Here is a 285,716-nt window from a genome sequence, read left to right as displayed (position 1 = left end):
AGCCCCCACACCCAAGAAATACCCACAGAATGTAGAGAAGGAAAATCAATCGTCGAAGATTTGGGTAGGTGACTTCTGTAGGTCCTCAGGGAGGTGGGAGTTCTCATCTCCATTTGACCCATAAGCACCTTGGGGCTCTGGGAATTTAAGGGACTTGCACAAGGTCACATGACTAGAAAGGAATATGAAAGGGTCAAGTTCAGCTCCAGCTGCCATGTTGTTTGCTTGCTGCTTCCCACCCTGTGCCTTTCCTGTCCTGATCACATCTGACGTGGAGCAGCCAGACCCTTGGCATACCGGAGCGCTGGCACCTGTGGAGATTCCCCAGTTACACTCTCAAAAAAGGGGTAGTTTTCTCATTATAATTTGTTATATTTTAAAATGTGAAATGAAATGCAAGAAAAATTAAAATTTCAATGTAAAGCAAACATAAAACTAAACAGAATTTAAAGAAAAGAATGGCCCTGGCTGGGTGGCTCAGTTGGTTGGAGCGTTGCCCCATACGCCAGAAGGTGGCAGGTTCGGTTTCTGGTCAGGGTGCACACACAGGTTGCGGGTTTGATCCCCAGTCAGGGCGCAGACAGGAGGCAACTGATCGATGTTTCTTTCTCTCTTTCTCTCTCTCTTCCTCTCTCTCTAAAATCAATAAATACATCCTCAGGTAAGGATTTAAAAAAAAACCAAATAAATAAGAAATAGAATAAAAGGATAATCACTCATCTGAAGACCCTGGCCATATTTGGGGGCATCTCCTTCCAGACATTTTCCTGGGCCACAGAACCCCTCTTGTGTGTGTTTGCCTAGCTGATACCATCTTGCATATACCATATTGCGCCCTGTCTTTTTTCTTCTCAAAATTGTGTCATAAACATTCCTTTTGCTGCTTCAAGTCCCTTGTAAACATTTGGCGCCACAATCTTCATCAATCTGAATGAGTTTGTTTAACCAATCTCCTGCACTTGGATATTTAACTCGTCTGCACTTTATTTTTCAATACAGCATTTTAAACACCCCCTGACAGGTGAAGGTGGATGTAGCAGCTCCCTCTGGGTTTCTAATGAGACGTGCTGACACATCCGTCTTGTGCCGTACATCCATCAGACGGGGAAGGGGAAGGCAGAGGAGACAGCCAAGCATGTGCCAGGAGCTTCCCGGGCATTTTCCCATTCAGTTCTTACAATCCTGGGAGCTAGGCACGGCTCTCCCCCTTTTTACAGTGGGGAAACTGAGGCTCGGGAGGCTCATGGACTGGAGCTCAGTCTCAGAGCTGAGTGGAGGCAGGATTCTAACCTCTCCTGACTCCTGGGTCCACGCTCCCCGGTGCCCCATGGCTGCTCCCTTCCATGTGTGGCCACAGGACCGTAGTTCTGTCCAATGAGATGACTGTTGCCTCTTCCCTCAAATGGTCACGTAAAAACTCTGCTGCTCTGCAGGGGGCATGAGACTGGAAAACTCGGCTGCTGAGAGCAGTGGTTCCCAGCCTTTAGTCTGGGGGGAGACTCAAGTTCCCAAGGGAGAAACACTCCCGTGGGTGTTTGCCCTTACTCTAACACCCCTTCTGTTTGCACCGTCTCAGAGACTGTTGCCGTTCTAGGGTTAACCTTGACCTTACTCTGATTTATATGCATATAAATTAGCAAAGCAAATAATTTGCCAATTTTTACCCGTTGCCCTTTGTGAACAGACATAGCTTGGAGGACACTCCTGGTGTGTCACAGTACCCAGTCTGTCAACAGCTGGTCCACAACGCAGACGAGAACCAGGAAATTACAGACCTTGGAGCTGCCAAAACAGCCCCTTGAAAGTCCCTACACTACATTACAGTCCCTGCATATGAATCAGAGGAGAGGCCCTCAATTTCCTAATCTGTAGAGTGGGCATGTCTCCTGCCAGGTACTGCTGTGAGGGTTAAGTATGGTAGTGGGTAAAAATAATAGGTTAAAATGGACTGTGTTAGAAAGGGATTAGTTCTCTTGTCCTTCCTGGGCACACAGAGACTACATTTCCCAGCACCCCTTGCAGTTAGATATAACCATGTGACTAATTCTAGCCAACTGAGTGCGAGCAGATATACAGCTTGCCATTACCAGGCCAAGGCATTTAAAAGCACATATGAATTCTCTACAATGTCTCCTCCCCTACCATGGGGACTCTGGAAGCCACATGCTGAGATGGCAGCATCATAAAGTGGTGGCACCTCCATCAGCCTGCATCCCTGTGTGACTCTAGAGCACAGCCACCTGCTACTTGCATCCTACATATGACATCAGAGAGAAATAAGCCTTTGTTATGTTGAGTCCCTGAGATTCCAGGGTGCTATTTGTCACTGCAGCAAAACCTAAACAGTTCTTTACTGATGCAATTCCTAGCACAGGGCCTGGCCCATGGCAGGTGCTCATGCTTTTTCCTTGTCCCCTCCCTTAGCGACACAGGTAGGCATCAGCCACATACCAACACAGAAAGGGCAGGTATCATAAAGAAAGATTTCACTGACCTGGAGAAACCTGTTTGCCCTGAGACGGAGCCTTCTGAAAAGCCCAGGGGCTGTACATTCCCAAGTTCTGGGTTAAACAAGAAGAGAGGTTTCTTGATTGATAATCAATAACAGATCATTGTAACAAAACAGCCTGAGAGGGCTCTTTGCAAGTGATTGTCTAAATTGTCCTCTCAGAAATACTCCTTCGTAACTTCTCTTGTAGGGACTTAAGCGAACCCTTTGATTACTAATCCACCGCTGGCTGGCCGTGCTCTGCCAAGAACTACATACAATCAAAGACTTTGGATCCTAGACTGTCAGTGCAGAATGTTTGATTAGAGATTACTCCTCAGAGTGGGCTACAGGGTTTGCAATGGCTAATTTGATGTGAGAACTAGGCTAGTCCATGGCGCCCCATTGTTTGGTCAAACACGGGTCTAGGTATTACTGTGAAGATACTTCATACACGTGATTAACAGCTACAAACAATGATCTGAAAGTGCACTGAAAGTGCAAGAGATTACCATTAATAATGGGGTGATTGTAGGTGGGCATCATCCCGTCAGCTGAAGCTTTAACAGTAAAACCTGAAATGTCTTGGAGAAGTAATTCTGCCTCAAGATGAGAGCATACAAACCCTGCCCGAGTCTCCAGCCTGCCGGCCTGCCCTACAAACTTCATATTCGTCAGCCCCTGCAACTGCAGAAGCCGATTCCTTAAAATACATTTGTATCTGTACCTATCTATGCATCTTATTGGTTCTGTTTCTCTGGAGAGCCCCATCTAACACAGAATTCATCTCTCACGCTCATCTGATTAGTAGCGGCTGCTTTGAAAACTGTGTTAAGAAGGATTCTGAGCCCACAGATAAACTCAGCGAGTAAGAGCAACGTGAATGAAAGTTCTGCAGAGCAGAGAACTTCTCTGTCTCCTAAATCAGTATTGTACCACCTGTGCCTAGGACACCACCTGCTCACTACATAGGTGGTACCCAGTGAGGATAAATATAGCTGCTGAGTGAATGACTGAATGAAAGATCTTTTAGCAATGTCTTTCTTCTGAGGGCACAGCAATGGGAGAAGTGTGCCCTGCCGACTCATTCCACGGAAGAGGAAGTGGAGGTCCTGCGAGGACTTGACTTGGCAGAAGATCACACAGCTAATTAACAGGCCGCGTACTCAAGTGTTAAACACACATCTTCTGACTTTCTTGCCCCAAGCTCTCCGTTATCCTGCCTGACTAGGGACTGGAAGAGGAACAGGAAGTTCTCAGGAGAGGCGAACCATCTGCTGGAGAAAAGGGGCTCTGTCTCTTATCTGCCAAGAATAACTTTGAAGAGCCACTCCAGGGCTCCAGCGGAGGCAGGAATTCGTTCTCTTGCCTCTGTGAGCTGAACCCTCCGTACTCCAGGGGCCGTCCCTCCGACGCCTTGCAGAGCAGTGTCACTCCCTCATCCGCTGCGACTTCCCTCCTAGGAGGACATTGCAGAGTGGCAGCAAGCGGTTCCCCACTTAGGGTCACGATGCCTGCCCCCCCATAACTCCCGCTTTGCCCAAATCTGGGGGCTGGATCAGGGAAGGCCAGCCGACCCTTTGGGGAGTAGTGGTCACCTGAGTGGGGGGTTTCTGGTTGCAGTGATGGGGAGGGTACCTGTGGTTTTCAGGGGAGACTGGCAGTGCCAGGCTTACTGTGGGGCCTGGCACTTGTTGCATGGCTGAAGCAGGTCCAAGGCAGGTGGAGATGGAAACGAGGGAGGTAGAGATACCCAATGCCCACCTAGAGTCGGCACGGTTCCTCCTTCCTGCCCAGGCCTGGGTCCACTCCGTACCTCACCTGGCCATCTCAGCATTCCAGCCATTTTCATTTCCTAAGTGAGGGGCTGGCTTCTTCCTAGTAGATGGCTGCTTGTCCCGCTCTTTGTACCCCTGGCTTCCTGCTGCACCGTGAGCCTGTGGAATGGCTGTGCACCGGCCCTGGGGCCTGACATGGGGCTCAAATTCTGGCTTTGGGGTCCTGGGGGTGCTCAGTAACTGCTCAGAGGTTCCATGTCTGCATGAAGGAGGGTGAGAATAACAACATTTGCTTTAGGAGGTTGTTAAAAAATTCAGCGAGTTAATACATGTAAAGCTCTGCAAATAGGGGCTAGTATGTAGTAAGTGCTCAACTAACATCAGCTACCATTACGGTGTGGGGGGGGGTTGACTAAGGCGATGTCCACAGGTGACTTCACACTCACCACCACTGTCGAAGGTTTTCCCACAACCCCCTGGTGAGGCGAGACCAGGTGTTATTGCCCAGGTTTCAGAAACACCGAGACTCAGAGAGGTTAAGTGACCTTTCCAGATAAGCCAGCTAATACTGGGTGCAATGTTGCCTCCAATTCCACTTCTGCCGCCCAGAAAGAGGGAAGGTCCCTAGTGGCCTGAGAGAACAGATGAGAGGTGTGACCGGGAGCTTCCGTTCCTCCGTTCCTTTGGGGGGTGCTAGGAATTCTGCCTTCAACCAGGGCTCTGAGATGCACACCAGAAGTGATTCTGATTTTTGTTTTTTGAGGAAAGCTGGTTGTGTGTGTGTGTGTGTGCATGTGTGCGTGGTGCTGGCGGAGGGCGCTGCCCTTTGTTTCTCTGGGGGCAGGGCTGCTCACCCAGACTCGGCATTGGTCAGCCTCAAACCTGGAGCTACTCCTCAAGACTGTGGATGCATCCCGGAGTGCTCGCCCACCCCTCAGCGTGGGTGCAGGGCCCACAAACTCATTTCAGCATTAACTGAAGTAAAAGAGGATTAAGAAATGAAGTGTGTGGTCGGGGAAAAGGAGCAAGTTCATCAAATGCACTTCAAAGCCAAGTAGAAATGACTTCTGGATCCTCTGCTGGTTTCGGATTATCTTTGCCTGGATTCCCATCTGCCTGCGTGGATTGTCTATACCTGTGTGGTTGGTGCACGTGGTTCCCTGGAGGACTGGGGTCGGGGGCTGTGACGGGCAGGCTGCGCCACCGTGGGAGGAAAGGTCAGGCCCCTTTGGCAGCCAAAATGTGCCTGATCGGTTTGGGCTGCAGGAGGGACATCAAGGTCCTTTGATGAACCTCCAGGCGTGGCAGTAGAGGAACTGATTGGGAGGGAGAAGGCATCTGTTCTGAAAGGCAAGCTGGGAGAAAAGAAAGCACTCATCAGGTAAAGAATGCTGAGCTCCAGGCTGGTGTTCACCAGGGGGCAGGGAAGGAGGGAGGGGAGGGGTGGGGGAGGGGAGGGCAGGAGACAGGGAGGGACAGAGACAGTTCTCAGAGCAGAGGAAAACCATCCCCACCACTGTGGGGAACCCACTGATGGCCCAATGACTCAGGTAACACAAAGAATTATTGTTTGTTCTGTTGTTTATTCACTCTCTTTGCCACTAGTGTCTATTTATATATGTGTGACAATGTGGCGTCACTGAAGATACGAGAGTAAACAAGAGAGACGTTGTCATCTCTGCTCTCAGGGATGAGTAGACTAAATAGTTACTTCAGCGTTACAGTGATGGGTTTTTACCTTGAACATGATACATGGGGGCACAGAGCAGGCCAAGTGACTCTAACCTGGGCAGAGATAGTCAGAGAGGGCTTCCAGGAGGTGGTGATGTTTAAACTCAAACCCAAAGGATGATATGGATAATAATCATTGTAATAGCAAATTTTCCATGAGCACTCACTGCGTGCCGGGCAGTGTTCTAAGCACTGTACATGAATTTTCTCACTTCCACAAAAATCCTATCGTTACCTTTGCTTCTCAGACAAGAAAGCCAAAGCAGAGGGAGGTACCTTGCCAGGGTCACAAACTAAGAAGTGAGATGCTGATGGAGAGGAGAAGGCTGGAGAGAGAGGGAGGAGAAGCAGGGATGTGGTGCTTCAAGTAGAGGGAATTGATTGTGCAGAATCGTGGAGGTGAAGGGAACAGGGCTGGAACAGAGAGTGTGAGGAGGAGCATGGTGAGTGGAGAGGCTGGGGCAGATCCTGACAGTTCCTACCTTGAAGGGTGACAGTGTGGAGGTTGCAGGGGGTTAGGGGATCTAAGTCCCAGAGATGAGCCCCACTTAGGGGGGACTGTAGCCTAGGAACCCAGAGGTGGACCCAGCCCCAGGCCAAGCCTTCTGTGAACACTCTGGAGCCAAGGGATCTAGTCCCCAGGAGCACGAGGGTGAACCCCACTCCTGCAAGCAGGGGCACACGGAGGAGTGGCTGAGTCAGGGCTCCTGGTGCTGTTGTATTGCTAGAGGGGTCTTGCTGCCTGTCTGTGTCCCGGGGAGTGTAAAACTCTGGACACACCACTATCCCAGGGCCTGAGCAGGCTGGGAGGGCTTAGAGCCCAGTCACCGGAATCAGACAGGTCTGGGCTCCAACCCGGGTGTCCTCATCTATGAATTCTATGACCTTGGGCACATGACCCAACCTCTCTGGGCAGAAGCTCCCCCGTCTGTACCATGAGGAGGAGGAAGTGCGGCAGTAGGGCTTGTAGGCTGCCTTCCCAACCCCCGCTCCCCACTCCTCCTTCCTAAGGACATTTGTTCAAGCGCTCACCACTCCCAGATGCAGCCCATTTCCATAGGGGAAGGAGACCCTATCCACAGGCTCATTGGAATCATCGACACGTCATGGTTTCCAGGGATTGGTTCAGAGTCGGGGCTTAAACTGATCAGCACATGGCATTTCAATGCCCAGGCTGCTGAAGGAAGCATCTCTCTTCCTTTCTCCCCTGATGGATGGGAACAGGGAAGCTTCTCGTTTGCATTGCTTGGGGCAGCCGTCACCTGTGGATAAATCCCACACTTGGGAAAGGGCTGGGCTGAGACAACACAGAGAAATTGAGCCAGGGCCCTGATCATACTATACCTGAAGCCCACAAAACACCTGGATCCCATTATGTGTGGTAGAAAGGTCCTCAATGTTTAAGCCAGGCTGAGTCCATTTTCTGCTACTGCAGCTGAATGGATGCAAATGCATTTGTCCAGGCTGCTCACTTCTGTTTTCATGTATTCAGTCAATAGTTATTTAGTGAGCAGCTCAAGAACCAGACAACGCACCAGCACAGGGGTGCAACATTCAGTGAGGAAAGGAGGTCCCACACGGAGCTCACTCTCTCATTGGGAGAGAGGCAGATGGGAAATGAACAACAAAATAGGACATCAGTGACCAGGGATGCAAAGACCACAAAACAGGGCAATTTATGAAAGACAGAGATGCATGTCACTGTCAGGGAGAATTAACAGAGAAGGGTCTCAGGAAGCCTTTGCTGTGGTTTTTGCAGGAAGGAATGAATGAAGCAGGAAGAACAGGTGAAGCAGGTTTAGGACTGGCTAGTTTAAATAATTTCATTGAGCTCTGGAGTGTAGGGAATGCCCCTGGTCACCTGGCACCTGGCCCTGGGCTGATTAAGGCAGGGGTGACATGGGAAGGCTCCAGGAAGGAGGTGCCTGGGGGGGGTGGTACGGGCCCTGGGCTGGTTGGTTTGCATGAAAGGTGCCCTTGGAGAAGGGTAGGTGTTTGGTATCTCTAAGAATCACTGGGAGGACCCGTCTGTCCCCTGCCAGCAAGGCCAGAAGAAGTCAAAGCATCAAGCAAATAATAAACCAAAAAAAGTAATAAAATATGTCTCCTGTTCTTTCTGAGCTGGGAAGCACATGCTTGCCTCAAGAGTTGGAGAAGGAAAGAAGAAAAATGTTTGTGCTGCAGAAACACCTGTGGAGCAGGACACTCAGCAGCAGTTCCCAAGTGTTCATCAGGCTAAGCGCCGCTCTGAGGGGGCGGAGGCCATCAGCACCAGCAGGGGCAGCTGGGGAGACAGAGGCACCAAAGGCTCTCAGGCTGCTGCTTCTGGCTGGTCACAGCTTTGCCACGCACTCACAGTGTGACCCTGGCTTCCAGCTACCAACCTGGGCTGCCTGAACGGGACACCCAGTTCTGGAGTTTGGACCAGATTGCCCTGGTTCCATGTTTGTCTCTGCTACTTGTTAGCATGGTGACCTTGAGCGAGTTACTAAACCTCTCTGGGCAGCAATTCCCTCATCCGTCAGGGGCAGTGATGACGGTGTCAACCTGATGGCAGTCGTCACGAACACATCAACTGGGCATTTTACGCACACATGGGACACAAAACCCACGGGAGACACACATACAAAGGCCACACCCAAATTGCTCTCCATGGCTGCATCACAGCACTGGGGGTCTGCAGAGGATTAAACATGCCAGCCACGCACGGAGCAAGCACTCAATGGGTGTTTACTAACTCTATTGTTATCACAGGTAGACTTCACAGTGATTGTTGCTGTGGCAACAATGGAAGTGGTCAGTCTCCCTCCCTCGGCCATCCACCATGTCAGTGACTCGTGGGCACTACCATCTGCCCTGTAAAGAGGAGGAGGAAAGTAGAGCATCGGATGGGGGACAGGCTCAGTCGGTGACAGCCTTGCCCCTTCCACCAGGAGGAACCACCGTAGGAACAGCGGTCACCCCCTCGCCCTGTGGCACCCTCTGAGAGGAGGGAAGGAGACAGGCAGGCCAGGGACATGTGCACAGGCCCAGCCCTTCATGCCCGTGCACTGGGCTGGAGGCCTTGACCTTGGCACATAGGCTTTCTCTTCTCTGTTGCCTTCCTTTTCCCTTTTATAATGTCTCCTTTAAGTTGTTTTTAGTTTATCTGTGTGCAAAGCTTGTATTTCTCAATTTTAAAAATCCAAACAAGACATTTTCTGGAGTCCCACCACCCAGAAGAAGTGACCCCTCCCGACTTTCTCCTTTGCCTACACACTCACACACACACACACACACTTGGACACGAATTCAATCGAATTAAACACTCTGTCTTGCCGTTTGCTTCGTTCACTCATTCAGTACCAGTGAGCAGGCACATGCATCATCCTGCAGCGCGGCAGCGCAGGGCTCCTTGGCCGCATCATTTATTTCATCCGTCTTTGATCAATGGACACGAAGCTGCTCCCATTTTCTCACTGCCGTAAACGATGCTCGTTAAATATTTTGCACCTACAACTTGGCCCACTGGTTTGGCAGTGATTCTTTAGCAGCAGAAATCCAGAGTCAATGTGGCCCAACTCATTCATTCATTCATTCACTCAAGACAGACTGAGCACCTAGGACACACCAAGCGCTATCCGAGGCGCCGGAGCCCCAGCCGTGAAGAAAGCAGGCCACGGCACTAGCCGGTAACGGACCATGCATAAAGCGAATGGTCTAGAACATGGCATTTGACATACATTGTCAAATTTGTCTCCTCCAGAAAGCTGGTGCCAATTTTCATGTCCACCCCTGGTGAAAAAGGATGCCACTTTCCCCTGAACTCTTGTCAGAGCAAGCCAGTGTTAATTTCCCCCCATAAATCTGAGGGCTAAAAAAAGCAGGTACTCCTTGCTGACTTTGTTGAACAGTTATTGAGCATTTACTTAGGTGTCAGTTATATGCCCTTCTGTACAGCTATCATTTACTGCAGAGAAGGCACTGGTCTGCGTGCAGCAGGTACGGCAAGGTCTGTCCGGGAAAAGTCCAGCCATTATTAAGGTAACGAGAACAGTTTGCATGGTATCCTTGTAACCTGGCAACCAAGGAGAGTGGACTGGAATGCACATGCGTGAACAATGACGACTTCACTGTACCAGTCAGTGAGGGTGGTGGACGCAGTTGAGTGAGTGTGTGCACTGTGTGGCCGTCACATTCGAAATGTCTGAATCAGTAGAGCAACGAAGCTGCATCAAATGTTGCATAAGCTTGAACATTCCTCCGTGGAAACTATTCAGGTGATTCAGAAGGCTGCAGCTATGGGCACCTGGTGATTGGCAGCTTCATCCCGACATTGCACCTGCTCGTGCATCAGGTCTTGTGCCGAGTTTTGCAAGACATCAAATCACCCAGGTAACTCAGCCCCCCTGCAGCCCAGATTTGGCGCCCTGGGACTTCTGGCTTTTCCCAAAGCTAAAATCACCTTTGAAAGGGAAGAGATTTCAGACCGTTGATGAGATTCAGGAAACTACGACAGGGCAGCTGATGGCGATTGGGAGAACTGTGTGAGGTCCAAGGTGCCTACTTGGGAGGGGAGTGAGACGTCATTGTCCTAAGTATAGTGTTTCTTGTATCTTCTTCAATAAATGTCTCTATTTTCATATCACATGGCTGGATACCTTCTGAACAGACCTCGTATTATTATCCCTATTTTACAAATGAGGAAACGAGGCACAAGGCCACACGGCCAGGCTGTGTTGGACAGGAACTTGAACCCGAGGCTCTCTGTCTTGAGAGTTTAAAGACTAAACCACTTCATAAAATGCCTCTCACCACACTGCGCTGTGGTTTGGGCATTTCTAGTCCTTCTTTAGTCAATTGCCTATTCACGTCCCTCATTTTCTCCTTCACATAGAACCTTTCCGTCACCCTTGCTCTTCTCATCAGTAAATGAAGATCAGAATGTCCACCTGGCCAGGGAACAAAGGGTGGGGATTGGAGGGAGATGGCAGAGCAGAGAACACGCGGCCCAGCACCTGGCACATAAGCGTTCTTTGCAGAGAGGAAAAGGAAGACAGTGCATCAGAAGTGCTCTGAAAAACAACTGTCCCTCTGGCAGCAGATGGGATTACTGTTCAGCAAGCGAGAGGGAGACTTGGAGGCCTTCCTGGGGAGGCAGGTGTGGAAGGTGGACGTTTGGCTTTGGTTCTGGGATGTTGGGGGCTCAGGGAGAGCTGGAGTTGGCCCAGCCGGGGTGCATGTCTTCCTTCCGGAGAGGAAGGGCCTCCACCAGGTAGCAGAGTCAGGTGAAGATACCAACGTCCAGGCCCAAGGAGCCAGGGCGGCACTGGGGCGGAGGCATTTCTGCGTCTCCAGACTGGGCAGAGAGGTATGGGTTCCAAGGATGGGGACCGGGACCTCACCATGGCAGTGCTGCTAAGACAGAGAACCCAGAAGGGGGACCAGAGCTGGATGTACTCACAGCTCCATTACTTACTTAAAGGCACCTGGAAGATGGCAGTGAACAGACAGAGAGGGCCCCTGCTCACAGGGCGCTTACCTTCCGGTTGCCTGAAGGAAGACCCTCTGCCTGTCCCCTCCATGGAAGGGGCAGGGACACCAGCCGGAGAGCTCAGGCCCAGACAATGGGGACAGTGGGAATGGCGAGAAGAGGCTAGAAGAGAGGATTTCAAGGGCGTAGAACCAACTGGAGTTGTGATGGAAAAGGAGAGAAGGCAGACGCCCAGGTTCAGGCCGTGGGCACTCGGGGAAGGTGAGCTGATGCTGAGGCAGAGGGCCCAGGTCTTTGGGGAGGACCCGAGAGATGTATAGGCGGGAGAGTCCTCAGGGCTACTGCTTGGATGTGAGTAGTGAGAGAGAGAGGCCCCAGAATGACTCTGGGATGCTGGCCTTGCTGACTGGGTAGAGGACAGCTGTTTTACTGAGACAGGACCTGGGTGAGGTGGGGGGGGGCAGGGTAGGAGGTGGGAGCTTTGAACAAGGCGTGCCTATGGGAACAATTAAGTGGAGACGTCAACTCTTGAAAACCACTGTTTTCCTGGAATAGGGGCTTCCTTAACCGGGCAGGTGGTTCTGGGGAGCTCCTGGTATTAACTGGAGCTCCTGAAATGGTCAGAAACGGCGGAGGGCTTTCCGCACTGGGCAGGACAGACAGGACTCAGGCGGGAGGTGGGAGGCAGGAGCGTTACCCGGCTGGGCGCTGTTCCCTTTCCCCTGCTCATGGCAGAGACCCCCACACTGTCAGCCCAGAGCCCCCTGTGCCCCTCTCCTAATGTGCAGGAATCTTTTCTTGCTGGGAAATAAGGGGTGGGGGATGGAGTGGAGCAGCCGCTGAGAAAGTCACAGGCAGTGAAGGAAGAGAACTTTTATGAGGGAGTCAATTTGAGGAGAAGCATGCCCCAGCGAGAGTGGGCTAGGCAAGTGGTAAAATGGGAGGGGAAAAGGGCTGTTAATAAGGTTGGGGACTACCTTTTGGGTCACCTTGAATATACTATGAGAGACTTCAGTAAAGAATGCAATTACTTTTAATGATCTCTGGCTGCTAATGTGGAGTTTTGGAATCAATATGGCTCTGAGATTAGGCCAGGGACGAAACTAACGCACCTAAGGAGAGAGCCATCTCAATTATAACCGCTTTCATTTGTTGAGGGTTTTTTGGCACAGGGACTCAGGGACAGACTCCCTGCAGCTTCACCTTATTTCCACCCCTTACCTGTGGTACCTCAGCTTCCGCAGTGAGGAGATGGAGGTGATAATAATACTGCTCTCATTGTCTGCTGCTGTGTAACACACCATCCCAAACCTCTAGGGCATAGAACACCCCCTATGGCATAGTGCGTCTGGATTCCTCAGGGCAGGAATTTGGGGGGGACAGAAAGGGGAACGTCTGTCTCTGGGGTCTCAGCAGGGAAGATGTGAGTGGCTGGGGGCTGGACTCCTCTGGGGCAGCCGGCTGCAGCGCCTCCACGGGGCTTCCCGAGGAGCTTGGGCTTCCCACCGGCATGGCGGCCTCTGGTTGGTGAGAGTCCCGCGTGGAGAGTCGGGGTTCCGAGAGTGAGTGTTCCCGCCAACAAGGCGGACACGGCTTCTCCCTTGCTGATCTAGTGTTGAGAGTCACACGGTGTCACTTTCTACTGTATCCTATTAGTCTAAGTACAATGGACCTTTGAACAGTCGAAAATCAGCGTTTCCGCAGAGGGCCCAGCTCACACGTGGATTCCCACACGGGTTGGGCCTGCTCGGGTCCATTGAAAACAGTCCTCACCTGATGGACCCCTGCCGTTCCAACTCCTGTTGTTAGAGGGCCAGCTGTCACCCAGGCTTGAGGGGGTGGCGGGGGACGCAAACCATGCCTCTTGATGGGCTGAATGTCAAAGGATTTGTGGTCAAGTTTCACGGCAGCCACTAGCACTTGCCTCACAGAGCCGTGGCGAGGGTTTGATGAAGTAGCGAACGTGCGGAAAGCACCAGGGCGGGGCCTGGCGGTGACGTGGTAAACACCAGCCCCCGTGATGATCGTCGTCCTGGCTACTGTTAGATACGCCTAGTCTGCACGGAGTAGGAAATGGGCTCAAGGTCAAGTGCTGGGCGCTGACTCTGTCTGCTTCCTTTAGCCTGATGGCCTCCGTGCCCAGTGATTCCCTTTCAGATGCTCCCCAATTTGTACCCACCTTGGGTGTCTTTCCTTCTTCCCCCATCCCTCACTTCTGCTCCCCAGCCCTGAGGCAGGGGGGCCCTGAGGACCATTCCTGGCTAATGCACTCAGCTCCAGAAGCACCCTCTGAGCTACACCATCATCGCCACTAATTTAGTGTCATTAACACTCGGCCATCATTGGTAACTTCTGGAACAGGTGAAAGGCGCTGCTCCTATGCCAGCAAATGAAGCTTCCTCCTTGGTGGGCTGCTCTGCGAGGTATACTTCAGTGCTTTCTCTCGGGCGTCCCCGGCCTCTGGGAAGACAGGGTGCCCAGAGCCTGGCCTGAGCCTGCTGCCTGAGTCCAGGGGTGCCCATCCTCACCCTGATTCTCCCTGCTGGAGACCGCAGGCTCCAGACAGTGACTGGCAGCAGGTCCCTGTAACTCAGTTACGTGGGAGCCTAGACTTCGTATCTGAGTCTCAGCCATATAGCTTACAAGCTGGGTGACCCTGGACAGGTGCTTATCCCCTCTAAGCCTCAGTTTCCCCAGCTGTTAAAGGGGGAGAACGGTGCCTGCCTGGGGTGTTTGCTATTGTGAAAATGCAGATCACTGGTTCCCACCTTGTTGTAACAATGGAACTGGCCTTCTCTTGTCCTGAGGATGGGGGAGGGGCAGCAAAAAAGCTGGCTGGGGAGGGGGTGGGCAAATGATCAACTCCCGAAGCCTCAGCCTCAGCTTCATCTTCAGCCTCAGTCTCAGCGGTGTGCCAGGGCTGTGTCCCTAACAGTACCGGCCGTGGTGTTGTAAGAATTATAAAAATAGTAAATGGAAGTGCTTAGCCCAGTGCCAGGCACACAGCCCACGCCTTATTCATGTGAAGCTGTAGCTGTGGTCAGTGGGAGGTATCTGGGCTGGTTCTGAGAAGGAAGGGAACCTGCTGGTGGGCAGAGGTACCACCCAGGGAGCAGGGGTCTAGAACCCAGATGGCAGCTGTGACGAGGCCGGGGAGGCGCTGGAAATCTCTCGGGACCTCGCCTCGTTTGTGTGCCGTATGGCTGACCTCAAAGTGCTTTGATCATCTTAAATGAGCAGGACTAATTTCTCCAGAGGATTGCAGCCCTGCCCCCAGCCTGGCCCTTCCGCCTGGCCAAGGCCTCTGCTGCCTACCCTCCCCTTCACATTGGGCAGAGTGGGAAAGGTCGTGGAGGCCCAGGGCTCCCGTGTGAACCACAGCTCTGCCACCTCTTAAGCTGTGTGACCTCAGGCAAATCACCTGGCCTCTCTGAGCCTTGGTCTCCTTGTGGTCAGATGGGGGTGATTGTTCTTGGCCTCCCAGCTTCTCAAGCTGCTATGAGCCCCATCGGACAACCACTTAGCGAACTGCCCAGCCCCTGAGCATGAGGTTCAGTAGCAGGGACCTGCCCACTGAGCTGATGGGCAGGGTGAGGTGTCTAGTAGCAGAGGTCTCTCAGTGAGCTGACGGTGAACAGTAGAGTGACCTCTTCCAGACTGAGCTCTGACCCATGGAAGCCTGGGTCACAGGGGAGGGCCCGACGCGAGGCCAGCCCTCCTGGGTCTCTCCCAGGACCTCCACACACAGCTCCCCAGAAGCATTAACCTGGCAGGTGGGGTCCAGTAGAGGCCCGAGTGGTCTCCCAGGAGCCTGCGCAGAGGAAAGAGAGAGCCTTGGATAGTGACTGCAGAGGCCAGCGAGCACAGGGACAGAGCCTGTAAGGAGCTCCTTCCGACCTCAGAGCGGCCCTCTGACACCCAGCAGCCCCCTCACCTAGTAAGCTCCCACAGAAATGCGAACGTTCTTTGGGGGGACCAGCTTGTCCCAGTTTTCCTGGGAACGTCCTGGTTTTGAAGCTGAATGTCCTGTGTCCCCGGTAAACCGGACACTTGGTCACCCTGATCTCAGAGCACTTTGGATGACAGCACAGCTTGGAAGCCAGAGCCCTGGGCTTGAGTCCCAGCTCTGCTATTGGCCTTGTGGTCTGAGCAAGTTACTGAGTTTTCTGTGCGCTGTTCCCTTGCCTGTTAGATTGGGGTACCGCACCCTACCTCGTGGCGACCCTGTGTGTTTGGCTATATCATGAGGGTAGAGCACCCTACACAGGGTCTGGCATCTGTATGAATGCCGGTCAGCCGTGGTCATTCTTTCAAGCCCCTTTCCCCCCGGGGCGGGGGGTGATGTGTGTGCAGACTCTCACCTTGACCGGCACCCAGGGGCTGCAGGCCCTGCTAGTGGGGAGTCCAGAGATGAGGGTGCCCTGGCCTTGCCCTCAGCAGGGAGCTGACAGTTGTGTGTGAATAATGACCACAGCTGGAAATCAATACATGTCAGATCAGGGCATAAAAACGCAGGCTTGGTCATTGACTCATCTGCTGAGAAGAGGTGAATTTTCTGGCATGTAAATTGTAGCTCAGTAAAGCTCTTAAAATACAGTCAAAACCCAAACCAATAAAGAGGCTCTGGCGGCCTTCAGAATAGGAAATGCCTGTTATGGCCAGGGACATGGTGATCATGGAATGCTTCCAGGAAGAGGTGGCATTTGAAACGGACCTCCAGGAATGGGAAGAATTTGGACCCTGGAGGTGATGGGAGGCAGGGATACTGGGCAGTGGGCCTGGTGTGAAAAGCCTGGGTTGATACTCACATTCTGCTACTGTCAAGCTGTGTGACCTTGGGCAAATGGCTTTACATCTCTGAGTCCCAACTTCCCTTATTTGTAAAATGGAAAGAGTCTATAGGAGTGCCCAGAATGGCCCCACAGAGCACCCGACACAACACCGGAAGCTTTTCAGAGCCAGGTAGGCAGAGCCGGGGTGGGCAGCACGTGAAGGTCCTTCATGCATCCACCAAACGCTCCCGGAACGTTTGCTGTAGGCATGAGCCACACTGGTCCACGGAGCTCACATCCCCACGGGCACCTTCCAGAGGACCAAATGGAGCGGTGCCAGCAGCTCAGGCTGGCCGGAGTTCACGGCTCTATGGGATGGGAGGTGGGGGTGGGTGAAGGGAATAATGGTGGGGAGATAGGGGGATTGAGTGGAGGGCCCTACAAGCTTTGATTTCTCTCTGCGTAGACTTGGGGAGCAGAGTTTGGAGTGAAGGAACATTGTAATCAGCTCAAGTGAGCCCCCTCGCCCCACTCCTCCTTCCCTTCCTCCCACCTAAAATGTTCCCGTGCTGGCCTTGGGGTTACCAGACACAGTCTGTCTTCACGATGCTCACCAGGCAGACTTTAATCAAATGATTCCCTCAAAGAAATGCGAAATTTGTGAAATTGCAGCTCTGATTAGCAGTAAGAGGAGAGGGGTCTGGTGCTCTGAGAATTCCTAAGAAAAGAGGTCTGACCTCATCAAGACGGTCGGGGACAGCTTCTGGCAGACATGGCCCTTAGGCCAGACACGAAGGATGAACAGGACCACAGTGCAAGGGAGGCTGGGAAGAGGACCCCAGGCTGCAGGCACAGTGTGGGCCAAGGCCCCATGGTGGGGCCATGGTGGTGGACAGGAAGGCCCAGGGGGCAGGTGTATGGCGGGGGCAGGGTTGGAGGAGTCGGATGATCCGCCTCCTGGATGCCGTGGCTGAGGCTTTGCTTTCATCCCGAGAGTGCCCGGAGCTCTGGAAGGGCTCCCGCGGGAGGACGGAGTGATCATTTGTGTCAGTGAAGGTCATTATGCTGTGGGGAGAACAGTGTCAGGGGGGCCAGAGTGGAGCAGGGTGTCTTAGCTTGGGATCATCCAAAAGCAGAGCAGAGACAAGGAAGTGGGGAGCCTGTAGTTGTTGGGGAGTACTCTCCCTGGAGCATGAGATAAACCAGGGAGAATGGGTCAGGACTGTTGAGATCTGCTGTAGACAACAGGGACTCCCCCCTGCTGGGATCCCCTGAGAGTCAAGCCCAAGGCCTCCCAGAACAGCCCCTCCGCCCTCCATGGGAGGCTGGGACCTCCTCCGTCAGGGACAGTGACATTCCCAAACTTCCTTGCTGAGCATGCGCACAGGACCCCAACGTCAGAGGAGCCCCGGGGGCCAACCGGGAAGACGATCATGGGCCCTGATTGCGGCCAGACACTGTTGGAGTCCGGTGAGTCAAACCCCACGGGAACTGTCCACTCCAGCCTCAGGGGAAATCAGGTCAGGGGCCGAGAGGGTGAAGCTGGATCCAGAAGTACCTGATACCTGAGAGGAGGCTCCTGAAGTCATCCAAGAAGAGAGGCAGGTGGTATGGGCCAGGATGGTAGCCCAGGGAGATGGAAGAGAGTGGGAGGATTCCAAAAATGGTCAGGCTTCACTCAACAGGTCTTGGTGATGGACTTGGCCCAGGGCAGTGCTCTTCACTAAGAAAGAGAGTTCCAGGGGAGGACCAGGTGCCAAGGTAGGGATGGTGGGGATGGTTGGGAGGTTGCTTGGAGTTGGAGGTGCCTTTGAGACATCCCACAGAAGCAGCAACTGGCTATTTGGATGGGGAGCTCTGGGGAGCGGTCCAGACGGGAGCCGTAAATGTGTGAGTCATGCAAGTCTAGGTGGTAATACAAGCCATAGGTGAGCATGAGATCACCTGGAGAGAGAACAGAGCTAAAGAGCTAGGCCAGGCTCCCAGAGCCACCGCCACCCCAAGGCCACCTGCAGCCCCCTCCCTCCTGGACCACCCCTGGCCAGTTTTACAGGAGGAACTGACATTTCAGCACTTGTGATTCTAATTGAATTTAATTGTCTCCTCTGAGTTACGCTAAAACCTCTTCAAAGTCCCCTGAAATTAGGGAGCATCGATAACACCACTCCTCGGGTTTTAATCTGTGTCCTCCCCAAGAACAGCAATTAATTTTTTACGAGCGAATCATATCTCTTAGGCAGGCTGTCAGCAGAGGACCCGTCATCTCTCATCAATAATGAAGTGATCCCAGACCCTGTCTCTTCAGCAGCCTCCTGCATAATTCACCACGAGGGCTTCAAACAAGGAGGCCCAGGGGCAGGGTCCTCTTAATTGGTGTCCTTGTAATTATCCACAGGGGCTGGGAGGGGCGGGAGATGCCAGAGGGGCAGGCAGGGGCCCTGAGAGCTGATGGATGGATGAGCCCCCACTGGCCACCCCTATTCAACATGCTGTCACCCACCTCCTAGGTCAGTCTGTCTTCTCCGCACTTGTCCCGATACCTCATCTAGATGCTTCTCACTACCCCCTACCCTTCATCTTCCTCCTCTTTCTTCCTGTGACTCTGCTGGGCTCTGTCTTTTGGCCTCATAGCCAAAGTCCCACCAGACACTATGGGCTCCGTTTGACAGATGAGTAAACTAAGGCCCAAGGAGGGAAAGCAACTCACACAAGGTCACAGCGCGAGTTGGTGGTGGTCAGAGCCAGACCTAGTTTAGGGTCTCCCAGCCCTGCACTCTGTGCCCCTAAACCTCAGGCCAGGTGAGTGGATGGGCCACCCCACGTCTGCCCTAGTAGTGTGTCTATAACTTGGGTGCTAATGAATTTGTTATTTCCTTCTCCATCAACACCTGAGGCATCTCCTTGGGAATGAACTGCCCCCTGTGGTCAGCATTTGAGGCCAAAGGTCAAAAGCAAAGAGTGGCCAGAGGTGGAGTAAGCTGGAAGTGGAGGCACTGCAGAAACAGAACTGCTTGTCCTCTCTCCCCTTTGGGGCTCCTGAAAGGACTGTGTCCTCTGGCCAACTGGACAGACTCGAGACACAAGGGGAAGCCCTGATGTCTCAAGGCTTTGCCCCTAAGCCTTGAGCCAAAGCCCTGTGAGGGTCAGTAGCTAAGACAACATCGAGAGATGAGAAGGGTCTGCCTGGACTCTCCACTCAGCCGGCCAGCTATTAGAACCGAGTGCAGCGCTCTCTCGTGCCTTCTCCACCCAGGGAAGGAAGGTCCTTCCTTGGGATGGATCCCTCTCTCTAGGTCTGGCTCGGGCAACTGGGCTGGTCCCAGGGGCTCCCCAAGTCTTTATGGGTGAGCCCCAAGTCCAGACTGCTGCCCTGACCTTGTGCTAAACCAATGGCCAGGCCTGCTCCCCGAGGACCCAACTCAACATGTCAAGAAACTTTATTCATCACTTTCCCAGCATGCCACAGCCTGTCCTTTGTCCCATTCATCTGTCCTAGGGTGACTGATTGTTCTGTGTTGCTCAAGAAAAGAGTGTCCAGGGACACAAGACTTTATTTTAAAACCGGGATAGTCCTGAGCAAACCAGGATGAGTTGGTCACCTGGGCGTCCATCCCCTTTCTGCTAGGCACCCAGACTGGAGACTTCAGCATCAGGGAGCAGCAGCGGGGGTGGGGGGTGGGGGGGTAAGGGATGGGGGGTGGTTTGCAGCCAGCGCCACCTTCCCTGCCTGGTGACCTTGTGTATGGTCCCTATCACCTCTGAGCCAGGGTTGACTCATCTGAAACAGTAATCCTCATAAAACCCAGCAAGATTGCTTTGAGGAGGGAGTGAGATGGGGCGTGAAACTAACTCAGCGCAGCGGCCTGGCTCCTGCACTGGCAGCCTCACGACAAGAGGCCCCACACTTCCCTCTCCCCACCCAGCACGCCCTGGGTTGCCAAATGCTCCCAGATCCAATAGTTTCCGTCACCTGCAAAACACAGTCCCCATTTCCCTGCTTAGAATCTGAGGCCTTCGAGGCCCTGCCCCAGCTGACCTTTTATTGAACCCTTCTCCCGTGGGAGCTGCCCAGGGTCCGCCTGGCAGGGTAGCTGCCCACTTCCTGACTCTGTCCCAGACATCCAATTTTTCCCTCTCCTCACCCTCTCTCCTGCCCACCCCTCAAGCCCATTTCAAGGGCTGCCTATTCCAAGAAGCTGTCCTTGATTTCATACCTATCATGAACTCCGAGTCTCCGAGCCCCACGCAGTGTGTAGCCTGTGCCTCCCTCAAGGCACTCAGCCCTTTCTGAGTGTGATTAATAGTAACTGTGGCTAATACTGCATTTGTTAGTTCTTCCTATGCACCACACACTGTTCCCAGTTCTTTGACTTATATTAACTCCATGAGCCCCCAGATCCAAGACCCTATGAAGTGCATGTGATTTTTATATCCATTGTAGATCTAGAAGCAGAAGCCCAGAGAGGCAAAGTCACTTACAAAAGGTCACACAGGAGTTAGCCAAATGGCAGAGTCTGGAGTGGTGGTTATAAGAGCTTAAATTTGGGAGTCAAACTTGGGTTCAAATCCAGACTCTGGTACCTTCTCTTTGAGTGAGCCTGTGTCATTTTTCCCCATTATAAATGAAGATTCCAAAACCCATATCCTAGGGTTTTGGGAAGATGAAATGGCACATAGTAGGCACACTCTGCCTGGCACATAGTAGGTACTCAATCGAATGGCCCCTGTTGCTATTGTTACAGAACAGACCAGGGAGGGGCGGTGCTGAACGATATAAAGGGACCCAGGGGTCCTTTTTCTCCAGGGGTTCCTCCCCCGCACTAGGTTTGCTTTGCCCACCACCAGAGGAAAGATGTCTCTCAATGCCAGAGATTGGTGAAAAGGAAAGGAATTATTATTTATTTGAAATAATACAGACTAAAGTTCTTTAGAATACTCACAAATGCACAGTCCTACCTTCTCCCCTTTGCCTAGTCCGGGGTACCGTACCTCAGGAAAGAAGTAGAAGTCCGTGATTCAGGCTCCTGGCACCATCAGCTGTGTCGCCACCATGATCTCCAGTTAATCCAGAACCAAGTGGCACCTTCTCATGGCCCACCAGCAAGAGTCCTTTCTCCCCTTTTCTTCCAGGCAAAGTCTGTCCTGCTTCCTAAGCCACGTGGCAAAAGGGAGCACCCCAAAGCCATGTGGTCCTAACTCTCTCTCAAGCCAAGTGGTCCTAACTTTCTGCCAAAGCCGTGCGGCCCCCCGAAAAGACGCGTGGTCCCAAAAAGACACGCCAAATGGCTGCTGCTCCTGGGTTTAAATCCCCCTGCCGATCTTCCTCCGCAGCCCCATTTCCGGCTCCTCCCACAATTGGTCACAGCTGCCAGCATTTTGGGCAGGTGTGGCCCTGTGGTGTGGAGCCAATTATCTCCAAGCTCTTCTGGACCCCATTACAAATCCCTATTTGGGGCCCCGTATTGGCTGCACCCTGTCACAGGAAGGCAGGGCCATCACCTGGGACTCTGTCCCCTGTCCTCCCCAGGCCTGGCTCCAGCAGGTGCCTGCAGCACCCCAGGGATTAAATGGGGGCCCAGAGATGGCTCAGCTGAGCAGGAGCTATGGGACCATGGTGACTGGAATGCTGTTCAGATCCCTCGTTCCAGGCGGCAAGGCTGCATTTGCATTTAAATGGAGGTTTGGAAGTCTGTAAATCTCCATTTCCCAGCCACTGAGGCCTAATGGAGAGATGAACCCCCTGGAGCACTGGGGGTTGGTGCAGCAGCCACATTGATCAAATGAGGGGTGTTTAGGCAGAGGGCTCTTCCCTCACTTCCCAGCCAGCTGGCCCAGTGCTGCCTCTCCTTGGACCTGGGTAGGCCCTGACCCTCACCTCTTCCAGGAAGGCATCCGGGATTGCTCAGAAGTAGCTGTCGCCTGATACTCCCGCAGCCTTCCCTTCTTCACTTTGCACCGCGAAGAGGACGAGCAAGATTGAGAGGTGGTTTGGAAGTCTGGCCTGTGGCTGTGGGCTGGTCACTCAGCCTAAAATACAGAGTATTTTAGAGTATACTTCCAAATCATGTATGGAAAGTCCCTGGCACACAGTAGGGACTTCCCAAACAGTACTCAATATACTTCAAACTGCCCTCCACTTGAGAAGGGCTGGCCTTTGATTCTCAGGCTGTAAGGGGAGTTGCAGGAGAAGCTTGTTTAAAACTCCATCCGGACCCCATTCAGATTCAAACCCCAAAAGTATCTAGAAAGGGAGCTTTGCCCCGATCACTGTGGCTCAGTTGGGGGGCATCATCTTGCAGAGTGAAGGTTCAATTCCCGGTTGGGACCCATGCCTGCATTTCCTGCTCCATCCCCAGTCAGGGCGTGTACAAGAGGCAGCCAATCAATGTTTCTCTCTCTCACATCAATGTTTCTCTCCCTCTCTTTCTCCCTCTGTTCCCCTTTCTCTAAAAATAAATAATAAACAAAATCTTTAAGAAAAAAAGAGAGGGAGCTTTATGGTGTTAATAACACACATTTGGTCACTTCAGTATCCTCTGTGTACCTGCCTTTACCACGGGCACGGTGGCACTGACTCGTCCTACTGTGCGCACCTGAATTCAGACAGTGCCGTGTGGCTTAGTGATGCCTGATATTTCTGTGGCCCCCGACGATGTACCGTTCACACGACACAGCCACATCCACTATCTAGTGAGATCCTCACAGAGCCTCATGTTACATATATCACTAATCTCCATTGTGGCTGAGACAAAGGCTCAGAGAGGGAGCAGCACTTTCTTGAGGTCACACAGCCAGGAGCAGAACTCAGGCCTCGGTGGATTTACCCTGCCCTGCTCCAGGGTTGCTTCCTGCGCCCTGTGCCACCTCACACATTTCCTGGTCTGTGTGATGGCTATGACAGGGAGGGACAAGGTGCATTTCTGATCTGACTGGGTCCCAGGTTTTGGGCCAGGGCAGGGGAACTTTCCAAGGTGGCATTTCCAGCTGTCCTTTCTTCCCTCGAATTCCAGGCGAGGCCTGCCAGCCATAACCAGGTCAGTCTGGAGCCTGGGTAGGAAAGTCTCCAATGCCAGAGAAGTTATTCAAATGCTTGCCAGAAAAAGCAGCAAGGCACGGGGGGGTCTGCCACCTGGCCCTGCCCCCTGCCCCATCCTGGCTGCCTGGGAAGGGCTGGGGGCTGATACTGGGAGTAGAGTTGGGGTTGAGTGAAGATGGAGTTTTTATCCGCCCCCTCCCACCGCCCCCCTCCCCACCTCCCGGAACTTGTCCTCCTGGAATGCTCCCTGAACGTGAACCTCTTAAATGCTCCTGGAACTCTCTGCCCGCAGACCTTTGTCCAAGCTGCTCCCGCAGCCTGAACCGGCCCCAGCCCCATTCTCCTGCGCGGGCCAAGCCCACCTCTTTGAAGGGGCTTTGCCAGTGGGAATTCATTTTCTTTTCTGGGACAGCATGGCGTTGTATTTGTGCCTCTCTCTGCCGCTCCGGTCCTACACGTGCAGCCCTCAGGAGGGGGCGGGGAGGTCTAGCGGGGTGGGGAGGCTCCAGGGCTCCCACCCTCCAGTTCCAGCGGACAGCTCTGCTTTTGTCTGTTCTAAGTTTGGGGATTTGTCTTCAGCTTTTCTTTCTTTCTTTTTCTTTTTAAGGCTTCATTTGCTTAGGGCAGCTTTAGATTCACAGCAAAACGAAGAGGGAGGTGTAGAAGTTTCCCATGTACCCCGACAAAGGCACAGCCTCCCCCTCGTCAACATCCGCCACTGCATGGAACATTTGTTACAACTGATGGGCCTGGATTGACACGCGGTTGTCCCCCAGAGTCCACAGTTTACACCAGGGCTCCCTCTTGGGGACGTTCCATGGGTTTGGACAGATGTGCAATGACGTGTCTGCACCGCACGGGGTCCCGGGCAGAACGGTCTGACGGCCCTAAAACCCTCTGTGCTCTGCGACTCCTCCCGCCCCCACCTAACAACCGCTGGTCTTCTTACCGTCTCCGTCATTTCGCCTTTTCCAGAAGGCCATGTGGTTGGAATCATCCAGTACGTAGCCTCTGCAGCTCGGCTTCCTCCACTCAGAACTATACATTTACTACTCCTCCACGTCTTCATGGATTGCGAGCTCATTTCTCTCCAGCGCTGAATCACGTTCCGTTGTCTGGATGCACCACCGTTGATGTATCCATCCACCTACGGAAGGACGTTTGCTTGCTTCAAGTTTGGCAGTTATGAACACAGCTGCTATAAATACCTGTGTGGTGTAGGTGTGGATATGCCTTTTCAGGCCGTCTGGGTAAGAACCCCAGATCACGGAGCCGTCCTGCACCCCAGCAGCCATGTGGATGGTGGATGAGAGTCCCTGCTGCTCCACATCCTCCCCGGCCTGTGACGCCGTCAGGGTCCCGGGTTTGGCCACTCTAACGGGTGTGTGGTGGCATCTCGCTGCTGGGCTTTGGTAAAAACCCAGGTTTTGTGGACTGCGCGGTGTCCAGAGTCTCTTCTGCCCAGGAGCTCTGTGCTCAGAGCCTCCATTGGAGTGGGGCTGCTGGCAGCCAGGGGCTGATGCGCCTCTTCTCTGCCCTTGACAGCGTGATTCAGACCCCTCTCAGAAGAGCCGCCGGCACCCGGAAGGTTTTTCCTGAATGAGAAAGATATACCCCTCCCCCCACCCCACCCCCGTGTGCTGTGTAGGGCCAGGGCCCTGACGGCAGACCTGAGTTACATTGTTGCCCAACATGCTTGGACTCAGGGTTTGGCAGACTGGGGTCTGAACTTGGCTCCTCCACCCAAAAACGCAGACATCATAGGCAAGCTCCTGCTTCTCTGTGCCTCAGTCTCCCCATCGTGAGATGGGAGCGATGGTGTGAAGATTCGGTGAGACGATGCGCATGAGCACTTGGGGCTGCTCACACCGGGGTAAGTGCTTCGTGAGTACCATCGTCCTTGTTGTTGCTGTGACTGTTGCCATCCTCTGGCTGAAGGGGTCTCCGGGATGGCCTTTCCCTGTCACTTCCCTTGCTTAGGCCTGCACAGAAGTGTTCCCGGGAGGGTCTTTCCCTGGAACACTGGTCCCAGGGGGTATTTAGGGGTCAGAGGAGGCTTCTGGGGTCAGGCAGGTTTGAGGATGGCTGGGCTCTGCAGAAACAAGCCTCTTTCTTCACCGCAAGCTTTCCCGGACATTGGCACAGCTTCCAGAAGAATCACAAGTGAGCGGTGCTTCCCTAACTGCCGGGCCACAGAACCCCCTTAGCCCGGGAGCATCTAATCCAACCAGATGGCGCTTTAAGGAAAGCTGGCCCTGGGGGTTAGGGGCAGGCTTTACCCATCACGATGCGACTCCTTCAGCCCTTTCCGCCCTGCCCTTGTCTGCTTGTCCTCCTCCAGGGGCCCCTGCATCCCGTCCACTGCAGGTAGCTTGGTGGATCTGGAACACGCTCGTTACCGCCTCACCTGAGGACCTCTACATGCTCGCTACCATCCCAGTGAAATCTGTCTTAACCTCTGCAGGCAGGATAAGGAGCTGCTGATGCCCCCACCCCACCCGCATCCCACATACCCTGCTTACAAGCCCTATCCCTATAATATTTTAGGTGTGTGCTTCTCTTCCTCATTAATCATGGGCTTCTCAAGGCCAGGAGCCATATCTTATACCTGGCCTGGCATGTAGGCCTGGGGTCCCGGCACAGAATAAGTACTCAACAAATAAGAGTTACGTCTTGGACCTGTGCACTAGTATTCAGGGACGTTGTCTAGCTTCGTAATTAAAGACACAGTCCCTGGCATCAGAAAGACCTGGGTTTAAAGCCCAGCCTCATTCTTTCTTAATGATATGAACTCGCAACAGTTACTTAGCTTCTCTGAGCCCAGTCCCACCGACTGTGAACGAGGGAAAGAACTCCACCCGCTGGGCAGGGTTGCTGTGATCTGCGAGCGTGGAGGGTCTGAGCCCGGCCAGGGCTCGGTGAACCGGGGGCTCATGGGGTGAACAGGCCCTTGGCTCTGGGTGGGTGATGCACACTTCTCCCTGTGTCTTCAGAAAATTCAGTGTGCACTTCCATTTTCTCATCTGTAAAGCTGAGAAGACGCTGTCAGAGGGCGGCCGTGAGGAATAAAGGATCGATTCAGGTAGAGGGCTTAGTCCAGTGCCCGGCCTTAGTGAGGCCTCAATAAGTACAGGTGAGATAGCACTCTTGCCACTATTGTTGTTGAGTACCCAGGTGAGAAGCCAACAACCAGCTCCCCGCCCCCCACAGTGGTACAGAGAGTCCCGCCCTTGACCAGATCTGGCCTGCAGGGTAGAGCGCCCCCCTGCCTTTCCAGGGGACACCTCATGTCTCCAGCACCCCCTCTCTACCACCTGCCTGCTCCCTTCTCCCCTTCTCCCAGAGTCCGCTGTTACCCTCACCATCAGCTCTGCAGCCCTGACACAGCTGATTGGAAATTTGTTTTATTTCTGTGCCTGCCCCCGCCCATCCTCTCCCCTCTGAAAAAGCAATTAAACTTTTGTTTACCAGAGTGGGCGGCTGTAATCTGTCATTTGCCTATCTTATCCTGTGGAGCTTCCAGTCTGCTTTGCTTAGGCTGGGATGGGAGATTTGCATAATCAGTAAAAATGGAACTCAGGAAGGGGGTTGGAGATTTGATTTCAGGCCAGCAAATTGTAAGCACTACTCTGGGGACCCGGATGGACCTAGGGGTCTTCCCTAACTGGGAGGTACCCTTGCAGGGTCTTGCCTTCCTGTGCCTGTTGGGTCAGGTCCCCACCCCTCACCCAACCTGGTTCATCCTGGGACGACAGGCCGAGGCTTAGAGGGTCCGCAGTGTCTGCTGATCATGCCCCTCTCTGCATGCAGATTTCAGTGGCTCCCCAGTGCGCTAGCTGCCGGGTTCCCATCCCATCTTGTCCTCCACCCCCACCCCGAGTCCCTCCAGGGGCCACTTTGGAAGAATTGAACACATGCTTAGGATTCTAACTCCTGGCTATGCCATGGACCCTGTTTAGGTTTTTGTAAAGTTGACCCTGAACAAGGACTTGGGTGCAGGTAGAGTGGGGAAAGTGAGCTAGGTCAGGGAGAGAAGTCCATGACCCAGGTGAGTGGTAGTGAGTGGGTTACATCTATGGGCAACTGGGTTCAAGTCCGCTGGAGACTCCCCGAGAGACTGACACACACCTAAGAATAGTCCTGTTGAGGAGCTGGCATCCCTACCCACCAGGGTGGGTTGCTAATTAATAGCCCCTGTGAACCTCCCTTCCCTGTGTCCATGCCCTGGCAGAGGCCCTTCCCACATTGATGCCGGGCTGGGCCATGTGACTTGCTTTGGCCCATGGAACATCAGCACATGTGAAGCAAGCAGAGGCTTGACAAACGCTGGCACATTAGGGCTCACCCTCTGGGAGCTCTGCAGCCACCAAATGAGAAGCCTGGGCTATCCTGACAGAGAGGCCACTGAGGGGAGACGGAGGCACCCCAGTCCACAGCTGTACCTAATCGCCAGACGTCTTGGGGCCATCCCGTCCAGATGACTGCAACTGCATGAGCAACCCAGGTGAGACAACAGGAGAACCTTCCAGCTGAGCACAGCCCCGCTGCAGAATCATCTGCAGGTAAATGACTGTGTTAAGACACTGAGTTTGGGATGCTTTACTACAGAGCAATAGAGAGCTGATACATGCCCCAACCCTTCCTTCACTGTTGTGGGTTGCTTAGAGGGGCACTCACTCCCAGGCACTGCTGACCAGCCCTGCACACAGACTCCTGTGACCAGAGAAAGACTTCAGACAGACAGATGTCCTGTTTAAGGCAGGGCATCATCTCAGTGTTTGGGAAGTGTCCGTTGGAGCTGCTGGTGACTTCCAGGGGGGCCAAGGTGCTGGAAAGGAGCACCAGTAGCATCCGCCTGGCTGTGAAAACACCAGGGGGCTGCCCTGTGGAAGGTGCCCTTTGGAGTTCATTCAGAGCTCCACAAGGAAGGAGGCCCGTGTTCCCACCACCTGGAGCAGTGTCTAGCAGTTCCATCAGTACTTACTGGATGAATGAAAGAATGAATGGAGTGTAAGAAAAGTTGAAGTTGAGTAGAAATGAACCAGATGAAGGGGGAAGTGGGAGATTTCCAGGCAGCACCCACCAAGGTCAGTGCAGCTGGAGTCGAGGTAGAGAACGTGGCAGGAAGTGAGACTTGGGGAGGCCAGGCATGACCTCGGAGACCCCAAGATGGCTCACCAGAGTGGGGGCTTCATCAGACTTAGTTTGGGGATGATCACTGACTGCTCTGTGGAGAGAGCCCTGGAGGAGCTGAGATGGGAGGCAGGAGACTCACCTGCACGGTCCAGGCAGGCGGATCCAAGAGATCTAGGAGAGAAAACCGACAGCCCTGGTTACAGTAGTAGGGGGCCAGCCAGCGCCCGCCTATGAGCTCCAGCCCCACCTGTGCTCTTGCCTGCCCTTCTCCCTGACTCATCTTCATCAGGAAGCCTCCCCACATCCCACCCCAGGCATCACTGGGTGCTCCTGGGTGATTTTTTTTTTTTTTTTTTGCTGACTTTATTTATGGCGCATCATATTCTGTGGTCATCTTTCCACAGTGCTGGGCTCACGGTAACTGCAGAGGAAATGTTACCCTCCCTTGCCCCTTCCCTCATTTCCTCCCCCGCTTTCTTCTCCCCTTCTGTATTCACGGAACTCGACACCCAGGTCCCCTGCGATATGAAACCACTCCCACAGCAAAGGGGTGATTCAACAAAGGAGCAAGAACATGGTATCTGGGGTCCAGTGTGTCTGAGTTTGGGTCAAACTCAGCCACTTGCTGGCTGCAACTTTCTGTCTGGCTGAACCTCAGTTCCCTCACCTGTAAGAGGGTATGTACACCTCACAGGATTGGCACAGGGGAGGCAATATCGTAAGTAGGGAGCACGTAGTAGCAAGAGACACCTGCTTTAGACTTGACCTCCCTCCTGCTGTGGAGGCAGATGGACCAGGACAGAGAGGAGGAGGAGCGATTCTCACCTCCCTTTGCCTTTGTGAAACGCACAGCCTGGTTTTCCGAGGCGGTGATGCGCCTCCTTATTAACCGAGGAGCAGGAGTGATTAGGCTGTTCTCCGCCGCCTGGCTTTCATCCCATTTTCAAATCTTTCATTTGTGAAGCCAGTTAGGAGGAGGCAGTCTTTTTCATTCATTCATTTATTTATTTATTTAAAGTAAATGGGGAAAACTCTGGAAATCTTTGAAATGTTCAGAGCAGCAGCTTTTATTTATTTTTTTAAGTAAAAGGGAAGATGAAGGAAGCTGTCCCAGTCTTTGGGTCACACAGGAATTGTGTGGCCCCAAACATTGTTTGAAATGACAGCCATCACCATTATCCAGGGACCCACTTTGTTGTAGAGAGAATCCTAGGGTTTGTTATAAGGGGTTCGTCCCCTACCCCGTGTTGTCTCTGGAGAGCGCTTCCAAGGAGCCGTGCACTTCATATCCATTACAGCTTCACTTGTCAAATCAGGGATGTAATAAAACCGGTCTCCGATGCTTCACAGAGAACGTTCTGGGAGGACGATTTGATAAAGTTAAAAGTGTTCTACAAATGTAAGTTATTATTAGTGGTGGCTGTGGGGCCGGAGAGGGGAAGGGATTTGCCCAAGGTCACAGAGCAAGTTGGGAGAGGAGCCAGAAACAGAAGCAGAGCCTTTCCTCCTGAGGGGCGGGGCTTTGTCTCATTTTCCTTACAGGGTGTCCGGAGCGCTGAGAACAAGGCTGGGCGGACAGCAAGTGCCCCGGGAGTGTGGTCCTCTGAGTGAATGAATGACTGATGGTCTAATGGCCCCAAAGCAGGAAGGACCACTGCAACCCATCCCTGCGGGACCTTCCAATCCCACACGGGCATCCTGAACTGGCTTTGTCCTCTCCTTCCTCTGTCCTCCCACCCCACAGGGAACCCCTCCTCTGTGCCCCCTCCCCCCGTGGGAGATCGTGACTTAATCCCACTACTCCAGCCCCACCCCCCCATCCATGCCCTTTGCAGTTTCTCCCACTGAAAGGTGGAGGATAATTCCCACCCTCTGACTTTGAGATAGGGGAGATGTGACTTGCATTTCCTGATAGAACAAGGCGGAAATGACAGTGAACCGAATGGTGGGCTAGGCCCTGAAGAGCGTTGCATAGTTCTGCTTGCCCTACTGGTCCTCTGTCATTGTCCCAAGAAGAACGTGTCCGAGCTAGGCCGCTGGCCCAGGGGGAGGATGAGAGATGGGTGGAGCAGAGTTGCTCTGGCTAAGTCACCCCCGGGGAGCCCAGGCCTCTGAAGAGCCCCAGCCAGCTTGCCGATTTTTGTATGTGACACCACCCAAATCCTCCAAGTCTCCCCCGCATCTGCCTAGTATTTACCTCTTCTTGGAAGCCTTCCCTGATTAGATTCATCGGTGTACTCCGGCATTCATTCACAAAATGCCTACTCTACGTCAGGCCCCGTGCTAAAAGTGAGGAGAAAAAGGAAGAATAATACGGGCCCTGAGGATCTCTGGTCCAGCGGGGGAGAGGTGTGCCGACAGAAGGCATTACTCTTACTCTAACTATTAACGTGCTTAATATATTAGCTACCACCTGCTGAACATTTCCTATGCAAAGAACTTTACATACATTACTTTCTGTAACCCTCTCAGTAATTCTAGGGGAATAGTTTATACTCATTTTGCAGCTGAAACTCCTGAAGCTCAGAGAACTTGACTGACTTGCCCAAACAAGTCAATCGAGGAGCAGGGATTCCAGGCAGAGTCAACTTGACCCCTGAGCCAGTGTTGCTTCTGTGACAAAGGTGGCACGGGTGTGCCCAGGTGTGGTGGTGGTGGCGGGGAGGACGTGACTGGCTCCGGCCTAGGCTGGTCCTGAAAGGTGCACAGGAAGTAGCCACGTAGAGAAGGGAGGGCCTTGAGATGGCTCCGGGGAGCTGATGGGAGTGTGAGGCGGGGATAGGAAGAGACACCTGCATCCATCACCTGGGCAGCTCATTAAAGGTAGCTTCCGGGCCCTTCTCCAGGAAGGCTTGCGGTGGACACCAGGCACCTGGGTTCGGGTATGCTCCCCAGGTAACCTGATGCTCCTCTGATTTAAAAACCTCTGTCTGGCCCAAAGCCCTTCCTCCCTCCCTATGTTGGCCCCTCTTCTGGCCTCTCAGGACCCCATGTTATCAGCTGCCAGCTTGACACAGATCTGGTTGTGTCCTGTGGGCATCCTATCTGTGGCCAGACTGTGGGTCCCTGAGGGCACTCTGGGAGAATCTCACCGTTTTGCAGCTTCCCCAGGTATTTGTACGCAGGATGGGCAGCCACCTCATTTGTCAGTCAAATGCAGTAGCCAGGGAGTTGGAAGACCCTTACTGGAGGCCTAGGGTCTACACGGGCATCAACGTCATCATTACAGAAACACCGTGATTAGGGAGCACATCCCTCCCTGTTGTTTTGTTAGGCGTATTTTACCCATAACTTCACTTCACCCTCGCAGCCACCCTCTGGTGTGCGGGTTAGTTTCCGCATCTCTGAAATGGGGATGAAGAGGTCCAGCGAAGGTGAGTCTCAGAGGGAGCTGGCAAACCAAGACCTGTGTCCCTTATCCTCTGCTCACGGGTGGGGGCTCCAAAGCAAAGAATGTTCTGAGAAACCTTCAGGGTCAGGTGCAATCAGCCCCAACACTGCTGCATCTGGGTCCGTGGCTGACTGCAGGGGTGAAGTGAAGCAGGGGTGTCACCCAGCCGGGTCAGAGCCCTGGCTTCCAGTCCTGCTGGGCCTCTTAACAAGCCCCTGCCTGCTTCTGGCCTTGGTTCCAGAATCTGGGATGAAGAAGGCGATGATTCTTCTTGAAGGGCAGGGGCGAGCTCCACGCTCCACAGGAGTGCCTGGCAATCAGAGGGGAGGGTTGGTTCTACACTGTCCAACCCTGAGCTGGGCTGGGGTGCTCCGTCTCCCCAGCCCCCCAGGTCCCTGGTCTGGCCAGCTCAGTGTGGGGAGCACTCACTGCTCACATCCCCCATGCTGCAGGTACTGAGCCAGCAACTCTGCCCAGGGCATCACCCCCAGCCCACCTACCTGTCTCACCACAGCCCTTGGAAAGCCAAGGGGCTAAGCTTATACGGGGTGGCAGCATTCACTTACCTTCGTGTGCCACTAGCCTCTGAGTGGGCCATGTGGACAAGGGTCATCCTGGGCTCTCTTTGCAAAGGCTGGGACAGGGCAGAGTAGCATGGATTTGTCATCTTTGTCATCTCTGTTTGCAGAGCTCCTTTGCAAGCATTGATTCAATTTATCTCTGTCGCAATCACATTTCCTCCTCTCTCCTGAAGGCGCTCTGTCTCCCCTGGCCCGACTCTCTGGTTCAGCCTGGGACACGAGCTACGTGGTCCCTCCCACCATGATTAGAAGCAGCGGGGAAGGGCAACCTCCCCAAACTCCATATCCTCCTCTGGGTTTACCTTTCCCCGTAGATGGCACTTGCGAATGTGCATTCTACTTAATTTATTTATTGTCTGCCTCCTAGGCAGACAATGTCAGCTTCACGGGGGCAGGGAGTTTTGTCTGCTTTGCTCACGGCTGCAGCCCTAGAACCCAGAACAGTGCCTGGCACATAGTAGGTGCTTGAGGAGTACTCATTGAACTTACCAATGAATAGTCATTGGATTTATCAATGAATCAGTGTTGCTCTGGGAAATAAAAGGGGTTGGTGCTGGTGTCTGCTAGCCTAGGACTCACGGACACGACAACTTAGGCTCGTGAAGTAAGGGGACTGGCAAGAACTTTGGCATCCCTAGAGGTCAGCTGCCGTCATCCAGAGAAAAAGGTGACAGTGACATGGCTGCCTCAGGACAGCTGTACATTTCTAACAGCTGCCACAGGCACTTTGAGAATGATGACCTTTGGTGGCCCCTGCCCCTCCAGCCCGGCCACCACACACGGATGGGCCTCCTCCTCTTGCCTGCTGTGTCTGAGGGGTGTGAGGGGAAGCACTGCCTCATCCCCACTTTCCCTCTCATCAGACCTGTTTCCTGGGCCGCCAAGGAGACCCCTCGCCCCTCCCACCCCCACTGTCCTCCGAGCCTCTTCGTCCGAGCCTCTTCAGCTTGCCAGGGTGATGAGGGCGGTGATCCTCCTGCTGTGGCCTCAAGGAAGAGCTGCCAGCGCACACACAGCTTCGGGCCCTGGCTCCGGGCTCTCCCTGGAAGAGGAACAAAGTGGACCATGGGTGATGTGGCGCCCCAGAGACACCTCCAGCGTGTCCTGGTCCATCGCCTGCCCCAGGTCCTCCACACCCGCCCTCAGGGAAGTTTTCAGAAGGGCCAGCTCACCGGGGCAACACTTCCCTCAATGCAGGGTCCACCATCCAAGCAGTTAGCAGAGGGCAGGGGCAGGCCCGCAGACTCCTCCCCCGAGACCCACTGGGTCAGAGTCCATGGGTAGGTGACCCAGGATCTGCACTGTAACACTCCTCGTGTTGGGACCCCCTGGGCCGCCTCCAGGTGTGGCCATTCACTGGGAGGACCTACAGGACCCAGCGTGGGGCCATACCCGTGGTTCCGACTTATTACAGCGAAAGGGTCCAGAGCAAACCCGGCAAAGGGAAAAGGCACGTGGAGGAAGGTAGAGTCTGGGGACAGCAGACAAAAGCTTCCAGGAGCCCTGGGGCGTCACACAGAAAGTGCTTAACTCCTTCAGCAAAGCATTGTGAGGACACCCGTGACGTTTGTCAACCAGGGAAGCTCGTCAGGCTCCGTGACCAGGGCTTTTGCTGGGGGCTGGGCACGCAGGCACCTCCCTCCTGGCCAGCGTCCCCTACAGAAGAGAGGGTGTCCAGTGTGAAGCATGTTGTTTCTAAACAGTTCAGGCCCAGCGAGCCACTCTTATCAGCTAGGGTGGTGGGAGCCCGCCCACAGCCCCAGTGCCTGTGCCAGTTGAGAGCCTGCCAGCGGGCCTTTCAGACAACAGTGGTCTCCGGCTGGCTGTGCCCCTGCCATCCGCACCACCTGCTTCCTCCCCAGTGATTCTTTGGCACTTAAAGGTGGTAACTCACTGGTCTGGAGGATGAAGGCTAGGTCGATCAGCTGCATCTCTGGTTACTAGGGACTCAGGATAGGTTACTTGATCGCTCTGAACCTGACACCCTGATTTGCAAAAGTGAAGATATGTTTCCTGCCAGGAAGGTTGAATCCAAATCTTAGGGAACCTCTTCCTTTGCTAAGCAAAAACAAAGAGACCCTTCTTTTAAGGGGTCTTGCCATGCCTAGGCTGCTGGAGCTGAATTTGACCTTGACTGCTGTGTAGTGAGGGAAGAGAGAGATGTTACAGGGACTGGCACTTCCTCACACGCATGAGGATTTGAATCTCAAATCATCCCTCTAGTGCCCTCCCCAGAGGACCCTGCACCCAGAACCCAAGCTTCCCCACACTGTGGGGCTGGTGGGGGCACTGGACTGAGCAAGGGCTGGAGGCCTGGATGGAGGCCTGGCCCCGCCTCAGGATCTTGGGACACCAGGAGGAAGTCCCCGCTCTGCCATCCGTGGGATCTGAGACCTTGGACAAATCACGTCGCCCCCTCGAGGCCCAGTTGCCTCCTCTTTAAAACAGGGCTCTCGGGCCAAAGATTTAGAGGAAGTTTGTAAAGATGAAAAAGGATAATGATGCAATTTAAAAAAAGAATGAAGAATGGTTTTGAGAGAGCACCGTAAATGTCACAGGTGCAACACAAACTGAGTCTCCGCTGGGTCCTCCTTCCAGGCACGGTAGGTAGACAGTGGGGACAGCAATCTTCCCGCCTCCGACCCCAGGAATCGAGCGGATTTCCACCCACCTGACCTCAACCCGGGCTCGGGAAAGAACGCTGGGCTGCTTTAGGGCTGGCTCTGTTGCTCATTTCCTTCCCTGGGCCTCAGTTTTCCCCATCTGCAAAACGGGACAGGAAAACCTCCTGCCTGTCAGCTTACCAGCACTGCAGGTTCAGATTCCTCTCTTTTTCATCTTGTTCCAGAAATGCCCTTGAGACACATCTGGGCTGATGGCCTCGGACCAGCATTTCTCTGAGGGACATTCCAAAGGACAGTGGGAAGCACTGTCTCGGACGGGCCCCCTGGGTGATCCTGGGATGGTAGCACAGCGAGGGCTGTGACAAGTCCGGCAGTAATGACATTGTCCTGAGCTCCTTCAGGCAGAACGCCCATCAGTGTCCTGCAGAGCACCCCATGGTACTCTCCTGGTGGCCGTCAGGCCAGGAGGACCCAGGGAGCTGAGGCCCTGGATACCCACCAAACTCAGATCCCCGACTCCCCAGGTCGGGGCTCCCATCTCACCCCAGGCCTCCGTCCACACTAGGGGATGATCTTTGAGGCTGAGTTACAGTCATCAGCTCCAGTTCTTCCAGTTCTCCCTGTTCCCAGAGGCCTGAAAGTCCCCAAAATAGCTGTCCGAGCTAAAATTCAGAGGACTTGATAAACCGGGTTAATTTGAATGCCCGTGGCTGTGAACGGCAGGCCTCCCTAGTGGGTTGCTTGGATAAATGAGTTAATTTTGTCCAAGCTCCAAGTGCCTTGGGGACTTTGGTGCTGAGGGTGTACACACGGGTTTTTGTGGGGAGTAGGATTGGCTTGGAATGTGTTCTGGGGTCTGTGGGGACCCCAGGAAGGAGAGCTCACACTCAGCAAAGCAGTTCACGGTGCTAATAATGGCCCGGGAGTCAATTCCAGCCAGGGGGCTTGGCTGGTGGGTGGACATTCCTTGGAAAACCTCATGTTGGCAGCTTCGCTGGTGGGAGAAGGGAGTCGGGGGGTGAGGGGGCAGTTGGGGACCTCAGTGCCTCATCCTGAGGCTGGGCAAGGCAGCAGAAGTGGGGACAGCTGTCCTTCCAACTGGCCTAGTCATGGTCAGGGGCAAGGGCAGGACTTTTGAGGCAGAGGGCAGTGGGGCTGAACCTCGGCTGAGCCCTGAATGAGCTGGGTGTCACTGGACGGGACACTTGCCTCGCTCGCAGTTTTCTCCTGTGAAATGACAACAATAATTCCCTCCCCCGGCCCTCAGAATAGCGAATGAGAGAACCTAGAACTGTAGGGCACATAATAGGTATTTGGCTGCTTCTCTCCTCTCTCTTTGGATAAGCTCAGAGAGACTGGCAGAGGCTTGTTTTTTGTTTTTTTACTTTTAATTGAAATATACATACACAGGGGAAAGTGCATAAATCTTTTTTATTCGTTTTTTAATTTAAAATTCATTTCAACTCTTCCGGGGCTGAAAATATTACAAAACCTTAAAATAAAGTGTCTTTCTTTCATTGGTTTATTTTTTACAGCATTGAAAAAGTTATTTTGAAATAAGTTAAGACACAGTGAGTCGCAAAAATAGCACAGAGTTCCCAGGGGCCCTTTACACAGCTTTCCCCAGGGACATCTTACATAGCTGCAGAGTCCTGTCACAGCCGGGAGGTTGACACGGGTACAGTATTATTAACTAAGCTAAAAAGTATGTATACCTTAATGGATTTAGCTCAGCGGTCCCCTCTCACTTTGGCACCAGGGACCGGTTTTGAGGAAGACAATTTTTCCACAGACGGGGAGGGTAGGGGCGGAGGGATGGTTTCGGGATGATTCAAGCACATTACATCCAAGCTCGCCTCCTGCTGTGCAGCCCGGTTCCTAACAGGCCTGGACCGGTTCCAGTCTGCGGCCTGGGGGTGGGGACCCCTGATTTAGTTCAAAAGTGCATGTAGCTCAATTGATTTTCACAAAATGATCACAGCTCTGCAACCAGCACCCGGATGAAGAACGAGAATGACCAGCACCCCCGAAGCGCCCCTGTGCTCCTTCTAGTCAATGGCCCAGCCCCAAGGTGGCCACGACGGGGCCCGACTTTTAACAGCATAGCTTCACCTGGCCCCCTTCTGAGCTTGGTGTGTGCAGAATCTCGCATCACGTGTTCCTCACATTTGCATCTTCTCCCCCTCTTGCCTGGGGCTCCTCCGTGCTGTGGTGTGTGGTGGTGGCTGGCTCGTGCCTGCTGCTGTGTAGGCAGAGTTTGGCAAAGGGCACAACCCTTTGCCATCCTGGCACAGAGCCCCCACTGCCTGTCCCCAAGAGGGTCCTTTAAGGCCCTACTCCCGGGCAGCCAGAGTCTGAGGCAGCCAGAGGAGCGGCCTCTATCGTCCCTCAATCTGAGAAACAGTGTGACAAGGCTGAGTTGCTTCCCCTCGCTCAAGATTCACATGCTTCAGTCCTACCCCCCTCCATACCCCAGAATGTACCGGTAGTTAAAGATAGTTTTTAAAGAGTCAATTAAGTTAAAATGATGTCATCAGGTGGGCCCTGAGGTAGTGTGCCTGGTGTCCTCCGTCATCTTCTCTGTTTGGAAACCCACTGGGCTGGTGCCTGCAGATGACCAGGACATGGGGCTGTCTCCTCCCAGACCGCAGCCCCCCTGCCTGTCCCCAGGCCTCGTGCAAACTGAGCCCGGGGACGGTTTCAGCTGTTCTTTGGTTGGCAGTTTCAGCTCAGCACAGAGGCTGCAAGAGTGGGAGTTTCTCGTAGATTCCCCCCTCCCCAGTCACAGGCAGGCATGTGGGGGGAGCAAAGCCGCCCTGTCTGAGCCTTTGGAGGCCCCTCAGTGGCATTCAACACATTTATTTCTTACTTATGGCCCAGCTGATCTAGGACCCAGGTCTGCTCCAGGCGTCTCTGACCCTCTTTGGACCTGGCACCCAGGCGTGCCCCACGGTGGGCACAAGTGCCTGTGGGGAGGAAGCCCCCCGGGCCAGCATATCTGAAGGCCCGACCACCGTGGGTTCACTGACTTCCTGTCAGCCGAAGCAGGTCGCACAGACGTGTCCAACATCAGCGGGGCACGGGAGGGGAAGTCCACATCACCTTGGAGGTGGTGGGGAGGGAGGGGATATGTGCTGCACAACCATCTAATCACTATATTCAATAAGCTTTCACCCAGAAGAAGGATTTTTTCCCCTAAAAAAGAAATGCTCAGAACTGCTGGTTAGGAAATCGCACCCAGCACCTATCGCTGCAGCATCACCTGGGGGCCTTTGGCTGCCCAGGGAATGTCCCCCTAGGGACCTTGTATCATCAACAGCTGACACGCATTGACCCAGGCTGCCCGGCCCAGAGCTCCCTACTCTCTCACTGCCACCCCCTGCCGGCAGAAGAGGGCAGTGGCGAGGCCTGACCTGGACCTGGACAATGGCCCTCATTCACTCCCAAACAGGTTGTTAGGAAAAGACAGCTTGTTAGAAAAGCTGCCAGGGTTCAAATACTGATTCTGCTACTTAGTGGCTATGTGACCTTGAGAAAATTCCTGAACGTCCGCAAGCCTCAGGTTCATCGTGTATAAAATGGGCATACATCTAGAACTTCGGTCTTGGAGTTTTTTGTAAGGATTAAGAAAGAGTAAGACCGCAAACCCTTGGCCCGACTCACTGTGAGAGCTCGGTAAGCATTTGCAGTCATCGGGCCAGGGGCTTGCTCGGCAGGGCAAGGTAACAGCTAGGCCCTCTCCCCAGGACCCCCACGCCCTTAAGGCCAGGGCGGGATAAACTCTGTGACTCCGACACTCGGTCGCCAAGGTAACCGGCTCCTAGGGGCTGCCCAAATCAGTCCTTGTCTTCTTAGCCCAGGGACTGACCCCAGAGAACCCTGAGTGTGTGAGCCACAAAAATGACTTTCCCTGGATTCTGGCCACCCACCCAGGGACAGAGCCTCGAATGTCATGTCCACGTTTGGAGCTGCCCCTCTCTACACGCCTGGACCATCTGGTCCCAGCTCAGAGGAAGAGAAAAGCTGCCGGGAGGCCTCCTGCCACACGCCAGGGCCCTGTAAGCGACATGGCCCGCGTGCCGAAGTGGGCGGCAAACCCATGTGCCTGGCGCGGCTCAAACCTGCTGGCGCACTGCAGTAAAACCGCCGTCGACTTAATGTATGCTAATTAGATTTTAATGGGATTCAGGATTCCAATAGTAGAGCAGTGTTAGCCATAGTAAGTTATAATCATATCTAATTGGTAATTCTAACATAACAAATTTCTTAGATAAATTATTCTTGGTTAATAGTCCCCTAGGAACAACCTCGACACACACACTCACACACACATGCGCATATATATTTTAGGGAAAACTGAGAAAAAAGAACAGGGTAGAAGCAGGCTCCCAACAAGGCTGAATTGTTATTTAAAACCTGGGCTCTCTGAGGACCTTGGCCAGAGCCTCCAGGGAAAGTCTGTGGCGAGGGGAGAACCCAGAGCCGGGTTCAGAGCGCCCGAAGGCTGGGAGTGGGGCTGCCAGTGACAGCCACAGCAATGGTCTTTGAGGGTGAGGTACCTCCTCACCCTCCCCGGGAGGTGGCCCCAGGCTCAGGCCTCAGCCCCTACTTAGGGCATGGACCCTGTCCCCAGAGAGACGCACCCTGGCCTCAGAAGCCCCTCCTCTCCCTACCGGATAGGTCGGCTCTGGAATTCTTCCGAAGTACAGATTCCAAAACTCCAAAGAGGTCAAAGGGGGCCCCACCGGCTGAGTTAATATTCTCTTGACCAGGCAGATCACTGAGTGTATTTCCAGAAAAGGGGGTAGGACTGCTGTAACCCTGGGGGAGCTTCGGAGGGCCCCTGCCTTCTCAGATGCAGTAGGACGGGTTGAGACTCATTATTCCTTTCTCTTTCCGCTGGAAGGAAGAGGCCTGTTCTCTGGCGTTGGGGTGAGGGGCGGGCCTTTTGCTGCACACAGAGGGTCTGGAGTACAGGCCTGCCCTTGCTCTTTGTCCTTATTCTGTTGGGTCACTCTCTGTCCCCTGAGGCTACCACCGGCCACGGGTGCATACGGCTGGCTTTCTACCTGCATTGGTCCCCCCGCTGGCACCAGTCTAAGGCTTGTGCTGCCAGAGGGTGGGTGGTGCGGCGGCCACATCATCCCGCTCAGCGGAAGGCAGGAAGGGGGAGAGATGTTCAAGGATGTGGGCTTTCCAGCGGGGCTGCTGCTCACCCAGAACTGTGTGGTTCTCCCCCCTGAGGTCCACTTCGCGTTTCCTTCATTCAGTGAGCGCAAACTTACCTCTCTCACACAGCTGGTGTGCGGACTGATGAGACAACCATGTAGAGAATGAGAGTTAGGAAATGTAAGTTTCTGTCCCTTTTTCCTTTCCTCCTTCTCCGTCCCCTTCCCCTTAGGCCAGGCCGAGGAGGAGGCACAGAGTGACCTGTGGTTGGAGGGTGAAGATCGAAGTCAGCGTCTGGTGAGTAATAATGACAGGTGACACTTATTGAGCACGAACTAGATGCCAGACACTTTCCTAAGCACTTTATTTGCACTCTCTCCTTCAGTCCTAAGAGGTGGGTATGGTTATTACTCTAATTATAGAGACAGGTAGGCCCCTTAAGCACAGAGAGGTTATGTAAACAGCCTGAGGTCACACAGCCAGTCAACAGCCAAGTCAGAATTCAAACCCTCAAGAGTTTGGCTCTAGGGTGACTGACCAGCTTGAGATTATTAGAGTATTTAGGAGAGCCATGTTCCCTGGTGGAGCTTCCAGGCAGAAGAGAGGACAAGGAACTAAAAAATTCTCAGGAATTCTTCTCTGAGTTCTGGGTCTGCACTTGACACTGTGCTGGGCGGCCCGCCCCTGGAGGAAAATTACCTGGTGCATCAAGCCCAGGTCAGATCTCAGCTCTGGAACTTATTTGCTGTGTGACTTCAGCAAGTGAAAGAACCTCTCTTGAGCCTCTGTTTCCTTCTTTGTGGAATGGAGCTAATTCTTCTAATACTGGAAGGTGGTTGTGGAGATGAGACGGGCTGATGCGTGTAGAGAGCCTGACACATAGAGATACCCGGTACATGGTAAATTCCTGAATATATGAATGTTGATATTTATGTCAGTTCTGGTATGTGGAGCTATTGATATATGTTGCCCATGTCCTGTAAGTTAAGAGCAATCGTCCCCACTTTATAGCTGGAGAAACTGAGTTCCGAGAGGTTCGGCAACGTGCCCGAGGTCCCCCAGCGGGAATGTGGTAAATACACAGTGGGGTCCTGTGAGCTTGCAGCCTATCTTTGAGCTGTCACTGTGGAGGGCCTGGGTGTGACGGCCACCGTCCTGTCCTCTGCAGCTCATGGCCTCACGCTGTGGGGCTCCAGCTTGTCCCCACTGCCCGCCTGCCTGCCTGCCCACCTGCCTTTCAGCCCCGATGACTTCATCATCATTACAACGGCCTTTCCTGGGTGACATTCACATTCCAGCCTGAACTGGGAGTAGCTGCTCCTAATGGCCTCCCAGGACTAGGCTCGGGCTGGCCTTCAGGGTCAGGACCTAGTCTGTTAGTCCTTGGGGCCTAGGGCTCCCTGGCTGTCCTTCCTCTCCGCCTCTCTCCCTGCACCTCATTCCTTGGTTTCCACCCCCTCCTCCCAAGGGCCCTGTGCAGGTAAAGTGCCTGACACATAGAGATGCTGGTACACGGTAAATTCCCCACCCCCGGCCCCCAAGGGCCTTTTCTCCCTTTCCAAGAACCTCAGATGGGCCACAAGGATGCTGGGAAGCCAAAAGACTCAGTCCCTCAGTCCTTGCCCCGCTCCTGTCACCAAAGTGCCCCCGGGGGCCACCTGCCATTTACCAACCTATGGCTTCCTCGCACAGCAGCACCTGTGTCTCTCTGCAGCGGACTTTCTCAGGCTTCAGGGGTGTGCGCAGCTCTCAGTGGGTCAGGCCAGAGGCGCTGGAGTCAGTGGTCAGGCAATCGGGGGATACTGTTCCAGCCCCGTTGCCTCCTCGCGGGGCCAGTCTGAGGTCCGAGGTGCATGCATACACAATCTTGAGGGCGCCCCTCAGAATAAAGGCCCCGTTGCCCGGGCTGGTAACTGGCTCATGGCCCATCCTGGATGGGCGTTCCTCCCTCCCCTGTCTTGACTGCCTTCTTCTTACTCTGCTTCCTGGGTTCCCTCCCAAACCAACAACTACTTGCACCCAATCCTTGCCTTCAGGACTGCTTTGGGGGGAACCTAAATTAAGAGCCTCAGCCACTTCAAAGAATCGGGTCATTTGTGGCTTGGTGCAACGGAAAGACTGTGGGCTCTTTATCCGGGCAGGTGTAGGCTCAGGTCTCAGAGCTTACAGAAGCTGTGTGACCCTAACCAAATAACTCACCTCTCTGAGCTTCTACTTGCACATCTATAACATACAGAACATCTGGTCCTACAGCCAGTGGGATGGATGGAGTGCCTGGCCAATGGTCGGTGCTTAATCAGCGCTGGTGGTTCCCAAGGCAGATGGTCTCTGATCAGCATCTCTCGTGAGCCCCAGACCGGCTGGATGCCACCGTTGGCACGTTCCCCTTCTCCAAGGTCAGCCTGTCCAGCATCAAACTTGCCCGTCCTCTGCGTTCTCATTCCTGAGTCTCTGACTGCAGGCCAAGGCCCAGCCTCCTTTGGACTCACGATGCTGCAGCCCCACAGCTGGCCCTGCTCCCTGTGATCAGATCCAGCTCCCGTAGCCTCACACGGAGGGTTTGTCCCTGGGCAAGTCCCCTACCCCCTCTGAGCTTTATCTCCTCCTTTGGGAAGTGGGGTGCAGGGTTGTTTTAAGGGCTAAAGTATCCAGCACAACACGTAAATAATCAAGGCTTGGCACACCTAGGGCGTTCCTCTCCAGCCAGTGCCATTGACCTTCACGGAAACTCTCACCAGAACCATTTATGTGAGCAGCTAACTGCCTACTTATGCCAAGAGCAGGCTTCTCCGACTTGACCAGGCACACAGATGACCTGGGATCTTGTTCAAGTGCAGATTCTGACCCAGCAGGCCTGGCGTGGGGCCTGAGGTTCTGCCTTCCTGTTAAGTTCTCAGGGGATGCTGGGCCCCCACCTGAAAAGTGAGGCTCTAGAGCTACCCACTCTGCCTCCAAGATGCTCTCACCCTCAGCTCTTGCTCACTCCCTGGTAAGGACAACAACAGCTAACACTGAATATGTACAATGTTCCAGGCACTGTTCCAGGCTCTGTTCTCCAAGCTTCCTGTATACTCATCCACTTAATTGTCTGAGATGAGCACCATAAACAGCAGTGTACCCATTTCACAGGAGGGAAAATAGAGGCACAGAAAGGTTAAGTAAAGCACCCAAGTCACAAAGACTGAGTGGTAGAGCTGGACTTCAGACCCAGGCTGGGACTGTGTGCTTGACCTTGGCAGATCTGCTGGCTCCTCTTGCAGAAGTCTCAACCCCTCAGCCTGGGATCTAAGGGACTTGAGGGAGGACTGTCCCTTCGATCAGAGAAGGACAGTCCCAGGGGCAGGTCTGAGAATGTCGGGGGGGGGGGGCACTGGTTAAGAAGGACTCACTCCTCCAAAACGCTTTTTGTTTGTATCCCTGGGAACTGCAGGTTCAGTGGAATTAGAGGCCAGAGGGAATGGCAGCCTGGGGCTGGGAGGCCAGCTAACTGCCTGGGGTAGGGGACGGGGGCGGGGGCAAGGTGGGAAGAGCAGAGGGGAGGTGCCCGGCAGCTGCCCAGGAAGCTCTGTCACAAGGGCCGAGGCAGCTGGCAGCCCGGGGCTCTGCTGTGTGTGCTGACATTTAGGCCTGCCACTGATGATTGGGCCCGTTTTGGAAAAATGCATGTACTTTGCACATCTATTTCTTTCCACCCATCACTCAGGGCTGTCGTTCCCCGAGGAGGCCAAGGGCGTAATCACCAACAGAACGGCTTAAGTGCCTTTTGGAAGCTCTCCCTTCTGCTCTGCTTTAGGGCTCCACCTCCCCCGTGGGCGGCAAAGGCCAGTCTCTCCAGCTGCTTGTGGGTCTCTGTCTCTGTCCCTCTCTGTCCTTACTGCCCCTCTGTGTCGCACCCTCTTTGTCTCCTTGTCTACACTGGCTTCTCCCTTTCTCTATCTAGACTGGAAAGTCCTCTTCCAGACTCCCTCTCCCCAGCCTCCCTCTGTCCCCTCCATCCTTATCTTCAAATCCCTCCGAGGAGCCTCCTGTCTCCCAGGATGTTGGATCCCAGGGCGAGCCTGACCCATAGTGCCCAGTGAGCCTTCCTGGGTCTGGTACCCTTTCCCTCTCTCCTTCCTCTCCCTGCTCCAGGCCAGCTCCTCCTCCATCCCCCACCCCCTCCTCTTTTCCAGCTCCTCTCCCTCCTCTTCTCCCTCCTCTCCTTCCTCTGCTCTCAGGACCACCGTCCCCCTTTCAGTCCTTTCCCCTGAGATGGACAGGTGGCACTTCCACATTTGGGGCCCCCCTGGGGCTGTCAGCTCTCCAGCTGGGACAGAGCCAGGGACCTTGTTTTGCGTTTTGTTTTCTCAGCTCTGGGTACCTGAACCTGCAGTCGTTCTGGGTTGGGAGGGCTGGCCCTTGACTCCACAGACGCTGGAGCCTCGTGGAAGACCCGTGATTCACTGTCCACATCTCCTCACAGATGAGGTAATCGTGACCCTGGGTGGAGCTGGCTTCGCTGGCACCCGTGGTGTAGTGGGGTCTCCAGATCCTCTTCTGCTTGGCCAATAGCCTGGCCGGGGTAGAAACAGGAGGGATGAATGTCTCCATTCATGGAGGGGAGTGGGGACACAAGAGTCACATGACCCCCTCGGGTGTGCTGTGTGGCCCCAAGGCTAAGGAGAAGATGGTGAGCTCAGACTTGGCTTCTCTTGCAGGTGCACAGGCCAAGGGACCCCCAGAGCAGAGCTGCTTCCCACCCTCCTCCCCAGAAGGGGCAGCCCTGGGATGAACATCATATGCCTCCCCACTTCCTGTGACTTGGTGATGGGGGGTCTCCAGCTGTTCAGAGCTCAAAAGCTCAGGCCAGAGAAGGGTGGCCCATTCCAAGCTGCCACAGGAGACTGCTAAGAGTTCCAGTGACCAGAGGAGGCGGGCTGACACCCTGGCCCCTACGCTGTGGGGAGGGGGTGGTCTCCATGAGGCCCAGCAGGGGTCTCTGCATCTGCCTAGTCACGTGAGCACAAGGGTCAGCGGGCATCAGTGGGCAGCCAGAGCACCGTGGAGGGTGTGGTGTCGATGGACGGTGGCCGGGGACTAGGGCTCACTTGTGGCTGGGAAGAGCAGTGGACAGAGATGGAGCTTCCATGGGGCCAGGACTCGGTGGTCAGGCCCAGACCAGCAGCCACATGTCTGGCTGTCCTGCCTGCGAGCCAGGATGTACCTCAGGGGACAATGCAAACTGGCCCAGAACTTGAGGCCTTCTTTCTCCCAGTGACTGCAGCATTTTTGGGCTGGTGCCCGAGAGACAGCTGAGGCATCTGGACTAACCTGGGACCAAACTGTGAAGGTGGTAGCATTGACTTCAATGTCCCCTTCTTAGCCTTCCAGTCCTGGCTGCAATGCCACCACCTCCTGGAAGCCTCCCTTGACCTCCCAGGTAGAACAATCTTTCACCCACTCTGTAGCTGCAATGTGCTCTCTCTTACTTTTATTTCAATACTCACTGCATAGAATTTCACTTCTTTTTCTCCTCCAGTCTGTCATTCCAGATGGATTTGGGGCTCTTCTATGGCAGATTCTGCCCAACCTATCTCTGTGCCTCCCTGCCTGACACAGAGCCAGGCCAGGGGGCACTAGGAGTTCATCAGATGAGTGAATGAGCCAGTGGACAAATAAATGAAGGGTCCATCTCCCCTCTCAGGTTGGGCTCTGGTTTATTCATCCCTCCTGCCCCCCTCTTCAACTCCAGGTTGAATAAACCATGCTTTCCAGGCTGCCCGGGACACAGAGTCCTCAAATTCGGAGCCAAAGCAGTTGCCCTGTCCCCTGTGGCACCCAGCTGGCTTTCTCCGGTGTGTCCCCAGCCGCTTTCTGTGGTTTATCCACTTGCTGCTGAGAAATTCACGCACCTCAGGGGTCAGTGCAGCCCAGTGACTGCGCTGTTAATAGGGCAAAGCAATTTCAATTTCATGCCTACGTGGTCTTCCGTCTATTAAGGCAAAGAAGGGGAACAAATCTCCCTTTATTCCTTTCAGAAAATATAGTCACTGGGAGGCAGAGGCTTAGGGAGGACTGCTGGCAGGCAGCAGGGGGGCAGGAGGCTCGTGTGGGACGGAGCAGGGCTCCGGGGAAGCAGGACGCGGGTTGGGGAGGCAATTGGTACTATGTGGTTGTTGCCCGCTGATCCGGCCCAGATGTTTCCACCGATGGGTATCTGAGCGCCTTCAATACTTGAAAATCGTTTGCTCGTGTTGCTCTCCACTTGCAAGGTGTGGCCATGCAAATGCTCACTGAATGAATGGACCATTTATTTGTTCTATTTGTGGAAGAGAAATTGCTACGAAGAGTCGTTTGGGCTTCCCGGGTTAAATGAGAGTATGTGATGTGGAGGATGGGAAACCAAGATTCTAGAATGCCAAGTTCAGAAGGCGGGGCTGTGGTAAACTAAAAAAAAAAAAAAAAAAAGGCCTTAATTCTGCATCATCTCGCAGCCACGCAGTATGCAATGTGACTTTGCAGCTATTCTCAGCAAAAACTGAAATCTATTTCTTCACCCCTTGAATCTGGGCTGAACTTACGACTTATACTGGCCGCCAAAAAAAAAAAAAAAAAAAGTAGCAGAAGTGACAGATTGCAAGTTCCCTGAGGCCATTTGAGGCTTTGTGTGTTTCAGCTCTCTCTCGCGCCTCCGTTTGCACCACCTTTGTTTGCTGGAGGATGAGAGACCATATGGGGCAAAAGCCCTGATGGACCAACCCGCTCCCCCCTGACTCAGCAGCTGATTCAGATGCACCAGGGAGCCCAGCCAACCTCCCAGATCAGCTGCTGACCATAGTCTGATCAGAAATAATAAACAGCTGTTGTGTTAAGCGACCACGTTTGGGGGATGTTCATTATATAGCATCATTGTGGCCATAGATAACTGATACAAGAGCCATATGACGGTATCCCTATTTAATCTGCAGCATTCATCACAATGCTTGACCCGTGGTGAGCAGTTAGGAAACATTTGTTGAGTAAATTAATGTGCTGTCAGAAGCGTTGATATAACAACTTGTCTTTCCCCTAAATATACACTAAATTGTCTTCTTGAAGCCTTTGCTTATGTTCTTCTCTCTGTCTAGAATATTCTTCTCCATTCTCTGCTTGGTCAAACTCTATTTTTCTTTCAAAGCTCTGCTCATGTGTCATTTATTCTCCTTGGTCTCCTCTGGCACCCCCTCCCCCACTGCAGAGAAATGAATCTCTGTCCCCCTAATCTCTGGAGCACCGGAGAGGTTTTGTGCTGAGCACTTATCACAGTTTGAGGGTCCATGGTTATAGCTGAATAAATGTTCTCCCTGCCCTGGGCTGTGAGCTCCTGCAGGGTGGAGGGGAGCTCCTGCAGGGTGGAGGGCACCTCCTACCCATCTCTGCAGCCTGGATGCCCAGCAGAGCCTGGCCCCTTAGCATGTCCCTGGGAGGTGCTCACTCATTCACTTATTCACTCACTCACTCATTCATATGCTTAATTAACAGCCTTTGAGCACCTGCCATGTGCCAGGTTCTGGCCTAAGTGCTGAGGATAAAAAATGGATGCTACAGATGTGGTCCCCACACTTACTGGCTGACATTCTGGCCAAGGGTAAGGGAAAGACGGTCAATAAATAGGAGTAAATAGGAAAAGCACCTGATAGTGGTATGGCTCTGCAGAGAATGAAATTAAGGATGGCATGATGGAGAGAGGGCCATGGCGGTCAGGTAGTCCCTCTGAGGAGGGTATCCTGATGTCTAAGTGGAAAGAAGGATCAGCCCTGAAAAGGTCAAGGGGACAAGCATAGAGAGCTCTGAGCAGCAGAATCAGGCAGAGCAAAGGTCCTGAGGTAGGAATGGGCTTGGAGAGCTGGAGGAAAGGAAGGATGAGTGCATGACAAAGAGTGAATGAGACAAAGCCAGCAGGCTGGGTTACATCCCGTACGACTTATAACGAGTTTGGATTTATTTCCTGTGTCTTAGTCTATTTGGGCAGCTACACCAAAATACCACAGACTGGGTGGCTTATAAACAAAAGAAATTTATTTCTCACAGTTGTGCAGGCAGGAAGTCCAAGATCAGGGTGCCAGCGTGGTCAGGTTCTGCTGAGAGCCCTCTTCTGGTTGCAGGTGGCCAACTTCTTGCTGTGTCCTCGCGCAGTGGAAGGGGGGAGGGAGCTCTCTGGGGTCTCATTTGTGAGGGCCCCACCCTCGTGACCTCAGCATCTTCCAGATGCCCCATCTTCTAAAATCGTGACATTGGCGGTTAGGTTTCGACATATGAATTTGCGGGGGGAACACAGACATTCCATCTACAGCCGGTGGGACACCATTGGAGGGTTCTGACTTGGAGGGCACCAGGGAATGATTTATGTTGTAAAGGATCTTTCTAGCTGCTGTGGGGGGGACCAGATTATTGGGGGGTGGCAAGGAGGCGATCTGAAGACCTGATAGGAAGTGCAGGCAGTTTTCTGGGTGAGAGGTAGCTTTGGGTAGGACGGTGGCAGTGGAGGAGAGAAGCGAGTGAACAAAGATGAGTTTTGAGTGTAGAGTCAACGAGCTGTTTGGATATGAAGGGACGAAGGAAAGAGATGAGTGAAAAGTAAGTGTTGGGTCTGGTCAGCTGGGTTGATGACGGCACAACTTCCGGAGAAGGGGAAAGAGCGCCATGTTTTGGAAGGGAAAGTCAAAAGTTGGGTTTCAGCCATGTGAAGTTGGAAATGCAATTAGCTATCCAATGGGGGAGGGGAAAACAACAGGAAGTTGGACATCGGAGTCTGGCATTCCAGGGGAAAGATATGGCATCAGAGATTTGGGAGCCAAGGTGGACGTGAGCTGAATTGGCCATCTAGGTCCTGACTTGGGCCGAGGCAAAGGGGCTGTGATGATAGAGCCACTGCTTAATTCCCAGCCCGATGTGCCCAGGACTTGGAGTTTTTGTAGGGATGGGTCTCTATTCCCAGGATATTTGCGTGGACTGGGAGAGGCACAAAAGTGTCCTTTAGGTCATGTGTATCCTGGCTGGGAAGGGAGAAGCCTGGGCACTCTGAGGCAGCAGCGCTGGCTGAGGGTACTCCCTCCCAGCTCTCACCTGTCCTGCCACCCTGGCCTGTGCCTCTCCACGGTGGACACAGTGCACCGTGTTCACCAGCAAGCACAGGAAGGGTGTATTTTCCAGGCTCCCTTGCAGTTAGGTTGGGGGCTGTGACCGCTTCCGGTCCTGGGGTGTGGGCAGAGGTAATCTCCGTCACTGCTATGCTTGGCCCTTAAAAATACCCTGTGCCATTGTGTGAGGTTCCCCTTGCTGCTGGGAGAAATTGCCACACACTTAGTGGCTTAAAACCATGCAAATGCACTTCCTTAGCGTCCTGTCCTGGAGGTTGGAAGTCTGGAATGAATCTATGGGCTGGAATTGCTGGCAGCGCCAGTTCGTCCTGGAGTCTCCTGGGAGAACCCGGTCCTCTGCCTCTTCCAGCTTCTAGAGGTGGCCTGCCTTCCATGGCTTGTGGGCCGCTCCCTGCAGCACCCCAATCGATCTGTTGCTTCTTTTATCACATTTCCTTCTACTGCCTTCCTTCCTCCCTCGTATAAGGCCCCTTGTGATTACATTGGACTCACCTGGATAATCCAGAACAATCTCTCCATCTCAAAATCCGTAAATATCACATCAGCAAAATCGATTTTGCCTCGTAAGGTAACATGTTCACAGGTTCTAGGGATTAAGACGTGGACATCTTTGGGGGGGGGGGTCATCATTCTGCTCACCACAGTGATCCTGCAGCCCTTTCCCCCTGCCCTGGAGAAGATTCTAGAAGCCACATGTTCCAGCTGGTGTAGCCAGAAAATGAAAGAGGACTGTCCAAACTGCTCTGGGCTTTTCATGGCCCAAAATAATGTTTTATGGTGTTAATGCGGTAGACTCCGGGGCTGATGTGTTCCTGCTGCACAGCCTGTCCCATCTGGACATTAAAAGTGTTCCACGGACTCTTCTCGGTGACTGACTGGTCTTGGCCACAGCTCAGAGAGGCCAACCCCACCCTCCCAATGACCCTTTCTTTCTCCCAGAGCTAATCACTGCACGGCGTAGGGAATCTTCTTGTGGTTGAGGAGAAAGTTTAGGAACCTCTACCCCTGACTTACCTGTGGCCTTGATTGATGTTGGCCTTGGCCATGTGATTTGCTTTGACTGAAGAAGTGTTCATGGACACGACAGGCAGATGCTTTAATGGTGGGTGCATAATTTGGGCTTTTTCCCTAGGCTTTGGTGATCTACCATTAGAGGATCAAATGTCAGAGAGCCACTGCCCCTTTTGCCTGAGCTCCCAAGCAAACACCTGTGGAGGAGACCCGAGCCCACCTACAGCCTGAAGTCCAGCCCAGTGAAGCAGAGCTGCCCACCGAGGCCAGAGTGGATCAGCTTCACCACGTCATCCTGGACAGGAACATAATCATGAATGCTTGTTGTTGTAGGCCACTAAGATGTGGGTTGGTTTGTTATGCAGCATTATCCTGGCAACCGCTGACCATTACACTTGGCCCTGAGGAACCTTTAATTTCCTGAGAGTCTCTGGCCACTTCCCATGCCTGGTTGTCAGGATCTGGGTGAGAGAGTGATCTGTATCTCTACCCCTCATCCAGGGAGGAGCATGTCTTCCATCTCCTTTGTCACCCCTGCCCCCATCCCAGTGCCTGTCCCAATGCTGGATACCAGCTGGCACCCAGTTGCTGTCATAGAACAAATGAAGAATACAGAGCCGCAGACCCAGGTGGGGAAAATCGTTCTGTTTGTTTTAATTAAACCGACTGAAGAAGCCAAGACAGAAAGAAAGAGACTAAGAACAAGACTGGAAATAGTTTAGAAAAGAAATGAAAAGCAATCGCAGAGATGTCAGTGCTGGACGGAGAGCTGGGAGCCGGGGCCGAGCCTTCACGTCAGCTCCAGGACCACTGTCAGGGCGAGCACCAAGGTGAGCCGGACACCAGCAGGGCCAGAAGCGGAACCTGTGCCAGGGCAGGGAGCAGGATCAGAGCCCGCAGACCCACCATGTCGCTTTCTGGTGAGCTCGGCGGCTGTGGCACCCGGGAACAGCAGAGCTTCAGAGGGCCCAGCAAAAAGTCTGGACTTCACTGTCAGGGTGCACTGGGTCCACACCCCAGCTCTGCCACCAGTCCCACCTGTGGGTGGCCCCTTCTTTGCCCTGGGCCTGCTGGGCTGGGGTCAGGCTCCCTGGTGCCCATCAGGACCCTCCAGTGGGGACCATGAGTTGGGGCCTCCATTGTGAATTGTGGGATGGGCCCAGTGTGGGGACAGCATGGCTGGTGGGCCTGGGAGCAGTGTCTGGGTCCCTTGGAGAGGTGCCCGGTTTGGGGGAAGCCTGGGAGGGCAATATGAGGGACCCCAGCGGAGCCATCTGGCTGTGCTCCCAACTGCCCTGCAGAGTGGTCCAGGGGCCCAGAACACAGCCCCAGGGTCAGTGCTGGATACATGTCCTTGGGGCCAGGGCGCTGAACCCTCTGAGCCACTATGGATGGTGCTGGGGACACACTTAGTCCCTGGAAATGCCTGCCGCTGATTTGGGGTGCTGAGCCCCCTTGACTGTCTCAGTGCCCGCTCCTGACCACCCAGACCCAGGCTCTGGGAACTAGAGGACAATGTCCTGCCTGAGGCTCGAGGGAGGGGCAAGGGTAGGCAGACGGGAGGTGTCGGGGCCAGAGCTTCCTGGAGCCTTGAAAATTGCACTTCTAAGCAAGGAGCCCTGAGAGTGGAGACTTACCATTGGAGTCCTCTGTTCCTCTTGGAATATTTGGGTTTTCTGTTGGGAGGAACAGAAAGAGAGCTAGAGAGTGGATGGCTTTGGAACGTGGTAAAGGAGCTCCCCTCTATCCGGATCACACCTGCCAGGTAGCATCACGTGCACTCTCTCGGTGCAGCCACACGTCTGTGGGCTGGAAGTGCCAGCCCCACCGTGACACAGGAGAAACTGAGGGATGTTAAGTTGTTTGCCCAAGATGGCCCAGCTGCTAAGCGGTGGGCCTGGGATTTGAACCCACAGATCTCTGGTTTTCATTGCTGAACTCCAGTGCTTCCCTGTGGGGTACCTTCCCAGGGCACATGTAGGGCACTCAGGCGCTTTCTGTTCCCTACTTCTTGGGACAGTGCCAGCCAGGGCCCGTCCCTGGGCAGCTGCCCCGATCCCCGTCCGGTGCGGCGTACCGAACACGATGAGCCGGGTGTGAGTGTCCGTGGAGCCCAGAGGGTTCTGGGCTGTGCAGCGGTACATGGAGCCGTTGAGCTCTGCGGGAACCCGCTCCAACACCAGTTCCTTCCCGTCAAACTCGGTGCTGCCGTCCAGGAGGCGGCTCCCGACCCGTGTCCATGTGAACATGGGCTCTGGGAAGACTTCGTTCTGTTGGCCAGAGCAGGAAGGGGTCAGAACCATGGCCTGGCCAGGCCTGGCAATGCATTGTCATCTGATAGGTTAGGAGGGGCTTCCTGGAGCATTAGGCAGATGAAGACTCTAGGGCTGGGAGGATGTCAAGGCCCATGAGCTACGTCTACTCGGAGTTCTGGATGGGTAAGCAAAAATGCAGGTACCTCTTGCCATTCCTCACCGAAACCAATTTTGCCATCACTAGATTAGCAGGCTGGGCTGGAGGTCAAGGGCAGGGTCTCAGAGCATGCTGCCAGGGATGCCAGTGCCTGGCTGGGGCCCCTCCCACCTCCCACCACTCTTCCAGATGCTCAGAGAGAGGCCGACCTGAAATCCATGGACCAGAATCCTCACTGTGTCCCCGACCCGGGCTCTGCTGGGCGTCATCGTGATTTTGGGTCCTTTGGGGGCAACTGAAGGGAGAGAAAGGCCAGGTCAGAGAGGTGGACGTATGTGCGGGGGAGGGACACTGGGCAAGAAAAGGAGGGGCAGGGGAAATGAAAGAGGAAGTTCTAGTCCAGTTCTAGTCCTGCCCCAGGATGCTCATTCCTTCCTTCCTCCACTCTAGCCTGCCTGGTGCGTTCGCACACACTCCCTGAGTCCCTGCGGTGAGTCAGACCCTGGCTGGGACTTGGGGATTCAACGGCGTACCAAACGTGGTCTCAGCCCTGGGTGGATGAGGTGTGAGGAACCAGATTCCTCACTGCCCTGTTTTCTAAAACCCCCATCTACTCCTGTCAGGCATGGGCCTGGGCATACTGACCCGAGAGGAGAGGGACCTGGCATGGATCAGGGGCCTGACGTGCACTAGGCTACAGTGGAGGGCCGTCGCACCCATCCTGGTTCTTACAGGCAGGTGACCGTAAAGCCCATTTTGCAGGCTTTAAAACTGGCCCTAGGGGGGTCAGCGGCTTGCCCAAGCTCACACAGTCAGGAAGTGGCAGAAGCAGGACTTCAGGTCATGCAGGTCTTCAGAGGGAAGCAGGAAGCCTGGGAGTGGAGGAGGAGGAGAGCTGATACCTTGTCCTATCTGAGCTGCGGTCCCTGGGGGCTCCTGGGGGCTGCTGGGAGGGGCAGAGGGGGTGGGCTAGGGGTCAGCCCTGCCCTTACTTCCCTGAGCTGACAAACCAGGGCCTTTGCAGCAGGCGGTTCCTCCGACTCCTACCCTCACTGCTCTATCAAGATGTTGCTTCCGGAAGCCAGGCCAGCTGCTCTTACCCTGGCACTTCCTCCACCACCCTGAAACCCATTAGCAGCTGCTGGCTGTCAAATCGTGGCCCCCCTGCCTGCTCCTAGAACACATCACCTGAAGGCGTGTTCTCAGTCCCCAGAGTCTCACGCCTCTCAGCCCCTGGACACATAGAACGAGGAGAGCCCCGAGACCAGGACTGAGGCCTAGCCTTCTGCTCTCTGGCTGCATAAGCCAATTCAACCTGTTGGGCCCCAGTTTTCTCACCTGTAAATGGGGACAACAGGCTACCACCTCACTGGAGGAGTTGCTCTGAAAGGACAGTGGGGGAGGGATCAGAGATAGTAAAGGGGTGTGTACGTGCTCAGGGAAATGCACGGGATCCTGACTACATAACCTGCCCTCTTTCCTGCTCCTGAGCATTCTACTCCAAGGGCAGACTTGTGAAATCTCATGGAAAAGATTCTCTAAGCTTCCCCCAGCAGTTCCGGGTGTTCACTAAAACCACCACTTACCCACCCACACACTCATCCATCTGTTCATGGATGCACATCCATGCATCTACCCATCTATCCATCTACCCATCCATCCATTCTTTCTACCCACACATCCATCCATTCGGCCATAGCATCCCATCCATCCATCCAAACATTCATTCTATCCATTCATCCGTCATTCCATCATATTATCCATCCACCCACCCATCCACCCATCTACCCCAAAACCTACCAGTCCATTCACCAGCCCAGTCATTCATCTGCTCTGCCTACCTAGTTCTTTACGGTACACGTGTCTGTGTTGATCATTATGCAGGGCAATGTTGAGGACCCAGTGAGGAATGATGATAATAGTAGCTTGTATTTACTGAGTACTCACTCTGTCACTCTGCTAGGCACTCTCTCTGCACTGCCTTATTTAATCTTCACAAACCCACAGAAGAATTGTTATTAAACAAGAGTTTATTAAGTAACGTGTTAGGGATTTTTCTGAGTCCTGTACCAAGTGAACATGGCAGGTAAAATCCTGCCCATATGGCACTTAAACTCCAGTGGGGGATCCAAGAGATAAGGAATTATATAATATATACTTGTAGATAGAAATAAATATGATGCCAGAAAGCAAAGCAAGGAAAGGAGTTGATGGGGCCAGGAGGAAGAGGCTGAGATAGGGGTAGAAGATTTGAGGAGAGACCTGGATGAAGGAGGGATTGAGAATGTTGGGGTAAGGTTTTTCCAGGCAGAAAGGAAAGTCATTGCAAAGTCACAGAGGTGGACCTGAGCTGGATGCATTCAAGGAAGAGTAAGGAGGACGCTGTGGCTGGAGCAGGTGGACCAGAGGGGAGTGGTGGATGAGCACTCCCTGGCTTTTAATGCGATAGAGGTCACGTAGGGAAATGCCCTGTTCTTAAGCACACAATTCGATGAATCTTAATGAACATGATTACCTGTGTAAGTACCATCCCGATCACACTCTAGAGCATTCCTCGCCCTCTAGAAAGTTCACTTACGCCTCCTTTCAGTCAATGTCCACTCTCCATAGGTAAAGATTGTTTGGATTTCTGTCACCAGAGGTTTGTTTCATGTTCTAGAAGTTCACAGACATGGAATGATGCCGTATGTACTCTTTGCCGTCTGGCTTCTTCGGCTCAGCATGTTTTGAGTTCCAGCCACACTGCTGTGTGTATCAGGAGTTCATTCATATGTATCGATAAGAAATACAGTTTATTGTATGAATATACTACCGTTTTTTCATCCATTTTCCTAATTATGGCCATTAGCATTTCTCAGTTTTTGTTGTTATGAATAAAGCTGATGTGAACATTCATGCCCGAATCTCCGTGGGTGTGTGTTTTCCTTTTTCTTGGGTAAACACTTCGGAGCGAAAGAGTGGACCAGGGAGAAGGGGTATATTTACCTTTGTAAGCAACTGCCAGTTTTTTGAGTAGTTGTGCCGCCACCAGCGATGGACAGGCATTCTGATGGCTCTGCATTTGCATCCACATTTCGCATCGCCGACGTCTTCAATTCCAGGCCATCCAGCGGTTGTGAAATGGTAACTCGCGGAGGTTTTAGTCTTCATTTCCCTGATGACTAATGATGTTATGCCCCTTTCTATATACATATTGGCCATTGTGAGATCTTCTTTTTAAAAATAATTGAGTTTCCTTGTCATTATGAATCTGCAGTAGCTGTTTATATATTCTGGATACAAATCCTTTGTCATATATTTGTGGTTAGAGTGTTTTTTTCTCAGTCTATAGTTTGCCTTTTCATTTTCTTAAAATTGTCTTCTTATGAGCAGAAGATAGGAATTTTTATTAAGTCCAATTTACCGACTTTCTATTTTTCATTTAGTGCTTGTCGCGACCTCTTTAAGAAATCCTTGCCTGCCCCAATATCGCACAGGTATATTTCTATGTTTTGCTCTAGAAGCTTTATGATGCTGGGTTTTACATTTAGGTCTATGATTCATCTCAAATTAAATCTGTGTATATGTGAGGTAAGAGCCCAAGTTCATTTTCTCCTTATGCATCTCCTGGGTCATTTGTTAAAAAGACTTCTCCATCCCCATCGAACGGCCCAGGGTCCTTTGTCAAAAATCAATTGAGTCTATATATTAGGGTCTATTTCTGGACTCTATTCTGTCCTATCAATCTATTTGCCTACCTTTAGAGGATTTGGGGTGGGTGTGTATGTGATTCCTGATATGACTTATAGTAAATGGATCAATCAGGGTGAAGAGTAGGAGAAGGCGAACGGGGAAGCCGAAAGCTCAGCTTGGGGGCTACTGTAATAATCTGGGCTCCTTGGTTGGGCGGTCAGAGGGGAAACCATGAGATGTGGCCAACGCAGGACATACTCTGGTTGAGTTGCCAGGGCTTGGTGATGGCTTGGGAGTGAGATATAGAAAAAAGAGGGGGATTAGTGGGTGACCCCAGAGTTCTGGCTTGATCAGTGGGAAGAATGTAGTTACCATCTACAGAGATGGGTTCTGGGCCCAGCTGGGCATCTGTCTTCTTGGAGGAGGGGTGGCACCTGAGCAGGGGAGAGCACCCCTGGTGGAGGGGACAGCAGGAGCTAAGGGCTATATCACAGGGAGACATGTGCCGACCCTCACTGGCCTGACCTTCAACGTCCTCAGCAGATGACTAGAGTCTGTGCCCAAGGTCATCTCGTCCACCCCACTGTCTCCCACCCATGCCAGGGTGCCGGTGCCCTGCCTGTGTGAGGTGCAGACTCTCACTCAGGACCCACCCCCCAGCTCACACCACTCTCCCCCAGTTCTCTCTGAAGCTCCGCCAGGCAGACTGTACAACTCATGGGCTCTGGGAGCAGACTGACCTGGCTGGGTGACCTAAGGAGAATTCCTTGAAGCCCGCGTCCCCTCATTTTAAAAATGGGAACAGTGGTAGCATCTCTCACGGCTTCATGGGGTCACTGCCCAGTTGCAAGGAGAACGCATCGGATGTGGAGCCTGGCTCCTAGCACATGCTCCAAACATGTATGAGGTCACTATGGTTTCCCCCCATTCAATAGGTCAGAAAACTGAGGATCAGAGACCTAAGAAGCCTGAGATCTCACCAACTGACAGCAGCCGAGGTAGGACTGGGAGCCAGCCTGGGGGGCTCTTACTCACCCACCCAGTTTGGCCTCTTCACCTTGGTGGCCCCGCTACGTCTCCCTCTCCCCCTTCCCTGCTGTGCACACATATGTCCCGCTGCCTTGGGGTGGGCATGGGAAGGGGTGCAACAGGCCTCTGGCAGCACCCTCTCTGTTTCCAAAGATGCAAGCTGAAGCTCATCTCCCAGCTGCTTTGAGTCCTTGTCTGGTCTCGTTTTTCTCATTCTCGGTTCGGGTAGGGCAGGGAGCCATCTGTGGGAAGCCTGTGCTTGGCCGAGAGAGGCAGGTGGTGGCTTTCATGGGTGAAGCAGCCTGATGAAGGGTTGAGGCTACTCCCTGCCTAAGAGCAGGTTGTATCTTGAAGATGGGATGGAAGGAGCATGGGAAGGCCGGAGGATCCAGAGAGAGGGGTGGAAGGAGGTGGGAGGGCCGGCTCTGGGTTGAGAAGTCGCAGCACCTGGCACAGGGCCTGGCCATAGCGGGTGCTCATGGCGTCTCTATGGAATGATGAGCAAATGGTACCCGGGGGTGGGGGTGGGGTAGGAGCTCGTGACAAATGGCTGCCATGTGGAAGCACAGTGACAAGTCACACTGTCTGCCTTGGAATCCTCTCCTACTTACCTTCCCTTATTTAACCGCCCTGGTGCTCAGTTACCTCCTCTGTGACACGGGATAATAACACTACCACGTTCAGTTATCGTGAGGATTACCAATTGGATGATTGCATTACGATTGAGTTAATATGAGACAAGCAACAGTCTGTGGTCTGTAGTAGGTGTTCAGTGAATGTTAGCCCTAGTTATTACTTTCTGTCTGGGCAGATGGCCTGTGGAAATCAAAGGGCCATTTAATGGTTCTTAAGGGAAATAACCCCATAGCCAGCCAAGGATGTCTGCTCTGGGGCTGGTGTGTTCAGTGGTTGGCATTGCAGGGAGGGAAGAAGGTACCATAGAATTGGCTTGAAATCCCAGCTCTGCTTTTTACAGGTTGGTGACTCAGGGGCTCCACCAACCCAAGACTCAGTTTTGCTCATCCATAAAATGGGACTGCACGGTGAGTTTCTCCTTGTGAGGAATAAATGAGATAAGCCTTGCAAATGTTCCTGGCACATAGTACATGCGAAATGTCCATGAAATCCCTTGGTGTCTGGTGCACAGTCGGTGCTGGGTTTTCTGGTGAACCAGAGGGAAACAGAAGACTTTTGGATCCCTTGGCCTAAGCTGAAGTCCCCACCCTCGTCAGTCATTGCTATCTGTCCTCGGTCACGAGGGTTAGGGGCTGGGAGGGCCCCATGCAGCGCCCATCACCGCAGGAGATGCAGAGGACAAGTCCAGGCATTCTGGGCTCCAGGAAGAGCTTCCGGGTGCTATAGGTCAAGGTCCAAAGGGTTTCAAGCAGAGAACCAGTACAGACAGGAGGTGTGCCTACCTCCCTGGCCCAGCCCCTCAGTCAATACAAAAGCTGATTCAAAGGGGCTCTTGTATTTCTGCTAGAGAAGATTCCACATGTGCCCTCTCCCTGCCTTGACCCAGCTGGGAGGAGACGTGTAAGGGGGAAGGAGTCAGATCTTAGGGACCTGCTCGGGGATGCCCCGAGCTGGTGCTTTGTGGGAAGAGGAAGCAGGTTCTCAGGCTGAGTTGGCCTGGGGTGTCCAGTTTCCTGGTTGTGCCCACCTCCCACATCCCCACAGATGACAGGGTTGTCATCGTACTTAAAAGTGTAAGCCAGAGTGGTGCCCTCCTGTGTCTTTTGTGTTCCTGACCCCAACCTGGCAAAGCTTCCTGACCCGGATCCAGCGGGCCTCCAACCTGCTATGTCAGTGACCCTTTCTTAGTAACCGTCCCCTGGGCTCATGGGTCTTTCATCTCATACAGAAAACCTCTTTGTCACCTCCTGTGTTCCTGACTGTGATGGATCAAAACCTTCCTGGACCTTTCTGTGACCTGACTCAGCAATACCCCCCACCCCCAAAGAGTCCAAACTGTGTTCTTCATGCTTCCAGCAAGCCTCCCTATGTTTTCTGTGTTTATTTACAACCTTGAAAACCTTCTATGTTTTCTCACGCCGATCCATATTCTTTTCTTTAAAGATTTCATTTATTTTTAGAGAGAGGGGAAGGGAGGAAGACAGATTGTTGTGCAAGAGAAATATTGATCAGTTGCCCCTCGCACACTCCCAGATGGGGATCCAGCCTGCAACCCAGGCATGTGCCCTGACTGGGAATCAAACTGGCGACCTTTTGGTTCACAGGCTGATGCTCAACCCACTTAGCCACGCTGGTCAGGACTGATCCATATGCTTGATCCTGATGGACCAAACTCTTGCGACCTCTTGTGTTCCTGACCCTATCCAGCAAACTCTCCCTCCCTCACTAGAATCTCCCATGTCCTCCTATCCAGCTCAGCAAACCTGCTTAAGAACCCAGATTCTGCCCTTGCTGGGTGGTTCAGTTGGTTGGAGCATCTTCCTGTATACCAAAGTTTTCAGGTTCGATCCCTGGTCGGGGTACATACAGGAGGCAAGCAATCAATGTTCCTCTCTCACATCAATGTCTCTCTCTCTCTCTCTCTCTCCAAAATCAATAAATATATTCTTGGGTGAGGGTAAAAAAAAAAAAAAAGAACCCAGACTGTTACCTGTGTGCCTGCCCCTGACTCCAGTTTTCTCCCCGTCCTCCCTATCTCCACGACGGCCAGCAGCCTGGGCCCTTATTCCAAGCCTTCCCCCACCCCAGCTCTGCAGGGGCCTACAGAAGGGCGGACCCCAACCTTACCCAGCGTGACCTCTGCCTGCATGGGCATCGACAGTGCTGGGTGCTTGACCTCACAGCTGAAGAGGGCTTCGTTGTCGATCTGCGGGTTCAGTGTCCAGGTGAGAAGGGCGCGCACCTCCACAGTGCCGTCACTGCCCGGGGTGTGGCTGTGGCGCAGGAAGTAGACAGGTTCGGAGCTGTGGACCCAGCGGGGGAACTCTCGGCTCACCACTGTCTCTGGGATGTTCTCAGTGGTCGGCTGGAGGAAGATGCTGGGGTCCGGGGTCAGGCCATGGGATGGCCGCTCGGTGTAGGGATGCCCACCCTGGTTCTCAGTGTCCATCAGGGACAGTGACCTCTGCACCTTGGTGTCGTCCAGGTCACGGTGCAGGAGGCTGCGGAAGGGCCTGCTGTCCTGGAGGGGGCCAGAGCTTGCAACTGGTGGCTCGGACAGGGGCACTGCGTCAATTGGTTCCCCATCTCTTTTGAAATAAACCTGGAATCACAAGGAGGGTATGGGAAAAGATTTTGTGCCAATGACCTAGACCTCCCAATGGGCTCTCAGAGGATATGGCCACAGAAGGCTGTGCTTCTGGAGCCTCCTTTTCCTGGTAGCCTTCCTGATGGACCTCCTTATTCATTTCCCTCTAGCACCCCAAGACTGAGGTGGCACAGTTTAGTGAGGACATGCAGACCCTGGTGGCAGGGGCTTTGCACCTCAGTTTCCTTACTTGTACAGGTGAATACAAGCACATGCTTCATGGGGCTGTGGGATGCCTAGAACCAATGAGCAGATAGAAGGGCCCAGGACCCAACCTGGTGGCCACCTGGGCTCCAAGGGTGGTCCATGCCCACCGGGAAGAACAAATGGATGAGAAAGTAGAGCGGGGCTGAGGTTAAGTGAGGCATCAGAAGAATGAGGAAAGGATCCCTGCATGTGAGGTCGCTTTGAAGGTTCTGGAGACAAGGCAAGAAACAGGTGCGTGTGTGGGAGGAAGCTAGGTGTGGGGGGATGAGGCGAGAGCATCATCTTCTTGCTTTCTCTGCTAGTGAGCAATTGAAGTTTTGAGAGGCGGCATTTAATTTAATTTGCTGTCTTTTTATTTTGGTACAGGTGCCCAGAGGCCTGTGGGGATTGGGTGTATTTTTAATAAATCAGATAAATAAATAGATGGAAGATGGGGAGAGCAGAGGGCAGGAAGCAGCTCTTAGGATGCTGGCGCAGGTTGGGGAGGGAGGAGGGCGAGGTAACAGAGCGGGGGGATTGGTGCTGGGGGGTGGGCAGTAAATGAAATGAGCAGTGCAGAGAATCTGTCAGAGTTTATAGCTCCAACGAAAAATCTCTTATGCACATAATAGCCATAGCCTGCTTTGGTTTTTTCTTTTCCTTTTTTTTTTTTTTTGAAAAGTGCTTCAAAAGCATATTTGTAATTTATATCAAAGAATTTTTTCAAGTTCTGACCTTCCAGGCAAATGTAAGATGCCTGGAATGTGGGGAGATGAGGATCATATATATATGAAGATATATATATTTGTATGTATATATGTATATACATATATATGTATTTAATTTGCTGTCTTTTTATCTTGGTACACATACACACACATATATATATTTTTTATATATGTCTTCATATATATATGTCTTTTCCTGTGTATATTTGAATATTTAGTGCCCTGTCTTGAATGGCAGAAGCAGGCAGGTGGGGGAGGGGTTTTCCCTGCAGCCCCAGGGCTGAGAGGAAACTTTCTTTGGGCCCCTTTAGAAAAGCTTTTCTTTAGGGAAAAAGGACAGCTTGCTTGATTTTCGGGGTCCAGACCTCTGAATGGGCTCCAAAGGAGAGAACCTGGGTCTACGCCCTGCTCTCACCCGTGCTGGCGTTGAAGGTGCCTGTTCATTTCTCGCCTTGGGAACGTAGGTGCAGGTGGGGAAAATGGGCCTCACCAAAGGTGAGTCTCCAAACACCTATTCCCCGCCTCACCTGTGCCGCCTGCCCACTGCCCCATCTTGAGTCTTTCTGCATGTGTTTATTGCCCTGTCCTGGGCAGCTGGGGGGAGGCTGGCTGGGTCCCTGGGTCACCCCACTGGAACATGCCTGTGAGACAATCAGGGTCTGGAATGCCTAGCCTTCCCCTCCTTGAACTTGAACCCTACCTGTCCCTCCCTCACTGGCCCTAGTAAGGTGAGAAACTCTCAGGGTCGACACCTAAATGTCAATGCTGGGAGGGCCTTGGGAGCCTGCGGCCCGTAGCATCTCCACATGGAACCCCAAGGGCTCCACAGAGGTGCCTCAGGGATCAGCATAGGCAACCCGCCCTTCCCTCGCTTTTCACTGTTTTAGCAACATTTAAATACATGGGGCTTCTGTGTATTTCATGCAGACCAAATGGTCCTATTGCTACTTAAAACCCTGAAAACCTTTAATAGCATCCACCCACTAAACCTCCTTACAGAAATGGGGAGCAGAGGGGAGATCTTCCTGCTCAGGGTTATTCAGTGTGTGTGGCAGGCCGGGCTGGAACCCTACTCTCAGCAGACGCTGTCACCTCTGTCCCTGCCGTGGCCGTGACCATAGCTCAGGTGCTGGGCAGAGAGACCTCGGAGCACCTAGGTGTAATAAGGCATTAACCAAAACAGGGATTCCTTCTCTTCCATTCTTTGCTTCCATCCTTCTTTCCTTCACATTGGACTTGAAGCTGGAGGACATGAACTTGAGTCCCAGCTCTGTCATGAATACCGTGGGTGACTCTGGAGATGTCCCTTCCCCTCCCTGGGTTCATGTGTCTGTACCCTGTTCAGTCACTAGGGTGGGGTGAGCATGATGCTGGGCTCCCCTAAAGACCACTCCCACTAGGATGCCAGGGGCCAGCAGATGTGGGAGTTCTTAGTGCTGGGAGATGGGGAGCAAGAGAGACACATGGCTGCCTGGACAGGTCAGCCGTGTGGACAGCGTCCGCCCAGGCAGGTGGGGCAGTTAACTTTGCAGACCGTGCCCTCTTTCCTTCATTATGCAGAGTGGTTACCGGGATTATGTACCCGAACAAGCCCCACGGGAGGGTCACCCTGCAGGCACTGACAGGGCCAGGGCCAGGCGCTCCAGGGGTACTCACCGTGGGCGCTGGCTTCCCTCCCGACACGATGCAGACCAGCGTGAAGTTCTGGGCTTGGTAGCGGCTGAAGGGGGCCGGTGTGTCCGCAGCTACCACTTCGATGGATGTAGGAGGGGCTACCCAAAAGGGAAGCACAAAAAGAACAAGGCTTAACTGGAAGAGTCAGGAAGAATTCACTGCGTACCTCAGATGGGCCAGGCCCCAGACTGAGTGCTGGGCGGGGGTGGGGGCAAATGCTGCCCAACCCCAGAGGGTGCCAATGCCATCAGCCACAGTGAGAATGCCATCCCAGCTGGGTGTACACAGAGGGATGGGACACAGGGGAACCTGGTGCCCAGTGGGGCTGGGCCCATGAGCAGAGCACTGAACAGGGCGGCTGGGGGTGGGTCGCCCCTCACCCCCAGGTTCAGGTTCCCATGGGCTCAGAGAGCCTACTGTGGCGTTTTCAGGAAGTTCGAGACCCGTTGTCAAGTGGCTGCTAGCTGGATATGGGCCACGGGCCACACTAGGCGCGGACATCAGCCGCAGCTGCAAATCGGGGCTTTCTTCGCTTGTTTGCCCCTCCCCTGCCCCAGCCCCCAGAGACGGACAGGGTCACGAGCCTTCCGCTGGCTGTTCTGAGTTTTCCTTCTTTGTCCTGAGAGCAGAAGGGAGCCATGGAAGGTTTTGAGGCAGAGCAGTGGCCTGACCTGAGTTGCATTTTGAGAGACTGGGAACAGAACAGAGGCCAGGGAGATGGAGAGCTTAGACTGCGGTGAGGGCAGTAGGAGGGAGTCCGTGACTTTGACAGGAGGCTTCCCACCTTCCTTTTATGCTGGAAGCCGCTGACCATGGATGGCCCTGCCCCACCAGCTCACCTCTCTGCTCTGCTCTGCTCACCAGGCGCCACTGGCTACTTTGCCAAAGCCGTGCTCCAGGCACCGTGTGGTACTGGAACGGGCCCACGTGGAGCCACCAGGCACGCCTGGGTCCCTGTCCCAGCTAAGTCACCACCGCCTCCATGTCCTTGGGCTAGTTACCAAACCGTGAGCCTCAGCACCCACTTCCTGAAACGGGAGTCCTACTTGGCAGACATAGTTGAAGAACCAGCCAGCTAATATGAAAAGGCTCAGCGCATAGCAGGAATTCCCTATTCTTATGATGCTTCTGATTATTTGCTAAGCCCCGTTGTTATCAGCAGCACAAAAGCCAGAATCTTAGAACTGCACTTGGGAAAAGCTGTCCGTTCTGGCTTATCCGGCCCCGGGTCCTGAGCACTGAGGGAAGCAGAGAAAACGAAGAGGGGTGGGCTTTTCCTTCTGGCACGAGATTTTCACCCCGGTTAAGTTTAATTAAACTCGACAAACATTTCCTGACACCTACTAGGTGTGGGGCATGGTGCCAGGTGCTCACAGTAGGCACCCCGTGATGACACAGACACCGCCACGAGAGGCTCACCGTCTGGCAAGGGCGGCCGCCGCCTGGCAACTCTATTTTAAGGTCTTGGGAAACGGAGCCAGGTAGGAATCATTCATTCATCCAGGCAGCCACCATGGGCTGTCAGCGGGGGAAGCACACAGGAAGCGAAGGGAGAACAATAGTCAGAGAATTGTAATTAAGTGTAAGATGGGATGAGACAGATGGTAAGTGAGGTAGGAATTCTGAGGGGGGGAAATATACCAGAACATTTCAATTACCCAGAAGTTGCAGATTCTACAATCAAGCTTCTGTGAAATTCAACTGAGAACTGGGATGTTACCGCAAGAACCAACAACGGCTCACATTTAGGAGCCAGAAGCCGTTCCAAGCCCTCACCTGTGTTAATTCACGTAATCCTCGCTATTAGTCTATGCGTGGGTTTATGTACTCCCGCTTTACAAATGAGGAGACTTAAGAGGTGAAGCAGCTTGCCTGGGTTCATGGAAGGAGTCAGGATTTCAAGCCAAGCGCCCCAGCTCCGGAGCCTAACCTTGGATGTGAAGCTCTGCCTTCTAGATCTTTGGAGAGAAGGAAGGAGCTCATACCTGTGGGCACCTGAGCCCTAACTACACACTTTAGCCACCGGGAACACTCCTTCCCCTGGCACGTCTCTGCTTCCACGGATACTGGAAATCCAGATCCCTTGAGAACTGCCCCAGGGAGGCTTTCCTTACCTCCTTTGCCCCGAAGATCAAGGACCGAGCCAGTTAGAGTTTAGCACAAAGGTCTGGCAGAGCTCGCGGTGGCATTTGTGCACCCTCCAAGAGTCCTGGAGGCTGAGACCTGGGCAGGGGGCACCTTCAAAATCACTCATTCAAGCTTCCTTACCTTCACTGAGCAGACAGGAAGTAGGCACCTAGAACCTTCCTTATAGGATTGCTTTGAGGAGTACATGAGACATGCTCCTTGATGTTTACAAGACGCTTGATACCTTGGGAGCCTCTGATACAGTTTAGCAATTTTAACTAGTACTATTTGTATCTCTAAGAGAGGAAGGGAGTCTAGGACAATGGTTAAGAGTGTGGGCTCTAAATTCAACCACCCAGGGTTCAAAGACCAGCTGTACCACTACTGGGCGTGTGACCCTGAGTATGTTATTTAACCTCTGAACCTCAATTTCCTTATTGCAAAATGAAATTACAGGTTACTTGTGAGGAATCAATGATGTAGGACCTCAAAGTGTTTTAAAAGTGCACCCGATGCATGTCAGCTGCATCTATTAGCAATATTACTAACATTCTTTCTCTGAGGATCCTTGCTACTGGCTGGGAGAATAAAACGTGGTCTCTGCCCTTGGGGCACTCACAGTCCAACGAGGAGCCCAGAAAATGCCCTGGACTGGCACAGGTCAATATACAGTCATCACTAACCCCATGTGGCTGCTGAGCACTCAAAATGTGGCTTTTTCGCAAGTTCATATGTGCTGTAAGTATACAATATACTCTGAATTTTGAAGACAATTGTAAAAAGAATGTTATTAAAGAATAGTATTAATATTTTATATTGGTTACATGTTGAAATAACATTTGGGCTATATTGAACTTAATAAATATGTTATAGTACTTTTACCTTTAAAAACTTTTCTCAACGTGGTTATTGGAAAACTTACAATAACATACGCACCTTGCCTTATATTCCTCTTGCCCAGCACTGGATTAGAACTTCCATTTACAGGTAAGCAACTGGGGTCAGAGAGAGGGAGAGGTTTGCCTGTGGTCACACGGTGAGTCAATGGCAGAGCCTGCATGGGCACCCCAGGCTTTGCAAATGCAGGCTGGGGTTCCTGGCACGGCACGGGTGCCCCCCAACACGCACACATGCATCCTCACGTGCACACGTCCCCATTCTGTAGATCTGCACCCAAGTCACGCACGCCACCCACACAGGCCCTGATTGGGAGCTGTGTTCCTGTCCCTCGTTATATTGCTGAGCAGGTGTTAGCAATATGTACCGTTAATCAAGCTCCTAAGACAATAACAGATTTCAGTCGTACGGGCGACGACGCAGCAGAGCTGCTAATATCAGCGTGGACAGCCCAGGCTTCCCACACTCTCCCCGTCAATGTGGTCCTCAGCCACTGTGTCCTAGAAAAATGTTACTCTGCCATCTCACCTGCTGCAGGGCTCTAAGCGCAGACAGTCGGGGAGCTGCCTACACCCGGGAGTCCCTGGCTGTTGACGGATGCTTCACCCCACACATCACGGTCACCCTCTCTCCTTCCTCCTTTCTTTACCTTCCTTTGATTGTGAACAGCGTCCTTTCTCCCACAACCCACTGTTTCATAGACTTGTCGTCTACAACCTTCCTTCACTCCTAGTAGTCCCAACCACTTCCCACCCCCACCTCCCTCCTCACCTCCATTCCATCTCCTCTCTGTTTCTTTCTCCACCTCTATCCTGTCCTCCTTCCTCACCTCCATCCTCACTTCCATCCTCACCTCCATTCCACCTCCTCTCTGTTTCTTCTCCACCTCCATCCTCACCCCCATCCACATCTCTATCTTTCTTCCATCCTCACTTCCATCTTTTCTGTCATCCTCACCTCCATCCCCAACACCCCCACTTCCAGTCCTACCCCCACTTCCACTCCCTTCCCCATCCCTATCCCTACCCCCAACTCTATCCCCACCTTAACTCAGTCCTTATTTCTGTCTCTACCCCTTCCCCAATCCCAAGCCCATCGCCATTCTCACCTCCATCCCACCCCTGTTACAATTTCTGACCAAGGTCAAAGTGAGCAGTCCCCTTATGTGCCCATCCTGAGATAGATTCCATGGCCGTGGGAGCAGCGTCCAGTCACAGGAAGATGGCCAGCTGCAGGCCCAGGCATAAAGTGACTTCTCGGACCAGAACAATCCTACGTTCAAAGTCGGGCTCTGGAATGAGCAGTATAAAGCAGAGCCATGTGGCTGTGATCTGGGTGGCACAGAATGGCAAAGCATCATCAAGCGCGAGCCCGGGCTCACTGATCTCTCCCCTCTTCTTCTGTGACAGTGTCCAACACATCCTCTCTTAGTGCCTCACTCCCGCGGACTTTGAGATTGTGCCTTCAGACATGCCTGTGCTAGAATAAGGCTCTCGCGGGCGTGCGTGCCTGAGACGACCCTTCTCAGGTCAAGAGACACCGAGCAGGCTGCCACGTGTGGCTTAGGGAGGGGACAAACAGTAGTTCTCCATCATAATAGCAGGAAGAACCTACACTGGGCAGAGCTTCAGGATTTACCTACCACTCCTGGGTACATCCTGGGCAGTAGGAAGAGCCCCTGCCCCGCCCTGTTCTGCAAGTCCGCCATCAAGGTCAAACAGAGGTCACAGCCATCGACCTGGCCCCAAATCAAGCCAGTGGACTTCCCAGTTTATTTTTGTCTTTGGCCTTCAGCAGAGAGGAATGCTGCTGGAAGTTGCTTTGATTTTGTCAAGTACAGGAAAGGGAGCGTGGCTTTGCATTGCCACAGCTGTGCATCACAGCTGACCTCGGTCGTGTCTGCTCCACGGCCGTCAGGGGAGGCGGGAGCTGGTTTGTCACACTCCACGGTTAAGATGGAAACAGCGACGTGAGGGTCGGGTGATTAGCTTTATGAAATTAACTCTGACATGTCGCCTGCCTTTTTCTTGAAAGCAGAACTTCGCTTCGGTCATCGTAACTCACTTTGGAGATAAAATGATGGCTCTCTGCTCAACGAATCACCCCACAGCCTTTGCGACTTGGGAACACAGGCCTGCTCTTGCACAGCCCCTGGCATTCTTGGAAAGAGAAGGCTGCCCCATGCCCATCCACAAGTGTATCTACTAGAGTTAAATGCTCCTCCTACCATGAGGTTCACCCCGTCCCAGCCCAGCCTTTGCCACCAATCTCTGGTGGGAACTTGGGCAAATCAGTGGACCCCTCCCTCAGGTGACAGTCTTCTCAACTGTAAAATGGGTTCCATAAAACGTAGCCCGCCAACCTTTCAGCTTCTAGAATTTTTGAGAGGCGAAGCAAATGGGGAAATGGACATAAGCCTTTTATACGGACCGGAAAGTGCTGCGCCGACAGAAACGGATTCTTTATATTGCCTGTTCAATCGCCCACACCCACCCCTTGGCTTAGAGGGACGTTGGGGGAGGCTTATTCTCTCCCTGGAACGGCCCCGTCTGAAGGACGGGAGGATCGGCCCTGTTCCCTGAGCACCACTCTATGGCGGCTCTTAGCACACTTCTGCTCTGGGTGCCATTTATCATGGGGCGGTAATCAATTAGATTTGGGGGAGGGGAGAGGAAGGAGAAAGACAAGTTCAAAATTATATTATTTGCAAAAATCCATTCTTTCCTCTCAGCGTGCCTGCTCTATTGACTGCCTTCCTTTTCAATCAGCTCCTAGTCATTACACTATACTTCAAAAAAGAAAGAAGAAAACCACCCTCTTAATATAAAAGTGTCAATGAATATAAATGTACCTCCACGTTCCCTGTGTTAATTTGTTTCTTTTTTCCTTTTTTTTTTGGTCTCCACATCTCAGTGTTTCTTTCCCACCCTCTCTTTCAGTCTCTCTCTGCTTCTTTAAGATACTGCTCAGAGGAGCACCTCCTCCAGGAAGCCTTCTCTGCTGCAGTCACACTGAGCTGCCCAAGCTTCCTTCCTCACCTTACTCACCTTCTCTGTGCCAATCACATATGAGTCCTTCTGCTAGTTAACCCCACCACTTCCTTTAGGGCTAGCCTTGGGTGTTGCCTCCTCCAGGCAGTCTTCCAGGACTTCCAGCCAGGCTCCATTAGGGCTTATCCTCTGGTTCTGGGAGCATCCTGCTCTTGTCATACTCACAGGTGCTTGTCACTCTGTCCTGGATCCATGCCTATTTCTCCACTACCTTGTGTGCTCCCTGAAGGCTGGAGCTTTGCCCTTCAATCTAACCTCAGAGTTAGTGCAGGCCTGCCACACAGGAATTCAACTGAATTCCTGTTTGTTTCCTTTCTTCCTTCATTTTTCCCAGCACAGACAAGTGCACAACCTGTTTGCGGAGGGAATCCCACAAGACTCTGACGTGCTGGGGGCCTGCCCCCGTAACTAGCTTTGTTTTGATTCTCCCCACTTGACCATGCTGCAAACACACTGAGATTTTTGGGGGGGCCATGAACACCCTAAGGTTGTTCCAACCTCAGGGCCTTTGCATCTGTTGCTTCTTCTGCCTGAAGTCCTTCACTCAGCTTTTTGCAGGGCTGGGTCCCCCCGCAATCTAAGCTAGGTCCCCCTGTTACTGTCTGTCTCAGCACTTGGTTATTTCTTCACAGAGGTCATCACACTGAATGCATCATTATTTCATGCACCGGTTTGCATACGTGTCTTTCTCTCCGATATCCCGCCCTCGAATGGAAGCACCACGAGGCCAGAAACTCTTTTCGTCCATGGTCCCGTCCCAAGGCCTGATACACAAGAGCTTCTCAACAGATATTTGTCGAGTGAATAAATGGAGGAGTTGAGGGGAGGGGCCCAAGTGTCCCGCCCAAGCCCCTCTCTCCCAACAGAAGCTGGAGGAGGCAGATCCCACAGTGAGAGTGGGACTCCAGCAAGAAAGAGGGAGAGAAAAAGCACAACTCTTTGCTTTATGGGAAAATTAAATATTGAACTGAGTAGTAACAGCAGCCAAGGGAAAAAAAAAAAAACTGACAAAAAGCTCCCAAACGGAGCTGCCATCAGTGACAGGAGAGATAAACACAGCGTCTGTGCTTATTTGGGCTGCAAGGGACCCTTTATGTGGCAGCTGCTGAGCTGAGCCCACCGCTCCCTCCAACCTGAAGGTGGTGGGAAGGCTCATGTTGATGCAGTGGTGAGGGTGGAGAATCTGGGGTCTAGGTCATGGCCAGGGTGGGTGGCCGCTGCCCAGGACCCTCCCTGCCAGGAGGTGGGGGTCTTTCTGAGGGGCATGGGGCTACGAGGGAACCCACTGGCTTCAGGCATAATGCATCCACTGCCTCCCACTCCACGGGAAGCTGGCTGGGAGCACCCACTCACCTGCCTCGTCCCTCCCCTGACAGCTGTTGTGCTTTTGCAGCAGTGCAAGAAAAAATTAACAACCCACTGGAGGCTCTGGCTGACTGCTCTGGGGGAGCGGGGCGGGAGCTAGAGGGGGGGCAGTGAGGGAGGTTGTGAATCGGCAAGGCTGGGCAGAGCGGGATCCTACGCAGGTTGCTGCTGCTGAAGAAATAAAACCCTACCCGTGCGCACACACAGTTTGAAGGGGCAGTGGGGAGACTGGGCCGCAGGCTCTGTGTTGCATTGGACTGAGGCTCTTGTGCTATTTTGTAGACTATGCTTTTGCTCTGGTGGTTCTCAAAGTGTGGTCCCCAACCAGCAGCATTAACCTTCCCTGGGAACTGGTTAGACATGAAAATTCTGAGCTCCGTTCCAGGCCTGCTGAATCAGAAACCTCAGGGGAAGGTGGGGTGGGGTCCAGCCACCTGGGTTTAAACAAGCCCTTCAGGAGATCCTAATAAATGCAAGTTCAGTGTGCGAATCATTGCCTTGACTTCTGCGAGCTGCAGTCTGCTCATCTCTAAATTAGTGATACGATGGTGGCGTTACATGACCTGAGGACTTGGTCCATAGTAGGTGCTCAGTAAACAGCAGTGAAAATTATTACTAACCTGGAGCGCCAGGCTCAGGGAGGGCAAACCTCGGTGCGCTTCTCCAGGCCTCAGCAGAGGGGCCACAGGTAGAGCTCCATCCAGGACTGATTGGGTCAAAGGACTTCAAATCCCCAAGGCCCTGCCCCCACAGCCATGTGACTTTCTGCTAGTGCCTCGATTGGCTGGTTCTCAAAGTTTCCAGTTTTCTGATTGGCCTACTAGGCTGCCAGTCCCTCATGGACCCAACCTGCCCCTGGGGTTTGCTGGCTAGAGGCAGCCTGCTTGTGGCCACCACAGGAGGCTGCCTCAACCCTTCCGCATCATTGTAGTTTATGTGGCAATAGAGTAAATGTGTTCAGGCCCAGATAGGTGCCATTTCTGCAGAGATGAAATCTATGGGGTGTGACATGAATCTGTTTTAAATAGCAGCAATGCAGGCTATTTGGGGGATGTTCTCAATGCATCCCAGAGGTATATATTACACACATGGGTGATTTTATCAGGTGCCATACTTGGAGTTTGATGAAAGAAGGCTCCGGAAGCCTGCCGAAGCCTGGGGAGGTCCTAGCAAGTGGAGAAACTTTCAAGATCTGGCAAGATCAGCACACCCAGCTCAAGTTCTTCCTGCTCGAGTTCAGGTTCAGAGTTGCTCTATATTCCCCTCTCATCCGCCCAAAAAAAGCAGTGTGCTGAAGCTTGGAGGCTCTGAGTGGACCCTACCCCCACTTCCCCCACCCTGGAAAACTTCTGTCTCTTTCAGCAGAACTTTGACCCCCTAAATACTGGGCCTTGGTGTTCTGGAGCCCAGAACAGGACTTACCCCTGACCTTCCCCTTCCAGGGCCTGAGACACTTGGCTCCAAGGTCACTGCCCTTTTGTTCACAGGCAGTGTGTCCCTTAGGCACCTGCTGGTCTTCTGAGTCTCACCCATAGTGTGCCTGTCCCGTGCAGGCTGCTTGTGAGGGCTGAAGCACATGGCAGGGGCCACCCCTGCTGACCTTACAGAGCCCCTAACCCATGCCCCCAGCTCAGAGCCCCCCTTCCAGCAGGAGATTTCCCAGGGCTCTCTGCGGCTGGAGTCTTTCCTGTCCAATCAGCATTTTAAGATTGATTTCCGAGTCAAGGGCAAGTAAATCATTCTTGCCGCTTGCTTCTCATAAAGCAATTTCCACGGGAGACGAGAAGGGAGTAGAGGGGAGAAGCCGTGGAAAGGGCACTTTTGGAGGAGGAAGATTATGCAATTTTTTTTCTCCCCAACATTTTACAATGAAAAATTTCCAACCTATCTAAAAGTTCAGATAATATAATTATCTGAACTTGTACCCGTCGTCCAGTTTCTACAAGGAACATTTTAGTCAACTTAATTTGTCGTACATTTGTCACATTATATCATTTTCAAGAGCCGGGTGAGGCAGAGCCAAGCTTTGTCCCCAGTGGGATCCAGCTCCTGGCCAGGGTGGAGGGTCTTGACTTGGGGTTCTCAGAGATCCGGCACACGTGGCCTCTCGCCCTGGCCTCGCTATGGTCCCATGGGCCAGGTCCTTGGCCACCTGTCTCGCCTCTGAGCTCTCCTTCCTTATGCCTCGACAGACCCATCCTGGCCTCAGTTCTCTCGTCTGTAAAATGGGGACCCGACCATACCTGTCTCGCAGGGCTGCTGTGAGGAAGAACTGAGCTCACGGTTGGGAAGCTCTTTGCAGGAGGCCCACTACGGTCAGTCCATGTAACCCTTGGCCACAAAGTCAGTGAGCAGTGATGTCCATCACTGGTCCTGGAACAGTCACTCACTGTTCCTTTGCTTACGTCACTCACTCTGGCTGCTGGCCCCTCACATTAGGGACGCCGGTTCACTCTGCCGATCGGGACCCAGCACAGGGCAGATCTAGTGGGTGTGTGCCGGGATGCTGTTTGCAGGGGTCACTGGGGCCGGGGTGGGTTTGCTCAGTGAGGGTCCTCCTCTGCACCCTGAGTCCGGGGCCCACTGGGTGGCTCACAGTGGGTGGGATGGGGGTGAGGGGTGGAGAGATTACCATCTCCTCTACTTACTAGCACTCTGGAGAGGGCTCCCTGGTGCTGGCCTGGGGGATTCCTAAAGTCTTCTCCAGTTCAAGTCTCTTGCTCTGTGTGGGGAGTTTGGAGGGTTCAAGGTTAGAAGGAGGCAGACCCCCTGACCAGCTGTCAGACAATGGGACTGATCAGCAGAAGTGGACTCAGGGTCTCCCTCATGGGGAGCCTCAGGAATTTGGGGGTCTCTTCTCTGGGCAATCAGCTGGCAGCAGAGCGGGGGTGCCTGGGACCATAGCTGCCCGGTATCTACTCTACCCTCTCTCCTATGCCCAAACCCCAGGGAGCTGAAGGGACTTTGCAGACCCATCCTGGCTTCTGTGGCATCCCTGACAGATGTCACTGGACTCAGGGCCATGCTGTGGCCTTGCCTTTCCTGTCTGCCTGCAGCCAAGCCCAATGGACAGAGAGCAGCCTGGCCCTGCAGCAGCCGGGCCTGAAGAAGAGCCTTCCCCCTGAGGCGTGTCCCTCACCTCCCCCTGCTCCCTCAGGACTGGGCACAGCAGTTGGTCATACAGGGGCTTGGAAGCCATGCTGCCATGTCCTGGCTCTGCCACCTGTTAGCTATGTGGTCTTGGCAAGTAACTTACCCTCTCTGTGCCTGTTTCCTCATCTGTGGAAATCCCTGTGGGGATCTCCATGATGTCTACCTGGTAGTGTTCTTGTGAGCATTGTATAAAGGATTTAGACACTGGCCTGGCCCCTGGCAAGCACTGAATAAATGTCAGCTCTCATTATTATATCTTATTACCTACTCCTCCCCCGTGTCCCCCTGGGGTCCTGCCACACAGCAGTGCTCCCTCCTTGTCATGCTTCGCTGCTCCCACACTGCTATCTACAGGGCTCCTTTTGCCTGAAATACCTCCTGTGCTGTCTGCCCCCAGACTACAAGGCCCAGCTCTATGCCACCTCCTCCATGAAGCCTTCCTAATGCCTCCTCTGCGGGGAGACTCTCCTTCCTGGGAACTCCCATATCCCTCAGCTTGCACCCTGGGCCTCCCCCATCGCCCTTATTTTCCCTGTCCTGGAAACCGGTGAACCTGTGCCCCTCTCTGTCTCCCCCATCTCTCAGGGACTCCTTCAGGGCAGACACTGGTCTTACATCCCTCTTGGTGTCCCCAGAGCCTAGAGGTTGGGATCTGCCCTCAGAGAGAGCAGCTGAGACTCTGCATTTGGTCCTCCCTAGCCATGTGATCTTGGGCAAGGGACTCCATCTCTGTGAGCCTCGGTGTCCTCTTCTGTAAAACAGGCATAACCACCCTCACTCACTCCCCCACCAGCTGCCGTGAGAAAGAAACACGGGAAGGCTCACCAAGAGCATAGTGCAAGGCCTGACATATAATAAGCACTTGATCAGAGCTGGCTTTTTGTATTAAGGTTATCGTGGTTAGTAAAATTGTTGTTAAGATCGTCACTCCTAAGGAGTGAGCGAGGTAGCTGGCAGCAGAGACAGGGCCGAGCCAAGCTGGAGTGCGCTTTTGCTCTCGGTCTCTGCTAGGGCGCCTACAGGCAGCGGGCTCTCCTGGGGGCCGACTCGTTGCCTCCCGCAGTTGCCCTGTTCCCTGCTCCCCCGGCTCCTGGCAAAGTTCTGTTCACACCTGTAACCTCAGCCTCATGCCTGCTTCTTAAATCACTGGACCCAAGGCCCTGCAGTTTCTACAGCCACATATCACTCGTAATTAAGGGCCCCGTCCCAGGGAGGGGACGTTCACCTTCTGCTGGAGACACTAAATCCAGCTCCCCGTGGCGCAGAGGATATAGCACAGACTCGACGTAACACTTGTCAAGGTTTAACGGTGCACCCGCAGGCCCTGCTGTGGCGGGGCTCTGGAGACCGGAGCCTGCGGGGGGGGTGTGGGAAGGAGATAGAGGGAGGCATGCCAGGACCGGAGGTGAATCCTGGTCTGTGAGACACAGAGGTCTGGGCAGCTGGTGAGGGTCTTGGGGGGCTGCAGACACCTGCCTAGACAATTCCAGGGGGCAGATGAATCTGTACAGTTCGACTCAGCAGGGCACGATGAGCCAGCCATTCCATGAGAGGCTATAGAGAAGCTCCTTAGCCAGGCAGTCTGGGTTTAAAAACCAGCTTTGCCACTTACTTGCTGTGTGACCTTGAGCAAGTTACTTAACCTCTCTGGGCCTCAGTTTTCTCATTTCTTAAAATGGGAATAATAGAAGTATGCACCTCCTAGAGGTGTGAGGATTAAATGAATTCATATATTTAAAATGTGTGGAGCAATGTTTTGCATCCTGTAACTGCAAAATTCACCAATAATGTTGCATGTCCTGGCTGTCCCACATTAAAGGGGCTCTCTCTCAGGTTTTCCCCCTTAGCAGGCACGTAGTAGGTGCTGATAACTATCGGCTAAATCAAGAACTTGTAAGTGTGAGGATAAATGAGCAAATGGTCTTCCTCAGAGAAGGGCTGGCGACACCCGCTCTGTGGCCCCAGGGACCCGATGCACAGAGCAGGGCATGCTGCTGGCTGCTCCCTCCAGCCTCAGCCTGGGGTCAGAGAGGTCCCACACCGCGCCCAGTGTGCAGATGTGCTTTGGAAGCCTGGTCTCCACCCCCAGCTCAGGGCCTCGGGTTCCCAAGGAGGGAGAGCAACAATCGGAGAACGTTCAGGTTCATACTCTATGCTTCTCCTAATTAGCGGACTCAGTTTTCTCTTCTGTAAAATGGGGGTACTGATCTTGCTGACTCCCCAGATGGCTGGGAGGAGCAGCTGATGGTGTGGCCCAAATATTCCAAGCTGCCTGTTGAGAGGATCCCTGGTCTCTGGCCCAGGCCCATCTGGCTGCCATATTGCCCCCCACTTGGACAAAGTCCCCCATCTTTCTGGCAGCCTCGTATGCTGGAGAACTGCGGGCTCAGGCTCCCAGTACACCTGAGCTTGAATCCCAGCCCACTCCTGGCTGTGGGGGGCTGGGCCTGTTCCCTGACCTCCTTAAGCAGATGTCAGTGAGGCAGCCCAGGGAGCCTGCTGCAGAGCACACCATGGGCTGTGGTCAAGGGCACCCCTCCTTCCCAGGGCCCTGTTCAGAGAGGGAGGAATGGCGGATTCTAGAAGCCTGTCCAGGAGGCAGTTAGCAGGTTTGGGCCTTTGGGGCTGAAGCTGGGAAGTGACTGTCCTTGGTAGATGACCCAGGCAGCTCCAAAGTGTTCCTCCAAGCCCCCAACCCATCTGTCTGGCCCCTCTCTGCACTGGCTCTCAGCTGGTGACCTCAGCTAGCTGGGGGCCCACGGAGAGGCAGGCGGGTGGTGTGGGCAGTGTTTTTCCACATCCCTAGCCAGGTCCAGGCATGGAAGATGCTGTTACGTCCATCATGGAAGACCCTGGCCACTCTGGCCTCGGTCACTGGCCTGCCAAGTGACCCCTTCTGGCAGCCAAGCCCAGCCATCTGTCTCATGCCCATTCTGCCCGTCTAGCTGCCCCCTTGGGAGCTCTGCCTGGTGAGTAGTTGCCCTGGCCCCTCTACCCCAGTGGCCCATTTTCAGGGGTCACCGCTGCTGAGTGAGATCACGTGGTTTCATTGATACCTTCTCAGGGGGTTGTCCTGTGCCGGGTCCTGCCATGTCCCCCACATCTGCTCCCATCTTTCCAATTGCTCCCCATGTCCTGTGGCTTCTGTCTAGAACCCCCTGGCATGTTCCTCCTCTTCTGCCTGAGCCCTGGGCTGGCTCCTGTCTCTGTCCCCTTCTCAACATTCTCTGTGTGCCATCTTATGTACTCCGCACAGCAGCTCTGTGAAGTAGCAACTCCATTACCCCCAGGCTCCAGATGCGGAAACTGAGGCATGGAGAGGAACAGTCATGGCAGGACTGTGGAGGAGGTGGGGAGGACTCAGGGCTGCTGGTTCCGTTCTTTCCTCATCCCCTCCAGGGTGGGAGACCAGCGCTGCCACCACCTGGCTTAGGGATCTAGTACCGGACAGATGTCCCTTCCTGCAGCTCTGGGCCCCGCCATCATTTGGGTGAGAAGTGAGGAGAGCTACCCTCTTCATGAGCTCACTGAGAGCTTGGGACATAGGCCTCTACTTCTCACGTGCCAACAGGGGAGCTGTTGCTATAACCCCACCCACTCCCACTTAGCAAATAGGGAAACTGAGGCTCCAGGAGCTTAAACAACTTTCCAGTGTGCTCCATGGTTAGGCCCAGGGGCTCTGGAGCCCACTGCCTGGGTTTGTCCTTACTGGACCTGTGCCCTTGGGCACGGTTTTAACATCCCTGTTTTCACACTTGTAAATGGGGAAGGTAACCACAGACCCTACCTTAGGGGGTTGTTATGACAATTAAATGTGTTGACAGGTGCAAAATATTGTAGAACTGTGCCTGGTGTATAGTAAATGTGCAATAAACATTTGCTGCTTTTATCGCTAGTAGTTGCAAACTGGGTTTAACATTCGTGGCTGAATGCAAGGCTCATACCCTTAACCACTCCTCAACTCTCTAAGGAAGTAAACAGTGTTTTTGGTCAACCTACTTGGATAGAGGATAATTCTTCAAGTGGCGACTATCCAACCCTGTCGTTTCCAGCATGGCAGACCTGGGGGACTTGCTGTCGGCACCCAGAGGGGGTGGGAAGGAGGAGGAGGGAGGGAAGAGGGCTTGATCAGGGAGTGGCCCAGACTTTTGCCCAGGCCTGGTCCTCAGAGTCCTGGGGCTTCTGGGGTGGGAAGTGCAGTTTGCATCCTCTGGCCCTCTGTGCCCTGGACTCGTCTGCAGCGCTGGCTGGGATCCTAACTGGCCCACACCCCCTCCTGACATGGGCTCTCTGGAGTCTGTGGTCGGTAGGTAATCAGTCCAAGCCCAGCAGGAGGCTCCTCTGCTCTGGCTCCCAGACAGGGGAAGGAGCTGCTCCTTTCCCACCCAGCAGGCGTCCTGGGCTCTGGAGGGGGCTGATGGTGGCTCAGAGTCTTGCCTCCCAGCTGCCCTGCCTGCAGACCTCCAGGGATTCTCATTCAGGCAGCTTCTCTCCAGGGAACCTAACCTACCCCCTGGATGGCCAGAAACACCTGCAATGCACTGCTCCTGCCTGGAGACTCCCATCCCCCACAGCCGCCCTATGCTTGGGCAGGCTCCCTGAAAGGGAGTCCTGCAAACTGAAGCCCCCTTTCCCACTGGCACCCTCCTGGGACTCAGTTGTGTTTCTCCTGTTCTGCTCAAGCCTGCGGCAGCATCAGCAAGCCTTGGAGGGGCCGACTCTACCCTCAGCCCTGAGATCTCCCCACCCCGTGAAGACCCATCTCAAGAAAGGTCCTTGACCCTGTGATTATTGGTTCTGGGAATGTGCTCCTTTTTCTAGAGAGCAGCATTTGGCTGTGAGTCCACACAACTGAGTTCAAGAATCTGAGAAAGCAGAGCACCAGGTCTCTGGGTTCTGGCCTGGCCACGTGGAAGAGGGCTCAGCCTGCCTCAACCCCACCCCCCTGTCCCCCACCATGCCTGTAATCTCTGTCCCTCTGGGAGCACTGGCCAGCCCCAGGGTGAGACTGGTGTGGTGAGAAGGCTGGGGAACCTTCACAGGACGACTTCCTGTGAAGTTCTTGTCCGAAAGCACACAGCAGGGGAGCGATGGAGCCAGCCGGGAGGTGGCCAGATGGCTTCACAAAGCACCAGAAGTGCGCGAGGATGGACATATAGGTCAAGGGAAGAGAACAGAGAGCCCAGAAACAAACCCTCGCATTCACAGTCAATTGCATCTCAGCAAGGATGCCAAGACCATTCAACGGGGAGAGAAGGGTCTGTTCGAAAAACAGGGCCGGGGCAACTGGACATCCACGTGCAAATGACAGGGGCGAGGTGCCTCTCTCGCACCATGTACAAAAATAAACTGAAAATAGGCCATACACCTGCATGTTCAAGTAAAAACTACAAACACTGTTAGAAGAAAACCATAGGAGTAAATCACGACCTCAGGTCGGGCAAAGCCTCCGTAGAGATAAGACCAAAAGCACAAGCAACCAAAGAAACAATATATAAACCGGACTTCGACAAAATGAAAACCTTTTTTCCTTTAAAGGACACACCACCGAGAAAGTGAAATTGTAACTGAAATTGGGGTAGAATATATGCAAATTGCACATCTGACAAGGCCCTTGTATCTGGAATAAAGAACTCTTAAAACTTAATAACAAAAAGACAAATAACTGAACTGAAATTGAGCAAAGGATCTGAGGATATTCCCCCAAAGCAGATACACAAATGGCCAACAAGCACATGAGAAGATGCTCAACGCCATTAGCCAGTAGCGAGATGCAAATCTAAATACCACTTTACAAGAAAATGAAACATGTATGTTTACACAAAAACTTGAATGTGAATGTTCATAGCACAATTATTCACAATAGCCCCAAAGTGGAGACCACCCAAATGCCCATCCGCTGGTGCGTGAATGAACAGGACGTCGTCTGCCGCGCGGTAGAGCATTATTCAGCCGTAGGAAGGAGCGAAACGCTGCTACGTGCTCCGGGATGGACAGGTGGGCCTTGCGGGCGCTGCACGAAGTCACGGAAGTCACAGAAGAGCACACGCTGCACCATGCCATTAACACGGGGGGTCCAGGCAGGCCCACAGAGGTAGAAGGTAGGTCTGTGTTTGCCCTAGACTGGGGGGAGGGGGTCTAGGATGGGGGCAATGGCTAGTGGGTACAGGGTTTCTTCTGGGGTAAGGAAAATGTTCTAAAAGTGGTCACACAACTCTGTGAATAGGCTAAAAACACTGAATTGTATACTCCAAATCATTGAATGATGTTATCTGAATTATGTCTCAATAAAACAGTTTATGAAAAAAAAACAAACCAAGAGGGGAAAGCACCAGATGCATTGAATTAAAATGCAGTGAACTTTTTAAAAAAGACAAGCTGCGTAGAGTTCATTAACAACTTCTTCCCGGGGTGGGGACTGTGTCCCCTGGCCTCGGAATGGGAAAGCTCATGGTGTGGTTTGGTGCCCTTGTGGCCTCAGGGGCCCAAATTCCACTTCCTCCACCAACCTCACTTGGAACTCTCCAGAAGAGAGACGGGAATCCTGCGATAGAACATTTTATTAATGCTTACCAATACTCTATGACTTCTAGTAGTGCAGAGTCGTTAGCTGCCTAGGAGGCTCGTCCCCCTGCTCTGCCGCTACTGGGCCGGGTGGCTTAGGCAAGTGACAGAACCTCAGGTTTCTTTTCTGACAAAGGGGAAACGGTAGTACCCACCTAAGAGAGCTTCTGTGACGGTTCACTAAGTTACCTCACGAGGAGCTTGGCACAGCACCTGGCATATTAGTGAGCGCTCAGCGGAGGGTGACCCGTGTGCTTGGGAGCAGAGTGTCGGATCCAGAGTCAGAGAGTGAGTGACCCCTGCTCTGCTACCCTGTGGCCCAGTTACTGCTTTCGGTTGAATTGTTTCCCATAAAAAAGATGCTCAAGTCCTAACCCCCAGTCCCTGTCCATGTGACCTTATTTGGAAATAGGGTTTTTGCAGATGTAACCAAGTCGTACAGTTTGTGATCGCATGTGATGGGCAGCCCTGTGACTGAACATGGGCACCGAGCCTCGGCTTCTGTGTGTGCACCGCGAGCTACTCCCTCGAGGGCTGTCCCCTCAGCCTCTAGACCTGTCCCCTCTCTGAGCATCACTGTGGAGAGGCCTGGCAGACCACACTGTTCAAAATAGCCCCGTGTGCCCCGACCGGTGTGGCTCAGTTGATTGGGTGCCCTTTCTCAAGATGAAGCATTGCTGGTTCGAGTCCCGGTCAGGGCACATGCCTGGGCTGCAGGTTCAATCCCCTGTTGGGGCACGTACAAAAGGCAACCAATTGATGTTTCTCTCTCACATCGATGTTCTTTTCTCCGTCTCTTTCTCCCTCCCTTCCCCTCTCTCTCTAAGAAACTTAAAAAAAAATCTAAAATAGCCAAGGAGTCCCACTTCCCTCTGGTTGTACCTGCCTCTGCTTTGCTTGATGACCACCCCCGACACACTGCAGGTCCCAGCTGTCTACCTGTCCATGCCTGCCTCCCTTCTGGCACTGCAAGTTCCAGGAGGTTGCAGAAGCTGAATTCTAGTGCACACCACCTGCCTGGACCACACTCAGCACTCAAGCAATACTTCTTAAGTAAATGAGCAACTGAAGAATGGATGAATGAGATTCAGAATGCCCCTGTGTTCGGGTGTCCAGGTCACCTTCTGACATGTCGAAGTCCTCACCCCCAGCACCTGCGACTGTGACCTTATTTGGAATAAGGTCTTTGCGGATGTAACCCAGAGGGGGCCTATTCTAATATATATATATATATATATATATATATATATATATATATATTCCACTAGACTCCAAGTCCAGTGCTCCTTCCAGAGGGGCTAAGTAGTACTGAGGGACCCTGGGTAGTAGAGGATGGGGACGCAGGGATGGAGAAGGGCTTTGTCCTCCCAAACCCTTGCAGGCCCCCTAGGGAAAGCAGCCCCACGCAACTGTCTGGCCTTTGGAGAGCCAAGCGCTCCTAGAGGGGCCTCGGTCTCCCTGAGGGGAGGTCCTCTCTCTCCCCACTCTGCACCACCTCCTGACACTTCCCAACACTGGAGTTACTAACCGCCTTCGTGTCAAAGGTAGGGACGTTTCCCTCGGCGTTCAGAGCTGCTGTTGAGAGCACCAGCTCCTGTCTCAGGCAGACCTGGAGGGACCCCCATCTTTGTCACTCACATGGGTGATCCCCTTAAACTCCCAGAGCCTCTGTTCCCTCATCTGTAAAATGGGGGTGACAATGCCTGAAGGGCACAGGTTAACTGGGTTGACATTCAGTGCCCAGGGCTGAGCACACAGACCCTACGTGATGGAGCGTGACCATGATTCTTAGCTGTGGGTTGGAATAGCCCTCTCGGTGGTGACAGCTCTGTGCCTTGGCCTTCTGGTGGCACCGGAAGAGCAGCATCCTTGGCTTGGACAGGGTGGGGGTGTCTGCGCCTCACAACATTTAATTGATTGTAACATCGCACCCTTAATATGCTCTCCCGCGTAACCTGCACCCGCAAGGAGGGCCTCGGCAACGCTTCTGTGACTGTGTGCAATGCATTCCCAGGGCTCAGCATGCGGCTTTGAAATTGGCTTACAATTTATCTGCAGCTCGGATAAAAACATTTTAATGACGGCGTGCGGCACGAGTCCTCGGTGTCACCCACGGGGCTCCCGAATGTCTTCCCCCACCACATAGCAGGGATGTTATAGGCGTGAAATTACAGCCACTCTCGCATTTTGATTTCCACCCGGAGGCCTCTGGAAACAGCGCATTAGAATGTGCTGGATGCAAACCCGGCGATGGCAGCCTCGACGCTTGATGCTCGGCTCTCCTGCAGAACTGCTCTGTGTTTCTGATGCGCGTGGGGCCCAGGGCCATGCCCGGCTCCCCGGCTCCCCCTCATCCCTGCTGTCCTGGGGAGCTTCCCGTTGACCTCCACATTGGACAGGGGCTCCCTTGCACCCCCGATGGCTGCCATGGTCTTTAGGATCCCTTGTGGCACAAAGGAGAGCCCAGCTCCCCTTAGCAAGACCTCCACTTGCTAAGAGGGAGGGTTTCGGCGTGTGCGAACGTGACAAGAAAAGGGCTATGCCATGTCCCAGACAGGCCAAAACAGTGAACACATTTTAATTTTTGAAACCTGCCTTAACGTATATTTAAAGAAGAGAGTCCTGGAGGTGTGGGGGAGGGTGGCGCAATTTTTCACCTTTCTAACGGTGCCTGATTTTTAATTGACATGGTTACTATTTGTTGATACTAGAAGAGATACTATTTGTCGAGCACTGGAAGCTGGCCTGAGCTCAGAGCATTCTGTTCTGGGGATTATCTCACTTCATCCTCCCAGCCTTGGCCAAGTCACTTCCTTCTCTGAGCCTCCCTCTGCCTCACAGCCGACAAGGCTGCTGGATTCTGGGAGAACCATTCCAGACCTTGGAGAGCTACAAATCCATGTTCCTCTGGGACAGGAGCAGCCACGGCTCTGTGGGGCCCAGAGAAAATCCCCTCCAGTCCCTGAGCCTCAGCATCCTCATCTGTGAATCGGGGATCATTGTACTCCCGCCTCTGAGGGGCTGTTGTGAGGGTCGGGTGAAATGCTCAGTTGTAAGCACTTCGGAAGTGGCACACGTCAGCAGGTGGGAGGTATTACTGTCGATATCAAAGTTGGGATAGACCCTGGCTCCTCCCCTACACACACAATGCCAGGACAGGCAGACCTGCAGGTGGAGGCTAAGGGGGCCAGGGTGATGGGTGGGCAGAGGCCAGCTGCCCACCACTCCCAGAAACAGGGCAGAGCTGGGCCCCCTTCCAGGGAGCCGGTCTGCACAAAACTGTGAACACTCCTTTCTCAGACTGGCTTAAACGTCCTTGGAGTCACGAGTCGTGGATGGGACTTGTCTGCGCAGGGGTTGAAACCAGGGGCATGAGGCAGGCAGTGATAATGGAGACAGATGGGGGAACTGAGGCCCAGGGAGGCTAATGAACGGCATGTGGTGGGTCTGGAATTCGAATCCAGCCCTGAGCGCCCTTAGCTTGCATGCTGCAGGGGTGGGGCCACTGTCCTGGGTCCGGGGCCAAGTGAGGTGAGAATTAGAATTGGGGCGGGGAGAGATACATTGCATATGGATAAGAGTATGGATACAGATGTTGGTATTTGTATCAATATAGGTATATACAGAATTAGTGTGTTTTTGAATACTCAGAGGTTTGGATCGGTGCTCTGAAAGCGTGGTCCCAACACCGAGCTGCCTAATAACAGAGGAAGATTTTGTGATCCTGGCTGGGTGGCCTCAGGCAGGTTGCTGGCTTTCCCTGCGCCTCCACATCTGCGCCAGTAAAATGGGGATACTAACGCTAGCTCCTACCCTTGGGTTGGTGGTGAGGGCTAAATGACGATCCATGGAAAGCACTTAGCGCAGCAGCCTCTGCAGGGTCTTCCCTGTGTTCTCTCCCCGAAGGAGCTGCCACCCCACCTGCGGTCACTCGAGTTCTCCCCCAGTATTTATCACCATCCACAACCATCTCAGAATCCACCTTTGTGTGTGTGTTTATGCTTGTCTCACGCACTAGAGGCAAACTCCCTGAGGACAGAGATATTGTCCTGTTAAAGGCATGTGGCCATTACTTGGCGCATAGTAGGTGCTCAATAAACATCTGATGACTAAATGATTGCTTGCATGTCCCTCATGGGACTAGGAGCCCCTTGATGGTGCCAACTGAGTGCTGTCCCTTGGTGTGACCTGCCCAGGGCTGGGCACAACGACTGCTCCCTGTCCTTGTTTTACATGAGCCCATCAACGTGTGGGAGACTGCAAGGGGGGAGGTTTCCCTGGCACCGCCCCTTCCCTGCTGTGGCCCCTCCCCCAGGGAGCCAGAGCGCACCACGTGCTGCTGTTGCAGGAATGGATGTCCTCCTGGAGGTCTGGCCTTCGGAGGTTTTCAGTTTCCCCAGAAGCAGCGGCTTTCAGCGGGGCCTTTATGCTTTCATTGATTGCCGGAGTACCGCAGCTTTGTTTCCTTGATAAACAGCATTTGCTAAGAAAATCGGAGAGCGCTGGAGCCCGGAGTTGAGGCCCAGTCCCTAGAGTTCCGGAGGCAGAATCGAGTGTTCCTGGCAAGAACATCCGTGCTAAAGGGGCTTCGGACACCGCTGGGAGCAAGACCCTTGTTTTTACAAATGGGGGAACTGGGAGTGGGTCGGGGACACAGGCAGCCACTTTGCACACATAGAAAGGGAGGCACGGAGGCAGCGTGCGAAGCCAGGAGCCCCGACATCCAGTCCAGGGTGCTTTCCACCCCATCACTTAATGCCCCACGTCTCAGCAAAGGCCTTGGGAGGCTCAGGGAAGGGACGTTCCGCGGGGGCAGAATCATTCTGTCTGCAGCGGGTATGCGTCACCACTGAGGCTCCTGGATTGTGCCCCTCCCCCACACTCCTGAGGAGCGCCCCCTCCTGACGGCACTTTCCCCATGGGTGTTTCAAAGAACATGGCTCTTGGCTCCCACTTGGGAAAGGTGCCCACACAGCTGCTCCCACAGTGCCCTGGGGCTCCCTTTCTGTGTCCCCACTGGGTCACAGAGCCTGGAGCTGCATGGTCCATGAACGATCCCTTAGGCCTGCGTCCCAACCCCGTCTCACGGAAGGGAAAGCTGAGGCCCAGCAACTGTGACTGCCCCCTGCCCCCTGGGAAGCTCTGATGACTCCTTCACCCTCGTTTGCTCCCCTCAAACCTGTCGGAGCCCCTACGAAGTGCCCTGTCCATGAGGACCCAAGGATGAGGCGCAGCTCTATCTTCATGAGGTTGGGGTCTCTGTACCCGTAGAAGAAGGGGGCCTGAGAGGAAATCCTCAGTGGCAAAGACACTTCGGTCGCACCTCAAGGGCAAGGGTGGGAGAGGTCCATGCCAACAGAACAGGCCTTTTGGCAGCTGGTGCCCGGGACAGCCCCTCCGTACGTATGCACGCACACAGCTCCTCACCGGGATGCCGGCCCGGGGCCCTGCACTCACCCATGACGTTGAGGAAGATGTTGCCTGATGCCAGGACCACCTTCTCTCTTGTGGCGCGGTCGTAGATGCCCACGTGGCACTCATAGGGACCGTTGTCGGAGACGCGGACCTCAGGCAGCCTGGGGGAGACAGAGGAGCAGGGTGAGGGCCCCGAGATACGAAGCTGGAAGGCACAACCCCAAAGTCCAGCCTCCCTCAACAAACATGCCCGTGTCCTGTGCTGAGGGGAGGAGCAACATTTATGGAGCACCGACTGTGTGCCGGGCTTTGTGCTACCTAGTGCTCCCCCTCCATGTATGGACCATGATCCCCACTCCATAAACCCAGAAACTGAGGCTCCAAAGGGAACAGAATTATTGCCCCCCTCCCCTCCACCTGGCTCCATGGCCAATAAGAGCCAGGATGGGAATTTGAATGCTGCCTAACTACCACTTTACACCCAGCCCTGGGGACTCGAGAAGAAACCCAGTAAAATTCTTGTCTCCAAGGAGCTGCTGCTCCAGTGGACAAGGAGGCAGGGAAGCTGATCATCACTCCAAATCACGTGGGAAAGAGTGAACTTAGCTGGACACAGAGAGGAAGCAGCTGGTTCTGCCTGAGGTAGGCAGGAGGGCTTCTCAGAGGAGGTGACCACAAGGACGGGAGAGACCCCCCCTGAAACCTTCTTCTGGACATTTCCTCTAAAAGTCCAGAGGGTAAACAGTTTAGGCATTATTGTTTTTATAGTCTCTGTCACAACTACTCAACTCCGTGCAGAGGAAAAGCAGCCACAGACAGTGCGTTAGCAAATCAGCATGGCTGTGTTCCAATAAAACTTTATTTATAACCATTGAAATTTGAATTTCAAATATTTTCATGCATTATGAAATCTTCTTCCGGGTTTGTTTCTTCCCCCAACATTAAAAAGAAAATGTAAAATACACATTTTTCACAGTTCACAGACTGTTAAAAATAGCCTGGATCTGGCCCACAAGCTGTAGTTGGACAATCCATGTTCTAGATCTTTCTACAGGGTCTGCAGGTCAGACCATGCTAAGAATGTGTTGATATGTTGTTCTCTCTCCCTATGGAAATGCCAACGAGACAGCTCTTTCTCACTCCCACAGTGAAGAGCCCTGCCGGGGTGTCAGAGAGCCAAGTTCAAGTCCTGCCCCTGTTGTTGGTCCACTGTGTGACCTTGTGTGAGTCATACCGTCTCTTTCTGGGCCTCCGTTTTCTCTCTAAAATATGGGGCCCATCCTTCCCAGGACTTAGAGATGACATCACTGCAAGCCCTGGGCCGTCCTGCACACAGGTGTTACCGAATGGAGGAGGCGCTGTTCCCTATGGTTCCTTCAGCCTGTGTCTCCCTGAGAGCCTGACCCGCAGTGGCAGAGGCCGTGTGGCCGCTGTGTCAGGAACACTGCGTGTCCTCCGGCACATTCCAGCCTTGCCTGGGTCTAATCGTGCAGCCAGGGGAGCCTATTCTGGCCACGACTTAGAAGTGCGGTCACCGTGTTTGGGTCTTAGAGGGTCCCACACTGCAGCGGAAAACTGGGGGAAGAAGCTCAGACTTAAGGATCGCCTAGTAGATGCCAAGCATGGTGGCCTCCCACCGAACTGGCTCACAGACCTGTCAGAGAGACCCCGCTGGGGACCCTGATTGTGTGTCCCAGTCCTGCCAGCACGAGGAGGGACGTTCCTCAAGTCCAAGTCTTCGTTCCCACCCTTCGTGGACACATTTCCACTCTACTCAGCTAAGCCTCTCTTCCCCATCTGTTTCTGCTGAGCAATCTAACCTCAGATTTACGCCTTTCTTCTCTCGTTTCAGCTGTGCCCACCCTGTTTTGTCTTCCAGCTCCATTTCCTTATGATTCACTATCTGCCTCCTCCCTCCCCTCGCCACCCCCACACCTGGGCCCCCAGCCTGCGTCTCCATCCTGTTGTCTCTTTGAGCAGAGCCAGCCCCTCTGAAGCTCCCCTTCCCTCCCACCACCCAGCACACATTAGCATAAATAAATACCTTCATTTACATAGGATATACAGAGGTTGACATCTGGTCTACCGACTGGCATGAAAGACTTGAGAGAACCGGGAGCTTTTCATCAGGGAAACTGTGGGCAAGATGCTGCCTCCCTCTCCCTCCAGGCTCAGCGACAAAGGCAAACAGCAGGGGACTGTCTCGCCTCCGGGAAGTGTTTTCTTTGTTTGTAACTCAGCTAGACTAAAAAAATAGCCTCCTGACTAGGCACTGGTGATAGTGATGGTCACCTCCAGTGACATGTTTAGGTGACACTCACAGGTATCAGCTATAGAGGCTACCTGCTTAAGCGACTTGTGCAGGTGGCGGTGCGCAGTGACACGCTCAGGCGCCAGCTCCGTAAGGAAACTGTATAGTCGGAAGCTGCCCAGATGATGCAATAAGATGATGATGACATGGCTGACACCCAGGTGGCGGTGTTCAGGTAGCCACAGAGGTGATGTGTGCAGGTGTGTTTTTGGTGATAGCGCTTCACTGATGACACGCTCAGATGACAGCAACATAAGCAATATGTTTGGGTGACACGGATTAGTGACACAGCACAGATGGTATAGAAGACAGCTCAGGGGACACCTGGACTGGTGCTTCATGGAGAAGGCAGCCTCTCACGGAGGACTATGTTTGTGGCCTCAGATGCTCCCTGTCCTGGGTTCCCTCGCTCCACAATGGCCCTGCTCCCCGCCATGGTCCAAGTCACACTCCGGGACACCACCCTGGGCATGTCCCCTGTCTGGACTCCACAGATACAGTTTGTGACCAAATCCTGGGTGTTCTGCCTCCTAAATACACCCTGTACAACTCACTTCCCTCCCTGTCCACGGCCCCCCCCCCCCCACCTTCCTCACTGGGAATGTGGAGGCGGACAGGTGTTTCTCCGACCCTGCTCCTCTGCCTCCTGGTCTATTCTGCAGGTAGACCTTTCCAAATGCCAGTGGAGTTCACGGTGCTGCCCCACCCAAAGCCCCTCAGAGGCTTCTCTCTGCTCCTGCGATAAAGAGCAGGACCCTTATCTTGGCCGACAAGGGCCGGCACAGTGGGTCCCGCCACATGTCCAGCTACAGCAGTGCTCTTTCCGTTCCTCCCGTGTGCCAAGTCCCTTCTTAAAACACAAACCTTTCATGCTGGAGTGACTTTAGGTTTACAGAAAAATTGCCCAGACAGTAGAGAACTGCCCCCGCCCCCAATTTCTCCCTTGGTTGACGTCTCACGTGACCCTGGCATAGCCGTCAGACCAAGAGACCAGCCTCAGCTGTCGCTCTTCACTCAGCTCCAGACTTTACCTGGATGCCACCAATTGTTACACTAACGTCCTTCTTCTGTCCCAGGCTCCCATCAGGGTCCCTTGGAGGTGACCCTCACAAGTGCCTTCAGCCAAGCTCCTTTTTTTGACATATTTGCTGTCAATACTCTCCTTTCCTGGGAACGTGGCATTTTCTTCCCCTGAAAGTCTTCAAGTTACATAGCAATGGTCAGTTTCTTAGTGACCTCCTGGACTAGGAGGGTGTGGCTGACTGGTCACATTGGTGGCTGGGTCCCTGTATCCATGCCTCTTGGCTTGTGCCATTACAGTTCCTCCTGTCCAGGGGTGGAGTCTATTTCCCTGCACTTGGCCTTGGGACTTGCTTTGACCAACAGTGTGTGGTGGAAGTGAGGTGTGCAAATTCCCAGTCTGAGTCTCAAAAGAACAACCCCGCCCCGCCCCGCCTTTCTCCCTGCCTCTGCCCTGAGAACAAGCCTCTGACGAAAGACGGGAGCACATGGAGAGAAGGCCCTGTTGGCCCAGCCCTTCCAGTCAAGGCCACACTCAGGAATGTGCTTGGCCAACCATTAGACTCAGGAGCCATAATACACGGTTGCTGCTTTAAACCACCCAGGTTTGGAACAGCTTGTTATGCAGCAATAGCTGACTGATACACCAGGTCTCCTCATACCTCTCCTTAGCAGTACCAGTCTAAACTGTAATTTCATAATTAATCATGTGCGTTTTGACTCTTGAATGACCTCCTCCCCCAGCCACGCCCACTAAGCTCCATGAAGGCAGGATCTGCATCCGTCTGGTTTACTGGTGTACGCAGGACTTGCACAGTGCTCACCACCATGGTAGGTGTGTGATTGATATTTATCAAATGGATGGGCTGTAGTGTGAGCTTGGAGAACCCTGCCGCCGCCCCCTCCCCACCCCAGACCGATTCTGGTTCTTATCTTCAGATCCGGCAGCTTCCAGGGCACAGCTTTGGTTTGACCAATCTGCCCCTTAGTGCCTCGTCTGAGCTGGTGCCTCCAGTTTTCCTCCTCCAGTGCTCTGAGCAGCCCGGAGGCCCCCCCTTTGCCCAGCCGTGAGCACACTGACCTGCACGCCTACGGCAAGGCCTTCGCGGACAGCTGGGCCCCGTGCAGTGCAGGGGCTGCAGTGCAGAGACCTACTCTCACTGGCAACGGGCTGCGGTCAATAAACGGTTAATAAGCGCAAAGGCTTCCAGTGAGACCAGTGTAATGCAGTGGAGTGGCCGAGGTTACCAGCACCTGACTGCGGCTCTGACGGGCGAGGAATGTGTTTCTGACAAGCTGGGCACAGAGACAGCGGGGCCTCATTGACCGCCTCTGTGGCCCCCATGGCTCAGGAGGGGCCACACAAGGGCTGGCCGGTCACGGGGGCTTCTGCCAGGCCTGGGGCCAGGACTGTGGGCTGCCCACCTTCAGCACAGGCATTTATGTCCACTGGGTGCCACGCCCCATGCTGAGCCTTGGTGGGGCGTGGCACCCAGTGGGCATAAATACCGAGGATTTGAGTCCTGCTTCCATGCCTTCACCCAGGCTGTCGCCCCTGCTCGGCCCCCTCTCCCTTCCTTGTCCCCATAGCATGCCTCCAGCCGTCTGTCAAAGCCTACCTGTCATCCCCCCCCGCCCAGCCAGTCGAGAAGATTATATGCAGTAATTCAAGGTCATAGCTCAGAGCCGGAGTGGTGTGAGTCCCAAGGACTAGAAGCACTAGATACGTAGATAGGCTCTATATGCAGATGCCACCTCTGCCAGGCAGGCTGCCCAGACTGCCCACCCCCATGCAAACAGAGGTCCTCTCCACCTCCCCAGGGCTGCACTTGTCTGAGCTCTTCTACCTGTCCGTCTCATGCTACATTGTTACCTATCTGTCTTTCCTCCCAGGAAAGCATATGAGCGAGCTCCTAGAAGGGTGGGCCAGGTCACATGGTAGGTGCTCAGGTATAGCCACTGTGTGAACGAGGGCAGGGAAAGCAGCCTAAGCCTGGTGAGGCTGTTAGGCACCCTGGGCTCTGAGCCTGTCCAGCTGTGTAAAGTTGAAGGAGGTCCTTTAATTTCTCTGAGCTTCGGTTCCTCCAACTGATGAGTGGGCATTACACTACCCGCCTTGTGGGAGTACAGCCTTTGGGGAAGTGCTGGTGTTTGTAGAGATTCACAGGGAGAAACCTTGAACTAAGCATGTCACCCTGTCTCACTGGATCCCTGACACTGCCCTGTGCTGTAACACAGTATATGCAACATGCTCTAGCATGCGTTCTATTGTAAACATGTTCTAATGTGTGTTATACAGCAATAATAGTATGATGATGCCTGCGGTATAGATGAGAACACTGAGGCGCCCGGAAAGGAGGTGGCCCGGCCGAGGTCACAGAGCGAGTGGGTGGGCTGTCTTTGCACCCGTCTCCCTCGACACTCCTCCGATCTTCCTGTACCAGCAAACTCATTTGCTCTCTCCGGTTCCGGAATCTGCCTGCACTGCTTTTGAGTGTATTTCTATTCTGAGCCCCGCCACCCCTCCAGGTAATGAGAGCCATCTGCTTCCTCCCTGCTGGGAGAAACAGGATGGTCTTTTATGTTCCCCAACTCCCTTCTGCTGGCTTCCGGTGGGCCCTTCATCCTGATGACTGGAGTTTGCTGAGCGAGTCGTGTTCACGTTCTCCCCACCTGACACGACTGAACAGCCTCAGATCGCCCTTCCTTTCCTGGCTCTGTCTTTCCACGGGAAAGAGCCCCAGATTCTTGTGGAATCGAGATTGAGGACGTGGGCAGAGGGTGGGCTGGGAGGACCCAGGGCCGGATCTTTGAGGGACCCCTCCTGTACCCTCGGGGAATTGGATGCCGTAGTCGCTAACTTTTGCTGAGAACTGAAGCCTAAATTGAGGAACATATGTAAACGCACTTAGAACAGACTGAGCTGTAGGCGCTTGTCAGTTTCATCCCTCTATGCCGTTAATTGATTTAAATTTTAAAACAAGTTATTAAGTCCCTATTATGTTCTAGACACTGTTTATGGTGTCGAGTACATTGCAAGGACGAAGACAGGGAAATACTTTTAAACGGCAACACTTAAATGTGCCTTTTCTATGGAGGCTGCATATATGTCTCCCTCCTCCGTAGAGGAACTTGGCTGGACATTAATTCAGTTGCCTCAGGTTCAAGGTCATGATGAATACCAATCTCATGCTGCACATCTCAGGGGTAGTGCGATGTGTTAGGTTGGCTTGCCCCTACACCATACATCTTCTGGGATCCTTGCTTTAAAAAAAAATGTTTATAACGTTCCTGAGGTATAATTGACAAACAATAAACTATGAGAGAAGTGTACACATTTGTTGGGTTTTGACATAATGTCTTTGCCATTGAAACCATTGTCATAGTCACGTTAAGGGACCTATCACCTCCCCAAAGTTTCCTTGGGTCCTTTTGTCCTCCCTCCCACCCCTGGCCCCCAGGCAACCAGCGCCCTGCTCTCTGTCTCTGGAGACTGAGCTTCCCAGGGTTTCCTAGGAGTGAGTCATGGAGGTGGGGTACTATTTTGGTTCGGTTTCTTTCCCTTGTCATCACTATTTTAAGATTCATTCATGTTGTTGCCTTTAGCCATAGCTGGTGCCTAGTGGCATCCCGTGACACGCAGGCACCCACCCACCTTTGTCTATGAGCCACCTGCTGTCGGGCACGCTTGGGGATCACAAACGAAAGTGCTACAAGCACATGTGTGCAAGCCCTTGTGTGGGCATGCGCTTTCCTTAGTCTTGGGTGCACACGGAGGAGCGGGACGGCTGGGCGCCTGTTTAACTTTGTAAGACACGGTCCAGCCCTCGCTAACGCTACTGTGTGAGGGCCCTCGGCCTTTTGCCAGTTTTTGTCTTTTCACAGGCTGCTCGAGGTGTGTTCCTTTAGAAGCGTCCCACCCCACTTCGCCGCTCACCCACACACCCCATTCCCACCCAGTACCGCGCTGCCTGCTATTGGCAGGGAGCTTCCAGTCCCCATAGCAAGTCCTGCTGGAACTGTGTGTGCGTGTGGATAAAAAGGCTGGGGGGGGTCGGTGGGGGCTAGGGACACTCATGCAGTGACAAGGGTGTCCATGACATTTGAGGGGAGGGGTTAGGCCCTGCTTTCTCTGACCCTCCCTCAGGTGAAGGGAGGCTGTGGGGCAGGTGGCCTGAGGACATCTCCTGCTTTCCACTCCACTGTGCCCAGTCCGCTGGGAAAATCTCTCCACTTTTGTTTTTCATTTTCCCCGAGGTCCCTCCAGTCTGTCCCCTCCCCATTCTGCTGCCAGGGTGACCTTATCACAGTGAGGATCTCGCCTGTCCTTTTCCAGTTTCAAACTTTCCCTTCTGTGGCTTCCACCCCTGGAGAGTCAAACCCTTCCCAGATCTGGCCCTGACCCAGAAAGGATACAGGGAGGAAGGGAAGGGTGTATGGACTCAAATCCCTTGTGAAATAAAACCACCTAATCAGAAGTTTTGTCAGAACCAAACTTTTATAATCCACCCTATTTAAAAAGCATTTTGTAATTCAAACATCTTCATTTATATACATAGTATCTCATTCTGGGCTAATGGAGGAGATTCAGGTAGCGATTGGTCCTTTGAGGCACTGCTTTAATGAAGAGACTAGAGAGCCTTTCATTTGTATAACCATTGTTTGCATTGAAACAGAGCTTCTAAGGGGCCAGGAAATAGTTCATTCTTGCAAGTAGGTTAACACACACCCCCTGCAATCTTATTAGCCTGGTGCCTGCTCAGCTCTGCTCTCCCTCATCCCTGCTGGAAAGAGCTCAAGTGGGAAGTAATGAAGTTTTACTGTGTGTGCATCTGCCATGCTTCCCTGATTGGCTGCACACCCCCTGAGGCCTGGACCTTGTTGCTCCCTCCCTCAAACACCTGCTCACTCTCCAAGTTCAGGGTCATGCCCCTGGATGCTGGGGCCACATTAGCAGAGAAACTCTCCACCTCTGCAGAGCCCTTAGGCAAAGCTAATAAGAAAGGCCATCAAGTCTCTGGCGGCAGCCCTGGGTGCTGTTGGAGTATTTACTAATAAGACACTTGAAAAGGGTTTCCTGCTCTCTGGGGAAAGGGGGCGGGTGGTTGTTGAGGTTCCCGCCCCTCCTTCTCACACCTATGCAATTGGCACAGCCTGGCTGGGAGCCAGCCTGGCTCCATCACCCCAGCTGCCTTCTTTCTCTTCATAGGCCCTGAGTGGCAGCATGAAGCCTCCAGTACTAGGAATGGACTAGGTACTGGGGGTAGCACTTGTGGCAACTGGCAGATCCGGGAAAGTGGGTGGGGACTGGCAAGAAAGGGCCTTGTCTAGATCTAGCCTTGTCTTGGGATGGGATCCCCTGGGGCAGGGGGAGGGGAGGGTAACAGGACTCAACCTCCATGTGCTTAAGAAACCCTTGGGCATCTGGTCTTCAGTCCTTCTTCCTTCCCCGTGGGTCCAGCCATCTCTCTAGCCTCCACCCCTCCACAACCAGACACAGGGTGGTCCCTTCCCACTGGCGTCACCAAATCCCAAATCCAGCACCTAGAGCTTGGAGGGCTTTGACATGTGGTACATCCCTGGTGAGAACGGTGGGATGGAAATTATTTAAGAATAGATTTTACAGCTTCGAACGAGTCCTTTGAACCATCAGGGACTGCCACCGAGCCAGCCACACACAAAAAGGCGGCTTCTCTCCTTCCCACGCTGCCCTGACTTAGTGCCAAACCTGCCCTCCGGGCCCCCGGCCTGCACCTGCTCCCCGCCCTCCAGCTTCTGAAAGAGCTGATGCATTCTCAGTCTTTTCTGGCCTCTGGAGGTGGGTCTGTGCTCCCGCCCCCCAGAAAGGGGACCCAGACCCTAGAACTGGATCAAGGGCAAGTGGTCTCATTCTTCTTGGTGTGAACTTGGCTAAAGTCACCTGAAATAGTAAGACCCAAGCCACCCCTCATCAATAGTCCCTGAGGAAGCTGCCTGTTTCAACGCCAGTGGGACAGGGACGGAACAATCTGAAACTCAGGAATGAGTCCCTTGCCTCCTTATGGCCCGTCCCTGGACCTTCTCCTCCAGCAAGCCCTTTGCAGAAGCAGACTGGGGAGACCTTTCCCCTAGGGAGGTGTGGAGCCATGAGGACTGTCCCAGGCAGAGATGCGGGTGGGGAAAGGAGACCTCACTCCCCTGAGCTAAGGGACAGCCCTATGGGCACAGGATGTATATAGAGTGGGCCAGTGCATTAATAGCAACCCCCCAGCCTAACCTGGTCTACCCAGGACTTTCCTGTTTTGGCACTAAAGTCCCATGTGTTAGAGACCCTTCAGCTCCAGGCACATCAGGGTGGTTGGCCACCTTACATGAAAACCAGAGAGAGAGGGGTGACTGGCCACAGGCCAGGCCAGGCGGCAGTCAGCAGCCAATCAAGGATAAAGAGGCCAGGTGATCCCAGCGAGGGTTCTGGGAAATGCACAAGGACAGCCCCCTGCAGGTGGTTCGAGGACTGGTGTTGGTGTCACACAGGGTCAGGGTGGGGCACATAGTAGGTGCTCACTGAACTGCAGCTGCGGTTTCTATGAGCTGGAAGTCTCGATGAATCGGGGCCCCGACAAACCAGAAATATCTGGTGCCCTTTTCCCAACACAAAGCTAAAGAGTTTGGGTCCAACTTCTCCCCTGCCAAGCAGAAGGACATGGCAGAATCGCTCTGGAGGCCTGCGCCCACAGCTGGGCCCCCACCGTGCTCCAGCTGTTCCCCAACACCCCCCTCCTCCAGCTGGGGAGCCAGCCACGGTGCAGCCAGTCTCAACGTGGCAGGCTCACCAGAGAGCTCTGGCAGCACCGGTTAGAGGTGGCAGGTTGTCAGGAACTGGGGGCAGGGGCCCAGGGAGGAAAGGAGAGGGAGCCCCGGCAGTGGGCCTGGGCAGCCAGGAAAGCCCCCTTATCTAAGATGCCCTCCCTCAGGACTAAGAATTGTATTACCTTCTTTTTTGTGTGTTTTCTTTTTCTTTTCCCCTCGAAACTGCTCGAGCTCTTTTTGCAAGGGCTTTAAAAGCCATTAGCGTGATTTTTATCCCCCTTTCAACCTGAAAACAGTTTCCATCATAAAACTGCTCAGTGGATGCGAAACATCTGTCTGTGGCTTCCAATCAAATTCAGGACCCATAGGGAGGGTTAACGGAGAAGGGCAGCAAAGTCAGGGAGAACTTCCAGAACATGCCAGCACCCTTCCTGCCCCACCCCAGCTCCCCTCCTTTTGCCTTCCCCTCCCCTGTCCAGGGAGCCTCAGATGCATCTCGGACCCTGCCCGGCCAGACTCTGTGGACTGGCAATGCCAGCCCTGAGCGTAAGCGCTATAATTAGCATCCAATAGTTGCAGCTCTCTGTCCAGCCCCTCACTATGCAGACAGCAGATGGTGAGGACCCAGGCGAGCTCCATTCTGTCCCTCTGTTGCTTTTCCAAAGGAGGGGGCTTGCCTCCCCTGGTGCCCCCAAGCTGCACTCCCCTGCAGTCTGACTTTTCCCTCTGAGAGGGGATCCTTCCTACTGAACTCGAAGGTATGGGGACTCATCCACATCCAGCTCAGCCCTCGAGGACTGTGTGATCTCACGCAGGCCGCTTGCCTCTCTGGACCTTGGCTTCTGCATGGCAGCTGTAGGGAGCCTTTGTTCCGAGGCTGAGCGCGGTCACTGCGGAATGCCCCCTCACTCCTGCCCAGAGGGGAGCTTCGGAGAGGGCGGTCATGGTGTCCCAGTGGGCAAACTGGGGGTGACCCGTTTCCCATGTGGGAGCATGCCTCTCAGAAATCAGATTTTATCTTCCAGCGATGAATTCACAACAGGGATGCGCACACACACAGCATAGCCTCGGATTCCTAGGTTACCCAAGCCCAGGAAGTTAGTAACTGGGCCCTGGAGGGTGACAGATTTGGGATCGCTGGCCCCTGCCACCCTGGCCTCCTTGAAGCCTGGTTAGGGGAAGATGGGGGTCACGGTGCCATCCCTGTTTGGCTGTCACCCTGAGCCTCAGGTCCCGAATCCATCCCATCCTATCCTATCCTGTCCCATCCTCCATCACTCTCTGCTGACCCCATTCCCCTGGCTCGCTGGCTCCCTGCCTCCCCCTCCCCTGTCCCTCCCATTCTGACCCCTTCCTCTCTTCTCCTCCCCTTCCTCCCCAGGCCTCTCTTCTCCAGTCTCTTGCCGCTGCCATGGAAACCACTTTCTCTTCCACATCCTGATTGATCCATTTAGCCCTTCATGGCCAGTCTGCCCAACTCAGGGTCTGGGTTGGGAGGGGGCCGAGGGCAGGAGGGGGATGAGGGCAGGAGGGACCAAGGGTTCAGGATGTTTCTTCCTCCTCGCATGTCACCCCAGGCCCCGTGAGCGCAGGGGCTGGGGTGCGTGCACCGTGGCAGGAGTCACTGGGTGGTGGGAACTAGAAGCCAGGCAGCAGGCGAGAGGGGCTCGGACCAGGAAGCGTGGCAGCGAGCCAGCTAGAAGCGAGGCAGAAAGGCTGAGGGCACGTGGCTTTGCCAGCTGCCTCCTTTCTATCATGGTGGGTGCTTTGCTTTCTAACAGGAATCTCTCTGTCTCTGCCTCTCTACTTGGCAGTGGGTGAGAGGTGGCGTCATGAAGACCCCTGGCCCCTGGGAACCAAGCCTGCCTCCAGCAGGAGAGGGAAGGCATAGAAGGCGGCTTCCCAGGGCTCCCGCACCTCCTGGCACCAGTGGTCACTCCGATCTCGTTCTGTGAACATAGCTGTGCCCCTGCTGTGTGCAAGGCCAGATCAGGCCACTGGACCAAGAGATTCTAGGGGCAGCACATGCTTCCTTCTTCTCTGTCAATCAGTGGTTCACTGAACACCTACTATGTGCAAGACCCTGTATGAGTCACTTTGAACACTGATCTCTTTCGATCCCCACAAAGCCATCTGAAATAATAGTACTAGTAATGGTCATCGTCATCACAGAGCTTCCTGTGTACCAGATACTCTCAGCTACAGCTATGGTTGATTGACCAGGGACGAGATATTTAGTACCCGTGCCTCAGTTTCCCCATCTGTAAAGCTCAATCTTCACAACAGTCTTGTGAGGGAGGTATTAGTATCATCGTCCCACCTTCACAGATGAGGAAACCGAGGCTGGGACATGGTTTGGAACTTGTTGACAGTCACTCAGCTAGAGGATGTCAGAGCTGGGGTTTGCACCCTGCAGCCAGGCTCCAGAGCCCATGCCCTGAGTCCCCACGCTCGCTGAATGTGGCCCAGGCTTCTGCAAGGTCACCAGGCAGGGGCAGGATGGAAACAACGGCCCACAGACTGGGAAGCCTGGTAAAGGGGAGACGGCATGAGCGGGTGCTCTGGGCCTCCTGCCAGCTGAAGTGACGTGGGGCCCTGGGTGCACAACCCGGCTGTGCCTTCTGGTGACCAAAAGCAGATTTCTTCAACTGCAGGGACCACATTTTTCCTAGACGCAAACTCCAGCAAGAATCCACCACCGGGATCCCTCTCGGATTAGACCAGAGCAGCCCAGGGCCAGCCCCTTCCATCTCAATCTGACATGAGGACAGGAAAGGGGGCTTGAAGAGATGGTCCTTGACCCTTGGAAAAGCAGGCAGCGTGCCAAAGCATTCCAGCTTGGAGAAGCCTGCTCTGCCGGAGCCAGCCCGGCCCTCAGGTGTGGCTGTCAGCCAGCTTCATGCAGAGAGAGAATCTGGGAAATATCCTCAAAGTCTGAGCTGGCATTCTATCATTTAGTACCTACAACCACCCAGCGAGATCAAAATGACGAACCTCATGGAACAGATTAGGAAACTGAGGCCCAGAGAGGCCAGGCAATTTGGACGAGGTCATGCAGCTAATGTCTGGAAGAGCTGGGGCAGGAGCTCAGTGGTCTCAGGCTCCCAGAGTCCATCAAGAGGATGAAACATCTGAGAGTGGCCCAGAGCTCGCCCCTCCTTGGAGTGACCCCGGGCCCGCTTCCGAGCAGAACCAATTACCCTGGTTGAGTAGAGCAAGCCTCCACATTCCCGAGGGGCCGGCAGCTGGGCCTGGGGCCCCACAGGAGGCCTTTCCCAACCAGGTCAGCTGATGGGTGACCCATGGCCGAACCTGATTCCTGCTGTTTCATCAAAGCTGAGCTAAAAACAGCCTTGCTTTGGCAGTGGAAAATTGAAAACTCCCAGCTCCCTCTTAAGGCTCTTAAACAGGTCAGCCCACCAAAAAAGCCAATCCTTCAATCTGGGTTCCCTTTAAAAGTAGGGCAGGCCAATTATGTTTTACTGTCCTGAGCTACGATGGGCTGGGAGCAGGGAAGGTCAGGCCAGGGCGCCGGGGACCACGAGCAGATGGAAGACAGAGGAGCCAGCCAGCCTCTCCCATCAGCCTCTCTGTCAAAACAAAATTAAAATGCCTGGACTCTTGCTGGCACTGAGATCCCATCCAAGGTAATAGGTATTTATCTTAGTGTGTTCGGCTTTGGGCTCCTTGCCACGGGGACGTGGAAACTGCAAGGTATCTTATTCTCTGCTCTGTCTCTCGCACCTAGCACAGTGCCTAGCATGGGGAAGACATTCCAGAAATACCTGTTCGTCCATTCATTCATTCATTCATCATTCATTCACTGTATTTTTACTGAGGACCTCCTATGGGGCAGAGCCTGTCCTGGGTGCTGGGCACACAGCTGTGAACAGTGCAGACAAAAATCACTGTCCTCCTGGAGCTGATGTTCTAGTTGAGGGAGACAGACCATAAACAAAGCAAGCTTTTCAAAATAACGTCAGGACAGGGATAGAGAGTGCTGGGAGTGGAGGTGGGGGTTAAAATTTAAATTGCAGGCGGTCAGGGGATGGGGACATTTGGCAAAGACCCCAGAAGGGAGTGAGCCGTGTGGATATCTGGCGGAAGATGGAAGAGACTGACAACCATCGAACTGACATTAAGTGCCACACACTTTGCTATGCATGTTGACATCCATCATCTCCTTGTGAATTCCTTAGAACTTGATAAGACGAACAACAGTGTATGAATTACCAATGAAGTAACAGAAGCTCAGAGACAAAGTCAAAGACAATGTCTCCTCTTCATGGGCTTATGGTCTGTGTAAGGAAGATAAATAATTCAATAGCTATTCCCTTTTCATACTAATAGAATGCCTGACAGCTGGACATATGGCTGCCTGAAATAAAGACTACATTTCCCAGCCATCCTTGCAGTGGAGATGGCCATGTGACTGTATTCTGGCCAATGGGACATAAGTAGAGGTATTCTTTACGGCTTCCTAAAGGATCTCTAAGGGAGGAGGTGTGTCCTTCTTGTTCCCCTCCTCCCTTCCCCCATGGTTGGGATGTAGTCCTAATGGCTGGAGATGCAGCAGCCTTATTAGACTTTGAGGTAAACTTGAGAATGGAGGCCATGAATAGTAGACATCAAGAGGGAAGGAGCCTGAGTCTCTGACACCAGGGAATACCCTACATGCTACACGGAGAAAGGAGAATAAACTTTTATCTAGTTTGAGACACATTTATTTGGATTTTTTGTTGCACATAGTCCAAACTAATTCTGACTGATATAACTTCAGACAAGAGAGTGGCGTGGGCTGTGGGGAATGGAGAGGTCATTTCCCGGTCTAGATTCAGCCACCACTGATGCCAGCTGATTGCTGTAACTTGGGAATAACCAGGAAAAGAGCCACACCTTCAGCTTTTTAAAGAAAAGTCAAACAAAAGATGTGTGTAAAATCTCCTGATTTTCAAAAATTTGCCGTTAATGTAATTGAAAACTTTCTGATTAAAGTTCAATGTCCATTTTATAGAACTTGTTTACTGGCAAGCTTTAACCTGTAAGTCCCTGGTCTGTGAGTGAGGGCCCACGAGAGGAAGGACTCACAGGAGAAACTGAGCGAGCACGGGAGGGGCAGAGCTGATCCTTCCATGGAAGAGGTGGGGCAGCAACCACCTGTACGGGCCAGTCCCCACTCCGAGCCCCATTGGGTTCCAGCTCTCAGACTGAGCATCTTGGATTCCCACCAAGTCCCAAACAAAAACAGTCCTGTTTAACCAGACCTACGCACACGTAAACACACACACGCGCACACCCCTTATCAGTGGAGAAGAGGCCGGCAGAAGCGAGTCTGGCTCGGCAGATTGGTGCATTTTAATGGACACTCACTGTCAGCCAAATCCTCCACCATTTGTTCCTTCTGCGAATTGCTGACATAAGGAGGAGATGAGGCAATGTCGGGAAGGTGAGAAGGGGAAGGAGCGAACGTCCACCCACCTGTGAGCTTGGGAGGAAGGGCCAGGGGCTCTCGCTCACAGCCACAGCAGAGTCATTTCACAGTTACACGTGCCCAGGGAAATGCCGACAGCTGGCGGTGGTGTGTCCTGTGGTTCTGGTTTGGGAAGCGCCATCTAGAGTCAACGTGCCCGCTCTCTGGCTTTGAGGCAGGTCATGGGACAGGTTGCCAGGCCCCGTGCATTCTCCAGACCTACTACGAATGCCAAAGGTGGAGGGGTCAAGGGCAAGGAGCCTGGCCTTGAATCCTGACTCCTCCGCTGACCAGCTGCGTGACCTTGAGCAAGTTACCACTCTGTGCTCCGTTTTCCCGACTTAAAATTCTGAGATGGAGGTAGGGCCTTCCCTAAGGACCACGGAGAGGATTCAATGAGATAGCACGGGGGATGCACTTAGGACAGTGCCCTCTGTCGTTGGGTTTTCATTTTCATCACTTTGACTACGGTGTTTACGTGTCTTCTGATCACTAGGCAATCCTCTCCTCTGTTTTGAGGGCCCTGGGTAGGGGATGTGGATTGATGCCCAGGGACTGGGTGAGGGAAAGGACCAGGAGGTCCCAGGAACAAAATCCAGGAGGGTGCCCACAGAGGGGAAGTGGGTGTGGTCTGCTCTCAGCAACACTCAAGACCATGCACCAAGAATTCACTTTTTCCTATGAGCTTTGGATGTTGGTAGCATTGTCCTGGCTCTCAGATCTCCTGGAGCTGGTGGACCTGATTCTTGGAGCCAAGTAGTGGCTCTGATGGGAGGCATATGGCTTAGTGGCCAAGTGCACAGGCGGTGGCATCGGACAGACTGAGGGTCAAACCTCAGCTCTGCCACCTGTGAGTGCTGTGACCTTGGGCAGGTTCCTTAACTTCTCTGTGCTATGTCTTCTAATCTGTAAAATCAAGTAATATAATGCCCACCTCCCAGGACTGTGGTGAGGAGTGAGATAATAGTATGGAAAAAGATGGAATATTCTTTCCCTGCTAACAGACCCAGGAGTAGAGGGGTGAGTGCTGGTCCTTAAAAGAAAGTGGCATAAAAAATCCTAACCACCATTTACTGAGAACGCCCTGGTTCCAAGGCCTCTACACATTCCATCTCTAATCTTCACCAACCCCCGCAAAGGCAGGCACTGTCTGTATGGGAAACCTGAGGCTCAGCGAGGTTATGTGACCTACCTGAGGTCACAGAGAGGGGGCGGTAGAGAGGGTTGTCATCAGTTCTGCAAAGTGGAAAAACAGGTGAGGTCTGTCCTTTCAGGTTAGCTGAACGTGCCAGTCTGTCCACCTGCATACCCAGTACCTAGAACTTTGCTGGGCAGATACTGGAGTTCCATGTCTATTGTTGAATAATAATAACAACAAACACCAACACAGTACTTAAGAGTGCTCCAGGCACAGTTCTAATGCTTTATGTGTATTAGCTTGTTTAATCCCCTAACAACCCTGTGGATGCTATTATGTACTGATACTATATTATGTAGAGCTATCATCTTCTTTCAGCCAAGGAAACTGAGGCACAGAGAGAGTAACTGATATGCCCAAGGTCACACTGCAAGGCTGGCTTTCCACTACCAACACAAGAGGCGAGATCAAATCGAGGTCTTATCTGGGAAGAATCAGCATCCTGGGGATGGAGGGACTGTGGCTGGGACTTAGGGATGGGGGTGAAACCAGAGGCCCACTTAGGGAGTGGAGGGGCAGAGGCTCGCGCACAAGACAGTAGGAGAATTGTCCACACCAGTGTTTGAGTCAAAAGGGAGGAACTGGTAAAAGGACGAGTCCACGTGGAAGCCTGAGCAGGAGTAGGACCCTCTGAGTCCAGGAATAGGGGGTACAAAAGTCTGGGCAGTTGTTATTTCTGAAATGCACTGGGGGGCCATCCATCAATGGCAGGAGGGATCCCATTCTTCAATGTTCAGCTTTGGAACTCACTCTCTGTGGCCTTGCGGTGGCCATGACCATGCTGGGAAGGAGACAGATGCCAAGTTCCCCAGGGCATCCTTCCCTCAGTGCTCTGCATCACTGCCTGGCAGAGCCACGCCCAGCGACTGGCACAGGCCACACCTCTCTCCTGGCTGGCTCTGGGTTTTGGTTTCCCATCAGGAGGTCTGCCTTCCAGAAAGAGAGCCTGAGAGGCGAGTCAAAATCCCCGCACTGGAGCACGGCAGAGCTTTGCGTTTCCAACATAAGAAACACAGTGACTTTTCTATGCCAGAAACTGCTGGGAACTTCCACATAGGATCTCATAAAAAATATTCAGTGCATCCGCCCACCCATATTCGTCCACTTATCCACCCACCCAACACCCATTCACTCACCCACCCAACTATTCATCTATCCATCCATCCATCCATTTACCCATTCATCTACTTATCCATCCATCCATCCACCCATCCAACTATCCATCCATTCATTTAACTATCCATCCACTCACTTATCCATCCATTCAACTATCCATTTATCCATCCATCCATCATCCATTCATCCAACAATTCTATATTGTGTGTCTGCCATATTCCACTCAACAGTACATGGGGTAATTGCTAGAGAGACCACAGTGAACGAGACAGGCATGACCCCTGCCCTCACGCAGCTTACTTTCTAGGCCTCCAGACATGGATGGGACTAGCTACAGAAGTATGTGTTTACATCATAGGGTGATGAGTTCCGTGAGACATCCAGGGATCTGCTGGAGTTGACAGTGGGAGGACCTGACCAACCCACACGGAAAAGTCAGCTTTCCTGGGAAGGGACATGAAAACAGGTCAGAAGGAGGAGCAGGACTTGGCAGGTAAGGCAGTGGCAGGGGAGACAGGTAAAGAGGGTTCCAGGTAGAGAGGATTCTAGGCAGAGGGAACCAGATGTGCAAAACAACTGGGAAAGTGGTCCCTGGAGGAATGAGGGATGGTTCAGAGAGTGAGGAGCAGTGGTACAGGAACAGGATGCGGAGGCTGAGGCAGGCGGGGGTCGGGCCATGCGGGCCTCCTGGGTCATGCTAACGAGCTTGGTCTTTCTCCTAAGGGTGGGAGTCACTGAAGAAACATGAGGGGGAGTGAGGGCGGAGGCATGATGCAGTGAGCCTGCATCTTAGCCCTGCTGAGCAGAGAACGGGACGAGGAAGGACAGAGCGTGCGTGGGCTGAGCATCTGGGAAGCCTCTGCAGTGGCGTTAGATGAGAGATGCCGACGACTTGGTCCAGCAGGGAACATAGAGAGAGAAACGAACCACCTTGGAATCAGCTCAGGAGGCATCGGGGATGGAACCCAGAGACTGACTGGGCATGGGGAGCGAGGGAGAGAGGCGTCTGAATGAATTCTGGAGTTTCTGGCAGCTGGCGGGTGGCTGGGCCCTTCCCTAAGAAGACGAGAAGCATGGAGCAGCTGAGAGGGGACCGCAGGAGCTCAGTTTGAGTGTGAGTTGCATGAGCGACAGCCAAAGGGAAATGTTGAACAAGAGGCTGGGCGTGTGTCTGGAGAGATTCTGGGCTGAGGATCAGCCCCTGGATGTAGGTATCACCACACCCATTTGACAAAGGAGAGGGTGATCTTGGGTTACACATGCACCCAGGTGCCGGGCCTATCGGAGTTCATCTCTGGCGAGAACAACATTGTCGAACCCTGGATTCAAGTGCGGCCAGGCTTCCCTCTTGTCTTAATTCCAGGTGGCTCCATGTGGGACAGTGGAATTATCTCCTTAGAGCTGCATGGGAAGAGCCCCAAGATTGTGGCTGGGCCAGGGCAGCTGCTCCCACACTCCCCTCCCTTCATTCTGGACACAGATCTCTGGATGTACCGCTTAGCTTTTGTCCCTGCTATACCTTTCCCATGACTTCCTCCTGTTCCTTTGTCTGGCCCTCTCCCGCTCCCTCACCAATCACGGTCTTTGATGCATCACCCACGCCCCTCAACCTGCTGTACCTGGCAGCCAGGCTGGGGGTAGACACCTCTGGACTCCTGGAGCCCCCAGTAACCACTGTCTGCTTGTCAAGATCTATCCCCACCCCCACACCAGGCTGTGAGCACCTCCCACAGCTCAAGAAACATGTCTCATCACAGCCGGAATTCCTAGCAGCTCCCCCAGGCTGAGGCATCATCGGCATTGGTGCTAATTTGCTTAGAGGTAGGATAACCATGGTGAGGACCACCCTGGCTGGGTCCCAGCTCTGTGTGGTCTCTGGCAAGTCCCTTCCCTTCTCTGATCCCATTTCCTCCTCTGCAAAGCAAGGCTTATTAAAGATGGCCCTTGCAGGCTTATCACAAGGATTAAGCCAATCCACGCGTACAAGGCCACAGCAGAGGGCCCGGCATGGGCCCGTCACACACACTCACAAATGTTAGCACCGTTATTATTATTAATTAGGCATGAATCATCTCTATACAGAAAGGACGACCTCCACCAGCCTCCAGAGAATGAGTCAAATCTCCGAAGCTGCAGTCGTGATGTATGAGGAAGAGCCAGGCCAGGCTGCAGGAGGGGGGCTGCGACAAGCTAGATATTGTCTTGGTTTAAAAAAAAAAATCGTTGGGCTATGTTCACGGGGAAGCAGATTCATGAGAATAGGTTTATCAAGGTGGTTTTCAGTTCCACTGTAATTTAAAATAAATAAGTCAATTTAATGTTTATAGAGTGAGTTATGCCTTATTAGGGACACGGTGAGCTGAGGAAACTTGGCCAAGGCGAAATTTGAGGAATTGGCCCCAGCCGCGAGTGTAATTACGGCCGCGCTTTAGCATGCCGTCTTGCCCAATGATATTTTCATTCTGTCTAATTTATTAGTTTATTAGCTTTATGGTGAATATAGAAAGTTATGCCACAACAGGGGCCTAATTTGATCAGAGCCCAATTTTCATGTCCTCCCCTGACGGCCGTAATAAGGGAAGAGACCCCTGCTTCGAAATTATTTCCAAGATTTCCAGAAAGACGCAGGGCAGAGTGCCAGGACGCTGGGTCCCGGGGCTGTGAGCTGAGAAGGCAACAGAGGACAGATGTCTGGAGTGCGGGGCTGCCCGTTTGAAACACCCACTCCTCTGCTTTCCAGTTATGTGGCCTCAAGTACTTCTCATCAGTTTTCTCACCTATAAAATGGGAGCAATAGTAATTCGTCCCCATGGAGTAATTGAGAGCTCTGTGTAACAGCGCCTGTGCCAAACTGCTCTCCAAGGTCTCCCTAACCCAGAACCCTGCCTGGCTGGTCACAGGCACCCAGGAAACGGCGCTGGACCAATATCCATATAAGGCGCTTAGCCCCCAGGCGTCACTGCCCTCTGTCGCGGGTACATTGTGCCGGTTCTGAGAGCTTCGCCAGCTCATGCGAGCCTCCCAAGCTCTGTACAAAGCGGGCACTGTATTATCACCGCCGTTTTAGAGATGGGGAAACTGGGCCACAGAGTGGCAGTGACTTGCCTAGGGCCCCACAGCTCCTAAGTGGCAGAGCTGGGATTCAGATGCTAGGAGCCAAACTCTAGTGTGACCTCTTATCATGCCACCCCCTGGCCTAAGTGTTGCTTACATTTTAGCTTTACCTTTCAGAACAAAGGTCCCATTCCGTGACACCCTGACGATGTCAAGTCCAAACGTTTTTATTGGGAGCCCAAGCCCTCCATGACCTGGCCACCCCTTCCTCTCCTTCACCCCCTTCCCCAGTCTCCTTGCTGGCCCCACCCAGCACCCAGTAGGTCTGCTCAGTTAAACAAATGCCTTTGAGCCCCTTGGGCAACCTGCCCAGCCCAGCCCCGGATAATGGGGCACCAGGATTGATAATAGGGGCTTTTGCCCTCAAGAGGCTCACGTCGAATTCTTGAGAACCTACTGTGCGCCGGACCCTGAAGAGGAAACTGGAGATACAGAGGGAAGAAGGGGATGGTGCCTTGCATATGGCAAAAGGAACTTTGCAGGTGTGAGTAAGGACCATGGGGCGGGGAGATTATCCTGGACTCGCCAGGTGGGCCCGCTGCAGTCCCAGGGTCCTTCTAAGAGGAAGGCAGGAGGGTCAGCGTTGGAGGGGCAGATGTGACAGCAGAGGCAGAGGTCGCAGTGGTGCCATTGCTGCAAGGAGCCCCAAGCCATGGCATGTGGCTCTAGAAGCTTCAAAAGGCCAAGAAACAGATTCTCCCCCAGAGTCTCCAGAAGGAAGTCAGCCCTGCCGAGAGCCGAGCTGAGCCCAGTGAGGTCCGTGTCAGACTTCAGGCCTCTAGAATTCCGACATCCTGAATTCGTATTAATGCTCACCCGAGGATGTTTATTGATTTTAGAGAGGGGGGGAGGGAAGGGGGGAGGAGAGAGAGAAACATTGATGTGAAAGAGGAACATCAATTGTTTGCTTCCTGTATGCACCCTGACCGGGGATCAAACCTGCAACATTTCGATGCAGGGGACGACACTCAACGACCCAAGCCGCTCGGCCAGGGCTAAATTCATACTGTTACAAGCCACTGGGTTTACAGTGCTTTGTAGCAGAGGCACCAAGAAATGAATACAACAGCTAACACCGATAGAGTCAGCTCCTGCCATGCTGAAACCTAACTAAGCGTGATCACCTAAGAACCACCCCTGCTCCGGCAAGCGGATGCTCTTCTCCCTGTTCTACAGGGTCAGCTCATTCATTCACTCAACAAATATTTACGGACTACTCCAGGCGACCTTCCGGGAGCTGGAGACGGAGCCCTGGGCAAGAGATAAGAGGAAACTAGTTCCTGTGGGTTTGGAGGCCAGCTCTGCCACTCCTGAGCCTGCAGCCTTCCGTCCACCTCCTCCCGCCGATCACAGGGGTCTGACTAGAATGGGGGAAGTGCACAGGAAACTGGGGGAGAGCTGTGGAATTCAGCCCCGGCAGAGGTCTCAGGGCACATTCCCGGGGTAGCGGGGAGGGCAGAGATGTGTGAGTTTGGTTTACAAGGACGGGAGGGTTTCAACAGGCAGAGCCGGCAGGGGCCTCTTCTGAGAAGTCAGGGGGCAGAAAGGCATGGTGGGCACTGGAACGCTCGAGGAAATGGGGTCACCCTGATGTCTGGGCCAAGAGTTGGAACACCCAGGATGTGGAGCTCCCAGAACTCCATGTGAAAGGAGAAAAGCACTTCGGGAAGCTGTCAGGCAGTGCTGTGGATTGAACTGGGTCCCCTACCTTGAAAAAAGACGTGTTGAAGTCTTAACCCCGGTACCCGTGAACGTGGCCCTATTTGGAGAGAGGTCTTTGCAGGCGTAACCCCGCTAAGGCGAGGTCATACTAGATTAGGCTGGGCCCTCATCCAATGTCTGCTGTCTGTATATGAAGAGGGAAATTCAGACACAGAGACACAGACCCACAGAGGGGGACGCCACATGAGCATGGAGGCAGAGATGGGAGACGCAAGCCAAGGAACACCAAGGACTGCCGGCACAACCTCTGCTAGGAAGGGGGAAGGACTGATTTTGTCCTAGAGTGTGCAGCGGGAGCATGGATTTCAGATGTGTAGCTGCTAGAATTACGAGAGGATACATTTCTCTCGTGTTAAGCCACCCAGTTTATGGCGTCTCGTTACGGCAGCCCTGGGGAACTAATACAGGCAGCCTCTACAAAAGCTGAACATTCACCTCCCCGCGTTCCTGAAGTTCCTCTCCTGGGGAAACATCTGAGAGAAATGAACACTCACGTTCAAAGCAACTTTACTGACCATTGCTCAAAACTGGTAGCAACAGCCCAATGTCCCTCCACAGGAGAGCAGACAGAGAAACCGTGATAGACCCACGCGATGGAGTACTACACAGCAATGAAAAAGGACGGGCCAGTGACATGGGCAACCACGCAGAGAGATCTTCCAGACGTTAGGCTGAGCGAAGGCAGCCAGACACGGGAAGTGTGATCCCCTCTGTGTGCAGAGCAATAACAGGAAAAACGAGTCAAAGCTGATTCAAAAGTCAGCATCATGCTTCCCTGTTGGTGGAAGGAGATACCGTGGGGTGCTGGCCGGAAGTGTTTCATACCCTGAGCTGGGTTGTGGGTGGGCCGCCGGGGTGTGTGGCTGTGTAACAATTCCCTGAGCTGGACCTTTAATTTAAGCACTTCTCTGTGTGTCTGTTAGACCGTAATGTAAGAGGAAAATAAATAGCTGGGGATTCCCCCGTGGAGAGGCTCAAAGCCTGGCAGGAGCATCTGGAGTTGGTTCTGTTGGCCCCCGGAGGCGGGAATGTTGAGCAGAGGATGAGATGTGTGTAGCCGTGGGCAGGACTGGGGCATTTAGAGGCCTCTCAAGAGATGTATAATGAGTCCAGGGGCCCCCTGTCCCATCAGCAGCTAGAACAGCTGGCAGGGCCTCCATGTGGCCCTCCGCAGCCCAGATCTCACAGGCTGGCATGCCAGGCTAGCATGGCCACCTGGGCAAGTGGGGAGGAACACACTGGGGAAAGTTAATGGTGCAGAGATGCAGCCCAGGCTGCCTCTCCCTCCCTGCTGGCCTCTCCTCATCTGCTCGCTCTGCTGGGCCCCACTCTGTCCTCATCAGCTTTGTCCCTCCCGGGGCACCCTGGCATCTACTCTATCAGACCTCAGCACCTTCACACTGACTGTGCTGGGGCCCAGACCTCATTACCCACCTCCTCTGTTGGCTCACAGCAGAGGCAAAAAAGGAGGCAGACCTTCAGCGGCAAGCTAGAGGCAGTGGATGGAATAGCTGCATGCGATAGGACTGAGCCCCCTATTCCGGGAAGGGCAGTACAGAGGCTCAGAGAGGCCAAGTGATCTTCCTGAAGTCCCACAGATCTGAAGGGGCATATCTGGGCTCCCCAATCCTGTCTGCTTAACCCTAAAAAGCCTGGCCCTATCCTCCCTGACTCTTCCCTCATGTGCCATCCAAACAAGTGGACGAACTTATAGGCCAGCGGTGCCCAGAGGTGGTGTGGTCTGGTAGAGAAACACAGGTATGCTGGCTGCAGGCTGCCTGGGTTCAAATCTTGGATCTACCCCTCACCACGTGCCTAACCTGGAGCAAGACAATTAACCTCCTGGGCCCTCACTGTTCCCATCTGCAAAATGGGACTAGTATGCTTGTCTCCTCCCTAGTTACGAGTCTTTACTTGGCACACAGCGAGCCCAGACTGGTGCTTGCTCTCATCATTTGTGTTGTTCTCATTGGCCCTGAGATGGAGACAAAGATAAAAGTGAAAAGGTTCCATTTGTGCGGGCCCCTCCTCCTCCTCCTTCTCCAGGACTCTGACAGGGAGGAGCTGGGCAGGAGGGAAGGGTACAGTGAGGGTGGAGGTGGCAGCCCAGGGCCCTCTCACTGGCTGGTGGGCTCCAAGGCCGGACCCAGATGCAGCTCAGCCTCAGCTTGTCCTTCAACGTGGCAGCATGGGCATGGGGGTCAGTGCCACTGGCGACCTTTGGGATCTTGCAGAGATGGCTCCAGGCCTGTTTGTGAGCTCTGAGCCCTGGCCGTTCCCAGCTGCCTGCTCCGGCTTGAGGCCTGCTAAAATCCGGGCTGGCTGCAGCGTCCTGGCCATGGATTCGGGCTCTGCTGGGCCCATGTGCCCCACAGGGTCATCTGGGCCATCTCCCTGGCTCCCACAACGCTCACATCAAGCCAGAAAAGGGGCTCCTGCCCGAGTCTGAATCCCCAGGGGAGGGCCTTGGGGGCGGTGGGAGGGGCACACAGTGGTCAGGCTTGTCAGGTTGGTGAAGGAGGCAACAGGGCACCGTGGAAGCTCCAGGTACTGGGCCTCTGACCCTGTAGGTCGGAGCTCACCAAACAGGTGACCACCCCCCACAGCTGGCCCAGACTTAGGCAGCCCATATCCGCCCTCCCTGCAACTGGCATACAGCAGCCTGGGCATGCAAGGCCTCACCCGCGTGCCCACCCTGTGCGCTCCAGCCCGTCCCAGGGCTCCGCACCCTGTACCGTAACTGTCCCTGCACACGTCTCTCTGGGCCTGTTTCCTCGTCTCTAAAAGAGGGCACGGCCACAGCCTACAGCACAGCCACAGTCTGCCGCATGGGATGGTGTGGGGCTCAGCCGGGACAGTCCACGCAAAACGCTTAAAACCACGGCCCTGCTCCGGAGCCAGACGCGCTTCGTCTGGGGAAGACACTCGACTTTTTTCTGCGATCACGTCGCCCTGCTATTTCTCTGTCACCTGGCTCATGAGAGGCACGCGGAAACGTTCACTGAATGAACAAATGAACAAAATAGCCAGCGATTTCCCCCCACCAATCACTCCTGGAAAATCTCCAGACCAGACTGGAGGCGGGAGGCGCACTTAGATGGGTCACCCCCAGGGAGGGGCCAGGAAAGGGTCCCTGCCCCCCGGAAAAGCAGAAGGGAAGAGCTGGCTCCTTCATTCCTTCTTTCGTTCTCTCTGCACTTCCTCTGTGCTGAGCCCCGCACGGCCTGGCGTGGGCGCAGGTGGGTGCACATGTGCTTCCTCCCTGCGGGAGCCATGGCCAAACCATGGAAGGGTAGTGAGAGAGGCTCCTGGGACCAAGGGAGCGGGGTGTCCTTGCTGGGGCAAGAGGGGACAGACCCCTGAGAGTCAGTGACCTTCCCACTCCGTTCTTGTTATTACTCGACATTGTGGTACAAAATGTGTCTCATACAGAAGAATATATGTAGTAAGATAGATACGCATTAGAAGCACCTTATACACAAGCACCTGTGATTCAGCTATTTTTCACTTAACACCACTCCATGCTCGACAGGAGGCATTCCAACAACCCTCCCCTCAGCTTGGGAGCTGAAATCATTCTCTCACCAATGGAATAGCCGAGACTCCAAGTCCTGCCCAGTGTCACCACGCATAGCATTTGGCAGAGGTGAACCAGAGTGGCCCGCCTGCATGCCCCACAGCCCAGGGTGTTGGGGGCCTGCATCCCCGCACCCTGAGCCAGTTGGGACACTTAAAGAGCAGTGACTGGGAGCCTGTGTCCAGTCTCTACCCTCTTACATGGCTGATGGGTCTGAATCCCAGGGCTGGGCCACTTAGTGGCTGTGCAACCTCGGGCAAGCCACTTAACCTCTCTGAGCTTCGCTTTGTACCCACGAATGCAGATAGTAATAGCACCTGCCCTGGGCGGATTGATGAGTCCACGTGTGTGAGGTGCTTCCCGCAGAGCATGGCACGTGGCAAGAGCCTAATAAACACTGGCGTTAGCATTATTATGAGTCCTCAGCTCTCGGGGCTCTGACTATATCATTACTCTCGGGGGGAAGCAAAGGTCCAGCGAAGTTAAATTAAAGTGCTTGAAAACCCCTGGCAGGGCGGGCGAGCTGGGGGGGAGAGTTATGACTTTCTTCAGTCCCATGGTCCCCACAAAATAATCAACATGCCCAGGAACATTAACCTAGTGGGGGAAAAATAAAAGACACAACTGAACAAATGCCCTGTCAAGGAAGGAAATATGTAATCAATTAACTGAGCCTCCCCAAACCTTTCCAAATAATAATTAGGAGCGCCAGCCCAGCTCAGGAGGAAATTGCCACAGCAAGGGCAAGCCACTCCCCCGAGGATCCAAATGGAGGTACTTAGAACCAACTGGCAGGCAGTTCCCAGCTTGTCTTGGAACTCGGGCATCTGTCTCCAGGCCCCAGGCCTGGCTGTGCACGGAGCCCGGTGCCCTCGGGGCCGGGGCCGCTGCCTGGACCCTTTGGTAGTAGGGAGGGTTAGACCTGGGAGGGCTGTCTGTCACCCGGTGCCCCCTCCCATTAGTGCGTTGGAAAAAGGGAAACTGAGGCTCAGGGAAGTTGGGTGCCTGGCCATGTCACACTGCAGACTTGGGGCTGAGCTTTCGGCTTGGTACCCAGCAGTGACCTAATGGCCCAGCCCTCTAACCAGGGGTTCACTTCTCCCCTGGTGTGGGTGGAGGTGCGGGTATCGGTCTGGATGCTGGGGGAACAGAAGAAAGCCAGAGGGACCAAGTCCTCATCCTCAGGGTTGCATTTGAGAAGAAAAAAGGAAAAATACTCAGGTACACAAAGGGGAGAGCCATGCTGGACGGTGATAAATGCTGTAACAAGCAAACGGGTACAAAGGGGCGTGAGTGTCTGGGGTGGGTGTGGGTGTGGGGACTCCTCCAGATGAGGGGTCAGGGAGGCCTCGTGGAGGTGACATTTCATCGGAGATGGAAGACAAGTGTATCCACTAGAGGAAAAGCATGAGCAAATGTCCTGAGGTAGGAACAAGCTCGGGGTGACCAGAGAGGAAGGTGGGGTGGCGGGGGGAGGGCAGAGTGGAGACTGAGATTTCATGGGACTTTCCAGGCCTGACAGGAAACAAGAATTGTCTTGAAAGGGAGCCAGGAAGCCCTCGGAGGGCTTCCAGCAGCAGGTGCCACAATATCATTTTACTTGAGAAAGCTCACCCTGGCTGCTGGGTGTAGAAGGAACCCAGGCCCCTCGGGACCTGATGTGCAGAGAAAGGACCTAAGCTGTGGGGAGCTGGAAAGGAAAAGGCAGCTCCTGGCTGAATATCAGGAAGCCCGGGGCCTGGCTTCTCCATTGCTACTGAGCTGTGGGACCTTGACCAAGTCACTCAACTTCTCTAGTTGCCTGTCTGCTTTTTTGTAAAATGAAAAAGACTTCCCTGCCCCTGCAGCCTGTGCGGTGTTTCTTCCTCATCTCTGTCGCAGTCTGTGTTATTTGCAAATAGAGGTGACAAGTGCAAAAGGCCGCTTGTACAAAAAGCCAATGGCCCACTGACCTTGTCTCCTTTCTCTCTGTCACTGGCAAGTTTTAGGTGACTTCTTTTCCTTGACTAAGTTGTGCCACACCCTGATGGTTAAGCTGAGAGGTCCTCTTCCATTCATTCATTCATTCATTCATTCATTCATTCTCCATCCATCCATCCACTGCTGAGAGCCCACTGTGTGCTCAGCAGGGCACTCCCAGCTCCTGCCCTCTCCCAGGTGTGTTTTTCCAGGACCCTTAAGCTCACCTGACTCCCCCCGCCCCACCCCCCACCACTCACCATCAATCCTACCCAATTCTCACCTCCCAAAACACAATTACCTTCCAAGGCAAAGAAGCTTCTCCCAGAGCCTGGGAACTTTATTAGGCTGCAATAATACAGTAAAGAGGAGATCTGAATCACCCGGAGCAAATTCTAATGTGAAGAAACACTACAGTGACAAATATTTTGTTCTGAACTGTTTACTAAATTAAGTCTTTCCCAGACATTTTTAGCCTTCATTTTTTTTAATACCAGCAATAAAGTAGTTGTGTAATTAGTAATAAAGCTGACAGCCGGCTACTGACTTTTTACTTAGAAGGAAAAAGATAGTGCGTGTGTGAGCGTGTGTGGGTAATTTCTAACAGTGGTGTTTTCTGGCTGCGGATGTATAAATTATTTTCCATCTCGGCAACCCTGTCCTTCGAACTGTGGCAGGGCAGAGGGAGGGGGCTGCACTGAGCTTGGTGGGGTGGAAATGGTCCTGCCTAGAAGTCACATGTTGACTTGCTGTGCGACCTTAGGGGAAACAGCCACAGTCTCTGGGCCTTGGTTTTCTCATCTGGGGAATGAGAGGAATGGCCTCAGTGAGGTCTAAAGGCCGCTGGCTGCACTGTCCCATGTCTGGGAGGGGACAGAGACTTTACATGGCATCTGTATGCCGGTGGCTCCCACATTTGTATCTGTGACCACAACAACCGCTCCCTCACCCTGTTTCCATCGACCTGCTCACCATCTTTGCCCCATGGTCTAGCAGACAGTGCCTTCACCCAGCCCAAACAGAACTTGAGAATTCTGCACCCCCGCCCCTAGCCCTCGCTGGTCCTCATAGGCCTCCCATCTCAGGAAGGAGCTCCCCTCCACCTAAATGCTACGACCCTGGCCCTAGAGGTCACTGTCACCTCTCTCTTTCTGAGATCCCCCCACTTCCAGTCCATCCATGAGTCCTGCCAGCTCTGCTTCCAAAGTCTCCCATCATGACTCTCCACGCCCACCCGGGCCAGCCCATCACCACCTCTCCTCCCTGGTCTCCCCGCCTCCACCTTCACATCCTCCCCAATAGCTCCGGGGGATCTTTTAACAACATACAAATAGAAACAAAATCGACTTTGGTGACTCCTCACCATTCCTAGAATACAATTCAAGCTTTAACAACCCAGAATGTTCTGCAACAGTGGTTCTCAAATGGGCTTGCAGGGCTTGGAAAAACTGGTGTCTGTGCCCGGCCCCAACCCTCCCCCTCCACCGGCACAGTCCTGCTGACCCAGCTGGGGCTTGGCCTGCGCACGAGGAGTTTGTAAAGTTCTTTGGGTGTTTCCCTGCTGACCTCACCTGGGAGAGGATCAGAAATGCAGGGGCCCAGGCCCAAGCCCAGACGCACTGAATGAGAATCTGCATTTCGACAAAGTTCAAGAGGCCCATTCCACACCATGTGGCCTCTGTGGACTTCTCCCCTCCTCCCCACACTGCTCACAGGGCCCATCTATTCCCCAGACCCTCTGGGCATTTTCTGCTCTTGCTTGACCCATCAAGCTTGCCCCCATCTCAGGCCCTTGCTCTCTCTCTCCTCTTCCAGAATGCTCATTCCCTGGTCTTTGTGTGGCTGCTTCACCTCACCATCCATGCCCCCTCCCCTGACTCTCCCTGGGGTGCTGGCATCGCCCCGGGAAAGTCACCTCCATGGAGGCAGGGATTCTACCTCCCTTGTATACTTCTGTGTCTTGATGTCTGCAGTTAACAAAGAAACATTTTTTAAACAGCAAATGAGTAATTAGGGCAAGGCCTCACCTGAGGGGGCGGAAACACATCACAGTCCACAGGACAGGTACCGGAATTCCCTCCCCTCACCCGGCCAAGTTGCAGCCTGATACCAGGCTCGCAATTCCGTGGGGTGACTCTGGGTGAAGGCACTGTCTCCAGAAGTCTCCTGATAAAAGGCAGACTGCTACCCAGAGGAGGAAATGGGTTACCCAAGAGACCCCCCCTCCTATCATCCCAGGGGCTCTGCCCCTCAGTGGGAAGGCCCCCAGGGATGGACCCTCGCCCAACTCCAGGGCTAGTCACTTTTCCTCTCTGGGCTGAGCTTGAGCCCCGTAACTAGGGCCTGAGATCTGTACTTCATAAAATTGCCATTAGGGTTTAAGCAAATGATGGATGGGAAAGAGTTTTGCTGAACGTTTGAAATAATAATTCCACATTTGGATAACCTGTCAGCTCATTAATTTAACAAATCTCTTCTGAGACCCTTGCTGGGCACTGAAGCCCTAGAGATAAAGAAAGGAGAGTCCCTACTTTTGAGGAACAAGACCCATTCTTGGTGAAGGGGGGGTGGTGGTGCACAGGTGAGGGACCCCCCCTCATTGCAATACTCCAGTGCGTCACCAGAGGGCAGCAGACAGCTTGGCAAGCACTTCCCTCCCCAGGGGAGAAACACTAGGGAGAGAGGGTGCCCTCTGGGAGTCCTAGGGGCCTCCTTGTGGGCCGGAGGGCAAATAGAGAATAGGGAGGGTGGGTGGAGGGGTCTGCTTGGTGACAGCCGTGGACCCAACGGAGTACATCTCAGTCCCCGGCATCAAATACTCCACTAACCCCAAGCCCAACCACGGAGAAGTGTCCCTACCTGCCTCCCCTACCATGTGGAACAGGGACCCCCTTGATGCTACTGGGGCCTCTGGGGCCTCGAGACCCAGGGTCCGTGTTGGGCCATAGAGGGGCTCCAAGCCAAGGGATGCGAGGATGTGCAGACAGAAGAGAAAGTATGAGAAAGCGGGAAGTGTGACATGGAGAGGGGTGGAAATAAAAGAAGAATGTGGCCCTAAGAAAGGAAAGCCACACAAGCAGAGAAAAAGACTAAAAGTCAAGGAACAAAAGGAGAAGAGGCTCGGCCTTTACTGGTGGGTGGGGAGGGGACTCAGCAGGAGGGGAGGCAGCGCCCACGCCTTGGGAAAGTGCGGAGGGGCAGCCTGTGTGGGTGAAACTGGGCCCTGCCCGCTGGGTGCTCGTGGCCTCCGTGGGGACAGCGTTCCTGTGAGCGGGTCATTGCCTCTACACAACAGGGGTGGGGGCACAGCGCGGAGTGCTTCGGGACCAGGGGTGATCCTGGAGGGAATGGGGGATACTGCACCAAGTGTGGTGTTTGAACTGGGCCCCAAAAAGGCAGAGGAGGACAGGCAACCACTGGGAAGGAGAGAAGTGGGGAGCTGAGAAGTGAACAAGGGGAGGAGGGGCAGGGAGAGGGAGAAGGCTACAGATTGGAGGGGAGGGTGGAGGCTGCCCCCCTCAATGGGGAGACAGGCAAACAGCAGAGGCATGGGAGCTTAACCAGTTTCTCAGCAAGTCAATCAAATTCATGCCGCCAGCTGAAGTGGCAGAGGCTCTACAGCCATTTCTGGAGCCAGGACTGGGCATCACTTGTCTCCTTGGCCGAGGCATCTGGGGGCCTGGGACTGCCAGGTGGTGGCTATTTGTAAGGTGGTGACTGACTCGGGCAGCTTCCTACCTGGACACACCAAGCATCTCAGGCCAGGTATCCTGTGTGTGCGCTCCTGTGCATATGCGTGTGCATATAGGGAGGGCAATACAAGGTCACATGACCTCACTAGGCCACCTAACTCTCCAGCGCCTGGCAATGGTCCCGGCACAGGGTGGGCACTCACTGACTGTTGAGTGGCCCCGCCCCCAGGAGTCCAGGGACCCAATACACTCCAATAGCCCACAGGGACAAACCCAGGCTTCACCATGTGCAAACCATGGGACTTCAGCCCTCTGGTCGCCCACGTCGTCATCTATACTACAACACAGACCCACACACAGGATTTGGTGAGTCTGAGCTCTGCCTGCCACGGGACGGCTGTGAGGGCTAAACCAGATGATGGATGGGAAGAGTTTTGCTGACTGTTTGAAATGGTAATCCCACATTTGGATAACCTGTCAGCCTATTGATTCAACAAACTTTTACTGAGGCCCTGGGCTTCCATCCCAGGCCCTGTGCCAGGCACTGAGGACCTAGAGATAAAGAAGGGAGGGTCCCTGCCCTGACAGACAGGACCCAGGGAGGAAGCTGCAAGTCTGTGCAGAACGTACTCTGCAGGCCTCACCCAGGGGTGCCAGGAACTCTGCATTCCCTAACGGATACTCTGGGGTGGGAGGCCCAGGGTGGGGTCCAGCAAGACTGTGGCTCAGGGAGCATGGGCACCCTCCACCTATGGGGGAAATGCCTTGGCCAGGGAGCTGCAGTAGGAGCATCTCATTCCTGGGCCCCCCTGCCTCCAGCCATGCCCTCCCTTCCTGAGAAGGTCAGCACGGGGCCGGGCACATGTCAGCTGTGTTCTTCTAATGACTGCTAGTGGTAGCTGGGCATGGGGGGTGGCCCAGGCTCTGGGGCCGGTCGGTACCTGTGAGGTCACTCTGGACTGGGAGGTCACTGGCTGGTCCAGCTATTTGGTCATCTTCAACCCAAACAGGTCTGGCCCTAGGAGTGGGGTGGGGGAGGGGACTTAGAACAATCATCTGTCAACCACCGGCTGCCAGCAGCACTAGAATTATCTGTGCCTTGCAGCTTCCCACTGAGTTCTTTGGCCCAAATCTGCACATCGGAGCAGATGGACGGTGTTGTGTGAGCAGAGCTTTCCAAATCTCGCTGCCAGCACCTTACCTGGAAGACTTTCTTAAAGACTGATTTTCCAGGCCCTGCTCCAAATCAAATTCCATCTTGATGGGGCCCAGGAATTGGTGTTTCTAAGCCACTTCCAAGATGACCCTAATGCAGGTGGTCTGGGGACTGGCCTGTGCGGGAATGGCGTAGCCACCACCTGACTGCGGATCCTTGCTCAGTTAGCAAACTTGCATCCTCTCCTTGCTGAGAAGAAGGGGACTGAAAATTCCCCTAGTGGCTGGGAGGGGAACTGCAGTCCTCGCTCCTTAGGTATCCTCTGGGTTTAAGATGGGGACCTGGCTCCCAGGTGGGGTGGCAGACCTGGGGTGTTCAATTCTGGTGCGACTGAGAGAGAATCCGTTATGAGTAAAGTGCTGAAAATGGCTTAAGGTTATCCTTACAATCTCACTCTGGCTCATGCGCATTCCTGGATGATTTCTGGGTAGGGGAGAGAAGAATGGGTTTACAGAGGGGTAGGGAACAGGGGCGCCCACCTTGACAGACAGTTCTGCACGGACAGGGCCCGCGTCCATTCTGTTGCGCAGAACCTAGCACAAGGCCGGCACGTAGTAGGTATCCGGCGTGTGTGTGCTGAGTGGCGGAATGAATGGGGAAATGGAAGGCAACTTCATGCACAAGCAGCGTGTGTTATGTATACTTTGGAGGACAAACAGGAGGGAGTAGGGAGCTACGGAATTCAGGCTTTGAAATCCCAAGGATCAGATGGCCTATTTCTTTGTACCAACAGTGAAGAAAGAGTTGGCCCTGCACGCTAATGGATGAGACTCAGAAGGGACATTTAACTTTTCAAAGGGAAACAATCCTCTCAGCTCTTTGGACCAGACAGTTAATGTGTCTGTTTAAAAACCAACTACATTTTTTTTCCCCGTTTGAACAGATTCCAGAGGGCGTCCACTTTGAAACCTCTGCCTGCCTGCAGGACTTCAGCCCTCCCCTCCCCCACCCCGTGCACACGCGTGCCCTCCATCTAATCTAGAGCATCCGCTCCCGGCTCCCCTTTGTCTAAAGCCTGCTTGTGCTTCTAGGGCCACTTCAAATGCCACCTCTGCCGTGATTTTCCCAGTCTCTGCATCTCTGATTCCTCACTGCATTATATCTGAATCTTTCCTACGACAGCTATCACTTTATTACTTGAATTGTTAGCTATTTATCTCCATGTTTTATCTCCTCTTTCTCTCCTTTCATTTCACAAATATTTATTGTTCCTCTCTAAATACCAAGTCAGTTCTGGGGCTACTAAGATGAAAAAGACAGAGCGCAGCCTTTGGAGGAGCTCACAGGCGGGTGGGAGAGGGGGGAGGCTGTAAGCTCCACGGAGGCAGGGGCTGCATCTTTACCTCCTCCGGGTACTGTGCCCACCCCCTGTCTCCAGCCCCCACCCCCACTGTGCTGTGCCGGGAACGCCGCAAATGCTCAATATGTGCTGTTGAGTGAATACGTGAACGGCTGCATCTCAAAGTAATAAAAGAAGTTGCGTTTCTTTCCACGTCTTCGATCCTCAAGGCTCTTTTTTTCATTTGCTTGATTTCTCCCGCACCGCCCTCCCCCGATTGGTGTGAATTAGGGAAGTGTAACTGCTTTCACATTTTCCAGGAAACCCCTAGGCTCCACCCGACCCAACCGTTCCCAAGCTCTGTCAGCGTTTGGGGGTGGCGCATGCGCACAAGTTCCCAGGCTTGGCAACCAGACTCCGTGAGAGCTGGTTCTCCCGCTCCCACCTTCCATCCCAGGTGGTCTTCTAGCCCCCCATATCCCAGCTTCACTCAGATTTGGAAATGAGGCCTATGGAGAAACCTCTGTCCGCCTCCGCGGACTTCTTCACGAGGGCTTTGTCCTTCTTTGTCACCTCCAACCCACCCTCCACTCAGCAACCTGGGTGAACTTTACAAAACACAGGTCACAGTGGTTTCCAGGGCACTGAGAATGAATGCCAATTCACTTCCTGGCCATGCTGGCCCTCTGGCAGCCCCTAGATCCAGCCCTTTCTCACCTCAGGACCTTTGCACTTGCTGTGCCTCCTGCCTGGAGTGCCCTTCCTACCCCCCAGCCCTGGCCTGCTGGCTTCCTTTTTTCCTATAGATCTCGGCATACATGCCTCTCCTATGAGAAACCCCGCAGCCCTCCCTCTCCATTATTCCTCATTCTCTATTACATGACCTTATTTCCTTCACCACACTCATCACCAGGTATAAATAGTTTTCTTATTATTCTAAACATATTTTTATAGTCTGTCCCTACTCACCCGCTACATCGTAAACCTCACAAGAGCAGGTCTGGTTATGTCTTGTTCGCTATTTTATTTCCAGCACTGTCCCTGACATATTGCAATTGCTCAATTCCCTGTGATGAATGAATGAATGATGCAAATGCAGGGGGGGAGGGCTCAGATGCCTGGCTTGCTCCTTTGTAATGCATCTGACACCACAGATTCCACCCTAACTCATCTACCTGACAAATATTTACAAATCACAAGGTGTTTGTGTGTGAGGTGTGTGTGTGGGGGGGGTTGGTGAGGGAGGGGGGTTGTGCTAGGCTGGGGACTGGGGAGGCAGTAATGAAGACATCAGACCCAGTCCTTGTCCTCATGGGACTTCCGGTCTAGTTGAGGAGGCAGACTATGAGCACCTAGTGTCGGGGCGGTAAGTGTGTGAAGGGGAAGTACACTGGGGGATCTGACCCAGTGTGGGCAGTCAGGACTGGCTTCCTGGAGGAGGTGCCATTTCAGCTGAACCTGAAAGAATGAGTAGCGCCTTGGCAAAGAGAGGTGGGTAAAGCATGTGAGGAGCAGGACCACACTCAACCACTGGAGTCTAGATTTTCCTTACGACCAAATTAGAGCCAGTGAAACCTGCCCAGTGCTCCTCATGACACCCTGAGCTGATGAAAGGGGACAAGGGACTGCAGAGGGCTTTGGGAAATGGAGGCACAGCCTGTGCGCACCCTTTGGGGGATGCGGGGTGGCAGGCGTGGTTGAAGGCTCAAGGGGATTCACCATGACCTCCAGGAAGGTTTTGGCTGCCATCTGGGGACAGCCACATTCTGCAGGAACCAATGCGTTTTGCCCGCACGACTATCCTCTACGTGGTGTAACAGGGGAATGGAGGGGGGGAGCAGGGCATGAGAGGGCAGGTAAGGAGGGCAGCCGGTGTGCCGGCGGCCAGCTGGTGGGACTGCCCTCCATGTCATACCGCCCCATGCAGGAGGCCCCTGCGAAGCAGAACCTGAGACAAGGATTCTGCGTGAGTGGTGTATTGGGGAGGGTGTCCCAGGCAGCTGGAAGGGGAATGGAGAACGAGCGGGAAGGGGAGGGTGCTGTGCAGGTGCCTCATGCAGGGTATTCCTTGCGGAACGTGTAGTGACATGTTTATGTATGTCTCGCTTTCCTGGATTGCTGCCTGTGTCCCTAGGAAAGTAAAGAACCCTGCCTTTCTCGTACCTCCGGGGCACGGCACCTCGCATCACATCAGGCTCCGGGAGATGCTCAATTAAATATTAAACACCCTTTGAAGGAGTAAATGACTGCCAATGTCAAGCTGGGAGTTCCGGGTTCTGAGACTCAGAACTGGAAAGGCCTTTGACAGATGGGGCTCTGGGGCTCTGGGAGGGGTAGTGATCTGCCCAAGCTGTGCCACAGCTGCACCCTACCCTCCAAGGGCAGAAGGGTGCCATCCCTCTGGGAACCCCACCAGTGGGAAGAAACCTCTGGGGGCCCCTGGGGCTCCTTTCAGCTGCCCAGAAGCTGCTCTCTGCCAATTCCTGGCAATCTTCTCAGCCTCCCTCTCTCCCCCTTTCCCCAGCTGAAGAGGAAGCGGTTGAGACAGCTGTGGAGCTGGGACTCTCTCTAGTTGGTATGCATTAATTTGTAAATATCTTCATTTATATGTAAATGTGGAGTCCCACGCCCCACCACCAACCCTAATGGGGCCCTGCAGCCTCAAGGAGCAGCCTCTTCCAGGGGCTGGCATGATCAGATTAGACTCAGATAGAGTGGGTCTGCTCCTGTCTTCCCTTCCGCCCAGGCCTCCTCGCGACTGCTGTTGCCTCGTGCTCTCTGCCTGAGACACCAGCACTGGCCCTGCTGCGTGACCTTGGGCAAGTCTCCTCCCCTCTCTGGGTCTCTGGGTGGATCTGACCAAGTTCATGTCATTCCAGCAGGGGACCCTTGACCTCACTAAACATTGATCCCATCTGTAAAACCAGGACTGTAGAAAATAATAGTAACCCGGGCGTGTGTTCACATGGTTGGTTGTGATGCTAAGGAGACCATGTGCACACACATAAGCAGGCTTATGAGATCGGCCAGGAGGAGAGGGCTTTTCCTTCCTGGGAGGGAAGGAGTGCTTTTTCTGGGTAACAACAGCAAGCACACGCTGCTCAGGGACTGCAGCGGCACCTTCTGTGAAGTAGCTCATCAGATCCTTGCCTGTGGCCCCTCCCTTTAGAAACCAGGAGCTCAGGCACAGAGTCACAGCCAAGGCCACACTAAAGCGAGGGTGTGGAGGAGCCAGGACTTGCTCTCAGGTCACTGGACAGAAATATCCCTTAAATCCCACAGGTGTATGGGCCAATCATATTCAGTAAGCTTGCTGAGGAAACTGACCCAAAGAGAGGTTAAGGCCCAGTTCAAGGTCACTCAGCAGGAAGTGGCTGGGCTGGGATCTGAACCAGGTCTTCAGGTAGCAGGATGAGCATGGGAGGGCGGGGCTCAAGGGTAGTCTCTGGTTTCCGTCCTGCTTAGGAACCAGAGCCAAGGAGTCGCTCTAGGGACCTTACCTGCAGTGGGGGGTGGGGCACCGGAAATGATGGGATAGGCTGGGGTATGGGGGGCTTCTCAGAGACCCTGGTCACCATGCAGCAGTGGGGCAGCAGTGGTGGGCTTCTGGGAAACTTGGGGGTGATTTGAATGTTCACTTGGTATAAATCATCTGTGGTTCCCAGAATAGTTATTTTCTTCTCCAAAACTAGAGTTTGCCTCTGTTTCATCGTGACTGTCACTGGCTGGTCTTAGGTGTAATTCAGTATTTTAAGGCGCCCTCAGTCCTCCTTGAAGCAGAGGCAGGAGAAATCATAAATACACAAGTGAAGGCATCTGTGTGGCCACATGCATGCCAGAGCCCCTCAGAGCCCTTGGCACCCACATTCTCACCAGATTCCCCCAGCGAGAGGCTGGGTCTGACTCCGGGTACAACGCCCAGCAAGGGGGGAGACCCAGAAAGGTCCTCCAGGGGAGCACACCCACCTTCCGTTCTTACAAAAGTGGGCAGGGAAGGACCCCCTGCTGGCCAGATCCCCTAGGCTGGGCTGGATGTGCCCTTTGAACCCTTCTTGTCCCATTTTCTAATTTTACTCATGGGGAAACCGGGGCCCAAAGGGCCAAGGAGCAAACCCAGGGTCATCCAGCCAATTTGTAAATTCCGTCGAGCACCTGCTGTGCGTCAGGCCTTGTGCTGAGAGCTCTGGGTACAAGGCGAAGGGAAGCACGTCTGTGCCTGCTGATGCTGGTGGCCACGGAAAGGAGTGTGTGGAGAGTGGGAACGTTACAGGCACCCCTCGAGGCGCAGTGCCCCGCCCCAGTCCTGTCTGTGGCAGCCTCTCTCCATGTGCTCGGCGTAGCCCAGTCATCCTCAAGCTTCTCGGCAGCCTGCGCTTTCTGCCCGGGCACCAGGCAAAGCAGTTGACTGTGTAGTGTGGAAAAGGGCCCATGTGTGCGCGTGTGTGTAAAGTTGTGCACATTCAGTGCCTGTGTAAAGGTACTCTTCATTAACCATGTGGTGAGGTCCCCTTCTTGTGGGGCGGCAGCCATGGGCCTTGGGGTGATCAGTTCTGCTGGGGGGGCAGAGGAGTCTAAAGGGTGTCCACAGAAAGAGCTGAGTGAGGAGTTTCCCAGGTGACCAAAGGGACACTTCTTCCCTCCCTTCAGGAATGGGTCCCACTCCTGCAGCAGAGTCCCCAGCTCAGCCTTCCAAACCCGTGTAGGGTGACTCTGAGAACCCCTAAGCACACTGTGGGATGGATGCCAGCGGGCTGGGCAGATGGCCGCCCGGTCCCTGCCCCGCAGCCCCTCACCTCACGGTGGACTGGTACACCAGGTCCTCTCTCTTGCGGTAGTTTTCCATGTGTGAGTAGTTGGTGGAGAACATGGCGTCGAAGGTAAAGATCTTCTGCTTGATGGTGCCGCCATCCATCACCTGCAATAGAGCAGAGGCAGCCGCAGGTGAGCATGTGGCCAGCGCCGGCCGCCCCTCTCCTTCCCCGGGCAGGGAGTGGGCTCCAGGGACACCTGCCAGGGAGAGGAAGAGGCCGGAAAGCCCGCTGCCCCACTGCCTCTGGAAAGGCTTCAGGTAGGAGATGTCACAGCTGTCACTGGAGCACCCCCCCCCCCAAGTCATTCCAGTTTCATTGATGTGCAAACTGAGGCTTCAAAGTGAAGTGACTTCCTAGGGTCCTACAGCTAGGGAGGAGCAGAGCTGGCTCTCTCTGTGTCTCTCCCCACTGCTCCTGGGCTCCCACGTCGGGGATCCCCCAGGTCAGCCTTGCAGAAATGACATGACCACCTTGGGGGGCTGCAGACAGAGCCAGAGACTGTGAATGTGTTTTGCAGAGTCAGCCACAGGGCCCCTGCCTGAGAAGAGACAAAGTGGTAGGGGTGGGGCAGGCTGGACAGAAGGAGAAGAGGTGGCCAGGGACAGTCCCAGAGCAAAGATCTCATGGAGAGACAAGCCACACTGCAATCGTTTCTGGTAAGTCCCACAAGGGGTGGGCCCAGAACCGCAGGGGATCACAGGACTAGTGCCGCCCCCATCCTGGGGAGAGGGCAGTCAGAGAAGGCTTCTTGGAGCAAGGGATATTTAAGTTATCTTCTAAAAGGAAGAGCAGGAGGCAGCTTTGCAAGTGGCAGGTGTGCTTCCAGGCAGAGGGGACAGCAGGAGCAAAGGCCCTGGGGCGGGGAGGAGCAGCGTAGTGAGAAGGCACTGGGAGTGAACCGTGTGCCCGATCCTGGAGGCAAAGGAGCTCAGGCCCCGGGAAGGCCACAGGGTTGCAGGGGTTCAGATTCTCCTCTGGCTTTAGTGTAGGGTGAGGACTGATCAAAGGGCAGGTCTGGAGTCAAGGGACCTGGGAGGAACCTAAGAAAAACCCAATACATTGACATGGGGGAGGGAGAGAAGGGGACAGGGTGGGAGACTCACTCTCCTCTGGCTGCCATTGGAACTGACAGACCAGGAGGTCCCCATTTCCCCTAGGAACACGAAGGCCCAGGGAAGTCAGGGGAACCAGGAGGCGATAATAAAGCCTGAGCTGGAAGACAAAGCCGCTCAGGTGCCCAGCTGCTCACAGCTGATTAAAAGCCAGCCCCGAGTGTCCTGGGCTCCCAGCGGCCAGCAGCGTGCCTTCTTTCCCACCGCCACCGCCGGCATCCCCAGGTCTGGGCTGCCTCCTGCTAATGAAAGTGTTACTCCACAAAGCAGCAAGGTATGTGTTGTCACTGTTTCAATTATTTATCTGTTTACTCGGCTGCAGTTTTCCGCTTGTCTCAGCAACTCTATTATAGACTGAAAGCTTGCAGCCTCTCGCCACTCAGCTGGGCTCCAGGCTAACAGCCTGCGACGGAGGCCTCATGCCTGGGCCTGGGGAAGTGGAATTAAGTCCATGCGGCTGTGCCTGTGGAGTTGGGTGGGGAGTAGGAGAGGGGACTGGGAGGGCGGCAGCCAGAGATGGGCTTTCTCCAAGGAGCTGGGGTAGGGAACGCTGAAAGCCACTGTCCCCCACCCCACCCCCGCCCACCTGTGCTGGGCATTGAGCTTGGATCTGCCACCCTCCTTGGGAGGACTGGCCTGGGTGCAGCTGGGCTCCTCTGGGCACATCTGGACCCAAGGTGACTTGGACCACATCTCCCTGGCCTAGCTGGTGTTGGTATTCATTCAGAGGACACAGAGGCCGTGCATTTATTGAGCACCAGTGTATTCCAGGCACCGGCCACATCGCTGTGGATCACCCCCTCCCCCACCCCAGCGTAAGCTCATCAAGAATATAGGGAGGCTTCTGCAGGTATGGGGCCCCCAAGGAGCCTGCACGGGGGTGGGGGGGCGGCAGTTCCCAGCGATGACAATGTGCTCTCAAGCTCCAGGACTCTAAGGGGGATCCGCAGTGGGACTTCCCACTGCAGTTTCTCCTTATCCCTTGCTAAGCCCACAACACTATCTCTCTTCCTTATACACTTCCCTTGCGGTCCCCTTTGGGGACTTGGTGCTTTTGGGCGCTGTGTGCATGCAGTTGGAAAGCAGGGCACTGCGTCCTCTCACCCGCTCACTTGCCTCTTCTGCAGCATGGGGGACCAGTGTCCCAAAGAGGGGACAAGGAGAAGAGGGAGGAAAAGGGGCAAAGTACCTGTAAACCAGGGCCTGGGGGACATTTATTTGGCATTGTGTGGAGCCGGTGTAGGTTGTCACAACTGGGGAGGAACGGTCACTGGCACCTAGCGGTAGAGGCCAGGGACACTATAACCATTATATGATGAACAGCCGCTCCCCCAAGGTATCGCCCAAAATGTCGTCAGCGCCGAGGGCGAGGAATCTGCGTTAAGCCCATCACTGTCTGGACGCACAATGCCCTTGAAAAACGAGGAGACAATAACTTCCCCGTTTTGCAGATGAAGAAGCTGAGGCTTACAGAGGCAAAGGGATTCAGCCGCGGTCCCACCCTGGGCACCTGGCAAAGCTCTGGCTCCGAGACCAGAGTTCACATCCCACCCGCTAGGCTCAAAGCCTGGGAATGAACTCACTGCCTCCCCACCCCTCCTCTACTCCGGCGGAGGCTCCCCTGAAGTTCTGGTAGGGGAGGCGCCCCACAGGGTTGACTTCCAGCCTTGCCTCCCCGCAGGTACTGGCTTTTTATCTCCTCCTAAAGTTCCGCAGCCCTTCTAGTCCCAATCTCAAATTCCACTCTGTTTTTTTTATTATACAAAGGAGGAAAAAAATCTGTCAGTAAAAGTGTCTGCTCCAATTTATTCGCCGAGACTGAGGGTTTTATTACTAGAAAAATACACCTGCACCCCCCGTGTGCACACATACCCACGCACCCCAGATAAAGCACCAGAGACTTTTCTGGGTCATAAATCCCCGTTTCGGGCCGAGGGGCAGGGAGTTTCAAGGGCGCACCTAGTTTTCCTTTGGTTTTATTTACATCTTTTTCTCTGGGGCTTCAGTGTCAGCCCGGGGAGTAAATCACCGCTTCTGCTCGACTGGTCTTGGGGAGTGGAGACAAGCATTTTTCTCCACTCCAGTGTGACATCCACCATCCAAGTTCACTGCCCTGGCTTGGAGCTCTCTCAGCCTCAGGGAAGGTAAAGCAAAGGGAGAGCCTTGGAATTCACTCCCTGCCGGTCCGGGCCAGTGGGAGAGTGGCTGTCTGCAGGGATATTAATGTTAACTCTGTGCTCTTGAGCAAGTCATTTCACCTCCCCACGTCTGAGTCTCCCCATCTGTAACATGGGGATAGCGGGACCCAGCTCCTGGCGAGGGCTAAAGGAGATGAGAGAATCCAGCTCCTGCCCAATAGAGACAGCTTACATGCATTCTAACACTTTTCTGGGCCACCCCTTTTTCTCTGTCCCTTCCCACTGCCCACGGTTGGGGCTGCAGGGCAGAATGTCTTTTACAGAAAAGCCAGTGGGTGCAGAATATCAGTAAATGGAAGGAGTGGGCCTGTACCTGGGGAGGGTCGCAGGTGGGAAGAGCCTGAAGCCAGTGTGGGCAACAGAGGACTGGAGGGCTGGGGGTATGTGTGCAGGGAGGTGGGGGGCAGGGAGAGCAGAGGCCCTGGCACCTGGTAGCAGTCAGCCCAGAGGGGAAGCTGGGGGATGCTCTGAGCAAGTTCCTGGAGGCAGGCTGGCCCCAGGGGCTCCAAGACTCACCCCCGGTGCCACAGAGGGGTGTGGCCCCCAGGTCAGGGCAGACGGAGGGGGCAAGCTGGTGGGGCAGACACAGTGCTGTTCTGGAAAGACGAGGCCCTGGGATGTATGGGTTTCCCCCCCCCGCAGGAAGATGGACTTCTGTGTTCATCATTCAAGCGATTTTTATGGAATCAAACAGGCTCGTGCATGTGGGCTGTTCCTAGAACATAAGCGTTATAAGGTCAGGGTCTTCATCTGTCCTGTTCATTACTCTGTCCCCAGAGTTGGGCGCCTGGGACTCATTTGATAAATATATATTGAATGAGCAGATGAATGAATGAATGAATGATGAATGAACAAGTGGAGTCCTTGCCATGTGCTGGGCATAAGGGCTACCACGAAGAATGGAAAAAGCGCTTCTGCTCCACAGTGCAGACTTGCTCCAGGACACCCCACTGCCCCTGTGCCCCTGCACCCTGGACAGGGTAGGCCTTCTTGGCAGGAGTGGCCTGGGCCCAGCAGGAAGGTGGCCGGACCATCCAGGCAGCGATGCTCCGGGAGGAACCAGCATGTGCCTGAGCTGCTCTTTGCCAGAGGTCTCAGCATTGACCCATCCACTATGGGAAAGCATCCTAATCATGCCAAGGGTGCCCCCAGACCAGAGAGAAGAGGCTGTGCGCACAGTTATGCTAAAGATCCAAGTCCTAGCCAGTGACGACTTGGGCTTGACCGTGTACTTGGGCCCTCCCTCTGTTGCGTCGTTCAGAATCTCAGGACCGTGGGCTCCAGGGGCTGTGTATCCCCGTGCCCCGCACAGTGCCCAACATGGGTAAATAAATGAACTGTGCTGGGAGTCGTGCCATCATCCCATGCTGCTGATAACCAAGGCCAAGGACGAGGCAAGTGAGCCGTCCAAGGTCACTTGGGCAGTGCACGGGGCAGCTGACGCCTCTGCACGGATGGGTTAGAAAGAGAGGAGTAGGGGACCCATTCTGAGGTTGCAGATGTGGGCAAAGTGCAGAAGCTTTGGGGGTTACACAGCCTTCGAGTCACGTACAGACGGCGCCGAGTGGGCTGCTTGGCACGTGGTGACAACAGCGGTGACGGAAATGAAACAGCTAGCACTTCCGGCATGTCTACTGTGGGCGAGGCATTGTTTGCAGACATGAACACGTGGGATCAGAAGGGGAAGCGGCCGAGGCACACTGCCTGTGACCGTAGCCGCCGCCCCTCATCTGCAGGTGTGCCTTCCGTGGTTTCAGTTATCTATGGTCACCCACAGGCTGAAAATATTAAATGGAACATTCCAGAACTAAACTCATAAGTGTTCAATTGCACAGATGTTCTAAGCAGTCTGATGCAATCTCTCACAGTCCTGCTCCGTCCCAGTGGGGACATGAAACACGTCATACATATAGTATGACAAGATATTTTGAGAGAGAGAACAGTCACATAACTTACTGCGGTATATTGTTGTAATTGTTCTGATTTATTATTTGTTGTTCTCATTAGTCTCTTACTGGGCCTAGTTTAGAAATTAAACTTTATCATGGGCATATGCATAGGAAAAAATCAGTATGCCTGGGTTTCAGTACTAACCGTGGTTTTGGGCATCCACTGGGGGTCCTGGAACATACCCCTTGTGGATAAGGGTTGGGTGGAGGCAGGGCTACTGTGTTTATTTTTACTTAGGTCCAAAGTAGGAAGGTTGATTAGGGTGGGCAGCAGGTGCATTGTGGGTGCTCAAGAATGGGTGGCTTTTCTGCTTCCCACTCTGTCCACATCTCAGCAGCGATTTCCTGGAAAGACCCACTTCACTGCGTGGAACGGACTGAGAAGGCGGAGACCTGGGTTCAAGTCCCACAGGCTGTCTCTGCACTGCTCTCCTCTCTGGGCCTCAATTTCCCTAAATGCTCAAGGAGGAGATTTGGGCCATTTCACATTCTAGAACAGCTGGCCCTAGAAGCCACGGCTGCTCACACTCTGGTCTGGCCCACCAGGGCTCCACCAGCCGCCCCCCAGGCCCCAAGGCTGTCGGACCCCACCCAGAGCCCTGGCCACCCCCAGCAGCAGATGTGGCTTCTTCAGCCAGGCGGGGCTGGTTTTCAAGTGGGTCCACCAACGCGGCGAGCAGACCTGAGCCCAGCCAGCAGCATGGGAGCCTGCAGCCAGGTATTTCATTTGAAAAACAAATAAGTCTCTAGCTCCAGCCTCCTCACCAGCAATATCCCAGGGTGCCATCATCCGGAAGAGGAAAAAAAAGAAAGAAAGGGGGGAAAAATCACCTCTCCCACTCCCCAACCTCCTTCTCTTTGTGTTCCACAAAACCAATTACAGATTGGAAATAGCTGTAATAAACTTGATATCCCACTTAGGGGCCAATTCCGCTGCGGCTGGAAAGTGTAATAGTGGCAGAGAGTGAAAAGTGCTGGTGTATTTTGCCGGAGCTGTTTAAATTGCCTGCCTACATTATCCCAACTCCTCTCCAGCCGGGAAGGAATTTGCTGTCCTGGAAATGGAGCAGCTGAGGTCTCCGCGGCCGGGCAGCGAGAGAGAGGGTTTTAATGAACTGATTAGACATGGGAGAGTGGACGGCGCCTGGGCTCTGAGTCAGGCCGGCCCAGGTTCGAAGCCCAGCACAAGACAGGTCCTATATAGCACTGTCATTGGGGGTCAAGGGGCACTCAGTTAGAGAGCGCAAGGGACAGGTGTTGGCTAGGAACCGCGGCAAGCATCGGGAGGTTCAGCTCGGCTGTGGGAGCTGCCATTTCCTGGCCCTGGGTTTTCGGGCAAGTCACCGATTGTCTCGGTGCCTCTGTTTCCTCATCTGTAACATGGGGGCTCTTCATCACACTGGTGCCCCGGAGCTGTGAGAAACACTAAAAGGAACAAATGTGCGCGAAAGCATCTTGTACAATGTGAACTTACTGCTCTGTTCCTAGTATCACATAAGTGATGGAAAGCTCGTCCAGAACCTTCCGCCACGCCACCATCTTCTAGAAGTCCCTCACTAGATCCTGTGTGCCTGGTATGGGGACTCGCGTGTAGCATGTCCTTACTGTATGACTGCGGAGTGAATAAACGAGGCAGAGAACGAGGGAGCGGGCGGAAGCAGGCCTGTCCCCGTCCGGCCACTCAGCGATGAGGCTGAGGACACTCCCTCCAGGGCCCGGCACAAAGGTGGTGCCAGGTTAACCAGTGTTCATGAAGGGCTCACGCAGATCGCAGCCTTAGTGCCAGGGCTCAAGCCACTCGCTCATTCGAGCTTCTGCTTATGGCTGAGCTCCCTCACAGGCTGAGCCAGATTCGGGGCACAGCGCGGCCACGGCCGATGAGACAGTGAAGAGATGTGATCACCTCATATTTTTCCAGTGGGTGTTTCCCAACTATTCTGCTAAACTGCGAGAGCAGAGTTCTGCTACGTAGGGCACTCTTGGCCCACATTTTTATAGAAATCATCATCTTTTTTCTAGGGGCAACCACTAGGGCCAGAGAAAGGTGCCACTTGTCCAGGCTGCTCAGCTGGTAAGTGGAGGAGTGGAGATTTGAACCTGGGTCTGATTCTGAGGTCCAGCTAAGAAGTGGCTCAGGCAGAGGAGTTGGATTAAGTGTTGGGCAAGGAAGGGAGCAGGTATTCGAGGCCGAGGGAAATTTGGCCAGGGGCACAAGGCATGAGACAACCTGCTAAGGGAGGAGAGAGAGGAATGAAGTGGAGAGGAAGTAGGGGATAGAGATGCAGCCTCTCCATGGCCTGCTGGGGAGGGAGAGAGGAGCCACAGGGCTCCGGTCTTCCTTGTTGCCATGGTGACCCTGGACCACTCTTCCTGCAGACCTCCTGCCCACCTGTTCTCCACCCAGGGTCTGGGAGCTGGGCCAGAGGAGCTGCCACAGAGAGGGTACAGCAGGCTCCCCTGGGGCCTGAGGAAGAAAGAGGTGAGATTTCCAAGGACAGAAAGAGAAGGAAAGCTTCGAGCCAGGTGCCACCCGCCTCTCTGGGTGGCCGGATGCCACCCCTGCTCTGTCTCTCTTGTGAGTCCCACCTTCTGGCAGGGCTGGGCTCAGGGTAACTGGCTTCCCCACGTGTGTGTGGGAGATCCGGTTTTGACAGAGACAGCTGGTGTCATAAATTGCCTTGTCTCATCTGGTTACCGCGCGATGGCAGACAGCAGCTCGGGGATAGGGCGTGAGGCAGGCCGGGGTCCCGGGGGCTGCCGAGAATGACAGGCAGGGGAGCGGCTGCTGGCTTTGCAGGCTCTGAACATGTACGCTGGTGCTAACACGAGTGTGAGGAGGTGTGTGTCGCAACTGGTGTGAGCACAGGCCCCAGAAGCAGCTGGCGTTTGGGGGTGTGAGTGCGTATGTGTGTCAGCAGTAGTGAGCATACAAATCTGCATGCTCTGGGCTGCATATGAGTGTGTGTGTGTGTGTGTGAAGCAAAGTAATAGTGAGAGTGAGTGGAGGTGTTCTAGATGTTTGGGGAAGAACCTGAGGGTTGGGGTATGTGAGATATTGTGTGTGCGCATGTGGAGGGTTGAGTCAGTGTATGGATTCCTGGTGTGTGAGTGTGTGTGTCTGCGTGTGTGTGTGTGTGTGTATGATGCCTGCACCTACAGTGCAGGCCCTGTCTACACACCCTGTCCCCTGCTCCAGGCCAGGGGGATGGAGGGTGTTGGCTAGGGTGCCCATGTGGGGGTAATTTTCTGAGAAATGCCAGGTTGTCTGGTCCTCTCCCAACCCCACGCATGCTCCTATTGGTCACATGCAAAGCCACGGTCAGGACCCAGCCTCCTGAGCCCCACAAACTCCACCAGATACAGGCTTGGATGCTCTGGGACCTCCCTCCCCATCTCTTGTGTATCCCCCCAAAAAACCCATGCTGCAGGGGCTACAGGCAAGAAGCGGTGAGACAGGAAGGACCTGGATAGATGCTGGACACTCGCACTTCCATGTGCAGGAAACCACCTGGGCCAGGGGGAGTAGGGTATGCAAAAGTCACTTTCCCTGGAAGCCCCCCCCAGAGGTTCCCTGTTCCCTTTCAGCGAGTCCTGGGCGGAGTCTCAATTCTGCATCTTTAACAAGCTCCATCCGGGAGCTGGATGCAGGGGTTGGGGACCACAGTTGCGAGACACAACCCTAAACCCTCTGGACCTCCCCGCAACCAGAGCCTCTTTGCAGCTTTCCCAGAGGCCATCCCTACCAGACCCTTGGTGCCCTTGAAGGCCAAGAGCAGGAAACCTTTGACTATCCCATCTAGACCTCCCACTTTACAGAAGGCCAAACGGAGGCCTGAAGATGGGAGGGACATGCCCAGGGCCACACAGGAGGGAGCTGGCAGGGCCAGGGGCCAGTGCCCATCTCCGAGGCACTTCCTCTTTGCAGTACACCTTCTGGGTTCCTGGGACCCAGACCTTAGAAACCACCATCCACCTCTGAGCGCTGTGCAGCTGGGGCACCAGGGACACTGTTCTCCACTTTTGGGTCGGGTGGTGGGGCAACGGGTGCATATCCGGCTCCCTGCTGCCTCTTCCCTGCCCCCTGACCGTGATCCCCAGTGCCAGAAATGGGCTCCACCCTAAACGGAGGGCTCTTTCTCAGTGGAGCTAAGGCTGCCCCTTGTCACATCCTGGATGTGGTGAGGCTGAAATGGAGGAAGGGGAAAGAAAGCCTTTTTCACCCATTTTCTATTCCCTCTAAGGCCACTCCTCATTACTTGCCATCAGCCTTCATTCCTCTAGTCCAAGTGACCTCAGCTTCTCATTTGTTTATTCATTCATTCATTCATTCATTCAGTACCTCCTGGGGGCCAGGCGCATGGACAAAGCCTGGCATCAGCACGATCCTGGCCCTCAAGGAGATCACAGAAAGGATGGGACAGGGGGATCGCAGAGGAAAACATCAGCAACACATGCTCGCCCTGCCTGACCCGGTGTGGAACGGAAATGGTGCAGGGCGGGGCGGGGGCAATGGGTCCTGCCAGGAAGGGCTCAGGGTGGGCCCCGCACAACAGGGTCCCCTGAGCTACGCCTTGGAGGTTGGAGAAGAGTCTGCAGCAGAGGAGACAAGAAGAGGCAGGAGGGCCCTTGGGTGTTGAGAACAGCAAGGCAAAGGCGAGGTTCGGGGAGAAGAGTGACCGGGTGTCCAGGACGAGGTCTGTCGGATGCTGTGTGGGATGCAGGGACTTGGAGCCTGGCTGTGGGAAGAGGGCCTGGTGTGAAGAGTCAGGCTTCCCACCTAATGGTGTCAAAGTCCCAGATTCAGATCTAATTCAAGACCTTGGGCAGGTCACTGCACAGCTCCCTGCCTTAGCTTACCCATCTATAAATGGCAATATCAGTGGTACCACCTCGTAAGTGGCTAAAGGATGAACATAGCTTTCCACGTGCAGTGCTTAGAAAAGTACCTGGGATACAGCAAACACTCTATAATTGTGTGTGAATATTACTACTTGCAAGATGCTCAGCACAGCAGATATTATGTAGCAGATACTGTTGTTGTTATTATTCTACAGGAGAGAGACGACAGCCATCTCAGGCTCCAGGGCAGAGGAGCAACAGCTCCCACTAAGGCCAGAATGATGCTCCCGGCTGCAGTGTAGATAATGGATTCAGGGGCAAGCGGGTCTGGACTTGGGTGGAGGCCACAGGAATGAGAGAAGAGCCCATTTCCCCAGCCCCTCCCTCAGAGCTTCAAACTGAGTCTTGGATCCTATGAGCCCGCTGAACAGGTGGGTGGGGGCATGGCTGAGTCGTCTGAGCCCTGTGTCTGTGTCTCTGTGTGCAAGGCTCTGGCCCGATCCCCTGCTCCTGTGACACCTCCCATGACACCCTGCAGTGGCCATGCTCAGCCCTTGGTCCCACTGCCACCTCCTAAGCTGCCCATCAGCAAGCACACCTGTGTGGACAGGTTGTGTCCAGCAAGGGCTCATCATGGGAACAGATGCCCAGCTTGTGCCAGCCTGGCAGACCGATGCAGTCAAGAGGGGCTGCCAGTCTTGGGGGAGGGGCCTCACTGTGCCGATCTGCTCGGTCCTGCACGCTCGGCAGGCTGTACAGACAATCGGCCTGCGTCAGCGTGACCGGCCACCAGCAGACCTACAGACCTGGCCCATCAGCAGCCTGCGCCAGCCCGCCCACCTGCGATCATTTCTACGCTGGCATATCCTGCCTCCTGAAAATGGCACATGGCATCGCAGGCAGCCCAGCCCAATGGAACCTGTGCGTCTGTCCATCTGCGGTCACCCCTGGGGAGGAGCACTTTACCAAGGACCCCAGCAGCCTGCTGGGGAAAAAGAGTACCGAGCTGAGAGCCAGAAGGCCTGGGCCCCATCTCCACTCAGCCACTATCTGGCAGTGGATGCTGGGAAATCCGCATTTTCTCTGTGAGCCTCAGTTTCCTCATCTGTTACATGGGATCAGGGTGGCTGATCCCTAAACTCACTCCCTGCCACTCTGTGCAGGTGGTGTTAGCAACAGGCACACCGCAGGAGGCTGAATTCTGCACTTGAGGGGTTGCACTGGGGCTTGTCCAGCCCTGTTCTCTCATTCGTTCCTTCAACAAAGACTCACCATGTCCCTATAGGTGCCAGACACTGTTCCAGGTGAGGGGGTAAGGCAGGAGGCTGCTGGAGTCTACACTCCAGAAGGAGGAGACAAATAACAAATCACATTAAGGAAGATCGAAGAAATGCATTGGATTGGGAAAACTGTCATGCAGACAATTAAGTGGAGTGAAGGGTAGAGGAGGTGGAGGGCCCCCCCTCGGCAGATTATGTGGCCAGAGGAGGCCAGGCCGGGGCCCACATTGAAGCTGACATCCCAGTGAGGAGGCAGGTCAGACTTGCTTGGAAAGGATCAAGTTACTTTCTGCCAGATCCCTGTGAAGCCCTGCTTGTTCAGTGCCTCTGGCTTCCTGTTTAATCCGGCGACACCCCTCGGGGCAGTGCTGTCTGCCTTCTGCAGAGGGGGATACGGAGTCTCAGACACAAAGCGGCTTGCCTACGTGCCCACAGTCCAGATGCAGCGCCGCGCGTACGATCCGACCTTCGCTTTCCCGAAAACCCGTCTCAGCGTTTGTGAAGACGGTGTGACCTTGCCCACGTCACTCCCCGCTGCCCTGCTTGGCCCTACGGCGTCATGTTTTATTCCTCCACATTCCCAACACGCAGAACAGTGTCAAGAATGTTAAAGCCAACACCTGTACTTACAAACACTTGCCACCTGGCTTCTCCGATGGACATTTGCCCGTGTCTGTTTTACCCCGCACCTCTCCTTCTACCCACTCGTCTATCCAGCCACCAACCCCCCCCTCCACACCCCCCCCTACCCACCGGAATTTTGTGATGGATTCCAAAGCGAGTTGCAGACGTCAGGACTCCTAGATGCTTGAGCATGTGTATCATCAATTACATATTTATGTATAATTCTCTTTTTTAGGTAAAATTTATATACACTGGAAAGCACAAATCTCGAATGCAGGGCCAAAGTCATTTAATTAAAAAATAGAAACCCTCGGTGAGTTCTGACAAACACATACTCCTGTGTAGTGCAAACCCCTCTTACGATACAGAGCATCAACATCACCATCACCCCAGAAAGTTTCTTCTGCCTCTTCCCTGTCAGTTCTTGCCCCTCAAGGCAACTGCTATTCTGATTTTTCTCCCACCGTTTCTTTTCTGCTCTAGAATTTCATATACGTGGAATCACACAGTATGTTCTTTTGAGTGAAGGCTCCTTTCTCCCAGCATAATATTTTTGGAATCGACCCATGTAGTTAGTTGTGTGTGCCCAGAGTTCGTTCCTTTTTACAGCTGAGTAGTATTCCATTGGAAGAAGATACTGCGCCTTGTTCAGCCAGTTTTTTTCTTGTTCATAGACACCTGGACCGTTTCGCGTTTGGCTCTCCAGCGCATACCGCTGCTAAGAACAGTCTTGTACACAGGTTTTTTTTAAATGGGCATATGCTTTTCTTTCTCTTGCTACTGCTTTATTTGATAAAGAGTCAGTTTAACTCAATGTGTGTTTTCTGAGTACCTACTGTGCGTCAGGATTTGTGCTAGACACTGAGGTGAGTGGCAGCTCGGGCTCCGGAGGCTCCCAGCAGGCACAGAATGCACAGGGGCACCTGCTAGGAACCAACACTTCGTGCATGTCACCATTGTCATCCTCACACTAGCCCACGGGATGCTCGTCGTGACCCCAGTTTTCAGAGCAGGCAAGCGAGGCCAGAGTGGTGAAGTGCTCCCTACAAGCCCAGGGGCAGAGCTGGGCTCCAGCCTGGGGGTAAGTCCAAAACGTGCTGTTTCCTTTGCCCTTCGTGATGCCAGGGAGGCCAGTGACCTGTTCAAGGTCACGCAGACTGTGCTGTGACAAGAACACAGGCTCCTGGGTCTCCTGTCCAAGGCTCTTTTTTGATGGCTTCATCTTGAGGACCTTCAGAAAAGATCTCAGCATGTCTTCAGCAAGATCTCAACATTTCCTTCTGGAAATAGGACTGGGAGAGCTGAGTTGTGCAAAAGCCTTGATTATTTGAATGTGCCTGTGTCTCAGTGCATGAGATCATCAGGCTAAACTTGTCCCCTGGGCCTCTAATCCAGGACGGTGAACTTATGGGCCCCGGCAGCCAAAGCAGAAGCCCGCACGTGAGCCGCTGGCAGACAGTGGGAGGCGGTGGCTGCTGAGAGGGAGAGGCCATGCAGGGCCAAAGTCATTTAATTAAAAAATAGAAACCCTGGTGTATAGCAAATGGACACAATCTGGGAAACTGGCCTCAGACCTTAGTTTTGTGGGCACAACTCTTAGCAAAGGAAGATGGGCAGGATAATTGGAGGAAGAATGCGTGATGGATTAAGGACGGTGCCACCTTCTTTGACATCCCACACTGAGAGATGGGGGTCTATGCGCCCTCCCTTTGAATTCGGAGACGTTCTGTGGCTGACCAACGGAATATGCTTTCGTGGCGAAAGTGTACTAGTTTCCAGTCCCAGGCCTTAGCAGGCTGGCAGCTTCCACTTCCTGTTGCTGACAGGAACAGGTGCTGGAGAGACCACGTGGAGAGGGAGCGGCTCCTGGTGGAGCCCAGCCCTCCAGCCCTGCCTGCACATGCATAAAGCTGCCTTGACCCCTGCAGATCAGACCAGTCACCAGTGAGAGTGGACGCCACTCGAAGCATGGAAATCACCTAGCTGAGCCCTGGCCACATAATCGTGTGATATGATAAAATAGCTGTTGTTTTAAGCCACTGCGTTTGGAGGGACGGTTGTACACAGTAACAACTAGAGCCACGTGTTCAACCTCTTTTAAGGAGGGGCGCCATGCCAGCACCCATCTGCACACACAGGGCATCCCTGTGCAATCTCTGTCTCATTGTGGAGGCCTCTATTTGATCGGAGCCACCTTGGGTGGCAGGAGCTGGCTGTGTCAGGCAGGGTCCCTCAGGAAAGAGATGACCCATGCAAAGAGGGTAAAAGAACAGACCTCAACACTAGTGTTATTTGCACAAGTGTGAGCTGGGCTGAGGGATCCCAACAAGGCATGGGTGGCACCTGGAGCAGGGACCAGTGGGAGCTGTTACTTTTCTAAGGAGCAGAGGGGAGGGGGCCAAGGTTGAGAGTTTTACCTGGACTTGAGAGAGAACAGCAGGGAAAGGAGACTGCCATCCGACAGGAGCTTGGGCAGAGGGACGCAGGAACCCAGCAGAGAGGAGCTGGAGAATGAAGACCCTGACTCATTTCCACCTGTCCTCCCACCTCCAGCAGGTGCTGCCCAGGTATCAGCCAAAGACCAAGGAAGCTTAGTGATGCCACCCATGGAGGTCAGCCTGTGGGTGCAAAGACGGACGGAGAAGGATGAGAGTGGGTCTGGAGGGTCAAGAGAAGATGTTCCCATAGGGACTGGTGGCATGGAGTTTAGGAAACCAGGGGCTGAGTTTGAGTGGCCCCAGCGGGGGAGGTTTCCATGAGGCGCTGCTCCTTGTCCGCTTATCCCAGAGCCGAGTGCAGCGAGGTCCCTTCCCCCTGAAGCTCCCCCTCAGACAGCTCCCAATGAGCATGTGGGAGACAGAATCACCAGAGAGAGATTCCCATTCAACAGCCACGTTCCGGCCCATGGCTGCCTCGTGTCCGATCACAAGATGTGTCTGGTGGGCGCCAGCGCTGGGCCCATCTGTGCTTCCTCATAAGAGACAGGCTCAGTGAAGTGGGGGTGCAGAGGGGCTGAGGAAGGAAGGCTGGTCCTCCACCCCCTTGGCCCCAAGACTGGTCCTCCTGGGAAGTTTGGCTTGGGTCTTGGAGGCTCTGAGCCCAACACAGAGCCCAGGTGGACTGTTCTCCCCACAACGCTGTTCCCAGGGCAGTTTTCTGGGGAAAAAGCGTGACTCCCCCCGGGGCTGGCTCCAGCAGCAGGGTGCCACGTGAGCAGTCGTCCGGGGGGCCCTGTGCTTAGAAGGCCCCACGTTTGGTTCAACGCTTTGCTGTTGCCATCTTGAAATTTGTAATCATTTTGGAAGGCAGGACCCCACATTTTCACCCACACACATCAGGCGGCCGATCCTATTTCCAAGCAGGCCAGAGGCTGCAGGCCTTCCCTTGGTCTGATTCCTCTGTCCTGACTCGACAAACTGTCTCTGATAGTAAGTATTCTAGGATTTGCAGGCTATACAAACTCTCTTGCAACTAGCCAACTCTGCTGTTAGACCGTGAAAGCAACAAAAAACATTCTATAAAGAAATGAATCAACATGGCTGTGTTCTAATAAAACTTTATTTGCCAAAACAGATGGGCGGGTGGGGCCACATTTGGCCCCTTCTCTGCTTTGTAAGCCCCTCCTCTCCTGACTCTGACTAATTCTTTATGACTCAGCTCAAAAGCTTTTCCTAACTGAGCCCGAACTAAGAGGCGTGAGCAAGTAGGTGTGCTTTCAGCCTTCGTGGGGCTTTGCGGTAAAAACTGTGGGAGTGGCAGACTCTAAGCCGTGGAAGGGCAGGGCTGGGGCCTTTTGTCCAGTACTGTACATCCCCAATCCCAGGATAACAACGTGATGACAGAACGAGCGGACCAATACCCAAAGGCATGGCCATATACTCACAGTGCTTTCCTCCCAGCTGGGCCCTTTGAGCCCCTGAATCATTTCTGAGGTGGACCAGAGAGGCTGAGCAATGCCCTAAGACACACAGCAGCAGACGAGTGACGGAGCCAAGATCCCAACCCCCAGGCCTGGCTCATTTCTGCCACATCCAGGAATTAGACTTACACACCGGTTTCCTAACACAGCCACAAGAGGTGACATGGGCAGCTGGCATCACGGGTCCCAACAAAAAGTGCATAGATGTCCCCACTACCCACTGGGCCAGCAGGAGGGCTGGTTTAGTTCCTCTAGGGGACAGAAAATTGAAGAGGCTGCTACTAGGTCTTATTACAAAGAAACTGTCCAATAAAAATCACCCAGCATATTACAAAAACCTCCACCTGGCTTTGAACGGCACTTGGAGTTATTGCAACAACAACAAAATCCCATTTGCTTTGCATTATAGATCTGACTGTATTTTGTTTTCCTGTCCCCAGAGAGCGATGACTCCCTGGCAGGGTGATTACTAAAAGAAAGAGAGAAAGAGAGTGGGCTTCAGAGTCAGACGATCCTGGGTCTAATCCCAGCTCGGCCACAGACTCACAGAGAGACATAGACCACTCATTAACTCTGTGAGCCTCAGCCTTCTTGCCTGCACACGCGCACAGCGCTGCCTCCTTCCTGAGGTTTTGGCAGACATGAAATGATGATGTAGTCTGTAGTTATGACTTTGTGACAAGCACCTTTATCGGAGACCTGGCCCCTGCTCTCAGGGAGCATATGTGGTCCCAAGAGACCAATCACTCAGCATAGCTTGGAAAACCAAATGGCAAGGTGATTTTGAGTGGCGATCACTGCTAGGGGGCAAATCAAACAGGATGTGAGGGGTTAGAAATCCACCTGGGGACTCTGTTCTGGGCTAGAGGAGGCTTTGCAAACACCTGAATGGCTCTGGGGAGGGGCCGGGAAGGAGAGCGCCATGCTGAATTCAGAGGCTCAGAGGTGGACTCGAGCTGGTCATGTGAGGGAAGGAAACTGAGGCTCAGATGGCAGAAATGGAGCAAGCAAGGTGGAAGCAGTGGGCCCTCCATTTGGAAGTGGCTCAGGTGGGCCTGAGCCAAGGACTGAGCCTGGCCCTTTCACCCTGCTGCTCCTGCGTGGAGGGGCCATCCCTGGTTGTGCCTGGTGGACCAGTGCCTGCCCGGGGTGCTGCGCACTGTGACTGCCTTTCAGCCTCAGAAAGGGGGTCAGGCAAGGAAGGAGAAGTGGACACAGGCTTTTTCTGTGTAGGGTGACCAGCTGTCCTGATTTGCTTGGGACTGAAGGGGGCTAACAGAAGGCTGGACTTTTAGGTTTAACACCTGGTAGGTCTCAGGCAAACCAGAGGCTGGTCTTCAAAACTAGCTAAAACTGGGGAGTCCTGGCAAACTCAGATGAGTAATTAGCCTAGTTCCATGTCACCCATGAAGCAGAGAGGGAGCTAGTAGGTTGAAGTAATGGGGTGGCAGATTCCATCAATGTCAATGGGTGGAATAATAATAACAGCACTTTTTAACTGCCAGAGACTCTCAGAGATGCAATGGTGTGTCTGAGTGGGTGGTGAGCTCCCTATCGTCAGAAGTATGTAAACAACAGTGAAATGGTACTTGGTAGAGAGTCCCCAGAAGTCCATCCTCTGTCTCTAACTCTGTGAAGTGGGACAGAGGAGTGGTCCCTCTGAGCTGGCTGGGTTGTTAGGACCCCCTTCTTGCCACATACCAGTTTCTTTTGGGCCTGCTGTCCAAGGTCAACTCCATCCCTGCTTCCCATCGTGCCTGTCTGGCCCGCTAAGAAGTGAGGCCTGAAAACGACTCGCACGCTCAGGCAAGTATTACAGCCGTCGAAGGTGCAGCTTCGGTGGGAGAATGATGTGTAGTTTGCAGAAATGCTACCAGTGCATCCAGTCACACACGACCTCAGAGTGGGGAGCAGTGATTGACAGCTTCAATGGCTCTGCATTGGGTATTTTTTTCTTTTGCAGTCTTTGACAGACACTGATACGAAGAAGCCTGAAGGTCACCCCCTCCGGTGGTGAGGTCTGCCTGGAGCACAGGAGCCTGGCCTGTGTCCAGGGTAGCTAACGTTGCACTCGCCATGGCCATGATCAGACACCTGGTTCCCCGTGAGTGGTGGGCGTTGACGAGCCTGCGGGGGGTGCGGAAGAGTTGGTTCAGGGCTCTGCCTCTATGGACCACCGAGCATGTGCCAGCTTGAACTAATGTGCCTCTATCTCAGTCACAGTACAAAAGGCCCCCTATTGCACCCAGCTGCCCTGGAGAAGAATGAAGCTGACGCAGTGTTGGCAGAACCTCGGTGAACTTGAATTATCCAGGGCGTCCCTCCCCGATCCTCTCTGCCCATTCTTCCTGGACTGTCTGGGCTGGGGAAGAACACAGTCATGAGGGACAGAGCCAACTGAGTGGGATGGATAGCTCAGAACTGTTCTCTCTCTTATTTCAATTCAGATCTTCAAAGGAGCCACTTCCCTGAGCTTTGGGGGGTGAGGGGACAGAGGGGGTTTGGAGTCTCTTAATTTTGGTTCCCTGCAGGGCTGGTAATTCAGCCACCTGTGAGCACAAAGAGGTGGGAAACGAAGCTGCCAGGAGCCAGCAGGAGTACAAAGATGCTGCCTGGCTCAGCCTCAGAGCCAAGTCCTTGCAGAGGAGAGATGCAGAGGGTGGGGGACAGCGGCCGGTGCTGGAAGCAGGTGCCTTTGGAAGGTGCTGGGTGGGAGTTCAGAGAGCTGTAGGTCTGCTTCTGAAGTTCTGGCCAGCCTCTTGGTTTGTGTATAGGGGAAACGAAGCTACACAGAGGGGAGGGGACTTGCCCAAGGTCACTTGGCAAATGACAGTTGCTAACTCAGTGGCTGTCCTTGCCTTCTTTCTCAATGGTCTAGGCCCGCTCCTTGGCTGAGTGAGGCCCACAGTGAACTCTTTCCAGGGAACTTATCATTCATTCAGGGATGCTGACACTCTTCCTCCTCCTCCAGGAAGTCCTCCCCAAGGCTTGCACCCCATCCCATGACACAGGATCAAGGCATTCTGGATCCTTCTGCATCCATTAGGTAGGGACTGAAAGTCACCCAAAGCCTTGGGCACATGCCCAAGTAGTCCCTCAGGGTGTCATACTTGTCCCAGGATGCCCAGGTCTGTCACCCTCAGTCCCATCAAAATCACACAGCTTCTCTCACCCACAAATACTATCAGAGCCCACCAGAGGCTGTAGGCTCCCCGATTCCATCTGACACTCCCTCTGTAGAGCCCCCTGCTTCACCTGACTGGGCCTTACAGAGCAGCTCCTCTCCCGTCCTGCCATGTTTGTTTACAGCCCATTTGCTCCTGACTGACAGGTTTGGTGGAGGAGCTGGGACCTTGAGAACAATCGACCTGCTCAGCAAAGAGATGGCCCTGACTCGACACGGGCAGAAGATTCATTGGAAAGAAGACCCCCGGAGCAACCGCAGGGATGGAGGGAGCCTGTGTGTGTTTCAACCTGTCAAATCCGCTGACCACAGACAGGGCTCAGAGGAATTCCTGCCTTGGGTGGCACATGTGTGACAAATGACTATCCCACTGGATAAACCTATGGGACAGTTGTCCAGCTGCTTCCCTTGTCCCCTCCCATGGAGCCCCTGGGATGGAGGCCAGCCACAGGGTTGGCCCCTCCTATACTTCCATCTGCTTAGAGTCCTGGGAGGAACTAACTAGTTTTTGTTTAGCAGATCAGCAACAAGTCATTTCCTCCACTCCCAAGGCATGCGGGAGACCGCCCTAAGCAGGGCTGGAGGAGAGACCAGGCAAACCACAGCCACGCCCCTCGGGGTTCCCTCCTGCATGCAGACTGGCTATTCTTCTGGACACATCACAGGGAAGCTTGGCAGCCTGCCTACAGGGCCCGTCTCTGCTTCAGCTTCAATCCCAGGGGACATAGGAGTCCCTAAGACCCCTGTCCATCACCCCAAAGTACTTACACCACATGGAGCCTTTCACAAAGCACTGAAGCAGGGAAGCTCAGCACTGATTGCTCAGGTGGCTGTGGGGGAGGTCCCGGGGATTGCAGGGCATATGGAGTCATGGGGCCTGCCGAGAAGGAGCAAGAGGACTGAGGCGGCTCACTCTGACCTCTTCAAGTTCTGTTTTCTCATTAAAATGATAGGCCAGAGGAGAATAAATGAAGGAGCAGAGTGATGTTGCTTCATGTGGTGGGAAAGGGATTCCCTCCTCCCCCCTGGGCACAGGTGGGGAAAAGGTGGAGAGGTGGGTTCATTCCTGCCTTCAGCGTGCAGTGCTGGGTGCTGGGGAGACAGCAGTGATTACAACAAAGATCCCTGCTCTTGTGCTGCTCACCTTCTGGAGCAGGGTGGGCAAATGGTGTCAGTGTAGGGCCATCGTAACTATTTAAAGCTTTGCTGGTCACATGGTTCCTGTTGCAACTACTCAAGTCTACTGTTGATCAGCGTAGACAATACATAAATGAATAGGCACGGCTGTGTTCAAATAAACTCATTTACGAGAACAGGTGGTGGGCTGGATTTGGTGTGTGGGCTGCAGTTGCATCCATCAGAGGCTCCGGGCTGGAGAATTAGCTATTCTGTCTCTTTGACGGAGCCAGGCATGGCCCAAAGAATGGAGACCCCACCCTCTGAGAGCTCAGGGTCATGGAAAATTGGCAGGTTCCAGCTGCAGGGCTTGCTAGATCTACCCTCCCCTCTCCTTTCCTCCATCCTTTCCTCCTTTCTCCAAGCTTCATGAAGGCACTGGGGCCTCCTTCTCCAAACCCCTTTGAGACCAAAGATTTCCTTCCCCACAAGGGCTGTTGTGGGAAGAGGGAGACAGAGACAACCCAGAAGATTCTCAGAGAGTTGGTCCTGAGCAGGAAGCCAGGGTAGGATAGAAAGGAGACTCCACGAAAGGCTAAGGAGTTGGAAAATCAGCTCCCCACATCCTCTTCCCCTGTGTTGCATGACCCCACCTTTTAATCCTTGCCCAGCAGGGAGCTTCCTCTTCCTAACTGTGGCCAAGGCTCACCTCCTCCAGGATGCCCACCCAGGTTGAGTCTCTTGGATTGCATCTTTCCTGTATCTTTCCAAATCAGCTGGCCCTCAGTACACAGGAACACTTGTTTTCTAATTATATGGGTGCTCCACCTCACCCTTTTGAGAACACACTCTCATTAGGTGAGGGCTATGTCTAGGTCAGTCGGCACTCAGCCATCTCTCAGACAGGCAAACACAGCAAGAAAACAGAGCCACCTAGTTCATCACTTCGGCTATGTGAGCAAAAAGTGCTTATTGTTGTAACCGCTGAGATTTTGTGATCATTTGTTACACAGCATTACTGTGGCAATAGGTAACTGATACACATATGGCTAAGAATTTGGACTGTAGAAATCAATTGTCTAGGGTCAGCACAATATACTAGATGTGTGACCTGGAGCAAGTTACCTAGCCTCTCTGACCCTCAGTCTCTTCATCCATAAAGTAAGGCTAATAATCGAAGTCACCTCATAGGGTGGTGTGAAGATTAAATGAGATCGTTCATGTAAAGTGCTTAGGACACATCGCAAGCGGTCGATAAATATTAACTCAATATTGCTGTTCTAGGGCTGAACCAGAGTCTGCAAAGATAAATTTCTTGGTCATTCTCGCCTCTGCACAGTGTGATTGAAAGAAACTCCCACCCCCTTGCCACTCCTGGCTCCATCATTGTTTCCTTAAGTCACTGGCAACTCTTTCCTCATTGGCCACCTCCAAGCTCTTAATCTCTGTGGCACAAAAGAAAAACCTGCTGAAGAATATGCCAGCTGAAGATCCAGGACCTTGGACAGAGTCCTCCGTCTGGGCGCTTCAGGAAGCAGCGGGCTTGCCTGGGAAACGCACGCTTCTCTTTGGAGATGTCTGTGGGGGCCTTGTGCCAAAAATCTGCGTGAAGTGCGGAGAATTCAGCCAGCGGCGCAGCATGGGGGAAGGCGAGCATGTGGACGTCAGGCAGGGTGGAGGCCTTCCTTCCAGCTGCCTGGTGGGCACAGACATCGGCCTGAAAGGGGGTGATGAGGCAGCCTATGAAAAGGAAGACTCAGCATCTGAAGAAGGAGCTGACTGAGAGTGGGGGGTGCTGAGCGCATGCCGGGGTGTGTGCCTGTGTGTGTGTGGTGGGTGGTATGTGGCAGGAAGCTGTGTCCTGATGGTGGGTTTGGGCTGGATTTGCGGGCACGTACGAGTGATGGGGCTGCAGGATAAACGATCTTCCAAGAGTGGAGTCTTGCGGGAGGCACGCAGAGGACGCACAGAGGTGAGAACCTAACAGGAACGCCAGTCCCACCGCCCACACCCGGGACTCTGCAGCCAGAGAGCTTTCAGAACTCAGGCTTTGCTCTCCTTCTGGAAGGGGATATGGTGCGTGGTCAGTATATTCCATAACCCACCCAGGGGGCTGAGGAATCATTCTGTAATCACCCACATCAATATTTCTGCAGTGAAACGTCTGGATAGTAACACTAAGTGAGATCAATAAAGACCATAAATAACCTCCCATTGGCTCAGGCGGGGTTTTGCCTCCAAGTCAGTTCAAGTTAGGTCCAGTTTAGCCAGCAAATAAATTATCCAAAAAAACCCCACACAACTTTCGATTTTCAGATCTCATTGGATTTCCAGGTTGCAAGTGAGGGGTCATGGGCTTGGGAACAGTGACTAAGAATTACAACATTATGCTCAATGACCTTGACAATAGCTGCCAGGTATGGGGCATCCACCACAAGGTCAGCCCAGTCCGAGGGTCAGCTGGAATAGTCACCACAACCTAAAAAAGCAGGCACAGCCTTTTCCATTTGGTAGAGGAGGAGAAAGGTAGGGTTACCAAGGTTACGGGAGTACCTGAGTCACCACACCAGGTAAAAAGAAGCAGGAGCATAAAAGAGGCAATTTGCCCTCAGAGAATCATCTGGAATAAAGTGCTAGGAAGAGAGAAGTTTAGTTTAAACTAAATGGTCCAAAGCTGAGTTTGCACCTGCTGGTCTGTAGGTTTCAGTTTGTATGTGGAAAAAGGGGATGCTGGGGCCTTAGAGACCACCCGCCCCTTGCCCAGGGGCTTTCTAGCCTGATGTCCTCCCAGAAAGCGGCATCAGCATCCTGATCCCTCCTCTGGGCGCGCTCTGCCCACACTCTCTCCCCCCATTTCACAGCTGGAGAAACTGAGGTTCAGTGCCCAGTGACCTGCCTGAGGGCGGGTGTTGTCTGAGCACGACAAGAATCACAGTGTTCAAATGCCCCAGATTCGATATTATTAACAGTAACACTAAGCAATATCATTCACATTAGTTGAACACTTACTCTACTCCAGGCCTAGTTCTGTGTCCTTATATGTAGGATCTCATTTAATCCGAGTGGCGGGGGTTGAACTGGAAGCAAGCTTGCTAAACGAGGTTCCTAATGCTTGGCTTCCTGCTGGTGGGTGGCCACAGGACACTGTTGACATGGGAGGCACATGAGAGATAAGAGACTCACTGGAGACAACAAGAGAGGACAGAGCAGGACCATACCCTGATTTAGGCGAAAGGTGATGCAGCTCCCTGGGGATTTCAGATAATCAACAAGGAAAACAATCACTTTATTTACATGAATGGAAGAAGATTTGACTTCAGTCTGTAGGAGGGAGCAGTTAAGGCGTTTTATTTTATTTTTGGCCCTAATAATATTATCATCTCCAGGCTGGTTATTATCTGTCACTTTCCAGGGAAGATTGAAAAGAAAATAGTTTTATCCCAGGCAATTGCAAACCGCTCCATTTGATGAGTTGTTGTTCCCACTTAGAAATTACATGCACTGGCGTCAGGTGACTGGGCCCAGCTGGGTGGCTTTAACTGGTTACAGAAGAGAGGAGAGAAAATTCTTCTGTCTCTTCAACAGGAGTTCTCAAAATGCAGTGTGGGAGAATCATCAGGGTGGGGGGGGCAGGCAGGGAGAGACACCCATTCCCAGTCTGCTCAGCAGATGCCCCCACCTCGGCAGGACCAGGGAATCTGCATTTTAACAAGCTCTCTTGCTGCTGCTGCTGCATTGTTTGAGGAGACTGTGCTGGGGTCTGCCTGAGCCTGCTTGGCTGGGGACGTGGATGGTCCTGAGGGACTCCGACAAAGTGAGGAGTCAGAAGCTGTCAGAGCAGCAAAGGGTCTCAGAAAGGACCTGACGAATTCACATCGCAGACAGAAACTGGCACCCCAAGGTCTCACGGCATACAGTAGGCACTCAATATAAGGTTCACTGGCCTTAGGCTTGGTGCCTCTGCCGCATAGTAGGTAGTTGATGTTTATTGATTGGAGATGAGGTCGGTGAGCTGGGCGCCAGAGAAACTGGAGTCGGGAGCTCCTGTTCTAATCCCATCCATGACACAACATAAAAATCTCTCTGACTCCCATCAGTCTTGACTGTCGCTTGGGAAAAATGCCTGCCTGTCTTGGCTGCCTACAGGGTTTCATGGGGAAAAAATTAGATGACATATGGAAATGTGCTTTATACAGATAGAGTGTAATGCATTGTGATTACACGGCGCTTCCATGCACATTCTTCCACTCACACCATCAGGAGTCTTCCTGAGGTCCAATTTCTATCCTATCTGCTGTGGTTTGGTAAAGATCAGGAAACACAGTCTGATATACCAAAAACTGCGATAGAATTATTGGCCAAAAAGAACGTAGAGACCAAAATAAAATGTGTGTCTTCTTTAAAAAATAACTTCCTCTACCGCTAAGTGTAGAGAATATAATTTGCTTGCTTTGCCCCAGCCCCACTGTCTTATCGCTGTGGGCCTAGCAACTCCAGAGCGAAGGATTATGCAAATAGAAATCAGCTTTCAAGAAAGTGGGCTAATCCAATATTACCAAGAGGACTGAGTTTGAGAGGAAAAGGGGAAGCCACTGAGCTGGGTGAGCTGTGGAGATGGGGGGCCAGTTCATGGCATGACACAGGGCAAAGAAGCTGGCTGGAGAGGGTGTCCTTGCTGGCACCTGAGCCAGGTAGTAGAAAAGGGGACCTGGTCTCTGTTTCCTTGATACTCAGAGAGGAAGGGAGAAAGAACTAGGCTATCGGACAGAGAAACTCTTTACTAAATTATTTGTTACTGGGATGGCCTCTCCCCCTTCCCAGAAATCTGACCCAATACTGAGAGATAGGTGTGGTATCAGAGGCTTGAAGCTTTCCCACTGAGTTCCCACAAAAAGGCAGACCCACACCCACTAGGTGGAGCAGATCGAGGTTCAGAAGGTTGGACCAAGAAAATCCACCTTGCTTGGGAAATATCCAAGGAACACAGGACGGTGCCTGAGTGAGGAGGCTCCTCTGTGAAGCAGAGGTGCTGGCAGAACCACGAACAGCGCCCAGAGATGGCCCTGGCAACCAGGTTTCACTCCCAGGTTATATGTACGCTAAGCCCTTGTGCCTCCAACAGTGAAGGCAGCCAATTAAGTAGGCAATTCAGATTCACTTTGATAAGAGCTTTTGCTCAGAGAAAGTGGAGGGGGTTATGGAAACTTAGATCAGAAACCTGTAACCCATATTTGGGAGTGAAGAAAAGATTTCCAAACTGAGAGATGAGCCAGAATAACCCTAGTAAGAGATGAGACTGAATCCGTTCCAGGGAGAGGAACAGCATAGGCAAAGGCCCAGAGGCAAAGGAGGGTGTGGCTTATTTAAAGAGCTGAAAAGGGCTCTGTCATCTGGCTGGAGCATCAGGTAGGAGCAGGAAGGTCTGCTTGGTAAAAAGTGAGTAGAGAGGTAGGTAGAAGCCAGATCCTATAGGGCTCTAGATGGCATGGAACAGAGCTGGACTCCACTCTGAGGTCAAAATCAGGCTGCTTTGGCATTTTGTTCAGTGAAATGACATGATTAGATTTGCATCCTGAGTTTCCATTAGCTTCAGGATAGAGAATGGATTGGGGCCAGGCAGGCCCATACTGCTGGGTGGGTCAGGATGTGACAGTCATTCTGACTTAGGTGATGGTGGAGTGGACTAGCAGGAGGGGGTCTCAGGACGGAGGGCAGTGGACACATTTGAGAGCAGTTTAGGAAATGAAATTGATAGGACTTGGAGAGAGATGGCTGGGGTATGGGGAGTGAGGTGGGAGCTAAGGATAGACTCAATGTATGGGAGCAAGTACAAGAAGCAGGGTCAGGAAAAGGAACACAGGATAGAATCAAGAGAGTTACAGGCAAAGGGAGGAGGAGTGCCTTAGCTCACAGATGGACAGAGCCACAGAAATGAGGGCAAGGAGCTTAGCGAAAGGGGAGGGCCCTGAGAAGGTGAGGGGCATGATAGCATCATCAGGGTAAAGGATTCAAGTCTTTATTCTGTCACCTGTGTGACCTGTCAGGGTATGTCAGTATCATCCACAGCAAGACTGCACAGGACTGTGGGCAATATTAGATGACAAAAGCTACTCTGCTCGAATGGCTAAGGAAATCCCCACAGCTCAGTGGGGGGCACCATGGTGGGTGGGCACTGAGCAAGTAGTTAGGGGAGTGGAGATTGAAGTTTGACACCTAGTAGCCATGCACCAGAGGCAGGCTCAGTCCCCTACTCCAACCCTCAGTTTCTTACTCTTTAATATGGGTGCTGGGACACTTCTCCACCCACTTCTCTACAGTAGAAGGGACTGGAGATGGAAAGACCAGGTCTGGGCAGAACCAGGCCTGTGATTTCTCCTTGGGTCAGTGTTTTTCACTTTGTGGATTCAGAGCACCTATCACTTGACAAAGCATAAAGGTTATTGGGATGGATGAACTAACCTCTCCATTTCCCAGACAGTCACAGCCTATGGTGCTGAGAGCCTGGTGTAAGGAATACATGGCCACTGCCTCAAAATAAGTACTGAATGGATGTGTGAATGGATGGGTGGATGGATGTGTGGTTGCAGAGATAAATGGATGGATGGATAGATGAGTGGATGGATGGATGGACGGATGGATGGATGGATGGATGGATGGATGAATGGATGGGTGGGTGGATGCATAGATGGGTGGTTGAAAGGATGAACAAACACCCGAATGATCACCATGCTCTAACGGGTTTTAGGCATGGACACAGCCTCTTTGGAAGATTCTAGAAGGGGGGCAGAGCTACTAGCCTTGAGTGGTCTATGCCCAGGAGTAGCGCAAGCATCAGCCTATTTGGTGGTTGACAAAGAATTCAAGACTACCAGCTACAACCTGAGACAGCCAGCTGACAGACACTCCTTTGGGCAAAGGCACCTGCTAGAACAGAAGAAAAGACAGCTGGTAAGAGGGAATGGGACCTAGATCAGGTCAGTGTGGGCAGTAGGTCTAGAGCTGGCGAGTGCACAGATAGAGCCACATGTCCTTGGGAGGCTCATAAGAGGGAAATGGGGATGTGTGGACTCCCAGTAAAGATAAACTCTACCAGCTTCACAGCCCCCTACTCCTGACCCCTCCACACCTCTTCTCACACTTTTCAGCCCAGGAGTTAAAAGTGGACACCCTGGAGTCATCTGCCTGGATTCTAGTCCAGGCTCCAGTACTTACTAGGAACCGTGAACTAGACTAAAGTACCTATGACACAGCTTCTTTTCCTACAAAATGGTGACAATAGCAGAGCCTGTGCTGCAGAGTTGTTTGAAAGATTAGAGATCATTTATAAAGCGCTTAGCACAGCTCCTAGGACATAGAAAGTACCCTCCAAACATGACCAGTAAGTCCCCATTAATCCTGCCTTTGCTCCCGCAGGGCTTCTCACCCAAGATGCCCTCTCCTTTTTCTCCACTTTCCCCGAACTTGACTTACCTTTCAAAGCCCAGCTTAAAGTCTGCCCCTTTCAAGAAGCCTTCTCTGACCAAGCTCACTCCACTGTCTCATTTGTCTCCACCACTCTATGAACTCTTAAGGGTAGCGGCAAAGTCAAGGAGTCCTTTGGCCTCTCCCTGGAGCCTTCAAGGCGGAAGGCGCCTATTATTGTAGATGGTTGTCCCGATCAGAGGAAGCTGAGATGTCTTTCCCTGCCCACACCTCCCCCATGTCTCCTCTTCTAGATAAAATGCTAGTAATAAAGTCAAGTTGAACTGGCCTGTCCCTTTAATTGGTGCTTTGGCAAAGAACAGATTCCCTGCTAAGCATTAAAAGGCTTTAAAATTCTCTTTATTGAACTACCTCTGGGAGCCCATGCTGGATCCCAGGGATGGCAGGATCCAGCCTGGAGCTTCCCTGGGCAAGACCACAGGGAGGTAAAGGGGCCCCTGCACTGTTTAAGAGGATGATGGGCTGGAGCCAGAGGCCTGGGATCTGGCCCAATCCCCAGTCCTCAAGGGAGTTGGTGACTTCTCTCCTGTACCCTCTAAATGTGATCCAAGGCAAACAACAGAAGCCCATTTAAGGACATGTGGGTGCCAGGAAATAGGCCAGCCCCTCAGATGACTCGGGAAAGTTGGGGTTTACTGTGGTCCCTTTGATCTCTGGGCTTGGTGGTAAGGATGCTCAGCTGCATCTGGTGACAGAGGAATGTGAGGTTCGGATGATGATGAAGATGCTAGGAAAGACCTGCTTTTTGGTGAAAAGGGAAGCGTTAGAGCGAGCGCCTAAATTTGTCCTGATCCTGAAGGAACTTTGGCAAGATGATACACAGTCAGCACACAGGGGCATGGGAGGGTGGGGGTAGGGGTGGAAGATGGCTGGGCAATTCTTCCCAGTCATTATTCCCATGGGCGGAGCACTTCCTAAATGCCTGACTCTGAGCTTGGGGCTTTTTACCTATACTGTCTCATTCAGTTCTCATAACAACTGTGTGAGGCCAGCGTTGTTAGCCCCCACATCTAAAAAAGAAGTCTAAAGTTCAGAGAGGTTAAGTTGCTGACTCAAGATGTAACAGTGGGGAAATGGCAGAGGTGGGATTAGAACCCATGATCTCTCTCATGCTGCATATGATGTTTCTCAAGAGCACGGAGGCAGGGTAGAGAGCAGCAGGGTTGGGCGAGCAAGCTCAGTTCCCTTCTCCTCCCTTCCTTCCCATCCACTCAGATCTCACCAGATGTGACCAGAAGAGGAACTTTGTCCAAGAAACTTCCCCAGTGGTTTGTAATCTTGGATTTGCTAGGGAAGGAGAAATCCAGAAGTCACTCGATGGCATAGAGAGGCACGTGGGGTATACAGACCTGAACCCAGGCTCTGGTGGCCTCTGCTTAGCTAGTGACTACCTCAATGACAGGGGCAGTCCATAGCCTACTCTGGGCCACTCTTTCCACCTGGACTGGGATATCTCTAAAAGCCATTCCAAGGTTAAAGCTCCAAGATCTTATGACCATGTCAAAGAACCTGGTCAGAGAACATCTGATGGCCTTGGTTGAAGAATACCTCAGCCTACTGACCTTATGGAATCACAGAAAAAGCCTTTGAGGAATTCAACTTCATCCTGCAAAGGAAAACTTAAATGTAATTGTAAGGGCTTGCACTAGGAGTGATGATTTAATGGAAGCCTACCTGTCAGGCGTAGTACCAGGTGTTGTATGAATGTTATCACATCCTGCCACTTCTCTGTATTCCCACTGCCACCACTCATGTCTAGGCCACCACATCCCTCACCTAGAAGACTGCAAGAGCCTCCTCCTGCCCTCCCCCCTCCTGTCCTTGGCAGGGACAGTGCTGGGTGAGCACTAAATCTCATTTTGTTATCTTCTTGGGCATCCAGTAAAACTACATTTCCCAGCCTACCTTGAAGTTGCAGCCATGTGTCTGGGTTCTGGGCAACAGAATATGAGCAGAATAACCTCAGCCACTCCCAGACTGGCCCATAAAAGCAATCACATGACTTTCTTGCCTTTGTGCCCCCTTTTTGGTGGTAACCATGCATGTTGATGGAAAAGAGCCAGAAGATGAAAAGAGCCTGGATCCCTGAGTCACTTCATGGAGGAGAGCTGTCCTGGATGACTTACATCCCAGTTTTTGTGAACAAGGAACAAGCCTTTGATGCATCAAGCCACTGGACTTGGGTGTTATTTTGTTAATACAGCACAGCCGAGGCTATCCTGACTCATACACTCACCTGTAGTCCAGTCTTTGCACAATAGCCTGAGAGTTCTTTTCAAAATCTAAATTAAATCATGTTGTGCCCCACATAAAACTCTCCACTAAGTCCCATTGCACTAAGAAGAACATCGACAAGGGCCTGTGTGAGCCCTGTCTCCTCTCAGACTGATCTCCTCCCTTCCCCTGTCCTCCGTGTTAGGCACACATCTGATCTCTGCACAGTGGAACCAAGCTCATCCCTTCCGTAGGTGTCCTCCCTGCTGGGAATGCCCCTCCCTCAGATCTTTGCACGGCTCCTCATTGTCATACAAAGCTCAGCTTCAATGTCATTTCCTAAAAGGCACTTCTTCTGGCTAGCCCATCTAAGAAGCCACAGTTACTCTCTGTCACATCACCCTGAATTATCTACACCACACTTATCACTGTCTGATATTTTCTTGCTAATTAATTAATTAATGGTCTGTCTCCCCACCCCACCCCACTAGAGCAGGGATATTGTTTGTCTAATTCATCATATGTCCCTGTGCCTAGAATAGTTCCTGGCACAGGGGAGACACCTTGTAAGTGCTTGTGGACAGGGAACATTAACTTTTATAGCTCTGGGAGGTGGGAGTTTCTGTCCCCATTTAGTGCAAGAGGAAACTGAGCCCCAGAGGGGTGAAAACCAGTGAATGGCGAGCTCAGATTTCACCTTGGTTCAGTCTAATTTTTACCTCTTTTGAAGGTATTTATTAAAGACTTTATTTATTCATTTTTAGAAAGAGGGAGAAAAATACTGATGTGTGAAAGAATTGCCTCTTGCACACCCTCCAGCCAGGGACCTGGCACTCAACCCAAGCTGTGCCCTGACGGGGAATTGAACAGGTGACCTTTTGCTTTGCGAGATGATGCCCAAGCACCCGAGCCACGCCAGTCAGGGCTCAAAGGTATTTTAATTACATGCTGATCTGTAGTCCAGCACAAAGAAGGAAAGGGGCTCTGTCTTCAGTAATTTCTCTTAATTCAGTTCTTGCCCCCAGGGGCTCCCAGTCTGATGGGAGGGGCATGGTCCCTTCCCCCCGAAGGAGCTCACAGTCTGGCGCTGAGGACAGAATCTCAGCCGCGGAGAGAATCACAGGAGCGTTTACAGAGCAACACTGAGGTGAGTGCCAACGGACAGAGCGCATGCGAGTTCACCAGGGTCTCTGCAAAGTCAGATCTGTACAAACTGAACTGAGAAGGAGAGGCAGTGCGGGAGAGGGAGGGAGGGAAAGAAAGAGAGAGATAGACAGAGCGGCACATTCGGAGCCCGAGCCGAGCCAGACTGTGCTGCGAGCACTGGGGCATCCACACCTCCCTCCCGGGTGAGAGGAGGGGAGCAGACTGGCTCACGGACGAGCAGGCAGAGAGGTGGCCAAGGCTCCCCCTGGCAACAGGAAATGAGTCTGAGGACACACGTTGTGTGTCAGCCAGGGTGGTCGGGAGCCAGGACTCGGGGTGCAGATTCTGACGGTCCAACTCCCACACCAGTGGGTTTCCATCGCCATGCCAACTGCCCAACCCCTCTTCTGTGGGCCAGTTGCGGGGAGGCAAAACTGAGAATGAAGGCAAACATCAGCAGGTTTTATTTTTTAAGACTAGAACTTCTATTGCCATGTGGCTCTTGGCCATTTCTCTGGCCTCAACCAGAGAGACTTCAGGGTCCAGGGTGTGGAGAGATGCCGCTAGAATAAAACTGGGCTTGGGTTTTGGAGCGGCAACCTAACTGTACCGGCCAAGCTCTTCAAGCTCAGAAAGGCTGCCCGGATACCCATGCCACTTGGCACAAGGGCCGCACCCCCCTTGCCCACCCTTCTATCTCCCCTCACCTTCTCCATCTGGTGAAATGGTGAAGGCACCCACACCTCCAGCCCACCTCCTTTGTAAAACTTCTTTATCTTCCCCCCACTCAGTATTTTGGTCCCTTTGCTGGGCATCTAGCAGGCCCCCAGCTACTAACACATCCCCCTGCCCTAACCTACCCCCAACACTGCCCATTCCCTAACCTGGATGACTACAGCAGCCTCCAACCTGGAGACTCTAACCAGCCTCCCTAACCTCCACCCAAACCTACTTCACTGACCTCACAGCTGCCGAGGATCAAATAGACTCTGCCTGCTGCTCCTCTGTGGGAAAAGGTGGTTCCCCTTTGCTCTCAGGGTTAAGTTCAAGCATCTTATCAAGGTGAATACCTGTTCAAGGCCTACTCAGCATCCACTGCTTTCTGCTTCTCCACTCCCTGTCTTGGCCCCCCCGAGGTGGCCCACTTCAGTTTTCAGGGGTGTCACCCTTTCTGTCATTTTAGATGGTCTGCATGGGCTCTCTTGGCAGGCTCTCCTCATTATTCCAACCTTAGCTAATACTCTCTCCTTCCTTGGGTAGCCCACACTGCCCACTCCAGTCTGGACTGGGGTCCATGCTATGGCCCCCTCCATTATTTGGCAGGTGGCTATGGTCTATGCGCCCTGCACCCCCCAATAGGATGTAAGCTCGTCGGGAGCAGAACCTGCCTGTCTTGCTCGATGCCGTATCCTCAGCATCTGTAACAGGGCCTGGCTCCCTGTAGCTGCCCAGGAAATATTTGTTAAGGAAATGAATGACTTGGGGATGTTGGATAAATGAGTAATTTTGCCCAGAGCGCCTTGCTTGGGAAACACACCATGGAGCTTCCCCAAACCATGTCTTACCAATATGTGTCCTAAGGCCCATAGCAGGCAAACACACTGAACGAATGTCTCAAAGCCCCAAGAAGGAGGCTGTCTGCACTTCAGAGGCATTTTCCAGCCCCTACCCTCTAACCCAGAAACCCACCACAGCACGCTGCCCGGCTCTAACGGAAAACCCCAGCACCACTTTCCTATAGATGCTGCACATCTATAAATCACACACAGAACTTCATCAGTGCCACGGAAACCAGCCTCCGACCGATTGCCTCAAGCCCCCCACATGGTGCAACATTTTGAGGAGTACACAGGGGTTAATTCCAGCCACTTGAAATGAGTTGCTGTCTGTCCCTTCCAAGTCGCATCAGCCCACACTGCCCGGCCTGCCGCCACACGCACAGACCCATGCGGGGGTCGTGGAAGGGACACAGAGGCAGGGAGAACAACAGACTTTGCTCGCAGGAAAGCTGTAAGCCCAACGAGCGGCTTGCCTGTCCCCTGGCGGTGTTCAGTGGGCCTCTCTCCCCAGGGAGCAATCCTCCATGCTGTGTAGTCGCTTCTATTCCTGGGCCTTTTTCACTGGAGTGTTTGTTCCTTTTAGCTGGTGGCTCTATTAGTCTAAGGAGACGGGGTGAAGTGGGGGAGGCATGGGGAAGGAGCTGGCATTTGGAAGAACTTACTAAATAGGAGTGGAGACTCTAGAGCCTGGCTGCTGGAGTTGGAATCCCACTTCTTTAACTTACCAACTGTATGACCTTGACCAAGTTACTGCCTGTCTGCACCTCAGTCTCCTCATCTATAAAATGGGAACAATGACAGCTCCTACCTACAGGGTCACCATGAGGATATGATGGGGCAGTATATGTGAAGCACTTACACAGTGACGCAGCATCTGGCCTCCACTCGGTGCTCAGCATTAGCTTCTCTGACTATTGTTATGGCTATTATTTGCCAGACACTATGGTAAGCACTAGCTGGAGTGATCTCATTTTATCCCCACAGCACCCCATAGGAGGGTGCCATTTCCGTCATGTTCCAGAGGAGGGAACAGAGGCTTTGAGAGGCCAGGGAACTGTCACAGCCCACGAGCTCACTGGCTGGACCGCTGGGGCCCCCACAGGAAGCTTCCAATGCCCTTCTCTGCCTCGCATTCCGGATGCTCACACTCGAAGGACGATGCTCTCATTTACTGCCACCACCCAGGATGACAAAGGCAGGTAGTTAGTGGAACTATGGCAGTGGGTCCCAGGTGGGGTGTTTTCATTCTAAAGATTTTATTTATTTATTTTTTAAAGAGGGGAAGGGAGAGAGAAAGAGAAGGACAAAAATAGCAATGTGTGGTTGCCTCTCTCATGCTCCCTACTGGGGACCTGGCCCACAACCCAGACATGGGCCCTAGACTGGGAATCGAACCAGTGACCCTTTGGTTCGCAGGCTGGCACTCAACCACTGAGCCACACCAGCCAGGGCCCAGGTGGGGTTTTAATGGCCCTGAGGAGAAAGGGGACACACTTGCTGCTCCAACCCCTGGCACCTGCTGGAGTGTCAGTCTTATGTCTGGAAGCCCGACGAGAGCCAGCTCTATCCTGGCGTCACTGAGACTGGTGGCCCATGATGTACAAGAGTCATAGCCACTGACCGTCTCAAGAGAACAAGAGTATAGCCAGAGTGGGGTTCGAGTCAGGAGGACCTGGCTTGAGCTCCAGGCCTGCCGCTTTGGGGAAGTCACTTCACACATAGCTGAGCCTCAACTTCCCTGTACATACAATGGAGCTGCGCCTCACTTCTGCTTCAGGTGGTGCGTGGACAGCTCTTAGCTCAGTGCCTGATGCAGCGTGAATAATCCAGGATTTCTTCTCTCTTCCTTGAGTCCCAAGCAGCTTCCAAACTCAGCCTCAGCAGCTGATGAACTTCTCTGAGACAGTCTCTGAGAGCTGGGGTGGGGGATACACCCAGGGCTTCCTGGGACCCCAGGAGGCTCTCGGGCCTGTGAGTTCCGAGCAGGGCAGCTCTTTGGTGCCACAGTGACAGGCTATAGAGGCTGTCACAAAAGTCACAAACCCATACAGTGATTTGGTGTGATTTAATAATGGGCATCCCAAGCATGGGACTTGGTGATTAGAATACATACTGAGTCAATCCCCCTTTGCCTTCTCTGTCCCGCACCCTGGTGGGGTCTTACTCCAGGAACTCCGCAGCAAGACAGCGGCCGCTATCTTTGCAGGAGGCCAGCGGAAGCCTGAGGGGACCAGACCGCAGAGGGTGATTGTGAGAATGAGCCTGGAGCTTGGAGTCCTAAGCTCCACAAGGATAATTAAGTTGCCTGGTGTTAGGTGAAAGGAGATTACAAGATACATGCTCCTAGGGGTGCGAGATGCTCGGAACAGGGAAGGGGGCTGTCTGCACAATGATGAGGTGGAGTAATTAGCTTGAAAAACCAGAGCACGAAGACAGGCAGCAAGCTGTGGGGCCTGAGGCAGCAAGAGGCATGACAGGCAGCAAGTGGAGCCTGTTGGGCTCCGAGATGCCAACAGTAAGGGAGTAGCAGAGCATTGTCCATAAGCTCAGGCAGAGCCTGGAACAATGGCATGTTGCAACCCCAAATCCAAGCCCCTCAGAGCTGAGGTGCTGCTTGAAAGAAAAAAACTAGAACTGAAATATTAGCTCCTTTTTAGTCTAAGCAAGTTCCAGACTCAAGGGCAAAGAGGCAGACAGAGCACTTGACAGTTCAAGGTCAGGTTTTAGTATCAGGGCACTTAGCTTCACTTTACTTTGAGAAATGACTAGTGCACGAGTCCCAGAGTGCATCTTGACCCTGGCTTTCCTGGGGGTCAAAGTTACTTACTCCTGCCCCTGTAAGAGGAAACTCATCAGCTGGGAAGTGGCCTGGTCTGAGGGTTAACGATGTTTGAGTCCTAATCAGAATCAAAGTGGCTTTGGGACCTGGAGGGATTTCTTTCCCTTCTCGGTCCTCTGTTCTCAGTATATCAGCTGAGGACAGGACTCCAACTGCCTCACCCTGCCAAACAGCCATGCGAGTAATGAGGATGTGCCTGGCACTTAGTAGGTACGCAATGCACACTGGTTCACTGACAAACGCAGGTCCAGAAAATAGAGAAAAGGAAGAATGAAAAATACCAGCTGGGAAGACTGAGTGCCCAGACAATACAAGGAAAGCCACCACATGTCTCTTAAATGGATTCATCTAATTCGTAGGATGCAAGATAAAGCCACACACACACAAAATCAATTGCATTGCATTCTTACATCCCAGAGACCCACAGAAAATCCAATGAAAAAGATTCCATTTATAATAATAAAAGTAAATACTTGAGAGTTCTTTTAATTTGGGGCACAAGGTATTTGTTTAAAGAAATTATAAAATCCCATTGGAAGATCAATATTAGGAAAATCATGAACATAATTCATTGCATTAGTAAATTAAAGGAGAAAAACCATATGATTACTTCAATAGATTCTTAAGCAGCATTTGATTTATTTTTCTTTATAAAAACTCTAGGTGAAATTGGAGTAGAAGTAAACTTCTTTTATGTGAAAAAATGTATCAGAAACTGGCAACAAATATCATATGCAATATTAAAATAAATACAATCCTATGAAAAACAGAAATAAGATAAGGAACTATTCTGGAAGTTTTAGACAATGGAATAAGGCAAGAAAATGTAATAAATTCAACAAGTAATAACAACACCAACGTTTACATAGTGCCAGGCACCGTTGTAAGTTCTTATGTAAGATCAGAAAACTGGGGCACAAAGAGGTTAAATAACTTGCAAAAAGTCACACAGCTTCTAAGTGACAAAGCTAGGATTTGAATCCAAGTGATCTGCTCCCACAAGATGAGCTTTTATGTGTTATGAGATCCATAGGTGTTAGAAGAGAACAGTTATCATTATTTGCAGATAATATAATTGCATAAGAACAAAAATCTAAAAGATGGACACTTATAAAAATCCTGTCCATAAGATGTGTGCCTAAAAGGCAAATGTGGGAACATCGCCAGTTTCCTTTATTCCACTGGGACAGAACCTCTGCCGCAACTCCTAGCACCCTGCCTGGGACATGCGATTCCCGATAACTCTCTGTTGATGATGAACCAATAGAGAGTGCAATGAAGTATTTGGATCGTCCCCAGCATCCCTACAACAACCCATTCAAACCAGCACCGCCCCCCCACACACACACATACATACACCCTTCTCAGCCTGACGGCTGGGTGGGATCATGGCACGTTGTCTACACTGGAAAGGGAGAGGGACGTGGAGTCAAGGTCAGGGTTCTCCTAGCCCAGGGGGCTAGTGCCCCTCTCTCTTTCCTACAATTACTCAGTTCTTCGGGATTGTTGGCAATGGACGGAGCACTGCCCTTGAACCTGTCCCATAGCCTGTGTTCACAGAGAACTAAAGTGCCATCATAAGAGTTAACCCGTGGAAAGCTGAATCGGCAACATCTACACCCAAACCCGTACACTTTTTGAGACTGAAAAGGGATGCTCTTAACAATTACCCTCAGGTAACAAGCACAGGGAGGACTATTCCAGGCAAACTGGGTCCCATGGATACTCTCACTTGCCTCCCATGAGGCCCACATGATAATCACCAGTCCATTTTACAGACACAGATATGGAGGCAGACACAGGGGATGGAGGAAGAGGTGGAGCCTGGAATTGATCTCAGATCTTTCTGCCCCCAGCATCCCTTTTGCTCAGCGGCCCCTTTACCTTTGGGCCACACACTGCTTGGGGCACAGGCTGCTCTTCTTTGAAATACCACTGTAAGCTTCTGCACATCAGGAATTGGTCAGGCCAACTTGGATTCTTAGGAGCAGCGGACTGGGGGTATTTACAGACCACTCACAAGGCTGGGGTGGTGGGAGACTGTGGAGGGGCAGGGCCAGAGCCACCCTCGGGGGGCTTATTCTAAAGTATTAGTCAAAGCTAAGGAACGACTTGGCCTGGTTTGTTTCTAAAAGATCACTCTGGCTGCTGCATGGACACTGGTCGGGGAAGAGAGTTTGGAAGCAGTTTGGAGGCTGCGAACTCTCGGTGGTGAGAGAGACATTGACTGGGAGCTGGGAAGAAGCAGGTGGATTCAGGGCATAAGGTCTGACCAAATGGAAAAGATGGGGGGTCAGGGGGGCAGGACTAGGGAAGGGAAGAGACAAGAAGGATCCCTAGGTGTTTGGCTTAAGTCACCAAGTGGATGACAATGCCACTTACTGAGATGGGGAAGAATAGGGAAGAGCAGGTTTGGGGGCAAAAACACAGAATTTCACTTTGGCCAAGTTAAGGTGAAGATGCTTATCAGACACCTCTGGGAGGGGTCTAGAGACTTGTGAAAATGGATGCTACTGCTTTTTTGCTTCTGAATGTTTCCAAGTATAATCCAAGCTCCATTGCGTGTGACCCCAGACTTGGCATGCTCTGTTGGGTCCCTCTTCCTCCTCCTCTCATCCTTCACCAGCACCCAATAGGGTTTTGATGGGCCGACCCCCGGGTCTTTGCACCTGTTCCTGACTCTGCTTGCCACGCCCTCTTCCCCCTCCTCATTCCAGAACAGTTCCAGACTAGGGTGATGGCTCCTCCTCCTTGTCTCTTTCACATCTGTCTCTCCCAGCAGAGCGTGAGGTAGTGACAGCATCTCTGCCTTACACCCCAGGGCCCTGCATGGTTTTCTGTAGGTGTTAGTTCTATACATGAAGGAATCTGAAGGCATGAACTAGAGACCTCATCAATTCAGAGCCCACACACTCAGCCAGGCTTCACATCTCTCTGTCTCCAAAGAACAGGCCCTGTGTGATTTCATATTCACCAAGTAAACAGGGTTAAAGGGGAATGTTTAAACCACTTAAAGAAATAAACAGCTTTCCAACACCTTCAATTATTTGGGAAGCACCTGCTCACGTATAATTAATGTGCCAATTAAAATGATTATTATAACCATTAAAGCAGGTCCCCCAAGGACCACTACTTGACAACACATGTTTAGACTCATTTGAGTTACTCTGCCACCTTGCAAAATAATAATAATAATAATAATAATAATAATAATAATAATAATAATAAAACTCCATTTCTTAAAGCATAGTCTCCAATTCAGACTTGCCACAAATCCAGGCCACCGTCTCCCTCAGTAACAGACTCCCAAGGGCTGTGTGCCATGGTTTGAAGAATACGATATCACCAAACATTTTGCCACGTTCACCAAAGGAACTTGGGCAGCCGCCCGGTGTGAGAGGAGCATGCAGGGAGGGGCACGGAGGGGAGGGGGACTGTGTGTGTTTGTCAGGGCAGGTGAACCTTGCTGCCTGTGTCCTCTCTGCAGGGTGGAAGCTGTGTTTTCCCTCTGGTTTCCCCTTGACCCTGACAGTGCATCTGTGTACTGCCTCTGCAGACAGGTGGCCCCAGCTGTGTGATAATGAGGACAGCCAGCCCACCAGACCTCTCTACATATGCCTGGTGGCAGAGACTGCGGAGCTGCCCACAGGGGCACCTGGACAGCCCCTGTTGGTTCTGCAGACCAGGACAGATGCTGAGAAGGTTGGGCTGTAAGGGGAAGTCAGACAGGCTGGTGTACAAATACCACCCCACCTTACTGTCTGTGAGGTTTGGGGCTAGTTACTTTGCCTCTCTGAGAACTCAGTGTCCCCAACTCTAAAGTGGACGAGAGGACCAATATCAAATGGTCTCTATGAGCATTCAGTAGGTGATTTTATAATATCCCTGACCGAGCACCTGACCTATACTACAGTGATGGCATTAACAATGATCACAGGGAAGGGACAGGCTCCCCAAGCCAGAGTTCAGCCTTCCTGAGGGTTTGGCCCTTGGGTTGCCTGTCACTCAAGGGGAAACCCCTCTCACCCCTCAGCATGGCACTGATGGCCTTCAAAGGAGTCTAACATCAAGAGCATTGCTTTGGAGTCGGACAGCAGTGTTCAAGGCTTGACCTGACCACTCTTTAGGAGCATAACTTAGAGTAAGTTGCTCAATCTGGCCAAACCTCAGTTTTCCTGGCTCTGAAATGAGAATGATACTGTTCCATTTGCAGGGCCCTTTATGCCCCTCCCCAGGCCTTCCTCTTCCCCCTGCTATGACTCTCTGAGGTCTCCAAATACCCATAGCATCTTCGTTCATGCGAGCACACAGGGCAATGAGTCTGGAGAGGCAGACAGGGGCCAAACCAGGCAGGGCCCTGTAAGGCGATGCCAGGGATTTGGGTCTGTACCCTCTGAAAAGTGAGAGGCTTTGCTGATGGGCTTCAAGCAGGTGACTTGGACTGAGATGTGTTTTCCAAGGCCTTTGGCTGCACAGTGGTTTTCTGGACCTAGTCTTTCTTACCAGCTTCCTTCCCATTCGCCCCCTTCTCTCGGCTCCAGGTGTCTGCAGCCTCATCTCCTTTGAATGTTCACTCAAGGGGAGGCCCCACATGAGTCTGATTCCCAGAACACTCAAAATCACCCCTCTCCTGGGGAATACAGAACTTTCTGGGTCCTGGTGTCCCATGCTCAGTGTGGGGCCAGCTGAGTTGGCTGGATGTGCCATCCCCACCTTGCCACGATGCCATTGCTGGGAAGCTGGACTGGCTGCAGCACAGAATTCCAGAGCTGACACGGACAGCAACTTCCCGCCCTGGGCTCACATTGGCTAGGACACCAGAAGTCTTTTCCCTTGCATTTGTGACACTTGCTTAGACACTCTCAGCAGTCCCTAAGACATCCCATCCATTGCTGAAAAGCTTCAATTGTGAGAAAATTCTTTACCTCCTCAACTAAGAATTGACTTCTATGTCCCTCACAACCACATAAGACATTCATTCATTCATTCACTCATTCATTCTCTAAGCTATGTGCTCAGATACAAAGACTAATAGGACACCAAGTCCTTGCCAACAAGGGGCTTGCATTCTGGGAGAGACATGCAATGACTACAATTGCCCTGTTGTGAGCTCTCAGCTAGCAGACACCCACTCATTTGGGGGAAGCTAACACAGCTTAAGGAAGCATTTATTTAACAATCTTTCATGTCACACGTGTTCCCCTGCTTAACTATAAGCTCCATAAAAACAAGGCCAGGTTGTTCTTATTCGGTGCCCTATTCCCAGCTTGGCACATAATAAGTGCTCAAGAAATAGCTGCTGCATTAATGAACCCATGAGCCCAGTGTGTCAAGGCATAAGGCAGAGTTCTGAGTGTTTTGAGAGCATTCTGAGAAACAAAGCCAGCCTGGGTCATGGCAGCTGCATGAGGGAGAAGATGCAAGGGGGGAAGAATGGGAAAGGTCTCTGGGGGTGATACCGCAGCTGACCTTGGAGGGCAAGTCTGAGCTCAACAGGGGCGTGGCAGGCAGGGGAAGCAGCATATGCATCAGAGTGGAGGTGGGAAAGAGGGTTGGCAGTTCTGAGAACTGCCAATAGACCATTCGAGTGGTGAGCCCATTTGAGAACGTGGTAGAAAAGAAGGCTGGAGAAATCAAGAGCAACCTTGTATGCTGGGCCAATGACCTTGAATTGGGTCTTAAGGTACTGAGAGCTCTTATAAAGAGTGGTGCCACCCCGAGGCGATACAATCAGATGTGTGCTCTTTAGAAAAGCACCAGGCTGTGCCCGTGTGCAGCAGGGAGACGGTGTGACTCCTGTGGGCATCTCTGAGTCTCCTGGTGAGAGGACACATTCGCCCTTCCCACGAGGATGACCCACCCAACACAGAAAAGTGGAGAGAGAAGGAGGAGGAAGGACTGAAGAGGGTGGAGGATTCTGAGCTGGTCTTCTGGGAAACATCCTTCATTTCAGTCGTGTTATTTTATTACATTGGCATGCTGGAGTGGAAGTTCACCTTAAATCCTTCTCTGACAAGTTAAGTCAGCCCCCTTGTCATTTAAGCCCAGCAGGGCTAAGTCAGGCAGTCTTCTGGAAATCACACTCTGGGCTTAATATAGCTCCGGAGTCCACTGGCTCAGAGGCCGCGACAGCACTTCAAGCCAGAGCTCCGTCTCTGATGAACTGTGCAAGTCTCACCCCAGGGAATGTCCTGTCAGGGAAGCACCAGCCTCTGCCCCCAGCCCGGGGTCCTCTGGGGGGAAAGAAAGGAGGGAGGTTGGCTGCAAAGTGGGAAAGAGACAACACATTCTATAGAGACCATCTCACTTCACCATTTTAGTTTATGGATGAAGATCTTGAGGCTCAGAGAGGGGAAGTGAGTTGCTCCAGATCACACAGCAGGACATTTTGCCTCCAGGCCCCTACTCTTCTCTTCTGCACACTTGCTAAGCGAGGACAAGCTCCCCAGAGTGAGCTAAGTCATTGACCTTTACGAGCTGCCAGTCCACAGTGTCTTTCACAACTATCCAATGGGTCAGCTCATTCCTGGTGGAGTCCACATGTGGCCAATAGAACATCTTGTTATTTGGGTGTCCATGACAACTGTTGGCACCCCATCTCAACAATTTTGGAGCGAAGAGCTCTTATCAGCCCCACATGAAAGCCTCTGGGCAGAGAAATGGTCTCATTGCCAGTATCAGAAACCTGATGTTAATTCCCCAAAAGAGGATGGATTTCTCTGGTCAAAATATCTCCCCATGTGCCAAGAACAATGATGATGCGCCACTAAAGCAAGCCTTTCCTTTCTTCTCTTCTTATCTCCTTTTCGCCGCCAAGGGCACACCCCTGCTGACCGTCCTGTGGCAGCAGAAGGCAGCCTCACTGCGCCCCATCCCCTCCCCCACTGCTCTTCCCACCCAAGGCTGCCGCAGCACCATGTCCCCCCAGGTCCCCGGAAGGCGTGTGGACCACAGACTTTCTGAGGTGGCCTCACAGCCCCTTGGTCTCCTAGGGCCATCCTGAGCATGGTGTGATGAGCCCCCAGTGGCGATTGTGACGCCCTCCACACTCACACTCACTTGGGCGTCTGCTGCTGCTGCTCTTGAATTTTTCAGGGTGTCACAGACCCTTCTGAGACTCTTCAGCCCCTCTCCCCCCACTAAATGCACACAAAACATTGGGCTCACTTGCTGGGGTTTCAAGCACCCCCCAGAAGCCTATCCACCTACTTTTTAGGGATCCAGAGACCCCACATAAGGACCCTGGCCCGGGGCTTGCCGGCACCATGGCACGACACGCACTGGATAAGCAGATAAATAAAATGCAGCCGCAGAGACGAAGACAAGACTGTTAACTGAAACACAGGTGACAGCTCTCTAATCGAAGCGCGGACGACGTGCTGAGGGAAGCTAGCAGGAGGATCTCTTAATTCCGTCTTGGTGAGCCAGGTCAGAAGGCTTTGCAGAGGAGAGAATGAGTAAGACTAGGCCAGGAGGGAAAGAGAGATGAAGTAATACAAGCGAAGCCTACCTCCCTGGCGCCCGCCCGTGGGTGATGGGAAGGACTTGTCTGTAGGGCACCTCCTTTGATTCACACACACCCCTGTGAGAGGCTTAGGGGAAGTCCATCACGCTTATTGAGCAGACGAGGAAACAGATCTTTACAACTTAATGACATCTGGCTGGACTGGAACCTCCCCCCGGGGGCAGTGGGCCCACTGTTCTTCATAACTCCAGTCCGAGTACCATGTTCAACACCAAGCAGGGTCTCAGGAAGGTTGTGTGACCGGCTGTGGTCCAAAGGCCACTGAATTCATTGGGTGGTAGAGCTGAGATCTTTCTTCCAGATACCAAATACATAGCTTACTTACTCTAGAATCCCCTAAACTCGCTGGGCAGCCACTCTCACGTCTGCAGGAAGAAAGCAAGGCTGCTACCAGCTCTGGAAGGCGAGGCTGGGGAAGTTTGGAATAGATAATGTACTTGGGAGCTTATGAAGGACATGCAAGTGGAGATGAGCCAAATAGAAGCAATTCTGTCTTTATCCTATCTCAAAAAGTTTGTCTAGAAGTTCAAGGTCAAACCCTTTTAATAGTCAAAACCTCAAGGCCATGCCACAGCTGGTCTCAGCACTTCCTTCAGTTCACTCCAGCCAGACTTCTGCCCCTACTAACTCCAAGAAGGCTATTCTTATCTAGGTCCCCAGAGGGCACCATGTTGCCAAATTCATGGCCATTTCTCTGTTTTTATGTTAAGTCACCTCCCTGTAGCACGGGGCACAGCTGACTATTCTCTTTTGGGATCTAGAACTCCTCACTCCTAGCTTTCTTCATATCTTGTTGGCTGCTTCTTCTCAGTCTCTTGGCTGGTCTATTTTCCTGTCTATAAATCTTGAGTGTCCAGGGTCCAGCACTGGGTGCTGTTCTCTTGCCCCCCTCCCTGGGTCATCTCATCCAGGCTCATGGCTTTAAATCCACCCCTACTCTGACACCCCCGAGCATCAGTGTTCTCCCCAGGATTCTGGATCGTAGCCTCCACTGCCGCTCTGACAGCTCCATCGCCACGTGTCAGAACCACTTGGAAGGTGGCATGGCTGACGGAGAATCCTGTCCAGCAGTTTCCTCCCTCCTCTCCTCTAAGTCTCGGTCCGCAGCACGGTTCCCCCACACCTAGCTGTTCAAGCCTGACAGCCCAGAGTCATCCTGGGCCCTTCCTGCACCTCACCCGTTCCACACACGTTAGCAAGCCCTTTAAACGCCTCCTGCAAGTCACAGCAGGATTTCTCCCTCCCTTCATCTCCACCATCCTAGTCCTCACCCAGCCACTGTCGCCTCTTGCCTGTACTGTGGTCTCTCTGCTTCCAGTCTCGCCTCCCCCCCAATTCAGTCTGTACCCAGAAGTGACCTTTTAATGAGATAAACCAGGACCTGCTACTTCCCTGCATAAAACCCTCCAAAGCTGCCCTTAGAATAACTCCAGGTCCAGGTGCCCGAGCACAGGGCCTGGCGTGAACAGTCCTCCCCGTCTGTCTCACCTCATCTCTTAAGTGGCTCATTCTGGCCATGTGCTGGGACCTCCTTCTGTTCTTCAAACATGTGAAGATTGTTCCCCACACAGGTCTCTTGCATTTGCTCCCCCTTCAGCCTGGAGCACTCCACCTCCTCCTCCCCTTGGCATGGCGGGTTCTTCGTTGCCTTTGAGAGCTTGGTTTAAATGAGACTTTGCCTGCCGACCCAATCCCTTTCTATCCCACCAGCCTATTTTAATTATATGCACTGACCATCCAATCCCTTTCTAGTCCATTAGCCTATTTTCCCTATATGCACTGCTCTTGTCATTATCTGGTATTTTCTTGTTTGTTTCTTTTTAACTCCTCCCCCAAGGTCAAATGCATGACTTCAGGATCTTGTTGTCTTGCTCCTTGGTGTGGCCCCTCAAGTTCCTAGAACCATCTGACTGGTAACTATGTGCTGAGTTAATGTTGAATCAATGAATGGAGCAGCTCCATGTATCAGCTTCCCAAACACCAGAACCTGGTCCCTGGCTGGGCCAAGGGCATTGCAATCCCCTGAGGGAGCTGGTTAAAAGAACAAACACCCTGAGGCTCCCATCCTGGAGATTCTGACTCAATAACTGTAGGATAAGGCTCAGCCAATAGTACATTTTTACAGGTCCCTCTGAAAATTCTAAAGAGCAGTCGGAGTGGGCAACCCCTTTACAACCAAGCTTCCATTAAAGACCAAGGATGGGGACAGAAATAATTGCAATTCATACTCTTACCTCTAGGGGGAGCTTAAGGTTTTTCCCATTAGTCCATCCCTGGAAGGAGGAGCTGTGCGATATGGGTTTGGAAGGGATACAACCTATGGCTGAAGATGGAATAAAAGAATTGCAATGGAATTACAAGTTTATTCTTATTTCTCCTTTATGTGTTATTTATTTTTTTTACAGTCAACTGTCCTTTGGCAGACCCTGTCTCTGGTAGTCTCTTTCTGCTGTTGACTGGTGGGATAAGATTGGGCACGGAACATCGCTCATCGTAGACCTTCCGGAGCTCAGGGTCAGGAGATGGATGAGACAGCTTTGGCCTGCTTGGCTCTGGCTCTGCGAAGAAGATCTCTTCTCTTCCTTATTCCCTTCCTTCTCCAGATCTTGGAGCTGTAAGACCTTCGAGCCCAAGATCAGGATGTGGGTCCAGGGGAGCGGCAAGGAGCAGCCAGGTTGAGTAGCTGCCATGCTGGGCTCCAAGCCAGAGGGGCCAAAGGGGGGGTCCAGCTCGGGACTCCAGAACTTGGGCCCTGGCCTGCACTCATTACCAAGGGCGTATCTGCCTACTTGCTTTTATGACGTCATCGGGCTGTAATGTCCCCTTATAATCATTGTCTTCTATTTTGTTTCAGACAACAAAAGGACCGAGTCAAGGACAGAGATTAGGAGAGCTGATGCCAGTAAAGCCATTTTGAAATAACTCCTTGCTTCATAGAGAGTTCAGATCCATTGAAAAGGCTTAGCTGTGTGATGACAGTGCCAGAGATTGAACCCCAATGGGTTCACCAGCGTGACCCCGTAGGAACAGAGAGTACCAGCGTACACTGTGGTCCCTGCGCACCTGCCTTGGAGAATGCAGGAGGTGGGACGGAATTCAAGGAGACTGATCTTGGTGATCTTCCCAGAACACACCTTCCACTTTTGTTTTATACTTTTCCTCTCGGGATCCCTTAAGCTACCAAGAGACGTGATAGGACAATGGCTACCGTTTATTGACGAAGTGCCATAATGAGCCAAGCCCTGGCTTGTTTGGTTGCAGACATTACCTCATTTATGTCTACCATGGAGGTGTGTTCAGGTCCAATTTCAGATGAGGTTTCCAAAATGCAGAAAGATTGGGCCACTGTCCAAAGTCATATGCCCTGAACTCCTATGCAGGTATTCTGAGGCCGAAGTCCTCTCTCTTTCTGCACCCTTCCCAGCCTCCAGTCTCAACCCTTTCTCTGATGGTCCCAAACAGTCATAAACTCTCACTGCAAAGGCATCCAGCAGAGCCCCAAAGTGGGAGCTTGGGTGGCCAGGCAGCATTGGGGTGGAAGCATTTGCACCACAAAACAAACACCAGGCACATGTTCCCCACCAGGTGAAAGAGACAAGCTAAGGGGCTCCTGAAAGTGGGGACATTATCACTGTTTGTGGATCTCCTTATCTCGCTTCGTGGCTCTCTTCACTATGGCCTTGTAACCTGAGCCCAGCGCAGCTCTTGAAACAAATTGTGGAGGAAAGAGACAAAGCAAAGGTGAGATCTTAAAAGCTACTGTGAAAGGTTAAACTCCCATGATTCTCTGTGGTTGTTTAATGGATTTCTATGATATAAACACACCTTTGGCTCTGCTCACTGAGCAGATGACCTCCAACTAAATGAGTTTAGACAGTATTCCCCAATAGGAAATATTCCATTTTTTCATCTTCCACAAAAGCCCCTGAGTATTCAAAGACTCACACTCACCCTCAAACAGAACGACGCTCTCAGCTGTACACATGTGGCCACGGAAACAGAAGTGCATGGCGTGATCAGTCAAATGTGTACAAGCGTTTATATTTACAGCTCTATCATTTATTCCCTTAACAAAAATTTGCTGAGGTGACTGCTAGGCATACTTCACAGGGCACAGCATGGAAAAGACTTGGCCTTTGTGCCCGAGATGCTCACAGCCCAGTGGGCAGACACGTGTTTTGACATGAGATAGGAGCTGTAGTATAGACCCCCACAGAGGAGTCCCAGAGGACGGAGTATCTAGAACTTTCTGCAAAAGTCAGGAATGGCAACATGAGCTGAGATAGTCTCTTTGGTTCGTCTCAGTTTCTTCATCTGAAAAAATAGGCTCAATGATAGTACCTACCTCTCAGTGCCAACAGGAAAACGAAATGTAGTCGTGGAGGCCCGCCGCAGAGTAAAGGCTCAAATGTTAGTCACTCAGATTAGTATTAGCAGCATTACTAAATGAGCCTCCAATTACAAGTGTAAACGAATACAAATGATTAAGTAGAGGATGTTATTTATCATTCGCTTTCTAGAAGCAAGTCCTGATGTGCACGCTAGGGGAGTTGGGTTGTTAGGTGAGAGTCCCCTACTGGCCAAGTCCGGAATTGCACTTCTACTCTATTAGCTACTGTTATTTTTCTAGGGAAGAAGGTGAACTATGGGCCTGAGATAGGAAGACGGGGCCTTGGAGACCCAAAACTCGGAGAGGAACCCGTGCATCAGAGGAGAAAGCATCAGGAGATGGAGAAAGGGCTGTGAAACATCCTTCAGTTGAATAGGGCTTTGGCAGACCACTGCGATACCCGGAACTTTAAGGGCCTGACAAAGCTCTTGACATGTTTTCAAAGAAGTCTTCTGAGAAGATGATCCATCGTCCCACCCCCTCCACACCCTACAATCTGATGATGGCAGGCTACAAAACAATTTATGGAGCTGGTTTTCCTGGCAAGCTGGCTCAGTGACCATTCACTAGTATTCATGTGACAGGAAAGCACAGTATATTCCAAAGGCCATATAAAAAATATTTCGAATATCTGCAGTAAGCTGTCCAGGAGAACTTCTGATGGAAATGTTCCATATGGTAGCCACTAATTATGGGTGGCTAGTGAGTGCTTGAAATGTGGCTAGTCTGACTGAGGAAAAACCCTTTAATTTGATTTGATTTAGTATAGTTTAAATTTAAACAGCCACGTGTGACCAGTAGCTACCACATTGGACAACACGGACTCAGGGGCTCTGGTCAAGTTCATGTTCTTGAGTCTATAGTTTGGCATCTTCTACAGACCGGCCAGGCCATGGGGCAAAGTGTCCAAGGTGCAGACCCAGGCCACCTCCTCCTATTCTCCCTGCCCCCACCCCACTCCCAAGGGGTCCACAAGGCAAGACTTTCCCCAATGTTCAGACAGAGGTTTAGTTAACCCCAAGAGGGCAATCCCTTTTGCTTCAGACCATTTCATCAGCTTCCGCAATTTACCCAAACAATCCAATCCACTCGCTAAGTTTCTGAAAGCTCAGGGTGACCCCATTACTAAGATAACGTCTTTAGGACCAGAGGGAAGGCTGCTGGGCTTTACACATGTTTTTGGTCCATTTTGTGCCCACTGGGCTGAGCGGACAGGGGTGGCCCCATCACAATGCCCTGCTTTTCCCTTCTAAAGGAATAGGACACACAGCCCCGGCTGGGCCTGTGTAATCTATTCATTTCCTTCCAAGCTGGGCTCTGTAAGCTCATTCATGAAGGAGGAGGAAAGGAAGCTGGGGAGGCAAACACATGTACAGAAAACAAACAACACTGGCTCGGCAGCTCCCCGTTGGGGGGTGCGGCTAGGGGGCTGAAGCATGGTGGGGGGTCTGGCCAGAGGAGACCTGGGCTCCTAAGGCTGCTTATCCCACTTCCCCCAGAAGCCTTGCCCAGCCATGGTTCCTGGTGCCCCCATCTTGGTAGGCTCTTATCTCCCTCCATTCAGTTGGCTCCTTGGGAAAAGAAGCAATCAGAGAGGAAAGGCCAGAGTGACAGCAGGCAGAGGGAGCTGGCAGCCAGGAGCCATTTCCCCGTATTTTTCTGCCATCCTCCAACTCCATCCTCACCATCGTAGGGCACTCGGGGCTCGCCTGGGTCCCAGGAGACTCCCAAGTCAGCCGAGCTACTACCTCAGTCCAGCTACAGAATTGAAAGGGCCCAAGCATTTGGCTCCAGTGGGCAATTTACATGTGATTTGCATATATCTGCATACCCCCCTCCAGAGGCCCTCAGTCAAAGGATGTGAAATGAAATAAAATAAATTGATTAGTGCAGCCCACCATTGCCTGATATGAAGGGCCTGACGCCCTTAAGAGACTCTTAAAGCAATCAGTGTGATCACAGGCAAGGGTGGGGGGATGGGGTAAACGGGCTCTCAGCATTGGGGTTACAGAAGGGGAGCGGAAGTCTCCACGTGAACTGGAACCTGGGCATTTTCCTCCTGCCCCAGCCCCAGCCACATCCTCAGAGACCGTGGAGTTGAGGCACGTGGAGGCCTGCCTGGCTTCCTACACCTGGGCCTGGCACTGGCATTTCCCCAACCTTGGCAGTGACCTCTGCAGAGAGATTGTCACCGCTGTGATACGGTGACATTTGATTTCGAACTTGCTCCAAGGGCTGGGAAGGCAGTGAGGTGCCCACAGGTATTTTCCTGTCTCCAAGCTCCCTGGCGCCTTCACTCCCATTAATTGTTCCCGTCGGGTGTCCCTGGTTCTCTCTGCCAGCTGGGCAGGTTTTCCACTACCCCTACTCCCGTCCCCTCTATGGATGGCTGAGGGAGAGACGCGGTCCCATCTCCCATCGTCAGCAGTGAGCTGGAGTTAATTTATCCCAGTCCTTCTGCCAGGTGCTAATGAGATGCTCACAGCGTGTGTCAGCCAAGCAGTTCCCATAGCATGTAAATACGCCTCTTAGCGATTCAGTCCATGGCACTACTTAACATATGCCTCAACTCTCTCTAGCCCCCTTGATCCATCCAGGATGCAAACCTCATCTAAAGCCAGGGCCCTGCGGGGTGTCGAAAGTCAGGCCCTCACCTGTGGCGCCTGGCCTGCTCAGGTGGAGGGTCCCAGAGGTGAAAATAGGTGGGATGGGCTACGGAGAACAAGTATTTGGGTTCAAAGGAGCCCAGGTCACAGGCGACAAAACAGCAGCCACCAGCAAACGATGAATCAAAGATCAAAACTGCAAGAGGGAAGTGCAAGGGCAGGACGGTTCAAAGCAAGACTGGACCAAGAGTAAGAAGGAGACTGAGGGGGGCACTTCTGGGGCAGGGCTGTGAGGGCCAGTGTGACCCAGCAGGTGCCACGTGCTGCCCGTGGATGCGGACAGAGCTTAAAGGAGCAGAGGAACCAGTGTTAGATGCCTGATCACCAACGTGTGCCCCGCTCCCTCTCTCACCCCCACCCCGCCCCTACTCTGTCCTTGGATGCATCTGCTCCATAGAAAGCAGCTCCATTTGACGCAGCTTACAAGGGTTCGAGAAATGCTATTTTATCACTTCTCGGCCTTTTGGCTAAGATCAAGTGGAGAAATGCTATTTTACATCAGGGGTGAGCAAACTATGACCGAAATTGGACCAAATCAGCCTACAACCCGTTTTTGTATGGCTTTCAAGCCTGGAATGGTTTTTCACCTTTTTATGGTTGAAAAAAAAAATTTTAAGAGTACTTTGTGACACGTGAAATTCAAATTTCAGCCTCCATGAGTAAAGTTTTAGTGGAACCCAGCCACGCCCTTCTGTCGACACGTGTCCCGTCGCTGTTTCACACAACAGCAGAGCTCAGTGGCTGTGACAGGGACCATATGGTCGCCAGAGAGGAAAATATTTACTCTCTGGGCCTCCCTGGAAAAATTTTGCCAACCTCTGTTTTAAATCATGGAAGGGGCGTCTCTGCCTAGCCCACTGCCAAGATGGCGGTACTTTGCTGTGTGCAAACCTCACGTCCATTGCAAAGAAGAATGTCAATGACAACTGGACCTTCTCTGGAGCCGAGCCAGCCCTGACTCCCTTGTGGCAAAGAGAGACCAGCCTGGGGTACCCGGTCCAGACACACAGAGGGTTCTATCAGGGCCGGAAAAGACCAACACTTGTGCCCAAGACCATGAGCTGGTCCTCCTGCTGCCGAGCCCTGGGCCCTGGGCAGGTGGGCAGCTGCATGTCTCTAACAAGGTCCCTTCTCAGACCTAAATTTAGGTTGCCACACACCAGGACTGGTCCTATACGGAATGGAATTAGAAGGCAGACTAGCTCTGTAAGTTGGTTTTTACGAAGGCAGGAAGCTGTCCTGGTTTCTCTCTCTCCTTCTCTCTCCACACAAAGCCTCCTGCCTGAAAGTCCACCTTTCAACATCTCTTGGCTGTTACACCGCACCCAGGGCCCACGGTGTCCTTAGCAAGCCCACTCGGTACTAGTGGGGTTTCCTGGGCATAGCATCATGGTAGGGGCACAAAGAGACCAGAACAGGACGGATCCAGAGAGCAGAAGAAAAGGCCGAGCAAAGCGGTCTCAGAGGGGGGTTTCAGTGGAGGATGCAGACCTGGCAGAGGGCACAGGACAGCCCAGAGGTGCATTAGCACTTGAGACATAGCCAAGCCTGTGAAGGTCTCCAGACAGGTTCTGGGGACTCTCCCCTTGGCTATGGGCATGGAGGGGACAGGGGTGGTGACTTACCCGGTACCACACGATTTCACGCATGCGACCATCCGTCTTGAAGTTACACTTCAAGGTCACGGCATCACCAGCCACCACGGGTGGGAGAGGCTCAATGTTGACAGTCAAGTAGCCTAGGGAGAAAGGAGAATGGGGAGGTGAGGCCAGAAGCCGATCAGGAGGGCTGGCTGGCTGAGGCTGGGTGGGGAGTGGCGGGGAGAGACAACACAACCGTAGGGGGCGCTGTTCTCACTGTAGTCTTATGGGATCAGTGACTGAGCCGGAATGGGGCTCACCAATCTCTTCTTCCCTCTCATTGATGTCTCCCTTTCTGGGAACCTCCCTGGCTCCCGTGGATCCCTCCAATCCTGAAAACCTTGTTGGGGTGAATTTCCTCTTGAAAAGTAAGATCTGCTGGAAACTGAGGGCAGTGCCTCGGTGCATGTCTATAAGATTTCCCAGAGAAACCTGTCTGTGGTCAAACACTGCACCTCTACCCGCACCCCCCTCCTTTTCAGAGTCGCGCTATGTGTTAGCCCGCTAGGCCCTGTAGGAAATGAACACGTTAAAATGCATTTGCTCTCGCGTTTCCAAACCTAGTGGACTCCGGATCCCTCAGCCATTCCCTAAACGTCATCAGCAATTCTGTGCAGCTGTGAAATCCACGCCAGGATGCGGTGTTCTAGGTGCCCATATCCCTCCAGTGCCAGCATCACAACAAAGTTACTCCTGGTGAGAGGGAAGGAGAGCCCTGGGGAATTGCTCTTTGCTTCCTGGACCCCAAGTCTCCCATTGCACACCCCCTGCCACCCAAGGGGAGAGGCAGTTACAACCTTGGGCCGTGGGGGTGGTGATGTGGGGGGAGGTGATTATGGGCGGACTGCCTGGGAAGAACACTCAAACCTCTGTGAGCACCAGATGTTGACTTCTCGCCAACAGCTGTCCCTGACGGTCCCTGGGGCCCTTACCCTGGTGCCATGCCCCACTGGGGATACACTGGTGCCTCCACAGCAAGTCCAGCCAGGTGAGGCCCCTGACCCTCTCCCCTGCCTCCCAGATCCCCATCCGAGAGGGCTGGGCGCCCACTCCAGCTTGGTGGGGCACCTCCAGGTGCATCATCCAGGCTCATCTGATTGGCTTCCCACCGGCTGACGTCCAGCCATCGATCTAATGGGTCAATCCAGTCCAATCATCTTAATGAGAAAACTAGCCAGGATGGGCTCGGGGATTTCAATTGTGCAGGCAACCCGAGCAGATCGAGCCCAGGGGCCTGACCCCTGCCTGGAACTTAATGGTTACAGCACTCCAGGGCAGAAAAAACAAAAACAAAAATCGACCCTGGGAGGATCGATGTGGAAGCTGAAGTCAGACTCGAGCTCCGTGGTCCGTGGCTTCCGGTGCCAATGCCTGGGGTGAGGAGGTAAGATGTGCGGCTCACCCCTGGGCAGCCTCTAACTTAGGCTGGGAGTCCAGCTCACAGGGAGCCCAGAGCCGTGTGGCCCAGGAGAGCAGTGCCCAGAACCCACTGGAAGGACCGGTCTTCTGCCTCCGCCTTTCTTCACCCACTCAGCCACAGCGTTTGCTCCCACCCGCTCTGAGCAGGCACAGATGGGGGTGCTGCAGGTGGTTCCAGGGGGAACTGCCCAGCCTGGACTATCAGGGAAGTCCCCAAGCCTAGCCAGGTCCCAAACCATGACAAAGAAGGAGGCTGCCCTCAGGGGCATGAACCCCAGTGAGAGGGAGGATTCTGGGGCAAGTCAAGCTGGAGTGAAAGAGCAATGACAGCTCGCATTCTGGGCACCCAGTCTGAGCCAGGCACCGGGCTACGCACTTAATACACACTCACCCGTGTAATTGCCATGGCATCCAGGGGAGAGGAACAAATACAATTCCCACTCGCCACCGCGGAAACAGAGGCCAAGTTACCTGCCAAAGGTCACACGGCTGTAAGTGGCAGAGTGCAGTTCGAACCCCGGCCTTCTATACCATTATGGCCGCCATGCTAGTTATGGGCTCTAACGATGGGCAAGGTGAGGGAAGGGACATCTCACACCCAACCCTGGGGAGGAGGCGCCGTGCTGCTCGGGGGCCACGGCAGGAGCCCAGGGCCTGCTCCCATCGGCTGCCACTCCCAGGCTGGAGCTGACCCCCGGCTCACCTTTCCAGTGGGGCCGTCCTCCCCTGGGGGTCTCCCCTGTGACACTATAGCTGAGAGCTGGTGGAGCAGCATGAGTCCAGAGGGCTGACCAGCTCAAGACCAGGAAAGGGCCCCTCCCACCAGAAGGAGGCGGGAAGGACACATTCTCAGGCAGCCCAAGGTGGGTGCAGGTGGCACATGCATGTGAGGTGGGCCAGGGATGGGGGTGCTAGCCATGAGTCACCACTTGTTGCAAGCCACAGGGGATTGCAGGGGAGAGTCTGGAGGGGTTGGGCGGATGGCTGAACTTGGGTAGTGGGCGATAATGGCAGTAGCAGATGTCTGGGGCAGTGGGACTCACCGGGGCGTGCCAAGCGGGCAGCCGAGGACAGCCCACCGCACAGTGGTGGGACAGCAGAAGAGGAGGATTTGGTGGGCGCATAAATGCGGTGGTTCTGAAGCCATCGCACAGCATTTCCCGGGGTGTGTAGAGAATGGGGAACCCCTAGCGGATGCTTCACATTTCTACCATCAACTAAGTGTGTGAAATATTGGTTTAAACAAAATTAGACATGTTCCTTCCCTCCGAGACTTCCAGAACCTTTCTCTCATTCCTTCTTCCTGTCTTGCCTTCATTCATGAAAAAATAGTTATTGAGAATCTATTCAATATCCGGCATTGTGCTAGGCACGCCCTGCCCTCATGGAGCAGAGCAGACAAGAAATAAACACACGACGGGAAACACGTCAGACAGTGATAGTGTAAATCAGGGTAGAGCGGTGGAGAGGAACAGGGGGAGGGTGGCTCTGGACAAGGTATTCTGAAGAGGCCAGATAAAAGGAAAGCGTGAGCCGCTCAGGTATCTAGGGGGAGAGCATTCCAGACAGAGGACAGCACCCAGGCAAAGGCTCTGGAGCTGGCATGGGCTCAGAGCGCTCCGCCATTCTCCAGACTTGGGCTCTGGCAGGGCACGTTTCGGTGCTGCTGTGCACCCTGGAGTCCATCTTTGGTGGAGCATCCTTGTTGGACTACAGCCAGGACCATGACGAGGGTGGGGCAAGTGAGATTCCTGGGGTGCAAATTAAAGGAGGCACCTGCTCCTGCTGCAGGACCCTGAGTCCCGCTGACCACCCCTTGCCCCTGTTCTGCTAGAGCGCTTTGGCGCAAACATCAGGAAACACCTCTGTAAGATGACACAGCAGTGGCCGTGTCACTGGTTCCCAAGGTCCCTACTTGGAGCCACAGTGGGTGGAGGACTGGGGGAACCCTTCCTGGCTGAGGCTCCTCCCCCTCTCAGCCCCCAGGACTGACAGAGGCTGTGGCTCTGAGGGTTAAACCTCCTTCCCTGGTTCTCGGCACTTTCCAGCTTTCCCAGTGCCTTTGCTCCTGGCTTCTCACTGGCTCACACAACAACCAGTGCACACCTCACACGATGCTGCGATCGCTGTGTATGTCACACTGGAGTGTAATTGTCTGTTTGCACATCTGCTCTCCTTCTGGAACGCGAGTTCCATTAATATCAACAGACTATTAAAATCCGATTTGGGCAAGTGCTGCTTTTTGAGCTTTCTTACATGCACAGCCTCGATCCCCACACCACCCTGGGGGCAGTCCCCTGTCCCAGGAGGAACTGCAGCTCAGAGCCGCAGAGTGCCTCGCTCAATACTGCGCGGCGTGAGCAGCAAACCCGGCATTTGAACCCAGATCTGCCAACTTTGAACCTAATCTTGTTCCACCACCTCCTACTATCACCCAGAGAAGAGTCACGCAACATGCTGGGGTCATACGGGAATTCTGGGGGTAGCCGCCCCCCCATTCACCACTCCATCAACTGCTTTTACACTGGAGGCCTGGCTCTCAGATGGGGCGGGAGAGTCCACTCAGGGGCCGGAAGGGCAGGCCCAGAACTGCACGCAGAGCAAAGGAGACTGCAGACAGGTCTGGGCACAGCAGCCGGCGCCCACTCCCTCAGGGCTGGATATCCGGGCCTCACAATGAGCTGTGGGCCCCCAGATCCTTCCAGACTAAGGCCTCCGGCCATGTGTGGGCTCTAAGCCTCAAGCCTGGAGGAGGGGTCTCTGGCTGGGGAGGAAGGGAGAAGATGGGGGCGGGGAGGCCCTATTCTGACAGACACACCAGGCGAGGATTGAATCAGTGCCAATCAACACCTGGATCACAGGTAAGAAATCACCTTCCCAGACACAGACACACACACAGGAGAGGGGACAGCAAGGGTTCACGGTCAAGGGGTTTTTTGCAAAAGGAAAACACAGGAACGTTCTTCTCTAGGTCCTACTGACAAACCTCCAGCTGCTGTTTCACAAAATCCCATCATCTTCCAAATCCCCGGCATTGCTTCTTTATCTGAAAACTACCCCCTTCGCTTTCCTTGCTTCTCCCACACACATGCCTCCAGCAAATTTCAAGTCAGTTACCTGCTTCAAGTTTCCTGCTCTACTACTCACTCAGTGGTGACCTGGGCAAGAGATGAAGCCTCCATGGGATGCAGTCTCCCCACCTGTGATGTGGCCATGGGAACAATCACAGGGACCGATGTGGGGACGCATGTCCTCAGGCTGTGCTCACCATGAGCTTTGCCCACACAGGCCACTGGGTACCCCGAGCAGGGCGAGGGGATGCCATGTCTCCCAGACCCCCAGCTCTCTACTCCCTCCTACTTCCCACTGTCTAGTGAGGAAGGAAGGTCTGGGGTCAAGGGGGTAAGGGGGAGCCTGACCTCTGGAAGCTGGTCAGAGAGCAGAAGATTCAGACATGGCCGGCTCAGCCAGACACATATGCCATCTGGACTGGGATCAGAGCCAGGAGGCCAGGTGGAGTCCTTCCCCCAGGGCAGAGGACAGAATGCTAAAGAGAGGAGATCCGAAATGGCCCCCTGCTGCCAGGACCCCTGTATCCAGCCTCCGGGCCAGTAGGAAGGGGCAGCTGATCGGGCAGGGGTGGGCGGAGATGGGCTCATCTCCCAGCCAGGAGTGGGTGAGTTCTGGTCTCAGGTGTGCTGCCAACCAGCTCTGGAACCTCGGGCAGGGTGTCCCTCTCTCTGGGCCTCAGTGTCCTCATCTGTGAAATGAGGATGAACTGGATTTTTAGGACCATCCAGCTCCGATCAATCCCATGTCAGCTGTTACCTGAGCCTGAATCTCCCCACCTTTATTTCTGATATGACTCAATGCCATCTCTCTGAGAAGTGTGAGTCTGCCAATTAATCGGGCACCAGCTAAAGACAGAGGTCTGTCTTTTTCAGCATTGAATTTGCCACCAATCAGCTTCGATGCATAACCCGCCCACCCCCCAGTGCGGTATCGAGAAGCAGGATCAGGGATGGCACAGATTCATCTTAACTAAGCAGTTCATTATCCCGAGCGATGCCATTGCTCTCGCCTCTATCTCTGACAGCGTTTATGCCTCTCCCGTTAAGTTACATTTAGCAGAATTGCAGGCAATATGTAGGAACCAGGCGCCCTCCCAATGAGGCGATGACAAATAGCTCCTCTGTCCGGAAGCTCGACTGGCACCGTCCCAGCATTGCCTCCGCCCCTTTCCCCACTTGGAGGGGCTGTTTCTAGAGGTCCGGCTCATGTCTGGCCCTATGGGTGGGCAGGAGTCGACGAGGGTTTCCATGGGAGGGGTGCAGTGAAAAGAGATACAACTTATATCAAGGTGACCAGGTGTCTCAGTCTGCCCAGGACCAAGGGATCTCCTGGGACAAGGGTGGCAAACTAAGACAAATTAGTCACCCTAGTTATCATCCCACCACGGCCCATGGATGGCCCTGGGTAACTCACACCTCTCTACCTAGTTCAATCACAAGGGTAACCATGGCCCCATGGGCAACTGTAAGGACTGAGCGAGCGAATGCGGGCCTCTGCCTGGTGCTTGGGCCTTCGGCGGTCTTCAGCAGAGGGTGGTTAAGGAAGCCACTTGCGGGATCAGGGTCTGCCTTGGCCTTGGCCTTCGTGTATCCAGTTACACTGTCAATCATCCTTCACCAGTAGCCAGAGTGGTTTCCCTAAAATGCACACCCCCAGCCTTCCGGGCCTCCAGGGCCTCCCCAGGGCTCCATGGAAAAAGTCGCAGATCCTGTTGGGGTGATTGGGCCAACCAAGCCCAGCTCTCCAGCTTCTCCGGTCCCGGCCAGCTCTCACACCCCATCTAAGTCCTGCTGTGTTCTCCTCTTCCTCCCAGGCAACTTCTCTCTTGACTCCGGCCCTTAACACAGGTGTCCCCTCTGTCCCAAGCCCTTGCTCTTTGCTCAAGTAACTCTTGCTCATCCTTCAAAAATTAATGGCAATCTCCCTTCCTCAGAAAAGCTCTCCCTGACTCTGGAGGCTATCAAAGTCCCAGACACCCCGCCCTTCTTACCACTTAGGCCACAGTGGTGTCGCCTGTATGAGGCGCTCAGTGCACATTCACCGTGTACAGGCCACGAACTGTTTCCACGTTACCCGTGTGCCCAGAACGGTGCCTGGACCGGAGGCCATGGTGAAGGCAGGAACAAATGAACCCCGCCTGTCCCCAGGCCCTTCCATCATCAGAGTGGGTGGGGTTCCCCAGGGGCCCTCTCAGAAGCACCTCCTTCCTGCAGGCCTTGTCCCAGGGAGCCTGAAGGGCCAACCTGGCCTCAGGTGCCTTCTGATGCTCCTGTCTGACCACATCTGCTTGGACTGATGTTGGTGCCACCCTGGAGTATCCGGTGGCCTCTCGTGGAGATCAGACAGGAGAACTCCATCCAACAGGGGACATCGGCACTGGGTGGTGAGTGGCCGCCCCATCAGGGATGGTAGAATGTAAGACAATGGTGAGTCGGCAGACAGCACATTGGCCACAGCAAAGACCATAGCAGCAGAGCCATGAACAGAAGCAGCAGAATCCAAGGGCAGCACTTGCTGAACCACTGCAGGGCAGGGCCCTGGGGCAGGAAACTGGGCGTCTGCCAGGCTTGGCAAGGGGGACCACTGATTCTGAATCTAGTCCTCCTCTCCCAGTCTACGGGAGCCCCCTACCCCTTGCTTCCAAATAGAGAAGCTGGAAACAGGAGTGGGTAGAGGGGTTCGATGCCCAGAAAAACACAAGAAATCTTGCTCGGGGTATAGGGGAATCAGGCAGACACTGGTTAGACCCACAGGACACAACACCTCCACAAGGGGCAGCAGGATGACTGATGGTGGAGGCCATGTACAAGTTCAAAGCCAGTGGAGGATGTTAAGAAGGCTAGAAAGATGAGTCAGAGAACTTTTCCAGGACCTTGAAAGACTGGAGGCTAAGTGAGTGAATTTGTTTTATCGCATCTGTGACACACAGTCCTCTGAACCCAGCTCTGGACAGCTACCTTGGCCTGGAAGTGCCTGTCTTGTGACACCCAAGCCGTCACTTGTTGATACAAAGTAACTAGAGAAGAATCAAAAGCCACAGACCACCAGCTTTCTCTCAGAGGGCAGGGGCCGTGTCTGCTATCAGAGTAGGAGCTCCCTGAGGACAGGGGTTTCTGTGTCTGGACATGTAGAAATGGTGCAGGAAGCTCAAGGACCCCTCTCCCCTGGGCGTGGGCCACACCAAACCTTGCCCTGGGGCAGACAGAGGGTCAGGAGGTGGCATCAGCTCCACCACCTGGGTATCAGGCCCTTCCAGTGTCACCCTGGGAGTCAGGGTCAATACATTCCTCACGCCACCTTCGCCCTCTGGGGGTCTAGGATTTATCTGCACGTCACACACAGCTCCACGCACCATCACTCGTGAAGAAGAAAGGTCAGCCCACCGCACGAAGAGAAATACTGAGCATGGCGCCAATGACAGCCTCCCCGGGCTCCCCGCACTGCGTAATTACTATCATAATAAATATTATTACAAGAAACCAATTACCGGAACCATGTCTTCAGTCAGGTACAGAGGGTTCTGACACACACCCTTCCATGCTGGGCTAACAGGTGCTGCGGCCATCACCTTCTTGTTAGTAGAAACTGGGGTGAGAGGTGGGCAGAGCGTGGAGGGGGGCTTTTAAGACAAGGAAGCCTCTGAGCGAAGAGGGGAAGCTAACAGCTCATCTGTCTCCCAGACAACCCAATCGTCCTCTCAGATAGTTCTGTACCAGCCTTGGTGTGGGCCATCACGGTCCTCCCCAGGACCCTGCACAGCCGGCTCGCTGGACTACAGCCTCCAGCCTTATCCCTCCAACGTGCCCACCACACTGGAGTCTCAGTGGCGTTTCTCATACGTAAATATGATGACGCCACCTTTCTGGCTAATGCTATTCAATTTCCTCACCCCATTGCCTTCCAATTCAAGATCAAGTTCCGACTCTGTCATGGCCAACTGGGTCCCTAATGATCTTGCCTCCCTTGGCCTCTCCAACTCAATCTCACACTGTATTTGTGCCACCTGGAAGCCCTCCCCCAGCCCCTCCAGACCTCAGGTTCTTCTTTTCGCCCGTGCCATTTCCTCTCCCTGGAATGCCTTTCACCTTGGAGTTCACCTAGGGAAATTTTCACATGTCCTCTCAGGTTCAAAGCCACAGTCACCCTGTCCTTGATTTATGAGTCTGATACTCCATCTTCTCAGCTCACAGCCCCTTGTGAACATCTCAGCAACAGCCTGTCCGCATGATGTTGTAATATAACATACGGTTCTTTCTGTGTGTCTCCCCCATCAGACTGGGAGCTTCTGAAGGTCAGGGCCCTGGTGTGCATTTCCAGGCCCCTGTACGATGTTTGGCAGGCACATGAGAGGTGCTCCACCAGTGTGCTGTGTGAATAAACTCATGCGTGAACCCACATGGAGACACACTGCACATGACTACTGTGGATCACACTGCAGCCTGGGGCACTGAGCTCACACCAGGATCCAAGTCCTTCTTTGCCTTCCCACTGCCTTTGGGACGAAGTCCAACCCCCTCCCTCTCACACCTGTGGCCTGTTCCTCCTTAGCTCACCTTTTGTCCCTCTGCCGTTTGCACACTGAGCCTCTGTCATCCTGAACTCCCCAAAGATTCCTGGCTTCATCCGGCTGCTGGGTCTATGCAGGTGCTGTCCTTCTGTCTAGATATACCCGCCGTTACTTGACCCCCACGGCTTTGATGAACCCATAAAGTCAGCTTAGATATCCTTTTTCTGAGAGGCCTCTCCTAACACCCACTCTGTACCCAGCGCCCCCAACCCTGGGTTAAGGGACCCTTTCATAGCACCTTCCACAGTCCTCACACATGGCACGGGGACACCTTTTTCTGCCATCACCATGGACTATGAGCTCCTGGAGGGCCAAAGGCACATCTCAGTAGCTGCACTCTTAGTGCTTAACATGCTTCTGGCCACTGTTGGCATTGAAGGCATAATGAATGAATGAATGAATGAATGAATCTGTGGGTGAACAAATAAATTCTGTAGCTATGTTCAGCGGGCCTGACATTGGCCATTTGGCCATAACATCCCATTCTGTTGGCGCTGGGTTGTTTTTTGTTTTTTGGGTTTTTTTTCCTTATTGGACAATGAATTTCCCACCTGAAGTGTGAGCCATGGGGAGGCCCTGCCCTCACTCCGGGTTCTCACCCCCCAGCAGAAGGTCAGTGCGGCTCGGGGCCACCAGGGACCTCAAACAGTTCGCAGCCTTCACAGGGAGGTGTGCCTGCCACTCTCAGGTCTCTATCCCCTGTCCCGATCTCTCAGGCTCTTCTGAAATATACCCCCTCTGTGATCTGCAGCCAGCTAATCAAATTCCCGTCTGTCAGAGGCCATAGATGCTCAAAAGCCTTGTAGTAGTAATGTATTATTCATGGCATATGTATTATTTATCATGAGTTTATTTATTTCTTATTAATTTGTGTTTCATTATTGATAATGATGTGGTTGTGCTATTAATAAGAACCCTTGAGGAGGCTGCTCTGGGCCCTTTGTGGTCACCTGATGCTCCTCCAATTCCCTGGAGAGCCAGCACGGGGCACTTTTCACCCCATTTTTCGGATGGGAGAGACTGAGACCAGAGAAGGGAGGATTTGTTCAGTCAGCACTCTTGCCTCTGAGATGTCTGCAAGGGAAGGTGACGTGACTAGGGACAAGCAAAGATTCCTGCAGGAGACTGATGCTGGACTGCCAATCATGTCTCCATCTGCACCCTCAGACTCTGCTTGTCCTGGGGCCTGCTCTGTGCCGTGTGTGCTCCCCAAACTCCATTTCCTTTTCCTCCCAGGTACTCAGCCCAACTCCATTTCCCAGCCTCCCTTGCAGTTTGGGGGGGGGGCATGTGACTAAATCCTGGTGGGTGTGTGGGGAGGCGAGGTATGGCTTCCAGGCATGACCCCTAGAAACCTCCCACACCCCCTCTCTCCACCTGCTGCCTGGATGCAGAGAGCTCTGAGGACCTGGAAGAGGGCGGAGCCACAAGACGGAAAGAACCCAGGTACCTGAATGACAGCATGAGTGATGTCCTCCCGTGGTCCCTGACAGATGGTAATAGGAGTGAGAAATAAGATGTTATTGTGTTAAGCCACTGAAATTTCGGAATGCTTTGTTACAGCACTTGGTCTACCGATATACTGCATACAGTAGACACTCACTAGGTCCTTCGTGGGGAAAAAAGGGAGTGAACAGATGAATAAATAAGCAACAAAATAAATCAGTGGGTCGGGCTACACTGTCATGGATTCCCAAACCATGGTCCCCATCACAGAATATCATAAGGAAGTGGACTTCAGATCTTGAATTAAAAGGCTTTTGTTATACAGGTGGGTAAACTGAGGCCCAGAGAATGGAAGGGCCTTGGCCAAGGTCACAAAGACGATTAACAAGCAATTTTAACACCAAGGTCCAGGTGTCCTAAAGAAGAGCCCTGTGACCCTTCTGCCACACCATGGACTTGTCTCTGTCTTTCATCTGACAGCCTGTTGCCACTCTCTAGAACTTTCTCTGTGTCCTTGAGTATAGGTGAGGGGGACTGCAACTTCCTTATATCCATGTCAGCCCTGCACCCACAGAACAGCTGGAACTGCTGGGAGGGAAGGAGGTTGAGAGAGCGGCATGATGCAGCATGCCCGTGAGGCGCCCTGGCCAGCCACGGCCTCTGCAGGGACCCCTCTGAGCACACGGCCCACCGGGGGGCAGCCAACACTGGAAGAGTCACAGGCAGTGGCAGGAAGGAAAGGAAACAGCCCAGACCTTGAAGCCAAGGACCTGGGTTCCTTGTACTGCTATAAACACAGAGGGCAAGTCCCCTGCTCCCGTCTGGCCCTCAGTCATCTCATCGGAGAAGGGGGCGCATGGTGCTTAGGTCTCCGGGCAATGGTGGCGACGAGATGAGAAGAGGCGAGGAAAGCGGTATGAAAAGCAGAGGAGTGATCGGAAACGGTGTCCTCCTTCCTTGTATGTGGGTATTGTCAGGCACCACCGGTGCTGAGAAGCTCTGACCTTGGGGACCAGACAGACCTGGGGACAGCTTCTGACTCTACCGCAGTGACCCTGAGGAAGTTGTTTGACTGCTCCGAGCCTCAGTGTCGACCTCTGCCAAGTGGGGTACTGGCCCTTACTTCTAGGGATGGGTAGGATGGGTAGCATGGGGGACGTGGATGCAGGGGGTGGCCCAGGCAAGGAGCTTAGCACAGTGCCTGGCACATGGGGACAGGGCGGACCTGGAGCCTGGCCGTCACTCCCCGGCCTCAGCACCCCACTTCTCTATGCCCCCCACCCCGTTCCACCAGCGAGACTGCTTTAAGGACTTTGCTAGAAAGCTGCGGGGGCTCCTGGCTCATTTTTTGTTGGCTGTTTCAGATAAGCCTCAGGAGTGGCCGAGGCTGAGAGGTCCGTCATCAGGCGGCTTTGTCTCCTCTTGGAGAGTTTCGGAGCAGCGCGCAGCCGTCCGGCCGCCCTGCATCCTCAGACATGCCTCAGAATCATGGGGACAGGCGCAGGAGCAACAACAGGGGGGCTTCTGTGACTTGGAATAAAATTTAAAATATGGATGCAAGGTTATTAAGGGATATTTTAAAAGAAAAATAGTTATTACTCAAGGAACACAGTCTAAGCTAGATTATAAACTGGTCTTAATCAGTAAAATGCGGCGACTTAATGAAAAAAATGCAATTTAAAATAGGTCTCCATGAAATAATAATGCCTCACAAACACAGAAGTCCTTTAGCATATAAGAATTAATCACTGAGCTCAGATGCTAAAGGCACAATAAAGGAATCCTTCATTTTTTTTGGTCTTTTATTTTTCTCTCCCCAAAAGGCAGCCCACATTTGACTGGATTTTCTCTCTTTCTTTCTTTCTTTAAATGTATTTATTTTTAGAGCGAGGGGAAGGCAGAAAGAGAGGGAGAGAAACATCAATGTGTGGTTGCTTCACACGCACTGCCTGCGTACAACCTGGCTTGCAACCCAGGCATGTGCCCTGACTGGGAATCGAACGGGTGACCCTTTGATTCACAAGTCAGCCCTCAATCCACTAAGCCATACCAGCCAGGGCAAGACTGGATCTTCTCACATTGGCACCAAAGGGCATGGAAATGTGCAAAGGGAATTTGCTCAGTGACAATTCTGTCTCCTTCAACCTATTATTTTAAGAGATGGTCTGAAGGAAGTGTGGCTTTGCTCTCCAGATCTGCATCCGTTTTAAATAAACTCACGTGACAGAATTTGCCCACTGATAGATTAGGGAATGGGCTAATTTTGCAGAACAGGAGTCCCTAAGTGCAGACTCGTCAAGCCCGGCAGCTCGGGGATCAGGATAGCAGCCTCGCTGGCCCAGCGATAGTCTTCACTGGCATTCCACCAGCTGTTAGAAACAGTCCAATAGAAGCAGAGTGGTCCCAACCAGGCATGACTTTTGCCCCAGCTCCAGGGGACATTTGGCAGTGTCTGGAGACATTTTTGGTGGTCACAACTGGTGGTGGGATGCTACTGGCATCTGTTGGGGACAGACTAGGGATGCTGCAAAATGCCCTACAATGCCTAGGACACTCCCTGCCCCGACCCCCAACAAACGCAACTAAGAATTATCCATCCTCAAGAGTCAGTTGTGTTGCAGTTAAGAAACTGCAGTGAAGAGAGCAAAGCAAACTTCCAGAAGGTAAATATGATGGTGCCCTCAGAAGCCCCCAGGCCCTGGAGACGGAGAGAGCCCCCACACACCAGGGCCAGCTATCAGAAGCCGGGAATGTAGAGGGCTGAAAAGTTTTCCCTCCACGTCACCCCAGCGGTGCCTAATAGCCGCCTTCCACTCCAATTTCTTTGCCATCAGAATGGATCAGCTCTCTCCACGAGGGCCTCTTTCCTAGCCTCGAGGACCTGTTTCGCTGTTACGATAGGAGACTCCTAGGAGAAAGTTCTTTGACAGTCACCCTTGCAGAACGGATTTGTTCTGCAAAGCAAAGGAGTCCCAGCTCGCGGAGGAGAGTCTCCAGGGCTGTCCCTCCCCAGGGAGCAGCCGGCCCCTCCTCCCTTGCTAATCTCGCTCTGCCTGCTTGGCAGGAGAAGCAATCTGGTCTTCATATTAATACTTTATTAAACGCACACATTCTGCAAGATAAACATCAGCCTATTACAGTTGCTCAGTTATAGAGTGCCTGCTAGTCACCCGAAGGCTGTTTGGGCCTGATTTGCTCACCATCTAACTTCTTCCTGCTGGAGGCCAAGGTCGAGATTGTAGATGTCTCACTGAGTGGAGGGTTGCGGTGGGGAGCAAGGGGATGGGGTGAGGCCGGGGGGTGTGCAGGAGGCTTTTTACTTCCATCCTCCAGGGTCCAAGGCGGCCTAGTGAGGACAGAGGGGCATGGAGCCTCTAGGCAAAGGTTGCACAGAGCATGCCTGGGGCCAGTTTGTCACCTGGGACCCGGGCATAGTGAAGGGACACTCCAACAACTAGATACCTCTAGTTCAACTTAGAAAACAATGGTGTGCCTACTATGTGCAAGCCAGCATTGGGTCAGCCCCACCCCAGACCAGCCACCTTTCTGACAGAAAGGGCAGGAATCCCGGGGCCATGAAACCAGGTTGGAATCTTGCCCTGCCCCTTCCTGACTCCATGCCCTTGGAAAAGGAGGCTTTGGTCTGTTTATCTATGAAGTGGGAACCCTGAAACCTACCTCCTACCTGCCAGGATTAAAGATAACAGACGTACAGTGCTAATGTATTACCCGATACATGGTTGATGGCCGGAACGATTCCATTTCTTTTTACAGGTATGATTTATAGCAAAGTGCACAAATCTCAAGTGAATAACTCAATGAGTTTTTATGCATTGCACATCCAAGGGACCACCAACCCGGATCAAAATATAGCACATTGCCAGCACCCCAGAAGTTTCCTCATGCCCGTCATCAGCTGCCCCCCGCCCCCCCAGGACAGCCTGTATGCTGCCTTCTCCACCATAGGTTAGCTTTGCTTCTTGACCCTCATAGAAACAGAATCGTGCACGACATGCCCTTTGGTGTCGGCTGCTTTTTCTCAACATGATGTTTTTGACATTCAGCCACGTGCTGCATTTATCAGTAGTGTGTGCTTTAAAAAAAAAAAAAAAAAGGTTTCCTGCATAGCATTCCATTATAAGAAATACCACAATTCGTTTATGCTTTCTAGCACTGAGGGGCATTTAGGTGGCTTCTAGTTTGAAGATACTATGAATAAAGCCCCTTGTTGTGGTGAAAATATCATTCCTAGACCCGAGGGACAACTCAAGGGCAGAACCAATCTCTGTCCTGAGCCAATTCCAAGCAGGGAGAGGTCCTCTGTTGGGTTTTGAAAAACGTGAGTTGCCTTTAGTATGCCCACCCAGCCCTCTGGGACCCTTGTCCTTCCCCACGGGGGCATCCCTGAGGAATGCCGGCCACGTGTTTGCCTTTGATGTGCCCCCACCCCCATCTCTCCCCGCATCTCTCACCTCCAGGCAGGTCAAAGCCAACCCCTGACACTCCCTGGAATAAATGACACCAATGTTTGAACCCGTTTTCCTTTTTATCAAGTGTACACGTTCCTCCATGTCCGATCTTCTCACAATATCCCTATTTTTTTTTTGTTGTTGTTGTAGAAAAACTGAAGCCCATTGATTCATTCATGTGTTCCCTTACTGGGCAAATATTTATGAAACACGGGCTTCATAAATATTGAAGCCCTAGCTGTTGGGCCAGGCACCTGAAAAGAGCTCTGGATTGGTCTGGTGGGAGATGCGTCAACAGAGAATCACACCCCAGCCGGGTTCTTCCCACTTTGTGCCTTTAGCACTGAGCTCTCTTGTATTTTTACCGAATCCACTGCCTGCTTCCTGTATCATTAGTCTCAGCTCCCCAGTGAGACAAAATTTTCTGCTGTTGTTGTTATTTTAATCCTTCCATAATACACAACACTCTTAGGAATACAGAAGTGCTTAATAAATGCTCCAAAAGAGTACAGTGGAGAATGGTAATGTCAGCTTTATGTCTCCGTATTTTCAAGTGCCGTGTTACAGGCTTGCACATACCCGATAGCTTTCCCGCATACAGGGCCAAACCATACATCATAATGTGTAGGTGAAAGGATTCAGGGTTCCAAGAAGACCTCCACATGCCCTTGCTGGCTTTGAAGAAGACCTATGGGCAGCGTATAGGAGCAGAGAGCGACCTGGTCGACAGCCAGCAAGCTCACGTGGACCTCAGTCCTACACCCACAAGGAACTGAATTCTGCAACAACCCGAATGAGTTTAGAATGTCTCTGGATTCTCCTCCAGAGCTTCCAGATAAGAGCTCTGTCAGCCTGCACCTTAGTTTTGACCTTGTGAGACCCAGAGCAGAGAACTAAGTCTAGCCTACTTAGACTTTGGACCTTAAGGACAACGAGAGTAGAAAAATGGGTGTTTTTTAAGCTTCTAAGTTTGTGGTAATCTGCTGAGCAGCCATAGTACACTAATACGAGATGTTTATCTGAGATCACTGTAGCCAGGAGGTCCTTTTGAAGCATCCATCAAACCGTGCCTTTCCCCTGCTTCTAGAACTCAGCGCTCCCATCACAAGAGACAGTGAGAGGCAGAGCCTTCTTATGGTCCAGGAGACTGGCACGGTCTGGCCCCTGGCCCTCACTCCACCCTCGCTTCTTACCACTCCCTCTGGCTCACTAGTTTCCAGCCACACATGCCTCTTTGCTCTTCCCTAAACACCCTAAGCTCATTCCTACCCCAGGACCTTTGCACCCACTATTTCTTATTCCTGGAACACTCTCATCCCAGCTGGACATGTGGCTTGTCTACTCATTGCATTTTGATCTCTGCTCACTGTCACGGCACCACAGACACCCTCCTGGGCCACCCAGTGAGAAGTTCTCTAAAATTTCCACCTAACTTCGCTCTCTGTCCCTAAAATAGCTTTATTGTACATAGCACCATTCCTCTGCCCGACACTAGAGATTACGTTTATCCATTTGTTTATTATCAGTTATATACAACCTCCTACCACGCCTGACTAGACGGTCAGCCCCATGAGGAATGGACTTTGTCTATTTTGTTCGCTGTGGTGTCTCCAGCACCAGGAATGGCATCTGGGAATCAGGGACATTTTACAGTGTCCACGATGAGCTGGGCATTGCAACAGGGCCATCCACTGCTCTAATAAGAAGGACAAGGCCGCACGCCCATTCAACGTCACAACAGATCACCTTACAGAGCAAGAACTGCCCCAGGTCGGACCCAGCAGCCACCTCCCTAATCCTTGATGGTTCGCACTCATGGTTTCCCTGAACTTGATTCTACATTTTTTTATAAAGAAAATCTTTTTTTTTAATTTTTGTTTTTTCTATTACAGTTGTCCCAGTTCCACCCCCTTCACCCTCCTCTATCCGGCCTACCCTTCACTCCCACAGTCCATCCCCAGCCCCTTGTCCATGTCCATGGGTCGTTCATACATGTTCTTTGACTAGTCCCGTATGCTTCTTTTCACCATTCCCCCGCCCCCTTTTAAAAAAAGGTTTTATTTATTTATTTATTTATTTATTTATTTATTTATTTATTTTTAGAAGGAGGGGAAGGGAGAGAGAAAGAGAGAGACATTGACGGGAGATGGAAACACCCGTCGGTTGCCTCTCGCATGCGCCCCAACAGGGAACCGAACCCGCAACCCAGGCACATGCCCTGACCGGGAATCGAATTGGTGGCTTTTCCCTCTGCGGGACGACACCCAACCCACTGAGCCACACCGGTAAGGGCTGATTCTACATTTTAATTAGAATCCTGCACGCAAGTCACCTTGAGTCAGTTGTCCCCAGTTCAACCCGGGCTCCAGGGTTTCGGCAGAGCTCAGAATCAACCTGCTCGGGTGGCATCTCCTGGTGACAAGACCCAGCGTTGTACTTCATTTCCCAAACCTATCCTTGTGATTACCTCCCTTTACAACGGCTGCTTGAGTCACGCTCCCCTAGGCTTCACTCGCGCAGGGCCCCCCCTCCATCCTTCTCTTTGTCAGCAAGATAAGAGGAAGTCTGGAAAAGACCTGGATGACAAATGTCCCCTGCACAAACACGGTGGTTTTTTCCACCGAGAAGGTAACTTCCCATTGGGTTCTGGAAGGAGAGACACAGCCCCACTCCTATCAATATTTTTATCTTTAATGACTTCTCCCTTTGGGGATGTCAAGATTAATGTTTATTACAGAAAATAAAAAATGATACAAGTAATTGTAGAGGACAATAAATTCCCTCCTGTAAACCACCACTCAGAGAAAGTCGCCGTTCCTGTTTTGAAATTCTCACCCATTCTCTTTCTGTCTCTCTCTCTTTCCACCAACTTCTCAGTACAACTCTGCGATCCCAGTTTCACCGGACAGGTCAGAGCACACCCTCTCCTGCCTAGTCGTGGGGGTTAACTTTAGGTGCCGATGTGAAGGGGTCGTGGGGTGCCCAGATTAAACATTATTTGTGGGTGTGTCTGTGAGGCATCTGAATGGATGGGCTAAGTAAATGCGGTTACCCTCCCAAGGTGGGTGGGCAGCATCCGGCCCACGGAGAGCCTGCACAGAGGCACGGGCTCTGCTGCTGAGCTGCAAACATCTCCTGCCATCGTCTTGTTCACTGGGACTGGGACTCACACCGCCAGCTCCCGGGCTTCTCGGGCCTTTGGGCACGGACCAAAGTCCACCCTGGGTCTCCAGCTTGCAGGCGGCACACATTATGGGACTTCTCAGCCTCTCGGAAACTGTATTTATATACTGTTTCTCCGTAGCACAAATACAGATTTTGACGCCTCTTCTAAAAGCAGAGAATTTTAAGGATGAGTTTTCTGAATTGGTTCTGTGGTTTCTGGAACTGGCTCTCTAATCTGTTTAGATTTAAAGATGCTAATGACTCCATTTATTTCTGTCTTCATCAGTTTGGACTACTGAGCAGCATAGAGTGAGCGGCTCAGAAACAACAGAAGTTTACTTCTCACAGTTCTGGAGGCTGGGAAGGCCCAGATCCGGGTGCCGGCAGTGCAGTGTCTGGCAAGGGCCCTCTTCCTGGTGTAGACTTGGGTGGTACACATGGTGTACAGGGATGAAGCAGCTCTCCAAGGGCCCCGATCCCTTTCAGGAGGGTTCTAATCTCATGACCTAATCACTCCCCAAGGTCTCACCTAATGCCAACACATTGGGGATTAGGGTCTCGGCACGTGGATTTTGGGGACACAAGCTCTCAGTTCTCAATAGTAACACCATAATAACCTAAAACTTCTCCAGACTAGTGAGCTTTTGTAAATCCTCTCAGATCCTGCACCTCCAACCTCAGCCCACTGTAAACAAAATTTAAAGGGGGGTTTTGAGCAGCCAGACTGTAAGGAGGACACTGGCACCTATGAAGTGGTTTCTCTGGAGGACATGCACCCCCAGCTCCGCGGGGAGGCAGGGTGCAGCCTGGAGAGGTCAGCTGGTCCATCCTCATGACCGCAGGCCATGAAGGGGCAGTGAATTCCAGTCTTCTACCGTCCCCGTCTAGTTCCTGCTCTTGCTCTGCCTGAGGAGCCCTTCTTTCCAGGATGAAGAGACACCAGTTCTCCTGCTCCACGGGCAGTTAGACACGCACTGCTGTCTGCATGTTTGTGAACAGGACAACTCTCCCACCCAACTCCGCCATCCCTGGGCCTCCTCCCCTTCCTCTCCCCTCTTCCCCGAGCCTGTGCTCAGAGATGTCAAACCAACAGACCCACGCACGCGTAGCTCAGGAGGTGAGCTGGGGGCCGCATGAAACTAACGAACGCACCACACACCCAGAGAGGAGCCTGTGTGTCTTCTGTTGTTTGGGGACGATCTGGGACGCCGTTGGAATATTGGGAATGAGACTTAACAGCAGCAACAAGGACTGTGAGAGCAGCTGACCGTGGTGGTGAAGTGCATGAACTCTGGAACCCGATTACCCAGGTTCGAATCCCACCCCTGCCTTGGACAACTGGCCGCAACACTTGGACCCCATTTCCTCATGGAAAAAGCGGAGATTGTAATTGTGCCTACTGCCCGGGGTTTGGGAGCTCACGAATTCGTGCCCCCGGAGCAGTGCCTGGAACCTGCTCCTCTCCGTAAATTAGTGTTTAGGGTTGTGCGGTTACCACGTGCCACACGCTACCAGATACCTTGCATCTGGGGTGGGGGGCTCTCCACAACCATTGACAGGACAAGGATTGGTCACAACTTACAGATAAAGGAACCAAGGCTCAGAGCTGCAGTAGCCAAGTGGTGGCCTCCAGGGCCAAGTCCTGACCATCACCTGTTTCTGTAGGGCCCACCAGCTAAGAGTGATTTTAATATTTTTCAGATGATTACATTTTAAATGGTTATATAAGTATGCATACAACAGCTTCCACTTTACCTCTGGGCTTGCAAAGCCATTCGGCCCTTTATAGAAAGTGTTTGCCTACCCCAGGCAGAGAAAGGGTTAAAGGCTTGGGGCAGGATTCTGACCCCAAACTTGTCCCCTTTAATATAGACTCTTGCCGCTTTACTTCTAGTGAATGTTTCTCCTTTAGCCCAAAGGGAAGGGTATTCAAACGCCATTCATTCATTCAACAACTGTTTATCAAGAGCCAGAGGCAAGCCAGCCCCATCCCTGCACTTTCGGGGCCTGGAGATCTGAGATGCTGCAACAGCCTCCCCAGTGAGCCGTGTGACAGCTGCGTCCTGCAGGTGCAAGCCCAAGGCCCCCGGTAAATTGAGATCAGTCAGAAAACTCCGGGTGACTGACATCTGAGGTCCTCCAACCAAACCTCACCCACCCACCACCCAGAAACTCAGGGACTTCAAATCCCACCACTGACCTGATGTTTCCTGTTCCTTCCCATGGTCCCCAGAATCCTGTCGGGCATCGGGGTGCTGTCCTTCGCCTAGAACCCAACCTAGTGTGGGTCCAGTGGGCCAGGCCAAGGCATCGCTGTCCCAGGGTGACGAGGGCTTGGGGGATGCCCGCTCTATGCATGCCATTTCGGCGTTTGCCTATTCCCTTGACTCAGCAGTCTAATAGGTTTTAATGATGCCGACCAGAAATAGAGACAGCACTCGTTCAGGTGAGGAAGAAGGGCTGCCAGGCCGTGGTGGCAGTGGTCCCCTCCAGTCCCCTCCAGTCCCCTCCAGTCCCTTCCAGTCCCCCCAGCCCCAGGAGCTCGAGATGGCATATCACTCACCTACTTTGAATACACGGCAAACTGTAATAGACTTATGAAAATATGGGTGTTTACAGCCTTATTCTCATCATGGGAAAATTGACATTAGGAAAGTACATGATAGAAATCTTATATACTTTCCAGAATGTAAATAGAGTTAAAAGTGAAACTGTCAGGAGAGGCAGGCAGGGTGCTCGGCAGTGGGAAATGAGCTGAGCGGGCCCAGAATAGAAATTTCCAATTGCTTGGGGCTCTCCTGGACGAAATTGGCCACCCTGGGGGTGAAAAGCAGGAGAGGGGGTCAGGGAGGGAGGGAAGATTGAGGTCATGGATTTAATATCTGGCTCATTTGCAGGTGGGTTTAATCAAGATTAGCAGACAGAAATAAATGATTCCACTTATAGGGCACGAAGTGGATGCCTGGGACTTGTGGAGCCTGCGTCACACTGCTGATTTCTGGGAGCCTCTACCAGACAAGCCTAGTCTTGGATGTAAAAGTTGAAATCTTGGAAGTGCGGTTGGGGAGGGGTGCCAGGGAAGCAGGGCGGATCCTCGTGCCCTAATTGGGGGCCAAGGCTAACAGGTCCCAGGGATGCTACTTCCCTGAGGAGGGGGAACAGCTGGGTCTCAGCCCCTGGGCACTCTGGGCCAAGGCGGATGTCCACCCCCGACATGAAGAAGAAATCAGGACCAGAAGGCGCAGTCAGTGCAGCTGCTGTGTGCCCATCCGGGCTGCAGGCCCCACTGGGAAACTCCGGTTGGCAGACTCCTCTAGCTCTCTAAAATTCCGGTGATAACTGTGTCTCTGAGTAGAAAAGCCTTCGCTTCAGCAAGAACCTTAAAATGTTCTTGCTGTGGGACCAGCTCTCTGAGCCCCTGAGCTCAGCCCACCATTTCCTTTGCTCTACAACCTTCACTGGCTCCCCAGTGCCCACATGACTGAGTCTGTACTGCTAGCCCACCCTTCCAGGTGTCAGTCCAGCTGGGCTTTAGAGCCTCATCTCCAAGGAGCTCCGTCCTCTCCAGGCACACACTCCATCCCTGACCCAGCCTCCAGGGCTGCCCACTGACCCTGGGGCCACCCAAGAACACCTTCTTCGGGCCCTTTGTGTGATCTTGTTCCTCTGCCCAGAATGCCCTGCTCACCTCTGTATCCTTCTGGGCTCAGTTCAATGGATCCCTCAAGAGCTTTCCCAATTTTACTTCCTGTCAGCGTGGAAGGGACACTGTATCATCCACAAGAGCTCATCTCTCTGGCGTGGCCCACGTCTCATGCAAACACGATGCCCAGTTTACACACCCCTCCCTGCCTTTGAACAGGGTGAGGCAGGCGGGGACAGAATGGGGACCCCTAACAGCATGCTCTTCGTGGGGCTGTGTTGGGATAGATGAGATAAGGCGAGTGCCTCTCCAGGCAGGGCAAGCTTAGTGACAGAGGCTGTTTCCAAGGGTGACGAGGATCCCCAGTCCCCAGGTTGGAGGGCTTGGCCAAAGGGTGGAGTTGTGGGGTGAACTGTATTCCCCTCCAAGAAAACAGGGTGCAGTCCTCACCTCCAGTACCTGTGACCTTATTGGGAAATAGGGCCTTTGCAGACGTAAGCAAGTCAACGTGACAATGGGCCCTAATCCAACATGACCAGTGTCCTTGTAAGAAGAGGGGACTCTGGACACAGACAGAGAGGGGTGGAGGGCAGACACCATGTGACCACAGAGGCAGAGATTCCAGCAGCACCATGGCAAGCTCAGGAACGCCAGGCCTGCCGGCCACCCTCAGAAGCTGGGACAACCAAGGCAGGAGCCTTCCTGGAGTCTCCAGAGGGAGCATGGCCTCGACAACACTGTGCTTTAGGACTCCCAGCCTCCAGGACTGAGAGGGAATGAATGCCTGCCATTTCTAGCCACTTTGTTACAGCAGCTCTAGGAAACTAATATGGGCGGGAAAGAAAAAAGAACAGCTATCTACCTGCTCAGCTCGAGGCAACTGCATGTCCATAATCTCATTTAACTTCACTTGTATAAGAGGCAGAGGGCTTTTTTTCTTATTTTATTAGGAGCTGACGCAGACCCAGAGCAGGAAAGTGACTTGTGCAGAGAGCCCCAGGGTAAGGAGGAGGCAGAGGCGGTATTTGAACTAAGCCTCCCCCCTGCCCTCCGCCCCACAGCTACGAGAGTCTTGGGGGTCACTAGCCAGCTGAGGAGGCGGCAGAACCCACGAGTGGGCCTTCTTCTGGCTCCCTGAAGCCCCTGGCCCTGCGACCCCCCACCCCGCTCTGCCCCCACACCTTGCCTGTTACTGTGCCGCAGACAGTGCAGCTGCCCAGGGATCGGCTCCCACGGGAGCGGCTTCCCAAGCAGGAGCACAGAGAGAGGGAGCATCTTATCTGACAAAGCAGGGAGGGGAGCCCCGCTCCCGATACAACTTCGCCCGTTTGTTGACATGTGTTCCAAGCGGAGATTACCCTGTGTGGAGCAGACGATGGAGGCGATTAAATAAAGCATTGAGGCTGTGACTGCCATGGGTGAGATAGAGTGAAGGAGGGAGACCTGGGGTGCGCAGGAGCAGGGAAAGGGCTGCTTTCCACGCCCCCTGGGCTCTATTACCACAACCACAACCACAGGGAAGGCAGCACAAGGCACAGTTCCCCATCATGCAAAGGTAGCAGCGCCAAACAAGAGACCCGTGGAGTCTGGTGGGGCCGGGATGCGGAGAACTTTGGAAGCAGAGGATGCTCGAAGAGGCAGGCCGTCCGGGAGCTGTTTCCAGGGTGTGTGCCCAGCACAGCCGAGGGGTCCCAGGGCCGCCTAGGCGTGAGTCCAACACGGCATGGTTGGAATGGGGACATTTTGGGAGCTTTTACTCTGGATCAGGCACATCTTTTGTCTTCTTCAATCTTCACCAGGGGAGATGAGTTCTAGCATTATTCCCATTTTACAGATGATAAAAAAGAGGCTTAGAGAGGTCAACGAATTTAAACACATCACCCATCCAGTAAGTGGCAGGGGCAGCATTCGGGCTTACAGGCATCTCATCAATGGGGCACAGGGTCGCCAACCTCCCCGCCTTCAACCAGAGTGGCTCCGAATTTACCGTGCTTATCTGTTCGACATTTTGGGGTGCCTCACCAAGCTGTGCCCTACAACATGTGCTTTGGAAGGACAGGTCTCGCCCATTTGCCTCCTTTACAGACACAGAGGCATGGGGCACCCGCGCTGGGCCTGGGCCTCCTTCCGCCCCAGAGCTGAGGTGACAGGTATCCCCAGAAAGCTGCTACTGTGTCCATCCTCCGTGCCAGGACCAGCTGTCTTCTGCTGAGGGTTGTCCCGGTCTGCTCCTCTGCCCTGCGTGTCATGGCCTCGTGCCCCAGGCTCTCCCTCTGCTCGGCCCCGTGGGCTTGCTCCTGCTGTCTCCAAGATGCTCCTGGCTGAGTGTCCTCCTTGGTTCCCCCCGCACAGGCCACCAGCTCTGCATCTGGCCCCATACCTGAGCCACAACGTCCCAACCTCCGTTCAGGACCCACTCAGGCAGGGGGACCAGGCAGAGCAAAGAGGGGAAAGGAACTGACCAAGAGCCCATCAAACGACCCTCTTCTATCCCATGGAGCCTGTCATTGTCCCACGCTCCTGCTTTTGGTGGCCATCTGTGCAGAGGGGGAAGGGAGAGGCCTGCCCACTGTCTTTTTATGCTAATTCTTTTAAATAGCAAAGCTTTTTACCTCCATGATCTCATTAGGTCCTCACAACACCCCAGGAGCTAAGTGGGGCCAGGAGGGAGGTGGCAGGACCCCGGGTCACCCGCTACCAAGCGATGCCCAGGCCTGTGTTCCGCCTGGCGCCGAGTCTGGGGCTCTTGCTCCAATGCTGGGCTCTCTCTCCTGATCCCAGGCAGTTTATAGTGCTGGCCTGCTCCCTAACTTCAGTTTTTCCTGGCCTGGGGAGGGTCATTCGTTTTGCTCTAGCAGGAAGGAAGCTCCGGGTAGGCCTCGTCTAGCATCGCAAACTCATCTGGAGACAGTCTGTATTTTTAAGGGCCTGGCTATGTGGTTTCTCTGTGTTTTATAGCCAGGAAGATAAAAATGGGGAGACAAGTGACAAATGTCCCCCCAGCAGCCCAGAAGCCTGGCTTGTAATCTCTCTCAGCTCCTTCTCTGGCAGCCGCTCTGCACAGGCGGAGGGACCTCCAGGCCCACAGGATTCCAGGAAGACACACAGGTGGGACCTCTGCCCAGGGGCACAGGAACTGCTGGCATCTGAAACTGGGGCATGTGGGACCCCCTGAAGCCTGCTCTGGGCACTGTCCCCAAGCCCTGACCTCCACGGGGCTCTTACTCTGGTAAACAGATGTCCCCCCACCCCAGAGGATTCCCATCATGGCCACTCAGGAAAGGGGACATTCTAATCAACCCAGGGTGGATAGTGAGATATATTCCAACAGATACTTCTTTGTTATACATTTTCAAAGGATTGCAAAACATCAGCTACACTTCAAAACTAAAATTGTGTTTAAAAATATCTTTCTGCCAAGAGCCAGAGTCATGTCTAAATGATTGGGAGCTTACTATGTGCCAAGCATGTTAGTACTTTGATCTTTTAAATCCTCGTTCCCTTTTTCCAGATGATGAAACCAAGGCTTGCAGAGGGGAGGGGACCCGCACAGTCAGCGCAGCTAGGAAACAGTCATCGTGACAAACTGACACTTGCTGAGGATGGACACACGTGCCAGGCATTCTCCAAGCCCTTCGCTTTCACCAAGGCACCCCCCACGATGAGGTGGGCGGGCTTATTCCTCCAGTTGATAGATGAGGAAGCCGAGGTTCAGAGTGGGCAGGCCACAAACCCAAGGTCACAGAGCTCAGGTGGCAGAGCCAGCTTCAGACCCAAGCAGGCTGCCCAATCCAGAGCCTGGATTAAAGTCCCTCTCTGGGGTGCTGTGAGGTTCTCCCTCTTCCCCCGCACGCAGGGACATCTTAGTTGGTCCCACTGCCTGGGACTCGCTGAGCGTCAGTCAGCACCAGGCAAACCCGGCCATGGGAGCCCTCGGCTGGGTGGATGGCAGAGTCAGAGTTTGTGTGACTATACACATGGAGGAGCACCCCAAGGTCCAGAGAGGTTAAGTAACTTGTCAAAGGTCACACAGCTTACTGTGGGCTGATGGAGACCTAGACTCCCAGGCCAGCCTTCCAGTTGGGCTCTCACACCTTCTGCATCCAGGAGACCGCTCCTGGGTCCAGAGCCCACAGGGTTTGCTGTCTGGGGTCACATCACCTCCCCTCTCTGGGCCTTGCTGCCCTCCAGGCACTGACAAGGCCAGGTTGCCTGCCCGTGACCTTGGGAAGGGACGGGAGTGGTTTTAACAATCTACACACACTCCTTCCTCGCCTCGAGACGCCCGAGCGCTGAGTGATTTGTATGCTCCAAGCACGTCACCTCTTTTCAGGAGACAGAGAGGCTGCCTGAAAGTCATTTTTCAGCATTTGACACAAAGTCTCTTTCGCTCTCTCTCGAAGCCAGATAACCATCAGCAGCCGGGCCGATTAGAAAAAATATATACTTGGTACCGGGAAGCCAGGAAAAGAAAGGAAGCCAGCCCATCAGTCTTCCTTCACTCATGCGGACGTGGGCACCGGGTGGCATTCCTACCCGGCCCTGCGGCTCAGGGTGAAGGTGAGAGCGGCCTCCAGGAGAAATGGCATCTTCCAAGGGTGGTGCCACAGGCCAGGCTTGGGAGTCATGAGGATAACTGTTCCAGTCCCATGACTTCCACTTCCAAGGGGCACGATGTTGGGTAAGTCACTTCCCCTCTGGGAGCCTCAGTTTCCTCATCTGTCAAATGGGAATAATGAGTACCCGCCTGGTGGGGCTGGTATGGGGCTCAGATGAAATAACGCCGAGATCACTTGCAACAGGGTCTGGGGACTAGTGAGCCATCAGTGAATGTCCGCCCTGACATGGACTGTCTCGGGGTGGCACCTTTAGGACCTGTCGGAAGCCCATGCTAAGCTTGGGCTGTGAAGACAGACCCCAGGCTCTCTGGCTAATGTCTAAGTGTATGGGTCATTAAGCTCTGGGCCATGCAGGGCACACCTGGATTCTGATGACACACTGGGCCCTGTCCTCTGGGGACTTGTGGGCAAGAGAGAGAACCTGACCACAGGAAATGGATGGCCCCCCCGACCCCACCCGGCAGGAAGGACCCTCCTATACTCAGCAGGGACTCAGGAGGTGTTCAGACAAGGCCCTTCCTCCCTGTGTTAGGTCAAATCAAGCCCTGAGGGTCAATATTGAAGCCAGTTCAATGAGCATTTAGTGATATCCAAACCTCTCCCTTCTTCAGCATCCCCCGCACCCCCTGCCCCGATCACCAGCGAATCCATTCAGTCCCCTGGCATCTTTCCCCTGGATTACAGGGCAGATTCTTTCCCGCCCCCCTGCCTGCAGCCTCACTCCACCGTACTCTGAGGAAAAGCCTTCTGCTGCGTTCAGCCCCCTGCTCAAAACTCTCCAGCGCCTCCTGCTTCCTATCTGTCTCCAGGGAAGAGATGTCCCAGGAGAAAGCCCCACCCTCCTCATCTGGGCCCCTCCATCAACACTTCCCAGGGCCACCTTCTCTCCGGGTGCACCCGCCGGCTCACTGCACGGCCCACAGGTCCCAAAGGCTCTGCGCCCTCTCTGCCGCCCGAAGGGCTCTGCACCTGCTGCTCATCCAGCTGCGCCGACCTTCCCTCTCCTTTCCTGTCACTGCACAGCCTCACCGGTCACGCTCGGCATCACCTCCTCTGGGAAGCCTTCTCTGCCTCCCTTCCACTCCATTCCGGACTGGACTCCCCTGCTGGGCTCCCATGATCCTCTGTACTTCCCCCATGCCCGTCTGTTTGCGTGTCTGTCTCCCGGCCATTGCGGTCCACATTCCCCCTTTACCACATGTAATCATGCTCAGTATCTACTGGCGGAAGGAATGCACGAACTCACAGTGCACCTACGATGGGCCGCCCCTGTGTTAGTCACGGGGGACACAGAGGAGGGAAGCACAGTGCCCTGCTGTGAGGAGGTCAGGGTGGGTCTGAGTCAGAAATGTAAGGTGTAAAGAGGACAGTTTCATTCCAGGGACACATAGGCAGCAGGGCCGGGGTCGCTCGGAGCCAGGGCTGACGCATCCCAACACTGGGCCAGGGCACCAGGGAGGCCTTGGAGGGAAGGTGGTCTCTGGCAGGTTCAGGAGGATCCAGGATGGGAAGGAGGGGAAAGTGGGGGGCCTCTGCCCCTCCACGACTGTTTTGATTCTCATGCCAATTCTGCATCAGCCAATCTCCCACCATGGCACATTCTAGCCACTCCCATCTATTTGCAGATCCCCGGGCACCCCAACTTGCCTTGTGACATTCTATTGGCTCACATGACAGGCAGCTGGTGGTTTGGCAGGAGAGTGAACCTTTGTCAAAGACACTCAGGTTCGAATCCAGCTTTGCCACATTGTAGCTACGTGAACTTAAGTGGACTATTTAACCTTCCAGAGGTTCTGTGACATTGGGGTGACATTATTACACCCTTCTGGGTTGAGTAGTATACCCAGAATGTGCTCTTATTTGGAAGTAAGTTCTTCGCCTATGTAATTAGTTAAGGGGAGGTAATTTTGGTTTTGGGTGGGTATGGATCCCTCCCGAATCTAATATGACCAGAGTTCTTCTTATAAGAAGAGGAAAGACAAAGGCAGGCACACAGGGAGACCACCACGTGGCGATGACACAGGCGGAGCCAGGAGGGATGTGTCTACAAGCCAAGGAATGCCAAGGATGGCTGACCACCCCCAGAAGTTGTAATGGACACGGACGGATTCTTCCCTGGAGCCTCCGGAGAGAGCACAGCCCTGCCGACACCTTGACCTCAGCCTGCTCACCTCCCAAGACTGGCGAGAACAAATTCCTCGTGCTTTTAGCCGCCTAGGTTGCCGTCATTTGTCCGGGCAACCCTACCAAACTAAAAAGAGTGCGAAGAGCCAAAAGATGGGTTTCCTGCAGCGTGGTGGAGCCCGCCCGCGGTAAATGCCCACACACATCGCTCCGGCTGCTTTTCTTTAATTCAATACCCATGTCTCCGTTCTCTTCCCTCCCCCAGAAGCAGAGACCACCGGCTCTCTAGAAACAGGATGCCAGCAGCTTCCCCTGCTGACCTGTTCACCGAGTGTCTGTCACACCCAGCTTCCTCCTAAATTCTGCCTATTTTCCTAAACCCACTCACGGTCTGGGACTTGGAGAACAAGCCACAGAGCTGTTTCTTCACAAAATCCCACAGTCTCTGGGTCAAGAGGGTCTCAGATGCTGACTCGTCCAGTCTTTTCTGGTTCCTGATTGTTCTCTAAACCACAGCGATGTCCCCGCACACTCACAGATGCCTTCTCTGCGCGTGTGCACACACTCACACGCTCATGGGGAAATCTGTTTCCCTCCTGCTGGTCCCATTGTAGGCGAATTAATATCTGCATATTACAGGAGTGTAACAGACAAACATCCCCCAGACCATGTGCTGCCCCCATGTCCAAGTCCCCCATGGCTCCTGTGTCCCTTGGAATAGATTCCGGATTCTGACTTGGCCCATAAGGCCCTGCAGGCGTGACCCTTGTCCACACCACCACACTCCCCTCGGTATCCCTTGAACAGGCCCCCCTTATGCCGCACTTCCCTCCACCCGTTAGGCCCTGGCCCCATATGTCTGCGAGCTTGTCCCCACTTCATTCAGTGATTCTGCCAAGGGCCACCTCCTCTCACTGCCCTCCCTGACGGCCCCCTGACACAGCCCTCCGCCCCTCTGTGCTGAGCACTTCTTTCAGCACCTGGAGGCTTCCTTCTGTCCTGGTGGGGTGTGCTGCCTGCGCCCCCTCTCGACTGAAGGCTCTGTGAGGACTGGATCCAGTCTGTCCCGCTCACTCTGCACCCTGAGGCCGGGACAGCACCTTCTGCTCAGTAGAAACTCAGGAGATAAATGTTGAATAAATGCATGGAATCGGTCTATTGCCATTTGTTTTTCAAAAAAATGTATTTTCTTGTTTGATTTTCACAAATGCTTCAGGGGTAAGATTATCCCAATTTTCTGGGAAAAGAAAACAAAAAGTGAGATCATAAAAGAACTTGGTAGGGAGGTAACCAGCTGGAGTCCACCCAGACAACAGTAAGGGGAGAGACTCAAACCCAGTCTTCTGATTCTGCCTGCTTCCCCCCCCCCCCCCCCCCCCCCCCGGCAACATACACTCAGCCACACACACAGCGATCCAGCCCAGATGCTGAACCCTGCCGGGATTCAGTGTGCCCCACTGCTGACCAGCCTTGGCCTCTGGCCTCTGAGGCGGCCCCAGGCTGCCTCAGGACAATGTTCCTGGACACGAATGATGCTGGTGGTGAGGAGGAAGCATCAGGCATGGTGCAGACCCACTGGCTGCTCCCATCAACCCCACAAGGCAGGTCTTGTTCCCTCCTGTGGATGAGAAAACAGGGGCACAGAGAGGCATTGCCTAAAGTGCCCTGGCAAAGCCAGGGTGCAGCCTCCAGCAGTCTGGCCCAGAGCTGGGCGCCTCCTGCATGCCCACCCCAGGCCTAATCCCTTTGCACCCTCGTGGGATCCCCAGACAGGTAGGACTACCTCCACTTTGCAGAGGTAGGACACAGGTTCCTGGAGACAGTGAAGAATGCTCAGCTGTTAAGTGACAGAGCCAAGGGACAAACCCAGGCTCACTTGACTCCAAAGCAAGTGCTGGAATACCAGGCTCTTCTGCTGTTTGAAACCTGGTGAGGGAGAGACAGATGCACATGATGGAGAAGGGGAAGCCCACGGCGGCCCCCCGCGATGCAGGGGAGAAGGGAAGCGGCTGGATCAACTCTCGGCAGAGGCAGGTGCCACGTGCTTGGGGTCAGGCACACCAGTGCCCTAAACAAAGGCCTTCTGCTCTTGCCCCATCCACCCCTGGTCCATCTCCAAGGACTGCTGACGGGCCAGAACCACCTCCTGCCCTAAGGCCAGATGCCCCGGTTGCAAACAGGCCTGAGCATCAGAACTAAGGAGGTGGAGACCGGATGGAGCCCAAACAGATGCCAAGTTCCGAAGAGAATCACAGGGAAACAGTGACGAACGAGGAATTCAGCAGAAAAGCATCCAAATAACATGAGAAAAACAAAGCCAGATGGGCCCGGCATCCCTGACCGGCAGGGCTGCCACCAGCCAGCCCCGTGAGGGGCTGCCCCAGTGCCCCCTGCCCAGCTGCTTTACTGGACATCATGCCCTTTGCCCAGAATGCCCTGTCTCTACTCTACGCCCTGTGAACCCTAACATAGTCTGCTCCCTTCTCGGAGTCCTGCTCCGCTGACTGGGACTTCCTCACCCCAGTCTCTGCTGTTCCTCTTTGTGTGCCCTCCGCACGCAAGCTTATCCTCCGATCACATCCTTCCTGGGGCATAAGACATCACAGGGGATAGGTTATAAGGCACCACCCTGAGCTGGGTGGCAGTGGGGATAGCTGACGTACCGGGGCTTCCTGTGCACTGGGCACCGTACTGAATGCTTTGAATGTTAGCTCTGGTTCCCGAAAGGAAGGGGACATTATCACAGTTCTCAGTTATGGGGGGGCCTGAGGCACACAGAAGTGAAGCCACCTGGTGAGATAGGCACTATTATTCCCACTGGAGACATGTAGCTCAGAGAGGGCAAGCGACTGGCCCAAGGTCACGTAGCCAGAAACCATGAGAAGCAGGATCAAAAGTCTGAGACTAAGTCCAGCGCTCTGGGCTGCCAAGTGTCTGGCACACAGTAGGTGCTTAACGGGGGATGGGTGAACGGAGGGTATCACTGAGGATGATTTCACCATCCTTTTTTTAAAGCCAGAATTTTCTCCTTCTGGGTTCCTGGAGCTTCTTGGGGTCACCCCACAATCTGAAACCTCTCTGCAGGGAAGAGAAGAAGGAAAGGGGACATGCACGCAGCTTTGTCCACTCTGATGGCATGCCAACCTCGGCGGGCCAGCCCTGATGCCCGCTAGCTTCCCCAGCGGACTTGGCTGCCACGGATCCAGGGTAACCCGGCTTTCTCCTCAATCACAGGCCCAGATCACCCGCTGTCGGCCCCACAGAGAGCCCCTGTGCCCCGGGGAGATGACGTGATAGTGCCGTGTTTTACAAGCTCACAAATCCCTGATAAGAGCCAGCCAGTCGGCTGGCTCCAGAGAGATAAGGAAATGCCCCCCTCTCCCTCCCTGGGCTCTGGCTGCACTGAGCCCCAGTGCCAAGCAAAGAAAGACGGGGCCAGAACCAGAGTCTGATGAGCCCCTGCTCTGGTCGCCATGCCCCCTCAGTGCCCCAGCAGACAGACATCACAGCAGCCCACGGGATAGGCGGGCGGACCCCGCTTTGCCGACGAGAGGAGGTGATATGAACTGCATCCTTCGCTAGGGATCCCCAATCAGGGATTTTGGCAAATGTTTACTGAAAGCTTACTGTGTGCCAGGGCTGTGAGTGCATCTCACACACACACACACACGCCTCCAACACCCCTGGGGTGGCTGTGCTCATATCGCCGTTTTACGCAGGAGAAACTAAGGTACAGAGAGGCCAACAAGTGTCCGCCAGGGGTTGGACTCTGAGGAACAGACTGTGAGACCAGAGGTTGTGCAGAGGCTTCTTGGGGTGTCTGGGGCTGGCGCCCACGCAGGAGTGCAGAAGGAGAACTAGGCAGAAGGGAGCAGGGCTGGGGTGTCTCAGCCAGCCCCACTGGGGTCTCTGGAGTGGAGATGACCCTCCAAAGGTGCCCTGAATTGAGGCAAGAAAACAGGATTTCTGTTGCCATCAAGCAGTCAGTGGGCGGGGCTGCCTCTGGGAAGGCACTACGTGGGGTTAGGCAGTGGTCTTCTGGGGCTGTTCCAGAAGACAGGCTCAGCTGGGGACCGCACCTGGGGAAGGAGGGCCTGGGACCCCCGCAGGGTCAGCCCACCTGATTACGTGTGAGCTGAGAGTCTGACCCGTCTGATTGGCCCTGTCCAGCCTCTGAATCACTGCACTGAACCATCTTGCTGAATAAACTTGGGTACAAATTTAGTTTTCTGCAAGAGAGAGAGAGAGAGAGAGAGAGAGAGAGAGAGAGACGGGGGACTTACAGAGCGAGTGGGAAATATTCCTGTCAAAGGCAGGCAACTTTGGCTTCTAGGCCTGGCTCTGCCACTGCCCAGCTCTGGACTAAGCTTCTGGTTAAACTCTGGGAGGGGCCCAGCTGAACCCCCTGCTTCTCTGCCCTGATCCTCAGCTAGGGGGACCCAGGGGCAGCAGCAGCTGTCTCTGACTCTTGCGGGGATCCCTACCCTTCACCCCTGCAGCAGCAGAGAGCCTGTGCGGGCCCCATCACCCCAGCTCCAGAGGCCGGGCCAGGGGTTACATCAGCTCCACCAACGAAAGGGCAGGCATTAAGGGCAAAGTCTCAAGGAGTGGATGACCCAGGTTCAAATCTCAGCTCTGACATGTTCCAGCTGTGTGTCCTCGAGCAAGTGACCGCTTCTCTGTGCCTCAGTTCCCACCTGTCACTGAGAACCATAATAATGCCACCTTCCTTCCGGGAACCTTCGCTAACTCTCATAAAGCATTCAGTACAGCGCCCAGCACACAGGAACCCCCGAGACATCAGCCATCCCCACTGCCACCCAGCTGAGGGTGGTGCCAGCCTGGCCAGGTGGGTCTCCGTGCCTAGGTCTGCACCATCCTCTCCCGTCACACCGACAGCTTCCAAGCATGTTCAAGTTCTAAGACGTCACCATTATTAATTTACCTTCTCTGCTTTCTCTTCCTCCCCATATATTTATATGCATTTTGTGAGGCTGTGGTAACAGTCCCCACTCCCAGCTAGCGCCTCAGCCTCCCCTGCAGGGATCTAATCAAAAGCCGTATTTTACTGGCATGCACTAGCCCAAAGGCCATATTTCATGGGGGCGATCTCATCAGCAAATCGTACTTCCCAGGTGGGGGATCTAAATGCGTGGTTATATTTCATGGTTTGAGATCTAATCTCGGGACAATGTTTTACAGCAAGGATCTAATCCCAGGGGTATATTTCATGGCTGGGAGATCAGAGCAGTTCAAATGTGACATTTGCTTTTTCTTCTTCTTCTTCTTCTTTCTTTTTTTAAATTTATGTTTCAAGAAATTATCCTAAGAAGCCAGAACTTTGTGAGCAGTTAGGTCACTAATAAAAAGTAGTGTCTTGCCCTGGCTGGTGTGGCTCAGTGGTTTAAGTGCCGGCCTACAAGCCAAAGGGTCACCAGTTCGATTCCCAGTCAGGGCACATGCCTGGGTTGCAGGCCAGGTCCCCAGTAGGGGGCGCAGAAGAGGCAACCACACACTGATATTACTCTCCCTCTCTTTCTCCTTCCCTTCCCTTCTCTCTAAAAATAAATAAATAATTTTTTTAAAATAGCGTCTTTGCTAAATGCTGATTCTTCCAGCCCTTTCTGGTGTCACAAAAACCCTTGGGACATAATCAGGTTTGCTGAGTTCATCTCCAATCTAGGAGGGATCTCTAGATTCAATGTCTAAGCAGGACTGTAATTCCTCATTTATTCATTCATTCATTCAACAAATATTGTGAACGCCTGCTTCGTGCCAAGAACTGGCCTTGGAATCAGTGATCCAGAAGGGAACAAGATATTTACTACCCACTGTGGACTGAATGTTTTTGTACCCCACCCCCCCAAATTCATATGTGGAAGGTCTACCCCCAGTGTGATGGTATTTGGAGGTGGGGCCTTTGGGAGGTGATTACATTTACATGAGGTTGAGGGTGAAGCCCCGTGGTGGGATTAGTGTCCTCATAAGAAGAGAAAGACCAGAGGTCCTCTCCCTCCCTCTCTCTCTCTCTCTCTCTCTCTCTCTCTCTCTCTCTGCCATGTGAGGACACAGCGAGAAGGTGGCCGAATGGAAGCCAGGGAGAGGATTACCACCAGGAACTAAATCTGCTGGAACCCTTTTCTTGAACTTCAAGTTTCCAGAACTGTGAGAAAAGAAGGTGTGTGTGGCCTTTTGTTACAGTAGCCAAGCTGGCTGAGACTCCACCCTTGCCTGGCAGGTACTTCTCTACCAGGAAACGTAGGCAGTCAACACGGAGTCACAGAGGGATAATACAACGGGGATCGGTGCACCCAAGAAAGGGAGAGGGGCTGTTTGCCGGGAGGCCCCAGGCCAGCAGGGAGGCCTCCCTTGGCCATTGCCATGGAAATGGGGACCTGAAGGAGGAGCAGGGGCAGAGGACACTAGGTGGGTCAGGAAGAAAAGGACAGTAGAGAAGTGAAATCTAGGTAACAAGAAAGGCATATGCGGGATTAGATGGCGTCTGTTCATTCAGGATAGAGAAACCACTGGTTTGAGAGGAGGCTGGAGAGGTGGACAAACCCAGGCTTCTGGAGTAAAGGTCCCCATCCTGACCCTTCTGAGCTGCAGGACTGGGGCCAGAGTTAATTAAATGGACTGGGCTATAGTTGCCTCATCTGTAAAATGGGATCATAATGGCATTGACTTCAGAGGATTTTAAGCGTTTTTGTATAAATAAAGGAAGCTACTAAACCTATAGGGAATGATTAGATTAGAATTTTTTTTTAAAGAATTTTGCTAATAGCTACTTGGAGAATGGAGTCCAGGAAGATGAGAATGGAAGCCAGGGACCCAGCTGGGAGGCTACTGAAAACATTCAAGGGAGGGATGCTGGACTCTGTGGTCGAGCCAGGGGACAGCAGAGGACAGCTCCCTGTGATATTTGGGGGGATTTTTTATAGTCCTCGATGAGTATTGGGGCATGGAGCGTGAGGGAGAGGGAAGTATAGGGAGTGACTTCCAGGTATTTGGCTCTGAGACAGATGGGATCCGTCTCATTCCTCCGTCGTTCTAGGGAAGGAAGACAGGGAGAAATGCAGAGAGAGAGAGAGAGACTGACATTCTACAATTCATTCCCCAATCACCCAGCAACTCGCTGTTGGGGGATAGATTTACAAGCTCCCCTCCCTTCCTGCCTCACCCCTAATAGCTTTGCCTCCCCCAAGCCAATTTTGAGTGAATCAGTCTCCCAGGTAGAGAATGGGAAGATGTTCCAATACAATAAGTGTTTGGGGACAGGGAAATGAAGGCTTCTGGGGAGCTTAGAAAATTCTCATTTAAATATCACAGCTCATCACTCACCTCATTGCCAGTGTGTATACGCAGCCGTCTCTCGAATAATCTTTCACAAAGCATGGTGCTGTGCCATTTTGCAAAGCACTTTCGCCCACTTTATTTCACCGGATTCTCACAACGGCCCCGGGGAAACGAGCAGCAGCATGCCTACTTCATGGATGGAGAAACTGAGGCCCGAGGCGGGAAATGGCGCGTACAGCGATGGAGGCACGGCGAAGGGGCAGCGACTATAACGGTGGCAATTGCACACTGAGCCCTTGTTCTGGGCCTGGAGCCCTGAGAGGCATTTTAGATATTTTGATTTATTTGCCCTTATAGAAACTCTTTGAGATGGGTATTATTATCATCTCCATTTTCAGAGGGGGAAACTGAGGCACGGAGACACAAGATCACAGAGCTAGTGAGGAAGCGGGGGTCCTGACCCAGAAGTCTGTCTCTGGCCACCAGGTGATGTGTTCTCGCATTTAGGAAGAAGGGCCCACTCAGAGCTGCCCGGCGTCCGTGTGACAATACCTCAGCTGTCCATGGGCCACACAGCCTGCGAGTTCAATGCCTGCGAGATGCCGGTGGGAATTACCCATCTACGCAGATGCTGCCTGGAGGAACTCAACCAGAACACGCTTCGTTTGTTTCACGTTGCCCCTCGATCACTGAGTTCTATATTCGGAAACCATTTCGAAGCTCGGGCAGGGGCATATTTCCTACCTAGAAGGTCGCAGAAAGAAGCTTCCAGCTTCCCACCCCACATCCCAGCCATGGACAGGAGGACAGACTGGGTGTGTACCTGATATTCTGCTAGTCCCCAATCATGGGTGCAGCCCCCAGAGGGGCCTGTCGGTCCCACACGTTGTCCAGTTTGTGGGGACACGCTAATCCCTTTCTGCAAGGGTGAGCCTGGGAGTGGGAACCACCCAGGGCTTTGGAGCTATACAAAGATGGGATCAAATGTCTTAAAATTAGCAAGGAGGATTTAGATGATTAGACATGCCGTGCATAAGACAGGACATGCCCCCCGAATAAAGGACAAATGGTGGCCGACTGCCCCATGGGGGATGGGTGAGGGAGCAATCACCCACCCAACTGCAGAAAATACACAGGAACAGACAGTCCTCCCACCTCTGGGCAAGACACCAACAGAAACTTGGGCGGACTTCTGTGAGAGGGTAAGTTCCTGACACTCAAATCTCCTTCTCTCTGGGGCAGCCTGGTGCGCCCTCCCCGCAGGCCAAGAAACCCTAAAGCCTGTCACTGGACTGCAGCCTGTGTACGGTGGGAGCCCAGAGATGCATCTCATTTAGATCACATGCGAGGAAAGTGATTAAACGTTCAGAGGGATTAATTTATGAAGAAAGATTAAAGGAACTAAATCTGTGTGGCTTGGCTTAACCGTGACCAAGACTGGGACTTCGGGGCCAATGTCCAAATATTTAAGGAAAGTGGAGATCATGGGAAGGAGGAGAGGGGAGGGTGGTTTGGCCCTGAAGAAAGAAATGAGGGGGAAGGAGACCAGGGTTGACGACTAATGAAATGAGAGTATCTCTCATCATCTTTGAAATAACGTCTGGCGTAGGTGCTCATTCTGTGTGAAGCCCAAGGCCAGGAAGCTTGAGGGACAACACATGATTTGATGGGCTATGCCTGGTGATATTTGCTTTTCAGATGGGGAAATTGAGGCTCGGGCAGGGACAGTTACGCGCCCAAAGTAACATGGCTAATGAGGATCATAATGTGAACACACATTAGTCTGCCTCTTCACCATTGTGCCAAGTTACCTTGCGATTACTTGGACTGTTGTTCAGCAAATGCTACCTGCCCCCTTTGTGGGCAGAGCAGGCTTCTCCACTCATTAACCTAGGGCATGGTCATGTGACTTGTTCTGGCCAATGGGACGTTAGATGCTGCAAAATCTCACAACAGGCTTGCACAATGGGATTTACTCACTCTCTTGCAATCTGCCTTCCCCATGCAAAGAGCTGCTCCCTTAGCTGGGACCCCAGAGTGAATATATGTGGAGCTGAGTGAACCTCAACCTGCCACCTGGAGCCTAGCACCCTGGACCCACAGAACTGCCCCACAGAGCCCAGCCCAGATCGCTGACCGCCACCCACCCAGCCACAGAGTCGAGTCATGAGCCCAAGTGATGATGCTGTAAGCCACGGGGAGCGGAGCCAGGTACTCGCGGTGACCGGTGCCACATAGCTCATGATGTGGGCATGCTGCTCCAGGCCTCCCGTGGCCAGGGCTCGTGCTAGCTTTCCGGGCTCACCTCTGACTTCATGCCCTCTGGTACCAGATGCACAAGACTCTCGTTGCTTCTAGACTTTTCTTTTGGCGGTCACATATGTGGTTCACGTGCATTCATTTTTGTTGCCTCTAGTGAGCTCTACTTTACATAAAATAAAAGTCAGCGATTCACAGCTATGGCCTGTCCTCATGGGGAAGGGGGAGCCCCCAGATCTCAGAGGTGGATGGGGCCTCAGGGAATGGAATGAAGCCATAGAATGAAGCACCTTTATTTTATTATCAATGGGGAAACTGAGTCTCAGAGAGGAGGTGTGTAGTAGAGCTAGGAGGCTTGACTCCCTAGCTCAGCGCTCTGTCCACTGCCCCAACGGCACCCCTCAGACCCCCGGGGGAGGAAATCCCTTCAGCCGGATGGCAGGTTCTGACTTGGAGTTCAAGGCAAGACCATGCCTCGGCCAGGGGAAGCATCCAGCAGCCTCTCAGGTGCTCTGGAGACTACTGGGGTAAGGGCAACAGGCCGGGGAGGGCGGATGGCTTCCCGTAATCTTGGACCTCTGGTCTGCAGCAGGTGGAGAGGGTGAGGTCTCATCTGCTGGTTGAGGACAGTGACAGCAGCCATGGCCCAGGGGAAGGACAGAAGAGGGCATGGGGGCCTGGAGCCCAGGTCAAGTGGATTGACACAGACATGAAATCCACAGGCAATTTCACTGTGGAGAGGCCTCCAACCTTATTAGGTACATTAGCCTGGTTTCTACCTCTTTGTACTGACAGCCCACTCCCAGAAGGAACCAGGGGATAGCTTGGTGCGCAGGAAGAAAGGATGGAATGTGGGAATGAGTCTCATGTTTCATTCATGCATGCATTCATTCATTCATGCATTGGTTCATTCATTCAACAGTGATGACCAAGACACAGAGTCTTTTTTCCCCTGAGACTCACAGTTACTAATTACAGCTCTGGCAGCTGCTCCCAGGGAAGACTGGGGTCTGTGACAGCCTGTCCCAGGCAGGCACGGCCCAGGCCTGGGTGCAGGGGAAGTGGAAACACTTTACCCGCGAGAGACACTCTCTGGGCACAGCAGTGAACGCTTTCACTTTCTGGCGGTGAGGCAGCGTGGCCTGCCAGACACTCAGGGCTCTGTCCCTGTTAGTGAAGGGCTCAGACCTGTGTTAGAGGACAGCAACCAGGGGCTCCTGGCCTAGGACCGACAGGCCCGGGTCTGTGTCTCTGCCCGGCTCTGCAACTTCGCAGCTGGGAAACTGAGCACGTTTCTTAACTCTTCTGAATCCACTTTCCTCATTTAAAGCTGAGCTCACCAGCCACAAATGAATGTAAGCCACCGTCCCGCCCAGTGTCCTGTTTAAGGACAGCAGTGGCACTGAGTTGGGGACGTGTGCTTACTAAAGGCCCAGGACCCCCACCTTGGGTGGCCCAAAGACATGCTCCTGGACGTACTGGCAAAGGTCAGTAGCTTCAGAAGCCCTCCCCCGCCCCTGCCACCAATGCCTGCAGACACTGGGAGAACAAATTCAAGAGAGAAGGAGCTGATGTTTTGTCCCATCGGGGTGGAGGGACACCTTTCCATGGCATGGTAAGGCCTCTCCATTAGGAGTAGGAAGGGGCTAGGAAGGGCAGGACTCTGAGAATCAAGACAGAACATTCACTATCCCACTGAATCTTCAGCACAATCTGAAGGTCCTTAGTATTATCATCACAGACAGAGTGTGGGTTGCTCAAGCCAGAAAATCCTGGGCCAGAGCAGCGTTGACATCAACGTGTGTGGTCCTCTGAGAAAATGCACCTGTCACCTTGACGTCACAGCAGCTGAGACAAACTGGGTTCATGATTATATACTCATTACGCCATAATCAGACAAGCAGCTGAGCGGGGCTGTAGGTCTGTCTAGCTGGTGTCGCCAGAGCAGTGCGCTCTCTGTCGCGTGAAGGACGGGCTGTGGGAGATGCCAGGCAGGCGCTAAACGGTGCCAGCACTCACCCGTCCAACCAACAAGGGCCCACCCGCTCCTGCAGCATCAGGTAGGGACCAGCGGAAGGGGGCGGAAGTGGGGAGGAGAAGCCTGTGCTCCAGCAGAAGGGAGGCCCCAGGGAGGGCAGGAATGACAGACACGGGGACTGTCACCTAGAGGGCAGGACACTTGCCCAGGTTCCACGGGCAGCCACTTCAACCAGTGCCTGACGGCTGGTCATTGCTGCCTCCCCAGCTTCCACATGAGAGCCCCGAAGGCGGACACCGAAATGCCGAGCCTGGGGTTGGGCCCCTGTGCTCTCACCCCTCCCAGGCTGTGCCTCGCGGACCCCTTCTTGGCCCACACCTTGGACCTTTCTGTACTTTGTTTTATCACGGGACACTACTAATCTACTAATCATGCCATCTGAGGGCAAGCTTGTTTGTCTTCCCAGACCTCAGCATCCCCTTGCGTGAAATGGCGAGGACGTAACAACCCTGGGCGCCAGGTACTGGGGCTGTGGTCCCTCCCATGTGCCGGGAACATCCCAATCGTTCACTAAACAAGTATTTACTGAGCACAGGCAGTTTGCCAGGCACCGCCCTAGATGGTAAGGACCCAGGGAAGCATGAGACGTAGGCCTGCCCTCCTGGAGCTTACAGTCCAGGGGACCGCAACCGAGTAAACACCCACAACATGTATTACGTGTGGTATACGGTATACCGTCTGCTCATATTTGCCACGTAATGTACCATCAGGAAGCCATGAGTGCTGTGGAGAAATGAAGCAGGGTAAGGGGACAGACAGTGAAAGGGGTGGGAGGGGACTTCTGGGTAGAAAGGCCAGGAGGCAGTGACATTTGTGGAGAGACCCCAAAGAGGTAAGGGAGGGAGCCAGGCACATGGATACCAGGGATGAGAGAGAAACGCCAAGGAAGGGCAACTAATGCACAGGGAGTTACTCATCATCATCATTATTATTCATAACAATTTATTAGTATTCATTCATATGAAGTGCAGTCTGGGCCTCAAAGATGGGATCTGAGCTTCCAAATCATCACCACCCATAGGTGGTCGTGCCTCCTCTGGGGACACTCACCCCCAGGAGGTCTCCCCTCAACAGTCCCTGCTTCCACAGATCAACATCAGCCCCACCCTGCCCAGGGGCACTGACTCACCCTTTCATGCACGGGGCCCAGGGTCCCTGAAAATGTTCTAATTTTGATTCTCTTACAATTGGGGGAAAATAACATCATAAGAATGAGTATATAGCCATGAATCCAGCCTAAATTATATTTGCTTTTACACCAATGTGGCCATAAATTATGCATTGTAATAATTTTATATCAGGGTGGGGCCCAGAAGAACAGTGTTAGGGTCTCTGAGAGTCACACGGGGCTCCCCTCTGCAGGGTGGGGGGCAGGCTTTGGCTGCCCCATGCCCTCCAGGACCTGGGAAGGACACCTGTCGAGCTGCCACGAGCCTTGGCCACCTGCAGCACTCCTACCCAGCTTGGACAGGAACCGGGGACCCGTGGTCTGCTGCTCCCTATTCGCGCTCCCAAGTCTCACTCCTGCGAACCACGCACAGGAGCTGCGGCCTCCATTTCTTGGTGAGTCCCCTTCCACCCCTTAAATCTGGGGAAGCAGTGATTTAATATTAATATTTATTCATGTACTCAATTCTTTCCCTGTTAAATAATTTCTCAGCTGTCGGAGGCTTCTGAAGGCTAATTTAAAACAGGTGTCACGGTTATCTAACTTATGCCCTCAGATTCTCCGAGAGAGGGAGTTGGGGGGGGGCGCCCTGGGTAACACAGTCAGACCTCCTCCGCGAGCAGACCCCCAGGGTTGGAGGCAGCAGGGGCCCACGTCGCTGGCTTGCTGGAGAAGCTGACACCGGCTTAACTCTGGGAGGGAGGCGGATCGGACAGGAGGGGGAATTGGGGAGAGAGAGAGAAAAGGACTTTTGAGGTCTTACTGATCAAACTGCACAGGCAGAATAATAATAATAGAATAACAGCTGATACTTGTACAGAATTTAACACGCGCCTGGCTGCGTTTCATGCATTTTGCATATATTCACTCGTTTAACGCTTATACAACCCCAGTGGGCTTCCGGGTGTTATCCCAATTCACAGATCAGGAAACTGAGGCCACACGAGGCTACAGGACTTGCCTGATATCACATGATAGCAAGAGGCAGATCAGGGGTGTGTGAATCCAGGGAGACAGACATGAAGCTGAAACCCAAGTCTCCCCCGTGATGGCCGAGAGACCTCTCCAAGGTTCCATTCCTCTTGTGTCAAACGGAGGAAATACAGCTTAGTCGCGACGGGCTACTAAGAGGGTAAGAAGACCTGGGCAAGACCGGGCTGTGTGCATTGTGAGCTGGCCTACAGCAGGGCAGCAAGAGAGGATGGAGGTTCGCTGTGTCATAGGTACTCGGGAGACATCGTCCCCTCTGCTCTCCTTCCAGGCCTGGGTTTGTTCTTTCTGCCCCGCCTCCCTGCCCTGTCTCCCCCTCCCCTTCCCTCCTTCTGTATCCCAACAACCTCACACTTCAAGGTTATGGTGGTTACAGTTGATTGAAATCTAAGTGGCGGCTCCAGCCCTGGCCAATGAGAGCCTGCAAAACAAAGGAGAGACTTGTCCCCGTGTGGCTGCCTTCACATCTCACAGACTGACGATGCCAGGCACGCTGACTCTCTGGGAGGCTCCTCAGCCAGGGCCTCTGCCACTTTCAACAAACTCACCAACCTCGGGGCCTCTCCACCCACCCACCCACCTCAAGGTTCACACTTGGATTTTCATCACCGCCTTCACCCGCCAAGAAGCTTGATTTGCTATAGGATACGTGCTGAAGACAATAGGCATATTGAACGTGGCCTTTAAAAGTACACTCGCCGCCTCTCCCAGTCCCATCTCTAAGACACAGGCCTCCTCGCTTGCACAGGGGCATTGCTCTGAAGGGAGAGATTCCCAGCGTGCGTGACGAGGACGAGAGAGGAGTTAAGACGTTCAGTCATTGCTTGGGCACTCTGCAAGCCCATGCAAATTGACAAGGTGCAGGCCACGTGAACGGGTGTGTCTGTGAACACAGATGGGGTCGGGGCAAGGCAGTAATCAGCTGGAAAAAACCCCATCTGAGAACGCTTGTGAGTGGGCAACGGCCCGTGTTCATGGTTTCTGCACGTGTGAGGTGGGTACAGATTCACGCGTATGCACCGACATGTGTGTGTGCGCGTGTGAACGCACCCACACACATGAGTTCTTACCAGTCATCTCTGCGTATGTCCTCTGAGGTCTGTTGGATTTTTCTAGGCAGAGGCAAAACCTTGAGTCCTGACCTTCCTGCCCTGTGGCCTGGGCCCGCCAGAAAGTGCCCACGGACTTGATTACAGCTGGCTCTTGATCCTCCAGGCCGCCAGAGCCCATGCTACCCTTAGTTTATGGAAGGCATTGTCCCCAAAATTCATTTACAAGTTAGCTTCTTGGATCAAGCAATACATCTTCACGGGGAAGCAGCGTCTGTGGAGGCAATAAGGCCATGGTAGAAAGCACAGACATGGAGAACGGCAAACTCCAGCAAGTAACTGAACCACACTGCTTCCTCGTCGGTAAAAGGGAGGAATAAAAATATCCGCCAACCTCAAGCGGGCTGGAAATGAAAGGGCATAATGCATGTTGAGTGGCCAGCGCCCAGGAAGCACTCATGGGGGTGGCTATTGTCATCATTGCTAATGTTGTAGCTGCGTTGCTATCATTATTGATGGTAGTCAGAGCCCCAGGGCAGCCCCTCAAAGCCTCCTCAATGTGGGGCACAGTAGCTGACAAAGTTTTATTTGTATTTGTGGCTACCAGTGATGAGAAACAATTTCCTTGGGAATTGCTCTCTGTTCTAAATTCTGTTGGGACCCAGAAAGTCCTCCTACCTCACCCAGGAAGGGGAGGGAAGCTCTCCAGAGCCTGGTATGGTGGTAGAGGGGGGTGGAATGGGGAGAAAGATGGGGGGGGGGGAGATGTGGAGGAAGGTGAGGAGGGGAGAATACTCCTCAACTCCAGGACATGTAAACTCTCCACATCAATGAAACAAAGGACTTGTCCTCAGAAAATTAATTCCTGAGGAGCATCCACCACGTGACAGGAGGTACCCTAAGTTCATGGTGTCCTTCAGTCACGACAGCGGGTCTGGGAGGTGGGCCTCATTGCCCCATTTTCCATGGGGAGCTTCAAAGGCTCAGAGAAGCAGAATCAGTTACTCTCAAGGTCACCCTTCAGAGGCTGGTGGAGCCCAGGCAGGAATTCAGGTCTGTTTGGCTCCAATCCAGGCTCCTAGGTCCTGGACTTGGCCATGATGCATCCAGGTGTCTAAAGCATGAAGCTTCAGGTGCCTGGGTGTTCACAGCTCAGGTGTCTGTAAGCTGAGGATGCCCCGCCCCCAGGCCTCTTGAAGCAGTTATCTGATCAAACAAAGAGTTCTGTCTTTTCTAAAGTACTTCACTCCTGTGTGGCTGCCTCGCAACTCCTACTGGTCCCCGCCCTCTAGACAGGGCCCCTGGCCCAAGGAGCAGGAAGTATGGTTCCCAACCAGGCTCATGGCTGTCTGTCCTTAGTTAAAGCCTTTGACGAATCTCTGAGCCTTGTCCTGCAGGTTCCTAAGTCCAGGTTAGTCACCAGCCCTTCTTCCTCCACAGGGTGGGGTGAGGGGGGGCACACGGCCAGGGGGATGAGCCCCCATCCAGGGGGTGCTCAGGGGTTGGTGGGGAGCCAGCATCCTACAGAGGCCCCAGCCTGTCCGACGTGATCTAGCACCAGGAGCAGGGAAAGGGCACTGGCCTCCACCAGCAGCGGCCCCTGGGCCTCTCCGCCGAGAGGGTTGGGAGGATTAATATTAGCACAATCATTTTAATCAGGGTGTGATTAACAGGCACATACATAATTCACCCGGCTGTCCCCTCCGCCTTGCTCTTTGCTTGCAGAGGTGGGCAGAACATGGTACTGGCTCATTAGCTGTCCCTCCCCTCACCCGCCCTCCTTTGTGCTAGGGGAGGCGGCCTCCCAGGGAGTAGGCCCTCTTGGGAAGGAGGGTCTGGAGCATCCTCTTCTCTGGAGATCCCATGTAAGGGAGAGTAGAGGGGGATCCCACTCTCGGATCTTCCCCAGAACACTTCCAGCCAAGAGAGAAGAACTCAGAGGAGTGGTTCCAGGCTGACACCTCCCTGCCCCACACCTTTAACCTTGGACTTCTACACCCCACCCCAGCCTCCCAATGTCCTTCCAGGGGCTGCCTTTTTCCTCCATAGTCAACTTGCTCTGAATCCTCAAAGGCTCTTTCTCTTTTCCCTCCGTAACATCCATTGAGCCTAACTCTACACCCTTACTCCCTACGGGGTGGAATAGGGGGCCTATTGTTTGTCTTAAACCCACCTCTTCAACCTGAGATGATACCAAATGTCAGAGCTAGAAAGGCCTATTTACATCAAGCAACCCGATCCCTACAGACTAGAATGAGAAAACAGAGGGGTGAGAGCCCAGAAAGGGCGAGTGACTTGCCTGAGGCCACACAGCACACACGTGGCAGAGCTGAGACAGGGCTCCGATTTTTGGATGCTTGGGAGAGAGTGCTTTCCTCAAAGTTCAGATGAGGGGCACACAGATATTTGAGTGGGGTTTGTGTGAGTGTGTGTGTGTGTGTGTGTGTGTGTGTGAGAGAGAGAGAGAGAGAGAGAGAGAGAGAGAGAGAGAGAGAGAGAGAGTCAGGGGCGGGGGAAGCGCAGGGAGGGTGAAACCAGTTTTGGTGACTTGCTGTGTGACTTCCAAGTTACTCATCCTCTCTGAGCCTTGGTCATGTCACCTGCAAAATGACACTAATGGGATGGGTCCCACCTCAGGGGACCCTGGTGGTAAAAATAATGAAATAGCATCTCGCCTGGAGTGTCACAGAGCGTAAGTGCTCGATAAATGGTACCACTGGACTCAGATGGACCCCCCAGAAGCAGATCCAAGACAAGGATTCAAGTGTGGATAGTTCATTTAGGGGGGCAATTCTGGGGAACACTGCCAGGGCCCCAGGGCAGCCAGACAAAGTGGGCGGCCAGGGCTCAGCACCCTGGGCAACAGTGGGAGCCAGCGTGGAACATGAGCCTCCGAGCCACCCCACCCGAGGGCAGAAGGCCCTGGGGAACTGGTGGGCAGACGGGCTCTGCGGCACACAGGGCGGCCCCAGGCACAGGGTGCTGGAGCTGGCAGGTGGGATCAGGCCGTGCCCCACGGGGAGGAGAGGGAGGGGCCTGAGTGGGTCCCGAGAGCATGCACCGCACCATTCAACTGCTTTTTGGATAATCGGGAACGCGGGGAGGGACTCCGGGCTTTCTCATCTGTCCCCTTGTGCCTCAGACCCAGTCATTGCCCTCACTTCAAAGCCTGCGTTTTGTCAGCAGCAGGAGGGTGGCAATGAAGCATGACGGGTTGGGACGAGATAGAAGCAGCACTGCCCATCTGCGAAGATGCATAAACACTGCCCACGGGGTTGGAGGAGCCTGAGCGATTCTCTCCCCAGAGCACCTCGGGGGCTCTCTGGGGACACAGGGGACCCCGAGCTGTTCAGATTCAGGACCTCAGAGCCCAGCGCCCCAGGCACTTCTGCCTGCGAGGTGTGTCCCCTGCTGGAACAAAGAGGTGACTGGGGCAGGGCAGGGTGTGGAGCCACAGACAGCCGGGCTGAGCTTCCAGGAGCATCCATGTGTGTGAGGCCTTGTTCTTACATTCAGATCAAGCCAGAGCTGGTACACCCTCATAACAGCGCTGCTTAGCAGTGCAAAGGAGCGAACTCCTGACACACGCAACCGCAGGGCGAATCTCAAAAGCGTTATGCTGAGCAACAGAAGCCAGACCAGAAGACACAGACTCTGGTTCCACTGACGGGGAATTCTAGCAAAGGCCAACACACAGCGGCTGGGAGCGGGCCCATGGTTGCCTGGGCCCAGGGGCAGAGACAGCGGGGCACGGAGGGACCTTGACAGTGGTAGTTTTTACACAAACACGTACACTTGTCAGGTTCCTCTCACTGGACGGATAAAATTGGTGACTTTTTTTGTGGGTGAGTTATACCTCAACTGAAGCTGATCTAAAAAATAAAAGACAGAAGAAAACTCAGTGTATCTCGGAGTGGGATGATGTGTGGATCAAATCACACACACACACAAACACACACACGAGCTGCTTGACTAGTAGAGAGAGCACACACCTTGGAAATCAGGCAAGTTTACGTTCAAGTGCCAGCTATGTCCCATTGCAAGTTCTGTAGCCCTGGGCAAGTTGCCTCACTTCTAGAAGCTGAAGTATTCTTGCGTGTGCAGCAGTGGCGCGGGCCGAACTGTGTCCCCCCAAGTGCCTATGCTGAAGCCTGAATCCCCAGGTGACTGGACTTGGAGGTAGGGCTTTTAGCAGGTAATTAAGGCATTAAGGGGGAATGAAGTCCTAAAGGTAGGGTCCTAATCTGAGAGGACTGGTGGCCTTAGAAGGACAGACCTCTCTCTCTCCCCTTGAATATGCACCAAGAAGAGGGCTTGCGAGAAGACAGCAAGGTGGCCATCTATGAGCCACGAAGAGAGCCCTCACCAGACACTGACCGTGATCTTCCAGCTTGCAGACTGTGAGAAAATAACAGTCTGTTGTTAAAGCGACCGGGTCTGCAGAGATTTGTTATGGCAGCCCCAGCTGACTAAGACAGATGGGGCTACTAATACTGCAGTATTATTGTGTGTATTATAATATATATTGTCTGTATTGTGAGGATAACTGACATGACAGATACATCAGTGCCTTCCTCCAGGACACTCAGGTGCTTAGTAAACTTTAATTACTTCATACAGGGTTGTAGGTAGATACTTTCCAGCTCAGGTAACAGGAAACCCCAGCTCGACTTGGCTGAAACAGTGTTGAAAATTTATTATCTCACATAAGGAATCCTGAGCTAGGGGAATTCTAGGGCTGATTAATTCAGCAGCCTAGGCCCTCATCCAGGTCCCAAGTCTCATTTATCTTTCTTTCCCTGCCATCCTCAGCCTGTTCGCCTAGTCCCCCTCATGGCTGCAAAGTGGCTGCCGCAACGCCAGCTATTAACTGCAGCCACAACTCTGCCCTGGGAAGAAGAAGAGGGACCATTTCTTCCCATGCACCTCTTTTCCCAGAAGTGCCCTTGCAGACTTCTTCTCATTGGCCAGAACTGTGTTAAGTGCCAATAACTCCACCAATCACTGGCAGAGGGAACAGGATCGCCAAGATTGGCTTAGCTTGAGACCAATCATGACTGAGTCTTTGCAGCTGGAGGAGGTGCTGACTCTCTTGTCCACATGGAGGAAGGTGAATTCCTGAACAAAATTAAACTCTTGTTAGGAAGGGAAAATGAGCAAGAATGGTTGTTCGGTACATGGCCAAGAGCATGTGTAACAAGAACTAATAACGGCTGTGTTTATTGCGTGTCTATAATGAGTATTATGAATCATCTCACTCTAGCAGGTTTTATGAATCCCCGTTTTACAGCAGAGGAACCTGGGGCTCAGAGAGGAAAAGTCACTTGAATATGTCACATGGCTGGCAAGTGGCAGTGCCAGAGCTAGAATTTTCCATCTCTGAGGACTGGGCTCTTAACCTCTCTGCTACGCCACCCCTTCGTCGGCACGGCTATGACTTTATCTAGTATTATTTTTGCCCTTGCTGGGATCTTGGGTCCATCAGGTGCTTTCCAGTCCAGGGCAGTGAGGACAATAACTTCCCCTCCAGGTTGCTGTGGGAAGCCTGGCCTCCTCCAATCTGTGCCACAGCCCCTGACTCAGGGGAGTGCAGGGAGTCCTCCCAAATCGTTCCTAAGTGAAGCGACTGGTGCTCCCTTTCCGAGCTGCTCTTTGTACCATGGACAGATTCTCACTGAGCCTGCGAAGGTTCTGGAAAGAAAGGGTCTTGAGGTCTTATGACCCACTGATTCCTCCTCTTGCCCCACATGACAGAAATCTCTCTGCAGCCTCCGAAGTCCACTCTATGCACCCAGCCTCAGCTCCCCAGCATCTCCCCCGTGCAGCCTCTCCTATGGGCCTGCGAGTCTGCTCTCTCCTGGCCTCTCACCCAGAATGCCCTCCTCCCTGACTCCATGCATCCACCTGACCTGACCCCCTTAAGTCCACCTCCTCCGAGGAGCCCTTCCTGATGGTGCCACCTACTCTGACCTCTGTCATCTCCGAGTGCAAGGGCAATCATAGACGGTGCCAATGGTCCCAAATCTGCAGCCGTGGGGAGGGAGGACGTTTAGTGAAGTAAAGTAATATTTATTTCCTCAGCCTGCATAAGAGCTAGGAGGTGGTTAAAAGCATGAGCTGTAGAGTCAACCGGTCTTAGGTTCAAATCCTGGTTCTGATCATTGTTGCTATGCAACCTTTAGGAAGTTACTTAACCTCTCTGTGCTTCCCTTTCCCCACCTAGTGAATGGCAGAGGATTATGTAAGATTAAAAAAAAACAGAATAAAATCAAGCAAGTAGATACATATTAGGTATTTTTACCTATTGAATCACACCGTCCAGAAGTGAAGCCCTAGACTTTGTATTTTATTTTTCATATACCATCCCAAGTGCAGGTTCTTCTGTGGCCAGCCAGCCAGCCAGGACTCTACATTGGCCATTTGGGAACCATTGACCTTCTCCCATACAAGATTCCAGAATCCCGGCTCAGAAATGATTCTTGACTTTCTTTGGCCCGCAGTACATTCCTCAGCTAGACACTTGGTCCCCAACCTCCTTTTGTCACCTCACTTCTGTCCCTTGTCCCCTGCCATTGACCGCCTGCTTTAATCATGGTGTAGCATCTCCCAAACACAGCATCTAGGTGCAGTTACGCCTTTGCCCAGGCTGTTCCCTCTCACTGGAATGCCCTTCCCTGCCTTCCCCGCCTTCCCCACTGTGACAATATCACCACTACTACGGCCTGGGTGAGCCCCGTGTGCCGGGGGCCTGTGACAGTCTGGGGCGGAACACAGAGCTATGTGACCCCCAGGCACGCATGCTTGACCATTCGCTGCGCTGCCTCACCGGTGTGTCAGCCTGCTCTGTTGAAGCCACCCTGGGCGCACGTCCTACAGAGTAACGCACCCCCCACCCATGCTCACAGACACCCTGCTCCACTCCTGGCTGTATTTTTCAGGCATTTTCAGGCTCGTCTGCCACCCCCACTGGTTGGGCTGCTTATCTCCAGCACCAAGCACCCACACTGGGGACCCCTGATGCTTTAGCACCAGGAATCCCGTTTATAATCCTTTCCCTGCTTCCCAGGACTCGGAGATTTGAAAGCTCGCTCTCCCTACCAAATACGCAGCACGCATTCCCAGCAATAAGCTCATTTCCACTTGTGTTAATCAGGCATAACTAATGGCCAGTGAGAAAAAGGAACTCTCTACCCTGAGCTGGGGGTAAGGGGCGGGGGGCGGCTCCAGCTGCAGCAGAGGCATTGGCTAACCTGGCCCGCTGTGCCACTGTCCTCAGGCAGTAGAAGGAGCAAAGGAGGCATATGATTTCCCTGAGGTCTTAAGACAGAATGGAGTCAGCCCTTGAACCCGGGGGGGGGGGGGGGGGGGGAGGGCGTCTTTGTGAGTCAGAAAGAGCAGCAGACCCCCAGCAGCATGGCTGGCATCTCAGTCAGCATTGCAAAGAGGGGAGGAGGACCTCAAAAAGGAAGAAGGAGGAAATATCCTCTGGACTTGGTCCTCAATTGCTCCCAGACAAAGATGAGGGCGTACCCCGGGCCAGTGATTTCCCAGCTCTCTGCTCTTCCCTTCACTCCGGGACTAACACTGGACCCGGCTCCCAAAGCTGCTGAACGGGTACCTGCAGATTTGCCCTACTGTGAGTTCTGCCGCGGAGACCTGGCCTGGAGGGAGTGGTCTGCCTGCGCCAGTAGGGCCTTTTCTGTGTCCTGAGCCCTCTGCTGAGGGCCCTCAGAGAGAATCGCTGAGTAAACAGCAATTCCCCCATAACCATCATGGCTCATTAAATATTAACACTGTCCATTTGCTTGTACGTGAGTGTGCCCAGCCTGGGGAGCACCGGGACAGCTCCCAGCCTCCTTACAACCCCCGTGGGGCTCCCTCAGAGCTGCCCACCAGCACCAGAGCTTGGTGTTTCTTACAGATGATGTTCGTGCAGGTTCAAATCCCAGCTTTGTCACTTACCGGCTGGGTGACCTTGGGCATGTTACTGGATTTCCTCAGCCGCAAACGGGCAAAACGCCGTTAGTGCTGTGTCAAGTCAAGGAGCTGCTGTGACCATGTGGGTGGAGTGCCTGGCACCTCACAGGTTAATTATGACACGTGGCGCTGCCTTTCCGGTTTCATCCCATCCCTCAATGCAACATGACAGGGTGCCTGAGGAAAAGGCTGAGTGAAAGAAGGAAGGGGGACGGGGGACATAAAGTATCAGGGTCTCCTGGTGCATCCAGCTATGGCGACATCACGGGGACCCGGTGGTCCAGCTCTGGGCCAGCCCCTCTGTCCTCAGTGCCCCTCGCCACGTGGCGATGACTCAGGGTGCAGGGAGGGGTCTGCGCTGCAAAGCAGTCCGGACACTGAGCTGAGCTGAGTGATGCTTTGATATCACAGCGAGTCTTATTTATGCACCGATGTGAGTGTTCAGCGTGCCGCTAAGTCCTTAAGCTGCCCAGTACCGGCCATAAAAGCCTCCATATATCACCCTGAAGTCCCTTCCTGGGTAGTTTAAAAGAATGAGAGGTGACTTAATGGCAGTGTTTAAGGGTTATTATATGTAAGTTAACGGCCACGTGCTCTTCTGGGGAGTGCAGGGGGACGTGGACAGACCCTGGCAGCGGCAGAGACCCTCCTTGGGGTTCAGAGAGTTCACGACGTCTCCACCTCGCCCCCACCCAAAGGCAGCGGGGGGTACCCACTGGACCTGTAACGCATCCTCAGCTCATAGGAGACAGTTTGGACCCTGACGCTAGGCTGGCCAGTCTTTTCCCAGAACGAGATCTTTAAAGGAGAGAAGGCCCTACAATAGGCTTGCTGCGGTGTTGGCTGACTTGGAGCACGGAGAAGAAGGAGGGGTCTCTGGGCCTGGAATCCACGGCAAACAAGATAATGCAGAGTGACACCTGGAGCCCCGTGGAAAGGGGGAGCACCTCGGCCGCTCAGCCCCTCTTGCAGTGGGAAATGGGAGGGCGTTCACTTCAGGGGGTGGTGATTCTCTCCTCGGAATCAGCAGGAGTGGGGAGCAAAGTCAAGGCCCAGTACATGCTCCCCCCAAATCAGGTCATGAGGGAGAAGGTACAAAGTGAGGTTCCAGCAATGGTTAACAAGGAAGGGGTCCTTTTTTTCTGAGAAAGGAGCCGTGGAAAAAGGGGGAGCATTCGGCAAGGTGTGCGGTTGGTGGGGCTTACTGAATCCTGACGGGGGGCTCTCACTAATGTCACCTCATCTGAGGCCTTTGCCACCCAGCAGAAGGGGCACGAGGGAATGTGGTCACCCTGGGCTCTAAGCCCAGCCCCTCCTCCCTAAGTGACTTTGGGGAAACTGTTTCACCTTTTCCACTCCGTTTCCTCTTGGGCATGATGAGGCTGGTAGTGCCCACACTGCAGGCCTGGAGCAGGACTCCGAAGAGATAAAGTACCAGACACCGAAGTCCCTTCCTCTTCATTGTCTTGTTGGGCCACTTCCATCCAACATGGTCCCCGGGACCAATCCCCACCATCTGGCTGATGTCCCTGGTCATCCTTCAGCCCTGCTCAGGACACACCTTCTGGGGCCCGCCCCAGGCTGGGCCGTCTCTCTCTGCAAGCCCAGCCTCAGCCAGGATGCCTGTGGTTGACCCAGTGGGTGCCGATGTGGAACTTGACTCATCTTGCTTGACCACGTGGCTGTTCACTCAGCGAGCACTTAGTGTCCTGGTCAAACTCCATCAAACACTCGTGTATCTGCCTGTTTCCAGAGAAGGGGCTTCTGCTTGCCGGAAAGATCTGCCACGCTGCCTTCCAATTGCAACCACTTCCATCCTTTCCGGATACTTCACAGAGCAGAAGGAGAGACCTCCCCGTGAAGGCGGTCTCTACTCTCCTGCTCCCTGCCCCTGAGCACGCTGGCCCTCCCCCAGCAATGCCCTGCGCAGCCCCTCCTTCCACCCCCCAACCCCCCGCACAACTTCTCCACTTCCCAGACTCAGATACGAGCCAGCGTGTCCTTGAATGTCCCCCTCCCCCATTGCAGCCTTGGAGGACGGCGGGGCCCATCTACTCCAGCTGCCCCTCCAGACCGTGAGCCTCTGCGAGCAAAGATCCGAACACACTCATCTCCGCATCCCCTCCCTTCATGCTCTCTGTGTCCTGGCTGCTTGATAGATGGCTGTTATTCATAAACTCCCACCAGCCACAGAATGCCGAGTCCCCGTTGCTGGCCAGACTCGGAGCTCCGTGTTTCACAGACATCAGCTCATGTTATGCCAGCGCAGCCCTGCCAGCTAGCTGTGCTTAGCCTCATTTCAGGAGTGTGACTTGCCCAAGGTCACCCTGCTGCCACACAAAGTGCCAGGACTTGATCGTGGGGCCATTCAAAGAGACTCCCACGTCCGCCACATTCCTCCCTCTGCACCACACTGTCTCTGAAAACAAGTTAGGGGAACAGGGCAAAGAGAACACTCAGTTTTTTGGCTCAGACCAGATTTCAGATATTCAAGTTCGGGAATTTAAGGAGGCTGGCTGTGTGACACAGTGAGAAAAATATACAAGTAAGGTTTAAAAAAAAGCAACAGAAAAAAATATATAAGACTAGGTTATGGGCTGAATTGTGTCCCCCAGAAATTCATACATTGAAGCCCTAACCTCTAGTACCTCGTAACGTGACTGCATTCGAAGACAGGGTTTTGGAGGGGGCGATTAAGGTAAGATATGGCCTTCAGGGCGGGCCCTGCTCCAATCTGACTGGTGCGCGTAAATGAAGAGGCAATCTGGACACGTGGAGTCACCAGTAGTGTGCACACACAGAGCACAGACTGTGTGGGGACACAGGGAGAAGACAGCCAGCTGCAGAGAAGACAACCAAGCAGAGGAGCCTCAGAAGAAACCAAACCTGCCAACACCTTGATCTTGGACTTCCAGCCTCCAGAACTCTGAGAAAATACATTTCTGTTGTTGAGACGCCTAGTCTGTGGCACTTTGTTATGGCAGCTGAACAGACTTACATGGTCTCCTGTTACAAATAATATCCCTAATGTAAAAGATTTCCTAGAAATCAATAAGACCAATAAACTAATATTAACAGTGGGCAAAGAATATGATAGATATTCATCAAAAAAATACAATGGCTCATTTCTCAAGAAAAGATGCTCAACCTCATTCATGATATATTAGAACTGTGCATCTTCCACTCATCAGAGAAGGCAAGTTCCCAATGGTTTGCTGACACCTCATTTGGCAAGACTGGGGGCACTAGAGAGGGGCTCTCCCATGGTGCCAGTGGGAGTGTAAATTGTCCAACCCTAAAGGTGGCAATTTGGCATCATCCCATAGAAAGAAAGAAGGAAAGAAAAGGAGGGAGGGGGGAGGAAATTAAAATGTGTGCTCTGGAGTCAGTCAAGTTTGGGTTCCAATCCCAGCTCCGCCATGTTTGAACTGTACGACCTTGGGCAGTTTCTCCCCCGCTCTGTGCTTCGGTTTCCTCCTTATACAGGGCACAGGAAGGGCACATTGCTCAGAGAGTGCCCCACAGACGGGTCAGGGTTGTTCCGCTATTACTGTTATTATCTTCACCGTTCAGGGGGCCGGCCACAGGGCGGCCTCAGATCGGGGGATTCTGAAACGCTTTTCACGTCCTTCACTTTTTTCCATACAGTGATTCACCAAATGAACAGCTGAGCAGTATTTGAGAGAAACGATGGCCATCGCTGTATTTCACATGTCATATAAACACATTTCAGGGCTCGGAAAACACCCGTTGTTAGAGCCTGAGCCCTGAGACTGGGTTTGCAAGTTACAATCTCCATACTGACCCCAGTAGGCGCCCTAGGGGATCATCACGCTATGAGGTCAGAGAAGACCTGGGTGGCATGGAGACTTCTGTTCCTTCCCGTCTCCCATCCAAAGGGACAGGACAAGGGGAGGACCCCACCCAGCAAAGCTGGCTGCATTAGTGACATTTCAGGGAAGCTGGAAATGGCAGGTCTCAACCCAAACCTGAGTGGATGGAGAACACAGCTTTGTCTCAGGACTCGCACCTCCCGCCCAGGACACCGAGGCCCAAGTGCATGAAAGGTGCCCGTGCAGGCTTGTCTAGAGCCGCAGAGCTGCCCCAGCCCTGGGTAAAGGTGGCACGTTCGCATAGTCTTTTCCCCGGGTCCAGGAAATGAACGTTTAGACACCCGTCCTGCTCCCGCTCCTCCCTCTGCCCTCTCTTCCCACTCCGTCCTCCGACTTCGCCTGCGACATCGACGCCAACAGCACAGAGATAACCACTACCTGCTGAGCACCTACCGCCTGCCTGGCACTTAGCCTTGCTGTTGTTGTTACTGCTGTTGTTGTTGCTGCCACAACCGTGCGAGGTAAGTGTTACGATCCCCCCCCCCCCCCCCCCCCCCCGTTACAGCTCAGGAAACTGCCTCAGAGAATGGAGCCATCCTGTCCAAGGTCAGCAGCTGGTGACTAGCAGAGCCAAGCCTGGACCTCAGGCCTTCTGACCCCAGGATGCGGCACCCAACCTCTGCCCCCGCACCCTCCAGCACCAAGGAGACCCCCTCAGTTCTGAAGGGTCACCCCAGAGTGATCGGGGATCTGATTTAACCTCCCCACATCCACATCCTGTGGAGCCAACTTCAAAACACCCTCCAGCTACCACCCTAACGGGCCCCTCCCACAACGAGGCCCCATGGCGGGTCTGCCTCAGCCCCTGACTTCCCAAGTCCAAAGACTCCTGTGGGTGTAGCCCCCTGCCTCCAGGACCTCGAATTCTGTCCTCTTCCCAAGGAGTGCCCCTCCCATCAGCGTGATCTGTAGGGCAAATAGTGGTGAGTTTCACATCTTTGGCTTGCCAAAGCCTCCATAATACGAACAGAAAGAACATTTATTGAGTGCCCACGATGTGACAGGACCTACGCTACACCCCTAACACGTATTAATGAACCCTCTCAGGTGGGTACGGTGATTCTCTTTTGCAGCTGAGAAAAGTCAGGTTCAGAGAGGTAAAGTGACACACCCAAGGTCAGGCGGCACTCCAAGGGGATGCCGGGCTTCAAACCCAGGCACGCTTCGTCGGCTCGATTCCAGAGCCTTGGTGCCTCCGGTCCCATCGCTTTGCCTCCAGCAGGAAACGCTTAATAAATATTTGGCCACTAAACACAAGGATACAGCCTCACTCCACGTTAGATGGTTGCAGTGTGAATTGGGAACACATCTGTCGGGCATCTGCCTTCTTTTTGAGCAAACGTTTCGCTTTGTTTTTAATGCCCGTTTCACAGCTTTTCCATCCTTTCAAACCCTGGCAGGCCCCTCGGCCAGCGGATTCCTGAGGGCTCCGCCCCGTCTGCTCTCCTGTCATCGGGGGCCACTTGGCACAGGCACGTGCAATGTAAGCAGCTGCTTTGGCCTCTGCCTGAGAATCCCCAGGAACGTGGGCCAGGAGGAAGGTTAACAAGGCTTTTGGTGGCTTAGGCACACTCTTGGGAACCTAGCAGGTGTCCACAGGCCCAGAGAAGAGAGCAGGACATGGGACTCAGGCCTGGGCTGGCGTCTCAGCTCTGCTGTCTGCTCACCGCCTCAGTTTCCTCATCTGTGGCGTCGAGGAGGGGAGTTGTTAATGGTGCCAAGAGGAGTGTCTGCTGTATACAATAGGTGGCTGGTAAATGCTGGGGGTACTTCCCCCTCATCCCAGTAGGGTTGGGAGGGCCCCGCAGGGACTCTGGGTACAGGATGGTGGTGATGAGAGCAGGGAGGACACGGTCTTTTTCTACCTAAACCCCCAAGTTCAAGGAGTTCATTGATCTCGGGTGCAGGCCCAGGAAGTCAGACCTTGACCCAAGAGGCTCCCCGCCAGTCCCCAGCAGGACTGGAGGCCCAGGGCTTTGCAGAGGGTCTCCTGTGCCCAGGATCGCTTCTGGGTGGCCACGTGGGTGTGGAGGGTACATGGGGTCTGCCTTCCACCAGGCCCAGCCCAGTTACCTTGCAAACCTTACCCCCCCCACACACACCCAGTGTAGGAAGACTGTGCACAGCTCCCTTCTCCTGGCCTTACAGTGGTTCGGGGGGGCGGGGGGAGGGCACCCGTGCAGGGACAGGAATCCCAGGTAGGACATGGAAGCCAAGATTCCAAAGGGCCCTGCCACTTGCTTCGTTCCCCTGTACGTGGGTTGTGACCACTGGGACAGGCACAGGGGCAGCCTGCGACGCAGCAGCAGCAGCAGCAGCAGTGGGGGTTTGTGGGGTGGGGAGCAGAGGGAGGAGGAGACAGAGGGAGGGAGGAGACCTCTGGTCCCCTGATCCCTCTGCCCTGGACGTCCGTCCGGGAGGCCCTTCCATGGATTCTCTCACTGAAAGCTCCCCAGACTCTGTATGTGAATGATGTGAATCTGTATGATTCCCATTTTGCCAATAAAGAAATTATGTCTTAGAGAGGGAAACTGAGGCAAGGTCACCCAGCTAGAATGTGGCAAAGCCAGGTGTGCTTCCCACCAGGAAGCTGCACCCTGGAGAGCAAGTCCAGTCTCCTGGTAATTAAGCCTTCTTTCTCTCTCTCTCTCTCATTGAGGAAGATGTAGTAACTATGATATCTACCATTTGTTGAACACCTAGTATGTGCTTGGCATTGTGCTATTTGAAATACTTTGTCATTTATTCGCTCAACACACCCTATAAGGTCTGCTGACTGAGGCTCTGTCTCACTGTACACGTCTGTCTACTGAGACTCAGAAAGACTACAAAGCTGGTTACTCTCAAAGCTAGGTTCAAACTCCAGTGCATTTTCCCAAGGAGCCCAGGCTGCAGCTTTTCGATCTGTTTATAAAGCTCCTCAAGCCAGTTCAGTGAAATTCCTGATGCAAAGGCCTTTCTTGTCTCCCTCTAGACCCGCCCTTCCCAGGTCTCGCTCGCACTCTGCCCCTCCAAGCAGATCCATACATGCTTCTGAATTTGTCATCTGGAGGCCTGGGGTCATATCAAAACTTGCACGTCCAATGGGGAGGGGAGTGGGGGAAGAGGCAGGGGGTCCCACGAAGATGCCATTGATCACAGCATTTCAGCAGCTCCTGGCTTAGAGCCCTCCATGGCTCCCTATTGCCTCTCTTCTCCCGAATCTAACAACACCCTGGCCCCACACAGTGATCGTTCCTTCTTTGAACAAAGTCATCTCAGATGAATGGAGGGTTCCAGAGCCATGCGGGCCACCAGGATGCAGGGTGAACGAGCAGACCAGCCCGTCCTTCAGAGAGCTCACAGTCTGATGGAAGGGGGAGGGGACACGTGCTGAATGTGCAGTGACAGACGCTATGGTGAAGGGGGTGCACAGGCGGGTCACCACATCCAGGGCAAAGACCCTCAACCCTGGGGCCCCAGGGGGCAGGGCGAGTTCTGGGGGGAGGGGCTGCCGAGGCAGGGCCCTGAAGGATGATCGGAAGAGGATCGCCCTCAGCACCCCCTAACTCTGGGGTAGTGCTCATCGCCCATCTCTCCCGAGCACCCCACACTCTGCCTGGGATACCCTCTCTTCATCTCTTGATGCTACGTATCTCTCAGGACCTCCCTATTCTGGGAAAACCTCTTCTAACTGCAAATTTCCCACTTCCTCTCATCCACACCCCCGAGCACCTGCAGAACAGGAGGCTCAGAGAAGGGAGGTGACTTGCCTGGGGTCACACAGTAAGTGGCACAGTGGGGATCTGAACACAAGCCTTCAGGTTCTACATAAGGGAGAGAGAGATCACAGGTTTCCACAGGGATTCCAAAGGCAAAGGCAGAGGATGCTCAGCATGAACCCCCCGGGCAAGGGCAGCCTAGGCTGCTGTGGTTTGGGTGGGTCAGGAGACACCTGGGCCTGGGTGGGTGGGCAGCACTGGCTCAGACATTCTGTCAGGAGGATATTAACAAGCCATCCATCCAATTAGGAGCCAGTAATTAAAATTCATCTTCCTTCCTACTGCACAGTATTAAACCACAAACACTTCATTATATGCCTCTTACCTCGCTGATTTGCATAAATGGGAAGAAGCACTTAACAGCAGCAACACTAATTAATGCCTGGGGTGTACTGTGGCTTTGCGGCCGGTTGGCAGCTTCTGCTTGGGCTGAAGGCGAGTCCCGTGCAGGACCCAGCCGGGGCCAGAGCTGCTGCAGGCAAGGGATCCTGTGACTGTGGTGGGGTGGGGGAAGGGGAGGGCATGTGCAGAGACACTGAGGGACTTTAGACTCACTGCTGTCCTCAGACAGCTCCCAGCCTGATGGGAGAGCCCCTGAGCTTGCCTTTGGGCAGAGCCCAGTCTAATGGGGGAGACACAGGTCCTACTTTTGGAAGGTCCCAGGATGGTGGAGGATACACAGCCTCCACCCTTGGGAAGCTCACAGTCTAGTGGGAGAGGCAGGGTTCCTGCTCTGAGCAAATGCATAGTCTGATGGAGGAGACCCAGCCCTTTCCTCAGGGGAGCCCTGAGTCTGATGGGGGAACAAGATCCATCCATCAAAGAGGCAATCTGATGAAGTGGAAAAAATCACGGTTTTGGAATCAGGCAAACCAAATAGGTGACCCCCCCGGAAAGCTACTTAACCTCTCCTAATTGCAATTTCTTCATCTGCAAATAAGTACTTGGCATCCCATTAGGGCTGCAGCCGGGAGGACTTGCAGCGCTGCTGAGGTTGAGTCTTAATGTGTGTACCAGGTGGGGCCAGGAGGGGAGATGACGACAGAGTCCCCAGGTAGGGAGCTGGAGGGGAGGTCCCGGGAGGTGCTGGAAGGACATGGAGAACCAGGACTTGCCTGGAATCGCCACTCAGCGAATCACCACAATGGTGTCCTGCTTCAGCCCAGGCTGGGGTCAGACAGTGAGGCAGCATTAAAGCTCCCAAGAACGTGCTTAAAATCAACCCCCACCCCCACCCCCTGCAAAAGTCCTTGAGGGGCAGACAAGGGCGGAGGGCTGGGGGTGTCTGGGAAGGCCCAGAGGGCAGCCAGGGCTGCCGAAAGTTATTTTAAATCTGAATGGTGCTTTGACTCCGGGCCTCACTCCTGCCCTGCCCCCTCCTAGTGTCACACCCACTGCCCTCACCTTCCTGTCACCTCCTGGTCATGCTGCATCCCCAGGGCTCTACAAACTCAGAGACAAAAGCCACAGCTGGCTGTTAGGGGACCCTAGAGTTGCTAGGGTCTTCCCCAAACTCTCTTCACAAAACCAGGTTTCTAAAACGTTTAAGTTACATTCAAAAGAAAGACCCAGGTTGCTGCACATCTCCTTCAGGACCCTCCAGATAGGGGACTAAGGTGGGGGCGCAGGGGGGGGGGCGGGTGGCCTTGGGCTGGCCTTTCCCAAGAAATAGCACTCAGACTTGAAACCAGGTGGACCTGGATTTTAATCCCAGCTCTGCTGCCCATTTGCTGTGCATCTGCCAGCAAGTTACTTCCCCTCTCTGAACTTGTTTCTTCGTTAGCAAAGAGAATGAGCTGCAAACAGGAGCATGTAGTGGGATGGTGTGTGCACAGTGCTGGCCCACCCTGGTCTCCTTCCTTCCTGGACTGCCGCCTCTTAGAGCTTTATGGTTCCTGAAGGCCTGGAAGGACCCCTCCCACCCAGGCAGAATGGTTCCCCGGTGGGGGACAAGGCCAGCCAGAGCCCAGCCCCTCCTGGCAACAGGGTGGACGCTGGCCTGCTGTGCCTGAGAGGGGCCCGCAAGCTGTCCAAGCCCACTTACCCAGATTAGTTCCCAGCTGGGTAACTATTTACACAGGCTGCCAGGCCGGCGGTATATCATAATTATATATTATATATATTAATACTTCACCTTTCACCAGCACTGCATCTGGGCCCGTCAAAACACATACCAGCATTAATCAATTAAGTGCCCAGCCTCCCCGACCGACCATAGTTATTAGCTTCCCTTTCCCCAGCCAGAGGGTCTGGGAGCAAGGCTTACCCAAGGTCACCCCTGCTCAGGCCTCAGGAGAAGCTCAGCCAGCTGTCTGGGCCGTTGGCACCGATGGAGGGATGCAGCTTGCCCTCCTCCATTCTGTCCCCTCCATTCTGTCCCTGCCCTGCTGGGGCTGCACCAGGGGCTGATCCGTCCTGACTTCAGGGTTGCTGAGATGGCCTCTGTGTCCCTATAACTTTTTGCAGGGGAGGGACTGAGTCAGGGCAAACTGCAGGAGCCCGGCTTTGAATGGGGAAGTTTTCACGCAGGAGGGAGGTTTGCAAGAAGGTGCAAAACAGGAGTTGGGGGCTGACAGGACTTGAAAGGGGCACTAGTGTGCTCAAAAGAAGAGGGAAAATACCTGGTCAGATTCTATCAGAGTGTCCTGTAAGGACAGTGCAGGCAGGAAGGCAAATGCCGAGGGTATCCAACAGGAGATTCGAATGAGAGAATCCGTTCCGGTGAAGGCAATAGGGAGTGGTGGGGACTGCAGTGAAATGGGGACTGTATGCCCTGCCTGAAGGTGTGAAAATTCATTAACACAGAGATAGATGGTAAGACGCTGATCTGGAAAACATTGGACCTAGGAATCAATGGGCACTTACAACTAACTCACTATGTAATGGCAGAAGGCCCTTCCCTGCTCTGAGTCTCGGTGTCTCCATCTGTTAAATGAGTGCATGGGCTTGGTGCTCCACGTGGGCTAGCAGCAGCAATGACGTGAGATGGGGCGCAGGCCGTTCTGGGTAAATGGTGATGGATTACGCAGGTGTTGTGTGGAGTAGGCCGACCAACAGGAAGAGCCCTGGTCCCTCCCTTTCCACCAGCGACCACCCTCTCGCCATCCTTAGCTGTGCCATCCTTAGCTGTATCATCTTAGAAGATTATTGCTTTACCTCTCTGGGCCCCAGTAGCCTTATCTTCAAAAGGCGGATCATAACATTAATCCACAGGGCGATGAGGATTAAAGGAGAAGATACCCATTTAGCACCTGGTTCAGAGGAAACACTTCCCTCCCTGTTAGTGAGCCACGTCACCAGGGCTTGGCAGATGGTGCGTCCAGCCCCTGGCTGTGGATGCCTGAGAGTCTCAGAGCCCTGCCCCCTCCCTCTGGTTGGGCCTCTGTGCTGAGGGTGAGGAAGCCCGTGACAGCCGTCTGCGGACGGCACTGGGATGGACAGCTTGGGAGGACGAAGCCATCCATTATGGTTGCGCGGCTTAACCTGAAGCTGAGGTAACACCCAGGACCACCCTCATCGCTCTCGTGGGTTGCTCAGCATTGGCCACCTGCTCTAAGCCAGCGGGGCACAGGAGGACAGACCTCAAGACGTCCCTCCCCTCCGGTGCCACAGAGCCCTGAGATGACAGCTGCCGGACAGGAGCTGGGTGCTTTTGGGGGCTCGTCCGCTGAGCCCCTGGACCCCGGGACCTCAGCCTTGTTGGCTGGCACCCTGAGAGCGGTCAGCGCCAGTCCAGTGCTATTGTGCCATAGCTACAGGGCAGGAGCTGGGCCAGGCCCGTCAACCCTCACTTTAGCCCTGTACGAGCGCATTTCATTCCCCTGTTCCGAGGACACAGAGGTTCAGAGAGGCTGAGTGGGCTGCACAGGCTTACACCGCACTCACTGGCCGAGCTGAGGCCGACGCCGCAGCAGCAGGCAGCATCTGGTGGTAAGGGTTCCTGCACTGGGCACTTGGGGCCGATCCTGGGTGGCCGTGAAGGGGGCTGCGTGATGAGCAGGACAGGACCTCCATGTCCCCTGCACGGCCAGAGGCCAAAGTACACAGCGGGAGGATAGCAGCGCAAGTCTAAACTCTCCAGAACAGAAATTGCGGCGACGGCAACAGGCACTGTCCGCCGAGTCCCCACCAGCACGCCAGGCTCTGGGCAGCGAGGCGGCTTTCAAACACGGCCTCCTCCCTGCAGAGACACGGGCGCTTTGGTCTCTTTCTTCAGAGGCGGAAACTGACGTTCAGAGAGGTCAAGCGACTCAATCAGGCTCACACAGCCTCTGAAAGGCCTAATAACTGCGAGCTTGAGACCGATTAGAAACGAGTCTGCCGTCTCTGCTTCCTAAACCTCCACAGCTCACACAGCACATCTGCAGAGAACCTGCTCCGGCCCCACCCACGCCCTGGAAAGTTACTCTTCCTGATTCGGTGTCTGAGTTCCCCACCGGAACCTAGCTCTGGGAGGGCAAGCTCACAGTGGGCCAACGCACAATTGGTCCTCAAAACCCACATGTGGGATGGCTGATAAATGCGTTCATTCATTCATTTGACCCGCACATAGGGAACACCTATGTCCCAGGAAACCCTCTGCCGAGTGAGACTACTGGTCAGCAAATGTTCACGCCCCTCCCTCACTTCTTGTTGCGGCATGCTCTCCCTGCCCCCACTGAAGTCGGGCGTGGCCATGTCACCTGCTTCGGCCGCTGGAATGTGGGTGTAAGGGTGGTATGCCACTCTGGGGCTGGCCCCTGAGACTCCAGCTGGGACCCTCTATGAACTTTCTCTCCGATTTTCGGCAGCTGAATACAGAGGATCCAGGGGCCCACAGACACACAGTGGGAGAGGCTGGGATTCTTTAACCACTGTTTGGCGGTGAATAAATGCAGGAATAAATGCTTTTGACTTTGCCCAAGCAAGAACTCCACTTTTATGTTGCGATCACTAAGAGTTTGGAGTTGCTTATTACAGTGACTGGTGTTAATTACCCGACTATTACAAGTGGTCAGTGAAGGCCTCTCTGGGGAGGGAACATTTGAACAGAGACCTCACTAAGGTGAGATAAATTAACTACGCATGGAGGACATGGCATGTGCAAAGGCCCTGGGCATCCAGCAGTCCCGGTGACTCTCGGTGGCTGGCTTGTATCCTTTGCCACCTGGCCACACTCCTCAGGTCACATAACCTGCCTGAAACTGGGACAAGCATGGCCCCTGCTTTTTTTCCCTGAAGGCACCAACATGGGGCTGATGTGGTAATAACAGACATGAGAGGGCTTCAGGGACAGGGCTGCCTTGTCAGCTCCGAGTCCGCTCCTGCCCTGTTAGCAGACCAGACGCTCTGCACTTTGCACTGATCAGAAGGCACTGGCGTGTGTGACCTCATTTGCTGAGGCCATGGTGAGGTTGCAGCTGTCCCTGTGGCCGTGCTGGTGGCTCTGCAGGGGTGGCTAGATTGCAGGGCTGCCTGGGGGCACTACTCTGAATTCAGGGGTCTCAGTGCCCCGGGAGGTTCTGAGAACGTGATCCAGACCCTCTGGAATCCAGGAGGAAGAGGAGGGGAGGGCACGTGTTTGTAGACTGCCTGGACCTAAACTAGGTATTTGTGTACCCATCCTCACCAACTCCACAGGCAACTCCTCCAAGAGGCCAGTGTTCCTATTCCTGGGCCCCCAGCCTCAAACACCCAGAGTTAGAACGACCCAGCCTTGGGCAGAGTGACTGGCACACAGTAGGAACTAATTTTAAGCCACCTGAAGTATCGGGTGCCAAGTATTATGTAGGTACTGTCTCTACTCCTTCCAACTCCCATAAGGTAACTATTACCCCCTTTTCCAGATGAAGAAACTGAGGCTCAGCCCCCCCGCCAGGGTCAGAGTGAGTGGCAGCAGACGACACCACTCCAGATCAACCTGGTTCCAAAGCCTACATTCTTGCTACCAAATAAATGAACACATGACTCAACGTAACAATAATTAGCATATACTAAAACCTGTGCCAGGTGTTCCGTTCAGTGATGCATTCGTTTTATCTCAAAGATCCTCAAAACCAACTTAGACTGTAGGCATTGCAGCACCCATTTTACAGATGAAGAACCAAGGCGGGGGGCAAATGAATCAACCAAGGTCACACAGCTGGAAAATGAAGAAGCCAGGAGGAACAGATGGATTTAAGAAGCCAAGGTCCTACCCTGCAGAGACCCTTGGAAAGACACCCAAGATTTCCAGGACCTGCTCATGTTATGGTACAAGACCTACTGGGGCAGGCTGTGGGCTGGCCAGAGGCCGAGCGCCCACGGGCTGAGCAGTGCTGGGGAGTCAGGTCTGGCTGGGTCGGGCACCCCGCCAGGGCGGCAGAGTCAGGATACATCACCCTTATTATTAGCGACATTAGCTCCGTGATTTGCAGTATTGACACTAATGATTAGCACAGAAATGAGTCGGAGCCTCTGGACCGTGCCGGATGCCCACTGTGTGCATCATCCTTGCCTTGCAAGGCTCTCTCAAGTCTGTCCCTCACCCCGAAGCCATGGGGATTGGCCCAGCCCCCATGGTCACCCCTGAACACCAAGCTCTTCCACTACAGCCACCCCCACCCCGGACTTTCTGGTCCCGAGCCATGTTTCTGGTTCTGTCTCTTAGTGCTGATAGGCACACAGATTCAGGTGTGTGTGAGTGACACGTACCTGGCCTGGCTATTGGTCCAAGTTTAGAGAACACAGGCACTTAGTCCCCAGACACCGCCAGACACACGCGAGTGAGCACGTCTTGCTGAGGCTGTAAGAGCTCATAGACACATAGTTCAAGCGCTGGGTTTATGCTCCAGCTTCTTTAATGGGTATAAAACATTAGCTTGTTTGCATGGGGGCAGGCAGGCTGCTCTGTTCTTGAATAGAAACAACCTCCCTCATTCAAGGATAAAACATTCATTCTTTAAATTACACAGGCTTGTTTCCTCCCCTTCTTATTCTTTCCTCATTTCTTCTGAGCATTGAAATAAGCTCTAGCAGATCTCTTGCTCATCGTGGTCCACACTCCTTTACTCGACAAACATCTACTGTACTAGCTCCCTGTGCCGGCCTCGCGCCAGGCACCGGGGATGCAGTGGGGAACATGGCAGACCTGGCGCTGCCCTGCTGCAGCCTACAGTCTGGTGTTATGGTTGAGAACCTGGATTCTGGAGCTAGACTGCTTGGGTTCAAGCCCCAATTTTACCACTACCCCGCTGTGTGGCCTTGGACAAGTTACTTAACCTCTCTGGGCTCCAGTGTCCTCATCTGTAACGTGGATAGAATAATAGTACCTCTCACAGAGTTGTGAATTTAAATGAGTCATGTGTCTAAATACCTAGAATAGTTTTGGTATGTAGCAGGTACAAATTTTTCAATAGCAGCAACAGTAACTCCAGCAGAGAATCAAATGATGAAGAAGGAAGCGACCAAACAAAATTATTAATGGTGGATGCGCCCTGGAAGATGGCTCAGGTGTGCTACTAGGAAGAGAAAGCGCGGGAAGAAGATAACATTTTGACGAGGTGACAGGGAAGATATCTCCTAGTCCTTTTTACTTCCATTGAGCCCTGCAGGAAAGGAAGGTGGCAGCTGTGGAAAGATCCAAGCAGAGGAAACTTCAAGTTCAAAGGCTCACAGTCGGGACAGCTCCTAGCCCGTGGAGAAGAAAGCGAGGAGGCCAGAGGGGGCTGGAGCAGCGTGAGCGTGGACGATACCGGGACCAGGTGAGATCAGAGTGGGTGACCACTGCCAGGGGGAGGAGACAAGATAAGGAGTGGGATTCGATTTCAAGTACAACGGCAAACCTTGGACGGTTTTAAGCCTGTAAGTACTCTGATCTGATTTACATTTTAATAACATCTCTCTGGACACAGTTAGAAGTTGAGTGCAGGAGGGTGGGGGTAGCAGCCACAAGACCAGCTGGGAGGCTGGGCAAGCCCAGACCATGGTGGCCTGGACTGGGGGTGGTAGTGGCAATAGAGAGAAGCAACCGGAATTGGGAGGTGTTGGGGGAAGAACTGCCGGAACTTGTTCTTAAACTCCTTGCGGAGTGAGGGAAGGGAGGAATGGAGGGTGATTCTTTTCTTTTCTTTTCTTTTTTGGCATCTGCTAGGGGACATCCAGTTTATTTCTGACCCTGCCATTAACTATCTGTGTGACCTTAAGCACATCGCCTAACCTCTCTGAGCCTTGCTTTCCTCATTTATTAATCAGGGTAATGTTATCTGGCTCCTTGCAGAGTTTGCAGTGAGGATCAATTAAGATAAGACACAGAGTGTGAAAGTGCTACCAGCTAGAGGCAGGAAAGAGGGCTGGGGAGAGAAGGCGGATGTTGGACCAGATTCTGCTCCCACCTGGGACCCACTGGGGCTCTGACCTTGACTGGAAACCAGCTCCAGTTTCCTCACCCATCCAATGAGGCAGAAGAAAATGACTCTCTAAATTACCTCCTCCCACATCCACCTGGACCAAGAGCAGGTACTTCTAACCGCAAACAGAGTCCGTGTGGCAGGGGTGTGGCTGGGCTGCTGGGAGGGCAGTCTGTTCCTTCCGTTTCAGAACCACTCCCTACTTAGGAGTGCTATTCCCTGGAAGGCCCAGGAGAACAGGCACAGGCTCGGGTCCTTCCTCTCCTGAGAGGTGCGGTGACTCAGCCAAGGTCACCCGCTGAGTCAGTGAAGGGTGCAGAATAGATCAGAGTTGTCCCACCTCCCTACTACATTCTCCCCACCTCCAGGCTCTTTGTCTCAAAGACAGGGGAGCATTCCCCAAACTGATTGAAGCCTGCCAGGGCCAGGGCTTCCAACTGGATGCTCTGAGGCATACGGCAAGGGGTCTATCCTCCCCTACACTTTGCGGGAAATCAGGAAACTGATAGAGGATGGGAAGAATCTGCCATTTACAATGCACTCCCTCGGTGCCTGGTTCCTTACACTAGGGCACTCAGTCTTTATAGTGCCCTTGCTTTCTCTATTAGATGGGTGCCCAAACGGGATCAGAGAGGGCAAGCGATTTGCTCAAGGTCACACAGCAGAGCCCGGTTCAGTGCCCCGTCACTGCCCTGGCAGACGCCATACATTTCTCCCCTGAAAGACCAAGCCAGGCTTCTGTCCCTTCCTGCCCAGGAGGGCTTGGGCAGGAAATGGAACAGAGCCTAGAAATATTTATTGAAGGGATAAATAAAGAATGGCTGAAGTCCTTCCCAGTTCCGGGCCCCATCTCTTAACAGAGCCTCAAGCTCAGAAAGGGGGCCCAAGGGCAGCAGTTGGGTTTATCTAGCTTCCACCCTCAGGTTAGTTAGCAAGTGTCCCCACACATTACGAACCTGCTCTGTCCCCTGCCCTGAGTCTCCAGCATAAGGGAGGCTGTTTCCTTAGTCCCCGCCCCTCAGTTTGGACTGTAAAACATTTACATAAATTACTATCCCGATATTTATGGCTTCTGTGTTGTGCCGGCAAGGGCGTGTGTGCACTCCGCATCCCAGCGCAGAGGGAAAGTCACCTCTAGGACTCTATCCCTGGCTGCCTTCCCCAGTCACCCCCCTGTCCCAGGGCCCAGTGCCATGGGGGCAGCAGGAAAAGGGCTGCCTCGCTGGACCCCGGAGGGGCAGCGGCCCTGGGGCACTGGGGAGGGAGAGAGGCAGATTTTATGGCGGGGTTTTCACATGGTTGGTTTTGCCATTAACTTTGAATGCCTTTGTGGATCTATAAAGTTCCCCAGGGTGGTTTATAGGGAGTGTGAATCGAGGAAATCGGTGGCAAAAACAGGGTAACGGGCGGCTTTCACACCCCCACACAAGGGTCGAGGGACAGAAGCAAGGAGGTGTCATCTCGCCACAAAAACTACTCCAATGATACCTTTAAAAACAGACACACACAAACTCCCTCGTCCCCCCACCCCCCGCAAAAAACATTTGATGTCTCCACGCGCAGAGATGGCCAGCAGGGCGATGCCATAGAGAACGCAGCGGCCCTGGCTGAGTGGCGTCTGTCCTCTCCGTGCCTTTCTAAATGCTCCGAGTTATCGCCGGCTCTCAGGTGTCACTTTCTTAAGCGGAAAAAAAGTGATTTTTTAAAAGTCGGATAATTCAAAACAGCAGGGAGGTGCGTTTTCCCAGGCACCCATGACTGGCCCACAGGGACCCCTTGCTGCAGCTCCTGCTCTGGCATCTCGTCTCGTCTCTACCACGAGCCCCCAGCTTGACAGATGCAGGAACCAGGGCATCGGGCATCCTATTCAAGGGGACCCAGAAGAGTGGCCTTCACAAAAAGCAGCTCTCTGACTCTCCTAGCCATGCCGTCCTCTGTCACCCTCCTCCGTCCAGGTTCCCTGCTGGCCCAGGACTGGGGGGTCAGAGCTGAGAGTCCGCAGATGGGGTGAGGGGCCCTCACTTTGGAGGGTCCTGGGCATTCTTTCCAGTGGTCTGAGGTGAGGGCTGTATTCACAGGAGGCTTCTCTGGTCAGACTTAGAACATCAGGCGGTTTCTTCAGGGGGCTAGGGAACTAGACCTAAATGCTTCCAGAAGGTTCTAGATGCAGGCTACGCTAAGCCAGGATCAAGCAGATGCAGGAACTGGGTGTGGAAGAAATGGTGGACCAAGTTCCCTCAGGTGTGGGGAGTCGAGCCAAGTCAGCAGCTTCAGTCACAGGCCACGTGGGCAGGGAGACAGAGGGGAACAGCTCCCCCCCACCCCGCCCACCTGGCAGGACCTGGCTAGTAGGGTGCAAGGGGGTGAGGGCTCTGGGCTCCATGCCTGGAGCAGAGATGAGGCCTATGAATCACCTGTGGATCCCAGTCCTCCCCACTCAGGTCAGACTTCCTGAGAGGCTGCCCTGTCCCAGTAAGACACAGTGGCACAGGCCCGGGGGCAGGGTGGGGACAGAGAGCTTCCTGTACCCTGTCCTCCTTCCTCTGCATGTGTCTCTCACAGACGACCATGGGAAACATCACAGAACAAAAACGGGGACACTCACGTCCCCCTTGGACCGAAACGTGACAGTGTCCCAGGACACTGACCCTCCCGGGGCCCCACACTGATGTGAGGAGACCGGACCTCTGCTGTTGGGAAGCTGTGGTCTGAGGTGGGGCACAGCCCCTCCCAGGGGATCCCGAGTCTGATGGGGAGATGCACCCCTGCCGTATTTGAGAACTCCCAGTCTCCCAGAGACGATAAGGCCCTCACCCAGGAAAGAACCCTGGGACCCTTCGACAAAGACACAGTGACGAGGGCACAGGCCGCAGGGTGGCCTGCACTGGGTGAGTCCCCGAGGGACTCGAAATCCAGAAAGGCCAGGTTAGGCATTCGGACTTGATGTCTGGACATCCAGGAGCCACGGGGAGTTTTCAGCAGAGGGACGGGCGACCGGACTCGGGATTCGAAAACTTGGCTGGGCTGCTGGGAGGAGGGGGAGTGGGGGGAAAGTGGAGACAGGAGACCAGAAATGAGGCCGCTGTGGTCATCGGGGAGGACATGAGCGGCCCGGCCTGAGGGCCTGGCTGCGGGAGGGAGGGAGGGACAGCCTCCTGGAGGTGGGCCCTGGACAGAGCCTTGACTGTTCCAGCTCCGAGCTCAGCCTGATGGACAGGCTGGTGGGGTTCAATTGAGCCTGCGCTCTGAGCAGCTGCCTGGTGGGGCTCAAGGACAAAGACCCAGGGTCCTCCCCTGCAGATGCCCGTCGGTCTTCGGGAGCCCTTGCTGCTGGACAGCAGGCATCTGCTATTACTGGGCATGTGTGGGGCCAAGGTCAGGGTCATGAGTCTGGTTCCTGAGGGAAAAAGGCCCAGGGCGGGCCCTGGGATCTCCTGGGGTCCCCCAGATTGGGAGAGCCAAAGAAACACCAGACCACAGTCTCTAGTTTGTCCATCAAAACTCTCGGTCCCCACCGGACCCTTCAGCTGTCGAGGCCACAGGCTCGCCACTGCTTGCTGAGTCCTCCATCTGGACGGGCATCTGTCCCATTGGCTAGTGAGGCCTTTAAACCAGGCTGTGCAGGGGTCAGGCTGAGGCCAAAACTGACCCATCTTGGAGAAGAGCTAATAAGCCCTCCTAATTTGCATATATGCAAACAAGGTTCACTGTCCACAGAGCAATTAGCATAGCCTGCTGCCTGGCCAGGCTGCCAGGATTGGCTGCAGGGCCTGAGATCTTATCTGTTGGGTGCAGGGGCCAGCTTCTCCCCGCGGAAGCCTGGCTGGGTGAAGGGTGACATCCCAGACTGGGCCAGATGCTCCCTTCCAGAGGGCAGGGGACCTGCACAGGGTTTTCTTGGAGGAACGGGAGAACCCAAGGACCTTAGAAGACATCCTCCCTCTTGTCACAGGAAGAAGGGGGAGAAGGGCTATCAGTCACCAGATGAGTGTGGGACATCTTGACCACGCCAGCTCTGACAATACGGTCAAGGGGAACAAGCCAGGGCTTTGACTCAGAGAAGCCTGAGTTCTAGTCCTGATTCTACCACTTGCTGCTGTGTGACTCTGGATAAGTTAATTGACCTCTCTGGGCCTCTGTCGTCTCTTTTGTAAAATGGAGACAATGCCTCCCACATAGGCTGTTGTGAGGATTAACAGTCCTTAAAGCTAAAGTGCTAGATGTAAGTATCTGCTCATTAAATGCAATCCCCGTGTCACGAGACATGGTTTGCAAGAGACAAGAAGCATACACTTGGTTCTCTTCTGCCTCTCCTCTCCTCACCCTGCTGGTTTGGTTTTGTTCATTTTTCATCTGAACTGCACTTTAAATTCTGGAAAGCATATTTCCATCCGACAGCTTAGGAAATAGCTGGTGAAGTTGGCTGGGGGTGTATCCTCAATTATGGATAAAGAAACTGAGGCCCAGAAAGGTGAAGCGACTTATCTAAAGTCATCCAGCGAGTTGGCAGGAAAGCAGAGAATTCAGTTTCCAGCCTCGTCCCATGTGTTCCTTCTGGCCACAGCAGCAGCACCCTCCCTACCTGTCCTCTGCGCTTCAGCCTCCCTCCGCCTCTCTCCTCTCTGTCATTCCTTGGGTCTTCATTGTCTCCACGCATCTCTGTGTTCCAGGCAGTCTTTTCCCTGAGCCTGTCATTCTGCTGATTGCCTGCTGAGAGCTTGATGACAGCCAACTCTGATCACCAGAGCGGGAAGTCCCTTCTTGTGTCTGACTGCAATTTCTCTTGCTTTAAAGTCAACCTGTATCCTCTTTTTTCCTCATTGGCAGGTGGGGAAAACTTTGACTCACCATCCTCCTTATTAAACCATCATCATCATCATCATTATAAGTCAAAATAAAACAAAGTAGGCCTCAAAGCTTCCCATCTCTCTGTCTCCCCATGCGTCTCACTCTTCTTCCTGATCAAATGAGACCTTGACCTTAAGGCCCTTTAAGCCTTCCTCCCCAAAGCCAGTTCCCATCACCTTGGACGCTCACCCTTCTTCAAGGTCCAATTGCCCCAGGGTCCAGTTTCACTGGGTGCCCCCAGGAGGCGGTGAGGAGAGAGGGAAGGGTGGGAAATGAGCTGGGGGTCCACAGTCCTGCACTAGAGTCCCTGTCTCCTGTGTGGGCTCAAAGCCATCATCAAGCCATGTCTGCCGGGTGCCTGGCACATATAGCAGACATGCGTCCGGAGCTGTGGGGAACAGAGAGATGTACACCACGCACACTCGCTCCCCGTTCCCCCAAAGAACCAGAGGGCAAAAGGACGGTCTGTGGCCGTAAGGAGCAACTGAGGCAAAGGGACAGTCAGCAGGGGTTATAACCCTGGGTGTAACTGTGACAAAGGGAGGAAGCCTGTGGGAGCACCTTGGAGGGACCCTGGCCCAGCCAAATGCGGGAAGTGGTTAGGAAAGACTTCCAAGAAGAGGCGACTTCTGGGCTAAATCCGGAAGGACATGTTGGCACGAGCCAGGTGAAGAGGAAGGGAAGGGCAGACCAGGCAGAGGGAACAGCAGGGCCGAAGGCCGAGGCCCTGCAGGGTGGGGAGTGTGTGACGAAGGGGAGGGCGAGCGATGGGGGTGTTGCTGCGATGTCACCTGCCCGTGAGGGACTGTTCTGCACTTTGCATGTGCCCACGAAACCCCCATAGCTGCCCCACAGGGAGGCACAGCCATGGCTTGGTTTGGGCTCCCAGATCAGAAAAGAAGAACCCAGGTAGCTTCTTCGGGAAGTTACCCGGGAAACCTCAGGGAGGCAGCAGGGAGGAGAAGATAGCCAATATGATGTGTCGTCACACAGCTGCTACTGGGGGCAGCAGAGCTCAGTCCCATGGGGATCTCTGGGAGCCGGTGCCAGAGGCCTACTGGAGGGTTCGCCAGAGACAAGGATGGTGGGACTCCATCTGCCAACTCCCTGTCCATCCTGGGTGAGGGCCGTTTCTGGGGACACCAGCTCTCCACACAGCGGACGGCCCTGTGCCCGGCCAAGGCCGCTGCCCCAGACAAAGGGTCATCACACTCACAGTGAGCAGACACTAGCTCTCCGGCCAACAGATACTCCAAGGCACCATCACCTGGCCCTGACGGTCTCTGTTACCACATTAACCCCATGTTTCAGATGAGGAAACTGAGGCCCAGAGCATCCAGTATCCAGGCCCAGGTCACACAGCCAGCACACTGTAGAACTCAAACCCAGGGATCTGTGGTGATAACCATGGAGCCGCACTGCCCCGCGGAGTCCACTCCTGAGGAGGGTGGGGAGGGGTGAGAAATGAAGACAGAGAGGAAGGAAGGCAAGAAGTGCCAGAGGCCAAGACTTGCTGGGAGGAGAGTGGGTGGGGTGCTTCCCCAGGGATCCCCGAGATGTTCTGGGAACTGGGGACCCCCACTGACCTCATCACCGATGGGGCCCAGGCGGTGCCTCACAGAGCCCAGGGTTCTGAGGCTGAATCGGGCCCCTCCCTCTGTTCAGTGACCACATTTTCCCAGCCCAATCTAGAACGTCATGCAGACACAGCTTTCCCGGTGGGTGGGGAAGGGTACATTTACTCATGCAAAAAGTCTTATCAAGGTTGCAACATTAGTGTGCGTTCAGTTACATATGTCACAAGTTGTCTTTATTGAAAAGGGTGAAAATCCTTGCATTTGGGGCCGTCCTGCAAAATCTAGGGAATATAATCTGTGCCCTGGAGAGATGAGCGCATGCACACGGAGAAGTTCAAGGTCAATGATCACAGATGTGGGTTTTAGCATCCTAGGCGGGACCCCGCACATGGTAGATGCCTGCTAAGTGCTTGGTGACTACGCGACTGGGTCTCAATCCCGGCTCTCCCACAGACTCTGTGCATGGCTGGCCCTTTCTGTGCCTCGGTTTCCTCACCTATAGGAAGAGGTCAGTAATACCCATCGAAAAGGGGATTTCAGTGAGATTCTTCAGGGAAGGCCCTTAGCAGGAGCCTGGCGTGTAGTAAATGCTCAGTGAACAGTGGTGGAGGCAGCGGTAACACAGTAATGGGACTGAGGAAGCCGATGCGGAGCTGGCATCCTGTGTTTCTCTGCCTAACGGGAGACTCCACCATGGCATGCTTGGCCCACACGTGGCAGGCCTGACTAGTAATGCCCCAAAGAGGTGCTTAGTCGATGAGGGGTGAGGACTGGTGGGTAAATACCCCAGCTTCCTCCCCCACAGGGGGAAACCCCGAGGTATGTCCCACACTGTCTCTCTGCTGGTCTGGCCGAGTCCCAGCGTCCTTCCTTCTCCTGGCTCACTGGCCCCCTCCCCTGCTGGCATTTCCTGGAGGGGCTCCCTGAGAAATTCCCTGCACCCAGATCTTGATCTCGTCTTCTAAAAAATGAAAAACAATAATAGTAGTAGACTTGGCCTCAATCTTAAAGGGCTGAGGAATAAGTGGCCACCCAGTACCGCCCTGGTCCCTGCTTCTTTCTCAGACTGCCGTATGAGTGGATTGAGATAAACATCCAGGCAAAGCTGGGGCAAGGAAGAAAGCGAGGCTAGGCATCCTGTGAGGGATTATACTTCGGCCGTGAGCTAAGGATCTTAAAGCTCGCTGATTCTGTAGCTTGTGTGTGGGGCCCAGGCACAGACTGTCCCCAGCTCTGTGGACCCCTCCATCCCACCTGTCACTTACGGCTGTCTTCTCTTCAACCCCAACCCTGGGGCAGACAAATGCCTCCCTGGAACAGATCCAACCTCATCAACCTGGGCCATGAGACAAAGGGTGGCCACCACATTGGTGACCTGATGGGCCCAGGGGAAAGAGGAGGCGTCCCTCAGCTCCTACCCCCAAGTCGGGCACCCTTCGAGGGTCAGCCCTGCCACTTACACACAGCCCGTCCTAGAGCAGGTCACTCCTTGCTCTGAGCCTAAGCTTTTCTTCTCTAAAATGCAGGGGCAAGACAGCAGCAGAGCAAGAGATAAGAGCCAGGGGCTAGGCTGCCCAAGATGGAACCCAGCTCTGTCACTCGCTAGCTGTGTGGTCTTGAGTCAGGCGCTTAGCCTCTCTGTGCTTCTATTCCCTCATTTATAAAATAGGAAAAACAAAAGAGCCTAATTCATAGAGTTTTTAACTCAGGTTAAATACATTGATATTTATAAAGTGCTTAGACGATATTCTGGGCACAGTTAGTACTACATAATTATTTGTTAAGTAAACATGTATGTTGCTTACCTCAAAGGGTTGTGGTAGAATCTGCAAATTATAGGTATCTGAAAGTCCTTTGTATGTGGCAGAAATGCATGCCAATATATTATAGTTATGAATTTTCTTTCTATCTCCATTTCCCAAAGTGGCTTCCCTGGGTGGCTTTGTGCTGCGGTACACAGATGGGAGTATGGCACTACCCCTTCCCAGCCGAGGGACCTCAAGTCACTGATTTCACACCTCAGAGCCTCAGTTTCCCCATCTTGGATAATAATGGCACCCATCTCTTAGGGCGAGGTGAGCATTAGGGAAAGACAAGCAAGGGAGATACCTGGTCCTGGATCTTCCCCGGAGGCTCCCAGTAAAGGTCAGTTTTGCTCCTCAGTTCCCAGAAGGAAGTCACTTTGCTTCTTTGAGGTTCGGGGTCTTCACATATAACAGAAGCCCGATACACCAGTTCCCTGGGCTAGTGGGAGGGTGCGTGGGCTGGTGCACACGAAAATTCGCAGCCCGGGTCTGGGAGAGAACATATGCTCACTGACAGTCTTCTTTTCCTCCAGAAAAATCTGTGGGTCAATCAAAATCACAGAGAACCCTCTAATCTCCCAGGCGTGGCCGGGGACCTCTCTGTAGGATCTCTCTCTCTCTCCGTGACTGACTGAGGCCCCTGTCGGAGTGTGTCTGCTCACAGAGCCAGCTGGTGCAGGCGGGGACCAGGCCAGAGCTCGTGCTTGCTGCCACAGTCCCTGGGAGGGAGGACCCGAACTTGGGTGCCTGGAATTTTCAGGACCTGCAGGTTGGGCTGAAGGCATGGGCTGATTGGGCCTTGGTCCGATACACCCTCCGCGGCCGAGAGAAGCCCAGAGATGTTTGTCAGAAGGCTCGGGCTTCCATGAGCCTGGCCTGTTTGGCCTAATGTGTTTGCCTAAAGGCTTCTGTCCCCGTTGAGAGGTCTGGGAGATGAGCAGATAGTGCCTGTGAGTAACCAGCCCTCACCCTGAGAGTTGAGCCGGCGTCAGAACCTGACCTAGAGAAGAACCAGGCCAGAGGAAAGGTGCGGAGACAGCATTTCTGCCCCGGATGCTCCTGAGGCCCTGTCTGCAAGAGACCAGAGCATGTGTCCCAGCTCTAAGGGAGTTCAGATGACAGCCCCAACCCCACTTATGGACATACACGTATAGTCTATGTATCCCAGACAAGGCAAGGGACCCGGCAGGGCAACACAGCCAGAGTGGAACCAGGTCTCTAGACTCAGCACAAAAGCGAACGCCCTCGAATAATGTACAGTGGAAACATTACAGGCGAACGTTACGGGGAGTCACAGATGGGAGACGACTTTCCTTCCATTCATTTATTCATTCGTTCACGCATTCAAGAGTCATTGGTTGGGGGTGGGGTGCTCTCCAAGGTGCTGAAACATTGCCTCCCACTAGTTTGTAGCTCCTGGAAGGTATGGACCAACCCTCTGCTGCTCATTGCTTTATCTCCAAAGCCCAGCATATAGTAAGAGCTTGATAAAGATCTCCCAAATATGAGATTTACAACACTTAGGTCTCACTTGCAAAGAAAACATTCTCATTCTCACCTTACGGTTACAAAACTGAGCTCCAGAGGTAAAGTGACTAGTGAATGTGGCTGTCATAAGTATGTTTGGTCACGAAATAAATATTGTTTGTGCACGTACAATGTGCCAAAAGTGAACAAGCAGACAAGGCTGCTGCGGGCTTTCAGCCCAATGGAGGGGTCAGCCGTGGCCAAGTAAGAACTTTGCTAATGTGTGTAATTGTAAACCAAGTCAAGGATCAAGGAGGGGAAGAGCCGTATTTCCTATTCTGAACTGTGTGGGTCCGAAGCCTGTGTTGTGGCTGGTCAGGTGGTAGAGGAAAGGTCTGAGAGTGAAAGAGTGGCATTTGTCTGACACAGAAGTCAGGGACTCGGAGAGGTAAAGTGACTTGCCTAGGGCATTCCAGCAGCCGTGTGGTGAAACTGGAGTTCAAGCTCACTCTGCAAACAAATTCTTTTTCTACTACGTCAGGAAATGGGGAAATACCTGAGACAGGGGTTGGACCAGAAAGGGTGTTCTGGTCAGCAGAGCCGAGACGGGGCTCAGGGCCTTGGCTCCTCTTGACCTGGGCACACATCTGGGCAGAGGCCTGGATTCACCCCAGCCTCAGTGAATAGATATCTTGAGGCCAAATCCAGCTTCCTCTCCCCCCCCCCCCGCCCTCCTTCTTCTTTATGGAGACACTAATTTTAGCCAGCCAAAAAGTCAGCCTGAGCTTTTAAAAATGGACTGATTTATGCTTTTCCTTAATTGCTCCAAAAAACCACTTTGCATCTAGTGGGAGAGAGAATAAATATAACTCTATTTAGGTTAAAAAATTAAAGCCAAATCCTCACTGGTCTGGCAAGAAGAGACGGGTGCACTCAACCCTGTCTCAGTGGTATCCCCCTCCCCCCAACTACCCTCCTCCACTGGCTCGGAGCCTCCTTGTCTGCCCCACAGCCCCAGACCCTGACAGAGAAGAAACACCAGGGGTCCTCATCAGGCACTCAAGTGAGGGCAGGTGACTTTTTAAGGATGCTCTGGAGAGATCTGCAAAATTTTCTTCCTTGACAACCTGTAGAGGCTGCCTGAGCCCAGAATCCACCGGTGCAGTGAGAGTCTAAAGTCATTTCCCAGTTTGGGGAATTAGTGCATGCACAGGTCATCTTGGCCATCCCTCTGCCTAAAGGCTTGGGCTGGCAGCACTCAGCCCAGGTTCAGATACTGACCTTTCCACAGGATCTGTAAGAATCCCATTCAACAAACACTAGAAACCTGCCATTTGCCATGTACCATGCTTGGTGTGGGAACCTAACAGTCAGTGAGGCCAGAATGTCCACAGGGCTGACCACAAAGCTATGAGTTCCCCTAGTCATAGGTCCTTGTGGTTAGATTCACTATCATTTCTTCCATCCACCTACACATCTATTATCTATCCACCCATCTTCCACACATCCGTTCATCCATCATTCATCCATCCTCCATCGATTCTCTATCTACCCATCCATTTTCCACCCATTCTCCACCCATCATTCCATTATCTATTCATCCATCCATCCATCATCCATCCATTATCTATCTATCCATCCTTTATCCATCTATCCATCCATCCATCCACATCTACCCAGTTTTCACCCATCCATTCATCCTTCATTAATCATCCATCCATTATCTATCTGACCATCCATTCCCCATCCACCATTTATTCATTATCTATCCATCCATCATCCATCCATCCTCCATCCCTCCCTCTGTCCCTCCCTCCCTCCATCTACCCATCCACCCATCCACGATCCATCCATTTTTTAGCCATCCACCCATCCTTCATCTGTTGTCCATCCATTATCTACCTACCCATCTATCTCCCACCCATCCATTCATCCTTCAACCACCAGCCATCCATTATCTACCTACCTATTCATCTTCTATCCATCCACCCATCTTCTAACCACCCATCCATCCTCTATTCATCCATCATCCATCCATATCTATCCATCCAGCTATATGCCATCCATCTAACCATCATCCATCCACCTTTTATCAATCTGTCCATCCATCTTCCACGTCCACTCACCCATCCATCCATCCATTCATCCATCCACTCATCCATAAATCCAAATATTTAATAAATACATTCACTGTGCCCAGAACAGAGCTAGGTTCTGGGATTATAGAAGTTAGTAAGACAGGGTAAGTAAGACAAACAAGGACACTGTCCTTATTGATTTCAGAGAGTGGGTGAGGTAGATGAGCAAATATAACATTTATTGGAGCAGAGACATCCTCTGGATACCAAAAATCCACGCACAAAAAAATACACACCCCACTTCCACCCTGCTGCATAAAATGAGATTGCCACTAAGAGGTCACTGCCACCCTTCCCCTCTCCCCGCCGCCTGGATGACATTTCCCAGATGCTTCTCTGCTTTCTCTTTTCTCTCCCACTGGCTGGAAATGAGGACTCTGAAGCTCCTATGAGATAGCAGAGTCACAGATGAAAGGAACCTGGATGCCTGCGTCTCCACATGGAGCAAAGACACCCACTTACAAAGACACCTGCCATGTAAACTAAAAATAAACTACTGAGCTGTGCCAGTTATATTTCAGAGTTTGTTACAGGAGCAAGTGCTACCCTATATAATTAAATTTTACAATGCACCATTCTGCAAACTCATGCTCTTTCCACTATAATAAAGTAAATAAAGAGATGAAATCATATCATTTGATTCTTATAACAACTACATGTGGTAGCTAATTGTTGCCCTGAGTTTGGGATGAGAAAGCCAAGGCTCAGAGAAGTAAGTTAAACTGCCCAGGGTGACACAGCTGGAAGGTGGCGGTGCCAGGATCTGACACTGGCTCACACCTCCATTCACTTTATATGGCAATACGCTTCTAGTAGGGGGTACAGATAGGGAACCACAGCAGGGAACCAGAAGGTCCAATGTCTTCATCTGCATCCGGCTGCAGAATCTGAGGTTGGCCAATTACCCCTGGGCCACCAGGCTGTTTGCAGTTACCAAACACATGGAACAGAAAAAAAAAAATCTGACCCTGGTGTCCCCCCTACTCCAAGCAAGGACAAGAGGTCCCCAGGCTGGACCCTCTTCCTCAGGCAGTCGCTATCTTTCTAGAAGGGATTTTTTCAATCCATGGGAACCCCCTTCGCTCTTCCCAGGACAGGAGGTAGGGAGATTGTCGAGACACTGGGTTTCCACCCCTGGGAGGCAGCCGGCTCCCTTCAAAGGCCTGGCCCAGTCCTTGGCAGCCCAGGCAGACCTCCAAGACATCTTCATTCACCACCTAAGGCTGCCAGAGCTCAAGGGCGCTCTGGGTCCCCTGTCCAGGCTGTCAGAGCCATACACACAGGGCTGGCTCAGCCATCAGAGCAGGTTGGCTGACAAAGGGCAGCCAAACATAGCCAGACCGTAGAGGCAGGTAGGTGGCAAAAAAAAAACAACAAAAACAAAAAAACCACTGCACAGAAGGGCTGCCGCTCTCCACTGAAGGCCTGGAGTCAAGTTCCTTCTCGGGCAACATTTTTTTCTCCATGATTTTTGGGCTCTCAGACAAGGAGAGGGGGACTCATGAGGAAGGGTGCTGAGCTTTTGAGAGCAGACTGATCTGGGTTTGAATCCAAGGCCTGACACTCAGTAGCTGTGTAACCTTGGTCAAGTAACTAACCCTCTCCGAGCCCCTCAGTTTACCTGTCTGTAAAATGGAGCTAACAATGCTTGCGTCACAGGTGTTATGGAGAGGATTAAATGACGTAGTAGGCCACTGATCATTTAAGAGGGGAGACACACAGAAGCAGAGAATGTTCCAGTGAGAAGGACCCTCAGAGATCTGGTGGGAAAATGAGGCCCAGAGAGAGGCAGGCACCTACCCTGGGCGGGACAAGAAGGCAGGCACTCATAATCTACTCTAGCTGCTATTTTTTCCACCTTTTCCAGTCTCCTGCCCATGGGCACTTCTTGTCCCAGTGTGGAGTGTGGAACTGAGGAAGGGAGAGGTGGAAGAAGAGGGTGTCCCATCCCTAAGCCCTTTGTCACACTCGAAGGCTGGATCTCATGGGTTTTCCCACATCTGTTGCTGGAGGTGGTGCGGCGCTCCAGTGCACAGGGTGCAGGCTTTCGCTATTCAGAGACGGGGGGGGGGGGGGGGGGGGGGGCGGGGGTCAAATCCTAGCGCTGCTGTACCTACACAGGGCCCTCCGCCTCCTGCACCTGTTCCCCTCTGCATGGGGACAAGGCACCTGTCGTGATGCTACTTAGGAGGACTAAAGGCTACTTTGTGGAAGGTGTGACACCTCCTCACCACCTGCTGCAGGGGGCACTCCCCGGATGGCTCCCTGGTCACCATCCCACTCTGTCCACTTCCTTACGTCTTATAGCCAACCAGACGTGCTGACTCCCACCTGTCACCCACTACTGTTTCTCAGCCTCTGAGCCTTCACCATGGGTGGGGGTGTGGCTTGGCCGAGGACTTGGGGTCAGAACCCCACCCAGGCCCAGCAGTTGAATCATTGTCCAATCCAGACCCCCCCCCCCCCCCGGCCATTCACAGGGAGGGAGTGGAAAGGGCACACAGTAGGACTAAGACTATGGCAAAGACACTTGGGAAGACTGGAGGGTTCCCCCTTTCCCACCTCCCATTCCCCTGCCCTTTCCCAACAGAGGTAAAAACTCTCCACCCTGATGCTCTCCCAGATGGTCGAAGCCCCTGCCGATCCCTCTCCCTCCTTCCAGAGCCAGGACCGGCAAGTGGGGAATTCTCCCGCCTTGCTCCCGTAACACTACACCACTAATAAGATTAAAACATATCTCCCTCTTACAGCATCGATTCATAGCACTGATTTACTGTTGCTTCTCAGCTGCTACAAAACGGGGTGCGCGGGCCGCCACCTTAATCTCTATCCATCTCCTCACTGCCGGGGAATAACTGCTAATTAATACCTTTCTGCCTCCCAACGCCTGCCAGCTTTGAGGGCCATCAATACTCTGTGGGCGCCCTGCCTCCCAGCCCACTCACCCCCACCTGCTCGAGTCTCCAGCCCCAGCCTAGAAGCATGCTGAGGATTCCAGGTAGAACAAGAGGAGGTGAGGGTGAGCTTTTCCCCTCTGCTCGTCCTCCTTCTAGACACACAGATACGCGCAGTGAGCAAGCAACAGGTGACGGCTAGTTTGAAAGGGGCAGAGCAGACAGACCTTGGTTCAAATGCCCACTCCTCTTCCAACTATGAGATTTTTCATTTCTGAGTCTCAGGCTCCTGATCTGCAAAAGGGAGAGAGGCACAGGGCCCACCTCCTAGGGACCAGCAAGAATTACACGACAACAGGCAAGGGCACACCCGACACAGCCCCTGGCCTCCTGCTTCCCTCAGGAGGATGCCATGGTGGGCCAGCTGAGTTTGTAGCACTGGCGCCAGGGAATGGCAGGTGTCCCATCCCCAGTGACGGAGAAGGATCCAGAGGAGTCCCGCTCAGGAGTAGTCAGCTACAAACATGCAGCATGGCCAGGAGATGCCGATGTCCGAGCTGAGCCAGACTTTTCCCTGCTTCTGGCTCACAGGCCGGTGCTCAACCTCTGAGCCACACCAGCCAGGGCTTTTCCTGCTTCATTCCTTCTCCCTTTTCAACTCAAAGGCACCTCCTCCAAGAAAGCTTCCTTGACCACTCAGTCTAGAGAAGCTGCTCTGCCCCCAAGCCCCTTCCTGTCCCACAGCCCTGCTCCATTCTCCTCCCAGTACGGCACCATGTAAAGTCAGGTTATTTACACGTTTGTTTATTTCTTCCCATCCTCCAGAATGGCAGCCCCATGAGGCCAAGTCTCCTGGCAATTCTGTTTGGCACCACCTCCTTGGGTACATAGTAAGAGATCAATAAGTACTTGATAAATGAGTAACAAGTTCTCCATTAGTATCCGCAAATAATAATGACGATGATAACAATAAGCGAGATTATCGCTTCCTTCTTCCCTCTGATGAAGATCTGATCAAAGGCCCTCTCTCCTTCAGTGGGGGATCTCATTAGAAAACATCGCCACCAGGTAGTAAACATCTACTATGTGTTGGACGCTCACATGATGCCCTCAGCAAGCTACTGTCACTCCCATCTTACAGGTGAGCAGCTGAGGCTCCGAGCATCAGATCTGGGTGAGCCACCCTCCAAGGACTCCACCTGGCCCCTGGATAGGGCACAGCACCTCCCATTGGGAAGAAAGGGGGGTTGCTTCTCCACCAGAAGTATGTGGATGTAGGGGCTTTCCTCCTGGCTCCCAGATTGCGACCAAGAGCCTGCTGAGCGCAGGGCATTCCCTGGGGTCACCGGTGGATAGAACATGACCAGCCTGAGGAGGGAGGGGCGTCAGCCTCATCTTGGATTTGCACGGGTGCATGGGGAGGGTCAAGACTGCAGGACTAGGTACATTTGATGTGCTGTGTAGCTTTGGGCTTGCCCTGCACCTCTCTGAACCAGCCCCCTCCAGGGGTAGCTGCAGGACCAGGTGGGGTTAGGGTTGTGTGAACACATAGGATTATCATCCTAAACCTCCAATCTGTCCTCACCTGCAGGATTCCCTTCATCTCATCGACACCTGACAGATGGGGCCCTGCTCGGTGAGGGAAGGGGGTGGGGGTGGGTGGCAGCTGTCTGCCTCCCTGGCAGTCAGAGGAGGGGGTGGAGAGGGAAAGGAAGCCCCAGGACTGAGCCTGGCAGATGTGCCCGTGGAAGGCAGCATGGGCACTTTTAATAAAACATAACGAAGCACGGGATCATAAAACACTTCATCGCATGCCAGGCTCCCATGAGGGTGGGCCAGCCCAGTAGGGCTGGCGAAGGACAAAGGTTTCCAGGGGGTGCCCTGTGGCTGAGCTGCGGGTGGGACAGCAGCCCCCGAGATTCCTGTCCAGGTCAGGGTGGCTTTCTCATAGGCCTCTGTCCCAACTCAGAAAGACAGGGAAATCAGAGGCTTTTGTCCCAGATATGGTCCCTTCCTGCTGGTGACCTGGGACAAGATGCTGGCCCCTCTGTGTCCCAGTTCCCCCACACATAGAGTGAAAGGAGGGTTGACCCTACACAGAAAGGCACCAGAACCTCCTCCAGCCCTGACGGTGGAGACTTCCTCCCCATCACCCAGTCCACTCATGTGCACATTCTTTTCTCAGCTGTAGGACCCCTCTGTATTCAAAGCAAAGCTAAAGAAGCCTCGTCTGTAAAACAGGCAAGGAAGGTCTCTTGGGTTGACTGGGGACAAGGATTCCCTCAATCATCACCTTGACCCCTATGCTGACCTCTCAAAGTGGTATGTATGTGGGTGGGTACCTCCATGAGAAACTGGGGTTCCAAGGAACACAATCTGAGAACCAAGAGTAGGCCAAGTCCTGCCTAAACTTTCTCATCCTCTAAGGCCCAGCTCGTGTCTCAGGATGGTAGGTCTCTCCCGGTCAGTACCCAGTGTGTCTGGCTTTCTCCATCCTAACCCGTACTGTAGTCAGCAATTATGCTTCCTGACTTGTCTGCAGCCCAGGGCCCGCAGAGGGCCGCAGACACAGCCAGTCAATAAGTAGAGCCCCTGCCTACACTTTGCAGATGGTACCTCCACCCTTTGCCATCACTCTTACCAGGTCTTGTTCTTCTGCAGAGCAGTTATCACTTCCCACCTTGTTATATGTTACCATGTACTATCTGTGTAGTCACACACTCTAGAAAGTAAGCTCCAGGAGGGCAGGCTTTATTGTAATCTTTTTCTACTCACCACTGTATCTCCAGTGCCTACCACACTAGCTGGAAGCTGGTAGGTGTCCAATTTGTTGGATGGATGGATGATGGATGGATGGATGGATGGATGGATAAATAGATGGATGGATGGATGGATGGATGGATGGATGGTTGGATAGATGGATGCATGGACAGATGGATGATAGATAGATGGCTGGATGGATGATGGATGGATAAATGGATGGATGGATGATGGATGATCAAAAGGAGGAAGGAAGGGTGTGGCTCTGCTAAGGCTAATCAGCTCATTCAGAGTTTACAATGTCTGGTGTGAATCTCTAAGCATTCCAGAAGCTCCTGAAAGGCAACTGTATCCTTCCTCCAGATCCCACAGCATCTGCACCAGCCTTTATTAGTTCCACAAACACTTAATGTTGCCTGTTCTGCACCAGGCCCTGTGCCAAGCACAGAGAACACAAAGATGAGTCACAAATAGCCTCTGTGTTCCACGGTGCTGAGAACATAGTAGACGCATAGAAAATATTTGCTGAATAAATGAATGAATGAAGTGATGTCTAAGGTGAGACCTACGTAGTGAACGGAACTTAGTCCAAAGAAGGAGGTGGGTTCCGGTAGAAGGAACAGCATGTGCAAAGGTCCTGGGGCAGCTAGGAGCACTGTGTCTTCCGTGCTAAGGTCATGTGTGGCAGGAGGATGGGACTTTTTGTCTAGCTTTATGTCTTCCCAAGGATTCACCTCGGGCCTCACCCATTCTCCTCCTCTGAGAACACTGTGCACAGTAAGTTTCCTCTGAGGCCACGCTTCCTGGGGGGTGAGGGGGAGGGAAGACCAGCTGCAGACTCTCCTGGTCACCTCCACGCCCACTGGACCCCACACTCATCTGCTAATACCCACACGCTGCACTAAATATAACCGTCACATATGCCTCTTCTGTCTCCTTTCCAAGGGAAATAACATTGTTTAAGTAAAGCCCTTTAAATTTTAAAGAGCTGAGTTGCGTGCTCTCCGAGGGAAGCTTTTAGCAACATGCTGGAAAGAAATAATAATAATAACGAGCTCAGAGACAACAGAGCATAACCAAGCTGCCACCAATGACTGCCAAGGCAGGGAGGGGCCAGCGACTCAGCCCCAGGGCTCACAGTCAGCTCCAGCTGCTAGTGGAGCTTCTGAGCCCCCAAGAACCATGTAGAATCAAGATGGAAGGTCCACAGAGCCCAGAATCATTAAACGTCAAGTTGCAAGGAATCTCTGGCATAGAAAGAAAGCAGTTAAAACCTAGGACCTCCTGGGTTCAAAACTCAGCACAGCCACTTACTAGCTGTGTGACGCTGAGCAAGTGACTTAACCTCTCTGTGCTCCTGTTTCTTCTGCTATAAAATGAGGGTACTAGAAGCACCTGCCTCCTGGGGGTTTGTGAAAATGGTGTAATGAGCAGTTAATACAAGCAAGAGCTAGCACAGTGCCTGTGCCCACACAGCACGTGTTCACTAAATGTTTGCTACTGTTACCACTTTGCAGGTGAGGCCCAGGAGGCCCAGGCAGAAAGCCTCTGAACTTCAAGGACAGGAACCTTTCTCTCTATCCCTGTAGCTGAGGGACACCAGCCACTTTAGAACCAGGTGGCCGCCCTAGCAACAGGCCCTTTAATAGAAGGGGACGGCTTTTAAAGAGACCAACATGGATTAAAATCCACCTGTGCTCCAGCCCTGAAGTCCTGCCCCTACACCCACTCCACAGCATTTTCCTCTGGCCACAAGGGGCAGCCAGCCCCAGGGGTCTTTTCTGTGGGAAAGGAGGGCCTCTTGTGTCCCAGGGTGGGGCCAGCAGGGTCTGGGCTGCTGTGAGAGCCAGTGAGCCTGGGAGTCCAGACCTGGGAAATCCACCTCACTGCAAGGCTAACTCACCTCCAGCAAAGGCACTTGACCTTTCCCGCTGTCACCTCTGGCCTGGCTGCTTCTTTCCTGCAACACCCACCCTCCACCCCACCACCCAGACTCCCCTACATGCCCCTGGCCCTCTCCAGCCTCTGAGTCTTTGCCCTTGTTGTTCCCCCCTCCCAAAACCATCTCCTTTCCCTTCTCAGCCTGACAAATTCCTATGCAACCTTCAAGACCCAGTCAAGTGTCATTCCTGCTAGTGACATATGACCTCCCCAACATCTCAAGCAGATTAATTATTCTTCTTCTGCTTTCCCACAAGCACTCAGGGACTATTTCAACTTTAGAATTTCTGATATTATACCATAATTGACTTGTTTGCTTGCCTATCTGCCCCAGGAGACTGGGCTGCTTGAGGACAGGCACTGGGTCTTACCTACCCCTGTCACGCGGCCCTCGAACAGGGTCCGCCACAGAGAAAATGCGCAGAAAATGCTGCTGAGTGGGACTGAAATGAGGCCACGTCTGGCGCCAAGGAAATGAGCGGCTAGCGGGGTGTCCCCAGTCACTGTTCTAGCCGCCCTTTAGCAGGGCGCTTCATCCCAAAGGTGGGAATCTGGGGGAATCAAATCTGTCTGAAAGGAAATATTTTGGAATAGATGGGACTCTCTTTCCAAATTTTATTGTCCATCAAGGACTCTTAGAACTGGCTCATCCAGAGTTGACTCTGTTTTATGGAGCTAAGGCTCAGAGGACGGGTAAGCCAGCCACGCAGCCAGTTAGCAGAGGAGCGGAAATCAGATCCTGGGGCTCGTAACTCTGAGGCTGGTGACTTTCCTTCCAAATGGTGTTTCCCTCCGTGGCTCACAGGGTGAAGCTGGGTGGCATGGGGAAGTTTTTTCAGACATTCCAACAGTCATGTGTTTATTTTCTTATGTATTAAGAAAAATACATTCGGTATAACAAATCTATACATTATACCTTAGCACAAAACAAATCAAAACGAAGGGAATCGATTTAAATTTGATCCTAAGAAAAATGTGATGTAAATAATAGTACAGACGGGATGTAGATAGGACAAATCATGGAGCAATGACTAAGTCGGGCACTCCGCAGTGTGGCTCAGGCTCAGACATCGCATAGCTCAGCTGGCTCACCAGAGGTCGGCACTCCCCTCACCCAGGGAGCTGAGATTGACAGCTGACAAAAGCTACCTCTGAGATCCAGGACCCTACCCAAGGAGCCAGATGTGGCACCCCAGTGCAGTGCTCTGAGGGAGGCCCCGCAGCCGGCACGGAGGGAGGCCCAGCCTGCTGGACACAGCCCCAAACAACCACGCAGAGTCTGTATCAAAGTCAGTTTGAACCCTCAGGTAGATGGAAAGGGGGCTGGACAAAGGAATGTCAGTTTTGCCAACTTGGAACCAAGGGGACTTTCCATGGAGTTTTTTTCCGAAGGACTATTTATTCCCAGTGAGCCATCGACCACGCTCCCCAAACGGTCACACTGCCACTGAGCTGGTTGGCAGGACTGAGACCAACCCACATGGGTCGGGCAGGTGGAGGAAGAGGGCGGTGCCCTCGGATGGCGCGCTGGCGAGGGGCAGGGGCACCCTGTTCTGCCTGGAGCACTTCAGGGGATGCGCCGGGGAAGAAACTGCGGCTGGCATGCATCATGGCAATTTCAGCAAAGCACGGAGTGCATCTCAACCGGCAAAATTAGTCCTCATCAAAGTCAATTTGAACAGTCAAGGTAGATGGAGAAAGGGGCTGGACAAGAAAGATAGAAGGGCATCAGAGAAGCCGACTCAGCCAACGGAGAAGCTGAGAGCTCAGGGGTGTTAGGTGGGAGTTTTCCCAAGAAATCGTTCTCTCCGTTGGGAAGGCAGCCACTCCCTGCTGAGAAGATCGCTCTAGAAGTGGCAGTGGTGCTTTTAGCTTTCAGGTCAAGGATAAAGACCTGGGGGCCCCAAGGGCTCACTTACTCACTGGCATCCTCCCTTTCCCCATACTTGCAAGGGCAGAAGTAGCCTGCCCTGGGAAAAGCAGCTGAGGCCTGGACAGACCTGCCTCTCCACGTGGCAGGAGGAAGCTCTGGGGCCATTTGTGACCCACGAGGACCGGGTTGCACATGGTAAAGGCCGGTGGGGATGGCAGGAAAGATGACCTAAATGGGTCCAAGGAGAAAGAACCTCTCCGTGGGGAAGAGGGTAGAAAAATAGACTACGGAGTAACGAATTGGTGTGCCCTGGGGTGGAATCGTGAATCAGTGAGACGGCCCAGGGGCAGGGCAGGTGTAGGGACTCGGCATAGCCTAGAGCAGAGATGACCCACAGCAAAGGTCAACACCAGCCATGGGGAGCGAGGACGTTTCCTCTCTGCAAACCGCACTGTTCTCCCAATTCACGGACCCCTGCAAAGCCAGCCCCGCACGCATTTTCTACTTTTTGGTTCGGGAAACCCAGGCACGCAGCACAGGATTGGACGCATGAATTTACTGCAGTTGTTATTAATAGAAATAGTGGCCAATGACTAGCCTCACACCTCGCCTCAGTTCACCATCACCCCCACTCTGCTGAGTGGGTTACACAATCCCCATGCTACATACAGGGAAACTGAGGCTTAGCAGGACGGTGCGAGAGCTCTCCTATTTGCTTGACGGCTCACTCTCCGCCCCTCTCCGCCCCCTCTGTGCCTGGCAGGCCAGCCTGTATGGGCTTCCAGTTTGGGTTTGGTCGACGAGTGATACCAGCAAGAGACTCAACGGCAGAAGAAGGGTGAAGTGTTCCTCCTCCCAGCCCCTGCCAAGTCGTCAAGAGTTGGCTGCATCCCTGTCCCCAGAGCCACAGTCCTGTCAGGCAGCCCTCCGCACAGCCCTCTTCCCAGCCTAGGGGAGCTAACAGCTCCACAATGTCCCAAGCCCCAAGGGGCTGCGCCGTTCCCTAAGCCCCACGCAATAGGCCCCTCTCATAAGCCAGCTCAGACCCCGGGGTGGGCCTGGTGTGTGCCAGCCCCTGACTGATGCAGAGGGGAAGAGAAGAGCTCACAGAGTCACAGGGCTTACAAACAGCAGGGCTCACACCTTCCGTCTGCCTCCTCAGCCTGCGTGGTTTTGTCTGAACCGGGTCTCTCCACCCACGGCCATCACGGGCGGGCCGTCCCCACAGGTGCCAGCTCCGCTGCGTACTTCACATTTCCCGGTAGCACGACTCGCTTTTTACTTAAATAAGCCATTTTTAAAAAGAGAGAATTTCAATCACTGCCCCATATGGCAAACTGGTCTCACTGGCCTTAAACAGAGGGCAGCTGAAAAGGAATTACAATAAAACTAAACAGTGTTATTAAAAGTCCTGCTCTCTCTGGCTGGCTGAAGCCTTGCTGCCCAGACCTACAAGGTGTCCGTCCTTCCGTCCTTCCTTCCTTCCTTCCTCCCTCCCTCCCTTTCTTCCTCCCCTTCCCTTTCCTTCCTTCCTTCCCTTCCTCTTCTTTCTCTCCTTCCTTCCTTCTTCCCTTCCTCCCTTCCTTCCTTCCTTCCTTTTAAAAGAGATTAGCAAGTGATCGTGGAAATGAGAAGAAATGAGAGCATCAGTCTGCAGCTTTCTCCTTGGTGCAACTACAAGGGCAGGACAAGCAAGAATTAGGGAAAGGCCCTCCTTCTCCGTGAATCCTTGTTATTCTTTGCAAATGGGCAGGTCCCACCCAAAGAGGCCCATTGCTCCGGGCCCACACACCCAGTGGAATGTTCTGCAATGAGGAAATGTCCTGTCTACACCTTTGCTATCCAACACAAGAGCCACTGGCCAGGTGTGGCTATTGAGCGTGTGGAATGTAGCCCATATGATTGAAGAACCAAATTTTGTTGCATTCAGTTAAATAAAAGCTGAGCCGCTTTGCTTAGTTTTAATGTAAATGTCAGTCATCACACGGCCACGTACTGAACAGCATGTAAGACCCCTAGACTGTAAGACCCCTGATGGCGAGGACTTGCCTGTTCGTTCCCCCCTGGGTTTCTAGAACACCAGTGCCTGGCCCCAGGAAGCATTCAGTTCATGTTTGCTGCACCAAGGAATGAGTCAGCGAATGAATGAATGAGTGAATGAATGAAGCTGCTTCCTGCAACAAGAAATTGCTCTCTCTGCAACTCAGACTGCCCTGGGAACCGCTAACTCTTCCCCATTGGGTCTGCCTTTCTCCCACCACCAGCCCCTCTGCCAGTGACAGGCCCTCGGAATTGGCCTCCAGTGGCACCTCTCCCCCTGCACACTGAGCCCCAGCCCACCTCTCGGCTGCCCAAGCAAACAAAGAAGTCTTTGTGACGTGGTTGCCTTCCCAGTCCCCCACCTCACTCCCTCCTCCACTGTCTGGGACATTAGGTGCCCAGTGACAATTAGCAACTTATCACCTGCTTCTATGAAACCAGGCACCTGGCCTCGGGTGATTGTGTAACCTGAATACGCACTTGACAAAAACCTGCTCTGGAGCAGTGAGCACCAGCTCCGAATGATGCGGAGGCCACCCACCCTCCGGATGCACCAGCCTCGGTCTGGCTCCACTCTGACAGCGCCTCCTCCGAGCCCCTGCACTGCCCCTGCCCCGGCCCTGCCCAGCGGTGCCAGGGCCGCCCGCCGCCTGTGATGGACGCCTTCCTCAGGGGCTGCATTAGGGAAAGGGGAGGAAGGGAGGGTGCTGGGGAGATCATGGAGGCGCCAGGGGTGGGTGACAAACAGCCCCATCGGAGGAGCGCAAGTGCCTCTTTAGACAGAGAAACAAAAGGGCAAAGGGAGCAGCTTGGCAAAGAAACAAAAAACCCCAATGGCTCAGCTGCCTCTCTCCCTGGCGACTCCCAAGCAGCTCCTAGGATTTATGAGGCTGGGGGCAGGGTGTTGCTCCCTACTGGAGGCCTGCCAGGATCCCCACCCAAGTCTGGGAAACACTGATGCCCCCTGCCCCGCATGCAAGGCTCTTAGGGTGGGGGGTCTGCCTGGCTGAGCCCTGGGATGGACCCCAGGGCCTGGAGGGAGAAGGCCTGGCCCCAACACTCTGCAGCGTGCGAGCCCAAAGAAGACTCATTCCTCTTTCTGGCCTCAGTTTTCTCAGCTTTAAAAAGGAGGAAAGGAGATGGTGCCGATAATCTCTGAGCTCCCTTCTGGCCCCGGTGCTCTGTGATTCCAGGCCTGAAGACTTGCTCCACACTCCCCATGGGAAACCTGCAACGGAGCCCCGCATCCCAGACACTGGGGTTTCTCTGTCTTCACACCTGGGGCCTTCCACATGCCAGGGAGCCCAACATCATTGTGACAGCAGCAGCCACTTTTCACACACCCACTCTGCACAAGACGCGGTGCACGAAAACCCCTCGTCTCACGTGACTCGCCCACCCAGCAGCCCCCACCCCAACGGGCTGCTGTGACAGCCCCGTGTTCAGTGAGAGAAATCAAGTCTGAAAGCAGTGAAGAGGTTACCTGAGTTCTTTTGCTGGATAAGGGGTGGAGATGGGCTCTGAACCCTGGTCCGACTCCAGAACCCATGTCCCCTGGAGATCTAAAAGCTTCTCCCCAGGAGGAGCTTCTCCTCCCGTCACTCCTGGTTCAGACCCCAGGTACGGGTTCCCGCTGGAGCAGTCCCATTGCAGGCTGTGTGATATTGGTGGGCCTGGGGGCGGGGGCCTGGTTTTCCCTCCTTGCCAGGTCTGGACACTCTGGGGGACAGGTGGGCAGTCTCCAAGTGACAGTGTTTCTTCCTTGAGGTTGTCCTCTTTGGGAACCCTAGAGCAATCATTTATAACCCAATGGAGGTCCCAAAGAGTCTCCAGCTTCAGGGGACCCAGAAAAGCCAAATTAATCTTCCTAGAGCACTGCTCAGGGGTGTCACACCTCTCTCTTCTCTTCAACTACTCCCCCAGAGCCCCCTGGCAGAAACCCACACCCCTCGCCCTGGTACACAGACCTCCACCAACAACGCCGACCACATTCCTAGCTTCCCAAGAACACCTGATGCTCCAGGGAGGCAGGCCACCTCCCTGCCTCCCTGCTTCCCTGCCTCCCAGCCTCCCAGCGGTCACACACCCAGACAGCTTTCCCGTCCCCTATGCCCGGCCTTTCCATGCGCTATTCCCACACCCACCACCGGTGCCTCCCTCCTTACTTGTTGAGGTCATTTCAATCTCTCAGAGCCTTCGTGGTATCCCCATGTCGGCCACTGACTATTCATGATCTTTGGTTGCTCTCAATGAGCTTTTCCTGTGTGGGGTTGCCAATGGTCTCTGCTGGCTGGGAACAAGGCTGGGGCAGCCGCTCAATTAACAGAAGTGACTGACTGGATTCTGATGGAGAAGAAAGTAGGAGCATGCACCACCTCCCAGAGAGACCCCACAGTTAACTGACCCCATTCTGGGGGTCGGGAGGAAGGGAGGGATGGCTGACTAAGGACCAGTCACGTGCCAGGCGTTTTCACGTTGTACCTCACCACCACCTCCATTTTCAGAAGACAAGGAAACCAGGACTCAGAGAGATACTGACTCGCCCAAGTGCGCTCTGCTAGAAAGTGGCCATCCTAGGATTTGAACCCAGTTCTGATGGAAACCGAAGGATGTAAACACAGGACGCAGTAACTGAGGAAGGAGGGGTGGGCTAGTGGTGTGCTGGTAAGTGTTTAACAACCAGCCCCAGGGTGGGAGGAGTCCCAACCCCGTGGTGTTTGCAAATTTCCGTGGTGTAAATACTCCTGGTCAATTTCAAGCTACCTAACAGGACTGACTCAGAGTTGGGAAGAAATGTGCAAATCAATGCCTGGGTGTGAGCCCAGCTCTGCCCCTCACCAACAGTGGGGCCTTAAGCAAACTGCACGGTCTCTCTAAGCCCCATTCCTCACCTGTACAGCAGTAAGAATGTTATCTCCCAAGTGGGAGTTTCTGGGAGGCTGTATTATAACATTGTGTGGCACAGGGCTTGGCAAATGGTAGACCTTTAGGGCATGTTTGTTCCTTCTCTCCCTTTCTTCCTTCCTTTCTTCCCCACACCCTGCCCTCATCACTAATCAAGGAACATCCAACCTTTAGTGGGGAGGCCAACCTAGGACCATCTCCAGCCCCAGAAGAGGATTGTTTCAACAGAGTGTTGCCCAAAGTAACCATTGCCAGCACACTTAGGGGACACCAGTGTCACCTGGGCCTGGGCAGTTGTGGAGGGTGGGAAGTGGGCAAGTAGAGACTTAGAGGGAGGTTTACTGGGAGTCTGCTCTCTGCACCAAGAGTGAGCAGAAGGAGGAGAGGAGATGGAGGTGAAGAGAAGACCAGAGACCTCTGAGGCAGGCCAAGCCTGTGGGCTGGGGAGACGGCGGACTCTGGTCTCCATGCTGTGTGACCATGGGCACATTGGTGTACTGTCCTATGGACTGAGGATGTTAACACCCATTCGGACAGCAGTGGAGGAGGGAGAAGGTCACATGAGTGAAGTGGCAAGGACAGCAGCCAGCTCACAGTGCATGTTTTTTGGTTAAAGTTTACTGGCCTGTGAGCTCATGGGGAGCTGGCCTGTCTCATTCCAGATCCCTGTGGACCAAACAAAGCAGTGCAATGAGTGGGGAAGGAAGGGAAGACTGGGCTCACAGCCACCAAACTTGGATTCCAGTCCAGATACTTCCTACTACCATCTTTTCATCTTCTTAAGCCTCATTTTGCCAGGTTGTTCCAAAGGCTCAAGAGTAGCTGCTGTCACATCTGATATGAGAACAGTGTGGAATGATAGGTCCAGAGCATGTTGTTGGGAACCATCCAGCCTGGCTTCAGAAGCTGTAATCCCGTCAACAGGCGAAAAGGCCCCACGCCTAGGGGACCTTGTGACCATAAGCCACTAAGGAGACAAAACTTATCCTCCTGGCAGGAGCGCAGCTTCTGCCCCCTTTACTTCACCCTGCTTGGTCCCTGGAGGATGGCTGGATAGTCAATGATGAGTAAGATTCCTCAAGGAAGGAACAACCTAAGACAGGCACAGTCATGAAGGGGCCATCAGGGAAGGACTTAGGGGATTATGGAGGAGGGACAAAAGACCCTCACCTCTTGGCTTTATCATAGCCTGAGTCCTCATTCCATCTGTAAAAAGCCTCCTAATCTCTTGGCTGCTTTGCTTCCCCCACCTGATTCAGGCCTGTTACAATGCAGAAGTGGGGTGCAGCCCTATGCTGGAACCAGCGGTTCCTGGCAGGGTGGTGATTAGGCCTGAGAAAGAATGCATTAAATCCTGTGAAACCTGCTTTGCTAAGAATGTCCTCAATTTAAATGTTAAGGGTCCAAGCACAAAATAAGTTTGTTTCCCCTGGTTTTATGGCCGATTGGTGTCACTCTGTCTACCAGACCCTGACTCAAAAGGCCCTCATGATCCCAGAAATGTTATGTGTAAACCATACTTCCTTTCTTTGATATGCATCCCTATGCAAGCTAAACTCAATAAAAGCCCATTGAGAGAGAGGCTCGAGACCTTTCTCCTCTGAGAGACTGGTCAACCTTTATTCCCCAAGTAGATCATGTCTTGGTAGACTTATTCTCATCCATGGTGGCTGGGAGAGCTCTCCTGGACAAAGCTCCCCCATGTGCTGTCACCTCTCAAGTGCTACCAGCAGACAGAAAGTTGGGGTATCTGGAGTCAGTCTCCAAGAAAAACAGAAGCAGAACTTGGCCAACAGGAAGCTCGCCTATAAAACCAGTCTCAATTCCATGCACCTTAAGCCTTTCCATACACCTTTCTGTGCAAAGCCATGTACCCACCCCTGTTCTAAACTGGGATGCACGTGTCTAAAGGCCAAAGGTGGTTTATTCATCCAAACAGCCAGCCTCTAATGAGCTGTGTTTCACAGGGAAGATTTGACAGCAGAACCAGACAGCATCCCTGTCTTCATGGAGCTTCTAGTCTACTAAGGGGGGTGTGGGAGGTTCATAGTGAGACTGGCTCCTGAATTTCACTGGGTCTTGGACTGCACTAGGTGGGAGGGGCAGCAATGCCTCAAGCCTCCAGGGAAAGGCAGGGAGCAGGTGATGGGATTCGTCACCCCTAGCCAGCAGGTCATCCTCCAGGTGTTACCAACAGTGGCGAACCAGCTAAGGGTCATCACACTTACGGAGGCTGTCAGGTGGGGTCCCCGTCTTGCCAAGTAGCAGAAATCGACCCTGGACAACTCAAACCAAAAACTAACTGGTTGAATTGGACGAGTTGCAGCCCTTGGCCTTGGGAGGACCCATGCCAGATGAGCTGGAGCAGCTCTGGCATAACCATAGTTAATACTGGTAACCCTCACTAGAGCTAAGAGCTCTGTCTGTAATGACTCGTTCCATTCTGTCAGCACCCTGGGAGGTAGATCTCGTCATTATTTCTAGGGAAACCGGCAAAGTACAGTTTATTGGCCTCCACTGGCAAGGGAAACTTTCCAGCAATTCTCAGTCTTCCTGACACTCTGCTTAATATTCAGATTCCAGGGAGAGCGTGTCTGATGGCTTCATCTTGGAGGTGCATTTACCTGAGTATGACACCTACCAAGATGGCGTGCAATTGGGGGTGGGGGTTGCACAATTTTCCGAAGTAAAGCTGGTGTAGTACCAGGAGATGTAGGAATGGCTGGAGGCCAAGACAAAGACCAGATTCTTCTTCTGGGTACCACGCTCCTCTGCACGCCCCCAGCTCCGCACACGTTGCATTTATCTGTGACACCCATGGAATCGTGGACAGTAGGTCTTGGTGAACATGGGTCCTTTCCACTACTAGACCCCACTGAATGTGCAAGGGTGGGTTCCAGGATCTCATTTCTCTGGTTTGTTCCCAAGAACCTCATGCTGAAGACAGATAACTGTTAGGAAGTGTTTCATCACCACCAACATCTATCACTTAAAATGGAAGGCTTTGCCTCCTCTTGCAAGTGGTAGAGGCTGCTGCATTCTCCCTTCCAAATGATAAAAATATAAATTGTTTCTCCTCTCCTCCAGGAGCAGCAGTGTCTCTGGGTTGCCTCAGACCTGGGTTTTAAAGTCCCAGTTCTTCCACTTAAAGAAGATCCTGGACCTCATTCATTATTTAAGAAAGAAAAGATGGAGGAAGAAAGGAAGAGGGAGAGAGAGAGAGAGAGAGAGAGAGAGACAGACCCTGGGCCTCTTGTGCTCATCTGCAAATGTAGCTAATAATACTACCTCATGGATTGTTGAGGGCACTTAATGCCTAAAGAACATCTCATAGGTGTGCAGTAAACGGGAGCGGTCAGTAATTTCACTCTACTTTCTCCCAGGCCTCAACTGGACTCTTGGGAGACAGCCTTGAGTTGAGCAAGTCCCACCGTGCATGCTTCTGCCTCTGGCCCTGTGCTCACACAGGTTTCTCTCCCTGGCACATTTCCCCCCACAGCCCTCGTTTTATTAATGTCCTCCCTTTACTTCGAGGTCTGAATTTCCCCCTCCTCTCTGAAGCATGCCCTTAACACCCAAGTAATCCCTCTGCCCCTGAGAACTTCCTGTAGGGGACATCAATTCCCTCTGCATCTCGCAGGTATCAACAAATTCCCCTCTGGACTGCCGGTTCATCTTTCCAGGAACATGCCCAACCTCTCACCCCACAGGGATGAGGATCCCGGACTCAGGTCTTTCTCTGTTCAGATGCGCCCTGCCCACCACAGATGCCCATTCATTCTCTTGATGATGACCAGGGCTTTCAGGGACACCCCCTCTCCCATCTGCACAGATGAACACACTGGATAATTCTGTCTCGGTAAAGGCTTGGGAAGGAGTTAAACATCCAGACAGGGAATCGGATACACTGCAGCTCCATGTGGCCGGAGCTGAGGAAGGGGCCGAAGGCCATTCTCCCTAGGTGACAGCAGAGCACAGAGGGAAAGCGTCCGACAGTCCTGTGTCTACATCTTTGATCGCCACTGACTGCCTGGGTGGCCTTGGAGAAGCCACTTAATCTCTCTGAGCCTCAGTTTCCTCATCTGCAAAATAAGGCTAATTCGACCTCTCAGGGTGGCTGCAAGCATCAAAGGGGAGAAGAATGACAAAGCACCCGCTGTCTGACATATAGTGAGCGCTCAGTTTGGGTCGGAGATGCAGCCCCTTCCTTCCTCTAAGTGAAGAATCCATTTTCCACGAAGCTGTGAACGCCATAAAGGCAGGGCGCTCCTGCCGTGTTCAGGACCGTGTCTCCAACACCGTGCCTTGCGCACAACTCACATACAATAAACATTCATCGGGCACACGAATGAATGAATTTCAAGGGGCCTGAGGATGCAGCAGAGGTGGGCAGGAGGGAAAGACAGGTCAGACACCTACACGGATCCCAGGAAACCCAGTCAAGCAGAACTACCCAGCCTCTTCTTTGTTCAGCTCTTTGTTCGGCCTCTACCTTTGAAGTCACAGACCACTCATCCAGAAGCCTGAGCCAATCCCACTGAAACTCCTCCACCTCCATCCTCCACCATCCCCCCCACCCAACTGCAGGAGGGTTCCAGTGTGTATGACAGATGCTCTGAAAAGTCGGGGTGGACAGGCCAACCTAAGGCATCATTGGCACCTTGCAGCCCCGGCCCACATGCCCTGCCCACGGGATTCTCGGCAGCCCGAGAGAGGGATCAGTGGAAGGAAACAGGGAGCCGGGGCTGGACCAGGTGGGAGCTGGAAGGAACCAGTACTCTTGTTATGAACAAATCTGAAAACCCCGAGCCTCACAGGCCTGAGGACCACGGGGCACCCAGCAAGTGCTGTACACGTTGTAGCCGATCCATGTAATGGAGACTTGAAAAAAGAAAACCCAGCTATGATATAAGAAAGGAGCAATCTCAGATTGTTAGAGACTGGTGTGGAAGGATGGTTAGGGGCAGGGTTTCATCACGGCATGGACTGGGGCAGCTCTCCTTTGCACCTATCATCTTGGCTAAGGAATTAGCATTTGAGGAGGAGGGGAGGGAGTGATATGATCATCAATTCCTTGTCTAAGAAAGTTCTCCAGCTTTAAAAAAAAAAAAAAAACTAGAAGTTTCAGAACCACTGAAGTAAGTGATCCCGGAGGTTGCTTCCAGCTCCAACATTCTCGGCACTTAAAAAGGAAAACCTGGTTCAAAGTCTCGGGAAAAACTCCAGTTTGCATCTGGGGTGGGGCCAATCTGCGGGAGTAGGGGCGGAGCTGCCTGCACTGGGCAGACCCCTTAACACACAGCCCAGGGCTCAGAAGGAGCCCTGCTTGCGGTGCATGGGGTGGGGGTGGGGAGGAAGGACAAATAGGTAAAGTTGTAACACCAGTTCGCGCTGTGCACAGCCCCAGCAGTCTGCCCTGTGGCTGCCTGCCTGTGTAGTAGCCACCCCCACCCAACCCACCTGCTGCCACGTGGTTGCAAATAGAGAATTGGCAGGGCCTCTGGTTGGGGCCTTTGGCTCCACCTAACTGGGCCTGACCACCCACACCATTCTCTTGTGTCCACCCCCAATTCCTGGTGCACGACCCGCCCCCCACCCCCGCCCAGGGCCACTGCATAGGCCCAAGGGCACTTCCCAGAAGTGCCCAGTTGAAAATGCCTAGGCGCTCCTGGGTGATCTGGGAGACCTGAGAAATGTGGGTTTCTCCTCTGGAGTCAGATACCCGGCGATGGGGAGCCAGGGGTAGGAACTTCCCGCCCAGCCAGTCCTGTGTGCAAGGGACCCGTTCTCCCAACGCACACACCCACCTCTCCAAAGTTAAGCCCCCTTGCTTTGCGACACAAACGGGCAGAACAGGCCAGGGCGCACTGGCCATGTCCCTCCCTAACAGAAACCGCCATCGTCCCATGCTGGGGAGGCGAGTTTCTCAAAGCTTGCTCTAGATTCTACCCTCCCCGCCCTCCAAGGCAGCCCCTGGCAGGTGGCCCGGCAGGCCTACTGACAGGTGCAAGGCTCTTGGTCACATCCAGGAAGGGCGCCCTCCTCCGGCAAGCCGGCCTCTTGCTTATCTCATGGACCCTTCTGGTATCCCCGCCCCCTCGTGGGCACTGACTTGGAAGGGGGAAGGAGGGACCCCACCTCTGCGGAGAAGAGACTGCTCCCGGGCGGCCCGCCACCCCCCACCAGCGCCCCAAGACTCGGAAAGTTTCGGGTCCGAGATCCAAGTCGGCACTCTTCCTTCACCCTGAGCGGTGGAGTTCAGAGGCCATGTCGGCTTCCCAGTGCAGAGGCGCTGGCCCCCGGCGTCCGCGCCCCCCGCTCCCATCTCCCGCAGCCTGCCGAGGCTGGCAGGGGCTTCCAGGAGGCCGGGTCAGCTTTCTGCAGCTCAGTAGCCCGAAAACCACTGCTCGAGCGTTCCGGGCAGGGCTCGCAGGGTGCGGTCCTGATGAGCGGGTTTCGCACCAAAGCCTTCCCCACCACTCGTCGTCCTCCCCTCTCCTGCCGCATCTCCCTGCTCCGAGCATTCCAGAGAGGAAAGGGGTGCAAATCTCCGGCCCCCAACCCTAACCCCTGCTCCTTGCAATGTCCAGGTCTCCGGTGCCTTTCAACCACGCTGGGAGCCCTCTCGGTAGAGCTGGAACCAGGACAACAGACCCCACCTTTCCATATAACCTTTCCCCCTAGAGGAATCCAAAGGAGGGATCCCTCACCCCAAAGTTGGGGGGAGATTTTGATCCACTTTGAAAAGTCTCTTGCTCCAAGGATAGGGGGACAAAGTACAGGGCTTGCATTCCTTCTGGGTTACGCCAGCCTGCTCTCTGCCAGCAGGACCACTATTCGGGTTCAAATTCTGCAGCTCTCCCATCCGCAGGCAGACCCAGCACTCTCCCAAGGATCTCGGGGTAGAAGAGAGTGGGGATATTTTAGGGGGGGCACCCCCCCCTGGCAGGCATTCTCAGAGCCTGGTTAGGAGCCACCCCTTAGGACAAGGCAGAAGGCAGGCGACAGACTTCACATCCGACACCCCCTTCACCCCCCCCCCCCACCACCACACAGCTCCATCGTCTAGTTGGACCAAAGGCCGAGACCCTACTGATCGCAAAGGCTACTTTGGGGCACCCCACGTCCCTTCCCCTCCATGGCGGAACCAGGCTGGGTGAGTCCAGACGGGCTGGTTCCGGCGCCCAGTTTGACACCAGGCTTGGGGGGAATCAAGGATAGGGGCCCTTTAATCTCTTCGCCCGCGAATCTTCGCGGGTCCCACCTCCCTCCCGCTGGGCTCGCAGCCAATACTTGGGCTCCCTGACTACCAGGTACCGGGGTCGCCAGGTTTCGACAACCGCTGCATTTAAGACCCACCAGCGGTGGCGCCAGGCGGGAGGCACCACGGCGGCCGTGAACCCTGGACCCCGGAGCTGTGGAGCCAACGGATCGCTAGCTCTGGGAACCCCTCTGGGCTTCATCTTCCTTCCAGCTCCTTCAGCCTAGCTGGGACCAAGTCCGTGCGGGACACACACATGCCACTGCTCACACCTCCTCAGCACACCCCAACCCCTTTGCGCGCCTATACCTCTCTCCTCCCGCTAGAACCACACGCTCCACCGCACGCGCGCACACACTCCCGGTCCCAGGAAGCAACACGACCCCCAGGAGCCCGCACCTCCATACTCCTGCCCAAGTGTCACATTCTCACCTGCTGTGCACGCACGCTGCTCTCCCCCTACACCGATACACTCATCTGCTGTCACACACCCCTCGAAAGATCCGCACATTTGGGACACGCGTGAAACGCCACACCTCACATATTCACCCACCCGTTAACACGCTCACACAATTACACAAGCTCACACACTTCACACCCCTCACGGAGAAGCTGGCACCCACTCGCACCCCCAAACATTCGCTCACACACACACATTTTCCGTGTAACCGATATAGACACTCAAACACCCCTCCAGACACTCGCTCGCTCGCACACCATCACACGCAATCATCTCTCTAAATACACTCCGGCACCCTCTTCACACACAGCTCCTTCCCGGACACCCTTACACAGAGACGCAACAAAGACACACGCTTGTGTACACACACACACACACACACACACCCTGGCACAGACCCAGAGCGCTCTCTCCAGAACAGACGTCCTCGCTCCCTCGCCGAGCCGACCAGCTCCACGGACCCCCCACCCCCCACCACGCCGAGACCGGAGCTCGGACCCCGAGCCCTTTGGAGCGACCCCGCGCCCCTCCCCCGCGGCCCGCCCCCGCACGCTTCCCCAGCCAGGGCTCCCGCCCGGCGCCCGCGCACTCACCGCGCGCCAGGTCCAGGATAGCGGCGAGCAGCAGGCAGACGCAGCCGCGGAGGCTCTGGGCGGCTCGCATGGTGCTCGGGAGCTGGCGGTGGTGGCGGCGGGGCGGCGGCGGTGGCGGCGGAGGTAGCGGCGGCGGCAGGTCCCCTCGCCATGGGCTCAGGCGCGCTCCTGCCTCCGGCCGCCGGCCGAGACGGTGGCTGACAGCGCGGGGCGCCGCGGGGGCGCCCCCATGCCGCCGCGGCCCGGCCGCCCGGGCGCCCGACTCGACTCGCCTCGGTCTCAGCGGGGCGCAGCGACCCTCGCGCTCCGGGCGTCCTCCGGGCGCGCCGCAGCCGCTGGCTCCCTGCTCCTTAACTGCAAACGGCACCCACCACGGCCGGGAGTCGGATCCGCCGCGGCGCTGGAGTTTGGAGCCAAATCGCGCTCCCTCTGCCTCGCGCTCGCCTCTCCCGGCGGCGCGAGCGCCCCCCTCCCGGTGCCCTCCCTCCGTCCCTCCCCCTCTCTCCGCCCCCCGCCCTCCCCGCCCTCCCCTCGCCTTGCTCTCCGCTGTATTATACAGACTTTTCTTTAATCCTTTCTGGGCTGTTCGGTTCTCTTCCGATAAGCCGATTTATTGCAGGGAGGAGAGCTCCCCGCTCCTGGTCCCCCCCTTCCTCTCTGCCTCCCATCCCCTCTGCTCCCCCCAGGTTTCCCCCTCACTCACAACTCGCTTGCAGCCCTTAGCTTCATAACCACCTCCCAGCTGAGCGAGCTCCCCGGCCCTCCGGAAGCCAAGCTCCATCTGATCCCGCTCCACCTAATCCCATCCCGGGGATCCCCACGCCCCAGGCTGGTGGAGGGAGGCAGCCTCCATAGCCTCCGTGAGAGCGGTGCCAACCACGTTGGAGCAAAGCAGGCAGGGTGTGGCCCCCCGGAGGACTGCCCTGGCCTCCCACTAATGCCTTTAGTGGGGAAGATTAGGGGCATAGGTGTTCTGAAACTTCCCAAATTAGGGATGCCCTCCCCTGGCAACCCAGAGAAATGGGATATGTTTTGTCCTTTCTTCCAAGAATAGCCACATCCTTGTATCCAGCCAGAAATGGGTAAGGAGCTGGTTGTTTCCTCCTGGCAGAGGCCAGGGTTTCACTCTCTGGCAGGCCTGACATGTCTCCTCCCAATAGCTGCCCCCCCCCCCCTCACCGCACCTGCCTGAGGAGTGGGGTTTGGGACTTGGATCTTAGCATTACCCTCCCACCAACAGGCTCACTCGGGCGCGCGCGTGCGTACACACACACACACACCACTGAACTTCAGACCTGGCTGTGGGCCTTGAGGTCTCTTAGGAGGGGAGAGGTACTCTAGCACTTGGGGTGAGCTGGGTGTAGGGTTAAATGGGGAAGTTCAGAGCATGTAATGTCATGCCTGGCTGGGACCCAGGAGGTGGCAAGCCGAGGCACAGAAAGGCCCGCACAGCCAGGGACAGGACTGGGTTCGAAATGCAGCTTGCTGGCTGGGCTCTTGACCCAGTGTTCTTCCTGCAGCATTTTATGGAGAACCCCCGCTTCCCTGGCTCTGTCGGGTTGCTGCATAGGACTCGGGCACTATTTACTTAGATAGCCAATGGGCACGTAGCCAGCTCCGTCTCTAGCAGCCCTTTGAAGGGGCGTAGGGAGCACCAGGGGCATCGAGTGTTTGCTAAGTTGTATGTTGGGGAGCCCTGTGCAGAGATGGCCCGTGGCAGGGACTGTTTCCTCCTCTGCCCTCCCCAAACTTCACTACAGGCTTCCCAGGGCAACCCTGCTGCAGCTCCGCCACCCCGCCCCGCCCCGCCCCCAGCCCCAGAGAAGGAGCGATTTGCATTTATGAAGATCGGAAAGCAAACGTTCACCTGACAGGCTTTAGAATGATCTCAGTAAAATAATAATAATGATCATAATAAACCTTATAAATAGGTGTTTGATTACAGTTTGTCCCTATGTGGGTTTTTTTTTTCTTTTTTTTTCTTTCTTTTTTTTTTTGAATCAGACTAATTGGCTGCCAGGCTGATTGGGCTGGTTATGGCTTGAATACTGGAGTCTTGGGCCCTTTCTTTTCCTTTTGGCTGGCTGTTCTTTTCTCCCTCTCACCTCCCCACCCACCCCCGTCCCCCACCCATTTCTCCTTCTCCAAGTTGCTGAGGGTCAGTTTGACATCACCTCTCCCCCACACCTTTTTTTGGGCTGATCCAGCCATGCCACAGGGCACAATCCCTGACTGAGTCCCCCTGCCCCCCCCCAACCCCAGCTCTGGCCTAGGAAAAAGCCAACAGAACCCAGATCTGTCCCAGCTTCCAAGCTATCTGGGGAAGGGCTTCCCTGACTGCGGAGCAGCGTCAAGCTGGGAGGGCCCTCGTGTTAGGGGGTTGGTCTGAGTTCTCAGGCCAAGGCCAGGTGTCCCAGTGTGGACATTCCTGCTGCGAGCCAGGGTGCACCCATGCAGGTGGACAGGCAAGAGTTCATCAGGTGAAACCTGAATAGGCGAGGCTTCCTGTCTGCACTCATTGCAGCCCGGCCATGAGAGAGGAGAGCCGGGGACCTGGTGGGACCCCAAATCCCCTCTCACCCATGTGTCCACAGCAGCTAGGGGAAAATATCCCCAGGCAGCAGCAGGAAGGGGCTAGAGGTTCATCTGCATTATGCCACCAGTGAATGGCATCGAGCAAGAGGCTAACAAGGAGAAAAGGAGGCCTGATGGCAAAGGGAGGGTTACCTCCTAGGGCCAAGGATGGGCCAGGAGAGGGGCTGGTGCTGGTGGAAACCTCCATGAACCCTCCTCCTGCCCCAGAACTTCCGAACCCTCCACCATTCCCACTCTCTTGCAATATCGCCCTGTATTACAAGCATTGGTCTTCCTAGCCAGCTCCTGGCACATAGTAGGCCATTCATAAACACTTGTTGGGTGGATGGATGAATGGGTGCCTGGATGGCTGAAGGCAGGGCACCTACTTATAGACACTGCATTCCTCAGCTCTCAGTACGAGGCTGCCACTTGGCAGGTGTTGGCAAGCATCCTGTGACAGGAATCTTGTCAGAGAACGAACACCCCACTGGATGGTGTGTTCGTGGAGAGGACGTCCTGCCCAGGTGGTTTCCGAAACGGCACAGCTGCAATGTACGTGTTTATACAGCATGGGAATTGTTCCTAGTAATACTGCCACCTTCGTACGCCTTCTCTTGAGGGAGCCCACTCATCCTGCTCCTGTTTTACAACACACAGCTTCAGAGTCTTTTCTTTTGCCCCAGAGAAAGGCGTATTGGAAACACTGAGAGGCAAGGTTAGCAGAGGGCACAGGGTGACTTAGCCCAAAGAAAAGTCACCCAGGGCAGCCACAGGCTTTTAATTTGCTTAAGTCTCTTGGCTCCTGTCTCCTAATGGATGCGCCGCCAGCAACGTGGTCTACACTTTGCAGCCCTGGCACTCCCATCCCCGAGCCAGAGCGGGGTATGCCTTCTTTGTGCTCTGGCTGAGCAGGGGCTCTGGACCTCCCAGGAGCCAAGGTGGGGCTGTCTGGCCCGGGCCTCCCTCTGTCCATGGTTCTGAGCTAGGCTCTCTCCCAACAGAGGGCGCTATAGCATCAAACAAATTTCTCCTCTCCTGACCCTAGGGAACACCCCCAGAGGTCAAAGGGCCCCTCTGTGACCTCTAGTTTGTTTGTTTCCAGGACAGGAGGGATACAGTATACGATTATCTTCCACAGCCCTATATCCCAAAGGACAGGCTCTCTTTGGGGGAACACCCCCTGTGAAATGTGATAAGGATGCTAAGAGTAGTAAACATTTATTCCCTGGCTGTTGTGGCTCAGTTGGCTTGAGCGTCATCCAGTAACCAAAGGGTTGTGGGTTCGATTCCCCGTCAGGGCACGTACCTAGGTTGCAGGTTTTATCTCTGGTCCAGGCACGAACCATTGCTGGTCCAGATACTCTGGGAGACAACCAATCGATGCTTCTCTTTTGATGTTTTTCTCTCCCTAAAAGCAATGAAAAAAACATGTCCTTGGATGAAGATTTAAAAAAAAAAGCAGTAAGCATTTATGAAAGTGCTTCTCCTGTGACAGGCACTCGTGGACTCTTCACAATAACATACGAGGTCGCTACTGTCATTATTCTTATTCTACAGATGAGAAGACTGAGGTTCAGAGAGGCTAAGCCACTTGCCCCGTACCACACAGTAATAGAACCAGATCTGTACCCAGGAAGAGGCCAGAGCTGTTACATGCTCTTCCAGGCCAACATATACATACCCATGACACATGTGTGTACACGCACAAGCACACATGTCTTGGAAGCCAGTATTTTGATGAGAAATGAGATTAAAAAAAAAAACTTTAGTAAGCTCCGTGTGGTCCACCTCTCTTATCTCATTTAATCCTCATAAGAGCCCTCTGTGCCAGCCTCATGCACGCCCCATGTACAGCTAAGTGAACTGAGTCTCAGAGAAGTGAAAAGACTGGCGCACAGAAGTGAAGGTAGAGGAAGGCTAGACTCTGGGCCCGCCCCAGAGATCTGCATGTGTATGTCCTTCTCGCTCCCCCCCCTTCCCCACTCCCAGGTACACACACTCACCCATGCGGTCCTCCAGCTCCTTCCTACCTTCCCTCGGCCTCTCCGTGCTGGGAATTAAACATCCATCAGATACTTCTCAGACAGGACCCAGTCTTCTACTGTTTGGTTAAATTAAACACAACTGAAAGTGACGCCTTACACCAGTGACCCAAATCGATACGGAGTCGGTCGCTTGGAATTAAGTCCAAACCGTGTCCTTAATGGACCTCAGCCCCATCTGGACTCACACTCCAGCTCGTCTTCCCACAGAAGGAGCCCAGTGGGTTTTCCACGGGGAATCTGAGGCTGTGGGTGGCTGGATGGGCCTCAGCATTACAGACCCAGAGAAAAGAGCTGGACCACAGGGAGGAGTCAGGGCCAGGGAGTTAAGCCCTGGGGACCAGCTTGGCAGAGAGAAGAAGGTTGACACAGGAGACCAACGTTTCACAAACTGGGTCCCACCAACCATTTGCTTTGCAAGTTTACAATAGACATTCCTTGAAAGGGGGTTCTGTGGTTAAATACATCTGAGGAATGCTGCACATTAGGCCCCTCCCCACTTCTTGGAGATTTACAATTTGCATGAGCATATGAAGAGCTATGAGAAATTCTGCAGCTCTTTTCAGTTTTGTTTACTTGAAACCCAAACTTGTTTTGCCTCAGAACCCTCTTTGCATAAATACCTATTAGCGTCTCGTGGGCAAGAGTTCTGTAGGTCACCAGATGGATGGGAGATGCTGCTCTTGCCCTGGACAAGTCTGACCCCTTCCTGGATTACCACAGTCATAGTAGAAGTAGTAACATAGTGACAATAAGAATGACAGCAGCAACAACTGCTGCCCACTGGTGGCATTTATTGAGTGCTTACTGTGTACCAGGCTCTGTTCTAAGTGCTTTGCTTGTACTAATTCCATGAATTCCCTTCATAACCCTAAGAGGCAGGTTCTGTTTTGAACCCTCTAAAATAGACAAAGAAACTGAGGCACAGAGGGGCAAAGCCCCTTACTTAAGGTCGCTTTGCTTTTATGCATTTCTGAGATGGTAAGCAATATGAAGATAAGGAGCTAATTCATGCCTGTGTTACTTGTGCCTGGCAGGTGGTAGGTGCTCGAGAAAGTGTTTGGATGGATGGATGGAAGGAAGGAAGATGGATGAATAGAAAGATAAATGGGCGAAAGAATAATTGGATTGATGGATGAATGGATAGATGAATGTGAGCATCATTGGGTGGACGCATGAATGAATGGATGGGTGGATGGCGAGTGGGTGGGAGAACAGATGGAAAGAAAGGTGGGTGGGTGGATGAATGGGGGATGATGGGTGGGTGTGTAGACAGATGGGTTGGGGAAAGGACTGATGGTGGATGAGCGCATAGGTGGAGGCAGTGAACGGGTGATTCAAGATTAGAAAACATCAGTAAGATTTGTACTTTTTTCTGTGTCATTGAATCTGGTAAGTATAAGAGACCTGAACTAACAGGTATTAGTCATAGAAGATGCCAGCAGAGGTAGTCAAGCGTGGTGTCTAAAAGCGTGGGCTCTAAAGTTGGCCTGCCTAGACCCGAATCTCAGCTTTGGCACTGCAGAAAAAGACTGTTGGATGGACGCGTGCTTGGGTAGGTGGATCAATGGGAGGGAGGGAGGGAGGGAGGGCTTCCCATAAGGACTTAAGAAAAGCACTTAATCTCCCTGCACTTTGATTTCCTCATCTGTAAAATGGGGGTGGGGTAAAAGTACCAAGCTCATCAAGTTGTCGCGCTGATTAAATAAGGCAGTGCTTTAAATGAAGTAAGCACTCAATAAACATTAGCTATAGCAGGTCCTACCCACCAAGGCAGCCATTGGATGCTGTAATTACCCCACATTGTGGTTCCGCCTTTCCATCCTGGACTTCCCGCAGTGGAGAGGGGTGGATGAGGACTACAAGGTCAAGATCTCAAGAGACTCAGCAGATGGTTGCCAACAACATGAATCCAAAAAAAAGTCAGTGCAAATGGGACCTGAAAGTCACTCAGCGTCTGCGGCGTTAGTTAGTCTAGGCCTGGCTTTAGACTCGTGTCTCCCTCATTATCAGGTCAGACTTGGGATGTCCTCCTCCTCTCCCTCCTCTTCCTCCTTCTTCTTTTTTAGGAGGTTGAAAAAGTGAGGAAGGACTTTATTGTGAATCCAGAAATGACCAAGACTTTACAGGGATAATGCTGGAGAGAAAGATATTTTTAAATATATTTTATTGATTATGCTATCACAGTTCTCCCCATTTTCCCCCTTTGCCCCCCTCTGCCTTGGTACCCCCATTCCCTCCAGCAGTCCCCCCCTTAGTTCATGTCCATGGGTTATGCGTATAAGTTCTTTGGCTTCTCCACTTCCCTATACTATTCTTAACCTTCCCCTGTCTATTTTGTACCTACCATTTATGTTACTTATTCCTTGTACCTTTCCCTCCATTGTCCCCCTTC

At 53.4% G+C, this 285,716-nt stretch overlaps 1 protein-coding gene across 1 annotated transcript; it reads right to left on the bottom strand.

Moving 5' to 3' along the window:
- Positions 1–50,939: 50,939 nt before the first annotated feature.
- Positions 50,940–279,169, bottom strand: IGSF21 (immunoglobin superfamily member 21). Its single transcript, XM_053920619.1, has 10 exons — positions 278,703–279,169; positions 176,806–176,918; positions 125,121–125,242; positions 85,907–86,025; positions 63,276–63,391; positions 60,186–60,660; positions 52,931–53,016; positions 52,387–52,579; positions 51,947–51,985; positions 50,940–51,173 (listed from the first exon to the last, which is right to left on the bottom strand). Exons 1-10 carry the CDS (start codon positions 278,770–278,772, stop codon positions 51,100–51,102), a joined length of 1,407 nt encoding a protein of 468 aa, XP_053776594.1. The 5' UTR covers positions 278,773–279,169; the 3' UTR covers positions 50,940–51,099.
- Positions 279,170–285,716: the final 6,547 nt, after the last annotated feature.

The sequence above is a fragment of the Desmodus rotundus genome, chromosome 3 (genome assembly GCF_022682495.2).
Source record: "Desmodus rotundus isolate HL8 chromosome 3, HLdesRot8A.1, whole genome shotgun sequence".
Lineage (NCBI taxonomy): Eukaryota > Metazoa > Chordata > Mammalia > Chiroptera > Phyllostomidae > Desmodus > Desmodus rotundus.
The sequence above is the reverse complement of the archived record's forward strand: the minus strand, read 5'-3'. Positions and strand labels throughout refer to the sequence as shown.

Excerpts from the sequence above, each read along its gene's own strand:
- IGSF21 (XM_053920619.1), bottom strand. The coding sequence starts at position 278,772 with ATGCGAGCCGCCCAGAGCCTCCGCGGCTGCGTCTGCCTGCTGCTCGCC. Across the intron at positions 176,919-278,702 it reads TATCCTGGACCTGGCGCGCG|GCTACTTGACTGTCAACATT; the intron begins GTGAGTGCGCGG and ends CTTTCTCCCTAG. Across the intron at positions 53,017-60,185 it reads GCAGGCAGAGGTCACGCTGG|TTGCCCCCAAAGGACCCAAA; the intron begins GTAAGGTTGGGG and ends CTCTCCCTTCAG.